This window comes from Gracilinanus agilis, chromosome 2 (assembly GCF_016433145.1).
Source record: "Gracilinanus agilis isolate LMUSP501 chromosome 2, AgileGrace, whole genome shotgun sequence".
In the NCBI taxonomy this organism is placed as follows: Eukaryota; Metazoa; Chordata; class Mammalia; order Didelphimorphia; family Didelphidae; genus Gracilinanus; species Gracilinanus agilis.
Window position 1 is genome coordinate 169,079,715 of NC_058131.1, and position 209,035 is coordinate 169,288,749.

A 209,035-nucleotide genomic window follows, 5' to 3' on the forward strand; every position below is an offset into this window, starting at 1 on the left:
AGAGAATTATACATAACATTTCTCTACATAGGAATACAGATAATTAGATCTCACTGAGGCCCTTAAAAAGGCAAATTTAAAAATTATAAGTTTTCTTTCTTTCCCCTCTGTATCTTATTTATCTTTTCATGTTTCTCTCAATTTTTGTGGTTGGATATCAAACTTTCCATTTAGCCCTGGTCTTTTCTGTGCAAATACCTGGAATTCCTCAATTTTGTTGAATGCCCATACTTTCCTCTGGAAATATATAGTCAATTTTGATGGGTAGTTGATCCGTGGTTGCAGGCCCAGCTCTCTTGCCTTTCTGAATATCATATTCCAAGCCTTGTGATCTTTTAGCGTGGAGACTGCCAGATCCTGTGTGATCCTGATTGGTGCTCCTTGATATTTGAATTGTTTCTTTCTGGCTTCTTGTAAAATTTTTTCTTTTGCTTGGAAGCTCTTGAATTTGGCAATTATATTTCTGGGTGTTTTTTTATCTGGGTCGAATGTCGCAGGTGTTCTATGAATCCTTTCAATGTCTATATTGCCCTCTTGTTGTAGGACTACAGGGCAATTTTGCTGAATTATTTCTGTTAGTATGGAGTCCAGGTTTCTATTAATTTCTGTTTTTTCTGGAAGACCAATTATTCTCAAATTGTCTCTTCTAGACCGGTTTTCTTGGTCTGTCACTCTCTCATTGAGATATTTCATGTTTCCTTCTATTTTTTCAGTCTTTTGACTTTGTTTAATTTGTTCTTGTTGTCTTGAGAGATCATTAGCTTCTAATTGCTCAATTCTAGCCTTTAGGGACTGGTTTTCAGCTATGATCTTTTGGTTTTCTTTTTCAATCTGGTTCAATTTGCTTATCAGTTCATTTGATTTCTGAGCCTCACTTTCCAATTGCAAGATTCTACCTTTTAAACTGTTATTTTCTTGCCACATCTCTTCCATCTTCCTCAGAATCTCAGTTTTGAACTCTTCCATAGCTTGTGAGGAATTTTCCTTATTTGAGGAGGGTCCGGATGCTTGTTTGTTCTCCTCCTCTGTTTGCTCGGTTGTCTGGATTTTCTCTGTGTAAAAGTTGTCGAGTGTTAAAGACTTCTTTTTCTTGTTGTTAATCTTTCTCTTCTGAACTTCCTGATTCTGGGTAGCCATCGTTAGCCCAGCAGCTTCTCAGGTTTATTCTCGTGCTCAGGGTCTCTCCGCAGTCTTTTGGCTCCTGAGGTCTGAGTTCTGGTTTTTTCCAAGGTCAAGCCCCCTGGTGGACCCCCTTGCTTGATCCTCTGCAAGAGGTTTCTTTACAAGTCTCAGGGAGCTGCTTCCACAGTCTATACCCATCTGCACTGGTTCCCCACTCCGGGTTTCAGAGCTTTATCTTGTGGCTGTGTCTGCCTCCACCCACGCCTCTGCCCGTGCCTGCGCTCTGAGCCCGTGCTCTGCGTCTGCTCTCAGCAACCTGCTCCCTCGCTCAGATTTTGTGTGCATTTGTTAGCTTTTTGCGGTCCTAAATCTTGCTGCTCCCAGGAACAGGCTCCGGAGCTGCCAATGACTAGATGGGTGCCCCATACTTGCTCTATTTCTTTTTAGTTGTCTTTGGCGCTATAGGTGTTGTGTGTGGAGGGGGTGGAGGTGGGGTGGTTGCTCAGCCCGCGATTTAGTGAGAGCTGTTTCACCCCTTTATAGCATGGAAATGCCTCAATTCCACGTACCTTCCACGCTGTGCCCTGTTGTGGGGTTCCTCCGTTCGTCTGGACTTGTTTTTATGTCCCCCTTGAGGAGTTTTGTGTGTTTCGGTCAGGAGAGGTTAAGAGCTGCTTCTTACTCTGCCACCATCTTAACCCAGAACTCTCTTCTTGACTCTTTTTTAAAATTTAATCCATACATGCTTTTAGACTTGGTATAAATTTCTTTTGTTTAGCTATGGTTCTTCATTACAAGGGAAGATTCTATTTTTTGTTAAGTGTTCAGTCATTCAGTTATGTCTGATTCTTCATGACTGCATGGACTTGTCCATGGGGTTTTTTTAGCAAAGAGATTGGAGTTATTTGCCATTTTTCCAGTATGCTCCCATTTTAACAATTGGGGAATTAAAGTAAATTGGAATTAAGTAACTTCTCCATGGTTATGTAGCTATTAAGTGTCTGAGGCTGGATTTGAATTCAGGTCTTCCTGATTCCAAGCCTGGCTCTCTATCCACCCTGCCACTTAGCTGCCCACTTGGATTCTATTATGGAGACTGAAAAATGACAGTATTATACTAAATTTATTCATTCTTAAAATTAATTTAACCAAGCATTTGTTAAATGGCTCATGTAAGTAAGCTCAATTTTCGCTGTAATAATGAAGTCTCATATATCTCCAAATCTTTCCATTTCCACTCACATGGCATCTATAATTTAGTCTAATGATTCATTTATTGCTATTTGCCTCCTAACTAGCTTCTCTGTCTTCAGTTTCTTATTTTTATCTATCCTGCATATATCCTTGCTGTAGCTGGTGACATATTTCCTTTTCCTAAAACTATTGGGGGGCATAAAGTGAATAGAGCACCAAACCTAGAGTTACTAGCTCTGTGACACTGGGCAAGACTCTTAACCCTGTTTATCTCAATTTCTTCAACTGCAAAATGAGCTAGAGAAGGAATTGGCAAACTTCTAGTCTCTTTGCCAAGAAAACCCCAAATAGGATCACCAAGAGTTGGGCACAACTGAAACAACTGAAAAACAATAACAACAAAAGTGCCTTCAATTCCTCTGTTTAAAAATCTTCAAGAAAATTCTGCTCTCCATAGGATAAAATACAAATTACTCCTGGCATTCAAAGTCCTTAGAATTTGGACCCAAACTACATAGTCAATCCTATCTTGAGTTACTCCATTACAAAACCTCTTCTCTCTCCAACCAAGATAGTCTCTTTTCTGCCTCAAAATAAATATATCATGCTCATTTTACCTCCAAACCTTCACTAATTCTATTCTACTCCTTGGAAAATATGCTCCCCACTTCCTCTGAGAATATCTATCTTTCTACAGAATCCTTCTGGGTTCATCTCCTTCTTGAAACTTCTGTAATCACAGAATGATTGACTCAGGGTGGGAAAGGACCTTACAAATGGTCTATTTCTATTCACAGCTGAACAAGAATACTTTCTTACAATGTGTCCAGTAAGTGGCCATCCAGTCTTCTGTTGAAGACATTCAGTGAAGGGGAAATCCATCATTACCCAAGGCAGTACATTCTACTAATGAGCAATTGTGATTGTCAGATGGCAAACTAAGACAGGAAATAAAGAAACATGAAGTGAGTCAAAGAGCAATAGGTGGAAAGTTTTATGTTGTCAACATCTTCCCTCTCTTCAACTTGAACCTATTCCTATTTCTCCTTTCTGGTGCCAAAAAGAACAAATCTAATCTCTTTCTATTTGTAGATTACATTTTTATCTTCTGCAAATCACTCAACTGATCCTGCATTCCCAGGCCTTTCATTATTCTTCATGACATCTTTCACATCCACTCCTATGGACTTCAGGTCCTAATCACCTCTCACTGGTAGTTTTGTAATTGACTTCCTCATTGATCTCTCAGCCTCTCCAGGCTTTCATCTTTCCAATCCATCCATGCAACTTTCAAAGTGATAATCCTAACACATAAGTTTCCCTATGTCACCCCCTGGTCAAAAGGTTTCAGTAGTTCCATACTGTGTCTAGGAAAAGAATATAAACTTCTCCAAAATAAAATTTTATCATAATCTGGCCCCTACAGGTTTTGTTAGACTAAAATTATAGTACTTTTTAATGTCCTGCCTCCTCCTCATACTCTACTTCCTAGTCAAACACCTCACTTGCTATTCCACATGCATGGCATTCATCTCTCACTTCTATGACATTGTCTATGCTTGAAATAATTATTTATCTTTTTAACCCTTCCCTTCTGTCTTAGAATTAATACTGACTATTGGTTCCAAGGCAGAAGAATGGTAAGGCCTAGGCAATGAGAAACAGCTTGCCCAGGGTTACAAAGTTAGGAATGTCTGAGGCCAGATTTGAACCTTGGTTCTCCAACTCCAGACCTGACTCTCAATCCACTGAGCTACCCAGCTGCCCCCTGGAAAAATTATTCTTGCTTCTGCATCTTAGAAGACCTAACCTCCTTTGAGATTCAGTTCACATACCAGTTCCTACAGCATACTTTTCCTGATCCTCTGTAGTTTTTAATGCCTCTTCCCTGCTCCCCCTTTTGTAATTACTTTGAATTACTATACCTATCTATACAGATGTAAGCTCTTAAAGGGTCCAGGCTATTTTTGTTTTGTTTTAGTATACTAACACACTGCCTGCACATAGTAAACATAGTGCTTTTTTAAATTGAATTGAGCTGAATGAGTTTCCATGATCTAGATATAACTATATATCATATAATTATATAAGGATATAATTCTCCATCTGTGTCTGTCTCCCTATCTCTCTGCCTCTTTATTTCTCTCTCTGTCTCTCTCTCTGTCTCTTTGTCTCTTTCTGTCTCTGTCTGCCTATCTCTCTATCTCTGTGTCTGTGTCTGTCTGTCTGTCTGTCTGTCTCTCTCTCTCTCCTCCCATATGTGTGCATATGTCTTTCAGCACCTTTCCTGAAAAGAGGTCCTGGTACAGAATGCACTATCTCTTATGAAAGAGGCTTAGAGGAGATGATGTATAAAGGCAGTGCTTTGACAGACTCCGGATCATATGCTCTTATTCTGTCCCTGGTTCTGATTGACTACCATGTGATGGACAAGATGCTTTTTGATTATTTGTGATGGAATTCAGAAAGGACTATCATCTTCAGTGACTCTTCTGCCTCAATCTCTAATTTGGCTTCCATGACTTCACCCAGGGCATCCCATAAGAGTTCATGTAGAAAAGTAGATGACCTTAATGTCTCCTTTTCCTCTCAAGCCATACTCAACCACTACTGCCTCCAAATGGTCCTCAGTTATTTTTCTTTTGTTTGTTCTTTTTCCTTTTTAGGTGAAAGGAGTGGAATTTCTCACCTTGATCAAGAGATTGAACCGTAATAATTAGGAACTGGAATCCAAGCTGGGTTCCACAGTCAATGCAGTGTCCTTGACCCCAGAGAGAATCAATAATCAACTTTTAGGAGTGGCATTAAAAGCTTCAGCCCAGGGGAAGTACTTACCTGACAGCTGTTGGTCCTGGCTGATGGGGTCTGACACAAGAGGCAATATGAGACCAGAGTAAGGCAATTCAGCAAGGTTTTATTAGGAGGAGCAAAGGCAAAGGGGAGACCCAATTGCAAAGAGATTTAGCAAAGGGTCCCAATTGGGCAGGGAGAGACAGAAGTTGTTATGGGTTTTGAAGAAAGATGCAGTGTAAGGGACTAGGTAATCTTGGATTAATTTCATTGGTTGTTTCATGGGGCAGGTTCCTATGACTGTATAGTTCTTAGCATGGTACAGACAGTATAGATACCAATTCATCTAGAATCTGTCAGGTCCAGGCATGAGAAGTTACCGTGCTCTATGAGGTGGAACAGCTGCTTTATTCCATGGTTCCAGCAGGTCCAAGGGGAAAGGGAGAAAGGGAACACAGGTCTGTCAGCAGTCATCCTGTATCAAATTAAGAACTTGGGTGAGACAAGATGAATGCTACTTACAAACAGTTTGAACCTAATCCTTTAATGACCTACACCTCTAAGACTAGGGAGATTATGCCCTGGTGGATGAAAGAAAGAAATGTCTATATATTATCCCTACTATATCTTTGAAGCAAATATCCCTTTGTAAAAAAATTGACATTATGTAGTTAAATTAAACTGGAGGAATTTAGTCACTGACCCCTCAAAATAGGGAGGAGAGAGACACAGATGTAGGCGACTATGGTGCTCTCAAATCCTAAGGGAAAATGTATCAGACCCAGGAGAAAGAGCCAAAGCACATACAATTCAATTAGGAAGGGGGAGGGAGTAGAGTGATCTACACAACTGTAACATAGAAACATAGTCCTCATGTTAGCAATAGTATAGCCGTGGGGATAAGAAATAGAAGCTGGCCTCCTCCCCTACTCTCTGTCCCCCTTATCTTCCCATCTCCCTCCCTGTCTCCCTCCCTTTCTCCTCCTCTCCTTTTCTTTCTCCTCTCTCCCTTCTCCATCCCTTTTCCCTCTCCATCCTCTCTCTCTTCTTCCCTCTCTCCCTCTCTCCTTCTTTCTCCCCTACCCCTTCCCCTCTCTTTCTTTTTTTTCCTTCTTTCTCTCCTTCCTCCTTCTTCTCCCTCTCTCAAACTTAGCTGTAGGGAGAAAACAACACTGATAAGCTTTCTTTGTTTTGCTCTTGAAAAGAACAGAAAATTACCCTAGTGTTGATTCAATGAGTCACTGAAAAATGAAGAGGCACAAAGATTACTTTTATGCTGATAAATTTAAGTAAACAGCTCTCTACATTTTCACTTTCAGTAGTTACTAATGAAGATTCTTGCCAAGGCCTTTCAGGGTCACAGACTCACCTCTCCAAACTGATCCAAGACAAGAAAGTCTTTCTCTATATGATGTCCAAAATATCTCGAGTTGTTACTACTAAAGCTTAAGATTCTTAAATCTTTTAAAGCATTAAAGCTTAAGTATGCTCTAAGACTTTTGGGATACCCAATACCTACTTAAATGAATAGGAAAGCCAGCCCTACCCATAGAGGTGACTAATAATAGTTTTAAATTTAGAGCTCAATTCATTTGGGGCTTATGTCTTTAAATCTTGCAACACATGGGATCAGAGAAGTTTTAGAGCTGGAGAGGACTTTAGAGAGATCATTTGTCCAACGCCATCAATCGACAGATAAGAAAATTAAATTAGTTATTTGGATTGGCTTGCTCAGGATCATACAGGTAGTAAATATATGACTAGATTACACTGTAATTATGATAGGGAAATTTCATATTGAGGATTTCTGTTTTGTTTGTTTTTTTCTGTTTCTCAGAGCAGTGGGTAGAGCACTGGGTCTGAACTCAAGAAGATCTGAGTTCCAATCACTCATCTGATACTTATTAGATGTAAGACTCTGCCTCAGTTTCCTCAACTATTAAGTGGCAGTAATAGCACCTAACTCACAGGGTTGTTGCAAGGATCAAATGAAATAAAGCACTTAGCATTGTCTCTGGGACTTAGGAGGCACTTAATACATTTTTCCCTTTTTGCCTTTTCTCATTTACTCACCAGAAATAAGTTTGATTGCTGGATCCACAAAGATATCACTAATAGATATCATTAATAAATATCAGAAATGAAAATCTGATGCTTTGGAAGTGATTTAGTCTCTTGGAAGTCTACTCTCATCTAATCTAAGTATGATAAAGAGTGGAGGATTCATTATCTAATGATAATGATTATCTCAACACCTAGCTTTTATAGTGCTATAGAGTACAAAGACCATATATGTAAAACTATAAAGTATTTTAGAGCACATCTAGTCCTTCTTGCTCATTTTACAGATATCAAAACAAACACTGAGAGATTAAAAAACTTTTCCACAGTTGGAGGAATAATTGGCAAAGCTGGGATCCCTTGCCTGACTTATTCTACTCCACTCTGATTTTTCCCTTGCTCTATGCCCCTCCAGAATTATATATCAAATCCAATTCCATTACAGTATGTCACTTTCCAACTTGTCAGTATAACACATCATCAAATTCCTCATGTTATTTCATATAAACACATTTTGTATATACACCTCATGTAACTCAAATGGGCTATAAGCTTCTCAAAGCCAGAGATCATGGATATCTATATTTATATCTATTTGTCCATGTGGATTAATACATGTGGATTAACATATAGTCAAGTATTAATATAATGTATAAAATATCTAGTAAGAGGATTACTATATGTAGTAATATATCAAAATAATGTTATATGTATATGATATATACATTCTGAAGGCACATAGAGCAAGAGGGAAATAATTATTATACATAACATGTACATATTGCATATATATTTATAATGTGGGTATATGTGTGTGTACTTTGATTTTTCCCTTGTTCCTTTGCAGATATATGGAGATGAGATTTGGAGTGTCATATGTAAGAAATAGCAACGTAAGTCTTATTTATTAGTTCAATTTTTATTTTTCTCAAGTTTTTTTTAATTGCACATCCACTTCATTGATCTGTTCTCTATTTTGTTGATGTAAGCATTTAGAGACATAAATTTTCCCCTAAATACTGTTTTGGTTGTATCCCATACATCTTAGTATGCTATCTTGATGTTGTAGTTCTCATTAATGAAATTATTGTTACTATGATTTGTTCATGGACCCACTCATTCTTTAGAATTATATTGTTTGGTTTCCAATGATTTTTTCATCTCTCTTTCCCCAGCCCTTTATTGAATATAATTTTATTGCATTATGATATGAAAAGGGAGCACTTATCTGCTTTTCTGAATTTATTCATGAGGTTTTTATATCCTAATGTTTGGTCAGTTATGGAGATGCCATATTTTTGATGAGGAAAAAGTATCTTTCTATTCCTATTCTATTACTTTCTACTCCTGTTTTCTGTAGAAATCTATCATATGTAACTTTTCTAAAACTTTATTCAGGTGTTTAATTTCTCCCTCTTTTGTTTGTTTTGGTAATTTATCTTGTTCTAGAGTGAAAAGTTGAGCTCCCCCACTAATATAGTTTTACTGTCTAATTCCTCCTTAAACTCATTTAATTTCTTCTTTAAAAATTTAAATGCTGCTATTTGATGCATATGTTTAGTATTGGTGTTACTTCATTGTTAGGGTACCTTTTAGCTAAAGTTTCCTTCCTTATCTCTTTTAGTTTATCTATTTTAACTTTTGCTTTGTCTGAGATCATGTTTGCTATTCCTATGTTTTGTTTTTTTACTTTAGTTGAAGGATAATAAATTCTGCCCAAGTCCCTTATTATTCTGTGAACATAATGTAGGATCCTGGTTTTTAATATACTCTGCTATCCACTTCTGTTTTATGGATTAGTTCATCCCATTCACATTTATGATTACATGTATTTCCCCCTATCCCATTTTTCTCTTTTCTCTGTCTCTCCCAGGACATATTTAAAAATGCTTCAAGGATGCAAGGACATATGTGTTGGAAGCCATTGAGAGAAACAGAGTCCCTAATAGATATTTTTATCTGAACCCCTCTTGACAGCTCTTCTTTATTGAAAACATTAAATTAGTTTTAAGGACAGCCTCAAGTATTATAAAATGCCTTTGAGTAAACCAGAAGTTAAGAGGTTAACAGTTTCTCTTTAAGACAGAAATTCAGAAAATTAAGCTAAATCTGTTTCCAGACAGCCAAGGTCAAGAACTGGACAAAAGTTAGACAAGACTTCATCCATACAGGTTCAGTCCTCCTAATTAAGTATAAGTCAGCCTTGGGACTTTTTTCTCATCCAGCATTATCTTCATGAGAAAATTCTTTGTAAAACTATAACTTTATTGTGCTTTGTAAAACCATATACTAATGATGACATAATTCTGTAACTTCGGCTTGACTGAGCAACTGCAAAGCTTCTTGGTGTTTTTTGTGTAAAATGAGTCTTGAAATCTGTATAAATAAACTCCATTCTCCCTGTCAGGAGCAGAGCAGGAACCCTGAGCTGGCAGACAGATCATCTCTCCTCTCTTCCTTCTTTCTCATCTAAACCATCCTTATCAGATTCCTGGAGCTATTGGATAGCTTTCAACACATATGTATGTATGTACATATGTATCTATCCATATTAATTCATCTGTCTGTCTCTCTGATTGTCTGCTTGTCTATCAGTATCTATCTCTCTTCCTATCTATCTACTATACTTATAATTTTCAAAGTACTTTCCTCATAGTGGTTCTAAGAGATTTTTGAGTATTTTACAGATCAGAAAACTGAGGCTAAGAGAAGGAAAACAACCAATTTAGCTAGCCAAGAAGGTAACCTCTCTTTAAAAAGATGCAAAATATAACAATGAAATAAAAAAAGTGAAAAAAGTCAGTGATCATAGTTTTTCAGCAGATATTAGGTTTCTCTGTGGGTAGATAGGCACTATACACAATGCAAAATCAAACAGAACTGCATTGTGCTGAGTTCTACTGAACAGAAAGTTTTCAGTATAAATTCCTTCCTTTTTCTTTAAGTAGCTCTAGTTAATGGGCAGTATCACAACTTAATTTCATGTTCATGATCAAATATTTAAATATGTTTTTGTATGAGTGAAATGATCAGCAAGCAGACCTAGAGAAGAGAATGTAGAAAGTAGAGTAATGGAATAATTCTTTGATAAGGCTGGAAAGTCAGGTGTGGACCAGGTTGTGAAGGGCTTTACTTGTCAAATAGAGGAGTTAATATTTTATCCCAAAATCAACAGGGAGATATTGGAGTTTATTAAGTAGGTTTGTTTAACTAGTCAGACCTATACCTTGGGAAAATGGCATAGGGTACTTTTGTGGAAGACAGAATGAAGTGAGCAAAGACTCTAGACAGGGAGACCAATTAGGGGGCCATTGCAAAGGTCCAAGTGGCCAATTATGAGATCCTGAAGAAGGGGATAGATATGAGCAATAGAAATGGAAATAAAAATAGAAGAAATTGCCACTGGTTGAGAATCTTCAAGACTAGAGATAGGATGGTTTCCAAAGAAAAAATGAAATTCAAAAGGGGGTATGGTTTAGATAGTAAGATAATACAATGATGCCTACAGTACAAAATACAACCCATTCAAGTGCTTGTCTTATGAGACTCAGTCTGTCTGCCCAACCCAAAATGGAGATAGGGAAAAGAGTCACTCAGTACATTCTGAGACACACCTACCATACCCATGAGGTTATATTATACCTATGAGGGAAAGGCATGGTAATGCTATAGGGCAGCTAATGATGCAGGTACTTGATTGTAAATTATTAATACCAAGGCTGAGACTTCTGTAAAAAGAACATTTCGGGAATTTCCACAGAGCTGACACTGGATGAAATTGTTGGATGTTTGGGAGATAATAGGTAAAGAAGTAGTTGTATTAGAGACAAGTATTCTAGGGTTGGATATGACCCATCTTCCTATTCTCCAGTCAGTTGATTATACTCCTTAAGATCATGTGTTGATCCCTAACTTTAGAGATCTCTGATTCAGACCAGAGGTTCTTAACTTAAAAAATTGTTGAATTTGTTTGTTTTTTTAATATTTTAATAACTCTAATATTATTGTCTGCTTGTCTATCAGTATCTTCCTATCTATATCTATTATATTTATAATCTACAAAGTCCTGTCCTCCCAGTGGTTCTAAGAGATTTTTGAGTATTCTACAGATCAGGAAACTGTGGCTAAGAGAAGGAAAAAAAAACAATTGGTTTCCTTTGTGATCCTGTAACTTTATTTTATGCATTTAAAAACAATATTCCAAATATCATATACAGTAACAGCAATAATGCATGTTGATCAGTTGTAAGTGACTTAACAATTAGCAGCAGTGCAAAGATTCAAAATAACTCTAAAGGACTTGATGAAAAATTCTATCCACTGCCAAAGAAAGAATTAACAGAGTCTGAATTCAGATTAAAGCATGGCATTTTCACTCTATTTCCTTCGCGAGTTTATTTCTTATAAGTGACATGTAGCTTCTTTCACAAAATGATGAACACGGAAATTTATGTATTAAATATATATGTATATATGTATATATATATGTATCTTATATCATATTACCTGTATCTCGGGGGGGCAGAGAAAAAAATGATGGAGGGAGAGAACATGGATTGGAAAATGTCAGAAAATAATTATTAAAAATTATATCTACATATCATTGGGGAAATTATATTAAGAAATACATTTTTAAATAAAAGTATTATTTTGAAAAGAACTTTATAGTTTTCCCCAGATTGCCAAAGAAATGCATCTACATCACAGAAACACACACACACACACACAATATAAAAGAACTTCTAATCTAATACAACATCTTCATTATATGGATAGGGAGCCAAGAATCAGGAAGGGTTTTGCCCACAGTACCAAAGGTAGTAGTAACCAGCAGAGTAAGAAATCAACTCAGTTCCTCTGAACTCAGATTTACTGTTCTTTCTCCCAATGCAGGCCATATCTTCACGTGTGGCATAGTAGAAAGAGCACTGGTCTTGGATTTGGAAAACTCGTGGGGTTGAATTGAGTCCTGGCTCTGACAAGTACTAGCTGTGCAAATTTCTTTGAGTCTTCTTATTTATAAAATTATAATGATACTCACAGGAAGGAACCACCTCTAAAGTTTCTTGTATTGGCTTACAAAATAGGGCAGTGTCTGTTTATTTTTATGATTCTTTCCTGTGGAATAAACAGAAGGAGCCAGTCTTTCTCTCTCATATTAGCATGGGAATAAATTCAATTCAACAAACATTTATTAAGCCTCTACTGGGCACCAGGAATTATCCTGAGGATACCAAAAAATGTTGCTCCTAAAGAGAAAAAAACAGTCTAGGAGGCTGCAGGAGGTAAACATGCTCTGTGAAATGCATGCAAGTAATTATTATTTTTTCTTAGTTGAAACAACATCCTTCACTTCAAGCAATTTCTTAACTCAAAGGAAGAATTAAAAGTCACAAGACTAGGGCCAGGGCTATGGGGATGCTGGAGCTAACTTAAATAGGCTTTCAAGAAGCAATCGTTAAATTTTCAGGGTATTGACATCTCGGATAATGGCTAATGTTACAAATCAAGGATTGATTTATTATTTGATCATTGAATAGACTTAAGAAAGTGATGGAGAAACTGTTAATAGTGCAGATTAAGTTTAAAAGTGTGTCGTGGCTATACGTGAGGGTGTTTAGAGGTTTTTAACAGCACATACCTATAGGTGGTAGCCCCAAACAAAAACTGAACTTTATGCCACACATCCTTCCAGTATATAATATAATTGGATCTCAGACTGTGCCTTCCTGGTGGTTCCAGTAATCTAATTCAGTCAAGGACAACTTTCAGACTAGAATGGATCATCTGTCTGAAAGAAATCCCTACATACCCTGTGAGGAAAACACATAGCAATTCTGGAAAACAGCTAGAAGTTCTGGCAAAGCTTCCTCTGATTCTCTCTGACTGGTTCCCTTGGCATGATAAACACTCTGAAATCTGAGCCTGGCTGGGCAATGGACTCAGCACTCAAGATTGTGTGCTCTCATTTGATAAAATATTTGGGCCTTTGAATGGGGATGATATCATTATATAGCACATCCGTTCCTTCCCCACAACTCTTTTTATCCAAAAATTCAAGACAAGCTTAGCAGAACTGGATCTTTGAACTCTGTTCCCCTCAAATTTCTATCACCCCATCTCTCAAGTCACTCAGAGAGCAACATTCCAAAAACTCACCTACTTGCTTTCTCAAGAAATGAGCCTGCAATGCAGCTTGAAAAAGTCAGCAGTTCTCCAAAAGCCTTTGTTGAAAGGGTACATAAATGCCTACATGCCAGCATCACCCACTTTTCTGACCACTTTCTTCCTCCTGACTTGCTTGGCTCTAGGCACAGACACTATACCCCAGCTCAGAGAGCTCCAATAGAGTCAACATAATTCATATCCTCCCTCATCCCCCTCTGATATGGGTTCACAATTTCTTGAAAATTTTGCCTAAAAGAAGAATCCATTCTTCCTCGGGTCTACTGTCAAAATTTAATTCAATTCAATTCAACGAACATTTTAAGATGGCACTTTTATGCAGGATGTTAGTCTAGGCTGTTGATTCAAGGACAAAACTTTCGGAGTTCCTACTCTCGAGAAATTCTAGCAGTGAAATACATTTTACATTGATGTACAACATATATGTACATATATACATTACATTTACATACGATTACAAATTACATTCTAGTAGTGAATTCAAAGTGTCCTTGAAGCCAGTGGCTTTGGAACTCTTCAGAAAGGACTTGGAAATGGAGCAGAGGTATTTGGGGGAGCAGCTTTCCATCAGTGAGCAAAACCCTTTTCATCTCTCTCTGAGCTCAAAGAGATTTCAGACTTTATCTGGAGTTCATTTTCTTTGATCCTGGACATTGTTCAGTTGTTTCAGTTGTGTTGAACTCTTTATGACCCCATTTCCTTCTCCAGCCCATTTGACAGATGAAGAAATTGAGGCAAACAGGGTTAAGTGACTTGCTCAAGAACATACAGCTAGTAGCTTCTTGCCCCCAGATCCAATACACCCTATCCACTTTGCCACCTAGCTGCCTTAAACCTGGCTTTAGGATATAAAAACAATTCAAAAGAATGAGAGATAAATGGATGGATGTGTGACTAGCAAAAGTTGAAGCCAGAGGTGTCTCTCAAATAGTCTATTTGCAATTTAAGCAACTGGATGGTTCAGTGGATAAAGTCTTGAATCTGGAGTCCTGAAGACCTGAGTTTGAATTCTGCCTCAGGCACAACAGCTGCTGGGTGACTCTGAACCAGCCACTTATTCTCTGTCTGTCTCAGTCTTCTCTTCTGGTAAAATAGGGATTAAAGTAGCACCTGCTTCCCAGGGTTATTTTGAAGAAAAAATGAGATAGGGCCAGCTAAGGTGCCAGGCTTGTTGGCAGGAGGTCTTGGGTTCAAATCTGACCTCTAGCTGTATGACCTCTGGCAAGTCAATTAATCCCAGTTTCCTAGCCCTTACTGCTCTTCTGCCTTGGAACTTAGTAACAATTCTGAGACAGAAGGAAAGGTTTGTGTGTGGCTTTTTTTAAAGATAAAATAAATGTAAAGGATCGGCTATTATTATTTCTACTCCTATTTTCTAATGAAAAATGTAGGCACTGAGTAGCTAGGCAGAGACACCCCAAAGCAGTCACTGAAGTATGTAAGATGCAGGAATGGAACTGTGTAAGGCTACCTTGTATTATTAGTTCATTCGTTGCTTTACTGGGAGAGCTTCTCACCTGTCACCATCTCTACTCCCATGCTTTAACGAAAAACTGGATATTGAAGAATCCACCTCCTCCTGTCCAAACTCCCTTCCTCATCCTCATCTCCAGCAGCAGATTGTGACTGTATTTAAAACTGTTTTACTTTATGTATTTTTGTAACGTGCATCTACATAGTAAAAATCTGGATGGCCATTTGAATCAGTGCTGAATTTGCTTACTTAAATATGGGCCAGTGAAATTGGAAATGAAGGAGGAAAAAAATCTTGGGTGGGAAGTAGAGGTAAGATACTGAGGTTTATGCCTATATATGATACAAATCTATGTTGACAGTGAGATTTCTGGTTGGGCATTCAAGGAACAAAACATTAAGAGAAATAGCATTATTTGAGGGAGAAGACAAGCAAATCTGCTGATGCATCTGAGCCTGGTAACCATAACGGTGGATAAACCACAAGAAGACCGTCTTTTCTTTTCTTACCTCTGAAAGTTCGTGCTTAAAAATGAGATATCCTTCTTCTGAGGGGGGCCAGCCATTAACAAAGGAAATGAAAACAAATGCACCAACATAGCTCCTCCTCTGGGCTTTCTTCCCAACAAGCCATTTGCACTCCTAGGTAGGGTCAATAGAGGGGGGCTAATACTCTTGGGGTTTTACAGTAAATAATGGGCACCCAGTCCTAAAACTCTGATCACAGCCTCCATCGTAATGCACTTGCCACAGTCAACTACTAGCTACAGGTAAGTGTTAGCAAAAGCATTTTGAAAACAGTAGCTGCAAAGCATTTTTCTCATAAACCTACAAGTAAACATGGCAACTAAGGGTAGAGTTTTGTCTCATTGAGACACATAAAAGGAAAATATGTGGCCCAGGTAATTCACAAACCCAGAACTGCTGGCCAAACTCCACCTCTCCGAACTATAAATACAAAACCTTTCTCATAATCGCATCTTACCCAACTTCTGAGTATCATCAACTTTGATTTTAGCCACTCCTTAAATTCCACCCTGATGAATTGGTCCATTGAATCAGTGCCCATCTCCACTGGGGACATGATGACTGTGCAGCTGAGAGTCCAGAGATTAGTGTCTCCTCCACTTAAGCAATATGTACATATTAGAAGCTTCACTTAGTCTGAATCCCTTTAGGAGAGTTATGGGACTTCACCAACCATGTAGGGGGAACACAAGCTTGTTCAGGAAGAAGAAAGAAAATCAGTCTGGAAAGTGTGAGAAAAAAGAAACATCAAGACTCTTTTCTTTTGAAACAGTCCCCAAATATGTGAAAAATAAAACTTAGTGCACCTAAGTGAATTTAACTGTGCAACTCTTGAATTTGTCTCTTCTGTGTTTTGAGAAAATAGACTCTCTAAAATGATTGGGGTCAGTAAAAGCCAAGCCTCTTCCCCATCTCCACCAAAGCCCCAGGAGCAAACAACTGGACTCCTTTGAGAGCAAGCTCATAGACCAGTGGTTCCCAAACTTTTTTGGCCTACCACCCCCTTTCCAGAAAAAATATTACTTATTGCCCCCCGGAAATTATGAAACTATTTATTGAACTCAGAATAGAATGTAATACAAAAAAAGTGTGGCCATCACCGCCTCCATGGATCGCTGCAGCACCCACCAGGGGGAGGTGGCACCCACTTTGAGAATCACTGTCATAGACTGTATTGTTCAGATCAAAATTCAGGTTAGGGATTTGCAGTGTTCAAGTCATGAGGGCAGTAATCAGACTTTGCCCTGGTTCAGACCATTTTAGGATCACTGAAAGCTTGCAGGTCCCCAGTCACAACCTGCAGATCCTGCAATAACACAATACTCAGTACTCCCAAAGAAAGTAACAATAAGAAGCTGGATTACACAAGATGAGACCAAACACTCCCTTCAAACGTGCACAGAGTCTAGACCTTACCTAAAATACAAAGACAGGAGAATGATAAATAAAAAGGGATCTCACAATAAAAAGCTGTTACAAGGACTGTGATGTTCAAGAAACAAACCCAAAAGAAGAGAATAACTTCAAAAATATTCATGAGGAAATCCTCAAAAAAAAATAAATTGGGCACAGGTTCAAATAGAATTTCTAGAAAATAGTAACCAGGAATTTGAGTAAAATATGTATGAGGGTGAGTATTGACGGTGTGGGAAGGGTTTATCAGGCCACCCAACCGGATAGTATTCAATGGGCCAGATCAGCTAATCACTCACCCCCCACCCTCAGGGAAGACCTATGAGGGAATAAACTCAAAGAGGTTCCCAAACTGGCAAAGCTATAGTGAGGGTGTCGAAGGAAAGTGTTGGGGTTCAGTTGTGACCCTAGTGGGTTGGATCCCACCCTCAGAGCCAGCACTAGAGACAAGCCTCCCCACTCCTAAGTTCTAATAACTTTGCCTTTCAAGATGGTGTTTGGTATCTGTCTTCCCCTCAGCCACAAGATCAGTCTTCCTCCCCTCCAAGTAGCAGCCCCAAACTACCACTAATAAACTAATAAAGATTTATTATAAGGATGAGGGTATTCAGGATAAGGGGTGTTTGAGGATTTAGAGGAAGGAGGGAACTGGGATAACTTTCTATCAACTACGAACCCCACAACAAGAGAGCAGTTCTAGTTTCTTCTGTAGCTTGGACTCAAAACTGACTCTCCCTCCCTTCACAATATCCTCTCCTTAACACTAGTCAACAAACAGGGGAATAACTGCAAGGAAGGGGTATGAGAGGGATCAAGGAAGGGTCCCCCAAGTCCACTCTCCCTCTGGAGTCCGGCCACTAAGGCCAATTATGGAGCATAACTCTCTCCGTTACTTTGCTGGCAATGAAGTCAATAAAAAGGTTCGGCTGTTGAAATCTGCAGATGGCCCCTGAATTTTAGGTTCAGAAGAGCCAAATTCCTCTCCAGAACCTCCCAGCTACCCACAACCATCCACTCTAAGCCCACCCAAGAGCTTGAAAGTCCTCTCAGGAGTTTTTGGCAGTTGGCTGCTGGCAGTTAAGAATCTTCAGACTCTTCACCAAACTCCCGCCTTCACTGGCCCCTCCCAAACGGAACCACGTGAGGCCAGCTTCAATTCTACTTGCCTTCTCTCCTTTGCAAAATTCAGTCCACACTGTTAGAAATGAGAGCATCAGAGGAAGAAATAGAAAACAAATGAGAATCTCAGAACAAAGAATTGGAAAGAAAATCAGCATATGTCACAAGAAAACTTTGCAAAAGCAACAAATTCCCTGTAAACCAGAATGGACCATGTAGAAGGCAACTCCATGAGACAATAAGAAATATATATCTTTTAAGCTAAAAGACTAGGAAAAAGAAGAAAATGTAAGGTTTCTTCTAATCAAAATAATTGGCCTGGAAAATGGAATGAAAAGAAATAATTTAAGAGCATTGGACTACCTGGAAGTTATGACCATAAAAAAAAGAGCCTAAAAATTATATTGCAAGAAATTGCTTGGATCTCTTAGCTGTTGTTCAGACATTTCAGTCATGTCTAACTCTTTATGAATCTGTTTGAGGGTTTCTTGACAAAAATTATGGTTTGCCATTTCCCTCTCCAGTTCATTTTACACAAGAGGAAACTAAGACAAACAGAATTAAGTGACTTGCCCAGGATCACTTAGCTAGTAAGTATCTGAAGCCAGATTTGGACAGAGAAAGATAAGTCCTTTAAGACTTCAGACCCAACATTCTATTCACCGTGCCACCAAGCTGTTCCTGATAATAGTCATATTTCTATAGAAAATTAAGTTCTATAAAAGTGCTTTCTTCACTCTTCCACAGTAATATAGGTAGTACCATATTTTTATTTTCATTTTACAAATGAAATTGAAATTCAAAGAAGTTAAAATTCTTTCCCTGTCAAATAAGTGTTAGAGCTACCACCTGCTTACAGTAGCTGGCTCTTAGAGCTGGAGATGGAGTGAGAAAGATGGTTTCAAATCCTACCTCGAATATCTACTGGTTGTGTGTGACCCTGGGGAAGTAAGTTATTTAGGCTCCACCTGACTCAGTTTCTTCCTCTACAAAATGGAGATGAAAATAGCACTTATTTCCTTGCATTGTTTGGAGGATAAAATAAGAAAATATATGTAGAGCTTTTTACAAACTTTAAAGTAATATAAATAATAAAATATACACAATAGAATATAAATAATAAATCATATTATCATTTTAATTGCTTAAATTATGCTCTGCTATCTTCTACCAACAGCCACAAGACATGGCACCTACCCTCCTTGGCTTCACCTCACTGATATTTCCCAATGGATGACATTGAACTCTCACAAATTCTGGAAACTTTGCCTCTAGCTACCAGCTACTCTTTCCAGTTCCATATCAGCTGTTTGGAATTACTAGTTTTGCCTCTCACAACCTGAGTTTTCATCAGTATCATGCAAAAATCACATAATAGCAAAAATATTTAGGACACATTAACCATGTATATAGCAGGAGTTCATCAAGGAGACTTTTCTGCCCCTTCTCCATATACAATGGCAGGAAACAATTCATAATTTCCAATGATATTATCAGACCCCTCTAGTGCTAATATTCAGAGAAGGGCATAGTCAATCTAGTTCAGTAGTTACATGGTACAGTGATTCCCAAAGTGGGCACCACTGTCCCCTGGTGGGCGCTGCAGCGATCCAGAGGGGCAGTGATGGCCACAGGTGCATTTGGGGGTGGTGAATAACTGTAAGGGGGCAGTGATAGTATGTGACGGGGAGCTAAGTAATATTTTTTCTGGAAAGTGGGCAGTAGGCCAAAAAAGTTTTGGAACCACTGGGCTAGTAGTTAAAGATTAGGGAACAGAACCATTTGGTTCATATAAAGTTCAATGGAAGCTTCTACAGGCTAGCTCAGCTCTACTGAAGTCTTCATTTCTGGGGTTGTTGTGCTCTTCCAAGACTCCAACGTTCTGGTATACCATGGCTTATGTGCTCTCCTTCTGCCTCTCTACTCTGCCTTTAGCTTGTATCTGCTGAATTCAGTGGCTTCAACCATGCTTTAAAAACATTTCTCCTTCCAAAGACTTCCATGACCTCATCAGAGTCCTTATCTAGTGATTCCAGTAATCACTGACCAAACATATAGTAGTCTTTTAGGAAATATCTCTCAATGAATAATGCCCTGACAGCCCTTAAGAAATAAATCTTGGGAGGCAGCTAAATGGCTCAGTATATAGTCAAGCCTGAAGACTGGAGGTCCTGGGTTCAAATATGACCTCAGACACTTCTTAGCTATATGACCTTACACAAGTCACTTAATCCCAAGTGCCTAGCCCTTATCGCTCTTCTGTCTTGGAATGGATTCTTAGTATTAATTCTGAAACTGAAAGTAAGAGGTTGTTTTTTTTTTAAAAAAGAATCATCTTGAGGCTTTTCTCCCGAGTCATACATACATGTGTCTTTTAAGTTCTCTGGATATAAACTTCATGCCTTAGGCTCATAGTGACAATTAGTGACACAGGCTGATGTTTGAGACAATAGAGTGAGGTAAGATCACTCTTCAATCCAATTCTACTACTAATTTATTCCAGGTCACTTACTGCTTATCAGTATCATTTTCCACCTATAAGGTGAGGAAAAGTCTGGTCCTGCCTTCTTTAATAAAGTCTTCCACAAGATAACGCAGATGTCTGTTTCCCTTAGCCAAGGTAAATCCTTCTACTTGTACTCAATCTCATCTCCTATCTTCTCTGGAAGCTTGCTCCTTCTGTCATTACTGTCCATGAGAATTAGGGACTTAGTGAAATGATTACTCAAAATGGAAGTGGTAATAGTGTATAGAGCACTGGACTTAAGAGTAAAAAAGACCTAAATTCAAATGTTGCTTCCGAAATTTTCTAGCTATTTGACCCTGGGCAAGTCACCTATGTCTCAATTTTCCTTATTTGTAAAATGAAAGATTAGACTCAATGACCTACCTCTATGATGCCCTTCCAGGTCTAAATCTATGATTTAATGACTGGAATATACATACATATACCTATATATCCAAACAGTAAGGTAAAAATCTAGTAGAATGTAAGAAAAAAAAAGGTTTAAAAGAAATAAAAAATCCAAGAGATAAAAGCTGGATATAATCATAGCTGCCAAAGAGAAAAAAGTATAGCTCAATAAGACAGAAGGAAAAAGTAAGGATTTTTTTAAAGCCATAGGACAATGAGTAAATATTATTCTTTAAATAAAAATTAATCCAAATACCACAAAAAGATATTTTAAAAATTCCCCTGACATTATTTAATTACAGTAATAAATTTCATAGTAATTCAAAAATTAGAAAAAGCTTCTAAAAGAGAAAATTAAATGAGGGCAGAAATTAGATCACAAAGAGACTTTAAACCAAAAATAAATAAAAGAAAAAAAAAAAGAAAAAAATCTCTCTAAATAAGTTAAAGACCTTACAAAGAGAATGATAGATTTAGATAGAATAAAAAGGAAACATGGTGGGGTAAAAGTAAGATAACATTGAAAAGTTAGATAGATTCTCTAAAAGTTTTTGAAACTATTCTTAATGACAGAATATACAGAGATAACTTAGGTCAACCAGAAAGAACATGGCACTGTGCTAAGTACCAAGGGCACAAATACAATGAAATAACATCAGTTTCAAGAAGCTTACATATTATCGAGAGAAAAAAACATATATATATATATATATACATATATACCTATATCTAATTATATATAGAATATAAAGATATTTGTATTTTATGAATTTTATATTTGCATATATTCCTATTTTGTGTGTACATTTAAATAGCTTTAAAATCTCTAACAGCCCCATAATGGAAAAAAATGTGTAAGAGAACAAACTCTAGAAATCCTAGGCTTTTCTTTTCCCTTTCAGAAGGACCACATCCTTAAGCTTCAGTAATTTAATGCATAGGGTGGATGATGCCAACCAAATATTTCTGGTATACAATAGGCTGAGTGATACAGTGAACCATAGCAGCACCAGGAACATTGGGCATTAGCATAGATGATAATTCATCTGATATAATTACAGATCCTTCTCCTGATATGAGATTGTGAACATGAGCAGGAATAGTCCCATCCTGGCCAGGCACAGTCAACAATTCATCACCAAAGTAGGGTCATCTGGAATAAAGTCCCCAAGAGGTTAGAAGCCTCTTATATACAATTTATCCTGAGATCTAAGTTGATAAGGGGATCTTGACAAGGTTCTAGATGTATTTCTGATCACTGAGTATTTCCTGGCTCGCCAACTAAAACCTTATTTCTGAAGAACCTATAGTTGTAGTAGTTGAGGGTGATATCAGATCTTCTCATTTGGAAATCTCTGTTGAAGTACCAGCCCCTTATTCACTGGGACTAGTTAAGGATTGCCCCTTACCTTCAGCCTCATACTCTGGATTGCTGCATAGACTCTTTTCTTCCATGAAAATTTTCACCATAGTTATGTAGGAACTGTTTTACCTCTATGATATCTTCAAAAAGTAGAGCACCTCCTAATGATTGTACCCCATGATTGTACTCCATATCTTCTAGGGGAAGGAGTTGTCCGGACAATACTTGAGTAAACAACTGCTAATTGAGGAGTTACTGAGATTTTTCCCAGGATGGATGGAGCCCACTGTGGGGGTAAAGACTTTGAGGAGCAAATTACTCCATTCAGGGTGTGTGACAAGCAAAATTCAAGCAGATTTAAGTCTAAAACTTCCTTCTCACTATGCCCAAAGGGTGCTAAAAGAATGCCTGCCCTTTGATCCAGCTATATCACTGCTGGGTTTATACTCCAAAGAGATAATAAGGAAAAAAGACTTGTACAAAAATATTTACAGCCACGCTCTTTGTAGTGGCAAAAAAATTGGAAAATGAGGGGATGCCCTTCTATTGGGGAATGGCTGAACAAATTGTGGTATCTGTTGGTGATGGAATACTATTGTGCTATAAGGAATAATGAACTGGAGGAATTCCATGTGAACTGAAATGACCTCCAGGAATTGATGCAGAGTGAAAGGAGCAGAACCAGGAGAATATTATACACAGAGACGGATACACTGTAGCACAATTGAATGTAACGAACCTCTCTACTAGCTACAATGCAATGATCTAAGACAACTCTGAGGGACTTATGAGAAAGAACACTATCCACATCCAGAGAAAAAACTGTTGGAGTAGAAACACAGAGGAAAAACAACTGCTTGATCACTGGGTTGATAGGGATATGATTAGGGATATTGACTCAAAATGATCACGCTAATGCAAATATCAATAATGTGGAAATAGGTCTTGATCAATGACACATGTAAAACTCAGTGGAACTGCGTGTTGGCTACAGGAGGAGGTAGGGGGAGGGGAGGGAAAGAACATGAATCTTGTAACCATGTAAAAATATTATTTATTAATTGATAAATTAAATTAATTCTGACCAAAATGAATAAATAAATGAATGAATGAATAAAAGTTCCTCCTCATCAACCTTCCTAGAGGCTCAAACCAAGAAAATGCTGGCCTGGAGAAACCTTCCCTTTTCTGGGATAACTTAGATTTATTATGGACATGACTTCTGGGAGGTATGGCACCTAACCATGATAATCAGGAGCAGGCAACAGCGAAGCTTCTGTCTCATAAACCTATTCCAATGTTTAGCAATGCCAACTGCCTTAGGGTGGTATGGAAGGTGGATAATCCAGTAGATGTGGTGTCAGTGGACCCAATCACAGACCTCCTTCAGGATAAAATGAGTCCCCTGATCGGAGGAAATGGTGCAAGGGAGACCATAAAAAAGGATGATATATTCTGTGACAGTTTTGACAGTTGCTGGTTCCATGGCAGACTTTATTAGCACCCAAATGCTACAAATTAAAGAGGCATCATCTGCAATAAGGACAAATCTCTTGTTCTAAGATGGTGAAAAAGAGATAACATAATCAATTTGCCAGTTAGAATTAGGTCTGGGACATGTTCATCTTTCAGCGGTTGATATCATGACCTCCAGGTCTGACTGGTAACCTCTGCATCAACCTATTTATTTTGTACAGTCAATGGCCTGTTATGTCTCTAGTGGGCACTGATGTGCCTCCACAAACAACTATGTCGTGGGAGACATCAGCAAAATTCTCCCCAAAGAAGAATGTCCTTGTCTTATTCTTCCAAAGCTCCTGACCACTCTGCTAGATTTGTGCCCACTACCCAAAAATCAATATATTAAAATAAAGATTGGGTATCTGCCCCATCCCTCAAGCCCCTCTCCCATAACAGCTATGTAGTCTATAGTTTATTCATTCTGTGCATTTATCCGTCATGTCTCCATCATACGGTAGGCAGCATTCTTCATCGATCCTCTGGAATTATAGTTGGTGATTGTGCTGATCGGAGTTCTTAAACCATTCAGAACTGTTCATCTTTTATAATATTCATACTATTATACACATTTTTCTCCTACAACCTTTACTTTTTAATATATTTGATTTTGTTCCTTTCACTTTTTTTTTAAACCCTTGTACTTTCGGTGTATTGTCTCATAGGTGGAAGAGTGGTAAGGGTGGGCAATGGGGGTCAAGTGACCTGCCCAGGGTCACACAGCTGGGAAGTGGCTGAGGCCGGGTTTGAACCTAGGACCTCCTGTCTCTAGGCCTGACTCTCACTCCACTGAGCTACCCAGCTGCCCATCCTTTCACTTCTATAGTAATGAGTGAACTATATATTTAAGCCATTTGTATGATCAACTCCATTGTACTCTGCAAGTAGGACTTAACTGATAGGCAATTAAGGGAAGAGGACAGAGTTTTCCTAATGGGAGTGGATTCCCAGATTGAGTCCTACTAAATGAATCCACACAGACTTCACCTCTAAACTTCTTTGCTGTTCAGTTATTTTCAGTCATGTTACAGTCTTCATGACCTTATTTGGGGTTTTCCTGGCAAAGATACTGGAGTGATTTATCATTTCCTTCTCCAGCTCATTTTACAGATGAGAAAACCAAGGGAAAAAGAGTTAAATGACTTGCCCAGGGTTACACAGCTAGTAAATGTCTAAGGCCAGATTTGAACTCTGGAAGAGGAATCTTCTTAACTCTAGACCCAGTACTCTATCCACTGTGCCACCTTGCTGCCCCACTGCTACACCTAGACTAATGATTCTGAAACTTCTTAAACTTTTAGTTTAAGCAAAACTTTGACAGAATCTTTATGGCAAAATCTTCTAAAATTATTTTAATGCCTATTAACAAACAGCTTAAGGCTCATTTAGAAAAATTCTGAGTATTGTAACTGTAGGGTTCCTTTTAGCATAAGTCTGAAACACACTGCAGTGAAGGAGTGGAGAGGGATGTCAGCCTCTTACTCTGAAAACCAGGAATATTTTTTGTTTCCTACGAGCTCCCCCTAGTGTTTGATAGAGCACATAGCTGTTGAAAAGAGAATGGTATTGCCTGCCCTTAGTCAGTCCTTATAGTTGAAAAAGTGAGGGGGGGGGAAGGGAATAAGTAGATATATGGAACCCACTCTCTAAGTCCTCTATAAATATCATCTCATTTGATCCTCACACAACACTATGAGGTAAGTGCTTTTATTATCTCCATTTGATAGTTGAGGAAATTGAGGTATAGGGGTTAAATTACCTAAGTCAGCTAGGGAGTATCAAAAGCTGGATTTAAACCCAGGTCTTCTTGATTCCAAGTCCAGGGATCTATTCCCTGCACTACCAAATGCCTCTAAAAAGAATCAGGGTGGTAGCAAAAAGTGTCCTGTAGTTGTTAAATTTGCATTATAATTAAATGAATTTCATCAGGCATTTATCTGGCATTGTAAATGTATAGGACACCTTGCTAGCTGATGGGATTATAAAGACAAAATCTAAACAAGTCTCTTCTCTTGTCTTATCTCCTCCTAAAGTTTAGTGTCCTTTACTTTTGCATCTTCAACACTGAGCCTGTAGTCTTCCACACAGTAAGTATTTAATGTTTATTGTTGATCTTTAGAACTGAATACTCTTCTTCCATTTTCCTTTAAGAAGCAGCATGGTCTAATGGAGGTAATATTTTTTTTTTCTAGCTCAAAAAAAATTTTTGGCAATTTAATTGGGATGGCATTAAATATGCAGTTAAACTTAGGCAGAGTTGTCATATTTGTTATATTGATGCTGTCTATTCATGAACAACTACTGTCTCCAATTGTTTAAATCTGAACTTATTTATATAAAAGTATTTTATAATTATGTTCATGTAATTCCTGGATTTGTTTTGATAGGTATGTTCCCAGGTATTTTATTCTCTCTAGGATAATTTTAAAGGGGTATCTCTTAAATAACTCTTGAATGATTGGTGACACGTAGAAATTCTGATGATTTATGTGGACTTATTTTATATCCTACTACTTAACTAAAATTATTAAGTATTTTAAACTCACTTTTCAGTTGAACCCCTAGGATTTTCTAAGACTATCATATCATTTGAAAAAGGAGATAGTTTTACTAAACCTCATTGCCCATTCTGATTCCTTTAGTTTCCTTTACTCCTCATTGATATTTCTAGCATTTCCAATAGAATATTGAATAATATTGATAATGAGCATCCTTGTTTTACTCCTGATTTTAGTGAGATGGCTTCTATCTTATTCCTATTACAAATAATGCTTGCTGATGGTTTTAGGTAGATGTTACTTACTGTTTTAAGGGAAAGTTGATTTATACCTATGCTTTCAAGAATTTTTGTTGTATTTATACCTATGCTTTCAAGAATTTTTGTTGTATTTTTGTAAAAGCTTTTTTCTTTATCTTCTAAATATATGCTTTTGTTATTTGTTATAACTGTACAATTAGAATCTGCTCACCAAGTCTCTAAATTCCACCATCACACTTTCATTCTCATGTTACATCTTTATGTTTTGGAAATGAAGTTTATGTGTGACTCCATCTCTCTCTCTTCTCCCCTGATTGCACTGGAAGAGCGGTCTTTATGCCAGGCAGGAGAATCTATACATGTAGTCTTACTTTGTTAGATAATTAGGTTTGAAGTTCTATTTACTTGAGTGTTATTTTCTATCTACTTCAAGTGATTATTAATAAACTTTATAAAACATACTTGGAGTTATTGGATATTAATTTAAATTTTACATTGTGGCGCCCAGAAGACTGGAGTTTAGAACCCCTGATCTTAAGTTGGTAGAACAATTTTTTTTATTAGATTAGTTTTAAAAGCCTCTGCTGCCCTCCCTGCTCCTCCTCTCCTGCCCATCATTGCTGTTCCTGCTGCTAATGCTGCCACTGCCACTGCCTCCCACATTTGTCCAGACACTGGCTGGAGGTCCTTTTCGAGCCACTTTGTGCACAACTGGTAAAATATAAATTACCCTCACATTTCTAACAGCCGAGAGCTTGCTGCTGTCTTGGAAGCCTAAGTGTTTCTCTTAGACAACAATTAGCTTCCTCACAGCTTTTACCTAAGGAGACACTTCCACCCTCGACTCCCTGCCCATGTGGCAGTGGAAGCAAGCAACTCCCTGGCGTTTTTATCCCTGGGGGGAGGAGAAGGAAGGTTAATCTTCCAAACTTCTTCACTTTACTCTCAGCCAGTACATACTAGGTAGCACCACCTACAGACAGGAAGTAGATTTGCGATGAATTTAATAAGTAGAATTGCAAGCATGGCCTACTCTAAGAAAGAGCAGTGCATTACCACTTTAGTATGTCTTTTCTTCCTACCGTTCCTGGGTGCACTTGTCCTTGTTGTTAGTTTGAGTAAACTCAATAATCAGAGGAGAGATTTATTTCCCTACACCCACTTGCCATTTTGGCCTGATCAGTCTCTACAATACATCCAATATGGGTTCTCCACACCATACCCAGTGTAGGTATGGGGAACCCCAGAAGTGCGACAAAAAGAATCTAGATGGATGATGATACTGGGGAGAGGAAGGAACCTTAAAGAGTCTGGAGGTGAATTTTAGACTCCATTTGCCTTATTGATGTTAACTGTTTCACTTTGTTCCCCTCCAAATAGTGAAAAAGTCTCTGTAGCACAGCTATCAGAATTAGAGAAAAGGACTCTTGAATTCAGTGACATATTTGCTGATTGTTTTAAGATTTAATTTTGTTTTTTAAGTTTACATATTAATCTAATCTAATATCTTCTGTTACACTATGTCATTTTCAGCTACTGTGTTTGGGCCATTAGTTATATGTGCTGTTACATTGCCTTTATTTGTACCCTCTCCTATGACTGGACTGGAGAACATGCCATTGTAAAAGCCCATAGTCAATGTGGACAAACCCTTTTCTGTATCTTCTGTTACACTATGTCATTTTCAGCTACTGTGTTTGGGCCATTAGTTATATGTGCTGTTACATTGCCTTTATTTGTACCCTCTCCTATGACTGGACTGGAGAACATGCCATTGTAAAAGCCCATAGTCAATGTGGACAAACCCTTTTCTGTATCTTCTGTTACACTATGTCATTTTCAGCTACTGTGTTTGGGCCATTAGTTATATGTGCTGTTACATTGCCTTTATTTGTACCCTCTCCTTATGACTGGACTAGAGAACATGCCATTGTAAAAGCCCATAGTCAACTTGGACAAACCCTTTTCTGTGGAAAAACCATAGGTCCTTATGGATGCTGGGTTTTTCACCAGATCCATCAAGGTCACATGTTACCTTAATAGCCTTTTGTTCCTTTTTGTCTTTGTTAATTGTCAAATAGATGATGATGGATGGACTCCATCAAACCAGTTAAACCTATATACAACCTTTGGAGAATTTAATGAGCTAAAAATTTCAATTTGGTTTTAACAGGTCTTCAGAAGTGATTTTCAGATATCTAGTAGCACCACTACCTCTGACTGATCATTTACCTACCTTTGAGTAGTTTGTAACAAGAGGTAAAGGTCCATTTAGCAACTGAAGTGAAGTGCTGTTGCACTATTGTATTCCCCACCTCCATATTTATAAAAATGTAATGTATGAGACATCAGAAGTGATTTTCACTGTTGTATTCCTCATCTTCCCATTGCAATGGATGGGGCATATAAAGACATACCTTTTAAGGCTGTTACAGTCTCATTCCAGAGGAGGGAGGTTTCCCAAGGGGTTTGGTTACCCCATAATGAATTATAATCACATCCTGAAGGTGGGAATGTTTCCCTAAGGGTTGTGGAAACTTCTGGATGGCTCCTGAGAGGGAGCATTTCCCATGGAGCCTAGTGGCTTCAGGAAGGTTTTATATATTTGTAACTGTTCAACTTAGTTTACCTTTCTACCAGAATGATCTAGATTCTTGGTGACATCTTAAACCCAAAAGGTTTTTTTTCAGTAGTGCAGAGGTTTTTCTGGACTCTCTTGCCAAATTTTGGAATGATGGCAGTAATAGACTTTGTTAAAAATATCTCAGTCAAGGTTTAAAAATTTGCTAAATCTGGAGTACATGTAACAAGTGTCCATGAGCTTCAGTAGCCATAGAGACCCATGTGAATCCTAACAATAGCAGGTTTGTTTGCTATTATCATTAAATGGGCTCGCTCGTGATTCTGAGAATTTTGTTACTGCTTTGAATGTACATTAGCTGCGATGCAACTATTTTATAAAGTTGCTACTTGGTGAAAATTATGCATACTCACACTGTGGATCATGGCCAAGTTAAAAAGGAAATGGACCACATTTTAGGGTAAAAAACCTTTGTATTGGGGCTCTATTTGTCTGACACAGTGTCTCACAGATTGCAAACTATGTATTTTTGATTTTTTAAAAAATTTTATCATTGTTTTTCCTTGTATGTGCAATAGAGTATTTGAGTTTTCTTTTTTCTCTTATTTTTTTACCTGAATCACATGTTGCCACTATTAAGAGTTTTTGTTTTTATTTTGCACTAGGATAAGCTTAAAATGCCCATTAGCCTTAATGTCAATGCATACCCAAAAGCTTTAGACTATGGAAACCTGACATTGATTGTTTAATATTATACGACTTTGATTAATGATTGTGTCTGATTCCAGGAGAAGGAATCACTAAAGAGCCACTGCACAGTGCCTAGGAGCACAAGGTCAAGGAGACCAACCAATTCTGGTGGGATTGATGAGATTCTGCACCAAGACAGGGGCCTTGAACTTATTTTGGGTTTCAAGGAAGTGGCTGTTTGCTAAGTTAGACACAGAATTCCCTCATGTCAGATCCAGATTTTTACCAAGTCTGGCTCATTTTGGCTCCCCTATCTCTGAGACCAAAGGTAAAATCAGACCAGAAAATGATATTTCCCTTTCTGCTTCAAAAATCTAGTCCCTTTTCTGTCTTACATAGCATAGCAATTTTCTATAGTTCTGGCTGCTGACTGGGTAAGTGCATAATTGCTACTATAGGCTTGTGGGACATAAATCACTTTAATATGGTCCTGATTCAACGACCTGTTATAAGCTTGTTTTTCCTTAGAATTTTAACACAGGGGCAGCTGGGTAGCTCAGTGGATTGAGAGTCAGGCCTAGAGATGGGAGGTCCTACATTCAAATGCAGACACTTCCCAGCCGTGTGACCCTGGTCAAGTAATTTGACCCCCATTGCCCACCCTTACCACTCTTCCACCAAGGAGCCAATACACAGAAGTTAATGGTTTAAAAAAAAGAATTTTAACACATGAAACTTTGATATTTTATATTTCATCCAGAAGTTACTTTTTCTTTTATCTTTTTATGTTTTTTATTTTTCTTTTGACAATTGATTCATGTACCTTATAACTCATCCATATATCCCTGGGTAATCTGTGTGTTGGTCAACATCCTCCTCAATGGGGATTGTATTATTGTCATAAAATTCTAGATTTATAAAAATGTTTCTTGTTTGAAAGTAATTTTAGGATAAGAAACTTGCTATCTCCCCAAATCAAATCAAGAAAGTGAACTGTTTGGAGAAGGTGCCATAGAGATGCCTGTAGAGACCACACACTGCACCAAAAGATCCAGAATGAACTTTGGGATGTAGTGAAATTGAACTGTGGGGGGTTGAATGCATTTATTTTTTATTTTGAATGTACACTCTTATGCTGAAGGGGACTGCCCCCTAGCTGACTTTTTGTCAATGTGCCTAGCAATTGTTGGTTTTGTTTTTTCTTTTGTTTCCCTCTTATCCCCAAATTATTGTAATTTTCCCTTAGAAAGTGCAATATTGTATGTACCTCTAGTTAAAGATCTTTAGAGATATAAGTTGGTTATGTGTACTGATTCAATGGGGAAATTAGGCATGTAAATCTGAGAGATTTCTATATGCTTGTTTTCCAGTGGAATTATAGGGGGGATTGTATAATTAGAATCTGCTGCCCAGGACTCTAAATCCCAGCATCCCACTTTCGTTCTCACATTATGGCCTTACATTTTGGAAATAAAGTCTGTGTGTGATCCTGCCCCTTTTTCTTCTCTCCTGATTGTGCTGGGAAAGTGGACTTTTTGCCAGGCAGGATCACACACAGACTTTATTTCCAAAATTTCTTTTAGGGTTTTTTTTCTACTTCAAATGATTACTAATAAACTTTATAAAATATAATACTTGAAGTTATTGATATTAAATTAAATTTTATAACATAACCAGTTATGTTAATAGTTTTGAAAATGAATTCATCTGCATCATTGTGTTGTAGAGGTGTTTAAGGGGAAACAGGATGATCATTTGTCTGAGATAGGGTAGATGGATGGAATTCATAATTCAGTTAAGCATTAGATTCTATCATGGTACAGGTAGCTCCTTGAAACTAATGGACAGAAGAGCAGGTGTATGCACTTTCATATCAGCATATTCAGTTATTTCAAAATGTATTATTCAAGGATTGTAGGATAATGTATTTCCATATCATATAGAGTGGACAAACAACACGTTTGAAATTGAGCATTCAAATTCAAATCCTGCTTCAGTCTCTTCCCACCTATATGACCCTGAGCAATAAACTTCACTTTATCTGTGCCTCGATTTCTTCTTCTATAAAGGGACTTTATTTTATGATCTTATATAGAGTTTAAAGGGACCCACAGGTTGACGGTGGCAAAATTAGGTTCTGAACCAATATCCTTTGACTCCAAACCCAGCACTTATTATGACTGAGAATCTTTACAAGAACAGCAATAACCATAGAAAAATGAATCAAAAGGATGCATCTTGTTAAAACATAATAATGCTCTTCCCCAACTTTCTGAGTCTTCTCCAACTCACCATAGGCACATGAAAATAGGTTTCACAGGCACATTTTATTTCACATAAATAGTCCTTGCAAGAGAAAACTTTTGTATTAGCCAAGATATCACATACATTCCTGGGTATTTCTATTACATCCAAACAGCAAAGGACCATCTTGCCCAGTTCAGGCAGTAAGCTATTCCCATGTCTTCTAGGCCTAAACCTGTAGAAGAAACAACAGGCATAGAAGAATGACATCAAAATCACTAAAAATAAGTTGTCAGATATCAGAACAAAAAAATTTAATTTGCATTTTCTCATATCAATAACAGTCACACAATTAAAAACAAACATTGTGTCATGTACTTTAGCTGTAACCTGAAATACTGGGTATTCATGTAATGAAGGAAGTGATATAAGTTGATACTATCAACATGAAAATCTTTATTGTGAAGAACTAAATCACTGATATTAACAATTCACATTCATATACCTGTCAGTATTTTTCAACCATTTTCCTAAAAGCAATTTTATGAAAAAAAAGGAATTTTAGAGTTTTTTAGTGATTTGTTAAAAGTTCAACAATGGTAATGCAAAAGCCACAATTCAGACACCCATCTCCCCTGAAATTTACCTTCTTTAAAATGGAATAACTTTTTTTTACAAAATTCATCATTTCAGCGTTTTAGTTTATGTGAAAGGAAAATGTGTTTAAATTTCAAAGCTTTTCAAGCTGCATCTCTATAAGTACATTGCTATCAAAATCACTTTTACTGTTATATTTTACATAAAACAAAATGTTCAAAGTTCTAGTCTTATCCATCTAGAACACAGCAATTTTTTTCAAGAAGAATTTTGTATCAATACTGAAAAAGACACACAAATCTGACCCATTTCTAAAAACTACTGGAGAAGAGACTTTATTTACTTTCTTGTTGTGTTGATTTAAAAAAAAACATATTAACATCTTTTTATTTTACTTATACTGTACTTCTATTTCCCAACATATCTTTCTCCCACCCCCAGAGAATCATCCTGACATAACAAAGGAAAACAGATAAGGGGAAAAAAGCTAACTAACAAGTCAGTCAAATCCAACACAATATTTAAAGTCCCAGAATCTGTTCTCCCTCTCCCTCTTGCTCTCCTTTCTCCCCTTCCTCTTCTCCAATCTCTCCCTCTCTCTGTTGGTAGGTCCTAACCTGAATCGTTTGGAGGGAGTTTTCTATACTAGTAAAGTCACAGATCTAGTCCCTTCCTTTTCTCTTAATATTTTTGGCATTTAAACAATTTCTTTTTGCATTCTGTCATTACATCCTCTCCAGCCCCTTCCCCTTTACTGGTAGGTAGACCTCTGAGGCTGGACTACAATACTTAGCTATGGGGATATAGGCTTTATAAGCTTGAGTCATTGGCACATTTACTTTTTAGAGGAATAAGACTCAACTTAGTTGGGTCTCAATCTCCTTTACTTGAGGGAGGGAAGAGAGTAAGCATTTCTAAAGTGGCTACAATGTGCCAGACACTATGTTAAGCAAACTGCTTAGATATTGTATATATATCATCTATCTCATTTGATCCTCACAACAATGCTGCAACATAGGTGTTATTATTATCCCCAATTTACTTTGGATGAAACTGAGGCAGAGATTAGGTGATATAACCAGAGTCACACAGCTAGTAACCATATAGGGAAGGATTTGAATTTGGATCTTCCTGACTCCAGACCCAGTATTCTAACTATTACACCATCAGCAGCCATCAGTCTCAATTCAGTCATCCATGCTGAGACTCTACCTGATTCATCCTACCTTTCTCCTTTTCTGCACATGGCTTAGAAGAATCAGTATCAGATCATTTAGTGGTATGAAGGGAGGTGAGAGATGCTTACGCTAAATCACTAACACCCTGGAGGTTCTCTATGCCAGAGTAGTCTCCGGTCAGGGAGCAGCACATTTCCAGTTTAACCAATATCTCCTCTACCCTTTTTATTTCTTGATCAGCATTGGAATCTACTTCTCCTTGCACAATAAAAGTTGGGGATAGGGCAATATTTGTGCAGAATATTTCAAGATTGGGGCATCCCTATTCTAGAGTCAAGAATTAAACAAGCCTGCAAGTTGACTTGTGCTCTTGTTCTGAGTACATGTAGGCTGATGGGGGGAAAGGAGAGGAATGAGTGATCTAAGGAATAACATTCTTTGGTGTTAATTCATAAAGATGCTTTTATCTTGTTATGTGAATTTGGCTGTAATTACTCCATATGTGGCACCCAGTTTTACTGGGGAATGGGAATAGGAAAAAGGAAGGATCAAAGATTGAAGAGGTTTGATGAAAATGTTTAATCTACCACCTTGTTCATCATATGAACCAGAAGTCTGTTTAGACTTTTAACTTTTTATTCCTTGGAGCCATAAACACGAAGTTGCAGCTAAGAGACTAGTATAAGAATTAGCTTGTAGAGGTGAGTGTATTTTTAATTTTAAAAAAAAAACAAATAGCTCTTCTATGTGTTTTTTGTTATGGTACAAAACACATCTGGAACTCACCTTCATGTCTTAAGTTTGGGAGTAGTCATTGGTTTCTTCTATGTGACTGTCTTCTGAAAATGATCTTCATATGAAAAAGAATTTAAAATAAATGGAAAAAAGAACACTTTTCTTACCAACATCTCACTAAGGAAACATTTCCCTGCCTCTCTGAGAATAATGAGTTACCTCTGGACACCTCTAGGCTCCTGGTGCTTAGATAAATTCACCTATTTCGATCTCCCTTAACTGGCCTCTGAAAAACTATTTATTTACTTCAAGGTTCCTCAAAAGATGAGGATAGGTGCTATCATTTAAGGGTAAATCAAAATTGGATTGGTAATTTATGCCTTGATTTATCCATCTTTTAGAGCCTTTGTAGGACCCATATCTTTTTTTTTTGTCCTATCTTAATTCTAGGGCACAAAAATTATCCCAGCAATATCACATTATCTATTTAAATTTACTATTATGTTATGGGGGTTCTTATCATTATACCTTCCACAGAATTTAAGTAAGGTTTTAATTTAGAAAATTCACTTCAACAAAAATTTAGGGCATAGAACAGGATAGGAGAGGCAACAGGAGAGAACATTTTTCCAGCCATGATTATAAGTAGGTTGCTGTAAATCATGTCTAAGTGTCTGTAGATGTAAGTAATATGTGGGTCCATTAGATCTCCAATGGTATTTTGGAGTGATGATGCTTGACCTGGTGCCATGAAAGCTGACCTTCTTCCTTTGGGATATTTGTACTTTACCTTTAAGAAATCTTTTTGCTAGAAAAGGACTTTATGTATGCTCCTCCTTCCTGAAATTAAAACTCCTATCACAATCTACTCATTTACAGAGGCAAGTCCCTTTTAATTCCTAATTCTATGTTTTTCATATAGTTGGTAATGTCAATCTTACACAAAAAGAAGATAATGAGGGCAAGGAAATAAGCATTTATTAAGTGCCTACTGTATGCCAGGCAATGTGCAAATTATTCTATAATCATTATCTTATTTGATCCTTACAACAAATCTAGGAGATAAAGGCTAGACATCTCTTTTCTGATCTTCTCTATTTCTGTCAAGACACCACATTTCTTCCAGGCTCCCAAATCAGTATTCTCAGTGTTAGCCTCAACTTCCAAGTTTCCTACATCCCACATATCCGAACAGTTACCAGATCTTACCATTTTTCTCTCCATATCTCTTGAAAGCAGACCCCTTCTCTTTACTCAGTAACCATCTAAGTTTAGCTTCTCAACATCTCTCACTTAGATTTTTCATAATGCCCTACTTCCAGGAGTGGGGTTGGTCTATATAAGGACCAATCCTGTGCCTAGGAGGGAACTTTGAATTGAAGGAGATTCAGAGTAGCTGGGGGGTGGAGGGGTAGTTAGTTAATTTCAGCCTGGGAAACTCAGGTTGTTTTCTCTTTAATAACGTTTTAAAAAAGGATCAAAGGGGTAGAGTTTTTCTTTTAGCAATCCTCATATGTGAGACAAGCCGAACGATTCCAGGCCAACGTTTCCAACGCTGGTTGTATTTTCACTTTGACTTTGTTGTATTGGTTGTACTTTCTCCTTTGACTTAGTAGTCATGGTAGGAGAGTCAGAATATTCCTTGGTCTATTGCTACCCCTAGGTTCTTTATCACCATCACATAATTACCAGTATCACTCAGTAACTGCTTCTCTTCTGAGATTCATTCAAAACAAATGTGTCACTCCATCAAAATTCTGATAGATATCTATTGACCCCAGGACACCTCCTTTCCTCAGCGAGTTCAGTACGTGGTTCATAGTCTCTTTCTACTCTACACTAATTCTTGTTCTAGGAGACTTCAACATACGCATGATTCTATCCCAAACACATCAGCTTCCCAATTCCTCAAATCTACTCAATTCCCATGATCTATTCTTCCACTCCAACTATAATGCACATAGAAATTAAAAAGTTCTTGATTTTGCAATCACTCAAAAGTGTTTCATTCCATGTTCTGAAAATCCTTATATGACTATAATCTTCTATCATTCCACCTTTCCCTCTGTCTTATGACTCCTCACTCTGTTCTTCATCTTCATTGTGACCTCTAAACTCTCCACCTCTGTTTTATTTTCCCCAAGGCCAGTATCTTTCCATTGGCTATCTCCCTTCCCTATAAATCCCTCTGGTGAGCCAGTTCAGTTCTAGAGAGTATGATCTACCACACAAGTCCCTTTCCCTCCTATCCTGTCACCAAACATGTATGACTAAGTCAAAACTTAGATTATTCCCAACATCCACTGACTTTGTTCCCATTTAATATATATTACTGAAAAGAGCTAGAGAAAAGTCATTAAAATCATTAATTGGGTCCATTATTGATTTCTATTACATAATCTTAACGAGGCCCTTATACAGCAAATCAACCCTTTTACATCTCCCTAAATAATTCATTAATTAGCCAAAAATAATAGCTATTCTAAACTTTTTATATTCCTCCTCAGACCACACATGGCATTTACTCTCTCAGTCTCACAACTGAGGACTTTGCCTTTTACCAGCAAATTGAGGTCATTTGGCAAAAGCTCTTCCATCTCCTTTTCTTCTCATCTCCTGTCACTTAGATTTAGTGCCCTAATATTTCTTCTATCTCTATCTTGCTTGAGGAGCATTTCCCAAATGAACTATTCTACACTCACCCTTGATCTCATCCCATCCTGTCTTCTCCAACAAATCTCTACCTTTATCAACCCCTCTCTTACTAATATTCAGTCTTTCTCTAACTATTGGGCAACCTACTGTGGATGAGCTGTTCTGTAGCTAGTTAAGCTCAGCATCAGAAGGTAACCATAATTTGTCACCCAGACCACACTCAAAGGCTTTCTAGCATAGGAAAGCCTGTAAGAAATTATGTTTTACTGGCACAGCTTTTGAGAATCCAGGCAAGCTTCTAAATTCTGAATGGTAAATACTTTTGTTCTACATAATTTTTAGCAGGAAAAATCAAAAGAAGATTAGGATAAAAATAATAAAATGCTTTATAATTTCTTGTTATCCGATTCTTCATCCAAAATGATAGACTTCAACCTCACCAGAAATGTTAATATAACCTTTGAAAATAAAAGCAAAGCTTAATTATCTATTAATAACAATGGCTGGTACAAGGAATTTATATATTAAATGTTAGTAACATCTAATAAATTTTCTAATAAAAAAATTTACTCATCACTTGATGCTTCTTGAACTCTACATTTCCATTTTTGTCCGTGCCATAAAAATTTTGCTGTTACAATTCCTCCTGCTGCAAGAATAAGTACTATGAAGAAGCAAGCTATTACGTTCCACTTTTTAGAACTGGTACTACCAGAAGGTATTACAAATATATCTAGGAAAGAAAATATATTTTTTAAAACTTGGAATCAACCATAATGAAAAACATTTGTTTATGAAACTAGAAAGTCTTAAACTATGTTGTGATTGTCTTGATGCATCATTAATTTCATTTATATAAATAAATTTGACATAAAGTCTGCTATATATTTTATATATAATGTATACATATATACAAGTATGATTATCTATTAATCTTTCCTAAATTTCCACTCTGATCCATCATCATGGAGTTAAGGTAATTTCACTTATTAAGGGTTATGCCAAGATACCATTAACAAGTTCTGGAAATATTCCTAAGCTAGATAGTCTACCTATATGAACAAAGAGAAAGATGTCAGATCTATGACCAGAAATGCTTTCTTTGTCAGGGAAGAGAATAGCAAACTCACTATATTACCCATTCTGTAAAATGGTGCTGAGGATTAGGTTAACTCTTTTAGATTTTCATGTAACATCATTATTAACATTGAGTTTGTACTCCACAAAACCCTCCAGATGGTCAGTCACAAAACTTCACAGTTCTCTTATACCAGTGGTTCCCAAACTTTTTTGGCCTACCGCCCCCTTTCCAGAAAAAATATTACTTAGCGCCCCCTGTCATATACTATCACCACCCCATTACAGTTATTCACCACCCCCAAATGCACCTGTGGCCATCACCACACCGCCCCCCCACCCGATCGCTGCAGCACTCACCAGGGGGCGGTGGCACCCACTTTGGGAATCACTGTCTTATACTATATTTGTGGATTTGGAGTATTTTTCATATAACTAAAATAGTTTTAATTTCTTCATTTAAGAAGTGCCCTTTTGTATCTTTGATCTCTTTAGTATGTAGACCTGGTAGTGGTATTGCTACGTCAAAAGATGTACAGTTTTATGACCTTTCAGCTAGGGTTCAAAATGGTTCTCAATAATATTTCTATCAGTTTACCACTCCACCAACAATGTATCAGTGTCTCAATTTCCATCCATCTCCTGCAACATTTGTCATTTTCTTTTTTTGTTATATTGGTCAATCTAATAGGTGTGAAGGAATACCTCATAGTTGTTTTAATTTGCATTTCTCTAGTCGTGATTTGGAGTATTTTTCATATGACTAAAATAGTTTTAATTTCTTCATCTGACTATTGCCCTTTAGTATCTTTAGACCATTTATCAATTGGAGAATCATTTGTATTCTTAAATATGTACTTTAAAATGTAAGTCACTTTAAATGGATGGGGTTTTTGGTAGATTTCAAGTTCAACTTAAGTCAACAATATGATATAGTATCCAAGAGAGTCAATGTAAACTCAAGCCACATTAAGAAAGGCATGGTGACCAAGATAAGAAAAGTGATAATCATATTATACTATGTCCTGGTAAGACCATATCTGGAATATTGTGTTCAGTTCTGGGAACTAAATTTTAAGAAACAAGTTACTAAAGGAAAAGGAATACAGAAAAAGAAAACCATGATAATGAAGGGCTTCTGTTTATGTTATATGAAGAATGGGGCTGGGTTAACTAGTGAAAGAAAAGAAGCCCATAAGAAGTGTTATTAAGCATTTTAAGGGATGTCATGAACACAGAGAATGATACTTGTTCTTCTTAGCCTCAAGGGAGATATTAAAAGCAAAGGAGGATCTTAAGAAGAATTTTTAAATCATGTCCAAGATTACAAGAAAAATTGGGGAAAGGAATAAAGAGAATCATGGGGGGGAAAGTCAGTAGCTTGGTAAAGAAAGCAAAAAAATTGGAAAAAAGAAATACAAAAATCCCACTGAAATAAACAACTCCATAAAAAGTAAAATTGGCCAAATGGAAATGGAAATGGAAAAAAAAACAACACAACATTTCAATTAAGAACAGTAGAATAAGTGGAAACTAATGACTTCAATAGAAATAAAAAACAATAAAATTTAATTAAATTAAAAGAATGAAATTATAGCCAAATTCTAGAGCTCTTAGGCACAGAAGAAAATACTGCAAGAAGCCAGAAAAAAAACATTCAGATGTCATGGAGCCACAGTCAGGATTACACAGAAACTAGCACCTTCTATATTGAAGGCTTGGAACATATTATTCTGGAATGAAAGAAAGTAGAATTACCACAAAGAATCGTCTACACAGTGAAACTGAGTATAATCTTCCATTGGAGAAATGGACATGTAATGAAATACAAGACTTTCAAGTTTTTCTGTTGAAAAGATCATACATGAACAGAAAATTTGATGGTCAAATATAAGACAAAAGAAAAGCATGAAAAGAAAAGCAGGAAAGAGTAATCTTAAGGGATTCAGTAAGATTCAACTGTTTATAAGTCTACATGGAAAACACTTCTAACTTTTAAGAATTATATCACTATAAAGGCAGTTACACAGACAAGGGGCATGGAAATACATTGAATATAATATTTTCAAAATTAAGAGGAAAGAAAGAGGAATGTATTGAGAGAAAAGAGAAGGAAAGGTAGAAGAGAGGTAATTATTTCATAAAAAGAAGTTCAAAATTTGTTACAATGGAGGGGAAAATGGGAAATGCCAGGCAATGCTTAAATCTTACTGTCATCAGAATTGCCTCAAAAATGGAATGACATCTATACTCATTTGGGTATATAAATCTATATTACCTTATAAGGAAATAAGAGAAGAGGTTAAGAAAGAAAAACAAAATAAGAAATCATGATCTTGGACAAAGCGGAAGAAAAATAGATCTAGTTAAAAGAAGTAAGGAAGAAAACTATATCTTGATAAAAGGTGCCATAGGCAATAAAGTAATATCCATACTGAATATATATGCACCAAATAGTAGAGCACTCCAAGTTTTTAAAAGACAAGTTAAATGAGTTACAGGAATAAATTGACAGTAAAACTATACTAGTGAGAGATCCCAACTTTCAGTTCTCATAACTCAATAAATTTAAAAGAAAAACAAAAAAGAAGTTAAATATGTAAAAAGAATTTAAGAAAATTTAGATATTATACTTCTTTGGAGAAAATTCAATGAGATTAGAAAGGAATATATCTTTTTTTGCAGTGGTACAATCACAAAAATTGACCATATATTAGGGCATAAAAACCTCACGACCAAATGAAAAAATGCAGAAATATTAAATGTATCCTTTTAAATTAAAAGTCATTGGAAACTAAACAATCTAATTCTAAAGAATGAGTGAGTAAAAGAACAAATAATAGAAATAATTAATAATTTCATTGAAGAAAATAAGGAGAAAACATACCAAAATGTAGGGGATGGAACCAAAGCAATACTTTGGGAAATTTTATATTTCCTAAATTTTTATATTCCCTAAATCCTTACATAAATAAAATAGAGACAGAGGAGTTTGGTAAATAGTTTACTAAAAAAATCTAGAATAAAGAACAAATTATAATTAGGGAAATATGGCAGAGTAGAGGATGAGACTACCTTGGACTCCAAACTTCTCCACAAACAATCAAAAATAACATCATAGAATCAATACTAAACATGGCAGAGATCTTTGAAAAGTGTCTGAAAAAAAGCAGAGCAGACAAGTAAAATGTAATAGGAAGGTTCATGACCTCCCTGGTCACCATTTTACTTGATTGAAGCATGAAGCATAAACGCCCCGACAAAAACACAAATAACTTGGAAACAAACAGCAAGTCCTAGGGTTAGGTTAATCAGCCTTATCTTGTCTACTTATCATTTTTTAAAGAAAAAGATAGATGAATTAAAGATTATAGACAAGGGATGGAAAATCTTTTTGAGACCAAGTGCCCAAATTATACCCTCATGCTATGTATGAGCTGCCCCATTACCCCAGACAGGGGAGTGAAGAAGCACTCCCATTGTGCTGCTGGGCAGAGTGAAAAATGTCCTCAGGCATGGTGGAGAGGGGGAAGGGAGCAGCCCCCTCCAGCACATTTGCCATAGGTTCACCAACATGGCTATAGACCAATCTCTCTAATGAATATTAATTCTAAAACTTTAATTAAAATATGAGCAGAGGGATGATAGAAAAATGTCACAAGGATTTCGCTCTATGATCAGGAAGGATGCGCACCGGAAATGCAAAGCTAGTTCAACATTAGGAAAACTATCAACATAATTGACAGAATCAATAACAACACCAACAGAAAATCCTATAATTATCTCAATAGATGCAGAAAAAAGCTTTTGACAAAATATAATTCCCATTCTTATTAAAAACACTAGGTAGCATAGGAATAAATGGAACATTCCTTAGAATGATAAGTAAGCTTTATATAACACTAACCATGAGTATTATCTGTAATGCAGACAAGCTAGAATCCTTCCTAGAAAGATCAGAAGTGAAACGAATATCCATTATCATCTCTATTACTTAATATTGTAATTAAAATGCTAGCTATAATAATATTAGAAGAAAAGGAAAGTTAAAGAATTAGAATAGGCAATGAAGAAATAAAACTATTAGTTTATAAATCATATGATGATATACTTAGAGGATCAACTAAAAAATTAGTTGAAATAATTAAAAATGTTAGCAAACTTGGAGGATATAAATTAAACCCACATAAATCATCAGCATTTCTACATATTATCAACAATTCTTAGCAGTTAATAATAGAAAAAGAAATTCCACTTAAATTAATGGCAGATAATATAAAGTCCTAGGGCGTCTATTTGCCAAAACAAATCCAGGAACTCTAGGAACTCAATAACACCACTTTTCACACAGATAAAGTCAGATCTTACCAAATGGGAAAACATTAATTGCTCTTAGGTATGTCAAGCAAAAATCTAATAAAAATTGCAACTTTACTTAAATTAATCTACTTATTCAGTGCCATAACAGTCTAACTGCCCCAAATTATTTTATAGAGGTAGAAAAAATAATAAAATTTATCTAGAAGAAGAAATATCATTAATATCAAAGGGATCTATGGGAGAAAATTAAAGAATGAATCCTATCAGTACCAGATTTCAAACTGTATTATAAAGCAGTAATCATCATAACAACCTGATAGTAATTAAGAATTAATGGTAGATCAGTGAAAAAGATTAGGTGCATAATACCTAGTAACAAATGACCATAAGTATTTAGTGTTTGAGAAATCAAAAGATCCAAGCTTTAAGGATAAGAATTCACTATTTGACAAAAAATGTTGGGAAAATTTAAAAATTACATGGCAGAGACAGAGGATATAATAATATCACACACTGTTCAAGATAAGGTCAGCATGAGTACTTGATTTAGACATAAATAGTGATACCATAAGCAAATTAGGGAAGCAGAGAATAATTTGCCTTTAGATGTATGGATTAGGTCAGATTTTGTGGCTAAGCAAAGAGAAACTAGGTATACACCAATATATTACACCATATAACAAGATAAGGTGAAAATAAGTACATGATTTACTAATAAAAGGTGATATCTTAAGGAGGTTAGAGCAGCATGGAATAGTTTATCTGTCAGATCTCTGGATAAAGGAAGAATTTATGACCAAACAAGAAATAGATAGCATCACATAAAACTGTGCATACCCTTTGATCTAGTAATATCATTACTGTGTTTGTATCCCAGAAAACACCAAGAAAATGAAAGAAGACCTTTTGGTACAAAAGTTTATAGCACCTCTTTTTGTGATGGCAAAATGGCTAATTTTGTTTTTTATTAAATTTAAATGAGTTTAAAAGGAAAACATAAAACTAGACAGGGGAGAATTACAATAAGTGTCTCTGTCAGAAGCCTCATCTCTCAAATAGATGAGAACCTAATCAATATCTTGTGGAGAGAAAGGTGTCTAATGTTTATGTGTTCTCTTCTGGGAAATACTCCTGGTGCCCTTTTTGAAGATGAACCCCAAATACTCGACTCTGGTCTTTACCCACTGAAGTTTGGATTTTGACACCTCATGTCCCCTTTTGCCTAGCTCTTTGAGCAAGTGCATGCTGTCCCTTTGACAGATGTCAGCTGATGGTGACATTAACAGGATGTCATCAACATAATGCACCATCTTGCTATCTTGGAAAGTGATCGACTCAAGGTCTCTCTGCAAGACTTGGCAGAAGACTGAGGCTGAATCTGAGAGTCCCTGAGGGAGCCTCGTACACAAGACTGATTTGCCTTGCCATGTAAAGGTGAACAGGTGTTGGTTATCTCTGTGCAGAGGAACAGAAAAATATGCTGAACAGAGATTGATGACTATGAACCAAGCAGCTGTGTTTGGTATGGCTGTTAAGATCTGAGATGGACTAGGAACCACAGCATAGGTATTCTTCACGTGGTTATTAACAGCTCTTAGATCTTGTACCAATCGCCATTAAGTCTTCCCATAAGAAGTTAATTTGGCTTTCTTCACAGGCATGATAGGGCTGTTCTATTGTGAGAAGCCATATCTTAAAATTCCTTGTTGTAATAAACTCTCTATGATGGGTTTCACTCCCTCAATAGCATCCTTGCTCAACTTAAACTGAAGAATTCATGGTGGTAATCCTTCCTTAACTTCTATTCTCACTGGCACAGCAGACGAGATTCTGCCCACATCATTTGAATTTTGAGCCCATACATAGTCTGGTATGTCATCAGAAACCTGATAAATACTGTCACTTTGATGGTATGTTGGTTCCTCACTGCATGTGTCTAAAAATAGGTTGGGAGGATGTTTCAGAGATCTCTTAGGTAAATGCAGATAGATTTGCCCATTGGGTTGGCATTGGATAGTAGCAGCTAATTTACATAAAAGATCCCTCCTGACTAGATTCGAAAGACACAATGGCATTAACAAAAAAAAGTGTGCTTGACAGTGAGAGGGCCAAGTTTTACCATTTTGGCCTTGAGCTTTAGGACTCATTGTGCTATCAATGAAGCACCTCTCACTCTCAAACTGCCCTGATATTTGCATCCTTCCAGAGCCTGATGAAGAACAGAAATTGTAGCCCCAGTGTCCAGGAATGCATCATAAATGACCCCCCCAATTTCCAGGCTAACCAGGGGTTCCCTATGGCTACTGGACTTAGCTGGGACTAAGGGTAATAGAGAATCCTCAGTAGATTGCATGTATTCACTTTGGATACAGTCTTGCATATGGTCTTGCACAAGCACTTCCTCAAGTCTTGCGTTATCACTGTCAGCTAAAACAGAAATTTCTGCAGCACGATCAGAAATTCTGCGTCTGGGAGTCATTGTGGAATGTTGGACTAGGAAGCAGCTGGCCTCTCTCCCTCACAGCAGTGTGAGAAACCTTGGAATTCTGAGAAGCAAACTGACTTAAGTCTGGAGCAGTGGAAATATCACTACTCCTAACAACTTCTCTGTTGTTTTGAACTTCACAGTCTTCAAGTGTAGAAATTTTCCCATCAGTTGTGTCAGGGAACATTTGATAGGTGTTTTGTATTCCCTTCAACGCTTCTGGTTCATCTCCCAACTCAAATACTGTTTGGCGGTCACTATACAGCCCTGCTGGTAGAATGACTGATGGTTGATCTTGACTAGCCTCAGCCACTGAACAAGACTCAGTGATGTTACTACTGAATTCATTAGTTACATCAGATAACAGATTAAGAATCTCTCTCTCCCCAGCCTCTGGGTGAAATTCTATAGCTAAGGGATTAATAAAACTAACCAATGAACTCTCTGTATTACTGATCTCACTCAGTAACACAGTGCCCTGCTCTTCAAAAGTCAAGCCTCTCTCAACATTCTGTTTGGCTGGCTCTCTAGTCACATCTTGGTTTTTATGTCTTGAACAAATGAATGGTGTAGAACATTGAGACATAACTCCTTTAGGGTTACAAATGATATTTCTTCATGAATACATTGTAAATCCCTATTACTTTCTTCTTTAAGCTATGCTGTTGTTTTACACTTGGAATAAAGACAGGGGTTGGAGATTTCAATGACTCCAAGCAAGATTGCAATGCTCCTGGAGATAAGCCAATACATAGTCTTGCATAGCCCTTTCACTTCACATCCAATCCTATTGAGGTGGAATGTGTAAGCTGAACCCTTTTATAGTCATCCTCATCTGTCCCATAAATCTCTTTGCATATTTGCAATATAGCTACCCATACTTGGTCTTCTGCCACAGAAATATTGTTTTCTGTGCATCTTGCTACAGACATATACACTCCCTTTCCCAGTCTTTTAGAAACATCCATTAGTCCTAGATTCAATACACACACATCATTTTCGGTAAAGTCAGTCATTTTTTTTCTTTTCTTTTTTTTAATAATTTTTATTTTTTAGAAAAGTTAACATGGTTACATGATTCATACCCTTACTTTCCCCTTCACCCCCAACCTCTGCCCCCCCACCCCCCATAGCCGCTGCACATTTCCACTGGTTTTAATGTGTGTCATTGATCAAGACCCATTTCCAAATTGTTGATAGTTGAATTGGTGTGGTAGTTTCCAGACTACATCCCCAATCATGTCTGCCTCAACCCATGTGTTCAAGTAGTTGCTTTTCTTCTGTGTTTCCACTCCTGCAGTTCTTCCTCTGAATGTGGGTAGTGTTCTTTACCATAAGTTCCTCAGAACTGTTCTGGGTAATTGCACTGCTGCTAGTATAGAAGTCCATTACATTCAATTTTAACAGTGTATTGGTCTCTGTGTACAATGTTCTTCTGGCTCTGCATCTTTCGCTCTGCATCACTTCCTGGAGGTCTTTCCAGTTCACATGGAATTCCTCCAGTTTATTATTCCTTTGAGTGCAATAGTATTCCATCACCAGCATATACCACAATTTGTTAAGCCATTCCCCAATTGAAGGGAATACCCTCATTTTCCAGTTTTTTGCCACCACAAACAAGTCAGTCATTTTTGAAGCCTCAGTTCATAAGCTTTTTGGAATTGCATGTTCTGCCAAATACCTCTCCATCTGATTCAATGATGGGGATTGGCTAAACTTTTTACAGGCTTGTGAACAACTCTTTCAGACTTGTTGGACCATCTGGAATTGTAGTAAGTTTTTTTGGTGTTCCTGTCCCTTTGGCTTGAGGTGTTATTGTCTTTGCCAAAGTCAATTTGTTGCCTAAATCTACACTGCCATACCACGTTGCCAACTCTTCAGCATAGGTAGCATCTCCGCGAAGAGTTTTTAGGATTGTAATTGCCAGAAGGTTGCCTGGACTGACTAAGCCCCCTGCTGGCCTGGAGGGCCAAGTTCTTTATCACCTCAATTTCTTTGTCCTTTCTAGCCTGTTTGAGGTGTTTCCTAAGATCTGCTATAATAGAATCCTTCTCAGAGTCACTTTGCGTAGCTTCTCTAACATCTCTTTGCTTTGAATCATGAATATAGGATGCATGTTGATGAATCTCTGCTAGAGACAATGTCTCCCATTGGGGTCAGCTCTGCATAAAATATGATTGAATAGGCAGTGAAGCACCTTTCATGAAGTTTGAGCTTCTCAAACTTCAATCACGAATTGGGACACTTAGCATATAGCCGCATTGCTTCAAGCAAGTCTGTTCTACTTGGATCGCATGTTGGCATGGGATGTTAACTCTAGGTCATGGTGAACAGTAGGCGAGGCAGTCAAATTTGGGTTCTTCCTTGTCTCATTTAAAAACTTTTCCTTTTCTGAGGGTGAATAAAATTCCCCCAGAAGAAATTCAATATCATCAAAACTTGGGTTGAATAAAGAAAACACCCTTTTCATTTCTTTGATGGACTTAGAAGGGGAAGTGTAGAACTTAGGAAAATGCCTACAGAGAAGCTCTAGGTCATTGCGTGTAAATGCCTTATACAATTTGACAAGCACAATGCCCTCCCCCTGGCTGTAAAATAGTCCTATTGAATATTGGGAGGACAGAGACTGTGGTTTCAGTCCCTGTGGCTTTATCATGAGTAATCCTATCACTTACTCTCACCTTGTCACTAGCCTTTGTCACTGTCCCAAAATGTTTGAATTCTATTATCTCCAATAGGAGAATCATATAGTCATCTAGATCCTTCACTTCCCTTATTTGTTTGACAATTTGGACCAGCAGTTTCATTTGCTCAAGAACTTCCTGGGATATAGAGTCATTTGTATTCATTGTAGCACCATATGTGTTCAAATGAAAAAGCAGCCAGAGATGGGAACACATTTTCCTAATAGCCTTAAAACTTTGAAACACAGCAAAAATAATTGCAATGGCAGTAGGGATGAAGCAAATAAACTCAGCCAAAGTCACAGCACACCATCTGTAATAGTCATATAGTTATAATATATGTAGAATAAATTGGGGGATCTTTTTAAACAAAAAATCAACCACTCCCTGCATCACCGTCCAGAGAAGCAGGGAGAAGCTACTAATGATGAAGACCATCCTAACTACAGCCATTATAAAAATATTGATTCCTGTATGCTATTTGCCTAGACTGTGCTCACCAATTGTAATGAATGGGTCAGGGGCCTTATGCTGCTAATAAGGCTAGAAAGAGGATGGTGGCAGCTGTACCTGGGGAGGGCTTGAAAATTCTTATAAATGTATCAAGGATCCAACCCAGATAACAGAGCATCAAATGAAACTCTCACTGCTAGACACCAGGCTCCTTTAAGTTATCAGATTACCAGCCCCTTTCCTACTGAGGAAGCAGCTTTCTATTGGTGAATGGTGGGCTGACAGGAAGTGGATGTTGAACTTCCTGCCCTTCAGCAATGGAGTTTGTTCCAGCTGAAACTGCTCAGAACCCTTCCTGTTGCCTGTCCCTGCTTGGCCTTTGATGGTAGACAAATAACCACAGAGTTCTCAAGGTTAAGGCTAAGGGGTTTATTGATAACTGAGTAGTGGGAACAAGGCAGTAGAAAGAGAGTTAGGAAGTACTGATAACTAAGGGTGAAAGGTTGATCTGACTCAGGTTGCTAATAGGTCTTGTCTGGATGGTCTTCTGCTGACCCAGGGCAGGTCAGAGGGATGTTGTCTCTGAATAATAATAAAGTTGATCTTTGACTAAAGGTTTGCCAGTGGTGTTAATAGTATTGATGAGTTGTTTTTCCGGGTCAAGATGGCGGCAGAGTAAAAAGCAGCTGCTTGACCTCTCCTAACTCACACATATAGGACTCCTCAAGAAGACATAAAAACAAATACAGACGAACTAAGGGATCCCACAACAGGGCGCAGCATTGAAGGTATGTGGAATCAGGGCATTTCCATGCTATAAAGAGGTGAAACAGATTTCACTAAAATGCTAGCTGAGCAACCACACACACACACACACCACCACCTACAGTGCCAAATCCAGCACAAAAGAGTCAGAGCAAATTTGGGGCACCCATTAAGTCCTTGACAGCCACCTGGGGTCACCACAGCCAGCTCCTGAGAACAGCAAGACTTAAGACCCCAAGAGGCTAAAGAGCACGTTGACTTTGAACACAGACCCTGAGCGCAGGCTCGAAAACGGATCCTGAGAGCAGGCATGGGCATGGATCCTGAGCACAGGTGGATCTTGGGTGAGGACCCAGTGCAGAGGGGTGTACAACTGTGGAAGCAGTGCCCTGAGACTGCTAAATGAGCTTCAGGCATAGGAACAAGCAAGGGAACCACCAGGAGGCTTGACCCTGAGAAGAACTAGACCTGAGACATCAGGAGCCTAAAGAGAGCAGACATACCCTGGGTGTGAGGATAAAGCTGAGAGGGTGCTGGGATAAAAATGGCAAGACAGTCTCAGGAACACCAGAAGAGAAAGATCAGAAAGAAGAAATCTTTAACACTCAACAACTTTTACACAGAAAAAATCCAGACAAAAGAGCAAACAGAAGAGAACAAACAAATAATCATATCAAAACCTTCCCAAAACAATGAAAACTGGTCACAAGCTCTTGAAGAGTTCAAACCTGAGATGATGAAAAAGATGGAAGAGATTTGGCAAGAAAATAACAGTTTAAAAGGCAGATTTTCACAATTTGAAAAGGAAAACTAGTCTCTAAAAGCTAAAATTGGGCAATTCAAAAAAGATGCCCCCAAATCAAAAGAATTGATAAGCAAATTGGAGACCAACAACAAACAGCTGGAAAACAGGATAGAGATAGACCAAATCAAAAAGGAAAAATCAAAACGTTGTAGCAGAAAACTAGTATCTAAAGACAAGAATTGGGCAATTAGAAGCTAATGATCACTCAAGATAGCAAGAACAAATAAAACAAAGTCAAAAGACTGATAAAATAGAAGGAAATATGAAAAATCTCAATGAGAAATTGACAGATCAAGAAAACAGGTCTAGAAGAGACGATTTGAGAATCATTGGTCTCCCTGAAAAGCAGAAATTAATAGAAATTTGGACTCCATACTAAAAGAAATTATTCAGCAAAACTGCCCTGAAGTTCTACAATAAGAGGGAAATATAGACATTGAAAGGATCCATAGATCACCCTCTACACTAGACCCTGAAAAGACAACCCCCAGGAATATAATAGCCAAATTCAAGAGCTTCCAAGTAAAAGAAACAAGTTTACAAGAATCCAGAAAGAGACAATTCAGATATCAAGAACCACCAATCAGGATCACACAGGATCTGGCAGCCTCCACACTAAAAGACTGCAATATGATATTCAGAAAGGCAAGAGAACTGGGTCTACAACCAAGGATCACCTACCCATCAAACCTGACTATATACTTCCAGGGGAGAGTTTAGGCATTCAACAAGATAGAAGATTTCCAAGTATTTGCACAGAAAAGACCAGGACTAAATGGAAAGTTTGATATCCAACCACAAAAATCAAGAGAAACATGAAAAGGTAAATAAGAAACAGAGGGGAAAGAAAGAAAACTCTTATTTTTTAAATTTGCCCCTTTAAGGGCTTCAATAAGATCTAATTATTTGTGTTCCTATGTGGAGAAGTGTTATGCGTAATTCTCTGTAGTAAACTCTATTCACTATTATAGTATTCACTATTATAGTAATTAGAAGAATTATTCATAGGGAGTGGTTAGAATACTATATGGTCTAAGATGATATGGGGTCTGGGAAAGAGAGGGGTGAATAGTAGAGAACACCATGAGAAACTTGAATGAATAAGAAAAATATGATATTCTATTACACACAAAGAGGGCATGGGAAGGAGAAGGGATGAATACTATTATAAGGAGAGGAAGAGAGCATTAAGAGGTAATATTCAAACCTTAATCTCAGTAATTAACCCTGAGACGGAAGAGTAGCTATATCCATTAGTATATAAGACTCTATCTAACCCTACTGATAAAGTCAGAAGGCATAAACCAAGATGATCAGGGGAGTGGGGCGGTCAAAAAAGGGAGGGGAGGAGAAGGGAGAGGGAATTCAATAGGCCTTAAAAATAAAAATAGGGGAATAATAAGGGAGGGGGTAGAAAGGGAAGTAAATCAAGGGAGGGGACAAGGATTACTGACTTAAAGCAAACCACTGGTTTAAAATGAAATAGTGTAGGAAGAAGGAGTAGAACTAGGAGAGGATACTAAAATGTCAGCAAATGCACAACTGATAATTATAACTCTGAATTTGAACGGGATGAACTCACCCATAAAATGGAAGCAAATAGCAGAGTGGATTAGAAACCAAAATCCTACCATATGTTGTCGAACAAGAAAGACATATGAGGGGGGCAGCTGGGTAGCTCAGTGGAGTGAGAGTCAGGCCTAGAGACAGGAGGTCCTAGGTTCAAACCCAGCCTCAGCCACTTCCCAGCTGTGTGACCCTGAGCAAGTCACTTGACCCCCATTGCCCACCTTTACCAATCTTCTACCTATGAGACAATACACCAAAGTACAAGGGTTTAAAAAAAAAAGACATACGAGGCAGGTGGACATACACAAGTTTAAGGTAAAGGGCTTGAGCAAAATCTTTTGGGCTTCAAATGAGAAAAAGAAGGCAGGAGTGGTGATCATGATTTCAGACAAGGCCAAAGTAAAAATAGATATGATTAAAAAAGACAGGGAAGGTCATTACATCCTGATAAAAGGCAGTATAGACAATGAGGAAATAACACTTCTCAATATGTATGCACCAAGTGGCATAGCACCCAAATTCATAAAGGAGAAACTGGCAGAGGTAAAGAAGAAAATAGATAGTGAAACCATACTAGTGGGAGATCTAAATAATCCTCTTTCAGAGCTAGATAAATCAAACAAAAAATAAATAAGAAAGCGGTAAGAGAGGTGAATGAAGTCAAAGAAATTTAGATTTAATAGATATGTGGAGAAAAATAAATAGGGACAAAAAAGGAATATACCTTCTTTTCAGCTGCACATGATACATTCACAAAGACTGACCATGTAATAGGGCATAGAAACATTGCAAACAAATGCAAAAGAGCACAAATAATAAATGTAACCTTCTCAGATCATAATGCAATAAAAATAATAATTAGTAAGGACACCTCAACAGGCAAATTAAAATCTAATTGGAAATTAAATAATATGATTCTCCAAAACCAGTTAAAAAAGAAATCATAGAAACAATCAACAATTTCATTGAAGAAAATGACAATGATGAGATATCCTACCAAACTCTGTGGGATGCAGCTAAGGCAGTTCTCGGGGGGAAATTTATATCCTTGAGTGCATATATTAACAAATTAGGGAGGGCAGAGACTAATGAATTGGGCATGCAACTTTAAAAGCTAGAACGTGAGCAAATTAAAAATCCCCAGATGAAAACTAAATTAGAAATACTAAAAATCATGGGAGAAATTAATAAAATCAAAAGTAAAAGAACTATTGAATTAATAAATAAGACTAGAAGCTGGTATTTTGAAAAAACACATAAAATAGACACAGTACTGGTAAATCTAATAAAAAAAAGGAGAGAAGAAAACCAAATTGGCAGTATCAAAGATGAAAAGGGAGACCTCACTTCTAATGAAGGGGAAATTAAGGCAATCATTAAAAACTCTTTTGCCCAATTATGTGGCAATAAATATAGCAATCTAGGTGATATGGATGAATATTTAAAAATATATAAATTGCCTAGATTAATAGCAGAAGAAACATAATACCTAAATAATCCCATATCAGAAAAAGAAATTGAATGAGCCATCAAAGAACTCCCTAAGAAAAAATTGCCAGGGTCTGATGGATTCACAAGTGAATTCTATCAAACATTCGAAGAGCAACTAATCCCAATACTATACAAATTATTTGATATAATAAGCAAAGAAGGAGTCCTACAAAATTCCTTTTATGACACAAATATGGTACTGATTCCAGGTAGATCAAAAACAGAGAAACAAAACTACAGACCAATCTCCCTAATGAACATAGATGCAAAAATCTTAAATAGAATACTAGCAAAGAGACTCCAGCAAGTGATCAAGAGGGTTATCCATCATGATCAGGTGGGATTTATACCAGGAATACAAGGATGGTTCAACATTAGGAGAACCATCCAAATAATTGGCCATATCAACAATCTAACAAACAAAAATCACATGATTATCTCAATAGATGCTGGAAAAGCCTTTGACAAAATACAGCACCCATTCCTATTAAAAACACTGGAAAGTATAGGAATAGAAGGTTCTTTCCTAAAAATAATAAACAGGATATATCTTAAACCATCAACAAGCATCATATGAAATGGGGATAAATTAGAAGCCTTTCCAATAAGATCAGGAGTGAAACAAGGATGCCCATTATCACCTCTATTATTTAACATTGTACTAGAAACACTAGCAGTAGCAATTAGAGAAGAAAAAGAAATTGAAGGTATTAAAATCGGTAATAAGGAGACTAAGCTATCACTCTTTGCAGATGAAATGATGGCCTACTTAAAAAATGCTAGAGAATCAACTAAGAAGCTTGTAGAAAGAATCAACAACTTTAGAAAAGTTGCAGGATACAAAATTCATATAAATCATCAGCATTTCTATACATCTCCAACACACTAGAGCAGCAAGAAGTAGAAAGAGAAACACCAATTATAATCACTCTAGACAATATAAAATACTTAGGAATCTATCTTCCAAAGCAAATAAAGGAATTATTCAAAAACAACTACAAAACACTTTCCAAACAATTAAAACTAGATCTAAACAATTGGAAAAACATTGATTGCTCATGGGTAGGATGAGCTAACATAATAAAAATGACCATTCTACCCAAATTAATTTACCTATTTAGTGCCATACCTATCAAACTACCAAAAAACTTTTTTTACTGAATTAGGAAAAACTATAACAAAGTTCATATGGAGTAACAAAAGATCAAGAATATCAAGAGAAATAATGAAAAAATTGTGAAGGAAAATGGCCTAGTAGTATCAGATATTAAACTACATTATTAAGCAGCGGCCATCAAAATGGTATGGTACTGGCTAAGAGACAGAAGGGAGGATCAATGGAATAGACTTGGGGTAAGCGATGTCAGCAAGACAGTGTATGATAAACCCAAAGAGCCCAACTTTTCCACTATTTGACAAAAACTGCTGGGAAATTTGGAAAATAATATGGGAGAGATTAGGCTTAGATCAACATCTCACACCCTACACCAAGATAAATTCAGAATGGGTGAATGATTTGAATATAAAGAGGGAAACTATAAACAAGTTAAGTGAATACAGAATAGTATACTTGTTAGATCTCTGGGAAAGGAAATATTTTAAAACCAAGCAAGAGTTAGAGAAAATTACAAAATGTAAAATAAATGAAGAATAAGAAGCTTTCATACAAACAAAAACAATGTAGCCAAAATCAGAAGGGAAACAACAAATTGGGAAAAAAATCTTTATAACAAAAAACTCTGATAGGGGTCTAATTACTCAAATATACAAGGAGTTAAATCAATTGTATAAAAAATCAAGGGAGCACCTGGGTAGCTCAGTGGAATGAGAGTCAAGCCTAGAGACAGGAGGTCCTAGGTTCAAACCCGGCCTCAGCCACTTCCCAGCTGTGTGACCCTGGGCAAGTCACTTGACCCCCATTGCCCACCCTTACCACTCTTCCACCTATGAGACAATACACCAAAGTACAAGGGTTTAAAAAAAAATCAAGCCATTCCCCAAGTGATAAATGGGCAAGGGACCTGAATAGGTAATTTTCAGGTAAAGAAATCAAAAGTATCAATAAGCACATGAGAAAGTGTTCTAAATCTCTAATAATTAGAGAAATGCAAATCAAAACAACTCTGAGGTATCACCTCACCTAGCAGATTGGCTAAAATGACAGAAGGGGAGAGTCATGAATGTTGGAGGGGAAGTGACCAAATTGGGACATTAATGCATTGCTGGTGGAGTTGTGAACTGATCCAACAATCCTAGATGGCAATTTGGAACAATGCTCAAAGGGCTGTAAAACAATACCTGCCCTTTGATCCAGCCATACCATTGTTGGGTTTGTACCCCAAAGAGATCATAGATAAACAAACTTGTATGAAAATATTTATAACCATGCTTTTTGTAGTGGCAAAAAAACGGAAAATGAGGGTATGCCCTTCAATTGGGGAATGGCTTAACAACTTGTGGTATATGCTGGTGATGGAATATTATTGTGCTCAAAGGAATACTAAATTGGAGGAAATACATGTGAACTGGAAAGACCTCCAGGAAGTGATGCAGAGCAAAAGGAGCAGAGCCAGAAGAATATTGTTCACAGAGACCAATACACTGTGGTAAAATAGAATGTAATGGACTTCTATACTGGCAGTAATGCAGTGACCCAGGACAATTCTGAGGGATTTATGGAAAAGAACACTACCCACATTCAGAGGAAGAACTATGGGAGTAGAAACACAGAAGAAAAGCAACTGCTTGAACACATGGGTTGAGGCGGACATGATTGGGGATGTAGTCTGGAAACTACCACACCAATTCAACTATCAACAATTTGGAAATGTGTCTTGATCAATGACACATGTTAAAACCAATGGAAATGTGCAGCGGCTATGGGGGGTGGGGGGGGCAGAGGTCGGGGAGTGATGGGGAAAGTAAGAGCATGAATCATGTAACCATGTTAACTTTTCTAAAAAATAAAAATTATTTAAAAAATAGTATTGATAATTTGTTCTGCATGGTTGTTTAAACCCTATTCTAGGCTTATGCTATCCATGTTCTTACTCCCACAACCTGGGCCCCAGTGGGTAAGGGATAAGTGAGTGATCAGGGGAGAAGTCAGGGAAGAACAGAACCCAGCCCTGGGTCTCCAGGGCTTATATGCCCTTGGTTCAACTGGCCCTTTGGCTCATGTCACCATCAACATTCTAACCAGGGCAACTGACAGGTTGCCCCAGGCCAACATGGCAAAGACTCTCAAATGGCCTCATCTCTCAAATAGATGAGAATCTAATCAATATCTTGTGGAGAGAAAGGTGTATAATGTTTACTAAGTCCTCTCATTTATTATAAGTGGTAAAATCCCTTAAAGGGAATAGGACTTTATTTGAATTGTCTGTGATTACTACTGCTTGGCTTATTGTTTGAGTTGTAGTGGAGTGGGTGGGGAAAGAGAGAGGAGTAGTAGGGGCAGGGAGAAGAGTCGTAGGGGCAGGGGGAGAGACTTATTTGAAGTGATGCAAAGTGAAGTAAGCATAACCAGATGAACATTATATAGAGAATGCAATATTGGATGAGATATTGGTCATGGCTCTAGGGTTCCCCATACTGAGAGTGGTTGCCTTGAGAATACTGAGAGATTCAATGAAAAAACTTTCTTTGAAGATGAGTCAATTGTAGTCATAAATAAGTTTGAAATCATTTACACCTAGTATAATATCATGTGGCTTGCTGTGGAAAATTTGCTCCACACCATGCTAACAGAAAGAGAAGGAAAATTTTGTTAATCAGGTCCAAGGAGAGGGAGCATTTTATTGGCCAAATGAAGATCCTAAATGGGACCTAAATTTAGAAGAACATTATTTTCAACTCTGTCAGGCTAGGAATGCATTACTAAAAGCAATGAGGGCTTGCTCTGACAGTCCCAGTACATGGACTAAATTCGAAGTTCTAAAGCAGAAAGATAATGAAAATCCTTCTCAGTTTATGGATAGGCTTATTGAGATTGTAGGCAGATATGTAGACCTAAGTCTTTCAAGGGAGATGTATGTTAGACAAATCAGGAGACAATTTGAAAAAAACAGTTGCAAGGTGGTTAAGAACTATTTTATGACTAAGTGTCTGAACTGGGCTAATATGGACCTCAAGGAATTAAAAAGTGTAGCATTTCACATTTTTGATGGACATGAAAAGAAAAATGTAGAGAACACTGACTTAGAGGAAAGATTAATAAAGAGAATAGATGCATTAACTGAAAAGGCTGAAAAAAACAACTGCAAAACAAGGAGAGGCCATAGCCCCTTTACAGGAATCCACAAAGCAACCACCAACATATTATTTTTGAGGAAAGATGGGTTATGTAATTATGAATTGTAGGAAGAAGAATCAGGAAAATAGAAATAGAAGCTTGAGGAATAATGACGATAATAGGAACTCAAATAGGAATAGTAATTTGAATGAGGCAAATCATAACTCATACCAAAACATTCTATATGTGGTTTGTCCTCACTGTGCTCAGTGCAACAACCCTCCTCAGTATGGGGGACTCCATAGGCATGACCAAAGGAACCTAGATGAATGATTGTACTCAGAAGAAAGGGACCTCAAAGAGTCTGGAGGTGAATTTTAAGCCTTTTCAGACTCAAATGCCTTATTGATGTTAACTATTTCAGTTTGTTCCCCTATCTATAGTGAAGAAGTTTCTGTTAACACAATTTTAAATACAAGATGTATGTAATTTCCTGTTAACCACTCTAATAGTTATCAAAATCGGAGAAAAGGACTCTTGGATTCATTGTTCACATGTAAAACAGGTACCTTCTTTTGACACTGATTGACTGTATCCTGTCACATGCAATTGTCTTTATTTGTACCCTCCTATGACTGGACTGGAGATAATACCATTATAAAAGACCATAGACAAGTTGAACACTGTTTTGGCTGATACACTGAATTCCTGAATTTTTATTTTTATTATTTTTTATTTGCAATATGATATTTGAATTTTTTTCTTATTTTTCTACTCGAAGTACACGGAATAATTATTAATGTTTTTTTTTATTTTAAAGGATAAGTTTATAATATCTATTAGCCCTAATAGCAATGCATACCCAAAAGCTTTAGACTATGGAAATCTGCCATTTGTTATTAAATATTATGGGACTTTTACTAATAATTGTGTCTTATTTCAGAAGAAGGGATCACAAAAGAGCCACTGCATAGTACCAAGAAGCACAAGATCAAGGAGACTAATAATCCCTATGGTATTGATAAGAATCTGCACCAAGACAGAGGACTTGTTTTAAGGGTTGAGGAAGTGGCTGTTTGACAATTTCAGATGTAAGACTTCCCCGTGCCAGATTTCCTACAAGTACTTAGTTTGACTTTCATTTTGACTCCCCTATCCCTGAGATTGAAGGCAAAATCAGGCCAGGGGATCATACTTCCCTTTTATCTCAGAATCTAGTCCCTCCTCTTTTATATTATAGCAATTTTCTGTAGTCCTGGCTGCCAATAGGTAGTGCAATATTGCCGCATTTTTCCTACAGGCTCAACTAAAGTGATGTCCTACAAGCCTGCAGGACAAATGCAGCAAGATTGTACAGAAAATCTGCACCAAGACAGAGGACTTGTTTTGAGGTTTGAGGAAGCAGCTATTTGACAACTTTTGATGCAGGACTTCCCCATGCCAGATTTCCTAAAGTACCTTAGTTTGGCTTTCATTTTGGCTCCCTATTACAGGTTTATTCTTGTTTACTCATAATTTTATGCACATAAGATTTTGATATATATTTTTCCCAGAATTTATTTTTTTCTCTTCTAGTTGGTGGGGTTTTTTTATGGCTTTGGTTTTCTTTTGACAATTGATTCATATACCTCATAACTCAGTCATGTATCCTGGGGTGAACACTCTCCTCAGGGGAGAATTGTATAATTATCCTAAAATCCAAGGTTTACAATCTTTTAAAGAAATTTTAGGAAAAGAACCTTCCCAATACCCTGAATCAAGAAAGCAGATCTTTTGGAGAAGGTGCCATAAGAAAGCCTGCAGACACCACACACTGAATCAAAAGATCCAGAGTGAACTTTGGATATAATGAACTGAACTGAAGGAGGTTGAACTTATTTATTCTGAATGTAAACTCTTATGCCAAAGAGGAATGCCCCCTAATTGGCTTTTTGTCAATGCATCTATCAATCATTATTTCTGTTTTCTTTTTCTTTTATTTCCCTCTTACCCCCCAAATTATTATAATTCCCTCTAAGTAAAGTGCAATATTCTATACACCTCTAGTAAGAGAATCTTTAGAGGTATAAGTTAGTTATTTGAAATGATTCGTTGGGGAGACTAGACATGTTAATCTCCCAAAACACTCAATTTAGTCAACATGCTCATCTCCAAATAGAATCAAAGGGGGAATTGTAGGAAGGGAATTTCCCTCCCCATTATGTTGCTTTGTTTGATGTCATCGATCAGTGACCTGGAGGTCAAAGACTACTGAGATGTGCAAATATAGATAGGCCCTCAGAGAAAGGAAGTTGAAACCAATGAGATAGGAAACTGATTCCACAGGCACTGCCCCCCTGGGCAGTGACAGGCAAATTAAGGAACTATGATGGGTTATGATGTGGGAGAGGTAGTGGGTGGAGAAAATTGCTTATAAGTTGAGACCAAGGCTCTGCTCTCTCACACATGCCCTCTTCTGGCTAGAGCTTGGAACCTAAAGGAACCCATGCTGACGGTAAGCATCAATCCATCAGAGTGGCAAATAGGGTTGTAAGCTAAACTACTCTCTACCTCTTTCCTACATTTCCTTCCCTTTACTATCACTACTATGAGATAATTCAATTATTAAAGCCACTGGTAGCCTCATGATTTAATTTTAATTATTATGATTGAAACTCCAGATTTTAAAATTTTTGATTTCTGTCTACTCAGCTATCAGAAATGGCCCAAGTCCTTGATAAGATATTTGAATCTTAAGGCAATATCTACTTCCTGTTATGTAACATTAACCCTTTTATTTATAGTTTTTTACTATAAAAGTCCCAGAGTCAGAAATTCTATTATTAGAATTATTCCTTTTAAGTTAACATATTGTCTCTAGAGGCACCCTGTTAAAATGCACATTACTTAGGAGAGTTAAAATATAAGTGGCTAAGAACACAACAGTATGGATTTTCTGTCACTCCTCATGGCATAAGACAGAATATCAGAGTGGGAGAAGAAAGGCTAGTTGTGCTATTCAAAGAGCTCTGACCTAAATGAGGTCTTAGAGTAGAAGGACCTATGAAGATGGTGTTAGCAATAAAAGTCCTGAGGGAGATGTTTTTCTTGTACTTTTCCCTTTCATCCATGTTTTCTTTAACATCATCTTTAATGTGGAAGTGTTTTACATGACTGCACATGTATAATCTATATCAGCTTGATTGTCTTCTCAAGGAGGGATGAGGGAAGGAAGAGAATTTGGAGCCAAAATAATTGTTAAATGAATATTCAGGGAAGCTAGGCAGTTCAGTGGATAGAGAGCCAGGCCTGGAGATAGAAGGTCCTGGGTTCAAATTTTGCCTCAGATACTTCCTAGCTTTGTGACCTTGAGCAAGTCACTTAACCCCATTGCCTAACCCTTACCAATCTTCTACCTTGGTATGTATTCTTAGGAAGAAGGTAAGGCTTTTTTTAATGATAAAAATTTTTAAATGAATGTGAAAAAATTTATATATATAATTGAGAAAAAGCACAATAAGCAATAGAAAAAAAGATCACAGCAATTAATATGGAGTAACCCACAAAAAAAATCTCTTGAGGTACATATCAATGCCAAACTCAAGTAATAGTCTAGCAATCAGAAAACCTGCATTTTGAATATAATTTATCCACAACACTATTTTTTAAACTATCAGAAAATACAAAATTTAAATCAAATTAGTAGAAAGCTTTCTCTGTCCTTATAGCTTAAAATCCCAAACAGAATGAAATAAAAAGAGATAATCTTCAAAAAAAAAGGAACACATAATATTTTTGAAAATATAAAAAGCAGAGAAAATACAAACTGAAGCAATTCTGAAATTTCACTTTATGCCCATTAAATTGGTAATAACAAAATTAAGTATTAGAATGTCTTTAATAAGTTGTGAATTTTTCCAAACATTTTAGAAAGTAATATTGAATTATTTACTAATGGTTACAAATGAATAAGTAGTATTTTTTTATGTTCTTTGAAGACAAAGAAATGGAAATCTTAGTGGGTTCTTTTGAATACTCACCAGATTTTGAATGGATTCCACTGTCAATACTTGCTCCTATTCCAGCAATGGGAGTGCTGCAGTCTGGAGGGCGCCACCCATCATCACAGTGACAGTTTCTTCGATTATTGCAAATCTGGAACCAAGTGAAAAAGTGATGGCAATACTTCTTACCTCATAATGGAACTTTTCAGATAAAGATTTAAGATATTATATTAATAGAATGTCTATTATCCACTTTTTTATAAAGGAATTTTGTAAAGAGAACATTTAGAATTATGAAACATCCTCATTAACCACACTACTATAATAACAAAAAGTGGTTAATCCAATTTCATGTTTACACTCCCACTTACCCCATGGAAGTTGCATTTCCTACCAGTACAGTCATATCCCAGGGTAGAAACTGGAACACATTTGTGATTGTAACAAATCTAAAAATTGAAATAAATAAGCGATAGTTCAAAATGATTCTTTGAAAGAAGCATTTATAATTTACACATATTTAAATGCTTAAGAAAATGAAATAAAACATGAAAGGACAAGAAAGTAGCATAAGAACTTCAAAACAAACAAGCTGAGAAGATATCTAAGTTTCTGTTATAGTGGAAATACCTCTTATGAGGCTTCATCTCTTGGTTGATGATTATGCTGCTGAGACCTCCTGAATTGTTTAAAAGTAGAGATTAAATGAAATTTCTTCTTCTGTTAATCTGGGTTCTTTATATTTTTGAAAATATTCATACATTTCACTTAGATTATCAAAATTTTTTAAACCCTTACCTTCTGTCTTGGAGTCAATACTGTATATTGGATCCAAGGCAAAAGAGTGGTAAGGATAGGCAATGGGGGTGTCAACTGACTTGCCCAGGGTCACAGGGCTGGGAAGTTTCTGAGGCCAGCTTTGAACCTAGGACCTCCCATCTCTAGGCCTGACTCTCATTCCACTGAGCTACCCAGCTGCCCCCGATTATCAAATTTTGGGGTATATAATTTGCTAAAATAACTCGCAATAATTGCTTTAGTTTCATCTCCATTGGTAGTTAATTCACCCTTTTTATTTTTATGCTGGAAATTTGATTTTCTTCTTTCCTTTTTAAAATTAAATTAATCAATGCCTTATTTATCTTATTGGGGTTTTTCCATAAAACTAATTTTTATTAGTTCAATGGCTTTCTTAAATTCAGTTTTATTAGTCTCACCTTTCATTTTCAAGATTTCCAATGCAGTATTTAACTGAAGATTTTTTACTTGTTCTTTTTCTAACTTTTTTAGTTGCGTGCCCAATTCATTGACTGACTTTTTTTCTAACTTGCTGATGTAAGCATTTAGAGATATAAAATTTCCCCCAAGTATTGCTTTGACTATATCCCATATATTTCGGTATGTTCTCTTATTGTTGTTATTCACTTCAGTGGAATTATTGATTGCTTCTATAATTTGTTCTTTGACCCACTTATTCTTTAGAATTAGATTATTTAGTTTCCAATTAACTTTAAGGTATTTCAATATTCCTTCATTAGATATATTTTATTGCAATATGGTCTGGAAATGATTTACTTAATATTTCAGCTTTTCTTCATTTGTTGGTAAGGTTGTAATGCCCTGATACATGTTCAGTTTTGTATAGCTGCCAGGTACTGCTGAGAAAAAGGTATATTCTTTCTATTTCAGTTTTCTTTAAAGGTCTATCATATCTTTTTTTCAAAAATTCACCTCTTTTAACTTCTTGTTTATTTTTCTGTTAGATTTGTCTAGTTTTTAGGGGGGAAAGTTGAAGTCCCCCACTAGAATAATTTTACCAGTTTCTTCTGTATGTCACTCAACTTCTTTAAAATGTTGTGCTATACCATTTGCTGCAGATAGGTTTAGTATTAATATTACATCATGAGAACCATCTTCCAATGGAAATCTCCAGTTGGGCCTATAGCTTTTAATGTTTTAACAATACTCATGGGTTGTAAAGGAAGTAAGATTACAATAACTATAATAATAATTACAGTAATTTATTTTACATATGACATTATGGTTTGCAAAGTACTTTACAAATATATCTGTTGATTACAAAATGATTAGCCTTCACAACAGTCTTGGCAGTTAGGTGCCATTATTATCATCCTCATTTTACAGAGTAGGGAGGAAAGGCAGGCAGCGGTGAAAAAATTACCCAGGATCATGTATCTATTAAGGGATTTAGGCCACTTATGAATTCACATCTTCCTGACTCCAGGTCCAGTACTCTCTCCACTGCTTTCTTGTTCTTTTACAGTTCTCTTCTAGTTCACTTGCAGATATACCTTCCTTGAACCCTACCATGTTCGTCATTTCTTATACCACAAGTATTCATTATGATCATATACCCCAACTTGTTCCGCCATTCCCCAATTGATTGACATCCCCTCTGTTTCCAATTCTTTGCCCCAACAAAAAGAACTACTATAAATATTTTTGTACCAAGAAGTCCTTTTCTCCTCTCTTTGATCTCTGGGATAGATACCTAGTTAGTGGTATTGCTGGGTCAAAGGGTTAGTTCAAGTTTATACCCCCTTTGGGCATGGTTCCAAACTGCTCTCCATAACAGTTATATCTGTTCACAGTTCCACCAACAGTATATTGGTGTCCACATTCCCTCCAACAATTATCATTTTCCTTTTTTGTTATATTAGCCAATCTTTGTACTACTCTCCTTTGGGCTGTATGAACTACATTCCTGAATTGCCTCTGTGTTTCTTTGTTTCCTCGGATGATTCAGTCATCCATATGATACCCCTTTCCTCTAGGTTTTCGTTAAGGTCTTGTTCAAGGCCCTCTTCTCTTCTACCATCATATTTATTTTCATACTCACCATTTAAGTTCCCATAGGTTTAACTATTAGCTCTACACAAGCGATCTCCAGATACATATATCTAGCTCTAACCTCTCCCCTGAATTTCAATCCTACATTTCTAGTTGCTTGGAAAACTGAATATTCTAAAGAAATCTTAAACCCTACTAAAATCAAATTCTTTCTCACTAATCCTCTTGTCCCAAACTTCTCTATTTCTGATAAAGGAGCCACTATCCTTCCTCTGGCCAAGATTTTTAACTTTGGTATCATCCTAGACTCTTCACAGTCCCTAGCTCCAAATATACAGTCAGTTGAACAACATCCACTCCCTTTCTTCCACTCATATGCATTATAAAAGGAAATTCTTGGTTTTGTTTGTCTATTCTGAGTTTACACTTGTGAAAAGGGAATCCTTTATTCTCTTTGCCTAGTGTAAAGCTTTGGTTAACAATAACTTAAGTACCCCTACTTAGTACCTCACTAGATTGTGAGGACAGGATTAACTCTCCTTTGTCTACCTTCTGACTGAATCAACAAGCTTGAACTAGGTGGAGGAGCTGGAAAACCACTTAGTGAACTCACACTCTACTTGTTTTCACACATCTAATCTTCATATTGGTACCTTTACAAAATCTCTCATATATATTTCCTTCTCTCTACATAGCTATACTCCTTATTAGCTCTTGCATTGATTATTGAAACTTTTTTTTTATTGTCTGTCCCAACTCCAATCCATCCTCCACTTAGTTGGCACTGCAATTTTTTAAAGCTTAAGTTTGACTATATCCCCCCTGCTTGGGGAGCTCCAGTGTTTCCATATTACTTACAGTATCAAATATAAATAATTATCATTTAAAGTTCTTTATAATCTTGACTCTTTCTTGCCTTTTCAGTCATCTTATATTTTAATCCTCTCTACACATTCTCCAATATAGGAGCAATGGCTTTCTTGTAGTTCCTCAGGCATGTTATTCCATCCCCTGTCTCTGTACCCTTGAATATTTTGCCCTATCACCTCTAATTATTTCCCTAACTTACACAAGATTTAGCTCACATCACATTCCTCAAGAGGTCTTTCTGTCACCAACTTTACCTTATATGTATTTAGTTATTTTTCATGTTGTCATCTTGATTAAAATAAACTTTTGGATTAAAGCAAGCTCTTTGAGGGCAGAAGTTTTTTAATGCTTTTTTGTATCCTCTGCATTTAGGATAGGGTCTGGCATACACTCAACAATGAATACTTGTTCCCTGATTGAATATATGATGTCTCTCCAATTGGAAAAAGAGTTCTTTGAAAAGGTTATCTGTTTTGATTTTCTATCTGTATCCCCAATGCCTAAAATAGTGGCAAATAGTAAGTACTTAATAAATGTCATTATGTTCCATTCTCTTCCATTATTTGACATACTTCTAGAGATAATATTAATAGCAATAAGAAAAGTGAAAGAAAGGTGCAAGTATAGACAAATAAGAGACTAACTTATTTATGTTGACTGGTGGCATGATAGTTTATCTTGAAAAATTCCCAAAAGTCAACAAATAAAGTAATTTAGCCAATTAATAGCTTCATTAAATTAATAATATAAAGCAAATTCTCAAAATAACTGCATTTTCACATAAAATAATAAAATCTAGAATGAAAATAGAAAATTGGCCTATTCAAAGTAACTACAAAATGCAAAAAACATAAGTTAGGCAACATATCAAGGTATATGCTATCACATATCAATACAACTTTAAAATAGTCCTGATAGGGCTAAAGAATTATCTAATTACTTGTGGGATGTTCATTATTTATGAATGGGCCATTCTGACATAATAAAATATCAATGCTACCTAAAATAACTTAAAGATTTACTATTATGTAAATCAAACTATTAAGAAGGCACTTAACAGTGCTAGTTAATATAAAAATATAATAATAGAAGAACAATAGATCTAGGTTCCCAAGGGACATAATGAAGAAAAATGAAGAATGAAGTTAGAAGAGTACTTTTATACTTTGTTATATTATAAAGAAATAATCATCAAGAGTATTTGTTACTGGATTTAACATAATCAAAGTATAGAAGTGGAAGAGAAGAGATGAAGAAAAATTAAAAATAATTATACTTCATAATTAAGTATTTAATAAACATATATATTTATGTTTATATTAGAAATATATTAGAAATATAAATTGCTAATGGATGAATGTCATGTTTGATAACTATGGCTACACTGAAAGTATTGTGGCAGAGATTAGTTTTAAATCAAAATCTTGCACTATGTGACAAAAGAAACCCAACATGGATGAATTTCTAAATATGAGAGCCATACTATTAAAAGTTGTTTGGGCTTCTTTTGATGAGAATTACATTAGATGTCTTTTGCAGCTATCACTAAAATGATAACTTTTAAGGACAACAGATGAATAGAAACAATTACAAAAGATAAAATACAATTTTAGTTATACAAAATGGAGGGTTTTGTACAATCAAAATCAATGCAATTAAGAAAATGAGGAATACAATCTTTACAGGAGTTGATGTATCAAATATCTCTTTTAGTAGTCTGATATTAAGATATAAAAGGAAATAAAACATCTGTAAGACCAAGAGGTATTTCCCATTGTACATGTATTCAAAAGTTATGAACAAACAGTTCTTAAAATGAGATTTTTAAGCTATTAACAACCTCATACTAGGTGAAAATCACAAAATATAAAAAATATATAAATCAAAACATCTCCTGAGTTTTACTTCATACCCAGAAGATTAGAAAAGTCAGTGTTGAAGGGATTGTGATATACTAATATATTGCTAGTAGAAATATTAATTAGTTCAAACATTGTAGGAAGTAGTTTGAAATTGTGCTATTTATATACTTTGATTTAGTGATCCAAATGCTGTGCATATATCCCAAGGAGGTAAAAGATTGAGGTGAATGGGGAAAGGTTTCTTATATGCTAATATATTTTTTTATATTATCTTACCTTTCCAATTACATGAAAAATAATTTTTAGCATTTGTTTTCTAAAATTTCTAACATTTTCTTCCTCCTTTCATCTCCTCTCTTTTCCCTGACACATTGAAAGCAATTTTATGTATGTTATACATGTGTGATGCAAAATATATTTCTGTATTAGTCATGTTTAGAAGAAGATAAATATCCCCCCAAAAAATCTCACAAAGAAAATAAAGCAAAACATAGTATGCTTCAATCTGCATTCAGATTCAAGAAAAAAATTTTGTTTCTGGAAGTGGATAGAATTTTCTATTGAGTCCTTTGGAGATGACTTGGAACATTATATGGCAGAGAATAGCTATTATTCACCATTTTTCATCATATAATATTGTTGTTACTTTGTACAATGTTCTTTGCTTACTTCACTGTGCGTTAGTTCAGGCAAATCTTTCTAAAATTATTCCATTCAGCATTTTCCCTTTATTTTCCATTTTTGCTTCTTACTCCTTGCTGTAGCCTCCTGTTGGCTGTGTTCCCCTCTTATCCCAGTGTCCCAGATGTTCTCTGCCTGCCTTTCAAGTTGTTCTCTTCTTGAAAGTTGCTTCACTCTGTCTCCTTCTTCTTTCACCCCTGTGTTTGTTTTGTAGTGTTATTGTAAGATTGTTTGGAGAGGATTCACATGGTGGTTTTGAGTTTCCCTGCTTCTATTCCACCACCGTGGCTCTGGAACCCTCAATTCTTAATTCTAATAGTCTTTTCTCTTCATATTTGACAATTATGACTACGAATTCCTTCTGGATACTTTCTTTTTCATGGGTTTCTGGATCATAGGCTTCATGGTTCTCTGATCATATACAACTTATATTATCTGACTTACTATCTCTACAGATCAGCCTATAGTCTCCTTTGCTGAATCATCGTTTGTATCATACTGCCTGACTGCAGATTTACCACAATAATCTATTCTAGGGTATCTCTGTCTGTTTGTCTGTCTGTCTCTCTCTCTCTGTCTCTCCCTCTCACACTCTCACTTCCTCTTGTACCTGTGAACACTATTTTCTTTTTTGTTTTATTTATTTTATATTTTTCTTTTCCATAGTACATGCAGAGACAACTTTAATAATCATTTTCTGATATTTGCAATACATGTTCTCTCTCCCCCTTCCACCCTTCCCAAAGGCAGTACTTGTAATATGACAGAGATTTTACATGAGCTATCATGCAATACACATTTCCTTATTTGTCATATTATGAAAGAAGACATCACCTAGAATAGAGAAAAATTCATGAAGGAAATAAAGTGAAGAATGGTATCCATCAATCTATATTCAGACTCCTAAGTTCCTTCTATGGTAGTGGGTAGTCTTTTTTGTCATGAATCCCTTGGAATTGTCTTGGATCTTTGCCTTGCTGATAATAGTTAAGTTATTCACAACTTGTCATTGTACATTATTGCTGTTACTACATACACTGTTTTCCTGGTTCTGCTCACTTCATTTTGTAACACTTTATATATCTTAACAAGCTGGGGCCTCTTCTCTATATATACTCTATCACCTGATCATTTCCATGCAGAAGACTCTGAAATAAAATAAAAAATTTCACCCCATTTTCCTCCTTGAACTACAGTCTCAAATTCCCAACTAGCTATCAGGCATTTCAAACAGGATGTCTGAAAGGAACCTCAGAGTCAACTCCTAAGCACAGTGCTTTGCAGGTAGAAAGTACTTGATAAGTGATTTTTCATTCATATATTCATTTGTGTCCAAAACAAAATTATCTTCTCCACTATATCAACAAGTATTCATTATTCTTTTACTATTTGTCAAGCTGTGCTAAGTGATGAGGAAACAAAGACAAAAGGCTCCTGCTCTCAAGTATCTCACAGTCTAATGAGGACAACAACAAGCAAACAACATTTTCAAACAAGCAACAAATAAATAGGAGAAAATCAACAGAAGAGAGCACTCACATTAAGAGAATTGAGAAAGAATTCTTGTAGAAGATGTCATTTTAGCTGGGACATGAAGGAAATAGGAAGTCTGGAAATAGAGATAAGGAGGGAAAGCAGTCCAAGAATGGTAGAATTTAAATGAAATTAGAATTCCCAGGGTCAGGAGATGGATTGTCTTGTACAAAGTACAGCTAAAAGTTCAGTTTCACTGAGTAAGGCACAAGAAGTTTGGAAAGATAGGAAGGCATCAGGTTTTATAAAATACTTTAAAAACTAAATTGAAATGGATTCTTTAGGTTATGAGCCCAAACCCATCCCTCTTCTGACATTCCGAGCTCTAAATTCTTAATTTATATAATGCAGTAATTCATCCAAATTTTAACTCCAAATTTGGCAAATTATTCTGAGGCTTTGACTCAAAACTACTATATTTTGCTTTGAGATTTGTTTGTGTAAATGGAAAAAAGACTAGAAACATCAGATTTACAATGTTTCTTAAAATATGCTACTACTATTTTGTGGTTATTTTTCCTTCAATAACATTTCATTTACCCAATTATTTAAAAATAACTTTTGGCATTTGTTTTCTAACCTTTTGAGTTCCATATTCTCTCCTATCCTTACCCACTCCCTGAAATAGTAAGCAATTTGATATTGGTTATACATGTGCTATAATACAACAAATTTCCATATTTGTCATGTTGTGAAAGATGATATATATATATATTTTTAAAAACCATGAAGAAAATGAATGAATATTTATTTTCAATGCAATGATATACATTCAGACTCCATCAGTTCTTTCTCTGGAAGTGAATAGTATTTTTTATTGTGTGTCCTTTGGAATTATCTTGTATTATTGTGTAGTTGAGGATAGCTAAGTTATTCACAGTTGTTCATTGTACTTGCTGTTTCTATGTACAATGTTCTGATTCTGCTCACTTCACTTTGCATCAATTCATGTAAGTCTTTCCAGGTTTTTTTCTGAAATCCTCCTGGACATCATTTCTCACAGCATAATAGTATTCCATTACAATCATGTATCAATTTATTTATCCTTTCCCAAATGGATAGGTATCCCCTCAATTTCCAATTCTTTCATACTATGAAAATCACTGCTATAAATATTTGTGTGCAAAGAGGTCTCTTGCCCTGTTTTTTTATACCTTTGGGATACAGACCTATTAGGGGTATTGCTGAATCAAAAGATATCCAAGAAAGCTATTACCATTTTGTAAGGCAGATTTTGTTATTAAAATCTGAGGAGGACTATTAAAGAACTATAATAATTAAACAAAACACTATACTGAATAGAATAGATTGGGACCTTGCTTAGCCAAAAAAGTTCCACATCCATAGTTGCTAAGTAAATTAGGAAAATTAAAGGACAATGATCTTGGTGGTCAAATAGTTTGCCTTCTGATGTCTTTGACCCTGACCTTTGACCCTTAAACTAAAATAGAAAATTTTAATTTGTTAGAAATTATCATTATTATAATAATGATTATAATAATATGAATAGCTGATTAATTAGTCATCTACTGACATAGGGATATTGTCAGTAGGTAGTTCATTAAGTGCTCATGAGAAACACAATGAATTGTTAATGAATTTGAGTGGTACATTTGAATGAATGAATTGGCCCTTGGTAGTTATATAAAAAGGATAATTATGATGAGAATGACAGGACTTTTCTAAATACCTTTTTGTTTCTATGTCTTATAAGAGAAATAGACCTCTTAGATAGCAGAAAGATATATTGAATGGAATGACAATTCAGAACAGAAGCTTTACCTAGTATTAAAATATAATTAAAAGAAATTAGGATTAAAATAATTATGTAAATCTAAGGAAACTTTCAATTATCTGGATGACTGTCAAGCAAATGGTAAGAAATTAAGAAAACTCCGGGCCATAATTCTGAGCTGAAAACTGACTTTATTTATAGGTAAATAGAATCAGTGGTCCCATCACCATTTCCAGTCTGTGATGAAAGATATCTTGTGGATGTTCACTGTTGTTTTTTGACATGATTAACAAAACCCACATACTCAAAGAATGTTAACTAATATTTGATAAATTCTAGTATAAGGTCCAAGCAATTTATTTATCTTATAATACCCTCAGATAATAAATAACTCATAAGAAGAGATATAAACAGAGTCATCTCTCTGAGTCATAAAATCTGAGGACCCTTTTTTGACATAAATTTCTGGAAAAGGAAATACTATTCCCACTTTTACAGCTGACTATGACTGCTTCTGTCATCTTTATTCAGAATCATGTGAAGTATGAATTAGACTTTCTTTGTCTAGCATTAGCAACTTTTAAATTGATCAACCAAAACAGAAAGCACCCCTACTTAACGCTTTGTTGTCAAGTAAGAGAATTCACAAGTCACTTACTTGGAGAGCTCCACTCTTTTAACCCAATCAATCAGAAACTTGTGAATCCTATGATAAGAGATGACACCTTTGGAGGAGGAGAGGTGGGAGAGGTGTGAATCCCACAGACACTGCTCACCCCAGGCAGTGCTAGGCAATTTGGAAGCTGTGATTGGCTTCTGTGAAGAGGGGAAGGGACAAGAAAGGGCTATAAAAGTCCTCAACTTCTTTGGCTGAGGGTCATTGTCTTTGATATTGTCTTCAACTGGTGACCTGCTTCTTGGAGGTAACTTGGGACTCGGACTGCCTCATGGGTGAGTGAGTAGCTGGCCTTCCTTTCCTGGTGTCTGGAGAGAGATTAGTTTCAGAGAGACCTTCCTTTCTTGGAGGAGGCTACATGAGTGGAACTCTGGTCCTCAGGTCGAAGATAAACAAGCCTTGGTGGGCTGAGCCAAGCACCAGAGCAATATTTAACTTCTTCTCTACCCTCTTTTTCTATTTCTCTACTTTCGCTCTTTCCACCCTTTTGTAAATAAAAGCTATTAAAAGTCATTTTGACTTGAGCTATGATATTTTAAATCGGTGACCACCATATTATTTTAGAATTCTCACATATTTAATCAAACCCATAAATTTAATTCCTTACAATCAGGAGACAGTAAAAATATGTACTTATCATAAGAATGCTTACAAGAGCCCTTAAGCTAACTTTCTCCTTATCTATCACAGCTAATTACCTAGCTTATAAGATGAATTACAAATAAGATGAATTAGTTTTATACTAAATGATATAAAAAGAAATTAACTGAAATAAATGCAATTTAAGCTCATTAAGACCTAAGTCAAAAGATGGCAAGGGATACTGATAACCAAGGATAAGTTTACATGTGCAAGTATTGAGAACCCACCCCCAGAAAATCATTTATGAGTTAAATCAAAGATCACTTTATGGGATAAATACATCTCTGTTAGGAGAATAACTAGAGAGATAGTTCATTTCTCTAAAGGTACCTCATGCCAGATTAACTACTATGTCTTCTACTTATGCACATCAAAAATGTTATAGAAATTACATTATTTTTAAGAACATGAAAAAATTTACAGACTTTAGGTTTAAAGTTTAGAATAACAGATAAAAAATTTCCAATTGTCTCGGTCAGACTCACTTTTTAAGACATAAAAATAAATTGTTCTTACCGCTTTATATCCACAAATGACTCCATCAGTTACCCACATAGGGTCCTTTTTAACATCACGCACTTGGTGGTCTAATGTGATACACGTATGATTGCGTACATTAACATAAATAACAACTGCGGTTGTATTAAAGAATGGTGTTGAATTTCTATATTCACATAGTAATTTTCCACAGCGCAGGTCCCTTTAAATGTATCAGAAGAAGAAAATTATTATTATCAATGTAGCAGTTGATTATAATATTCTAGCTTTATGACAACTAAAATATTCTTTAAAGTTCTGACCTAAAAAATAAATTATATAAAAAGAATGAACCAATTTTATTGCTAATAGTAACCAGTGGAAAGGCACTCCAATGGAAAAGGATAAATTATATTAACTAAAAGTAAAAGAAATTGACTGAACTACAAAAGTCACTAAAGTCTCTGTAGGTCTTCTCTAACTCCTTTAATATCTTCATTTTCCTTTTATCTTTCTATCTGACTTATCACCTCTCTACCTCTTCTTATATCCCTTAACCACATCCATTATTCCAAAGTTTTATTCTGTCCTCCAAATTCCAGTCTAACAACCTCCATACCTTCTCTACAGAGATAGAGAGCAAATAAATTAATCTATTACTTAAGAAAGTCTTGAAGTATATGTGTGTATATATATATATATGTATAGATATATCATTAAATTTTTCTCTCTTCCCTCAAGTCACAGAGGAAAAGATAATATTAAATCTGCTTGGTGTATCTTTGTTTTATTCCTCTCTTACCCCCTTTAACTTGTTCGGTAATCATTTCTCTTTTCTCATTCATCTTTACAGAATCAGATTTCAGTTATTCACCATTTTAAATGTTTAGGATATCAAATGAGAGATGTTCACCATCTTCTCAACCTATCCATCTCCAATGACTTTCTTCTGACTATAAACATGTTCGTGTTTCTCCAGTCCAAGAAAAAATAATTACACTGACACTTCAATCCTATCTAGCTGTGCACCCAATGTTTCCTCTCCTTTGCCACCCAATCTCTCTCCAACTCTTCAGTGACCTTGTAATTATTGAATAAATTTACTTTTTTCAGTCTTCACCTTTCTTGACCTCTGTGTAATAAGTACTTTTGTTTTCTCCTTTCTCCTAGATATTCTTTCCTCCCTTATCTTCAGAGACACCATTCTTTCTTGGTTTCTCTTCTTTCTTTTTAACTGCTCCTTCTTTGCCTACTTCAAAAATTCCTCATTCTTTCTTACTGACCCATTAAAGTAAGTGTTCACAAAGGGTCTGTCCTTGATATTTTCCTCCTCTTTAATATCCATTAAATAATGAGTTCCTTGAGGTCAGACAACTTGTGTGTGTGTGTGTGTATATATGGTATATTTTCATATATTTTCATATATTTGTGTATATATGTACAAAATATAGATAGATACACATATAGAAGTATAAATTTAGATATAATACACAGATATTTTATATACACATTAATAGGGAAGATAAATAAATATGCACAAACAAGTTATATTAACAGGATAGATAGTAAATAATTAACAGAGGGAATGCACTAGAATTAAAAGAGGTTGGTTTAAGCCTTCCTGTAGAAGATGAAATTTTAGTTGAGATTTAGAGGAAGCCAAGGAAACCATCATGTACAGATGAGTAGGGAAAACATTCCAGGAATGGAAGACAACCAGAGAAAAGTCTAGGAACTGAGAGATAGAATGTCTTTGTGGAACAGACAGAAGGCTAATGTCACTGGACAGAAAAGAACATGATGAGGAGCCAGATATAAGAAAGGAGAGAGCTGGGATATGAAAGGATTCAAAAACCAAGAGGAACATTTTGTATTTGAACCTAGAGTCAATAGGGAGATCCAGGCTTTAGGAAAATTGTGTTAGTGTCCAAACGAAGAATGGATTAGAATGGAAATAAACGTAAGACAAGCAGACCCATGAGTATGTTAAGACAACAGTTCAGGAATGAGGTAATGAGGACCAGCGCCAGAGTGGTGGCAGTATCCGAAAAAAAGAATGGGACAATTGACTAGAACAGTGATGTTCCCCTCTACAGTAATAGGGAAGGTACAGAGGTGGGGCAAGAATTTGGGGGAAAGATAATGAGTTCTGTTTTGGACATATTGAGTTTAAGATTTCTATTAGACATCTAGTTCAAGATGTCTGAAAGGTAGATGGAAATGTGAGATTGGAGGTCAGCAGAGATAGGCAGATTTAAGAATCATCAGCATAGAAATGGAAATTAAATGCATGAAAGCTGATGAGATCAGCAAGTAAAGTAGAAGGGAGGGAGAAGAGAGTTCAGTAAAGAGCCCTATAGGATCTTCATGGTAAAAAGCACAATATGGATGAACATCTAGCAAAAGAGCTAGATGGATCTAGCAGAAAGGATCACATGGGAGGAGAATCAGGAGAGAATGATATCCTGAAATCCTAGATAGAGTAACAAGGACAGAGGGCATAAACAGTGTCAATGGCTACAGGGAGGTTAAGCTGAATGAAGATTAAGAAAATACCATTGGATTTAGTAACTAAGAGATCATTGGTAACTTTGCAAAGAGCAATTTTGGTGGAATGATAAGGTCAGAAGTCAGATTATAAAGGGTAAAGAGAGGAGGAAAGTGGGGGCATCCATTATAGACACCATTTTCAAGGAATTTAGCCACAAAGGGCAGAAGAGATATAAGACAATATATGGCAGGGATAAGGATTTTGTGAGAGTCATTTTGTTTTCATGATGAAGGAGCTATGGGCATGTTTGTAGCAGTAGAGGATGAGCCAAAAGATAGGGAGAGATTAAAAATCAGTGAAAGAGTAGAAATGACAGAGAAGGCAATCTGTTGGAGAGGGCAAGATGAAATGGATTGATTGAATAGGTAAGGGGGATAGTAAGGAGATAGCCTTGCAAAAAATAGAGCCACAGCAAATAAGTAAGGAACAACAAAGAGATGGAGAGAAGCAAAGTATCAGAAAATTGAGGTCAAGGTTAGTCAATATAATTTCATAGCATTTAGTTTCAGTTATTTTCTTATTCCCATTTGTATTGTAATAGTAATTGTGCAGATCATTTTCCTGGTTCTCTTTACTTCATTTTATATCAACTGATACAAGTTTTCCACATTTCTTTGAATTCATCATATTCTTTTCTACAGCACAGTAATATTGCATAATATTTATGTACCACAATTTGTTTAACTATTTAACTATGGACACATACTTTGTTTCTGCTATAAATAATTGGGTATATTTGTAGTGCTTTTTTCACATTGACTTCCTTGGGAAATATATCTAGAACTAGAATTGTTGAGTTAAAGGGTATGAACATTTTAGTCACTTTCATTGAAGTTTCAAATTGCTTTCCAAAATTCACAGCTTCACTAATAATGCATTAGTGTGTTTTCCCCTTTTTTCTGAATATTTCATTTATTAAATAAAGGAATGAAATCTAATAATAAAGGATAGACCAATGCACCAAAGACTTTGAGCATAAAGCTGACAGTCAATTTTTTTCATGTAGAAACCATTTTTAACAATTGCCTTCTGACATTTTAGGATTCAGTTTTCTTCCCTCTCCCCCTCCCCCTGAGACCCTAAATAGTCTAATATAGGTTATACCACTGCTTTCATTGCATGTATATTTCCATATTTCTCAAGCTATGACAGAAGTCATATGACACATATGCAATAAAAAAACTCATGAGGGAAATAAAGTAGAAGATGGCATGTTTTGATCTACAATCAAGATTCCAGCAGTTCCTTCTTTGGCTATGGATAGCATTTTTCTTCTTGAGATCCCTCTGGATATCTTGGAGACTTGCTTTGTTGATAATAGTTTAGTCCTTCACAGTTGATAATCATATAATATTTTTGTTACAGTATACATTGTTCTCACTTCACTTTTCATCAATTCATTTAATTTTTTCAGTTTTTTCTGAACTCATCCGTTTTATCATTCCCAACTGATAGGAAACCACTCAGTTTCCAGTTCTTTGCCACTACAAAAAAGAGCTGCTAAAAATATTTTGGTATAGGTAAGTCCTTTTCCCTTACCTCTGATCTCTTTGGGATATAGACCTTTGATCTCTCTGGGTGTGGTCCATATTGCACTCTAGAATGGTTCTATCAGTTCATAGCTCCACTAGCAGTGCATCCACCACCAAATTTTCCCAAATCCTCTCCAATATCTATCATTTTCCTTTTTGGTTATGTTAGCCAATCTAACATGTATGAAAAGTGATACCTCAGAGTTTTTTTAATGTGTTTTTTCCTTGAATCAGTTGTGATTTAAAGAATTTTTTTCGTATGACTATGGATAGTTTTAATTTCCTCCTCTGGGAACTGCCTATTAATATCCTGTGATCATTTATTAATTGGGGAATGCTTTGTATTCTTATAAATTTGCCTCAATTATATGTTTGAGAAATGCTATCTTTGCCAGAAATTCTTATTTTTTCCAAATTTGTTGTTTTCCTTCTAATCTTGGTTGTACTTGTTTTGTTTGAACAACATTTTTTTATTTAATCAAAATGATCTATTTATTTATTTATTTTTTGCAATGTTCTCTATGTCTTATTGGGTCATAAAGTCTTCCCTTTTCCATAAGTCTAACAAATAATTTTTTCTCTATGTTTACTTCACTTGTTTAGGGTGTCATCCTTTATTTATTGATCAAGTATTCATTTTGATTTTGGCCTGGTGTATGGTGTGAGATGTTGGTCTATACCTACTTTCTTCTACCATGATCCTTCCCCTAACCCAGGAGTTACATTCTGGAGGCCCCCCAACAACAGGTGAAAATCTATGAAGTAGTGGTGTTATATTTATTTTATTATTTATATATATTTTAAAGCTTTATAAATCCTTCCCACTTTCCTATAAACCCTTTCCACACTCATTAACCTTTCCCACACTCTTATAAACTCTTCATATGCTCTTAAACACTTTCTAAACTAAATAGGGAGGGACAATTGTATATTGTTTTCCAGTTTTCCCAGAAGTTTTTGTCAAATAGTAAGTTCTTTCCTCAAAAGCTTGGATCTTTGGGTTTATTGAACACTAAGTCGCTATGAATATTAACTACTTTGCATTGACTACCTAACAGATTCCTTTGATCCACTTCTCTACTTATTAGCCAGTACAAAATTATTTTGATGATTACCACTTTATATTATAGTTTGAGATCCAGGCCTCCTTCCTTGAAAGTTTTTTTTTTCATTAATCCCCTTGATATTCTTGACCTTTTGTCTTCCAGATGAATTTTGTTAATGTTCTTGTTTTTCCACAATCCTCCCAACATTGGTTAATCTGATGTGAAGCTAGAAAGCAATTTAGAATTGTATAGTAAGGGACTAAAATTTCCATACACTTTAACCCAGACATTCCACTATTAGGTTTATAAGTCAAGGAGGTCAATAACAAGCAAGTGCCCTTATATGGTAAACTTTTTATTATTTTACTTCTTGTGATAGCAAAGAATTGAAAACAGAGTAGATGTCCATCATTTGGGGAGTAGCTAAACATATTGAGGTACTTGACTATAATAAAATGCTACTGTGCTATAAGAAATGATAGGGAAACTAATTTTGAATTTATTGTGTAATATAGAAAAAAGACTCAACATTAGCTTAATTTTGTCTAGCCAGCTTTCTAGTTTGCCTGAAATTTATCAGATAGGAAGGTCTTTCCTATATAATTTGTGCTTTCTGACTTATGAAGCATAGACTTGTTTGTGATTCTCTCTTGTCTAATTTATTCAATTGACTCATCTATTTTCTAGCCAGTATCAAATGGTTTTTGATAACTTCAGCTTTATAATGAAGTTCAATGTCTAGAATTTCTCCTTTGTCTTCTCTTATTTCCCTTGATAATTAAGATTTTGTTCTCAATGAATTATTTTATCAAGTATCATTTTAATAGTTTGTTCATACTTAAAACTCTATATTAGTTTTGGTTGTATTATAATTTTTATTATCATTATGGCCCAACTATGACCACTGAGCAATATTTCAGTTATTTTTTAATTAACATTTTGTAACATAATCTATAAAAATATTTTGTAGGCTTGGAATATTGACTCACAGATATTTTATGCATTTTGTAGCAATCTGAAATGGAGTTTCTCTTCCTGTTATTGATTCTTGAGCTATTAATCTATAGAAATGTATTTTTTCAGAATTTATTTTGCTGAAGCTATTCACTGGCTCAATAAGCATCTTTGCTGATTTCTTAGAATTTTAAATGCAAACAATCCTATGATTTATTGCTATCACTAACACTTCCAAACTATGTCAAATAAAAGTGAGGAAAGTAAACATTCTTACTTTATACCTGTTTATTGGAATGTCATTTTTCAATGCTCATTGGTTACTTGTCAATGATTCTTTTCAGCATAATATAGCTTCCTTATTTAATCTATTTTACATTACTGTTACAGTTGGTTTTTTATCTGATAGCATCATACAAGTCATACTCTTCCTAAATCACTTAATGCATAGCAAATTTCATTCCACTCATTTTTATTCTGTGTATATCTATTTTCTAATCCAATCTGTCCCTCTTTTTTGTTTATTAGATTGTTTAATCCATTTATATTTAAAGTTATAAAAACTAGGCTAATATTTTCCTCCTTTTTGTTTCTAATATTGTTGGGACTTTTTTCCAAATTAGGATCCCTCCTCCTTCCCCACCTGCTCTCCTTCTTTTGAAAACATATTACTTGGTCTCTTCAGTTATGTTAACCTAATCTCTTTAAAGCAACTATTCCCACTGGCTATCTTCCTCCTACCCTATCTAGTCCTATTTCTTTCTCTTTCCCCTATTTTTGAAGCTTTGATTAATTTATTAATCCATTTTTCTTTTTTCTTTTTATCTAGTTATTTAATTCTACCCATCCCTCCTCTCAAATAAGTAAAATACCCTCATTCTCTCTTCTTCAATTATTTTGTTAATTTTCATTTTCTATGACTTTTTCTAAAAATAATTTCTTTTTCTCCATCTCTTCATTGTCTTCCCTCTTTATTATAGATTTTTAATATTCAGTTTATGGCTCTTACATTAATTTAGTCTTTCTCTAGTAGTCTCCATATTCTTCATGAAATTTGGTTCCTTCTTTTAAACAGTTTTTATTAATACTTTGTATGTGTTCACACACAGACACACACACATACACACATACACACACAAAGAGTCCCCATTTCCTATTATACCTCCTTCTTAGAAATATCAGTTCATATAAATGATAGAGAGGACATTGTCCCATGGTAGCAATTTTTCTTTATCTGACTGCGTAATGAAATAGTAATATTTTCGCTTTCATTTGACATGAAATCTCTGGGTCAATCTCTTCTAATTCTTTTGGTTGTCATCTTCCACTGGGAGTTTTAATTTCCCTTGTTCCAGAGGCAGAATGAAGAGTATCTCGAAGTACTATGTCTCAACATATTACACACACTGTAAGGTCCCCATATGTCTATCTATCTAGACTATCCTTCTTCTCAAATGGGAGCACTCATTAGCAGTATCCTCTTTCATTACTGAAACAAGATTTCCTCCTTTCCCCCTCAGTTTCAAAATTTCCCTTTGCATCTTTTGCCCGTTCTCTTGTGGCTCTCTTCTTTCTGAAAGACTAAAGTTCTTTTTCTTGTGTTGTTAACTTTTGACTTGCTTTAGGTATATTGTATATTCCAATCTGTCTTCCTCTCTACTTTTATGTGATCTTTCATTCTATGATTTGATCCCATAAAAACAATAAATAACCTGTGGGGTGCTATGAATTTTAGGCCTGTTTCTCCACCATCACTTTATTTCATTTATTTCACCCTTGTTTCCTTGCATAGTTTTAGAAAGAAAAATTTAACTGTGTATCTTGTGTTATTTTATTCTCCTTGTCCTTGGTTGTTATATTTGTGTGCTTCCTTCTATTTCTATTGTCTGTACTATGTGAAAAGTACAGGTCTACTTTCAGTTGTTCAGGTCTTGTTTTCTTTCTCTGAATGCTTCTAAAACCTCTTTTTTTTAATGAACACCTCTATTTTTTTTCAATAATACTTGGGCCCACGTTTATAGGGCACATCACTTTGGGCTGCATTTTCAGCTACTTTGTTCTTTGGAATACATCGTTCCATTACCGCTCCTATATTTCTGGTGGGTGCAGAAAAATCTTCCACTGTTCAAATTTCCTTTCCTTTATATTTGAATATATATGGTTGCTTTAAAAATTGGAGTTTGTTGTTAAAATTGTGACACTGTTTTCACCTATCGTATTTTTTTCTGGAGGCAATCCATGGTTTCTTTCTGTTGGCATCATTTTCTGTGTTCAGAAGTTCTGGGAACTTTTCTTTTATTATTTCTTACCTTAGAATGATCGAGGTTTTATCAACTTGAAGTGTTCTCCTGGGAGACCTATAGAGAGAATTCTTAAATTGTGTCTTCGTGATATGTTTTTGAGATCAGTGTGCATTATTTCTATAGATTTAAAATAATTTTGCCTTTTGCTTCTCTTTTTCCAATCTTTTACTACTATGTATTTACATTCCTAATAAATTATTCTCTCTTTTGTTTCTTTGGAAAGGTTTGCCATCTTAGGTTCAAGTCTTTCTATTCTGTTAATTTTGTGTGTAGTCCATAAACTCTGCTTTCACAGTTAACTTTTTTTCTCTCTTAAACTATTTGGTACACACTACTTTGAGGTTGCATGATGCTTTGGAAATACATAGGGTCCCCTCTTTGGTGCTGATTCATTTTGCCTTGCAACACTGATTAATAGATTCCAAACAAGCTTAATTAATCTCAAAGTCATATTCTCTTCTCATATTAATATCTTCCTTGTTAGTCTATCTGCTTATGCTCAAGGTCTTTAGCAAAATGATTTTCCTCCTGAGATCTTTGGTAATTTCAGTCTTTTCCTTATATTCTCCACTCACTTTCTGACTCCTTTCCTTTTGTGGTTTTCTTGAGGGCTGGACTTCAAAGCTTGCTCAGCTTACTACCTTGCAGGTCAATTCACATTTTGTCATCATTGATCTCTACTCCTGGGGCACAAAAATGGCCCCTGGTGGATGCTGAGATGTTTCCCTCAGGCTTACTGGAGTTCCTTCCTTTCCTCCTCATAAATTCTGCCCTACTTTCCTTTGTTCCTTAATTTTATAGCCGAGTACTGTTACAGCGAGATTTCTGGAGTGTTAAAATGCATTAATTCCAGCCTGAGAAAATTTCTACCTTTTGGTTTTCCTGACATGTGGGGTTTAGGAGGAGGCAGGGGGTGGGGGAAGAATTTATTTTTGTGGCAAGTACCAGGGTCATACAGCTCTGCAAGAATGTGGAAAATTTGGGGAAAGAGGTACAACATAATTTAGGGACTAAGAATTAGTCTTCTCTACTTTTAGTTATTTGGGCTTTACCTTTTAACTGATAAGTTCTTGCTCTCTAAGTATTAGTGTTGCTTTTTTCTATATTCCCACTTTATCACTCTATCCCCTTTCATGAACAGTAAAATTCTAGCACTATACTTCAAAACTACTTCAGCTACTTTTCATATTTCAACTGTTTTGGTCTGCCTTATTTATCCTAAGGGAATAAGGCTGACCCTGTATGGGTTTCAGTTCCCTTTCCTTCAGAACCAGTGTAGCCATTCATTGCTTTTGCCTTGACCCAATTTCTTCTTTAAAGAAACATTTTCCACTTTTTTCAGGATTGGGAGGCATATTCTGCACAATCTCTAAAGCAATGTTAGTCACCTATCTAGCACCCATTCCAAATAGAAGTCATCATACTTCTCCCCACTAAATGGCTCAGAAGAATCAATGACTTCCAGGGTAGGATAGGGAGTAGGCAGGGGTAGGATGTACCAGCAGTACCTCAAGGAAGAGGGGAATATGAGCAATGGACCTAGACTTAGACAAAAGCAAGTGAATACATTTTTTGTGTCTCTGCTGAAAGCTTGGAAGCTTGTGGGGGAGAAGTGCTGAATGAATACTTTAAGTAATCCTTAAGGTAAATCCTTAAGTAAAATGGCATTCTCCATTCATAAGATTTTTATCTTGTTATGATTCTCCGTTTTTTGTCTAATGGAGTCAGATGTAAATGGCCTGTATCTGAATGTCCCTGGATTTTATCCTACATATTATTAAAATAATGGTATTATAGAGACATGTTTAAGTGGAGTTTGGATCTCTAAAGTTCTCTAATTAACCATCTAAATGATTTACAACTGTCTGATTGCACTCTTCAGAGAATGGTTTTCTACATTTAAAGACTGCAGATAGCCTGAAGCTAGTTTTAGTTGCTCTATGGAAAAGTAAAAAAAAAATAATTCCTAGCAAATTTGAAGTGACACATACAAAGAAAACAATGAAAGTCAATTGAGGAATAGAAAATAAGCATTTAATAATATAATAAAAAAAGAAGAATCAGAAATAAATGAACTCAATTGCCCAGGAGTTCAATAAACACAGAACAGTATGCCACATCTGACTATGTTTAAATTTAAATCTTATAGGCCACAATAAATTCAAAATATGACTTGGATGTTAAAGAATATTTCACAAAAAATTGGGAGATAAGTGGGATATATACATTTTATATGCATTAGGAGGAGGTGGATTCTTAATCAAACAAAAAATAACAATCATTTTTTATCATAATCATCACAGATCATTTTGATTCTATGAAATTGAAAGGATTTTGCATAGACAAAATAAATGCAAGTAGGACAAGAAGGGAAGTGATTGGACCTCTCTATCACAATCTAATTATGTCAAATAGCAAACCATTAAATAAGAATAGAAGGAAATTTACTTATATTTCTAGCCAAAATGCTAACATTGTTGGTGGCTAGTTAATTGTCATACTTTCAATGTTTATATCCATACTTGAAGGTGAGTGTCACAGACCAGTTCCATTGAATATGCTGGTTAACATGGTTACATGAAAATTCATAGAAGAGTCCAAATTGTCCATATGTGTTCCATATTTTTACTGATATTTTTTAAAGTAGATTGAAAAACAAAAAAAAAACCTTAGTAAGCTCCTTCAAACAGTCCAGAACTACATCAAAACATAGCAAACATTGGAAAAGGCTGGCAAAGGAAAGCTAGGATGAGATCTGGTGAACAGGTTAGAAGTCTGAAGCAACATCCAGACCTGGGAAGCCCAGGGGGTATAGAAGGATGAGAGTAGAAGTGCAGGCAAGCCTAGAAACAATGCCCTGATTAAGCACCACCAATTGCAGAGTTCTTAGCAAGGACAATGAACCTACTAGTGTCCTTAGATACACATACTGGGTAAAGTTGAAGTGAGCAGTAAGAGGACAAAAAAAATTACTTTAGAACCAAAAAACAGAGCCTTACTAATTCATTTAAGAATGCAGAAAGAGTTGGAGTTTTGTTGGTTCTGGAAAAAAAAAACATGTCATGGGCTGAGGATAGAAATGCAAATAAAGAGAAGAAAACACAGAATACTCTGAAAAAACATAAGTAGATAGAGGGTCCAAGAGGTCAGTTCTAAAGATGAGAGTGGCTCCTCATCAAAGGGGAGAAAATGAATTTACCAGAAGATTAAAACAAAATAAAGTAAGCAGTAATGAAAAAAAAAAAGCTATGGAAGAAAGAATTGAAAGGAGAATAAAGAACTTAAATAGAAAGTAGAAAATCTTACCCAAATATGAACTCTATGAAAATTCTAAGAAGATATAAAATGTATACTATTAAGAACAACTATCCTGAAGAAAAAGTCAAGAAGAAATCATTTAAAAATCATCAAAAACCTTGGGGAAAAATTATGTAAAAAATTTATAAATGAAGACTGCCAAGTACCAAAAGACAAAATGAAAACAGAATCTATTGATCACTAGTCATCTTGCCAAGATCTAGCCAATGATAGCTGTCCTTTGGATTTCCAACAAAGGTGACAGGGGGCTGAGGGAATGTCTATTCTCTTCCCTTTTCCAGCAGGAGTTATGGCAGATACTTGTACATAACAGCAAGTACACATATTTGCCTAGGGAAGTCTGAGAAAGCTGCTGATGGGGAAAGGGAGAATATTTCTCTTCGCTTCAGTGAAAGTCCAAGAGAGAGTTGGTGTTTGTTGTGTCCCAACAGAGAAGTTACTTTAAAAGAGATCAAAACTTTTTCCTTCTCACTCCTTATAGCCCATAGAGTAGGTTTCTTTTGTTGACACAGATCTTTCCCTTCCCATAATGATGATTCTGTGATCAGTGATGTCCTTTAGTAAGAAGTCAGAACATGTGCCCACTAAAAATGGCCTAAATACATGCCCAAACCCATGGTAAGCACTCCAACCCAATTACCCACACAATATGTATGCTATTTGTTAATATTTATCTGTGCAAAGTATTTGTGAAAAGTATTAAAGGACAATGAAGGTGCTGAAATCTATTATTAGATTTATTAGACATATTAAATTAAGATCCTAAATCTAGAAAAAAACTCTAGTTACGTATTACAAACAAATAGATATCTCCAACCAAACACAAAGTTTGTAATGACCCAACAAAATATGATGAGAACACTATGGGGAACAAAAGATAGAACTTTAAAAGAGAGATACATGCCATCAGGAACAACAGAGAATCAACAAGAAAACCTACCTCAGAAGAAAATTTCCTGGCAAATATTTAAGGCTATTTGAACTTAGTGTGAAACAACCCAAAGAAATGAATCCTTGTGAGAAGTCCATCACACACTCAAAAGAAGGCTCTGAGGGCCCTGAATTTTATTGCTTCTAAGTGCTTTCATCAGTCATCTATGCCTCCCCACCTTGAACCCTGGGCACACTAACTGTGGATTATACATAAAGGTATGAATGAATGAATGGGTATGTGTGCACCTCCGTGTGTGTGTGTGTGTCTGTGTGTGTGTGTGTGTGTGTGTGTGTGTGTGTGTGTGAGAGAGAGAGAGAGAGAGAGAGAGAGAGAGAGAGAGAGAGAGAGAGAGCAGACAAACAAACAAACAGAGGAGTCTAAAGCTGAAATAGGTGAGTTTATGTATCAAAGTAATTGGAACCTTTCAATTAATCCTGGAAAATCAAATCTCTGTGTTCAGTGGTAATTTTTCAAAATCTTTTCCACTGATATTACAATATCTTATAGCATCATATACTTAATACTGCTAAAAACTTTGGGAAATGTGGGGAAAACTTAGAAGTGTTTGGCAGAAGAACAGAGTGCTTAGGATGGCATTTTCCCATGAGGAGATTCTGGGGAGCTGCTTCCAGAAGACTTCTAATAACATGAGTTGGAAAGGCCTGGACAGACTGTGGAGCACATGTGAAAATTCTGTAACTATTTCTGATTTTCTAGTTTCATGGTTAGGAGGAGTCTTTCTCCAATGATTGTGCAGCCAGAACCAGGGACATTTTCAAAAAGGCTGAGTCAGCCTCAGTCTTAAAGTTTCCCTACTTCTTTCTGGCTGTGTTCTAGTGACTTAGATATTATGAAATAATATTGTGAGGAAAGAGATCTTTTGGAGCCTTATCTGCTGAGGTCACTTGGCCCTGTGAAAAGGGTTTGGTCCTTGACCCTTACATTTGTTCTTCTACATTTTATAGTCAGAGATTGGAGCCCCTGACCATGTGAGTTTCAAAAGGACGTAGGTTACTTCAGGGAAACAATATTCCCACATCTGGATTTTCATCTAGTTCACTAAGCAGTAATTTTTGGAAGCTACCTTCAAACTCAGGCCACCAGTGAAGGCTAAGGTGAGGATTTGTTGAATAGTTATGTTGCATTTGGACATGAACTTGGTGAGACTAATGTTATGTGGGAACTGAGCTAAAATTGTGTTTCTGAAATATTGGGGGGGAAATATTTGTATTTTGTTCTTGCTGTATCTTAGAAGTAAATAATTCCTTGGTAAAAGTTAACTAATATTAAGTGGTTAAATGAAAATAAGGTGCTTGTCACTGGTAAATAAAAATGAAGGAATCACAGCCAGTGGAGATTTGATAATTGAGAGTGATAACAATAGAGAAAAAATACCCCATTAATTCCCTCAGTGTGTCCTAAAATCCTAAAGTGCTCCTGTAATCTGACTAACTTTGGAAGTGTGAGCAGAGTGTAACTTGATACAAATAGAAAACACAGTCTCTGCCCATCAGGATTTTGTGATCTGGCTTAAAGGGAATTTAGGTTCTGTGTGGTGCTACTTTGAAATTTCATAAGGCATGACTATAACATTACTGAAAGAGTTCCTTCAAACATACTTCCATGGGCACATGTGGTATCCACGGTCATCATAACCACAGTTCCCTGTCCGATCTGCCTTACTGTTAAGTTCTTCAAAACACTCATAAGGAGCAAAAGTTGAACCTAAAAAGAAATGACATATAAGTTATTTATGTTATAACTCAAAAAATAGAAAGAAGAATGTTTTTCAAATAGAATTTTTTCAAAATGCATTTTTTACAAATGTTAAGATTTTAATTTATCAGTTTCTCAAAGTTTCTTAAGCCTTCAGCGCAACACAGATAATTATGATACTTACCTGGACCAAATACATCTTTACACTGTTCATCTGGATTTAGGCATTTTCCTTTAATGCAGTAACTCGTTTGGGAACGGCATTCACGTCCATTTTGAACATATAAGTCAGTCTGACAGAAGCCAGAGGATCCATTACAATACTCAGGGAGATCACACTCTAAATCAATAGGATTCCTACATTTTGTACCTTTTGCACGAAACTTAGAAGTTTCAAGAGAGGGGAAAAGTGGGAAAGAAAATAGAATAAAATGGAAAATGAATTTTAAAGTATTACAAAATCATGAATAGCAGGCATTTATCTACTGAAATAGCACAGATCTTACTTGACAGTTTTCACAGCACTCTCCATGGGCACACGCTTTTCCAGCAATCAGCTTACAATTCCATGCACGACAACAGACAGTACAGGCCTAAAATTAAAGTTTAGATCAAGTTTAGATCTAATTTTAATTAAAATATATTTTAATGTTGATGAAAACTGGCTTTTAGAGCCTGTACAAAGATAATCTTACTATCACATATACAAAGATAATGTATAAGCATTTGTTTTCTCTAAAATGTATTGATTTGTATTATCAATATGGCATACAACTTGAGAATACTTGAAATGAAAGTTTTGTGCTTATTTAGGACAAAATTCCCCTAAAAATTTTTAATGGAAAAGCACACTTTTTGGCCCTTGATCATCATTCAAAATTCTACAGTCTTTTTCAAAACTACTTAAAGTGACTTCTCCAAAAGGGTAGAAAGGATAGAGAGAGTCAGTTAACAAAAATATACACAAGTTCATAATAATGATGCCTCACTTTTACTTTAAATGAAATATTCTCTATATTTCACTATAGTCTTTATGTGGATCCACATTTTTAATTCAAGATATAAAATAATTGACATTGTGTGTGTGGGTCCAGCCCTCGCAGGATCCAGGGGGCCTGTGGAGGAGAATCATTTTGATTGACATTCCACAATTATCCTATATTCTTTGATTCTAATAAAAGATGCAAAGCTTTGCTGAGAATGTTTATTTTCTTGTCACGGGGGTAACTGTACTCATCCATGAGGTACAAGACATGTGGTTAAGCTAAGAATGATCGTTCATTACACTCACCAATTAAGCTAAGAAAACTAATCAATCAATAGTTATTTGTTACATTAACCAATTGCACAATCAGACTTCAAAAGATACAATTACCAGAACCTGATCCAAATATTATATAACAACCATTCATTTTTCAATATTTTTCAAAGGTAGGTTTGACATGTTTTCTAGGCTATGATGTTAACAAAACAGTTTGGTGGAGTGGAATGTACCAGTTTTCCACGGAGGGCAACTCTCCATTTTTCATCCATTGTCCTCCTAAGTCAACATACCGAATCAGGGAGCCTTGTCCCTGGCCTTCCATTATGTAAGCTTCCTGTATATGGGAGAGGGGGATCTAAGTACAATTTTGTTGGGGGTTTATACCTAAGAGGGTCCCTCTACAAACCCTTATCCAAATAGGTACATAGGGGTCTTTAGTAGATTGGGATACCTGCAAGCATTTAATTCTCATTTATGCCATTTGCATAAGCAAGAAGAGTCTTTAACATTAAATCACTATCTGTTAATTTGTTAAGAAGTGACTTTTAGGGGAATTTCTGTATCATTACATGTAAGGTTGGGATTTTCCTGGCAATCTATAAAGACCCCAGTAATAGCCTCTAGCTGCTCTTCTGTATTTCCCTGGGACTGAGTAGGGATATTGATCATAACAATTCCAATAAAAGGGAGTATTGGTAAGAGAAGAGTCACACAGGAGGGGGCCTGAGTGGGTATTTCCATCCTTCCTAAGGGCCGCTTTGCAATCCTTAGATTCCACCTGTGACCATGTCAGACAGTGTGGATTTGATGGCTCCCGACAATTATGGAAAGATGGTAGAGTGTGAATCATTCTTACCCTCCTAAAATCCCCAACAAACAACCAAAAATAACTCTATAAAACTAGCATTAAAAGTGGCAAAAACAGATTGGAGTCTGGAGTGAAGCTGAACAGCCAAGGACAAGTAGGGAAGAAGATTTTTTACTTTCCTGGCCTCAGTCCCACAGCCACAGACCTTGGAAGCAGAAATAGAGCAAGCAGAGGAAATCCACAAGGCAGCAGTGGAGGACAAGATTATGGACCTCAACTTGTTTGCTGAGCAAGGGGAACTTGAATCCCAGAGGATATTCCCAGGAATCTGAATCTGCAAAAGGAGGGCCCTGGGAGCTGTTATGTTTGTTGCAGTGTAGGTTCCAGAAACACCTGATGGATCTTGGCTTAGGATTAAATGAGTAGACATCTTGGAGTTGGTAGATGTCAGGCCCTAAGGGTGGGATCTCAAGCTGCATTACTAATAAATGGGGGCCTTGAAAGGCTAAGAAAAAGGATTGGATGCCTGCTCAGTCCAGGGCTACAGTGGTAGAAGAAAGAAGTGAGGAAGGAGCATGCACCAATGAGTGTGTTTGCTGAGGAAGTGGGAGTCCATCAGCTGTAATCACTCCCAGGAGAGTGGAACCCATGGTTGTTGCCACAGAGGGACTCATACTGGCTACTTGCAATTTCAGTGGCAGAGCTGCCAATAAACTGTAGTTAGAGCACCTGTGATCTGTCACAAACTATGGCTTGAGCAGGGACCCAGGAATACATCTGGCTCTAGACTATAAAAATTTCAATAATTTAATAGGATCCATGAAAAAACAAACACACATTAAAAAATCCTGAAACCTGGGATAACATACAACAACAGGACTCCAGAAAAAAGACAATAATAATTAAGCCTATTGGCCTGGCTACTAAAACTTTTAAAATAAAATAAATAAAATGAAGAAACAAAGGATAAAGTGCCCATTGTTGATAGCTATTATGGGAACAGAGAAGATTTTGGCTCAAACTCAGAGGGCAGTGAAATAAAAACATCAACTTCAAAAAATGAAAAGAAATGCTATGTATGGCTATAAGCTCAAAAATAACTTTTGGAAAAGCTTTAAAAAGACTTCAAAAACCAAAATAGAGAGTTAGAGGGAAAATTAGGAGAACAAATAAGAGCAATGCAAGAAAATAAAGAAAATGAAGGAAGAAAGATCAGCAATGCAATGATCCAGGACAATTTTGAGAGACTTATGAGAAAGGATGCTATTCACATCCAGACAAATAGCTATGGGAGTAGAATACAGATGGAAGATTCCAGGTTGAAGGAATATAATGGAATGACACAAAATAATAGAGGAATAGACCAGGAGGAGGGAAAGTGGAATGCCTATCTCATATGGAGGAAGAATGAGTAGAGGGCCATAAAAAGGGGAGGAGGAGATGGAAGGCTGGCAGTACTAGAACCCAACTCTCATCAGATCTGGGATAAAGAAAGAAAAACATGTACGATTAGAAAGGAAAAAAAATTTCTTAATGTAGAAAAAAATAAGTGGGAAGAGGGATGAAATAAAGGAGGGACTGAAAGTCCCCTTGGAGGACTGAGGGAATAAGAGAAGGAAGGTAGGTTAAGAAAAAGGAGGACAAAGGGATAATAAAAGGAAGGGAAGGTAGGGACCCTTCGAGGGAAGTACATATCAGGAGGTTGGGGGGTAAGGTGAGAGAATAATAGAATCAAGAAGTAGGAGATCACAGTTGGGTGATAAGGAATTTGGGGAAAGGAGGATTGAATAAGAATTAAAAGGTAAGGGGGAAGGGATAAGGGAGTGACCTTTGGAAAAGTGGGCCAATTTGGAACTAGGAGGGCAAGAGCAGAGGACAAGGGAGGATTTTTGAAAGGGTTATGAATTGGAGTTTTGGTCATAGAAAAGTGAATATCTAAAGAGGGATATGGTCAAAAGAAAGGAAGAGGGGGAAAACAGTGAGCAGGAAATAGAGTAGATGGAAATTCACTACTAGTAATTATGACATTGAGTGTAATGGAATGAGTTTATACATGTGAAGAAAATGGATAGCAGAAAGGATCAAAAACTAGGACCTGACAACGTGTTGTTTATAAGAAACACACTGAAAATGAGAGACAAACATAGAATGAATGTGAGAGGCTGATATTATGCCTCAGTAGATCCAGAGAAGGCAGGAGTACCAGTCATAATCTCTCTGACAAGGTTGGAGCTAAAATGGATATAATTGGAAGGATGAACAGGGGAACTATATTATTTTAGAGGCAAGGGGGTTATTATGGATGATGAAACATCAGTATTGGACCTGAATACATCAAGTGTTAAAGCACCCTGGTTGTTCAAGAAAAACTAAATAAGATACAGGTGGAAATAGAGAACAAAGTAGATTTAAAAAAATCAATGGACTTTAATTATCCCCTCTCAGAACTAGATAAATCTAATGAAAAAAATGAATAATAAAGAAGTTAAGGAATTGGATAGAACCTTAGATAAGACAAATAAGATAGATATCTGGAGAGCCCCCACAAACTTGCATGATGCTAGCAATAGATCTAAGCCTGAGCATATGCATAATCTAGACATAATTTCTGATGGGACAACAGTGGCTTAAAGAGCATAATTATTCTGTATAAGTCTTATCTTAACATTCATACTATAGAAGTAATCCTGCATCCCTGAGGGGTTGTGGCACTGGAACAAAAGTTTCACTGAGTATGAACAAGCTGGAAAGACTTGTTTTGGAACAAGTATGGTCCTAGCAAATGTTTGTGTCTGCTGCCTAAGAATTGATCTAGCAAAATATTGTCCTAGTAATACATGTTAACTGAAAATCACCTGGGCTTAAGTGATCAAATTAAATGCTTAAAGGAACATGGAGAAACAGGCTAATATTATATTGCTAAAGCAGCTGTGAATTTTTTTAAACAAGATATTAATGTCTATTAATACCTATAAAGCTGTTAATGTTCATTGAAGTCATTGAGGTCATTGAGGTCCTATTACTCAGGTTAGGCCCTAAGGGCATTATTGAGAGGATAAAAAGATGTACATGTATGAAAATATTCAGAGAAGCTTTCTTTGTTATGACAAAATAACTGGAAATACAAATGTAATTAATGGGAGGAATGACTCAATAGATCATGATATTTGAATATAATGGAATGTATTATGTTATTGAAATGACAAATATTAGAAATAAAAAGAAAATAAGGAAATACATGAAAAGATGAAGAGAGAATAAGAATACATGTCATGATTACTTTTCGGGGGGGATTTTATTTAATTATTAATTTAGAATATTTTTCCATGGTTACAAGATTCATGTTCTTTCCCTCCCTTCCCCCACCCTCACCTCCAGTAGCCAACAAGCAATTCCACTGGGTTTTACATGTGTCATTGATCAAGACCTATTTCCATATTATTGATATTTGCAATGATTACATTTTTAAAAGTAACAACCACAAAATCAAGTGTAAAAAGTACCCGAGTAAAACAAACCCCAAAAGAACTCAAAAGTAGAAGATGTTTATATTAGCATGCATACATAATCGATATATTTTATTTTTATTGTATTTTATTTATTGTACTTAATTTCTTTAGAATATTATTCTATGTTTACATGATTCATATTCTTTCCCTTCATTCTCCCCTCCCCCCTCCCTGAGCCAAAAAGCAATTCCACAGGGCTATACACGTACCATTGTTCAAAACTTATTTTCATATTATTAATATCTGCAATAGAGTGATCATTTAATCAAACCACGTGATCGATCCTATATTTTTCTTCTGTGTTTCTGCTCCCACAGTTCTTTCTCTGAATGTGGATAGTGTTCTTTCTCATAAGTCCCTCTAGATTGTCCTGGGTCATTGCATTGCTGCTAGTGGAAAAGTCTATGATACATGTATAACCCACTGGAATTGCTTGTTAGCTCCAGAAGCAGAGAGGGAAGGGGGGAAGGGGATCATGAATCATGTTTGTTTGCTTCCTCTTGCCTCAGATAAAATATAAACTCTTCTGTTTAGCTTTTGAAGTTCTTCATCACTTGCCCCCAGTCTATCTTTCTAGTAGCATTATGTATTACTCCTCCTCCCATACAATGTGATCCAGTACCAAGTACCAACTGATCTTAGGTGCTCTGTTCATCATTCACAATATTTTGATCTCTGTGCCTTTGTTCTGGCCAAAATCCCTCCATATCTCTGCTTCATATAGTCTCTCTCTTCCTTTCAGGAACTATCTTCTACATGAAGCCTTTCCTGATTCCCCCAACTGCTAGTGCCTTCTCTCTGAAAATTCTCTTGTAGCGAACATCTTTGTATAGAGTTGATATACTTTAAACTTGTTATATATATATATTTGTATAAGTTCTCGCTCTTTATATATGTTCCAAGCTCCTTGTGAGCAGGCCCTGTTTCATTCTTTGTATTTGAATCCCCAGTGCCTGACATATAGTAAGCATCTAATGACTACTAGAGTTCATTGATTGATTATAATATATTTTTCTATAGACCAAATTTATTTTGGAATATAAGATCTGTAAGATTCTATCAGCCTTGAGTCTCTACCTCATCATTACCCATTGCCTCTCTGATTGAGTAATGGTATCATTAACTCAAAACTTTCATTGAAGGAGAAAGCACAGCTCATACATCCCCTCACTTCTCATCACTGCATTTGAGCTACTTTGGGATTTTTCTGACTGATTCCTCCATTATAAAGAACATATATACCTCCACATCAGTCACCTCCACATCCTCTTTTCAGCTTTTTGTATTTTGTCTTCTCCCATCATAGAAACTCTTTGAAAGCATGAACTATGTTTATTTTATCACATTTGTATCCCCAACCCTTTGGACAGTGACTGACACATAGACATTTAACAAACATTACTGACTGCCTGACTGACTGGGAACACTATAGAAAGACTAAAGAAAAGCAATATGAAATTGGTTTTTAACATTCCTAATATTCATCACTTACCTTTAGAAAGCCACAGTCACATTCTTCATCAGCTTCGAGGACACCATTACCACAAACTGCACTTCTATAAGATGGATCTAACTGTGGTCGATTCTGAAGACATTCAGGATTTTTTCTTAATACAAAATCCTTAAAGGCTGCTACACTACAGGAACTAAATGCCTTCACACCAGTGGACTTCCTAAAAATAAATTAGATCATTATGTTTTTTTTCTTTTAGTCCCAGCCATGCATACTACTTAAAATATAACCTTACAGAATGTAGAGTTCATGCTCAATTTTGTTATCTCAAGTTTATCAAGAAGTATGGGAGAGGGAAGCCTCTAACTGTGCAATGGATTGAAGTTATATAATGAAAATACCCTGAAATTGTTTAATTTTTTATTTTCTTATTTGAAAATTAAGGTGATGGACTAGATAATCTCTATAGCCCTTCCTATAAATCCTAAACTCTGATGTTATCTTTAAAAAGGCTTTTAGTGCTTATCTAGTTATTTATAAAAAATACTTTATTAAAATTCCTAATTATAAAGTAAAAAGTATTGGTTCATAATTCTAAAGGGTTTTATTTTAAAAGTTACCCAGGCTAGAGTTATTAATACCAAAATTCACTTATAAGTGTAGAAGAAAGGAATAATTTTTCCTTAATAGAAATTCTTTCCAATACATTTATTTTATTAAATATTTCCCAATTATTTGAAAAAATTCATTAAAAAAATTTTAGTTCCAAATTCTCTCCTTCTCTTCTGTCCCTCCCCCTTCCTTGAGAGGGCAAAATATTATATATATATATGTATATATATATATATATATATATCCTTACAAAATATATTTCCATAACATGTTACAAAAGAAAATGCAGGCATAGAGCATTTTTCATTTTACTATTGATTACTTGGATTTCTTCCTCTGTGAAAACTTCCTATTCTTATATTTTGATCATTATCAGTTGGGGAATAGCTCGTATTCTTATAAATTTGAATGAGACCATTATCAAGTATTTTTTAAAAAGATTTCCCCACACTTACCATCTTCTCTTCTAATTTTAGTTATATTCATTATGTTTATACAAAATCTTTTTTTAATTTTATGTAACCAAAGCTGCCTTTGAGAAGGCAGACCAACATTAATCAGAGTAGAAAGAAATTAACACAATAATGATTACAGAAAGCACACTATGAGGATAAAACAACTGTAGCTGCTATTGGTTACATAAGCAAGCATGAACATCTTGCTAAATTCAGTATCACTCACAAAGAGAGCTAAAATTTGTTAAACATAATAAAATTGTGAGGTTACTTGATCATCAAATTATGGAGCTAAAATGAATAAAGGGACGAAATGAACATATTTCTAAGTGATGAATTGACTATTACATTGCTTAATAAACCTAATAAAATTGGAAAATAAGTGATATTGGTAATTCAACAAACAGAAAATGCCAAAAACATGTGCACAGTGGATGTGGAGGAATATAAATGCAAGGATATGTGTAATTAGAATGTTGTACCCTAAAGACTCCATATCCCAGAATTCTTTTTCTTGTCCCAAAATTCCTTTCTCTTTCATCCCCATGTTGCATCCTCACATTTTGTAAATAAGTGGTGTATAACTCTGTCCTCTTTCTCTCTTCTCTTGCATCTGTGGCTGAGTTATCTCCCTCTTTACTCTAGCTTTTAATATTCCTTTTACTTCAAGTGATTATTAATAAATCTTATTAAATGTAATAGTTGGAGATATTATATATTAATTTTTAAGTTTATATTTATAGCAACCACAAAGGGATAGAATTCCCAAAAAAATGTTTTAAGCCTTTGAGAAAAGAATAGGGAGTAGATAAATTTTGCAAGTCGTATTTTCTCTCCTGCCCCTTCTGGGGCTTGCTCCTGCCATTTTTCACTGGTCACCCTACCTGCCTGCCCACTGCTTTCATTTTTATGACTTAATCTGGGGGTCCTTGAGATTTCTACTGTCTGTGAGCTATGATGGTAGTACTGGGGAGGGGAAGGAACCTTAAAGTTCTGGAAGTTTATTGATGTTAACTTTTTGAGTTTTGTTTCCCCTCCATAATAGTAAAGAAGTCTATTGGAATTTAAGAAAAGGACTTTTGAAATCAGTGACTGTATCCTACCATGCTAATTGTATTTGCTGATTATTTTAAGATTTATTTTTTAAGTTCATATATTAATCTAATCAATACTATTCTGTTACACTGAATCATTTTAAGCTCCTGTGTTTTGGCTATAACTATAAGTTCTGCTACATGATCTTTATTTGTACCTTTCCCCTATGACCATACTGAAGAACATATCATTGTCAAAGCCCATAAACATCTTGCACAAACCCTTTTCCTAGAAAAACCATAGGTCCTTAGGGATGTCGAATTTGTCACCTGATCCATCGGTGTCACAGGTTGCTTATATAGCCTTTTGTTCCATTTTGCCTTAGTTAATTGTCACATAGATGATAGAGGGACTCCATCAAACTGGTTACAATTGTATACAACCTTTGGAGAATTTAATGAGCTAAATATCGCAGTTGATTTTAGGGGGTCTTCAAACATGATTTTTAGATATTTAGTAGCATTAATACCTCTGATTGATCATTTGCCTGCCTTTAAGTTCTTTGTAATAAGAGGTAAGGGTCCATTTATAGTTGAAGAAAAGTGCAATGGCACTGTTGTATTTCTTCACTTCCACATTTGTTAAAAATGTAATGGATGAGACATCTGAAGTGATTTTCACTATTTAGTCCTTGGCTCCCTGTGAAATGAGTGGGACTTATTGGAGACAGGTCTTTTACATTGTTACAGTCTCATACCACAGGGAGGGAGGTTTCTCAAGAGGCTTAGTTACCTTGAAATAGGTTATAATCTCATCTGGGAGGTGGGAAGGTTTTCATAGGGGGCATGGTACTTCTGGATGGCTCTAGAAAGGGAGCATTACTCAGGTAGCCTAGTAGATTCTGTATGATTTTTTTAGTTTTAACTCTTCAGCTTACTCTCCCCTTCCACCAGAATGAACTAGATTCTTGGTGATGTTTTAGACCCCAAAAGGTTTTCATCAATATTACTGAAGTTTGCATTTTTCTAGGATCCTCTGCTAAATTTTGGAATGATGGTAGTAATAGATTTTGTTAAAATATCTTTTCCAAGGTTGAAAGATTGACTAGATCTGTAGAACTTGTGATGAGTATCCATGAGTTCATAAGGTTTTTTAAATGTCATACAGCAAGTGGCTATATAGAGGCTCATGTGAATCCTATTTGATAGTGGGTTTATTTACTATTGTCATTAGATGGGCTATTGTGAATTCCAGGAATTTTGGTATTTCTTTGGATGTGCATTAACTGCTATACTACTGTTTTATAAAGCTGTTACTTTGTGAAAATCATTTGCACTCATACTGTGAATTATGGCCAAGTTAAAAAGGAAATGAATCTCATTTTTGGGTGAGAAACCTTTATATTTTATCTCTCCTTCGCTGACACAGTGTGTCACTGATTGTAAGCTATATATTTTTTATTTTTAAAACATTTTTATTTTTTTCCTTGTATGTTCAATATAGTATTTGAGGGTTTTTTTATCACTTTTTTTTGTATTTGAAGCACATGTAACCAGTATTAAGGTTTTGTGATTTTGCACTAGGGTAAGTTTAAAATGTCCATTAGCCCTAATATAAATGCATACCTAAAAGCCTAGACTATGGAAACTTGCCATTCATTGTTTAAAAATTATGGGACTTTGCTTAATGATTGTGTCTGATTCTAGGAGAAGGAAATACAGAAAGAGTCACTGCAAAGTGCCAAAGAAGCACAAAGAGAACCTGCATAGTGCCAATCAAGCACACGGTCAGATAGACCAAAACCAATCCCAATGGTATTGATGACATTCTGAGCCAGAACTTGAACTTGCTTGAGGTTAAAGGTTGAGGCTCTTTGACATATGTTAGATGCAGGACTTCCCTGAGCCACACTTCTATCAAGTACCTCACTTTGGCTGCCATTCTGGCTCCCGTATCTCTGAGAGAAAAGGTAAAATGAGACCAGGTAATGCTATTTCCCATTTGCTGCTAAAATCTAGTCCCTTTTCTGTCTTTCATGGTATGGCAAAATTTCTGTAGTGCTGGCTGCTGATTGGGGTAAGTACATAATTGGGCCTTGATTCAAGGACCTGTTGTAGGTTTATTTTTCATTTACTTAGAACTTTTACACATACAACTTTGATATTCTATATTTCATCCAGAAGTTATTTTTTCTCTTTTATTTGGGTTTTTTATGTTTTTGATTTCTTTTGCCAATTGATTCATATACCTCATAAATTAGCTATGTATCCTTGGGTGATCCCTGTGCTTGTCAATATCTTCCTCAGAGGAGAATGTATTATTATTCTATAATGCAAAGTTTAAATTCTTTTGAGACTAATTTAGGATAAAAAACTTGTTACTTCAGGGGGCAGCTGGGTAGCTCAGTGGAGTGAGAGTCAGGCCTAGAGACAGGAGGTCCTAGGTTCAAACCCGGCCTCAGCCACTTCCCAGCTGTGTAACCCTGGGCAAGTCCCTTGACCCCCATTGCCCACCCTTACCAATCTTCCACCTATGAGACAATACACCGAAGTACAAGGGTTTAAAAAAAAACTTGTTACCTCCCCAAATCCAGAAATTGAACTGTTTAGAGAAGGTGCCAAGAAGATGCCTGCAGAAACCACATACTGCACCAAAAGATCCAATTAACTTTGGGATATGATGAATTGACCTTTGAGGGGTTGAATATATTTGTTTTGAATGTTATTATAAAGAAATAGGGAAAATGTTGATAATGAGGAGGGATAAAGGAAGGGGATAGTTGAGTTAAGGGAAGAATGGGTAATATATAGGAAGGTAAGGGAATGAATGGGAGTATACAGGAGGGGCTGCTCAAATAGGCTAGTCACTGAGGCTAGAGACAGAGGGTACTGGGAGGAAATAGGCTGGATCCTTTAGGCAGGGAAAGGGTTTTTCTTGTTAATTTCTAAAGTCTTTTGAGGGAGGAGTCAAGAAGGCTCCTCCCTGCCAGTGAAACTGAATGTCTGCAGGAAGTCTTGGCTGGGTACTTCCTGCCCAAGATGGATCCCTAGGTTTTCCTCAAGAAATAAAGGAATGTTATTTTCTTCCCTCTTTAACCTTTGCCTTAGTATTCAGTACAATTATTCACCAAAGGCTTTTGGGTAAATAACAAAGGGGATTTATTGATGCCAGGGATAGACTGAGGGAAAGAGGGTTTTAAGGGTTTTGTAACTGCTGCTATGGAGAAAACTGGTGCTGGGGGTAGAGTAACAGGAGAGAGGGTCAGACTGAGAGAGTCTGGCTCTCCAAGTCAGGAAGGTTTCACTGCCCTAAAGTAAAAGTATTTATCAGATCACTAAATAAGGGGGTGGCTTGATTTAGGATGTCCTTCTTGCCTAGAGAAGCTAAACCCACAATGTCCAACCACCAAACCACCCTTCCTCCCTGGGCCCAATGGGGAAATCCAAGGAGAATAACAGGATGTAAAATACAGAGGTCAGGGAGAGGTCCAGAGAAATCAGGCTAGGTCCAAATCCCCCAAAGACAAAGGCACTGGACAAGACAAAAGACAAAAGACAAAAAGACAAAAGCCCCCAAAGCCAACAGGCAATAGCCCCTCAGCTGGAACTTCAGGACTATTTATAGTATCAGGCTCCAACTGTTTTTCTATGAACATTCTAAAACTTCTAACTGCCAGAGCTGCTACAGTTGATTTGCAAAAGCAAAAAGCTTCTGCTGCAACCATGCATTACAATGTATACTCTTATGCCAAAGGGAATTGCCCCAAATTGGTTTTTGTCAATTGTAGCAATCATTGGTTTTGTTATTTTTCTCTTTTGTTTCCCTTTTATCCCCAAATTATTGTAATTTCCCTTTAAAAACTATAATATTTTATGTACCTTTAGTTAAAGTTATGTTAGTTATGTTTCCATGATCCATTGGGGAGACTGGTCTCCCAAAGGATCACAAGGGGGAATGTGTAATTAGAATGCTGTACCCTATAGACTTCCATCTCTCAGAATTCTTTTTCTTGTCCCAAAATTCCTCTTTTTCCATCCTCACATTGTGTCCTCATGTTTTGTAAATAAGTAGTGTGTAGCTCCACCCTCTTTCTCTCTTCTCTCATGACAATGGCTGGGTTAGTTCCCTCTTTACTCTAGTTTTTTACATTCCTTTCACTTCAAGTGATTATTAATAAATTGTATTAAATATAATACTTAGAGATATTGTATATTAATTTTTAAGCTTACAGATGAATGATAGCAAATTAAACTTTATTGTGTTCAGATTGGAGGGGAAAAGATTCTCTGAATATGACTAAATATTTTAAGTAATAAGAGATTCATTGAAATATGTCATCAATTTAGAAAATGAGATTGCTATATATTTATCTCATGCCAGAATACCTCTCACTCAGTAATAAATGAGAAATTTAAATTTTGTAAACATGCATTATAATTAACAGTTTATATTGATTATGTTTGGGAGAGATATTTTCTCAATTTTTTTAACTTTTTTACTCAGAAATCAGCTGTTCTCTCCATTAAAGATAGAGCAAAAAGAACTGGACTTAGTGTAATAAAGAAATAATTAGACAGATAGATTACTAGAGAATGCTCTAACGACCTTCCTGTTGAAAAACACTGAAAAATAATGGGCAAATCAAGAACAAAAATTCACAACATAAAGAGATAAACAAAAACTGCATTATGGTGAAAGTAACCAAAAATAGCAAACCAGCATAGATATTAAACTAATATATTTCAAATGCCTAATAACATAAAGAAAAAATTAACTGACTTATAAGAATATATGGATAGTACTGTGATGATGTTGGGGGATTTCAATGTCCCTCTCTCAATTTTGGACAAATCTAACAAAAATATAAACAAAATAAAAATATAAAATCAATCAAATTGCTAGAGAATATTATTCATTATAAAAATAGTTATACAAAAAAATTTAACTCAGAAGAAGTTAGTTTGGTCTAGAAATAAGTCAGCTGAAAAACAATTAGGAGAGTAGGTTTAGAGGAATGCTAATACCAGAGAGAGAATAGTCACAAGCAAAACAAACTTCTTAAGCCTAATGATTAAATGCAGTGAGGGGAGAAGAGTAAGAAAAAAGAAAAGAAAAGAACTAGAATCTTTAAAAAGGGCTTTAGATTGACTCTTATACAACTGAGGAATTTTTAAATAAATTTTGGTCAATAAATGCAAGGGTATATTTTTTGTGCCTTTAAATGTGATGAAGATAATTTCAGATATTCCTAGGCATAGGAACTGATTCAGAGTGAGGAAAATTAAAAGAATAACTAACACAAGAATAGAAATATTAAAAGGAAAAATAACTTTGAAAGACTTAAAAACTCTGACCAATGTAATGACCAACCATGTTTCCAATGGGCCTGCTTGTGCTGAAGTATATAAGAGGAAGATGATTGACACAATGTGCAGAGATTTTACATTTCTGGAAATGTTTACTGTAGGAATGTGTTTGCTTGACTATAGTTTCAAAAGATTTTTCTCCTCTCTTCTTGTTCTCTTGCTTTCTAACTGGGTAAAGGGACAATAGGAAAGTACAGTTTAGCCATAGTAATGTAACCAAAAATGAGGGCCATCATTTTTTTTCAATGCACAAAAATTCCAAAGGAAGCATAATCAGAACAATTTTGAAAGTAACATAACATTTATTATGTATTTTAAGTAGCATAAAATTAAAATTCACAGTTCAATATGGAATGTTTTTATCCCCAGCTCTGTACATGGAAATGTTCTTTTTTAGTTTAAGTTCTAAATAAAAGAAAATGTCAGACAAAGTGGCTAAACAAATCATCGTGCATTGATGTAATGAGACACAACTGTGTTTTAAGAAATTATAATTATAGAGCATTCAAGAAAGCATGAGAAGATCTTGATGAACTGATAAAAAAGAGAACCACAAAACTATATTAAAAAATGATTACCATAAGGCAAATAGAAATGACAATAGAAAAAATGAAACTAAATATTGAATAATTATAATGACTAAGCTTGGCTCTGAAGAGATGAGAAAATGCACTTTTTTTGGTGGTTGTGGGAGCTATATATCTATCTATAAAATGTTTAGATATTATATTCATATATACTATATATATATGTATGTATATAAAATACATAATGGATTACATTGAGGATAAGGAAGTACAAGAAGATTAGAAAGGCAGAAAGGTAGGGAGAGCTTTAAATACCAAACAGAAAAGTTTATACTTGATACTAGAAGTAATAGAAAGTCCCTGTAGCTCACTTATCAGAGGGATATATAGTCAGAACAACACTTTAAGAAAGTTAATTTGGCAGCTGAGTGGAAGATAGATTAGAGTGAGGAGACACTTGATGTAAAGAGATCAATTAGAAGACTATTCCCACAATCTATTCAATTATTTCAGGCAAGAATGTTAACTAGGGTTGGGGTTTTGTGAGTGGAATGATGAGGACATTAATACTAAAGATGTTGTTTTTTTTTTAAGTTGAAACAAAATTTAACAATGGACTAGATATGTGGGTTGAATGAGAATTGGGGGTCAAAGTTGACACAGTTATAAAGTGACCTGGCCAGGTTATCAGAGCTACCTGGTCAGTCCACTGTTGGTGTCTAAGAAATAACTACAATATGAAACAATATATACGTTATATATCAATACAATCAATACAATATGAAACTGATAAAGAACTTTTGATTTAACCTCTCTTTCTCTATAAAATCTTCTGAAAAATGCCTTCTTTTCCTCTAATTTGTAGCTGCCTAGATCTACTTGAATCTTTAAATTGCATATTCAGGGGTGATCTGTATAAAAAAGACCCCATGCCCCATAAGTCTCTTGGAAGTCTTCTGGATTTATTCAGGGATATCAGAAAGTTAATCTTTGTATATTATAAGTCATATTATTCTTCTATGTTTGAACATTAATTTTTTCTCTTAAACTAGCAAATGTAATAAAGCTGATAACTACCTATCTTACTAAGATAAATATGTTCTTGTTCAAATGTAGCAAAGTGATGATGATTGGACACTCTTGGAAAGGGAGAGGAGTCAAAATTATGGCAATTTGAATATTTATAGCTGCGCTCTTTGTGGTGGCAAAAAACTGGAAAACCAGGGTATGCCCTTCAATTGGGGAGTGGCTGAACAAATTTTGGTATCTGTTGGTGATGGCATACTATTGTGCTCAAAGGAATAATGAACTGGAGGAATTCCATGTGAACTGGAATGACTTCCAGGAATTGATGCAGAATGAAAGGAGCAGAATCAGGAGAACATTGTACACAGAGACAGATACACTGGTAAAATCAAATGTAATGGACTTCTCTACTAGCAACAATGCAATGACCCAGGACAACTAAGAGGGACCTATGAGAAAGAACGCTATCCACATTCAAAGGAAGAACTATAGGAGTAGAAACACAGAAGAAAAACAACTGCCTGATCACATAGGTGAATGGGGATATAATTAGGGATTTTGACTCAAAATGAGCACCCTAATGCAAATATCAATAATATGGAAATAGGTCTTGATCAATGACACATGTAAAACACAGTGGAATTGTGCGTCAGCCATTGGGGGGGAGGGTTGGGAAAAGTGGAGGGATAGAACATGAATCCTGTATCCATGGGAAAATGTTCTAAATTAATTAATTAATTAGAAAATAGTATTTAAAAAATTATGGCAATTTTCCAGGAAGTATTCCTTGCTGAGGACTTGGAATAAAAAAGACAAGTTACTGATACAAAGCATGAGGAATAATTTTGCCAAGTTTCTCTAGGTGAATAAAGTAGCAATGACTAAGTAGCAACTGGCTAGGCTGGTACAGAGATGGATAAGACCATTATAGTTTTCATGATTCCTGATTTGAAGAAAAGGTTCTCCAGTAAGGAGGGGCAAAGAGATTAGCTGAAGAAAGCAACTTATACCAAGAGGGAAGAGTAGTTCATACCACAAAAAGTGAGAGAAGGAAAGGAATTCATATGATTGACATTTTGTCTGTCTGCTTACTAACTCAACACTGTCTGGGGCACTTCACTTTGTATCAGTCAATATAAGTTTTTCTGAAATCCTTCACCTCCTAATTTCTTATAGCACCATAGTGTATTCCATTATGATCATTAAGCACAACTTTTCAGCCATTCCTCAATTGATTGATATTACCTTAATTTCCAATTCTTTGCTACTGCAGAAAGAATTGTTATAAATATTCTTGTACAAATAGGTCCTTTTCTCTTTTTTTAATCTCTTTGGAATATAGACCTAGTACTGGTATTGCTGGACTGAAGGGTATGCACAGTTTTAGAGCCCTTTGGACACAATTCCAAATTGCTCCCCAGAATTGTTGGTTCAGATCACAACTCCACCAACACTGTCCAAATTTTCCCACAATCCCTCCAACATTTAACATTTTCCATTTCTGTCATATTGACCAATCTGATAAGTAAAGGGATAGTATCTCAGAGTTGTTTTAATATATGCATTTCTCTAATCAAGAGTGATTTAAAGCATTTTTCATTTTACTAGAAATAGATTTCTTTCAATGAAAACTTCCTATTCATAGCCTTTGACTACTTATCAGTTAAAAAAGACATTTTTATAAATATGACTTGGTTTTCTATGTATTTGAGATGTGGTACTTTTTAAAAAGATTGTTTACTGTAAATTTTTCCCCCAGCTTTCTGTTTTCCATCAAATCTTGGTTGCATTGGTTTTAATATGAAAATTTAGTTTAATATCATTTAAAGTATCCATTTACATCCCATTATGCTCTCAATTGCTTGTTTATTTATAAATTCTTCCCTTATCCATAGATCTGACAGGTAAACTATTTGATGTTGCCCTATTTTATGATATCACCATTTATGTCTTTATCATGTACCCATGTTGACATTATCTTGGGGTAGAGTGTTAGTTATTGATTGATCTATACCCAGTCTCTGCCATACCCTTTTCTATTTTTCATAACAGTTTTTGTCAAATAACAAGTTCTGGTCCTGAAAACTTGGATCTTTTGATTTATCAAATACTACATTGTTAAAGTCATTTATTACTTTGTATTGTACCTAATCTATTCTATTGATCCAGTAATCTATTTTAGCCACTCCCAAATTATTTTGATGATTACTGGTTTGTAATCTAGCTTGCAATCTAGTACTGCTAGGCCATCTTCCTTCACATTTATTTTACTCTTCCAGAAGCCTTTCATTATTATTTTTTCTGACTCTTGATGCATTTTGATTCATGATGAGTTGATTGATTTATTTTTATTATACTGGCTCAGCCTACTCATGAACAATCAATATTTTTTCCAGTTGTTTAGATCTGAGTTGTCAAGTTTTAAATGCTAAACAGAACAGTTTACATTTGATTTTAGAGATATCAGTAAAGGAGTTTTGAGAAGCAATTAGAGGAAGATCTTGTCATGCTTTTGCATTAAGAAATTCACTTTGGCAGCTTTGTGGAAGATAGAAGGAATCAGAAGAAACTTGTTTGAGGAAGACTGATTAGGGGGTTATTTCAAGTCTTGAATTAGAGTGGAGGTTGTGTTAGTAGAGAGAAGGAAAAATACATGAAAGATATTGTATAAGTAAAAATTACAAAAACCATTATTGAGATTTTTATACATGATTCTTTTTTTTAGCACCAATAACTTTTTTCAGGCACTGATAAAACCTCTGCAGCTGTACACAGTGTGCCTTCTCAATTTGAGCAGGTTAGCATATGGTTTTCTCACAAATAATCTAAAATTACTCCCAGTACTGGGAACTTATACATTGGTCAGTCAAGATAAAGTCAGTTTCATTTTTTAGTAATGTTGTTCAGGGCTTGACACATGCAGTGCCTTCCCCATTCTCTCTTCATCATTCTACAATTCTTATTGAAGCAGTCAGTACAAAAATATTCATTAAGCATCTAATATGTTCTAGGCACTGTGCTAAATACTGTAGATACAAAGACAGGCAAAAAATGATTGCTGACCTAAAGAAGCTCATACTCTAATGAGGAAGACTACAAGCAAATAAATGTGTACAAACTACATATAAAATGTAAATAGGAAGTAAATGAGAGAAAAGGCATGAGAAGAAAGGTTGGGAGAGTCTTTGTGGAGGTCAGTATCACTGGACTGAAGAGAAAAGTATAAGAAGACAGGAGGGAGCTAGGTTATGAAGAGTATATTTTATTTGATCCTAGAGGTAGTAGGGAGTTCCAGGAGTTTATTGAGTGAGGGGTTGGTGTGGAAAAAAGGGGCATGTGTAACATGATCACACCTGTGCTTCACGATGGACTGAAATAGGGAGAGATATAGGCAGGCATATCCACCTGCAGGCTTTTGTAATGGTCCAGATAATGGATGATGATGGCCTGAACCAGAGTGGTAGGAGTCAAATGCAGAAAAGATCCATACAAACAAAAGATGTTTTGCATTTTTTGCATCTATTTTGCATCTATGTCAGAGGCTGCCATGCATAGTGGATAAGTACTGGCCTTGGAGTCAGGAGTCAGAAAGGGCTGAGTTCCAAACTCACTGTTACCCCTACCTCACCAGGTGGACCTGGGCAAGGATCTTCCCTGCTCTGAGCCTTCCTTTCCATATCTGTAAAATGGGGAAATTAAAACAGATGACCTCTAATATTGCTTCCAAAATCTGTGATCTAATAATTAAAAGCCATTATGGTCAAGTAGTTAAACTTCTACTGACAGTCAGTCAATAAACACTGATAATGTACTTGCTGTGTGCCAAGCCCTGGCCTCAAGGAGCCCAACACTAAGCAGGTTTGCTCCTGCCCAACACATACAACACTACCAGAGCTGGTACCACAGAAACCCAGGGACAACTCTATCCTAGCATAAGGCATCCAAGAAGAACTTTTGTGGGGATAAAGTTAGTTATTGTCTTTATTTTTCTTTTATTCTTTATTTTGTCTTTAAAATAAACCAAATCTTGTTATTCTTCATGCTCAAGTCTTTGATGAAAGGGATGATTCACTGAGTTACAGAAAGAAAAGGGATATATTCAGAAATAAATATGCTATAAAAACAAAAGGGATTGATAAAAATGAGATAATTTTAAGGATGAAAATAACAGAAAAATGAAACCAAATCAATAGCTTGGGAACTATCCAACTGCTATACTTAGTGCCAGTCACCTTTGTGATCAATCTTCTTGCAATGTAAGGAGGCACCAAGGTATTAAGAATAGTCTGGCTGCCTCCTTAAATTCTGAAATTGCCCAGTACCAATATGCTTACTGTCACAGTTCAGAAGGCTCATCTTAGAATCCTTTTCACTTTGGTTAAGGACTTAACTATCTTAACTATTTATCCCTACTTCAATGCTCAGCTCCTTCATTCTCCAAACACAGAATCCATTTCAGTAATTACATCTATAATTATTTTATGAAAGCTTGATGCTGGCATTTAAGTAAATATTCATAATAATCAGTCTTATATAAGGATCAAATTCCTTTATTTTGCCTGGTTCAAGGAGCACAAAATGTGTATCCATCCACTATGCAAATAAATACAGTAGTGAAGGACAGAACGGTATTATAAATGGACAGGTAAATCTGCCTATTCCTTTTAATTAAAGACATATTTAATGACCAGACCAAAAGTTCATCCCTGAATATAAGGCTATGCCAGAAGGTACAAAAAGAAAATATACAGATTGTATGCAACATCTGCTTCCACTAGACATGGTTTGATTTAGATGGGGAAAAGGTTGGTCAACACTATAAATGAATAGTATCAGTTCCTTCCACAATTAAAATATTAGTTGATACTATACACACAAACATATATATGTGCATGTATATATGTCTATATGTAAAACAAAGACATAATGTGATAGATATTTGGTAAAAAAATCTTACACTGCTTGTGGGGTCATTATGCAGACAGCGCTTGGACACTGACATCTTTCATCATCATAAGTTATTCCCATGCTATGAGCCAATAATTGAGCAATAACAACTGAAAGTGCCTCGAGAGTAAATATTCTTGGATACTAAAAGAATGAAAAAGAAAAACAACACTATTAAATGTCAAATAATTCATTCAGCTGGGAAAATGAAAGAATTAAAATGAACAATGAACTAGCAAATCTAGATGGAATACAAGGTTTAATTCATTTCAACAAACATTTATTAAGCCCCTACCATGTTAAAGGGCTTAGTTTAAACCTTGGGCATACTTACCAGAATGACAGAGACCCTTCCTTCAAGGAACTTGTAATTTATTAGAGTAAGTTTAGGATGTACATAACTAACTCTAAGAAAAATTAGAATAAGTATATAATAGATATAAAGAAGATTGACATGAGATATCTGAGAAGGTAATGACCATATCAAGTGGCAGGAAATCAAAGAAAGCTTCATTAAAGAGGTATTATCTGAGTCAGACTTTAAAGAAGAGAATTCAAGAACTAGGAATATGAAGAAGCATGTTACAAATACCTGCAAATACATAGTAATAGCAAATGGTAAGATGATACTGGAGAAAAGATAATAGAATTTGATTTCAGTACATAACACAGGAAAATATATATGTCTAATCAGACTAGAAAAACAAACAGGCATCAGATTTTAGAAGGCTGTGTCAGGCTAGGAAATTTGTATTTTATTAAGTAATCAAGAGAGTCACCAGAGGCTTTTGAGCAGAGGAACAATGTAACTTAGAACTGTATCTTAGGAAAAATGGTGTGATGGCTGCATCAGTGATGGGAGAGCCCAGAGACAGAGACCAGTTGTTCCATAACTTTTATGATATTTCAGGCAATGGATTGTTCTATGTTCATGGGATTATTTTTAAATACATCTTTATTGTTACCTTTTTATCTTTTATCACCTAGATTTCTATCTGTATCTTTCCTTTCCAGATAGTCATCCTTTACAGCAAAATATATTTTTTTACTTAGAATACTTTTCCATGGTTATCTGATTCATTATCCTCCCCCTCGAGTTCTTCCCTATCCCCTACTGAAGCTGACAAGCAGTTCCACTGGGTTATACATGTATCATTGTTCAGAACCCATTTCCATGTTATTCATATTTGCAATAGAGTGATCTTTTTACATCAAAACCCTAATCATATCCTTATTGAACTAAGTGACCGATCATGCTTTTCTTCTGCATTCCTATTCCTACAGTTCTTTCTCTGGATGTGAATATTTTCAAAAGAGAAAAAAGAGGGGAAAAAACAGTAAAACTAACTAATACATTGAAAAATTGTGACAATATAAAATTTCTTCCATTTGGCAAAGGAGACTCCCAAAATGTGAGTGGCATTTACAGTTTTAATAGACACTTGGCAATGATGGCAATAACATTAATAATAATATGGGCTGGATCCACTACTTAGCCTCGTTTCTTTAGGTAGAAATTCATAAATCAGTAGTACCTCTAACCATGAGGTTCATCAAAGCAGTCAAAATAAGCCAAAAGATTAATGAGGAAAAAAAGTCACACAGAACAGAAGCAATAAAGGTCTGACTTAGGATATTGGTAGTGGGAGGAAGAGATAGAAAGATCTCATAGAAAACACAGTGAAAATGTAATGAGATTTGGTAATTAAATGGATGAGAGAATAAAGTAAAAAAGAGAAGTCCAAATTTGTAAGCTATGAAAGAATGACCAAATTATTTCCTTACAGAACTCAGCTCTGTTCCAGGTAAAACTTTATATATTTTAAAGGAATAGAAAACAGAAAAGCAGAATTTCACATTTTACCATCTATTAATGCAATCTATTTACTGATCTAATAGTACCTCTCAAATAGTGAGAAAAGCAGCTGTTGCTCTTCCACTGTCAGAGCAAGTTAATCTATAGGATAATTTCACCCTTGGGGAAGTAGCATCATGAAAATAGAGAACAAGATAGTTTTGGTAATCAGAAGTATAGCTAAGCTCTCCCCAACAATTCTTCCACAAAGATAAAGCCCTTATCAGTAAATTCAAGAAAAATATCACATTGAGTCAAAAACACACAGTTGAGTGCTGAAATGTTTTCACTAAAAAGAAAGAAGAGGAAAATGGAAGAGAAAGGAAAAAGTAGGGGAAGAGGGATATTAAGGAAGATACTAATCATGGAAAACAATCTTTAACTATGGAGAATAGATCTCAAAGAGAGTTTTAATATAAAAGAAAGGATTGAACTCTAGATTATGGAACAAGAAAAGCGTCAGGGAAACAGAAGCATATTTGCACTAAACCCAGAGCACTAGTGCTGAACAGACTCCTCTCTCTGCTCTCTTCACCATTATAAAGATGGGATGGAAAACAAAGAAAAGGAAAAATATTAGAATAAGATGGAAGGAATAACATCATTAACAACCATGACTGTGAATAGTAATAGGATGAGTTCCACCATAAAACAAGAAGATAGGATAATGTATCAGAAAGCAGAATCCAAAAAATATGTTGTTGTTTTTTGTTCTTAATATTTTCCCATGGTTATACGATTCATTTTCTCTCCCTCTCCTCTTTGCTCCCCCTCCAGGAACTAATAAGCAATTCCACTGGGTTATACATGTGTTATCACTTGATACCTATTTTCATATTATTCATTTTTGTAATGGAGTAATCTTTTAAAACCAAAACCCCAAATCATATACCCATATAAACAAGTGATAAATCACATGTTTTTCTTCTGCGTTTCTACTCCCATAATTCTTTCTCATGATATGGATAGCATTACTTCTCATAAATCCCTCAGGATTGTCCTGGATTGCTACTAGAAGCAAAGTGGTTTACATTTGATCATTCCACAATGTTTCAATTTCTGTGTACAGTGTTCTCTTGGTTCTGCTCATTTCACTCTGTATCAGTTCATGGAGATCTTTCTAGTTCATATAGAAATCAAGCAGTTCATCATTCCTTATAGCAAAATAGTATTCCATCATCATCACACACTACAATTTGTTCAGCCATTCCCCAATCAAAGGACAACCCCTCATTTTCTAATTTTTAGCTACCCCAAAGAGTTTAGCTATGAATATTTTTCTACAAACATTTTTCCTTAACATCTCTTTGGGGTACTAACCTAGTAGTGGTATTGCTGGATCAAAGGGCATGAATTCTTTTAAAGCCCTTTGGGCATAATTCCAAATAGCCTTCCAGAATGGTTAGATCAATTAACAATTCCACCAGCAATGCATAAGTGTTCCAATTTTGCCACATCCCCTCCAACATTTATTGTTTCCGTTTACTGTCATGTTGGGCAATCTGCTACGTGTAAAGTGGTACCTCAAAGTTGTTTTGATTTGCATTTATCTAATCAGGAGAAATTTAAAACACTTTTTCATGTGATTATTAATAGTTTTGATTTCATGCTGTGAAAACAGTCTATTCATGTCCCTTGACCATTTGTCGATTGGGAAATGGCTTGATTTTTTAAAATTTGACTTAGTTCTTTATATATTTGGGAAATTAAAACTCTGTCAGAGTTTTGTTATAAAAATGTTCTTCCAGTCTGTTGCTTTCCTACTAATTGTGGTTGCATTGGTTTTGCTTGTACAAAACATTTCTAATTTAATATAATCAAAATTATTCATTTTACAACTTACAATGTTCTCTTGTTTGGTCTTAAATTCTTTCCTTTCCCATAAATCTGACAGGTATACTATTCTATGTTCACTTAATTTACTTATAATTTCCCTCTTCATATTTAAGTCATTTACCCATTTTGAATTTAACTTGATATGAGGTGTGAGATGTTGATCTAAGTCTAATTTTTCCCATACTGTTTTCCAGTTTTCCCAGCAGTTTTTGTCAAATAGTGTGTTCTTGTCCCCAAAGCTAGAATCTTTAGTTTTGTCAAGCACTAACTTGCTAATGTCATTTACCCCAAGTCTATTCCATTGATCCACCCTTCTATCTCTTAGCCATTACCATATTATTTTGATGATCATTGCTTTATTGTACAGTTTTAAGATCTGGTACTGCTAGGCCTCCATTCTTCACTTTTTTTATTAGCTCCCTTGATATTCTTAATCTTTTGTACTTCCAGATGAACTTTGTTATAATTTTTAATTCCATAAAAAAATTTGTTGGTAGTTTGATAGGTATGGCACTGAATAAGTAAGTTAATTTAGGTAAGTTTATCATTTATATTATATTAACTCATACTACCCATAAGCAATTAATGTTTTTCCAACTGTTTAGATCTAGTTTTACCTGTGTGAAAAATGTTTTGTAGTTGTGTTTGTCTTGGTAAATAGATTCCCAAATATTGTCTAGGGTAATTTTCAATGGAATTTCTCTTTCTAACCCTTGCTGCTGAGTTTTATTGGAAATATATAGAAATGCAGATGACTTATGTGAGTTTATTGTGTACCCTGCAACTTTGTTAAAATTGTTAATTATTTCCACTAGTTTTTTGGTTTATATTCTTGGATTCTCATCATATCATCTGCAAAGAATGATATTTTAGTTTCCTCACTGCCTACTTTGATCCCTTCAATTTTTTTCTTCTCTAATTGCTACTGCTAGCATTTCTAGTATGATATTAAATAGTAGTGGTGACAATGGGCATGCCTGCTTCATTCTTGATGTTATTGGGAATACTTCTATTGCAGATGATACTTTCTGATAGTTTTTAATAAATACTGCTTATTATTTTGAGAAAAGGTGCTTTTATTCCTATACTTTCTAATGTTTTAAATAGGAATGGGTGTTATATTTTGTCAAAGGCTATTTTTGCATCTATTGAGATTATCATGTGATTTCTATTAGTTTGTTTGTTAATATGGTCAACTATGTGGAAGGTATTCCCTAATATTATTACTAGTATAAATCCCACCTGGTCATGGTGAATAATCCCTGTGATAACTTGCTGGAGTCTTTTTGCTACTATTTTATTTAAGATTTTTGCATTTTTGTTCATTAAGGAGATTGGTCTATAATTTTCCTTCTCTGTTTTTGGTCTTTCTGGCTTGGGAATCAGTACCAGATTTGTGTCATAAAAATAATTTGGTAAGATTAGTTCTTTCCTTATTTTGTTAAATAGTTTATAGAGTATTTTGATTAGTTATTCTTTAAATACTTGATAGAATTCACTTGTGAATCCATCTAGCCCTGGAGATTTTTTCTTAGGGAGTTCCTTGATGGCTTGTTCAATTTATTTTTTCTGAGGTGGCATTATTAAGTATTCTATTTCCTCTTTTGTTAATCTGTGCAATTTATATTTTTGTAAGACTGACCTTTTCATTCGTGATACTGTGAATTTGATTCTCTTCATTTTTAAATTAGATTAACCAATACTTTATCTATTTTATTTGTTTTTTCAAAATGCTAGCTCCTGGTCTTATTAATTAGTTCTATAGTTCTGTTACTTTCAATTTTATTAATTTCTCCTTTGATTTTTTAGGATTTCTAATTTGGTCTTCATCTGAATATTTTTAATTTGTTATTTTTCTAGGACTTTTAGTTGCATGCCCACTTCATTGCTCTCCTCTTTCCTTTTTTGTTGAGACAGGCACTCAGAGATATACATTTTTTCCTGATTACTGCTTTGACTGTAGCCCACAAATTTTAATATGTTGTCTCCTCATTGTCATTCTCTTCAGTGAAATCAGTAATTGTTTCTATGATTTATTATTAACCCACCAGTTATGGAGAATAAGACCCTCTCCATGAATCCTTACTAATTATAATTTTTCTCATTATGATCTGAAAAAGTTTCGTTTATTATTTCTGCTTTTCTACATTTATTTACAATATTTTTGTGCCCTAGTACATGGTCAATCTTTGTATATGTAGCATGTGAGGCTGAAAACAAGGTATATTCCTTTTTATCCCTATTCACTTTTCTCCAAATATCTATTAACTCTAAATTTTCTAAACTTTCATTCACTTCTCTTACTTCTTTCTAATTTATTTTTGGTTTGATTTATCTAGATCTGATGGGGAAGGTTGAGGTCCCCCACTAGTGAAGTTTTACTACCTATTTCTTCCTTAAGCTCTAATAATTTCTTCTTTAACAATCTTGATGCTATATCATTGTGTGTATATATGCTGAGTACTGATATTTCTTCATTGTCTATATTGCCTTTTATCAGGATGGAATTACCTTATTTCTTTTAATCAGATCTTTTTTTGCTTTAGCTTTGTCAGAAATCATGATTGTTACTCCTGTCATCTTTTTCTCAGTGGATGTCCAATAAATTGTGCTCCAGCCTCTTACTTTTGCCCTGTTTGTGTCTACCTGCGGGTTTCTTGTAAACACTGGATTTGGGTTTTTAATCTACTCTGCTATCTGCTTCTGTTTTATGGGTGAGTTCATCCCATTTACATTCACAGTCAAGATTATCATCTATGTATTCCCCATCATTTTGATTTCCTCTTTTAATCCTGACCTTTTTCCTTACACTCTTCCCCCCCCCACACCAGTGTTTTGCTTTTAATAAGTCCCCCTTTTCCCTTCCCTTATTTTACTCCCCTTCCCAGCATTCTTTCTTTTTATTCCCCACCTACTTCTCTATAGGTTAAGATAGGATTCTCTACCCCAATAAATCTGGCTGCTCTTCCCTCTCTAACTTGATTCCAATGAAAATAAAGTTTAAGTATTACTAGTCACCACTATCATCTTCCCTTTCTTGTTATAGTATTCTCTCCCCTCACCATCACCACAAACCTCTTTATGTGGTATAATTTATCCCATTTTGCCTCTTCCTTTGCATTTCTCTTAGTATAATCCTCTTTTTTCATCATTTTTTACATATCACCCTAACCAGCTTAATGCCACACCCTCTGCCTATGTGTGTGTGTGTATATATATATATATACATATATATATATATATATATATTTCTTCTATCTACTATGATAATAAAAACAATTTTTAAAGTTACAGATATCATTTTCCATATAGGAGTATGATCAATTTGACCTTATTGAAGCCCTTAAATTTTTTCTCTTTCTTATTTACCTTTTTTATAGTTCTCTGGAATTTTGTATTTGGATATCAAATTTTCTGTTTAATTCTGGTTTTTTCTTCAGTAATGCTTGGAAATCTTCTATTTTATTAAANTTTTTACATATCATCTTAAACAGTTTAATACCACAACCTCTGCCTATATATATATATATATATATTTCTTCTATCTACTATGATAATAAAAACAATTTTTAAAGTTACAGATATCATTTTCCATATAGGAGTATGATCAATTTGACCTTATTGAAGCCCTTAAATTTTTTCTCTTTCTTATTTACCTTTTTTATAGTTCTCTGGAATTTTGTATTTGGATATCAAATTTTCTGTTTAATTCTGGTTTTTTCTTCAGTAATGCTTGGAAATCTTCTATTTTATTAAATGCCTATACTTTCCTCTGAAAGTATATAGTCAGTTTTGATGGGTAGGTGATTCTTGGTTGTAGACTAAGTTCTCCTTCCTTCCGGAAAATCATATTCCAAGCATTGGGGTCCTTCAGTGTGAAGGTTGCCAGATCCTAATATAATCCTGACTGGGGCTCCATGATTTCTGGATTCGTTCTTTCTGGCCACTTGCAGTATTTTCTCCTTGGTCTAGAATATCTTGAACTTGGCTATAACATTCCTGGGAGTTGTCATTTGGGGATTTATTTTACAATGTCTACTACCATCTCTTTCTGTGACCTCTGCTACATTTTCTTTGGACTTTTCTGGGGTTGGTCTTGCCCTATATATTACAAACTCTATATGCTTCATTCTCTAGTGGGCAAGCCCAACTTGTTTGTATTTCTCTTTCTGTCTGGAATAAAACACTTCTTAATAGTTCTGAAAACTTTATGTTTAAATGAAAAGCAGTGAAAAATGCTTTTCCAAGATATGCATTGCATATTATTTTTAAGTACAGTAATAAATATTTTCATAAATTTTCATATATATTAGTAATATTAAATAAGTAATGTCGTACCATTGCAATACCAGCAGCAGAGTTTCTTTCACACATCTTCCCTTGAAATGTTGCTCCCACATATTTAAAAACATCCCTGTAACTTAAGCACAAAAATACAGTTTTATTTAAAATCATGTCTTTAGAACAAGTAGACAAAAATCATTTTCAGCCATTTTCTACAACTATTTGAATTCTTCTATGTTTAATTCTCCTCTTAGTATCTTCAAAGTACCTCTTCACCAACATCTGACACAGAGTGGACCTAATATTTCTGCCTCTTTTAAAATGTACAATAAAAATTCACATAAAAAGAGAAGAAGATATATATGAGAAGGAGAAAACATTTACCATAAATTTAAAAAGAGGAACCAATTTAAAGTGACTAAAGATTTATCATTTTATGGTTGGCCATGGCTCAAGAAGTCACCACTAAGTGTCTAGACTACTGGTGTGATAAAACTTCATGCTGAGGCTGATCCTTGGAAAGTAGGCTTAGTGTCTTGCCAGGACCATACCTGAAGCATTTCCAGAACAGCAGTGCTTTCCAGACCTTGTGCCCCATTGGCAGGGCTGTCAAGAGCCCAAGATCACATCCACAACACGATGAAGAATTGAAATAAATTTTGGGGAGGTCAGAGTAAACGAGAATCACAGTTTCTAAAGATTTAAAAATAAGTGTCACTCAGAAGACAAGGAAGAAGCTGGTACATGGTAAATGTGAGTTAAAATGCCACATACAATAAATAAAGAATTAAGAAGATCCCAAATGAAGGATGTTTAAAGTGCAATGCATTATCAAAAGAAATTCAGATTGACTGTGATCCTTATGAAATTAAAATAAATTGAGAAATGCCCCTGGCATATTATGTGGACCCTCTGTGCTGAACCTGAGAATAGACAGAAGTTGAATAGGCAGGAATGGATAAATTATAATCTGCATGGTTGGAGGGAATAAGCCAATGAGATTTATAAACAATTTGAGAAAGTTTGTGACCTGAAAACAATGAAACCCAAATGAGAAATTACTTGCTGACATTCAGCAATGGAAGCTTGATGGAAATTACTTTCAAGAGACACACACATATACATAATATAGCCCTTCCCATTCATTGAAGTTGGCCCAATAACCAAAATGCCCCAGCATGAATATTTAGCAAAGTAAGAAACTAGTTTCTCCTCAATGTCTCTATAATTGCTAAGCCTTGTGGTCCTTTATAAATTCTCAGTCTTCTTAATCTGGTGACATTTCACACATTGGCCATTCACTCCTCTCTCCCGGTGGGTGTTTGTAACACTGCTCTGTATTCAGTCTTCTCCTACCTATTTGATATAGTGCCTTCTCAGTTCCTTTGTCTGATTATCATAAACATACTACTGCTATGAATGGGTATAGCTTGAGGCTCTCTTTCTCTCTTTCCTGGTGCCTTAATCATCTCCCATGAGGTTTGGTTATTGCCTCTACACAGAAAACTCTAAACTCTACATATCTAGTCCTAATCTCTCAACTGAGCTCTGTTATTGGCAGTTGGGAAACTGGGGCCACACAAGGGAATACACACTGTGGGGCACACACAGGCCCCACTAGGTAAAGGATGTAATAAATAATCTAAATGAAACTCATAGGGGATTTGGGAAATAGGTAGAGAATGAGAGAGGAACAGTTCAGCTGGGGGATCAGACAATTTAACTGAAATCCAAACTAGCCAAGGAAACAATAAGCTCTGTGGGTTTGATGGTTTGGAGGAGAGAACACAAGGAAGTATACAAAAGGTCAGTTTAATATTTAAACAGGATAGGTAATAAAGGGAAAGGGGCAAGCTAACACTTTAAGAATACTGGTAAAGACAAGGGCTTGAGGGTGGAAATTACTACTCTACTTCTAAGACCTATATCAGACAGTCTGGGCAAGGGAAAAGGGTATCTCACTAGATGCTTTGGGCTGCTTCACAGATGTATCAGCTTGACTCAGAAACACAGGTAACTCAGTAAGATAATCCACTGGATAAAGTCAGGGAGATGAATATATCTGTATGTCCACCATACAAGATATTACTTCAGTTCTCAACCCGAGCTTCTTGACTTGCTAGATGGTCTTGTAGATAGAGATAACCTGCTTTCACAGGCTCTTCGGTCAGACAGTTACCTCTTCAAAGCCAACTGCCATTACATAGAGTCACTGAGAAAAGTCACTCCTCTGACCAGAGTATTAGAATTCTCAGGTCTTGGCTGTCAGTTCTGTCTGCTTTTGCTACTTAACCTACAATTCTACATTTCCCTATAACAGCTCCAGGCCCACAGTACCAGTATGTACTAGACATCTCTTCTTGAAAGTCACATAGGAATCTCAAGCTCAATATGTCCTAAATAGATTTCACTATATTTCTCCTTAATCTCATGCCTCTTCCTAAGGGCTTTTTTTTTCTGTCAGGAGTACCACAATCCTTTCAGTCACAACCTCAGAATCATCTTTAACAATTCTCCCTCCCTCACTCTGTCATATCCAATCCAATGACAGATCTTATTTACATTTCTCTGGTCTTCCTTCTTTTCACTAATATGGACATTACCATAATCTACACAACTATCAACTCATATTGGAACTACCAATATCTAAAGTATTGTTATAGACTCCCAATTGGTTTTCCTGCCTTTAGTCTCTCCAACTCCCAAATCCCCCTCCATCTAGCTGCCAAAATGATATTAAACATCAGTCTTACTTCCTTTATTCTGGAATTTATAGATCTGGGTCTAAGACTGCACTTACAATGTGGCTCTAACTTATTTTTATACTCCAATCTCACATCACTTTATGCATTCTACTCTTCAGGCAAACTAGCATATTTCCTGTTCCCCATATGTATCACCCTTTATCTCTCATCTCTGAATTTCCATTTATTCTTTTTTTCCTTGCTTAGAATACTCTTCCTCTTTAGCTCTGACTCACTTGCCCTCAATATTCAAGCATCATCTCCTATATCTTTCCTGACACTGTCCCTCCAATTGTTAAGTGTTCTTTCTCCCTAAAATTACTTTACTTCTAAATTGTATATACTTTCTATTTCTTTATCTTTCAAAAACGTGTCTTTCATAGTAGAATGTAAACTTCTTGGAAGGCAGGAGCTATTTTCAATTTTTGTCTTTTTGACCTCAGTGTCTATCACAGTGCATTGAACATAGCATAAACTTAATGCTTGTTTAATTGAATTTTCACATTTTTGAGTCACAGGAACAAGTAGAAAAATTCAAGTTACTGTGGAAGTAAGCATGATATTTTGCAAATAATAGGAGCAAGATTCAGGGCTAGGGCATTCTGGAATTTGTTAGACTGGAAAACTGAATTGAGAATGAATTTCAGTACTCGAAAATCATTTGCTTTCTTCCTTTAATCCACCCACATTCACAACTTCTTTTGTTGTTCTTTTACTGGTTGAATACATTTTTTTATCTATTTAATGTCTCTTTGCTATTTCTACTCACCATGATCTATATCCCCTCTCCATCTACATATCCACTATGTCTCATTACCTTCTTTCTCTTTATGTTCCAACTTCTTCCCCTGAAAAATATGTTCTCTCTTTTATATTCTTGTTTTCATATGCTCAAGACATAAAATTTTCTAATTAGCCCCAACAACTATTAAAGCAACAAGTAGGTGGTTCAGTGGAGAGAAGTGTGGACTGGAAGTCAAGAAGACCCGAGTTTGAATCCTGCCTCATCTACTTATTAGTTGTAAGATCCTGAACATATTATTTAATCTGTTTATCTCAGTTTCTTCATCAGTAAAATAGAGATAACAACAAAGCCTGTTTCCCAGAGTTGTTGTATCTAATGAGATAATATATGTGAAGTGTTTTGTAAACCTTAAAGTATTATATAAATGCTAGCTACTACTGACTACATTCCATATACTTGTTTATAACTCCTTATTTATGAAATAGGATTATAAGTTTCAATTGCTCACATAAATAGAAAAAATGGGCACACAGAATGTTCATTAGGAATATTTTACCAACATTAAAATCTGACTTTAGGAAGTTTGATTTGTTAATGTGTCCACCCTAACTTACATTGTTATAAAACTTTATGACATTAAGATAAATTTTGTTTCAATTTTGAAAATGCATTTCATTTATTTGCAAAGATAAAAATATCACTTTTACTTTTAATATATTATGCCAGTGATGGGTCAACTTTTTAAAGAGGGAGCCAAAGGAAAGGAAATTCTCATCTGTCAGTCTGTTTCTAAGGCAACTCTTTTGAAGTTTCATTGTATTGTATCCTACTCATTGTATTCCTCAGATTAGGAATAATGTCCTGCCACCAGATAGAACATTTCAGGGGGCCACATCTGGCCTGTGGGCAGCAGTTTGCCCATCACTGTATTATGCTATTATTAAAGCAGCTATTAACACATGACATAAGAGGCACTTCCTTTTTTAAAAAAAAGGCTGTATCTCTGGAAAGAATGTATTAACTACCTACTTCACAGAGCTATTCTAATAACAAATAAAGGGAATAATAGCTAACCATTTAAAGAAATGTAATGCAAATTTTTGGAATTCATATTAGCAACAGAATCAGAAAAGGAATAAAATGAAGGAAAATATGAAGTAAGAACATTTAAAATAAGCAATTTCCCTGTAGATATTCTAAAATTTTACTTCTTTTTCAAATTCTGATTTATACATACTAAAAAAATTACAAATGCACTTCAAAACTTTTAGCAATAAAGAAATGAAGATAGAAATTCAGCCCTGTGGCTGAGGAGTCTTTTAATCTTATGAAGAATTACTCAGCATTCTATGCTGACTACTGAAAGTTGCAATATTGATCTCATTTGGTTGCTCTTTGCATCTCATTTAACAGAGGGAGACCAGGGACCATTTTCCACCAACATGTTCATGCTGGCAGGATATGAGATTCTTGTTCACCTCGACAGCTACTTTGAAGAAGGTTAAATAGGTGAGCAGGGGTATACAACCCTAAAATATGCTTCTTACTTCTTAAAATTAACACTGATTTTTTTCTATTTTGTTCTACTGAAATTACTCAAAATGAAAAAGAGAATTTACAAAAAAGCATTCTTGTTGCTAAGCCCCTAACAGAGGGCAATGCTGTCAAGTGTTTTAAGCTAAAAAAGCTTTGCCAGTGTTGGGGGAGCCTACATGGAACAGAACATACTTTAAGAACTATATTGATTAATATAAGAGAAGGTCTTCATCAGACACCTGTCTATTAGGTAATGATATACCTATATACATGAATGTATATATGCATGTAGACAAGTATGCATACATAGGAACATACATAATTTATGCATACATACAAATAGATTGATTGCCTTCCATATCTTAGCCAAAACCAATTACTAAGACATGAAGGATATCAATATTGGTGGAAAGGACTGTCCAATGAAGTCACAGATCATTAAACTGAACATTTAATGAGTAATCTATTTAGGCCCTCCTCTCATATATAGTAGCTTATATTCCTGGGAAAATCACTGAAAAGATTGAAATGGATACATGACCTAAACGTACAACGAGATATCCTAAGAAAATTAGAAGAATGGGGGACATACTACCTATCAAATTTAAGGATAGTAGAAGAATTTATGAGTAAACAAGAGATGTAGAGCACTGTGAGTTATAAAATGGATAATTTTGAGTTTCTGTACAAATAAAACTAATGTAGCCAAGATTAGAAGGAAAGCAGGAAATGGGGGGGGTATAGATAATTTCTCAGATAGAGATGTCATATCTAAAATTTATAGAGAACCTTGTCAAATTTATAAGGATAAAAGCCATCCCCCAATTGATAAATGGGCAAAAGAAATGAATAGACAATTTGGGGATGAAGAAATCAAAGTCATATGTAGATATATGAAAATGTTCTAAATCATTACTGATTAAAGAAATTAACACCAAAACAATTCTGAGATATCTCACAACTATCAAATTAACTAAAACGCAAAAGGGCAAAATGATAAATGTTGGAGGAAAGGTGAAAAATGAGGTCACTGAATAATTGTTGGTGGAACTACAATATGATTCAACTATTTTGGAGAGCAATCTGGAATTATACCCAGAGAGTTATAAAACTCTGTATGTCCTTAGACCCAGCAATGATATCTATCATTTGGGGAATGGCTAGACAAATTGTGGTATGTGATTGTGATGGGATACTACTACACTGTAAGAAACAATGACATTAATTTTTTTAAACATGTAAATATCTACATGAAATAATAAAGACTGAAATGAATAGAACCAAGAGAATATTATATGCAGCTATAGAATTAATATCTGAAAAATAACTTGTTAATTTCCTCCTCCAGAGAATGAACTGTAAAACAGAAACATGAAAAAGACAATATATAGATCCCACCTTCTGTAGTCCAACAAGGAAAAGGAGGGGCTGAGATCCCTGGGAACAAATTCTATTAAATAAAGTATTTTTTTTTAATAGCCAGAAATTTCTTAGATCTGTTTTGCTTTTTGTAGAATTGGAAACTTATTGTCTTTAGACAGAGGACAAAAAGAAGTCACTAAAGATCACAATGATTTAAAACTTAATCTTATTTAAGATAAGAAATATCATGAAAAGAGATTTAATTGCTGATCAGTGTCCTAATCGCTAACTTTTGTAAAAATTACCACAAACATTATACTATCCATCATATATTTGTATATTATGAAACTTTCTCTAGCACATAATTTAAACCCAACAATCTATCACATAAAATATTTCATATGAAAGTGCCAATGCACTATAAAGAATAATCTTCTACATAACTTCTCTCTGCTTTTTTTTTCATTTTTCTACTTAGAATATTTTTCCATGGTTACATGATTCATGATCCCCCTCCTCCTGCTCTTTCTTCCCCCTCCCAAAGCTGACAAGTAGTTCCATTGGGTTATACATGTATCATTGTTCAAAACCTATTTCCATGTTATTCATATTTGCAGTAGAGTGATCCTTTAACATCAAAACCCTAATCATATCCCTATCAAACTATATGTCTTTCTAATGCATTTTTTTCCACAGTTCTTTCTCTAGATATAGATAGAATTCTTTTTCATAAGTTCCTCGGAATTGTCCTAGATCATTGCATTGCTTCTAGTAGAGAAGTCCATTATGTTCGATTTGGCCACAGTATATCAGTCTCTGTGTATAATGTTCTGGTTCTACTCCTTTCGCTCTGCATGAATTCCTGGAGGTCATCCCAGTTCACATGGAGTTCTTCCAGTTCTTTATTCCTTTCAGCACAATAACATTCCATCACCAACATATACCACAATTTATTGAGCCATTCTCCAATCAATAAACACCCTCTCGTTTTCCAATTTTTTGCTACCACAAAGAGCAAGGCTATGAATATTTTGGTATAAATCTTTTTTTTTATTATTTGGGGTACAAACCCAACAGTGGTATGGCTGGATCAAAGGCTAGGCATTCATTTAAAGGCCTTTGTGCATAGTTCCAAATTGCTCTCCAGAATGGTTGAATGAATTCATAACTCCACCAGGAGTGTATTAGTGCTCCAATTTTGCCACATCCCCTCCAACATTTATCACTTTTCTTTGTTACCATATTGGCCAGTCTGCTAGGTGTAAGGTGGTAGCTCAGAGTTATTTTAATTTGTATTTCTCTAATTAGGAGGGATATGGAACACTTTCTCATATATTTATTGATAGTTTTGATTTCATAATACGAAAACTGTCTATTCATGTCCCTTGACCATTTGTCAATTAAGGAATGGCTTGAATTTTTTGTAATTTTGACATAATTCCTTATATATTTGGGAAATTAAACCTTTGTCAGAGAGTTCTGTTATAAAAATGTTTTCCCAGTTTGTTGCTTTCCTTCCAATTTTGGTTGCACTGGTTTTGTTTGTACAAAACCTTTTTAATTTGATATACTCAAAGTCATTCATTTTACATTTTGCAATGTTCTCTAACTCTTGTTTGGTCTTAAATTCCTTCCTTTCCCATACACCTAACATATACTATTCTATGTCCCCCTAATTTATTTATGATTTTACTCTTTATATTTAAGTTATTTATTCATTTTGAATTTATCTTGGTATAAGGGTGTGAGATGTTGATCTAAACCTAATTTTTCTCATACTGTTTTCCAATTTTCCCAGCAGTTTTTGTCAAATAGTGAGTTCTTGTCCCAAAAGTCTTTCTGCTTTTACTGTCACAAATCAGAATGTGAAGAAACAGGTTTGTCAAGGTCCTGGAATTTAGAAGAGTTTCTTCAGGTAGATTTTTATAAGAATCTTTGCAAAGACTTGGTGAGAGTTTTAGGATGGCCATTCCGTGGCTTTACAAGAAATTAAGTATCTCAAAAAAAAAAGGTATCTCAATTTGAGATGTAACTCCAGACTGATTTTCCTCCTCACAAAGACAAGTATTGGAAGTGATTACAGGACTTTGAGGGGATCATACAGTGTTGTTGGCCTGAAGCAATCTCATCACACAGAATCTGCTTGGCTCATGCCCCTCTCCTGCCTCAGAATAGTTCAACTATATATAATAAAAATCAATCAGTTCATGTTTACATAACACACTTCCTTGATCTTTCTCTCCCAACATCTTCTCTGCCTTCTTTCTTCCCCCCACTTGGTCCAGAAATACGAAATCAAAGATCTGAATATCCCCACCTTGAGGCATTGGCCTAGTTCTGTCCTAGGGGCAAAGTGAGCATGGGACAAAGCCCAGAGAAAAGCTGGATCAGAAAAACAGCAGAAAGTTGGCTAATGTTGGCTCATTTGCATGTTGCTATTTTAAGGCAAAATTTTTGTAATTAAAGAATTATATGAATTCTTGAGATTTAAAGTGTTATGGGTTAAGGTCTACCTTATTATTTTTTCAGAAATTAATTATTAAATAATCTGTCCTAAATGCACCACTTTTTTTGTTTCTTCCATAGAAATGCTATATTTTTCTTATAGGAGAATGGGGGTTTCTACTCCCACCCTGACTAATATAAATACCAAAAAACTCAGATCAATCAAAGTTATAAATAGGGTGCAAATAAGTTTTTCCTTTAATCAATTTGAAAAGAGTGAAATCCTTTGATCAGTGGATAAAAACAGATGATATCACTCAGTAAAGATCTTGTGATTAGCTGGGAAAAAAAGGAACATCTTTGGGTCTATGCATGTCACAGCCAGCTATTTCAGTCGTCCATCAAATAAGTTATTTATCAGGTTCCTATACTAATACCAAGCACTGAGAAGAAAAAAATAAACAGAAGGGAGGCAACAGAGAGTCATTTTAGCATCCAATAACCCAGTAGCCAAATAGTTAAGCTTCAGGTTCCTTAGGCCTCCAGACTGCTTTAAGGAGCCAACTCTTGCCCTAGTATGAGTCCAAGACCAGCACATCCCTTCAACTGCTGTGCTGACCATGACATCATAGAGATTGGAGGCAGGCTATCCATCTAGAAGTTTGTAGACACATCAAGAACAAGCAGCTGCAAGGAGAGATCCTTGGGGCTTCTACTTTAACCAAGGGTTCTGAATTATCCTTTCCCATAATGTATTATACATATGTCCTCATCACCACAATACTCTTTTCCCCTGAATTCTATGCCTAATTCTGGGAGCCTGCATCCCTGAGCTGGGAAAAGAGTTTTTAGTTTTGATTTTGCCAATTACACACACACACACACACACACACACACACACACACACACACACGTATGTATGTGTGTATAAAACATATTGGTAAACAGCACTTCCTAAAATCTAATTAAGATGGAGGAAGCACACCAAGATGGGAGCTCATGAACGATGACACTGGAAACACACTAGCCCCTATGAATGAACCCAGAGGAAAAATTTAGTCAGAAAACCTCTGGAAAACACTTCTAGCAGTGCAAGCGGGAACTGTGGAAAGTTGGTCAGGGATGTCACACTTACACGAGTAAATATGCCACATCATGCCTTCTTAGAACAAGATAAGATTCTTTCCAAATTAAAAATCTCTTCAGTATTTCATCAGGTTCTCCAACAGTGTCAATTTTATTGTCATCTACCCAGAATTCCAAGGAGGACAGTACAACGGTCAAGTTAAGTGAGCTAAACATCTAAAAATGGAACAGAAATGGAATATATATTCAAATACCCACTAATCTAAGTTAATTTAGGAAATAAGCTCTAGTTCAACTGACTGATTACATCCCTGAGGCATTTATGCAATACATAAATGAACATTAAATACAGAACTTTATAAAGTACCATGGTTTTATATTTTGGGTCTTTTTACTTTTAAAAATTGAGACCCGAAAGAGCTTTTGTCTATATGTGTTATATCTATATGTCAATATCCACCATCTTGGGAATTGGGACTAATTAATTTCTAAACTATTAATTTATTTAAAAATAACAAATCCACTATGTTAGCATAAGTAATCAATCAAGTAACAAACATTTGTTAATGCCTCCTGTGTTCTAGGCATTCATTGGGATAATTGCTGGGGATACAAAATGGAGGCAAAAGATACTCTCTTGCCCTCCAGAAACTTACAATCTAAAGGGAGAAGATAACATGTAGAGAAATATATACTCAGCAGGTTATATTGTATACAGCATAAATAGGAAATATTTTACAGGGGAAAGGCATTGGAATTAAGAGGGGTCGAAGAAGGCTTTCGGTAGAAGGTGAGATTTTAGTTGATACTTAAAGGAAACCAGAGAGGTCAGTAGTCAGAGCTGATAGGGATAGCATTTACAAGGTTTAGGAAACAGCCAGAAAAAAATGCTAGAACAGGAGAGATACACTGTCTTGTTTGTGTACTACCCAGAAAGCCAGAGTCACTGGATCAAAGAGTACCTAACAAGGAGCAATATTGTAAGAAGACTAAAAAGAGCGGGATGGGGGAGGCTAGATTATAAAGGCCTTTGAATGCCAAATAAAACACTTTGTATTTTATTTTGGTGACAATCGAAAGTTATTGGGAGTTTACTGAGTAGAGGGTTGAAATGACTGCACCTTAGCTTTTGGAAAATCACTTTGGTAAACAGAGAATGGGTTGAAGTGAGGAGAAACTTGAAGCAGGCTATTTTAATAGTTCAGGCATGAGGTGATGAGTGTCTACACCAGGGTGGTAGTAGTGTCAGAGGAAAGAAGGAAGCATATCGAGAGATGCTGCAAAGGGTGAAATTGTTACACTTTGGCAAAAGTTCAGATATGGAGACTGATAATGAGGAATCCAAGATGATTGCTGGGCTGGGAGTCTAAGAGACTGGGAGGATGGTATTGTACTTCACAGTAATGGGAAAGAGTAGCATTATTTTTCAAAATTTTGCAAATCTCTTTAATGCCTTTCTTAATAAGAGATAGCTATATTCTCATATGTGCTTCTGCATTCAATCTGTTTTATTGTTGTTTTGGTTGAAGTTTATGGAAAAAACTGGCCTCACAGAGATATGTAGTTAAAGAAGGGAAGAATATTTTAATAGGCAAAAAGTCTTAGTATTATTATAAAAATAGTTTTACAACATTATAGTCCCATGAAAGAGTTTCGGGAATCCCAAAGATTTGTGGACTTTGCTTTGAGAACTACTCATCTAAAGTAACATAAACAAATTTTCTGTTTAATAATTGCGTACACTCTATTTGGAGTCATAAGACCTAGGTTTTAACCCTGCCTTGACACTTTCTGAGCTGGTTAATGATGAGGAAGGTACTGAATCTCTCAGAGATCAGTTTCTCCATCTATAAAATGAAGATAATACAATAGTTAGCCCTCATGGTTGTTGTAAAGAAGGCACTTTGAAATCTTAAAGTTTTATGTGAACATGAATTATCAATATTCTATTATTATTCATCACTATATTCTTTTTAAAGCACCAGGATGTGTTTTAGTATGATGTTTCAGACATAAGAACTGAAGCACCCTTTATCAATGGAGGCTTGAACCTTCTCTGCAACTTATATTAGCTGCCTGGAGCAACTCCACATCAAGGAAACATGAAAAGACAAAAACTTACTGTGCTGATGAGTCCAACAACCATGACAATTTTCTGAGTAACAATGTTTGCATCAGATCCCAAAAACTCATACTGAAAAATATGATGATTTATAAGTCTGAGTAAAACAATGTTATCCTGTCTTTAGATAAAACATTTACCCTGATGAACTAGGCTAATTATCAAGTAAACACTATCGGTTGGTAAATCTTAATTTTGCACAATGAAAACATTACTCAAGGAACTATATCTTAGAGAATATCAAATCTTTGTAGCTAAGGAGAACTTAGTCAAACTTCTTAACCACTCTATCTAGGAAGTAAAACTGCAAGAGAATTAAACCTTTCCTTCTCTGCCACTCAATGGAAAGGCTAAGTGACTAGTCCTAAGAATAAAAATGTTAAAGTTTTCTGGAATTCTTCCTTACTTTCTGTCACTAAAATCCCCAAGTAATTCTAAAATAAAATTAATTTTAAATGTTCCTCACTAAACTAATAATATAAAGCAAAAAAATTAGTTTCCAAAATTTTATAATATATTACCAAAAAATTATCAACATTATGAAATTTGAACAAAAAATTAGGGAAAATACGGTACTGTATCTTGATTTTCTAAATTATTGAATATATTAGAATGATATGCATTTATTATACAGTACCTAGCCCACAGTCATTACTCAAATATTTGCTGTAGATATAAATATGAATCAATATCAGTATCAAATAACAGACAAGGGGCTCCAAACAGTCCCTTCAACTTCATTTTATTATTTTTAAATAGAAAAGAAATGAGGTAATGCAAAGGTTAGAAGATAAAGACAAAGAAATGAGAACAATGGACTTACCAGATTTTTTTCCACTACTACATGCATTTCTAGATATCCAGAAAAAGATGAAAAAAAATCTAATTGGTACTAAAATTTTAAAAAGAAACACAAAGGAACATGTTAACATTTAATATTTTTGTATGTTTTATCTAATTTTTAAAATTTTTAGGATATTGTTAATGAACCAAAAGAAGAACATTTGGAAACTAAAAGATATTTAGATATTTGATAATCACAACCCCACCACATGAATGTTAATACAAATCCCAGTTATTACATGACTACAATTCTACAAGTATTTCCTGTTTTGAATTAATTTTTCTCATTGAATAAAATTCTATTTTCTCTTTATCATATCCTAACCTCCGTTAAAGAAAAACAAAACCTTTGTAAAAATATAAATAGTTAAGCAAACCAAATCCTCTCATTGCCCATTTCCTAAAAATCTATCTCCATTTGTTACCCAAATCCATTAACTCTCTTTCAAGAGGTAGGGAACATTGTTTCTTCATGGATCCTCTACAATTGTGGTTGGTCATTGCATCAGTCAGAGCTATATTGATTGAACAGCAAGCTTTACAATCTTGCTGTTCAATCAATAAATATTTATTAAGTGCCTACTATGTGCCAGGCACTATGCTAAGCACTGGGGATACAAAAAGTCACAAAAGTACAACCTACTCTTAGGAAGACTACAAGCTAATGGGGAGGATAACATGCATACAAATATACAAGCGATCTAAACAATAAATAAATATGAAATAATTAAGAAGGCACTAAAATCAAAAAGGTTTGGGGGCAGCTGGGTAGCTCAGTGGAGTGAGAGCCAGGCCTAGAGACAGGAGGTCCTAGGTTCAAATCTGGCCTCAGACACTTCCCAGCTGTGTGACCCTGGGCAAGTCACTTGACCCCCATTGCCCACCCTTACCAATCTTCCACCTATGAGACAATACACCGAAGTACAAGGGTAAAAAAAAAAAAAAAGGTTTGGGAAAGGCTTCCTGGAAAGGATGAGATTTCAATTGTGATTCAAAGAAAACCAGGGAGAAAAGTGGATGGAGTTGAGGAAAAGTATTCTTGTATGGGGGAGAGCCAGAGAAAATGTCTAGAACTCAGAGATGAAATGTCTTGTTTGTGGAACAACCACTAGGTCAGCGTCATTTTCTCAAGGTGTAAGTTTTAAGAAAACTGGAAAGGTAGGAGGGGGTTAGATTATGAAGAGCTTTGAATACCAAACAGACCATTTGATTTGATTTGATCCTGGAGATAACAAGAATCCACTGAAATTTACTGAGAAGATGGGGTGATATGATTATAACTACACTTTAGAAAAATCCCTTTGATGGTTGAATGGAGGGTGGATTGGAATGGTGAGAGCCTTGAGGGAGGTAGAGCCACCAGCAGATTATCACAATAGTTGAGGTGTGAGGTAATGAGGACCTACAAAAAAAAATGGTAGCAGTGGCAGGGTAGAAAAAGGAACATATTAAAGAGATGTTGCCAAGGTGAACTAGATAGGCCTTGGCAGTAGATTGGATATGGGAGGTAAGAGATAGTGAGAAGTCCATGATGATTCCTAGGTTGCAAGTTTAAGGAACTGGGAAGATAATGTTGCCTTCTACAATAGTGGTGGGGATAGGGGAGTAGGTGTGACATTTAGAGGAAAACATAATGTGTTCTCTTTTGGACATATTTAATTTAAGATGTCTTCTAGACATCCAGTTTGTGCTGTCTGAAAGGCAGTTGGAGATGCAGGATTAGAGGTCAGCATAGAGTTTAGAGAAGGATAGGTAGATTTGAGTATCATCAGCAGAGAGATGATAATGAAATCTATGGGAGCTAATGAAATCAAGTGAAGTAGTATAGAGGGAGAAGAGAATCCAGGACAGAACCCTATAGGACATGATCTGGATAAGGTTCCAACATAGGAGTCTGAGAAGAAGTCTTATAGGTAGGAGAACTAGAAGAGAATGTTGTCCCAAAAAAACTAGAGAAGAAAATATCAAGAATACTTGAATGAAATTAAGAGAAGCTTTGCTCTAATAAGGAAACAACTTTTTGACTTGTTACAAGCAAGAATTCCTCGAAAGGACTGATTCAGGAACTAATGTTTGGCACAAAACAATGAAATGACTCACACTAATGAGTGAGAATGAGTGTAATATGGTTTAGCATTAAGACACTTTATGTTGCTTAGGAAAATGATTTAGCACAATTTTTTTACATATTTTTTTCTGTCTTAATTCTTTTGATTGCCAATCATGCCAGTACAGGAGGACCTCATTTTACATGAATTCAACATATATGCACAGTTTTGTGCCTTTTAGGCATAGTTCTGGATCATTCTCCAGAATGACTGGGCCAGTTCATAACTCCACTAATATTTCATTAATATACATATTTTCCCTCATCTCCTGCAATATTTATTAGGTCTAATACATGTGAGGTCCTTCCTCTGAGTTGTTTTAATTTGCCTTTCTCTAATCAGTAGTGATTTAGAGCATTTGCAAAGTTTTAAAATACCTCTGGACTATAGATAAAGGGGGATAGGAGAAAAGGTAATTCATTTTTTAACTAAGAAAGTTTTAGCTTGGATTGCCTCAGGTTGAAACACTCCAGGGTGGTTCTAGGATTTATAGTTCACTTAGAAGGGTATAAGGAATATATAAGGATATAGTTAAGTTTGTTTCCTTTGAAGCAACCCAGAGAGGTAATTAAGACCTCCCCATGGATTATTATTTTAATCCTATAAGGCATATAACCATTCAAACTCTCCTGTCTGTCATTAGAGGTTATCCACAATTTAGTACTTAAATTGGCCACGGATAAAAATTTATAATAAATTTCTCTTACCTTTAGGATAATAATTTAAACTTTTATAGAGAATAAAAGGTCAGAGAAACTTAGGGTTTAGAGCTAAAAGGGATATGAAAAAATCAACCTAGAATAGTAGAAAAAGGACTATAGTCAAGAAACAAACTAATTCTAAATTCAAATAATGACATTTGCTTAGTTTGTATTGACCACAAGCAAATCTCTCATATACCACTGTATATAAAATGGTGATCATAATATCTCTAATTTTTACCACACAAAGTTATCATGAAGGGGAAAAGCTTTATAAACCTTAAAGTATTTTGGAAATATGAGTTTCTATCATCTAATCCATCATTTTTTTATATATAAATTAGCTGAAATCTTGAAAGATTCAAGTGACTTCTCCAATGTTACATAAGGTGGTAAGTAGCAGAACCAACATTTGAATCCACGTCTTCTAACAATCAATTGTATGCCACACTAACTGGTATAATAAATATTTACTGAAATATCCTGGATTTTAGAGAATTCAAGGCCACTTGAGAGTTGGAATAAAGACTATTTGTTTGACTCCATCTAAATTCACATATAACCTGAAATCAGCAAAACAAAACAAAACAAAATTCATCTATGTAAATGGAAATAGCAACAAATACCACAATAAAACCACCAAACAAAACTGAGTACTATGTATTTATAATCATCAAACTTGCCCCTGAAAAAGAAATGAAAAAATTCAGAAATTGGGGCCCTATATGTATAGAATATTAAAAATACTGGCAGACTCCATTGATTTATTTGGTCATTTTACTGATTTTTTCCTTCTTTCTTATTAATCCTTTGTTTTAAGAGATGATTCACTGGATAGGAGAGGCAGGAAGGATGAATTCAGAAGTGAAAGTAATGTGAAAACAAAATATATCCATTTTTTTCAGAGAGGCATAAGAAAAAAGGATAAGTTTAAACAAATTATATATTCTTATTTTTTAAAAAGAAAGAGGATAGTTTAGACTTTTTTGTACAAGGTATTATATATTTATTCATTCCAATGCCTAACTTTATAAATAAACGATTAACTTATCCAAAGAAATAGTAAATAACAAGTAGAGCAGAATTAAGAATTGAGCATTCCAGAATTTCTATTGAAGGAGCTGACTATCATTGATTCTCTAAAAGATGTATGAATATGCAACAGATTTCTTTGTAATATCATTGAATAAGCAAGATTAGTTATGTCATGAGATCAAGGATCTGATACCACTGTATTAAGGTCATCTTGTAAATACCTTTTGAATACTATGGATGTTCAGAAAAATTCTGAGCATGTGAAAGAAGAGAAGGAAATATGATGCTAACTTTTGTGATTTGAGGACACGACTACATCTCTCCTGGCCTCAGTTTATCAATAAACTGAGGTTTGCCTATCTCTTATGTTCCCTTCCAGATTTAAATTATCTGATTCTGTCTTTTTTATTCTCTTTATCTCCCATCTAAAAATCCCTTATCAAAATAAGGTCCTTCAATCTTCATGTGAAGAGGAGCTACTTGATATTTTCCAGGAAGCTATATCGAGAGGAAAGTGAGGGGAAAGGATGTGGACAATAAAAAAAAACCACTAGGGAGGTTTGACAGCAGGGAAGTGGCAGAGATCTACTGGATAACACTTTGAAATATCTTGGCAAAACTACTGGTTCTTTACCTAGGAGTATGATATGCAATCAATAGGTAATAAATAATATTGGTTATATTATACAGGTAACACATAATTGCACTAAGTTGTCATCACTCACTTCAAACTGTGGTAATTCATAAGCTGATCTTCTTGAAATTACATTTGTGTCTTTTTCAGTATATAGAAAAACGACATTTGGGTTATTGTTCTTTACTCGATAAATCACATGCTCAAAGCTTAATGAAGATGCTAGAGGTTCAATTCCATATGTGAAATTTTCAAACTGTAACCAACCTCTATAAATTCAAACATGATATTTGAAAATAATTAAAATTAAATCTTCAGCACAAGGAAAATACTAAAGAATTCTAACAATAACATACAAAGCACACTAGGATACCTCAGAGTGAGAAAAATGGGGGTTACGGTGGTGATGCATTTCCCAAACAGAAGTGGTTGAGAATCACATCATTCAAAACTTATTGCCCAATTGTTTGGGAGAAATTGTGATGATCTTTTACTGACAACAAGCTTTTTGATATTTTCAATATCAATATTTTTAGAATTTTGTTATATGGCAGAATGAAAACTAATGCCTCCAAAAAAGTTGAATATGAAGAAAAGCATGGAGAAGTATATAGTGGATGTGAGAAGGCTATAATACATAATTGATTAAGAATTCTGAAAAAAATAGGAGCAGAAGACATCATCAAGGAATTGTCTATAACACAAAGTAAAGATGAGCTGGTCATCTGGAAAGAGCAAGGAATGGTCAAAGAACTGCAAGAAAGTTCCACTCACAATGTCAGGGAAAAATAAGGAAAACATGTAGCATGTGGAGTATAATCCACTTAAGGAACATTTCAGAGGACATGAACAGGAGTTAAATGGGATATTTGAATGTTTGGGATATGCACTGTTGAAGGAAACTTCTGAATCAATGAGTACAAAGATCCACTAAGTATAAGGAAAATCTTGATCTCTGTGAGTGACAAATCAATCTGAAGTCGTTTTGTAAACTAGGGCAAAAACAGTCACCTCAATGTGGGTGAGGGGAAAAAAAACATGTTTTTATGTTGTTTAGTGTCTTATTATATTAACAATGCCCACTTGTTAATATTTCCAGGACTATTCAATTCCCCTTCTACATGTTAAGATAACTATTCCCCAACATGTACTCTCCCAATCTGCATTTTTGAGTATGCTAAAAGAACAGAGAATTTCCCCTAATTAAACATTCTATAATCGATAAAAGGATATACCCATGACCTGATTCCAGAACAGGTGCTGAGTGTCACAAGTGAGTTTGGGAAATCTGCCACATGCCCTTGGTAGAAGCATACATTCTGAAAATTAAACACAAATAGAATAATTTATTGTACATAAAAGGTGATCAAAGATGATGCCCCCATATTAAAATCACCTCATGATTTTTCAAGTAATATTCAAAATATACTAATCAGTTATCAATTATTAATATGCTTTCCTAGGCTTCATTATTAGGGTTCCCTATATTCATTAGAAGAAAAGAATATGAATGGAATATTACATCAGTCTCTCATATAAACATATAATATGCATAATTATCACTTAAGTTTCTTATATTTCCAAAATCAGGAAAGCATTTGATTGGCATAGATTTAATTTGGCAGCATTTTCTCCATGGACTAATGAATATATGTAGACTCTAATTTCTAATTTTCTCTGCTATTCTATGTATCTTCAGACTTTTGATGAGAACATCTTATCATATCTTTATTTTAGAAAGGAGACACAAGCCAAGTAGAAAAATATCTCTGTGTTTCTACACAGCCCTACCTTTAAAGTAATTACATTTGTGCTTTTGCCATATCCTCAAGAAAAGCAGCTAATCTATAACATTTTGAGTAAAATTTTAGTACAAATTTGTCAAATACTTTTATTGACAATTATTCCTAAGGCTAATACTTCATTCTTCACTTCAGAACGTGTTAGGTCTTCACTCCATAAAAGACACTGTGACAGGGACTGTGGATTTCAAAGAGTTTATATTGTACTGGGACATACAAATGAAGATAGAATAAAATATGAGGAGAAGGAGGACTAAAAATGAAGGCAATCAGAAAAGACTCCCTATATGATGTAACGTATGATATAAACCTTGAAGAAAACCAGGTATTCAAGAGGCAGAGAGGTATGAAAGGAGGCCATTCTAATCATACAGCAAGAAGGTCAATTTACCCAAAGTACGAGGGCATGGAGAAGATTAGTGAATGAGACTGGAAAGACTTTAAAGGCAGAGAAGACTGTATTTAATCCTAAGGGTACTCTAGGGAGCTACTAGAATTTATTAATGTTGAGCAGCAGAGTGAGATGGTTAGACAGGGGCTTTAGGAAAATCCCTTTTACGGTTGTGTGGAGAAAAGATTAGAGAAGGGTGACTTGAGACACAGAGATCAATAGACAGCTGTTATAACAGTCCAGATGAGAGGCAATAAGGATCTGGATATAAAGCTCTCAAGATCTATTTATCATCTCTGATAATCTTATAGGGATAGCTTAGTTGATAAGGAAATAACGGACACTGAACATCTTTTAGCTCATGCTTCCAGCTCTGTCTCTAGGAGCATGGAGTTTATTTTATATATATACATATATATATATATATATATATATATATTTCAAGACTCATTTCTCTCTAAAGAACCCTCCCCCCGAAACTTCGCAGATGCGCATAATTTATAAATTATGTCATATCAAAACACAAAAGGTCTCATTGGCTTCAGACCAAGGCCAAGGCTGAATTTTGACTGGGTTCTTATCAGAAAGCCAAGTCAGGGAATATTTTTCTCAGGGTTGAATTGCCCCTGCTAAGGTTTTGGCATTGGCTATACCAGGCAGCTGCATTCCTGGCCAAAGGGGGAGAGTGTTAAACTTTTAAATGCTAGCCCACTAGGAACCTAAAGCTCTTCAATAAGGCCACAATACTTTTCAAAAAGAAATCACAAGGATCACAAAAGTGGTCAAAAGAGGAGTTTCAGATTTTTATCTATTCTCTTATTGGCTTCTCCCATAAAGCTGCATCTCTCAAAGTGATTGAATGCTTGCTGAATTGCATTGATATGTGTACTCTCTCCACTGAGACAAATTATAGATCTTATATGCCTTTTTATTTAAACCCTTACTTTCTGTCTTTGTATTTATGCCAAGACAGAAGAGTGGTAAGGACTAGGCAATGGGGGTTAAGTGACTTGTCCAGGATCACACAGCTAAGAAGTGTCTGAGGCCAGATTTTAACCCAGAACTGCCCATCTGCAGGCCTGGCTCTCAATCCTCTAAGCCACCTAACTGCCCTCCAAAATCAGAAGTCTCTTTTTAAAAAAAAAAAAAAAACTTACTTTCTGTCTTAGAATCAATATCAAGTATCACTTCCAAGGAATAAAAGCTGTAAGAGCTAGGTAACTGGGGTTAAGTGACTTGCCCAAGATCAAGAAGTGTCTAAGTCAGTGATGGCAAAACTACTGCCCGCTGGCCAGATGCGGCCCCCTGAAATGTTCTGTCCACTGGGCCACACGACATTATTCCTAATCTGACGAATAAAATGAGTAGGATACAATACAATTAAATTTAGAGATGCCTTAGAAACCAACTGACAGATGAGCATTTCCTTTCCTTTGGCCCCCTGTTTAAAAAGTTTGCCCATCATTGGCAGGCCATATTCAAACCCAGGATTTCCTATATCCACATCTGGCTCTCTATCCACTGAGCCACCTAGCTGTCCCTTACATTCCTTTAAAAATGGTCTTCTTGAGTTACTGAGAACAAAAATATTTTGTTTTGATTTTAATTTTCATAGCTAATGTACCTGATGATGACCCTCTGAACCTGGTCTTTGGGTGACCCAATTAAATTAAAGCCTTTATAATTTGTTAAAGACTTATCTTTCCTCCCTCTCATTGAATTTCTACCCACTCTTCAAAGCCTAAGTCAAATGCCACCTTTTCCATAATGACTTCTTCGGTTGGATATCACATGGTACCTTCTTTTATCATAAGATAACTGAATAAAAACTGAAATGAACCCGAGTTGATTGAATCCAGCTCCACCATTTTGTCCATGAGGACATGGAGGTCCAGAGTCAAACAAATACTAAGTGTCCAAGGCAGTATTCAAATGTAGGCTTTTCTGACTCCAAGACCAGGACTCTGTACTATGCCACAATGCCTCTCAAATACACCTTTTAAACCTCTCTAATAAAATTATCATGTTACATTCTAGGAAGGGAAAGTAACTTAGCTAAATGTTTTATCTTCTCTAGGATTGAGACCTTGGGGTTCTATACACAGTAAATGTACTTAATTTGTAGACTTTAATAATGTTCCCCTAATTGCCCCAGATCTCTCATGAATTCCTTTAGAGTGTCCCTCAAATTCCAGGTTTCTGGCTATACATTTGTTCTCTCACAGATATTCATCATTTGACCTAAATCAAGGTGCTTCTTTCAAGCTCTAATCAGCACCCTTCTCTGACGATCTCCAAGACATAAACAGCTATCCATGACACCGAATGCCTTTAGAACTTATTAAAGTCTACACATTAAGTCTAAAAGAACATGAACTGCAAAATAAATAAAAATAAAATTATCCTTCAAAGTGTTTTGTTCAAGATTAGAGATACATGAAAAGAGACTCTAAATCATCTGATAAAATCGTAAGAGAATTACAAATTTAATGACAGTGTCAAAGCCATACCTTAAAAAAAGGATCAAGGGAGGTCAAAATCCCCTCTTCATTATAAATATAAATTCTAAAATCATGAGGTAAAAAAATTCTGTAAAATAAAGAAATTAAATATTTTGTTAAATATATCTATTTGTAGAAAGAATTTAAGAAAGTTACATGTTTATGTATATTTATCAGAAAGTGGGATTTGAATTTAGTTTTCACTTTTGGAAAACTATAATAGATCTGGTAACCAAAAAATAGGAAATACCACCAAATCAAATAACATATCTCTTTATTAGTAGTTATAAGAATAATCTGAAAAATGAGCTGGAGAAGGAAATGACAAACCATTTCAGTAGCTTTACTAAGAAAATTCCAAAAGGGGTCACAAAGAGACAGAAAGGACTAAAATAACTGAACACAAGAATAATGAGCTAAGGCTTCTCAGAGAGAGGATGCATTTTGATCCAGATAGACAGTGACAGTTGAAATTTCCACAACCACCTAAACTGCTACCAGAATTCATGGTATATGAATGCTATATGGCATATGATGCTATTATCTACATAGTAGCAAGGGAATATAGAATCATTATTTTAAACATAAGATACATTTAAATGCTCCAAAGAAGAAAGTTTGAGGATTGTATAGAAGGGAGAGAATTGAGTTTCATCTTTGAAGCTGCAACAGATGACCAAAAAGTTGTTTTAGAAAAAAAAAATAATCCTATACTTTAAATACATTTATTCCATTTATGTATGATGGGAAATTCATTGTGATGGCAAGATTCACACTAAATAGGAAGGCATGGCTGAATTGAGTGTTTGTATCACTGGAGGTGGTACCCACTCCAGTGAGATCACAGTTCCATTCAGGTATATAATTAATGTCCCCCAAAACAAATAAAGACATGATGAAGGAAAAAGTCATATTGTATAATATCATTAAAAGATGATGGTGTTAGGAAACCATTAAAATTAATATTTTAAAATAGATGAAAGGCAAAAATTGAAAGTTAAAATAATAAACACTTGCATTTGAATAGCACTTTATCTTTTTCAGACTTAATTACAATAATTATATTTGATACCTTTAACATTCCTGTGAAGTAGATTGGACACTTATTATTCCCATCTTAGAGACAAGGAAGTTAAGGCAGTGAAAGCGACTTGTTCTTAAAACAACTTAGATGCCCTCACAGCTATTTCAGTGTTTTCCCCACTATAGTCATATTTTATCTTTGCAGTAAGTCAGAATTGGAAGGGACTTCGGAGGTCATCTAGTCCCACCAACACATGAACAACCTTTTCCAACTCCACCCTACAAGTGGTGACCTAAATTTTGCTGGAATATTTCCAGTGACAACTAAGAAAAATGCTATAAATAAGCAATAAGTAAGTCTTTATTAAGTACTGACTACCTGCCAGGCTAAGTGTTACTCTGCTAAGCACTGTAGATACAAGCACAAGCAGATACAAAAGGAAACCTGAAAAGCAGTAGGTTAATGGAGGTATCTGTGCAGGGATATGTTGGCCAAGTCTGGAGAATAAGGGCTGACTGATCTGGGAACCTTTCCCAAAAGAGAGATTCCGAAAAGAACTCGCCAAATGGAGAAAAGGACCACAAACAGAGTCAGTAGCCAACTAAGGCAGCCCATTCCACTTTTTTAGTTTCAAGAAGTAGAGACTAGGTGACTACTTGTTAGAGATGTTGTAAAAGGATTCCTATATTAGACAGTAATTATACTGGATGACATTTTAATAAATCCCTTCCAATTCCAGTATTCTATTATGTTTTAGTGGGTTTCAAAATTCCAATTTCTTTATCAATAAAAAATGAGGAAGTTGTCTTAGAGTGACAGGACTGGAGAATATGCTACACTCAGTTGACAAAAGTGAGACTGTTTAAGCCAGGAAAAGAGAAGATTTAGTAGAGACATGATAGATGCCTTCCTAAATTTGAAAGGTGGTCAAGTGGGAAAGGGGAAGTTTGTTCTTATTAACTCTAAAGGAAAAAGACAGGGATGAGGGATAGAAGTTTCAGAAAGCTAGACTTAGTCTTGATGTAAAAAAATGCTCCTAAAAATTAGAGCTATCCAAAAAAGTAAAATGAACTGATTCAAGTGCTAGGCTCCACTCACTGACAGAAACTAGAAAAGCATTGTTACAGATGCTTAAGAAAGAATTATTGATCATATCTTGATTTAACTCTATGGTCTCTGAGATTCTTTCAAGTGCTTAAATTCAGTGACTTGAAGATTCTGTAATAGGTATTCAGAGGAAAACTGAGTAGCAGCATTTTATAACATTAAATAATGACCTAGAAATATAGAGTTAAATGAATTAGAAAGAGACTATTAAAAGGAGTAAGGATAAAATTATTACAACTAATGCAGTTCATTCATCAATATTTAACATATTCACAAAATGTTACTTAAACTTATAAACTCATATAGACAGTAGTCCTATGTTTAAACTTCTGTTATCATAAAACAACAGAGACAATGCTGCAGTTGTGTTACCCAGAACCCACACCAGATTCATTGAAAATTAAAATGGAAAAAAAATGAGGCAAAAAATACTAAAGTCAAAAGTCTATAAAAATAGAAGAAAATTCCAGATATCTCACATGTAAAACAATTGAACAGGAAATGAGATCAAAGAGAGATAATTTAAGAATTATTAGATCCCAACACAGTCTAGTCACATTCATGCTCTCTATGTAGACTTTTTTGAAACCCTTACCTTCTGTCTTAGAATCAATACTGTTTATTGGTTCCAAGGTAGAAGGTCTAATGGGGACTAAGTGACTTGTCCAGGGTCATATAGTTAGGAAGTATGTCAGGTTAGATTTCAACCCAGGAATTTCCATCTCTCAATCCACTGAGCCCCCCAGATGCCCCCTAGGTAGACTCTGAAAAAAATTAAATTGCACTTGTTGTTTTTATATAATTTATTAGAAACCAAATGATTACATATAATCCTTTAGATTACTAATTATGGTTTTAGAAATAGATTGTCCCAGGTAGGAATTAATGATATATAAACATAGAGGTAGAAAAGGAGTTAGTTTAAGAGCTTCAGCTATCAACTTTGGAATATTAAGTGCACAGCTTGATTGAATCCTGATTCCTGATGAAGATAGAAACAATCATTGAGTTAGCATAGAAACTGAGAATTTATTACAAGACCAAGATGGCATTTGCTTTTGTGAAAAATTTCATTATAGTTTTCTCAGAGTTATATGACATTCGTGGTTTATCTTTAAATCTCTTTTTAGCATAAGCATAGTGAGTTATCTCTGATTATATCAGTCCATTATTTATAGTATCAATTAGAGATGACTGAAAAATGTATCCTGGTCAAATTCATTCCCATTATTTATTTTTATATATTATTATATTAATTACTTTATTATTAACAATAATATATTATTATAATTAGAACATTTAAATGAGGCTCTAATTTTTATAAATCATTCTGATAACTAAATAAGAAGTCTTAATTAGTGCTAAATCACCAGAAGGACAAGGACAAATGGGAGTTCCTTGTCATATAATTTTATTGGAACTTATTAACTCAGCAAACATTTCTTAAATTTTAGTAACATATTCTAAACATTTGATTTTGTTAATCACTTATGTTAATTAACTGTCAAAAGCCTGTAAAACAAATTGTGAAAATCAATACAAGTCTTTGTTGTAGACTGCGTATGATGAGACCTCCAACTCTATTAACCCACAAATAAAGTTGAACCTAACTCACGATCATAACCCAGATATATTTCATTTCTTCTGATGCCTTTTAAACTGCCCTTATAATGATAATGTTCTTAGAAGGTACATGTATCATATAACCATGGAAAAATTTTCCTAATTAATCAATAAAATTAAATTTTAAAAAAGGTGTATGTATCATCCTCCTATATATGGATATAAACAATATAACTCTTTAATATTTACCTTTTTGTGTTTATTTTGAGTCTTGTATTTGAGTGTCAAATTTTTCATCAAGCTCTGGCGTTTTTGTGAGGAATATTTAAAAGTCCTAGATTTTATTTCGTTTCTATCCCCCCTTCCCAACACTTATGCTGTTTTGCTGGGTAGGTTATTCTTATTTGTAATATTAACTCCTTTACTCCTAGAATGTCATATTATAATCCTTCTGCTCATTTAAATTGATAAATGTTAAATCTTATGTGAGTCTGACTGGGGCTCAATGGTATTTGAATAGTTTCTTTTTGGCTACTTTCAGTATTTTGTCTTTGACCTGGAAACTCTGGAATTTTAGCATAGTTTTCCTAGAAGTTTTCATTTGAGGATCTCTTTTAGGAAGTGATAGGGAGATTTTTTTCATTTCTATTTTTTTTTGTTCTAATACACCACAGCAGATTTCTTTTATAATTTCTTCAAATATGATATTTAGGCTCTTTTTCTGATCCTAGCTTTCAGAAATTCCATCCTTCTCCCCAGAGAAGATTCAATTCTGCCCTCTCTTGCAAGGGAGAGAAGATAGTAAGAAATGAGCTCCTGCTTGCCAACTCCATTTTTCATAGCAACATCCAGTGCCATACATAGGATATCATTCTCTGAAAAATTAAACTTGAGAGTCACCCAAAGGGCAATGAAGAGGCTCTGATAGCCCTGAGTTGAAAGCAACAGAATACAAGCCAAGAACTTTGCAAGAGAAGTAACATATAAAGTCTCATTGGAAAATAATCTATAACCAAAAAAAAAAAGAAAGAAAGTGGTCCACACATTTGATCTACAGTAAAGAATAACCAATAAAGAGTCTGAATGATTTCATGGTATCTTAAGCATGTCTGAAGAATTAGGAAGAGTCTACTAGAACATTTGTAACCCTCTTGCTGGAGATTTATGAAAGGGCATAGATAAAGTTTTTCAGAGTTAGAATGAATATACTTAATTACATTTTGTGGAAAAAATATCAACAATGAGATTACAGATACATTGAAAATTTTTTAAACTATGTGCTGTTGGTCTTCCATGAGTTTAATGGTTGAAATTTATACAGTTTTATGATTCATAAAAAAATTTTCAAAATCCATTTTCTCTTTTGAAGAAGGTGATGACATGCAGAGTATAACTTTTTTTACAGTGAAAAAATACATTATACTACAATTACATCAATAAATATTTTTGTTAAAAGCTTTATTGTTCTAAATATTATGCCATAAATAAGTTAACCTCATTTCAGAAGACCATCAGAAGAAAAAAATATGCCTAGTAATATGTTGTTACTTTTCCCCAAATACTTAGCACTTTGCTATGAATACAGGGTTCAATATCTGTTAAAGACGGTGATATTCTAAATCCTAAAATTCTATATTTTCAAAAATGCAAAATAAAGTGACAAAATGACAAAAAGGAAATGTTATCAATCCAAAAAACTTTTTTTTCAAAATCATAAAACTATTTTATGTGCAAAATGAGTTTTAGTTTATGAAAGTGCCCAAAAGGAATATGAACTAAAATATGACGTGAAATTAAAATTAATCACCTACTTTTGATGTAGGAGCAGAATATGTGGCTTCTCTTCTATTGTAATGCTATAAGATACCTGCCATAAAAAATGTAAAAATAGATGAAAAAAGATTTTAATTGTAATTTTTTCAATTAGTAACAAATAACTGTTAACAAAAGTACAACCTAGAATGATTGTTTTTATGTGTTAACAATAATAAACAAATCCATCAAATCTTCTCTATATTATTTAGTATTAAATTTTGCTATCAGATGATTTTTCAGCTCATATAGCACAGAGACAAATACCATAGAATACATACATGGGCAAAAATTTTATATCTACTGTTTTACTGTGGCTTAAAAAAAGAATATTCAAAGAAGTTGAGAATTATTTTAATAACATAATTTTAAATATCTACATAGTATCTATCTCTAAATTATGAACATTTTCAACCAAAGTTTATGGAAACTGTGAGTAGAGAAATTTTCATCTTTAATATTCTGTAAACTCTGATTTATTAATAATAATTGGAAAAGAAGGCAATTCATTTAATTGAATATTTTGGTTAACTAAATTAACCTAAAATTATCAATTTTTCAAAGGATTAGAATACAGTAAAATATAATTAAAACTTAATTTAACATAGTTTGATTTTTGATGATTCATAAAGCTAGAAAGATAAAACTGAATACTAGGGTATAATCTATAATTTGTTTTTTAAAATATATTTCATTGAATTTTTTGTTTTATATCACTTGCATTTCTCATTAATATCCCTCCTCTTTCTCACCCAACCTTCAGAGAGTCATCCTTTATAATAAAGAATAAAAAAGAAAGAGGGGAAAAGTTCTGAAAAATTAAACATAAAAAAGTCTGATGTTTTAGGTAGTGCTTGACAGGCATAAAATCCTACTTCATCAACAAAGCACAAAGAAAAGTTTTTTCATCTCTTCTTTGATCAACGTAATTCTGTAAAGTACTTCTCTACTTTGTCAACAAAGTCCAGCAAAAAGATAGAAAGAAAAATTCCATTTAAAATAACTGTAGAAAAAATAAAATAAAATAACTGTAGACAATATAAAATATCTGAAAGTCTACCTGCCAGATAAACTAAGGAACTATATGAACACAAATACAAAATACTTTTCACACAAATAAAGTCAAATCTAAACAAATGAAGAAATATCATGTGCTTATGGGTAGGCTGAGCCAATATTATAAAAAATGACAGTTCTACCTAAATTAATGTACTTGTCCAGTGTCACACCAATCAAAACCACCAAAAATATTACATAGAACTAAAAAAATACTAAAATTCATCCAGAAGAACAGATCAAAAATACCAAAGGAATCAAATTTTTAAAATGTAAAAGTGTCCTAGCAGTACCAGATTTCAAATTATATTACAAAGCAATTATCATCAAAACAATCTGGTACTGGCTAAGAAATAGAATGTTGGACCAGAGGAATAGATATTAGGAACACAATATACAAACAAAACTAATGCATAGCTAAAATGAGAAAAGCAAGAAACTTGGAAAAATTCTTCATAGCAATTTTTTCAATAATGGTCTCATTTCTTAAATACATAAGGAACTGAGGCAAATTTATATCACAAGCCATTTACCCAAGTGATCAATCATCAAGGGATATGAAGAGGTACTTTTCAGTGGAAGAAATCAAAACTAGCAATAGTCATATGAAAATTGCTCTAAATCAATAATAATTAGAGAAACATGTTGAAACAACCCTTTACATCCATCAGACTGGCTGAAATGGCAGGAAATAAAAATGATAAATACTGAATGGATATGGTAAAATAGGTACAGTAATGTACTCTTGGTGTAGCTGTGAAGAAGTCCAACCATTTTAGAAAGCAATTTGGAATATACTTTCAAAGCTATTAAACTATAAATACTTTTTTACCCAGCAATAATGCTACTAAATTTATAGCCAAATGAGATCAAAGTAAAAAGATAAAAATCTATATAAAATATGTATAACAATTCTTATTGTGATGGTAAAGAATTGAAAAGAGGGCATACCTATATACTGGTGAATGGCTGAAGAACTTGTGGTATATAAATGTGATGGAATACTATTGTACTATAAGAAAGTATGAAGGTAACAGTTTCAAAAGAACCTTGTGATCCTTATATGAACTGAAGCAAAGTGAAGAGAATAGAACCAGAACAATTTACTCGGTAACAGCAATATTATAAAGATAATCAACTTAGTAACTCTGAAAGACTTAGTAACTCATCAACACAATGACACACAACAATTACAAAGGACTTATGATGAAAGATACTATCCACTTCCAGTTAGAGAACTGATGGAGTCTGAGTAAAGATTAAAACATTTTTTTCTTTTCCTTGAATAGGCATAGTTTATCCTGGAATATAGCTAATGGCAAAAATGTATTTTGCATGACTTCAAATTTGCAATGGATTCTGTTATTTCTTGTCTTCTCAGTGGCTGGGCAGGAAGAGTAGAGAGTGGAAGGAAAGAGAGAATGAAGAACTGAAAATAACATAAAATTGAAAAAAAAAAAGAGAGAATAAAGGTACTCTATGAAGGAGAGGTAAGGAAGAAGAAAATTCCAGTACAAGAAGCTCAAGAGATAGCTAGCACAAAGACAGTGAGATGAAAGATAAAGTGTTGTTTTTTGGAAGAGAGAGGGCCAGTTTAGCTGAATTCCTGAGTTCAGGAAAGGGTATAATGTTCGTTGAAGCTGGAATGATGGGGTCAAGATGCAAAAGCCTATAAAGGTTAACCAGAGGAATTTATATTTTAGCCTAGATGCCACTAGAGTTGATTCAATAATTTAATCGCATGACTAGATGTGTACTTGAGGAAAATTACTTTGACAGCAGTATGTAGGATGAGAATAAGGAGGAGGCTTTTACATTAAACAATGAGAAAAGGGATGAAGACCCAAACTAAACAGGCATGTGAAAGGGGTGACATATGAGAGATATTGAAGAAATGGCAAGATAAAGCAACTGATTTAATATGTGGGGTGGAAGAGTCTACAGATTCAAGGATACCACTGAGATTACGAACCCAAGACATCATAAAGATGATGTTGACTATAATAGCAATAGAGTAATTTGCAATAGGTGGTTAAAATAACAAGTTCTACTTTGAGTGTAAGTCAGCAAAGCATTAAAAGACTAAACAGAAGAATTTATGTTTTTTTCTAGAGCTAATAAGTAACTGTTATGAGTTTGTTGAGGTAGGAAAGTGACATTTGTATACCTATGTTTTAGGATGATCAGCTTAGCAGCTGTATGGAGAGTGTATTGGAGTGGGGAGAAACTTGAGGCAAGGGACTGTAAGTTCTTTTAATATTCCAGGAGAGACATAATGAAAGCCTGAACTAGGATTGTGGCTAAGTAAAGAGAAGGGGATATATATGAAAGATATAGAAAAAGAAATTACAATATTTCATGACTGACTGGAGTTAAGAGTAAACAAAAGTGACAAAAAATACTGAGGTACTAAATACTTAGTACTAAATTTGAAGTTTCTCATGGGTAAGTTTTGTAAGAAAAAATGAGTTCTATTTTGGATAGCTGATTATGTCAACAAATAGCAGTTTTAATTTTCAGTAAGAAATTATAAACTTCTCTTCTTCTCACCCTTACTCAACAAACTCCTACACCTGTGGCATTAGTTACTTCCTCAAAGATTTCAACTACTTCCTTCTAATAGCCTCAAATTGGTTAGGTCCAAGTCTTTAGTTATTTTTCATTCCCTCTCTCCTTGACATTTTTCTACCTATGCACATCCTGAAATACATTAAGATTCTCCTTTGACTTGTTAGATTCCTTCTTTTTCCCTCTAGGCTTTTTTAAATTTTTCTAAAGTCTTTCTTTAGATTCTTAAAGGAATACTTCATTGTCCCTTAAAACTTGAAATGTAAAGAGGCATTTCTGAAGCTCTTTTACTTTTTCTTCTAAGAGGAAAACTAATACACATGTTGAGCCAAAACAAATTCACTTGACCACAGTTGTTATACAAACACTGAATGTTTAAATGCAAGTCAGTGCAAAATCACTCTGCTCCTCATTACTGTTATTTTTCCTATTATTATTTCCTCATTATCTACCTTGTCTCCTTCATTAGAACTTAAGCACTTGGAGGGCAGAGACTTCCTTTTTATTTGCATTTATATTTCTGGAGCATAGCACAATTTCTGGCATATATTAAACACTAACCTCAAATTTTGAATGTTTTAACCCAAATGTAGAACTTTACATTCATTGCTTTTAAATTTCATCTTATTCATTTAGGCCCATTATTCTGGTTTATGATGATCTTTTTAAGCTGCTAACTTAGTCTTCTAACAAGCTAACTATTCTGCCCCACCCACTAAGATACATTTGAATCATTAATAAACTTGATAAATGAACTTTCTATGGTTTCATTGATGACATTTATTTCTTTTAAATGTTGAACAGCTTAGGTTAAAGAGACCTCTCTCCAAGTTAGTACTGACCCATTAATTCTTTGTATTCAATCATTTGGCCAATTCTGAAATAAAATAACTAATATGTAATAGAGTATATAGTATCCAGCCTTTATCTCTCCATCTTATCTACTAATTAGTTTCAGAGATCTTGTCAAATGTGTCCGAAATCTAAGTAAAATGGATCTAAAGTATTCCCTCCATCTTCTAGTGCATTTATTTGCACTGTACCAAGAAAACCAAAGATGATTAGTCTGATATGTTCTGTGCTCAAAGAAACCATTTCCAGATTTCAGAGATGACTAATTCCTTAAGTAATTACAAATCATTTCCTTATTTAAGTATCTCAAAATTGTTAAAAATAATAGACAACCTTACTGATTTCTAGTATTGTATAGCAAAATTCATCCTTTTAAAAACCCAGAATATTTGTTATCATCCAATCCTCAAGCACCTATTCCACATTCTAATAGCCTTTAACAATCACCAATAGTACTATGTAATCTCATATAATAATCATATAATATATAAATTATGTAAATTATGTAAAATCATATAATAATGATGAGTTAACAGTTCATAGACTAATGGATGCTAATTTTGGAATCAAAATTTGGTTTGTCTTGATTCTTTCCCTGAATTTATTTTAATTTTCTTACTGCATTGTGTCCTACAGACTAGTAGGATGGAAATTATATTAATTGGACCCTAATACAAGGGCCTGTTATAAATTTATTTTGTTTATTCAAAATTTCATATACATAGCTTTTGATATTTTGATTCTGATTTTAATATTTTCTTTTTCCAAAGTTTCAATTTTCTTCTATTTGATTTTTTATATACTTTTGTTTTTTCTTTTGAACTTACTCCTACAACCCCATAACTCAACCATGTATCTTGAGCTGATCTGGGTATTTTTTTTAAATATCCACATCAGGGGGTATTGTATTTTTATAATATCCAAGATTTAATTGTATTTTTATTATATCCAAGATTTAATTTTTTGATTTTGTTCGAGAAAAATTCTCAGGAAAAGAAACTTGCTGATTCCTTAATCCAGAGAATGAACTGTTTGCAGAGACATGCCTGAAGAATCTACATTTAATCAAGAGATCCAGAATGAACTTTGGTTACAACTGAATGGACTGATGGATTTTGAACAGCTACTTTAAATGTATATGTTATACCAATAGGGGACTGCCCCCAATTAGTTTCTTGTCAATGTGCTTAGCAAACATTGGTTTTTCTTTCCCTCTTTTCCATTCCCCTCTTACCTCTAACTATTGTAGTTAGAAGACCTTTGTGGGTATAAGATGATTATGTAAAATGATCACTTAAGAGTGACTAGGCACCCAGTATGATCATCAGGGGGTAATGTGTAAATGAAATTAACTCCAGCCCATTCATAGTCAAAAATCTACTTACCCTAGGCATCTAGATTATATCATCCCCACCTCCCTCAAAAGGGGAGGGGAGATAGTTGATCACACGTGACAATAAGTATCAAATCAAGAACAAGGGACTGCCCTTTGGGCAGTCCAAATCAGTGTAGAAGCTGCCATTGGTCCACTTGAATTAAGAGGTGGACCCACAGGAAATGACAAGAGACACTATCTCTTTAAATATGTGAGTTACAAGCTGGTGTAATTAGGTTCTGGCTTTGGACTTGGTGCTGAAGGTGCTCGGCTGAGACCTCAGAATGCTTCTACTCTGAATTGTCATCTGGGTAAGTTAGGCTGACTTCCTTGGCCTTCCTTGGCGTTTCCAGACTCTGCCTTAAGTAGGCTTATAGCCTCTCTGATTTCTAAGGTCTTGTGGCTTGTAACCTAGTTTACTTAGTCTTTTAACCCTCTCTCTCTGTCCAGGCCTCTCCAGGCCTGGACTCTCTCTATTTACCTACTTTTTACCTTCCTAATTGTAAATAAACTACCTTAAACTGGATCCTGACTTGGGTCTATTTTAATTATGGAATCAATCTGAATTGATGATTCCTGGTGGCCACACTTTAAATATATATTTATAAAATACCTAAAATCTCCCTCTTACATAATTTATATTTATATATATATATATATGATTATAGATAATAATAGTACTATGTAGTCTCAGAGGCCACATTTGCCAGTTCTTTTATTGCTCTAAGGATTTATGGTATTGAGATTTTGTAACATGAACTAATTAAGAGCAGCCAGATACCACAGTAACCATCTTGTTTCTATGTTTTCTAATACAAAGAACATTCCCTTTGGAAGTAGAAATACTCATCATTGTTCACTCTGGGGGACAGAGGCTCAGATAAAAATTTAGATTTAGGTCATAGATCTAGATCACACATTTAGAACTAGAAGGGACCTCTAAAGTCATTCCAATTTCTTAATCTTTTTTATAAGGAACAGATGATCAAGGAGTTTAAGTGTTTTGCTTCTGTTCACACACAGTAAGAGTCAAGCTAGAAATATGAAATGAAGTCCTTTGATTCTTCTTACTTTAAATCCAGCACTCTTTCCATGGTACTGCAAATAAATGCTTCTTTTCCCATTTAGAGCTGGTAAATACCTACTTTCAGTTGTTGTTTTTTTTATTTCTGTAATTAAGAGTTACCCTCTCTCATCTCTTATTCTCTAATCCCCATTCTCCTCAGTCTTACTTTTCCCAAGTTCCTAACCTGCTTGGTCCTTTCACAGTTTCTGGATTTTTTTGACTTTGTCCACTCCTGATTCTTCTTCTACTTATGTGACTGCTCCTTCTCAAGTTTCTTTTGCTGGTTCTTCAGTCATGCCATGGCAACTAACAGTGGATATTCTCTGCGACATGCCCTGGGCCCTCTTCTCTTCTCTCTATACTCAGTCACTCAGTGATTGAATCAGCTCCCAGTGGTTCAATTATCATCTGTATTAAGAGAATTCCTAGATTTATATATCCAAACTTAGTCTCTCTCCTCAGCTCCACTATTAAATCAACAATTGCTCCTTGGAAATCTCAATCATTTGACTCTCTAAAAGGTATCCCACACTCAGCGTTCCCAAAAATTTCCCCAAAACACTCTGTTCTTCTAAAGTTACACATTACTGTTGAGGGCACCATCAACCTTCTAATCCTTCAGTTTCACAACCTCAGTGCCTTCATAAGCTATATCCTACATAACTATAATAACCTAATTGGTCTTATGGGCACAAATCTCTCATTCCCCAATCCATCCTCCAGAAAGTTGCCTTGTACTCAAAAGTCCAAGCATATTGACCTAATTGCAATTCCTCACAAGTGACACTCACATCTCATCTGTTTCTCGTTGCTCTCTGTTCCCCATGCCTCAAGTGCTCTTCCTCCCAATGTTCATCACTTAAAATTCTTGACTTCATTTAAGACTCAGTTCAAGCACTATCTCCCTCAGAGCCTTTGATGCTTCCTTCAGGGGCTCATCTCATTCCCTCTAAAGTTAGGATCCATCTTCTTTACATTTGTTCTGATTTTATATGTTGGCACTCTCACTATAATGTAAGCTCTTTGATGGCAAGGACAAATTTGGCTTTTGCTTTTTTTGCTTCTTTGAATCTGCAACACAACGTAATGTCTAGCACATTGAGAATGTATTAATTGATTTTTAAAGTTTTTTTAAACAGTTCTATAAGGCTTGCTTATCTGGTTCTATTTTATTTTTTATACAATTCCTCTTCATTTAGCCTTTTTAATATAATTTTTAACAATGTTCTTTAGGGTTATTGTATTTAATAATTTATTAAAGCTTTTTTCAAAAATGACTAAAAACAGCATGCCTCATTTGGACTACCTACTATTAACCTAATGGCAGCTTATTCCTAATTATAGGTAAAGTACCCAAGATAAAATAATTAGACTCTTGAATATAAGAATGGCAAATCCAGGCATACAAAAAATGATAAAAATATCATGATTTTACTTGAATTCTAAGTTTCTTGTAACTACTTATAAAGTTGAGTAAACAGTCACAATGTACTCTTGAATGTCAAATTTATTATAAAATAAGGTTTCAAGTACTGAATTATTGTAAAAATTATATTTCATAATGTCTCAAGTTTCTTTAATGAAATATTTCAATAAATAAGCTAACCTAACTTCACTTACTCCATAATTGTTAAGTTTTACAGCTACAAAACAAAAGATATAAGTAGTTCATTATAAAATGTACATTCTATACATTATAAGAAATTACAATAATTCCATTGCTTAATTACATATGTTGGCTCCAAAATTCCAGTTGATGGTGAGATCTTTATTGGTGTCGTCATTGATAGAAATATTTGTTGAGAATCTAAAAGAGGTAAAAAAAAAACTTACTTTTTATATAATACAGAGGCATCAGGGATTAGTGGAAAGACAAGTGTCTTTAAATCTAGGAAGATTTGGTTCAACTTCTACCTTTGACCCTGGGCAAGTCAATTAGAATCACTTGAGGCTTGGATGCCCCTATTTTAGGCACCTTCCTAAGACCAGAATTTGCAGAGATGGTACTGACCAGAACTGGAAGATGAGTTAAATGATTCAGGAGATTCCTGTGTCTATGAAATCACAGGTTCAGTTTCTATCCCTACTTTTATGACAATTTGTTCAACAGATGATAATACTGCATTTTCTTTAATATTTTTTCTAAAAAATTTCATTATTTAGTTCAATTTAATTAGGTTTATTTTCTCGTAGGGTAGAGGACAGAGTAGCCTTGACCTGTTCCTTTGGTTTCTACTACACAAAAGATACTCCCTCTTCCAGTAAAGCTGAGGTGCAACTGAAATTTAGAGACTTGCCCAACACCATCTCATATGTGTGAAAGGTAGAACTTGAACCCAGATCTTGCTGGGTAGATAGACTAGCTCTCTATTCTGCCATCTTAACTCCCTGTTCAGCTCAATTTCCAAACACTCCATCAAAAAGACCCCTAGAAGTTTCTCACTCTCACTTTTTCATTAGGCCTTGCACATCAGGATATTTTCTGGCAAGTCACATCAACACTCTGGTCCTTTTTTCTTCATTTCTAAAATGACAACTTTGGACTCAATGAGATCTCACTTCTTTATGATTCTAAAATTCTATTATCCTAAGCCAGTAATGGTGAACCTATGGCACGGGTGCCAAAGACGGCTCATGGCCCTCTCTGTGGGCATGTGCACCACCTTCCCCTCCTCCTAGAGTTTGTTATTAGAAAGGCAGAAGGACTGGACCAATCTGTTCCCCTTCCTCTCTCCACCATGCCTGGTGATATTTTTTCACATTTCATCACTCCTCTGCCCAGCAGCCCAATTGGCGCGTATAGGGGGTAAGGTGGGAGGCTCACAGGTGGCAGAGAGGAGGGGAGAGAAGCACTCTGGCCATTCCCCTCTCCCTCTCTACACTCACTGAGGACATTCCTAACTTCACCCTCACCTCCATCCAGCAGTCCAATGGGAGAGCTTTCTCCCTCCCCTGTGTGGGTAAGGGAAGGGGAGCATACTTGGCACTCAGTAGGGGAGAGCAGCATGGCATTTGGTCTGGGGGGGCAGGGCCTGACACTCAATCTCTAAAAGATTTGCCATCATTGTCCTAGGCTTTTCCACTTTTTAAGATTTTTTTTAAAAAAACATCTCTATGTAACATAAAAAACTCTTTTTCCCCCTTCTATAATATATTTCAAGTAATTTTTTTTCTAATTTGTTAATGTATTCTATTATGATTTCTATTGTATTAAGGATTTCCTTGTTAGATGCAAAATATGCACCAATTTTTATGTGAGAAAGAATGGCATATGCTTTTTTAAGTTTGTAGTTTTAGGTTTCCTTTCATTCTTTAGTCATTTTCCACAATTATCACAAGCCTTCATTGGAATAGACTTAGTTTATGAAATTCATTAAACTTTTCCCAAAAGGCAACAAATAGCTGTCTCTGTCCCTTTTATGTTGCCTTAACACTGTTTTCTGGGCTTTCTACACTGTGAAGTTCTAAAGAAATATTGGCTGCTTTCTTTCTTGGGAGCCAGGGGGGCTGGGGAGCTGCCTTTTTGAATAAACTTTTGTTACTAGTGGAAGTTAGACCAGGAAGTTGCAATCCTATCCATTTCTGGATAGAAGTCTTTTGAATGGGGTTATGGATATTTTGTAACCAAAAATGCTCCTAAGGACACCTAGAACAACAGAAAAAGCAAAAGAAGGAAGGAAGGAAGGAAGGAAGGAAGGAAGGAAGGAAGGAAGGAAGGAAGGAAGGAAGGAAGGAAGGAAGGAAGGAAGGAAGGAAGGAGAAAGATCAATAGGTGGAGAAAGAGGAATGATAATGATTCTTCACTCATCCCAACACAGCATAGTAGCAACTAAATGTTCTTTCTATATGTGTCATCTGGGGAATAAGTGACCCCAGTCCCCTATTTGATGTTTTTAAAGCCCCAAAGTGATTGTTGGCTACTAACTCCCAATAACTGCTTTAACTTCATCTTCAGTGTTGATTTATTTGTCTTTTTCATCATTAATGTAAGTAATTTGGCTTTTTTTCCCTTTTTTTTAATCATATTAACCAATAGTCAATATAGGTACAATGTATCATTGAAAAGGTATATCCCCCATTTCTATTCAATTTTCTCCAGATATGTATCATATTTAACTTACCTAAGATTATATTCTTACTTATTTTATGATTAGATTCATCTAGTTCAGAGGGGAAAATTAAAAATTAAAGTCCTCCACTATTATCATTTTGTTATCTATTTCCATTTGTATCTCATCTAGTTTTTCCTTTAAAAATCTGGAAGCTATAGTATTTGATACATATAGGTTTAGTATTGATAATGTTTCATCATCTATGACAGTGGTTCCCAAACTTTTTTGGCCTACCACCCCCTTTCCAGAAAAAAAAATTACTTAGAGCCCCCTGTCACATACGATCACCACCCCCTTACAGTTATTCACCATCCCCAAATGCACCTGTGGCCATCACTGCCTCCCTGGATCGCTGCAGCATGCACCAGGGGGCGGCGGTGTGCACTTTGGAAATCACTGATCTACAATACATTTTAAATATACTTTTAAACACCCACTGTTTTTATCTCTTTTGATTATATCTATTTTAGGTTTCTTTCTCAGAAGTCAAGATAACCACTCCTACTTTCTTTGCATCAACTAAGGCACAGAATATTCTGCTCCAGCCCATTATTTTACTTTATATATGTCTCTCATTTTTATGTGTACTTCTTATAAACAACATATTATTGGGTTTTGAGCCATTCTGCTGTTTTCTTGTTATGGGTGAATTTATCTCATTCACATTCAAAGTCATAATTACTAATTCTGATTTCCCTTCATTGTTTTTCCTATTTATCCTTTTCCTCTTTTTGCTGCTCAAATGCCCAATTTTTCTGTCCACTATCTAATTTGCATCCCTTTTTCATTCTATTATATTCAACTTAACCTCACATCTTCTATCTACATTTGCTCTTTCAACCTGCTCAGGTAATGATATCATTCTTAAAGGTTTTAGGTAATATTATCCTATTTGGGAAGCAAACAATTTTACCTCTTCAGTCTCTTATAACTGATCTTTCATATTTACCTTCTTATGTTTGATAGATGAAACTTTATACTATCTTCTGGGCTTCTAAGAATAGCTGAAACTCCTTTAGTATGTTAAATATGTGGGGGGTGGGGTTTGTTCTTGTATAATTATGCTTAGATTTGCTAGGTATGTTATTCTTGGTTGTCAACTCAGTTTCTTTTCACATTAAAAGGCATAATTACTTGTTCTGATTTCCCTGTTTTTCCTATTTGTCCTTCTCTTCCTCTCTTTTTTCTATATCCCTCCTCAAATGTCTAATTTCTACTGGTCACTATTTCTGTATACTTCACTTCCCTCCTTAGAAACCTTTCCTTGTCCTCTCCCTTTGCTCTTTGAAACATTGTGTTCCATGACCTTTGTTATTTCATATTAAAACTGCTAAATCTTGTGTTATTTTGACTGTAGCTCCATTTTATTTAAATTGTCTTATTGTTTGTAGTATTTTCTCCTTAACTTGGGAGCTATGGAACTTAACAATGACGTACTTGTGCATTTTCCTCTTGGGGTCTCTTTGTGATAGTGATGAGTGATTGTTTTCAATTTCTATTTTACCCACTAGTTCTAGAATTTCTGGGTAGTTTTCCTTGTTGAATTTTTTTGAGTATGATCACAAATTTCTAGGAGTCCAACAATTCTTATATTGTCTCTCCTTGATCTCTTTTCTAGGTCAGTTATTTTTGTAATAAGATATTTTATATTCTATGCTACATTTTATTCTTTTGATTTTTCTTTGTTATTTCTTGTTATCTTAGGAAGACATTATCTTCCCCTTTCTTAATGATTATTTCTTGTGTGAATTTTTGGATCTCTCCTTCCATTTGAATCATCTTTCATAATTTTCTTGATTTCCTTGCATTGCTCTTTTTTCCTAATTTTTCCATCACCTCTCATTTTGGTTTTGAGGTCTCTTTTATTCTTCCAAAAGCTCTTTTTGAGCTTGTGACCATTTATCATTTTCCTTTGCTTTTTACTATTTTAGAAATCAATGTTTTTATTTCACTGTCCTCTGAGTTTGAACCCAGATCTTCTTTGTCCTCATAATAGCAATCAATAGCTAGATTCTTTCTCCTTTGCTTACTAATTTTTTTAAAATTTTAGTGACCAAGCTAATAGATTTATGCTAGAGTCCCACCTTTAAAAAGACAATAAAGAAAAATACCTGTACAAAAATAGTTGAACTAATTCTAGTAAGAGCTAATCCTAGAAGCAATTTTACTATCATGGCATTATGTTTACCAGTGGCCTCCAATTAGACTCTCAAAATGGGTGGGTCAAAGAAAAAATTATAGAAATAATCACCTATTTCACTGAAGAGAATGACAAAGAAGAGACAACTTATCAAAATTTATGAATTTATGGTTTATAGCCAAAACAATACTCAGGGAAAAATTTATATCCCTGAATGCTTATATCAATAAAATAGAGAAAAAGCAGATGAATAAATTAGGCATATAACTAAAAAAAACTAGAAAAAGACCATATTAAAAATCTCCAGTTAAAGATTAAATTGGAAATCCTAAAAATCATAGGAGAAATTAATAAAATTTAAAGTAAAAAGACTATTGAACTAATAAATAAGACTAAGAGCTTGTTCTATGAAAAAACAAATAAAAGAGTATTGGTTAATTTGGAAAAAAAGAAAGAGAATCAAATCACCAGTAACATAATACTATCTTTTCTTCCATGAGGAGAAAGATGATTCATTATCGTTGTAAGCATTATTTCCATTAAAAATTCCTGATAATCACAATTGCTTGTAATCTAATTCTTTAAATACCTTATGTTTAACTACCTTGTATTTATTTTCTATTTATCTTACAATACTTGTATGTACACATGTTATTCCCTCACTCCAGGAATGTAAATTCCTTGTGAGCAGGAAGTGATTGTTTAATTGGTTATCTTCAGCCACTGATATAGCCTGGCTACAGGGTAGGTAATTAATAATATATTTGTTGCCTAACACATTATGATTTCTCCAGTCCCTTCATCATTAAACCCCTTTGAAGTGTCTGAAGGCCTTCCTCCTGAAAATAATAATAACAAAAGCTAGCACTGAAGTTGCAAAGAAATCAATGTTCTTTATATATATTAGTTCATTAAATTATCACAACAACCCTAAGATGTAGGTGCCCAGTATACAGATGGGAGTAAATTGAGCCTGAACTTGATGAAGTTATTTGACCAGGACCACAGTAGGTGTCTGAGGGAGAATTCAAATTCAGGTCTTCCTGATTTAAGTTCTGAATTCATCTTAGCTTTACTTTGTTTGGCTCCAGAACTCGTAGCCAAAGGTAATCTGGGGAAGTTGTTGGGGGTGGCAGGGAAATTTAGGCTCCAAGTTGAGGGGGAAAATGTAGCCACAGGATTTTCCTCTAAGTCTAAAGACTGCCTTGGGAAATACTTTTTCATTATTAGGAGATCACCAAATAAAGCATGGAGGCCGACTGGCCTGGGGGAAAGAGGGAGGTTATGAAATAAGCAAAGTATAACCACTTGTTTCATTGATACAATACTTTTCTTTCCAGTCCCCTACACACACACACACACACACACACACACACACACACACACACACACACACACCCCACACAAAAAAAAAAATAAAAACGTTACCCCACCCTTGGATGAAAGCTGGGCCTGGGCAAGGTCACTAAACATAACTTTGAGCAGCCCAGAAAGCAGCAACGGGAGAAGAAACATGGCGCCACTACCATCAAGCCTGGGAAAGTCACCGTTGTGTGGGGGTGGGGGTGGAGGAGGGGTGAAGAAAGGAGGCCTCTGGGGTCTCGCGATTGCGGGGGATGGGGAGCCCTCCAGACGTAGTGCTGGGCAGCCTCATTCATGAGGAGTGCGGAAGAAGAGAATAGCACGTGAACATAGTGCGGAGGAAGAGTCTGTGGGAGATCTCTGATTGGAGAATGTGGAGGGACTGGTGTGCTGGGATTGTTTCAAGGAGGTTGAGCAGATCTTTAAATTCTTAGTGTGATTATTTAAATTTAGAAATCAAGCAAAGGCTACAAATAAGACCTACATTTTATTATTTATTGTCTAGATGTAAAGTAATGAAGAAGGTGTTAAAGAGGCAGATTAAGTTTAAAAACATGCCCATACGTTTTTTTCAAGGAGAACTTGTTCTTAATGAAAACCTGTTTAACTAATAACTATTGAACTAATAAATAAAATTAGGAGCTTGTTCTATGAAAAAACAAATAAAAAAGGTAGAGTATTGGTTAATTTGAAAAAAAAAAGAAAGAGAATCAAATTACCAGTAACATATTCTCTTCCAAGAGGAGAAAGATGATTCATCATTAGTGTAAGCATTATTTCCACAAAAAATTTCCTGATCATCCCAATTGCTTGTACCCTAATTCTTTAAATACCTTAGGTTTAACTACCTTGTATTTACTTTCTATTTATCTTATAATACTTGTATGTATACATGTTAATTAATGTTAAATGAAATGTTTACCAATATACCTTTGCAAGAGCATCTCAGCTTCAGAGATCATGTCATAATTCCTATCAAGTAAGCTGTTGATTCAGAGACAATAGAAATCCAATTTCTTATAATTTAAGAGGTATTTCACTGAAGCCAAAAAAAGGGAAGCCTGTGATTTACCCAAAGCACCAGTGTGGCAACGTCACTTTTCAAACTCAATAAACTTCAGTCATTTGTCATTTCATTTATAACCCCATTTTTGTGACCCCATTTAGGATTTTCTTCCTAAAAGATTCCAGGGTGGTTTTCCATTCCTTCTCCAACTCATATTACAATGAGTAAACTGAGGCCAAAAGAGTTAAGTGATTTGACCAGGACCAAACTGTATGTAATTATCTGAGCTCAGATCTCAACTGAAAAAAAAAATGTGTCTTCTTGACTCTAGGTCTGGCTTTCTATCCACTGTACCACCTAAACTCTAGTAACCTTTGGAAAATCCTTTTAAAATATCTCAATTTTTCCTCACAACAACCATTAGAAGTTGATGCTATCATTATCCCCATTTTATAGATGAGGGAAAAGGCAGCTAGGTGGCTCTGAGGATAGAATGCAAGAGACCTGACTTCAAATTTTATCTGAGACATTTATCAGCTGTGTCACCTTGGGCAACTTACTTAACGGTTTTTTGCCTCAGTTTCCTCATCTATAAAATGAGCTGGAGGGGGCAGTTGGATAGCTCAGTAGAGTGAGAGTCAGGCCTAGAGACAGGAGGTCCTAGGTTCAAACCCGGCCTCAGCCACTTCCCAGCTGTGTGACCCTGGGCAAGTCACTTGACCCCCATTGCCCACCCTTACCAATCTTCCACCTATGAGACAATACACCAAAGTACAAGGGTAAAAAAAAAAAATGAGCTGGAGAAGGAAATGGCAAACCATTCCAATATCTTTATCAAGAAAGCCCCTAAGGGAATCAGAAAGTATGGATGGAAATGACTGAATAACAACTTCAAGGTTCAAAAGGGAGGAACTAATAAAGGCCTCCTGCAGAAAGGAGGTGGGACTTAAGCTGAGACTTGAAGGAAATGAGGGATTCTAAGAGGAGGAGATGAGAAGAAAGCATTTTAGGAATGGGGATTATCTAGCACCAAGCGAGGAATAATGCTTAGACCAGTATGGTTGGATTTTAGAGTATGTAAAGTATAAGAAGATTAGAAAAAAGGAACTAGCCTGGTTGTGAAGAGTTTCAAATGCAAAACAAGAGGTCTTTATATTTTATTCAAAAGGTAATAGGGAGTCAGTAAAGTTTATTGCCTGGGATGGCAGAGTGGCACAGTTGGAAGTGGGCTTCAGAAAAATCACTTTAGCAGCTGAATGAATGATAAATTGGAATAAGGAGGAACTTGAGACAGCCAGATCAGTTGGGCTATCACAGTAATCTCAGAGAGAGACGAGGACCTGACATTGAGTGATGTTGCTGAGTGGTGAGAAGAACATATTTTTGAAGGTTTCAAAGCACTTTTCACATCAGAAAACTAAATCAGCCTAGCATTTATTTATGTCCTACTATGTAGCAGGGGCAACTAGGTGGTACAGTTGTTACAGTTCTGGGCCTGAAAGACCTGAATTCAAATCCAGCTTCAGATGCTTACTAGCTATGAAACCCATAGCTGTTCACTTAACACATTTGCCTCACTTTCTTCAACTGTAAAATAAAGATAATGACATCTACCTCCCAGGGTTAACATGAGAATTCAGTGAGATATTTGTAAATGTAAACTCTTATTATTACAAAACACTGTGCTAAATGTTGGGGATAACAAAGAAAGGCTTTTGGCTTTTTGACAACTTCAGCTCTCATGGAATTTAGACTAATGGTGGGAGGCAATATGAAAACAACAAAGACATATATAGAATAATTTGGGAGGAGTTTCGGAGAGGAGGGATTTAGATTCAATAAGGGCTGGTGTCAACGTCTCACAGAAGGTATGATTTTACCTGAGACTTGAAGGAATTTAGGAATACTAGGAGGTAGGGATGGTGGAAAAAGTATTCAGGATCTGGGTATATCTAGTGAAAATACTCAGCTCAGAGACTGAGCATCATATTAAAGGAGGCTACTGTCACTGAATTGTAGAGAGCATGGGAAGGAATAAAGTATAAGGAAACTGGAAAGTAGGAAGGGACCAGGTTATAAGAGATTTCAAAAGGAAATAGAGAATTTTATATTTCATCTTGCTGGGAATAGGAAGTCATTGGTGTTTATTGACTAAAATGTCAAGCCTGCATTTTAGGAAGACCATTTTAACAACTGAGTTGATGGTGAATTACAATGGGAAGACTTGAGGAGGCTAACTGGCAAACTATTACAAATAGTTCATGAAAAAGGTGATGAGAGCCCTGTACCATGGCTATTACAATGTTAGCAGTCATATTGGAGAAATGTTACAAAAGTAGAAATAAGAAGAATTGATGATTAATTGGAAATGGGATTTGAGAGAGAATCAAGGATGATATGTAGGCTTCAAGCTTGGGTGACTTGGAGGATGGTATCTTCAATAATATCCTCACAATAATCCTATGAAGTAGGTGTTTTTATTATACCAATTTTAAGTAACACAGGTTACTTGCCCAGAGTTACACAACTATTAGGTGTCTGAGGCAGAATCTGAACTTAGAATTTTCCCTTACTCCAAACCCTGCTCTTTTATCTATTACACCAAAAAATGACAATATTTGCCAACTAATTGGGCATGTGAATGAGAGTGAGGAATCAAGGACATCATTTGTGAACTTGAGTGACTTAGGAAAATAGTGGTACCCTTGATAATAATTGGAAAGTTTAGAAGAGGGAGAATTCAGGAGGAAAGATCATGAGTTATATGTTGGACATGTTGAGTTTGAGATGGTTATAGAATATCCAATTTAAAATCTTGTAAGCAACTGATAATAGAAGATCAGTGCAATGGAGAAAATCTGCTCAAAGGTGATAATTGAGCCCATGTGAGTTAATGAGTTCATGAAGGAAAATTATATAGAAAAAACAGGGAAGAAGGGTCAGAACAGAAATGGTGGGTATGACATGGATGAATATCAGCAAAAGACACAGAGCAGTCAAAACAAGTAGGAGAAAAACCAAGAAAGAATAGTGTCCTAAAAGCCCAAAAAGGAGAAAGTGTCCAGCAGGAGAATGTGACTAGTCAGTTAATAAACATTTATTAAGCACCTATTGTGTGTCTGGCACTGTGCTAAGCTCTGGTCAATGGTGTTGGGAGTTGCAGAGAAGATAAGAATGGGAATTGTGAAAAGGACATTCAATTTGGTAATGGTCATTGACCTTTGGAAAGAGCAGTATCAGGTTAGTTAAAAATTAGAATTCAGGGGGCAGCTGGGTAGCTCAGTGGAGTGAGAGTCAGGCCTAGAGACAGGAGGTCCTAGGTTCAAACCCGGCCCAGCCACTTCCCAGCTGTGTGACCCTGGGCAAGTCACTTGACCCCCATTGCCCACCCTTACCAATCTTCCACCTATGAGACAATACACCGAAGTTAAAGGGTTTAAAAAAAATTAGAACTCAATTATAATCAAATTAGAATGGGTTTAGAAAACAAAAAAGAATGAATAGAGAGGAAATGGAAACAATAAGTATTGATGGCTTTTTCCAAAGAAATTAGCTGAAAAGAGGAGCAGAGATGGGGGGTGGGAGGAAGCTGATAGGGAAGATAGAATTGATAGTCTTTTTAAGTATGGGAAGGATGTACTTGTGTTTATAGGCAACAAAAGAGCCAGCAAATAATGAGAGTTATGAATAAGTAGTTCATAAAGTATTTTAGTGATTAATTTGGTAAATCATCTCCAAGAAATTCATACTTCAATACCCTTTTCAAGCAATTGTGATCATCACTACACATTTCTGTGGAAACCCTTATTGATCTCAGACAGCCCTTTGACAAAGCAGAACCTTGTGTTGATAAACTTTACCAAAAAGATAATGATGAGTCACTATGCGGGCCATGATAGGTGATGATCACACTGTGTGTGAGCCATTGGGAAGTGGCCTCTCAGATGCTTTCTGCCAGTATCTTCTTTCATTCCTGTTTCATGTGAAGAGGTAGCCCTTCTTGCCAAGGCAAACTTTGTACATGTACAAATGATGACATTCCATCTTTTATTAGCCAGTAGTTTGATAGTTTGATTCCTCTATCATTCTCTCTCTCTCTCTCTCTCTCTCTCTCTCTCTCTCTCTCTCTCTCTCTCTCTCTGTCTCTCTGTCTCTGTCTCTCTCTCTTTTCAGACTTTCTTTGTCTCTTCTGCCTACAAACACACCCATGTCTCCACCACTGTCAAAAAAACCTCACTTGATCCACCTGTCCCCACTACCAATTGTCCCATCTCTCTTCTTGAAGAGGCTATCTACTTCCTTTGTACGTAACTCTTCTGTAGGGTTTCCAAAGTCATCATTCAACTGAAACTGCTCTTTCCAAAGTTACCAAAGATCTCTTTTTTTAGTTATCATTTATTTTTATATAACATAATATGTAACATAACAATACTATAATACATGTTATAAACATGTAAAAATTATATGTTTATCTAAGAGAAACAAATTCTCACATTAATTACATCCTAAAATCTATTTATCTCATTTTCCCTACTCCCAAGCACCTTTTAACCTTTCCTAAGAAGGCAGGTAATATATGTCGTACAGAGATTATCTTACAATACATATTTCACTGTCATATCGTGAAACAAGACATATATTACTTACACTGGAGAAAAATTCATAAAGAAATAAAGTGAAGAATGGTATGTATTGTACTGCATTCAGATTCCTTCTGTTCCTTCTATGGCAGTGGGAAGCCTTTTCCATCTTAAGTCCCTTGGAGCTGTCCTGGATCTTTGCTTTATTGAGAATCAATGATTGCTTAATTGCCTTTTTTTTCATTCTTCATTCTTCTTGACCTCTCTTGTCCTGGACACTTCTCCTTTGTAGATCTTGGCACTGTCTTTTCCTGTTTCTCTCTCAGTCTGATTTCTCCTTCTCAGTCCCTTTTACTGGATTTTCATCCAGATAAGCCTCACTAATCAGATATGTCCTCTAAGGGTCTATCTTGAGTCCTCTTCTCTTTCTCTTCTACACTATCTCACTTGATAGCTGCTCCCATTGATTAAATTTTCATCTCTATGAAAATGATTCTCAGATCCATTTAACTAGTCCTAACCTGTCTCCTGACTTCTCATCTTACATCAGCCAAATACCAACTGGTGAACTTGCTAGGTAGCACAATGCAAAATAACTGGATCTAAATCTAGGAAGAGTTCTGTTTTGTACATGTTGAGTTTAAGATGTCTAAGAGAGATCCCATTTGAGATGCCCAATAGAAAGAAAAAGAGAGAGGGAGGGAAGAAATAAGCACTTATTAAGTGCTTACTATATTCCAGGAAGTGTGCCAAGTCCTTTGCAAATAATTCATTTCATCCTCACAGCAACTTTATGAAAGAACATATTTGATTTTACATTATATTAATTCTGTTAAATGTGAAGCCTCTTTGAAAAGCTTATGTGTGCTAAGGTTCAAACCTTACATATATAATTGCTTTTAGTTAAAGAAAAACTCTTTTCTCAATACTCTCATAAAGCATTATTTCAGCATTTCCTACAAGGTTTGTGAAGGAACTAGAATAGCCTGAACAAAACCTGTCTTTGTCCTATTTTTAACAATTAAGATGGTCTTTTCAAATTCCCCAGTCACCAGTCAGTCTGCCCTTCTCAGGAACCCCAAGAGGGTAGCTCATACTCATAAATTTACAAGAGTATTCCTTAGAGATAGAGGTGGTCCTCATGGCATGAGAGAGCCATGCAAATTTTCTTTGAAGTAGACAATAAAGATCTTTATTTCTGTGGTGCTGGTGTTATATTGAATCTCTGGGAGCTTGAAGTTCACCTTTGATTGACAGATAAGTCAGTTGGATAGAATGTTCCCAGGGAGGCATGTGAAAGGCAGGAGGGGGCAGTTGAGAACCCTGAGAGAGGTTCTGGGGTCTTTTACCTGTGCTGAGGCGAGAGATCGGTGGATCCTGGTCTTGGAGTAAAAGGGTACAAACATCTCTCTGCAAGCTCTTCCTGTCCTGGATATACCATTATCAACCTGTATTTGACCACCACCTCGGTGTCTACTGTCCCTAGATTTTAGGAGTTTCATCATCCCAGGGACCAGGAGGGATCCGGGAAGTGGGCAGGAGACGAAGAAGAGGGTGGATAAAGGGTGGATATATCTCAACTGTTAAGGCTAAGATCTACAGAAGAAGAAGCTGAAGATTTCCCAACAGTTTACCTACTCTGGTTTAGCCCTGGCCAGGCTGAACCAGAGGGAAGCTAACATTGTTTCTTCATTTGCCAGCAGTTGGGAGTTTCATTAGTAACAATTAAAGTAGGGTTTCCCATTATCCCAGTCCTTTACCCTTATCCTTCTTATTAATATATAAAGTTTAAAGTACCTTCCTAAATCAGTTTCAAAGCTTGTTTGGGAAGGGAGACAACGCAGTCAGAATATCGTCGTTATCCTAGCTGAAGAGCCCATATCAATATATCAATTAACCCCAGGTGGGTCCTGAAGGGATAAACCTCTTTGACCTGAAGGATCCTGCCTGGGCAACTGTTATAAAGGAGAAGGGTCATCTTATTCCTCTCTGTACATCATTTCTACTACCTCAAATAGATACAAGTGACCTCCTTTAATATAACACTGGCCAGGGGGCAGCTGGGTAGCTCAGTGGATTGAGAGTCAGGCCTAGAGATGGGAGGTCCTAGGTTCAAAACTGGCCTCAGACACTTCCCAGCTGTGTGACCCTGGGCAAGTCACTTGACCCCCATTGCCTACCCTTACCACTCTTCCACCAAGGAACTAATACACAGAAGGTTAAGGGTTAAAAAAAAAAAACACTGGCCAGTTAAATGATTTCTGTTCTGTTCTATTTTTTTTTAAACCCTTGTACTTCAGTGTATTTTCTCATAGGTGGAAGATTGGTAAGGGTGGGCAATGGGGGTCAAGTGACTTGCCCAGGGTCACACAGCTGGGAAGTGTCTGAGGCCACATTTGATCCTAGGACCTCCTGTCTCTAGGCCTGGCTCTCAATCCACTGAGCTACCCAGCTGCCCCCTCTTCATTCTATTTTTATAAGAATGTATTATATCCTCAGTTTAGGGTCTCAACCAAAGACAGGGCCATTGGATCTCTTTTATTATTGAGTTTCATACCCTCAGTGATAAATACTATCTTGGAGATCTGCCTTATTTTATCTTTTCCGGTAAATTTCTACTGAAACTCTTAGAAGAGAGAAGATATTATCTCACATTTTACAGTTGAGGAAACTGAGGTAAACAGAGGTTAAGTAACTTGCCCAGGGTCACATAGCTAGTAAATTTCTGAGGCCACATTTGAACTCGTGTCCACTGTTCCACCTAGTCAACTCTTCCTTTTTGTTAGCTAGCCCTTTAGCTTGAAATATTCTCCCTCCTCATTTATACCTGGGTTTCTTTAAGACAGTTCAAATCTTTCTCCTCTAATACTCCCTCTAATTTACTCCGTATGGATCTAGTATGTACTGTTGTTTGATTCTCCCAGTAGAGTGCAAGCTTCTTGAGCTTTTCTTTGTATCCCCTGAGCCTGATGGAATCATTGATTTTGCTACTTACTATATGTCTTAAGAGTTGTATATTATTAATGATTATACAATGTTGCTTGGCTCATATAATGAAGCAACTAAGAAGTAAATAATATCTATATTGCAATTGTTATAGACAAAGAATGTGATATAATAGAAATAAGGAACCCAAAGCCCCTGATCAGCCCAAATCTCCTCAGCTCAGTTAACAAAATCACAGAATGTAAGGGTGGAAGGCAAGGATTGATGTTAAGACCTTAAACAAGAATATGAAGTTAACTGGAGAAATCTAGCCCTGAAGAGCCGGCCTAATCTAGCAAGATGTCTTGCTTGCCATTGGGCTAGATTTCACCAATTAACTTATCTTTCTACACTAAGAAGACTGATTGCTCCGAGCCTGGTTCCATTGTAGTATGGAAAGCAGCTTTGGTGTAGTGGAAACAATACTGGATTTGGAGTCAAAGATCTGTGTTCAAAGGCAGGTATTGTGTGACATCGTGCATGTCACTTCATATCTATGTCCTTCAGTTTCCTTATTTGCAAAATAAAGATAATATAGACTTCATAAGGATGTTGTGTGGTTCAAATAAGATAGCCTATAGAAACCATAAAAGACGTGTGCCCTCTCAGGACCTTCTCATTCATTCTATGTTCATGACCTTATACCTGATTTTCCTATATACTGATAGGAGTATGATATCAGACATCCTCAGACCTACAATAAAACATCTATATTTGAACGTTCCTCTCTCTCCAACTCCATACCTAAAATCTAAGCATTCTTTCAGGAGTCTCATAATTATAATCAACCAGTACTTGGGACTCATTATGTAATGTCAACCTTTATTATCCTTTTTTTTCACTCCCTGGCCAATGTGATTATTAGGGTCCTATCCAACTGACATGGAAAAGGAAGAAACACTAGGCAGAATTTATGCTTCCAAAAATTCAGTTTAATATAATGAATAATACCTTCAAAAGAGGCACACCATGGATGGGCAAGGGAAATGAGGAGTGTGAGAAGGGTGGAAGATTTATTCTTTATTCTTTGAGTCTGATTTCTGATGCAGTGAATTGTAATTTCTTTTCTCCAGACCTTTACTTCTGGCAGCTTAGGTACTAGAATCACTGTAAAACAAAGGATAATGCTCAACATTAGTAGCAGCAAGCTTTCCACTGTGATTATTATGAACTGCTAGATAAATAATATAGGCAGAACAAGTCAGCATCCGAGGTGATTTCTTGTTCAGAAGAGTTAATTTTAGAAACATCTATAGTTAAATCAACTTTTCCAAACTTAGACACCTGTGGATTTTAAATTCAGTTCAACATTTTTAGTGACTATCATGCACTAGACCAGTGATAGGGAAACTTCTTAAAGAAGGTGCCAAAAGAAGGAAAATGCTCATCTGTCAATCTGTTTCTAAGGCAACTCTTTCGAAGTGTCACTGTATTGTATCCTACTCATTGTATTCGTCAGATTAGGAATAATGTCCAAAGCCGAATAGAACATTTCAGGAGTCCACATCTTGCCTGCGGGCTGTAGTTTGCCCATCACTGCACTAGACAATGGGACTAAATAAGAAAAATAGATAAGAGTTCTTATTATCAAGGAATTTATATTCTACTGGGGTAAATAAAACCATATACAGAAGAATATATCATAGGGCAAAGGACAAAATGATCCAAGTAAATTTGAGTAGGAAGATAATGTTTTCATCTAGTCAAGGTGGGGAGCTTAGGGAATGATGGGATGGATGGAATGAGTTCCTATGCACTTTATAATATTTTAATAGGGGAAATGTCAGAGATCTACTTACTGGTCACTGCTATATGAATTTAAAGTACTGAATTCTGATCCAGATCTATGTAAAAATGAAAACATTGTTTTAAATTAGCAATTATGGTAAGGTTATATAATATTATACTTTCCTTAGATCAGTTTCCACAAGTATCTCTTCTATTCCAAGTCCTACAGATAAAGTCAACTTCCAAATATTTTTCAAGAAGCATACTTGTAGCAAACCAGGATTGGAGGAGCCAAGTCACTTTCTCCTTGGCTACCTGCCTGGGTCTTCAGTAGTAGTTGCAAAAGGCTCACTAAAAAGTCGAGGCCATTTTTTAAGGGATTGGGTTACATGGTTAACACAAGATTACTAAACTGATTCCAAATATCTAAAAATTGTTCACAGTTTCCTTTATGATTTCACAAAGTTCTTTTCAACTGGTAGATGACTGATTTTACTTCTCATCAATATCATTACCTGTATGATTCACAAAATCAGTGTTAGTGTTGTTTTCCTTTACATCATTGTAATCATTTTGTTTTATTCTCTTATATCTGTTCACTTTACTTTGTATTCATTCATACTAATGTTGAAATGAAGCATGGTTCTTCCCAAGTTTCTCTGAATTCTTCATATTAATTGGTATTACACAATATTTTATTATGTTCATATCCATAATTCATTTAGCCTTTCCCCTTTCAAATATATTTTCCAGCATTCTTCATTATGCCTACCATTTCATAGAAGTCACTAAGTGCTACTAGTGATTTGATTTGTATAATCTTGTCAAGTTCTTTATATAAACATTATGAATATGAAGTGGAAGTGATGAGTAGATTTAAGAGATTTGGATCTGGTGGATAGAGTGCCTGAAAAACTATCGACAGAGATTCACAATACTATATAAGAGGCAGAAATAAAAATTTACAAAGAAAAAGAAGAGCAAGAAAGCAAAATGACTGATGGGGCTTTACAAATAGCTGAGAAGGGCAATGGGGGGAAGAGGATAGAGATATCTGTTCTGCCTTCCAGGCACACAGCAACAATCCCATGCCACATTTGGAGGGCAGCTCTGGAATAATTATTTTGGGGAACAGCTAATAATCTAGTTTTCCTAGGATACAGTGAGTGATAAGGAGCAATGTGAAATAACTGACAAAGTAGGCAGGATCCAGATTGTGGGATGCCTTGAATGTCAAGGTAAGTAGTTTGTATGTTATCCTAAATTAAAAGTTCTTTACTCAAAGTGTATGTGAATAGATTTCAGGGGGTCTATAAACTTGGATTGGAAAAAATATTATATTTTAATTTTCACTAACTTAAAAAAATCAAATAGTTGAGAAGGAAAGAAAAGTGAAAGTTTAAGAGAGAAAAGGATAGCTATAACTAACTGAAAGCAGAATTCCAGAGAACAAAGGGAGAGAGAAGATTTTCTTAAATAACCAATGCAGAGGCAGCTAAGTAGCACAGGAGATAGAACATAAGGCCTTGAGTGAGGAGGACCTGGGTTCAAACATGGGCCTCAGACACTTCTTAGCTGTGACCCACTGCAAGTCATTTAACCCCAGTTACCTATCCCTTACTGCTCTTCTGCCTTAGAATTCTAAGATAGCAGATAAGGGTTTTTTTTTTCAATGATCAATGCAAAGAAATATAAGAAAACAAATTTCTTTAAGGAAATTAGAGATCTCATGGCAATGTTTCATACAAAAATAGCCACGACAAAAGATAAAAATGACAGGGGCAGCTGGGTAGCTCAGTGGATTGAGAGTCAGGCCTAGAGATGGGAGGTCCTAGGTTCAAATCTGGCCTCAGACACTTCCCAGCTGTGTGACCCTGGGCAAGTCACCTGACCCTCATTGCCCACCTTTACCACTCTTCCACCTATGAGCCAATACACAGAAGTTAAGAGTTTTTAAAAAAAAGATGACAGAGACCTAAAAAGGTAGAAGAGATTAAAAAGAGAGAGCAAGAAGACATCAAAGAACTATACAAGAAAGACCTTACCATCACCAATAACCAAGATGACATGTGGTTACTGATCTAGTCAGACATCTTGGAGAACGAAGTTATGGGCATTGTTGACAATAAAGTGAGTGGAGATGATGGAATTCCAGCTGAGTTGTTTAAACCCTAAAAAATGTTGCCATTAAAGTTCTGCCCACAATATACCAGCAAATTTGAAAACTTGACAGTAGCTACTAGGTGGGAAAGGTCAGTTTATGTTCTAATTCTATACAAGGTCAATGCCAAAGAATATTCAAATTACTGAACAATTATTCATAGTTTATGAAATTCAGCCCCTTTCAATTGGTAATGATCTATCCTGGTTCTTATCAATATCTTGATTCACAAAATGAGTGTTATCAGTTTCCTTTGCATTATTATAATCATTTTATGTATTATTCTCTTGTATCTGTTTACCTTACTTTGTATTAGTTCATTTTACACACCAACAAAATTATGCTTAAGATTCTGCAAGCTAGGCTTCAGCAATGTGTGAACTGAGAATTACCAGTAGAACAGTTTGATTTTTGAAGAAGCAGAAGAACTAGAGGTGAAATTGTCAACATTTTTTGGAGTATGGAGAAAGAAAGAGAGTTCCAGAAAAAAAATGGTATATTGACTACACTAAAGCCTTTGACTGTGTGGATCACAACAAATGTGTGAAGTCTTCAAAAAGATGGAAGTATATAATCCTACTTGTCTCCTGAGGAACCTCTATGTGTCAAGAACCAACATGTAGAACTGAACATGGAACAAATGATTGATTTAAAGGCTATATGTTGTCACCATATTTATTTAACTTACATACAAATTACATCATGTGAAATGCCAGGCTGGACAAATCAAAAGTGAGATTTAAGGCTGCTGGGAGAAGTACTCTCAGATATGCTGATAATACCACTCAGATGGCAGAAAGCAAAGAATTAAGAAGCCTCTTAATGAGGGTGAAAGGGGAAAGTGTAAAAGCTGGCTTGAAGCTTAACATAAAAAAACCTCTAAGATCTTGGTAACTAGTCCCATCACTTCTTAGCAAGTAGAAGGAGAAGAAATAAAAGAAAGGTCAGATTTTATATTCTTGGGCTCAATGGTCACTGAAGATAGGGACTGCAGATATGATTAAAAGACACATGCCCCTTTGAAGGAAAATTTTGGCAAATCTGGTCAGCATACCAAAAAAACAGTAACATCACAATGCCAACAAAGGACCATATAATCAAAGCTAGGGTTTTTCCAGTAGCAATGTATGGTTGCAAGAGTTGAACCACAAGGAAAGCAGAGCACTACAGAATCTAAACATTTAAATTGTGATGGTGGAGAAGGCTTTTAAGAGTTCCTTGGATATTAAGAGAACCAAATCAGCCCATACTTAAACAATGATTCAGATTATTCACATTCATCATAATATTTTGCAAGTAGTGAAAAGTAAAATACTGAAGTCAAAGCTTAAATATTTTGGCCACATAATAAGAAAAGACCATTAAACAAGACCCTCATGTTGGGAAAGATGTATATGTCTGTTTTGTGCCATACTTGATGCTAAGATTGATGTAAGAGGATAATCAACGCTATCTCAGTGTTATCATCTTTCAAGGAATATTTTATGATTGTGGCATTTTTATAGAAGTCACTTTAGTTAAGGGAGGAAAGTCTTTAAGGTAGCATTTTGCTCTCTGAAATGAAATGCTTTTTTATAGTCCACAAAAAAAAGACACATTAAGATCTTGTGATCACTATAAATTTCAGTCAATTTGTAACCATCAAAATGGTCTCATAGCTAAATAGAGGACATCATTGATGTTGTTTGTCACTTTATTATTTTAACTTATATACAAATTACATCATCTAAAATGCCAGGCTGGACAAATCAAAAGTTGGAATTAAGGTCACTAGGAGCATTCAATCATGTATAGCTTGAAAGTTGGAAATAAAGTATAGTTTGTTCATAAAAATATTTTGTAGAGATGAGAATAAATATTAGTAGCTGCTGATATTTTTGGTCATCTTTTTTCTTGTAAAGATGAAATTTTTCTCAAAGCTTTGTTATCCTTTTTTTCAGATACACTGAGAATTCTTTGAAACTTCAAAACTGAATTGTGATGCTATCTTGACCTTGTCTAGCTGTTCTTTACATCTTTCTTTAGCACCATTTCCACTTACTTATACAGCACACTGTGGACCATAATGTTAACAGTCTGAATATGGTGGCACTATTATAATGGATGGAAAGAACATTTTATTATGGAAATTCATACAAACCTCCATTTTCCTCAATTTATTGTCCTTTTTCCAGTTTTATATTTTAATGTCTTTAGAATGATTTCACTTAGATTGTTCAAAAAGCATTCTGTAAATATGATTTTCTCTTCTTTGCTATTCAATGTTTTATGAGTTAATACTGCTCATACTCTGCTCCATTGTAAGAAATCCATTCATGGATAAAGCAGTTTCTAGTCTCCACTAGGCTCTTCATTGTGACAACTGATTTTTATTGGGTGAACTTCCCTATAAAATGTTTTTGAGTGTGTGTTTGTATCTGAAATTTTATACTTTTCTCATTTGTCAGTATCAATGATTTAAGTGGATCAACTTGAAGTAGCCTCAACTGCATTCCATATATTTTTATTCCTTCTTCTAATTTATACTAAATCTAAAATTTTTATTCTACCAATTCAATCATGTAACTTTATACTGCATACTAACTCGGAAATGACTCTCACATCAATAATCAGTCATTTTCTGCTCATCAAACTGTAATCTATAGTATTATTTGTGAGGTTGAGTTGCTTTCCTCCCATCACGAGCAATTTTTTCTCAAAAGTTCACTGGAGGCTTCCAGACATTCAAATTCTCAGCTCCAACTAGCTTGATTTCAGTCAATTTTTCTGGTAATACTATCAGAGATTTTTATATACTGTATTTTACACAATCTTTTTTGGTGATAATATCTAAAGTTTCATAGCAGGTCTATGGGTATAACCATGCCTCTTAATTATCCAAGCAGTCTTCCTTTGTAACATTACTTTTGTCTAATATTTTTCAAAAACATCTAAATTGATTAAAGACTTTTTCCATAGTCTAAAGCCTACAAATAAACAATTGATTCATTGGAGATGCTCAGTTTACACCCAGTAAATATTTGAGATGTGTTCCCACCTGGTCCATAAAAATACACAAATTCAATTTACTCAGTAATTAGTGAGTCTTCAGCTTTTTTACATCCTTTCCGAGTTATCCATTTGGTAGCTATTATGGTCACAATGAAAATAATAGGTAGAAAAATGTAGAAACTTAAAATCAGCCAGTTCTTCTTAGAATGCCCTGTACTTCTGGTGATGGCATTTTCTAATAAAAACACAACAAGAAGTTCATAGTAATGATAAATCAGGCTTTCAGTTTTTAACAATGAATAACACATAAACCAGCTACTCTAAAAAGAATTTCTAGGGTTGTGTTTTTTTTCTAAGCAGGAATCATAGACATTTGGTTTAAAAGCAACAGACAATAAATTAGTCAATAAACATTTATTCAGTGCTTATCTGCCAGGCACTTTGCCAAGTTCTGAAAATACAAAGACAGGCAAAAACCACTACAGATAATGAATCAGTATCAATTCTTAATATATGTCTGCTAAGGCATCATCTAAATACTGTGTTAGTTAAAATCACTTGGGGTTCTATTTAGAGGTATTTGGGGCTCATTTGAGCATTAGGGTATGTAGATTATATGACAAACTTCCTGTGGACATTTTAGAGGACTTTGGAAAACTACATTTCCCATGATTCTTTATTGCAGACAGGAAGTGTGATGACGTAAGAGAGGGGATAAGACTCCTGGAGTGAGGAGGGGTGGTTCTTTAGCTACCTGAGCCAGGTATGAAAGGTAGAATGGCTGAGGCGATGTTGGAATAGGTTTCTTACAGGCACATGGTTGATTTATCTCTATCAGCATGGCTTTTATTAAAATACTATTCTCCCTTTTAATCTTGGCCTTCATCATTTTTTAATAATAACAATACTCAAAGGAAAAATTAATCAGATTGCAGCAAAACAGATAAAACATTAATATTAGGGGACCACATTGTGCCTTTTTAAGTCCTAGAGAAATATAGTATGAAATAAAAAAGAAAGAATATAAAGACCAGAATAGCATTTTAGAAGAGTTAGATGTGAAAAATATTAGGCAATTACTGAATAGGATTTGAAAGGAGAAAAAAAAACATATTTCTCAGCTACATGTGACATTTATGCAAAAATTAGCTCAAATTTCTCCTGACTGCTTTAGCTCAATGTTATAAGCTTTGAATGCTGTCTCATCATTGTCATTTCCTCTAATGAAATTTTCTACTGTTTCTATGATTTCATTGATCCACCAAATCCAAAGGGCAAGATGAAATATAGAGAAGAGGAATGAGTAACAAGTATTAATAGAGAGATGTATGAATGGATATGAGGATAGTTAGATGAATGGCTCAATGGGATGGATGGATAAAAAGATAGAGAGATAAATGAAAAAGCATTTATTAAACATTTGATAATGGGGACAACCACTCTATTACAAACCAGGAGGGCAGATATAAGCAACCAAAACAGTCTATCATCAAGAAGCTAGCATTCTAATGAGTGAAGAGAACATATAAAGAGAAACAAGAAAGCAGCGATAGAGGAAGGGTGGAGGAAGAGCAGTAAGTACACTACAGCATGGTTTGTTAATGTTTGGGAGGTGATATACTGGCCTATTTCCTGGAAAAATAAGGTGGTCTCCCTGAAAAAAGCCACCAAAAAGACTCATAGGTATTTTTCCCTAGAGCAATCAACTACATGCTTTTCATCCTTTTCCTTAACTACGTGAGAGTCTTAATGTTCTATATACTTTTCCTACTGCTGATTAAGTTCACTTAATTTTATGCCATACCTCTGTTCATTTGTTTATAGACTATATTATGTATACTAACCTGATTTCCAAGGTAAAAAGTCGCCAATAGTTCTACTTCTCTTCATCAAGCAATTTGGGGGTTTATAATCTGATTCACATATACATACCCTTTTGTTGTCAGTGCATGCCTATGAATAAAAAAAATAAAAATGGAATTTTTCTTACTGATATGCATAAATGATTACCTGCATAACCTTTCTGCATGCATATTTGCTCTTACATATTTAACTAAAACAGTGCTTAGTGTATATGCTTTTAAACTTAAAGATTTATATGTTTAGTTACATTCACCACAGCAAAATTGAAAAAGAATCTAAAGGACTAAAGACCTTCTTCAAAGTCAATTAATGACTGCCAATGTTTCCCTAAACAGTCAGTGGTTATTTGACTAACTGGCTCCTTAAATCCCAACAACAGGTCAATAAAACAACAAGCTTTTATTAAGCATCAGGAATTGTACTAAGCACTGTACAAAAAAAGGTAAAAATAGTCTCTGCCCTCAAGCAGCTTACATACTACAGAGAGAGACAACATGCAAACAACTATATAGTAGGAGTTAAATATAAAGTAAATGAGAAGTAGTCTCAGAGGGAAACCCTTAACATTAAGGAGGAGCGGAAAAGCATCTTTCAAAAAGTGAGATTTCAGCTAAAACTTGAAGAGAAATGAGGAAGCCAGGAGTCAGTGGGAAGAAAGGAGAGGATGGAAGACATGGAAAAGATCCATCGAAAATGCACAGCTTTGGAAAATGGGGCATCTTGAGCAGAGACAGTTGTCATTCGATTGCAGAGTGCATGGAGTGGGAGAGTGTAAAGACAACTAGAAGGGTAGGAGACATGTTATGAAAGGCATCAAATGTCAAATAAAGGGTTTTATTTTTGATCCTGAAGATTATGGGGAGTCACTGGAGTTCATTAAGTAGGGGTTTGATATAACTAAACCTACACTTCAAGAAAGTGTTACAATAGAAGTTAATCTTTGAGATTTTATACTAAATTTAAAAGTATGTATTAGTAAAGAGAAAAACAGGGAGAAATAAAGTTTCCAGCCTTTATAAGTTAAAGTAAGATCAAGTCCCAGATTCCAGCCTTGTGCAGTCCCTACCACTCCACTGTTTGCCAGAGGTGACTTGCTAAGTCACCAGGACAGCTCAGAAAGTGGAAGTCAGAGAGGCCCAGCCCTCAAGCTTCACAAGCAGGTTTTCAAGTTCCCTATAAGCCCTTCCCCCTGGTTCCTTCAAGACTCTTTAATTGGCCCCCAGCTTCAACTCCCCATACATGACTTCTACTGCCAAACTGGCAAACCCAGACACGTGACTCTGTGACACCAATGTCCACCCATTGTGGTGAATCTTCTGGGAGTGTACTGGGTTGGAGGACCCCCCCAAGATATTTAATTTACACAGATCACTATGAGAATTGAGTGGAGGTTGGCTTGGAGTGTGGAGAGACTTGAAGCAGCCAGATCAACCAACAGACTATTATAATAGTCCAAGTATGAGGTAATGAAGACTTTCATTAGGTTTGTGGTAGTGTCAGAAGAAATGAAGGGGCATTTTGAGAGGTGTTTCAAAGATAAAACTAGCAAAGTTGGCAAAAGAATGGATATGGGGAGTGGAAGTGAGTTAAAGATGGCATCTAGGTGGTAAGCTTGGGTGACTTGGAGGATAGTGGTGTTCCTGACACTAAAAAGTGAAGATAGGAAGAAGGGAGAATTTAGAGAGGAAATTAATGAGTTTAGCTTTGAATATGTTGAACTTAAGATGTCTATGAGACATTCTTTCTTGCCCATTCTCTCTGCTGACTTCAAGTCTGGCATCACTGACTGCCATTCAGGCATCTCATGTTGGATGTCTACTTGACATCTTAAACTAAAAATATCTAAAGCCTAAGTAATTATCTTTGGCCTTTTAGCTTCTCCAACTCCTACTTGCCCTATTACTGTAGAAGGCATTTGAGGAGGTGGCAACATCATTCTCCCAAGGCACTAAGGATCCCAACATACTATGTGTCTTCCTGGTTTCCTCACTCTTGCTTATCCTCCAACCCCATATCCAATCAGTAGCCAAGGCTTTTTGATTTCACCTTTGCAACATCTCTCAAATATACCCCCTTCTCTTCTTTGACATTACCTCATTACCTAATGCCTGGAATATTGCAATAGCATGCTGGCATCTCTGACTGCCTCAAGTCTCTGCCTACTACAATCTAATCTCTATTCAGGCACCAAAGTGATCTTCCTAAAGAGCAGGTCCAATCTTCACTGCCCTACTCAATAAAGTCCAGAGGCTTCCTGTTCCTTCCAGGATCAAATACAAAATCTTCAATTTGGCAATCGAAATTGTTCAAACCTAGCCCTATCTTTCCAGTCTTATGTTTTTCTTCCTGCCATCTGTCCAGTGACACTGGCTTTCTGGCTGTTCCACAAATAACAACCTGTATCGCTTGGCTCTGGACATTTTCTCTGGTTGCCTGGAAGGCTCTCTCTCCCTTCAACACCATTTGCTGACTTCCCTCACTTCCTTTAAGTTTCCACAAATATTTATTTTAATTTTTAATTTATTGCCAAAATTTAATTTGTAGCCAAAATAGCAAAAATTTATAGCCAAATCCTCTCTCTCTGGTGTTTCTAATTACTGGAATTCTGAGGCAAACCTGTCTTCCCAATAAATAGGGACTTCTAATGAATCTTTAATTAAACTTTTGGTGAGAAGTTTGAAGGACAGAAAGAGAGTAGAAACTTTTTCTGCCTAAAATTTCACAAACTTTTCAAAGATATAATCTGATCATTGTTACTAATTCTGGCTAGACTGGGAATACAAAGAGAAAGATAAAAAAGGTCCTTTTTGCCCTTAGCAAAAATTTGTAACATTGGAAATTAAATAAATATTGATTTTGTGATGTGAAAGGAAATCTGTTTACCATATATTCTCAAATTATGGTGAAATTGTGGTTCAAAAGTTATTAGTGTTGAAATATCCCAGTGGGGTTATAGCCACCTACAACTTTTTCAACACATTTCTTTATTACTTTCTCCTTTCCCTAGAGCAGTGATTCCCAAAGTGGGCGCTACTGCCTCCTGGTGGGTGCTGCAGTGATCCAGAGGTGTGGTGATGGCCACAAGTGCATCTATCTTTCCTATTAATTGCTATTAAAATTAAAAAAAAATTAATTTCCAGGGGGCTAAGTAATATTTTTTTTTGGAAAAGGGGCGGTAGACCAAAAAAGTTTGGGAACCACTGCCCTAGAGAGTGTTTATTATTTAGAATAACAGAATATGATTTCACCAACTACAGAATAAACCAAACTGAAGCCAATTAAAAATTGTTATCTCCAATAAAGTAAAAATGAGAAAAACACTATTTTGTAGTCTGCAATTTATAAAGTTAACTGGTACTTAAGAACTACTTGTTATTAACTCCTCTCCATCTTGGAAAGAAAGAGGCTTGTTTACATCTGAAAGCAAATAATTTGAGAACAAGCAAAATGTGATTTTTGGAGAATATTTTACTTTACCACTGTATTTCTTTTGTGAATGCTTTGACAGGACTTACTTGTCTAGGTAGACCAGAAGCAAAGCCACTAAATAGAAATGGAATAATCTATGCATTTGTAAGGTCTTCTTATGAAGACAAACTGGAAAAGTTCTGTGGCCTTGGGAGCCAGATTCGTTTCTGTGAGACAGAAAGTCTCTTAGGATAAGGAGTCTTCTTCAAGAGAGAATCAATGAGAATTAATTGTTGAATAAAATACAGAGTGAAGGTCAATCTTTATTTAAAATAATAACAAAAACAAGAAGTAGTAACAATTTTTTGACCTTTGAAGCTACTTTTCTGGGGAGAATGTTTTCCCCAAACTCATGGTTTCCATTTTAATCAGAGAAAAATAAATTATAATTAATTTGTTTTATAATAGGAAAATTGTGCTAATTTGAATGAGAGATTCAGTAGAGGAAACTAGTTTTGATAGGCTTGGGACATGCATGGGGAAAAATTAGATGAAAGATTGAGAAAGTAGTGTAAGAAAGTGAAAAATTATACCTTTAGAGTAATGCTAGCATATCTTCAGAAGATTAACCACTTTTTTTCTGGATGCTTTAAAATTACTAATTTGAGCCATCACTTATTAAAGAATTTTGTCATTGTTGAAAAAACTGTTTAAAGTAATTACTTGGTTATATTTTTTCTTTAAAATTAATAATATAATGATGATAAATACTAATGTTTGAGAAAAGTACAAAGGATCTTGTAAATTCTCATTATCTATGAAGTTCTTTGGTTATTAACCAGATCTTCAGTCCTTTGAAATCTTAAGCTCTGGCAAGGACAAAAACTTTATCAGTTCTTGGAAAGAAGGAGGTATAAGAATATATGTGACTAATGAGACCCTTGTAAATCCTAAAATAGTAAATTGGTTAATTGAGAAACTAAGATTCCCTCCTCCTACACAAACACTCATAGCCAAAGTAGGGGATGATGACAACTTATAAGATCACTTTTAGCATAAAAGTGATTTGTATGATGAATTGTTTGACTAATAATTATGAAAATTATGAAATTGCACCTGGAATAATATGTATTAAAGTTCAATCTTTAAAACAGAATAGCAGTAGTAGCTAGATGGTTCAGTGGATTGAGTCAGGCCCAGAGGTGGGAGGTCCTGGGTTGAAATTTGACCTCAGACACTCCTAAGTGTCACTTAAGCCGCATTGCCTAGCTAGATGTTACACATTTGTGTTTGACCAAATCCCTAACATTACCCAGATCATAATTATATTAGGGAGTCAGGGAAAGGTCTAAGGAGATTAAACATAAAGAAATTTATCAAAATGTAACATTCGTGATTGGTTGCCAGGGTCAGGCTAGATTAAAGAAATTATTTGAAAAATTTGTGCCCTATAATAAAAATGGTAGATATTATTTTGCTTTATTGTGTTTAATGCTTCCCAATACTTGTAACTGCCTGTGGAAATGCCTGCCATAAAACTTACATGAAAGTATCCCAAACAACAAATGCTAGCAGGTCCGAGACTGTGATCTTATATTCATGAAGGTTATGTAGAACCAAAGTGGAGACTATGAAATGAGAATTTCTGGCTCAAATTTCCTGCTCCACTGTGATAACACAATTTTAAAACTGACTCAGCCTCTATCTTGAGCTTCCCTAACTGTTTACTTGAAGTAAGTAGGTGACATCTCAAAAATTATATAAAACATAGATCCAGTTTTGGCCAGTTAGTTCCAAAGGTAGCTATCCCTACGTTCTCCTTCTGTTATGTGTTCCCTGGTCTGTAAGTCCCTCTCTTAACTCTTGCTTTCTGTAAAAAATCATATTGCTCCCATCCTGTTTATGTATTTACATTCCATATAAGAGTGCTGAAACTGATGTTCTGGGCTCGCTGACCCTTGTATATATTTAGTGCAGCCTTCATTCTTCATGTAATAAACTGTAGTCCCTGCCTTTACACCATTGATTGGTGTTTGGCAGCATTTCTTTTCACTCAGAAAATTTTGTTACAACGATCACAAAATATTTGTTGTAGAGAATGAAGTACAATAATTCCACCAAAACAACAACAACTTCATTAAACATTATCTCTTTCCTTTGCTCTTTTATAGAAAAGCAAAAGTTCGACCATGTCCTTCCCCTGCTCAAAAAGCTCCAGTGGCTCTCCATTGCCTCTAGGATAAAATATAAACTTTTTTCCATGACTTTTAAAGTCCTTAGTCTGGTTCCAACTGACCTTTTTTGGCTTATTATAGACTATCTTTCCGTTCCCTGCATATGGCATTCCATACCCCATCTCTGGGCCTTTGTATATGCTGTAGTCCATGTCTAATACATTATGGATAGTATATATAATTATGTGCACATAATTATAGAATTATGTGTTTTATATCTAGTAGACATACATTGTATTATATAATATATAATTGTGTTATATTATATAATTATATATTACATATATATTTATATCTATATCCCCAACATGCACATATATGTACACATGTGTATAATTCTTTTTTTGTTGTTCTAAACTTGATGAACATTTCCATAAGCAAAGAATAGGAAAAAATTGCAGATAAAACTACAAATTGCGGGGGCAGCTGGGTAGCTCAGTGGATTGAGAGCCAGGCCTAGAGACAGGAGGTCCTGGTTCAAATCTGGCCTCAGACACTTCCCAGCTGTGTGACCCTGGGCAAGTCACTTGACCCCCATTGCCTACCCTTACCAATCTTCCACCTATAAATCAATACNTGAGAGCCAGGCCTAGAGACAGGAGGTCCTAGGTTCAAATCCGGCCTCAGACACTTCCCAGCTGTGTGACCCTGGGCAAGTCACTTGACCCCCATTGCCTACCCTTACCACTCTTCCACCTATAAAATACACAGAAGTTAAGGGTTTAAAATAAAAAAATAAAATAAAATAAAAAATAAAAAAACCCTATAAATTGCTATTATATATAGCTTCCATTTCTTTTCAAACTATGCAATAAATTCAATATGTTATAATGTTGTCCTTGTTTGTGTCTCCTTTAAAATTTTCTTCTTTTCTCTTCTCTTCACTTTTTTTAAGTGCTGTAATGAGTTTCTTTTCCTTATTCTGTCTGTTTTTTACATCATTATCCTTTGTGTTGACATGGAATCTAGAAGCCTCAAACTTGTAGCCTAGAAAGATTTAATGAACCCCAGTTTACTTAGCTTAAAGGTGACAGCCTCAGGATTAGACCTGTCACATAAGAGTTCCTCCCAGAGGAAAGGCCAAGCCCCAGGCCCAAGCAGAGTGACTCTTCTTATCTCCAGAAGCCTTTCCCAGTATATCACACCCTCCTTCTGAGCATTGAACTTGGGACCTTCAGCTTTACTAGACTGACTGACTACCTAATGTGCCAAAGAGTCACTTAGCTTGGGCTTGGCCTTTCCTCAGGGAGGAACTCTCATGTGATGGGTCCAAACCTGAGACTGTCACCTTTAAGCTAAGTAAACTGGGGTTTACTCTGATTAGCTTTGCATTTTTTAATATACCCATTGCTAGCTCTGTTCAGAGTTCTTCTTTTAAGAACTGCCTATTCATGGCCTTTGAACATTTATCTAGTAGACAATTACCACATATTCATCTTTACTTATAAAATTACTTATAAAATATACACATATTGTTTCCTTCAACGAAAAAGAAATTCCTTGAGGGTAAGTGTGGGAAGCCAATAAAAGAAACAGAGTCTCAAATAGATAAAAATCTGAGACTCCTCTTTTGACCCCTTTTGTGATCCACACCCTTTCTTGTTGAAAAGTATTGTGGCCTTATTGAAAAGCTTTAAGCTCTTAGTAAACCAGTAGTCAAGAGGTTAACATTCTTCCACTTTGGTCAGAAATGCAGCTGCTTGGCAACCCAAGACCAAAACTTTAGTTTAGCAGGGGCATTTTGTCCTGGAGAAAAGTATTCTCAGACTTGGCTTGTTGATAATCACTTAGCTGAAGGTCCAGCCTGGTTCGTATCTTCACCTTGAAGTTTCTGAGGTTTCCATGTGTTGTCTAAACTCATTGCAATGTCTACAAAGCTATAAAACTCTCTCTGTGCTTTTGGGTGAAAGGGAGTTTGAATTTTCATATATAATAAACTTTGTGACTCAATGGCACTTCAGAGAAGCAGCTATGAGTTAACAGTCAAGATTGTCTCCTGTGTCCCTTACTTCTTATCAACTAAGCTGTCTTTATCATATTATGTGGAGATGATAAATAGATCTCTACAGGTAAGGTTTGTTTCACTTTTACTTTTATATTCCCAGTGCCTATCACATATTAGGTACTTAATATTGAATGAAAAGGTAGACAAATGGTAGGCAATTATTGAAACCTACTCAATTTGGATTCATGGGATTGGGGTTGGAATCCTAACTTTGCCACTGAGCATATATGCACCAAAATACAATCAATGATTTCTGTGGTAGTAATGAGAGAGGACCCTGTATTTTCCAGTTCCCAATTTGAGTGATACTGATTCAGAAAAATCTCAACTGTCTGATTCCTGTGTTGGGGCTCTACCTCAGTCCTTGTACAACAAGCAATATTATGTGTCCAATGATAGATTTACAGATTCCAGATTCTTTTCCTTCCTCAGAAACATAACAAACTATCCTCGAGGCTACTATATGATGATTGTGAACCCAGAATGCTTATGTGTATTCTATATATATTGAGTATCTATGGGAAATGGCTTGTATTGAGAAACCCACTTGTTCCGTAGAAATGGCCTTTGTCTATGCACCAACAAATGCCAAGGCTTGAAAACTAAATGATATAAATGATTTTTACTGACTTACATGCTAAATTTTAAACAGTGTGCTCTGGGTCAGGCCTACTTCCAATCCAGGGGTCAGGCTCAAATTTAGAATACTATGGAATACACTTTGATCAAAAAAAGATAATAAAAACAACTTGAAAATGATAAAATTCATGAAGATAGAAAGTATACTATTTCAGATAAAATGCTACTTCTCTCTGTCACTACAACCACAGTGGCAACAATGTCAGATCAGAATGTCTTTGTTACTCTTTTATAAGGTTTAAATAAGTTTCAATCAAGTTTGATAGAATTGGAAAATAGATAGCATTCAGCCTGGGCAATAGATAACTCTAATAAGAAGTGTGACAGCAGAAAAATGGAATGCTGCTTAAACTTTGGGCTGTGCCTTTTATAATTTAGACAGTAAGGAAACCAAAGTGATGATTGATCCTGAGAATGATCTCTTTACTCCCTCTTAAAGGTAAAAGAGCCCTGTTAATAAAATGTTGCTTCTAACTTGCAGTGGGTTTTCTTTTCACAATATCTCTAAATTCCCTTCAAATTAGAAATCTACAGGTCTATAATCCCAATGTCCCTTAATAAATTGACAAACTCAAGATCCAAGTTTTAATCTCTTCAGCCCACACAAATGCAGTACACATAATAAGCAGAGAACTACAAAAGAATTCCATTCTAAGGAGGATAACAAAGACCAGAGGAGATAGACCTTTGGGACCAGAAACCAAGGCCAAGGCTCAGAAATAAACACGTACTCAAGAGGATGCAAAAGGAAAGAAGGCTTAGCCACTGGTTGTTTCAAATGAGGGAGAGGTCTATAGCAAAGTGGATTGAAATACCAGTTTCATTAAAATTGTATCCCTCACTAGCTCTGCAAGGACTCTGCAGAAGGAAAAAAAGAGGATCATGTTCTTTGTAACTATAGCAAAGGACAGTTTTTTTGGGGTGGGGATCTAGATACTGGAATGGGATGGACCTGCCCATCAAACAAGGGCTATTATTTTCTTTTTTTTTAATATTTTCTTTTCTTAATTACATGTAATAGCACTTTTCAACATACGTTTGCTGAAATTACAAGATTCAAATTGTCTCCTTCCCTCCCCTCCCTGAGAGATGGTTTAAAAGGCTATCATTTTCAAACCCTGTGGCTAATTCTACAGTTTTGCAGAGAAACTGGTGACAAGACAGCTAAAACTCACTGTTATATTTACCTGCTCATTCCCTCCTACCTTGCCAGCCTCCCTGGAGGAGGGAATTGAAGGGGAAATGGGAAGGCCATTGTCATGCCTTGTATTCAAGAGCCATGCTGGTAAATGTTAAATAGCACCCCGCCCCTCCCAAATGTAAGATGTACAGTTACATTTTTTTATTTATTTTTTTTATTTTTAAACCCTTAACTTCTGTGTATTGACTTATAGGTGGAAGAGTGGTAAGGGTAGGCAATGGGGGTCAAGTGACTTGCCCAGGGTCACACAGCTGGGAAGTGTCTGAGGCCAGATTTGAACCTAGGACCTCCTATCTCTAGGCCTGGCTCTCAATCCACTGAGCTACCCAGCTGCCCGGTACAGTTACATTTAATCTGTATTATTAACATCACTATCCTAAGTGTAGAAATTGCCAAAACAATAAACCAAGCTTTAATTTGTAGCATTTGCCAAGTTATGAGGTAAAAATGTTTGTGAAGAAAATTTAACAATTTAAACAATTAAAATTTAAATTGTTAAATTGTTAAAATTTAACAATTAACAACACGCTTCTGTCTATATCCAAGGGCATATGGACTATGGCATAGAACATCCTAGCCCAGTGATGGAGAACCAATGGCATGGGTGCCAAAGATGGCATACAGAGCGCTCTCTGTAGGCACTTGGCCACCTTCCCTCCCTCCTCTCTCCCCAGATGGACTCAGGTGGAGCTTTCCCTTCTCCATTGCACCTGACAACATTTTTTTTTCATATCACCTACCCCTCTGCCCAGCAGACCAATGGGAGTGCTTTCTCCCTCCCCTGTGTGGAATAAGGAGTGGAAATATGCCTGGCACTCAGTGGGAGGCAGGCACGGCCCTTGGTCTGGAGGGTGGGGTGGTAGCAGGGCCTGGCACTCCTTCTCTAAAGGGTTCACCATCACTGTCCTAACCTATGTTAGCAAGTTTTTGTATGTGCTGGCAGATTTTTTGCCCCTTAAAAAGCACTGAATTGCACAAATACTTTTATATCCATAGATTAGATGCTTATACTAAAATTTTGCTCAAAACTAACTTTAGCTGCTAAACATTGTGATGCAACTATAAGTTCCAAAATGATATTTGTAAATATTTAAAATGATGACAATTAAAGAAGTACCTAAACCATAAATTATGTCATAACAAATGATGCTAAAGAATTAAAATGTGGTTACTTACTCCATGACTGTTACATTGCATCTTTGAACAAGTTTTTGCTGCTTCTATGACTCTATTCAAAAATACACACTGAGAATTAAAACAAAACTAAAAAACAAAGAGAAAGAGAGAAAGAGTCCATATCAGGTAGGCCAAGGCATCTTAACTTTCTTTTCAATTTTTGTACAAAACAATTCAATAATTAAAGAATTTGGAATTACGTAGAAATGTACATGGATATGACCACTTAATTATTGTGGGAACAGTATTAAGTATACATCTAAACTGTTATTTTTGATTTTTTATACTGTACCTGTGTCTATTTAATGAAGTCAAAGATTTCTAGCACAAGACATGAAAACCTCCATCACTGAACATTAGATAGGTAATCTTTTTAATGATGACATGAAGAAAGGACTAAACTATTTATTATCAGAGGACCAGAATTCTAGCACTGGCACTGTCATTTTATTAGCTATGTGTCTATGGACATGATAATTTATCTCCCTTACACAACTTCTTATTCCCATGCCCATTCTCATTCTTACCCTCACTGAGGTAGCTGGTGGTACAGTAGATAAAGTAATAGGTCTAAATTCAGAAATGAATTCAAATTTGGTCTCATACATTTACTATGTGCCTCTGGGAAAGTAATTTAACTGTTGTTTGCCTCAGATTCCTCAAACATAAAATGAAGATAATAATAGCACCTACCTCACAGGGTTGATGTGAGCATCAAATTATATAAAATTTGTAAAGTGCTTAGCATAGTACCTGATACATTGTAGACACTATGTAAATGTTTATTCCCTTTTCTTTCTCTTTCCCCATCCCTATTTGTTAAAAAATGGGGATAATAATAGCTATCTAATAATAATACTTTACAGAGACTTGATGAAGATTAAAAGGGAGTGCATGTAAAAGTGCTTTGAAAGTCATAAAGCATTACAAAAATATAAAGTATTCTTTATTTGATATCTTTGAAATAATGGTATCAATGAATAAAATTTCCAAGTGGATTTCACAAAATTTTATTAATCTTCATTAGAATTATGTGATCAAATTTGTTTTTATGTATTCTTATAAAATATACTCCTCAGTATCAAAGATTCCTTCCTCAAACAACTATATTTTCATAATTATTAACACAATTTACAGTTCAATGACAGGAAGCCATAAGTTGGATAGGCTGAACTTTTTGAAAAAGCTAAATACATAAATGTATTAGCTGGGAGTCATGACCTGCATTCTATAAGTCCAGAGTAACTTTGGGTTCTTTTGGTTCTCAACAATGTTAAAGTCAGGAATTTAGTTTAATAATTAAATTTGAATTCATGCATCCTCCTAATATCAGGGTAGAATTATATTTCATTTTCACAAGATCTGGACTGCTGTGATTTAAACTATAATTTATATTTATACATATAAATTCTTATAAATATAGATCATATCAATGTTTTCCTGAAAAAATGATTTTCAAAATGGAAATGCCTCTAGAATTATCCTAGAGACCCTTGAAGTGTAGTGCAATTCTAAGGTTTAAACTGTGGCTCAGAGAAAATTGCTTTTCAAGAGAATTATGTGACAGGCTACAAAAGCAACAAAGTCCCTATGGCCAAATAATATTGGTGGCAGAATTGGTGAGTATTCATTGGAGAATGATCTATTTTAACTTTACACATATTTTGTACTGAAAAAAGTGAACTTTTATGGGAAAAATATGTAATATTTCATAAAGCGATGCTAATCATTTACCTTCTTAACATCACATGGAATTCCATTTGAAATCAACATTGGATCTCGAACATTTTGTTTAAACTTGTGATCTAAACTTATACAGACAGTGTTTAACACATAACTATATATCACAGCAACATTTTCTCGAATATATGGTTTTCGATATGGGTATGTACAAATTAACTTTCCACAGAGGAGATTCCTGCAAATATAACAATGAAATTAATTGTTAAACACAAAATGGGACAACCTTGGTCAACTGATTCCCAATAATAATCATTTAATGAAGTTAAACAGTGTGAGAGGTCTGGTCAACAGAGACAATAAAGTGTTAAATGATACAAAAATATTAAAATCTGACAAAACTAGAGAGTGGCTTTGTTAACCATTTATAATATTTAAATAAGTATTCAACCAAGCTTGACAGAAGAAGAGGATGGATAACATTCAGTCTAGACAGTAGACAATCCTAAGGAGTAAAACTTCTAGAAAAACAAAGAAAGAAGAACCTAAGGGGAAAGAATCTAGTTTTTTGAAAGACCACTCTATCTTTTTGCCTTCTACAGAAGACAAACAAGAAAGGCAGCAAGGGAATTTCTCTCCTCTCACATTGTCCAGGACATTTTGCAATGGACCTACCAACCCAGAAATGGGTACAACATTGAAGAGTAAGCAGGTCTTAGAGAGATAAAATCTTTAAGAGTATGACTTCTGGCTACAGAGAAGGGAATAGCTATAGATTCATGAAAACATTAGTTTTGGCAGTCTAGTCAAGCTGTGGAGTGGAGCAGACCCAGTAAAGCACAGACAAAAAAATCTTCCCAGGAGAAAAACTGCACCCAGGGAGAAGCGTCATGAAAATATCATGAGTAACTGCTGAAAGAGGTAAGGGCCTGCTATGCCAAAAGCTTGAGTTGCCTTGGACAAGTATATCTCTTATGTGCATGTCATTCTACTGTCTTGTGTGTGTGTGCCTTTTCATGTTAAGTGTATTTGTAAGACAATACAGTCCAGGATTTGAGGGAATTCATTTTGCAGCTACTCTTATAATGTCATCTCAATAAATGTCTTTTTTTCTACTGACTAACCATTAAAGATAAATGCACTGATGGAAGTTTGTGACCTGTAGATTTGAAAAGGTGAATTGGCAATGTACCTTGCACTAGAGCTATAATAGTCACTATTTAGAGACCCAATCCAAAACTTGCAAATTTAAATTGTAGAGAAGTCTCAGACAGGATGTTGCATATCTATGATATTTGTTAATTCTATAAACACACTTCCTTTATGCAAGGATATGGTTCTTAATTCAGAGAAGTAGATCTTGCAACAACTTAAAGTTTTTAAATTTTAACTATAACTTCTCCTCTAAGGTTACTTTTCATCTACTCTGAATTTGTCTTACATGTATCTATGTTTATGTATGTTGTCTCTACCATTAGTATCTAAGTTCCTTGCAGGTAGGCACTATTTTTTGTCTTAGAACAGTTCCTGACATAAAGGAAGCACTTAATAAATGCATGTTGATTTAGTAATTGAGTTAAACACGTATATCTTCAAACATGTAAATTAAACTTGGGAGCAAAATATTTTTCAGTTAGTTATTGATATTTTTCTTCTTTAACGTATAAAATTCCTTACACAAAATGTGTAAACACTAATCAAAACTAGTCAAAACACTAATAAGTGTTTGTGGAATGAATAAATGAAGTGTGAAGTGTACATATTTATTTTCAGATATCTTCAAAACTCACCAATGGATGTATGTTTAAAATATCTCATACAAATATCATCACAGGTCAAGGAATTCAGATAGAACTAGAGAGTGGCACTGTTTTTAAAAGGTTAAAGAACTCTTCAACCAGGTTTTATAGAATTAGAAAGCAGATAACATTCAGTCTAGGCAAAAGACAACTCTAAGGAGTATGGCTTCTAGAAGGAGGAAGAAAAATATGTGGGTTTACTTTTTGAAATTCACTAGCTTCCAACAGTACACTCATTTTTAATAGTAGATACAATTAGCTCAAAACAAAGACATTTACTGAGATGACATCTTAAGAATAGTAGCTGTAAAATAGACTACCCCAAATCCTAGGCTGTATTCGCGGGTTACCATATAGAGATTATTCATGATGAAGAAATCATTGAACCTTCTTTTTATCAAATGAAATATTGTCAAAACATACCTCCAATTACAGAATGCAAATTTATTTTCTGCATGTCGGCCACAGTTCCCAAACCTATCTTGCTGACTATTGATTTCTTCATAGCAGGCAAAGGGACCATTTTTGGAAGCTGAGAATTTAGAAATAAAATTGAATAACCAAGGATTTTCTTTCTCACATATGTTTTCCATTGTTTTGTCTATATATGTGGTGAACTCCATGACTGGCATAGTATGGATCTTTCTATTAGTATGAATGGGAAAAAGCAGAGCATGTGAATAATTATGATATACCTATCGTTGGAAAATACAAAACTTCACACCCTGTTGCTACTTGTTGATGATTCCACTATGTCTCAAAGCCTCTTCATTTGATCATGATTCAGTTTTAGTCCTAAAATCGAAAGGTACCTAGATGAAGTACCACCAAATTGAGAATCCCAAAGGTGTAAATAGTAAATCTGAATAATTAAATGCCCTGGAAAATGTAGTAGTTTTAGCCCAATGGGAAAATTTTCCAGGTAAGCAGAGGAAGTTGAAAATGTCGGCCTTGGACTAATTATTACATTACATACTAATTATTTTTGTTTTGAAGGCTATAAATTTTGGCATTTATTGCTTCCTAGTTTCTTACAAATTTCATTTCTCTCTAAATCATTCTAGGATGTTTTATTGGTTTAAAAAAAAAACTTACCTTCTCTCTTAGAAGAGCAGTAAGGGTTAGGCAATGAGAGTTAAATAACTTGCTCAGAGTCATACAGCTAGTAAGTGTCTGAGGCCAGATTTGAACCTAGGATCTCCTGTTTCAAGGCCTGCTTCTCAATCCACTAAGCCCCCCAGAATGTTTTATTGTTGTTCCATAATCTCTAAAGTGTCTATAAAATTTTATATTTTATCAGGCCAATATTTGTTCATTTTCTCATACTGTATGTCAAGACACATTTGTGCTTTAGAATCCTCTCTGCAACATTTTTTCACATTATGAGCAATTATTTTTGTCTCCCTTTTCTCTATCACCATTGGAAAAAATAAAAAGAAATACATGCAATAAAGTAAAACAAATTCTTATATTGGGCATATCAAAAATGTATTTCATTCTACATAATAGTCTATCACTTCTTTATCAGGAGAAGGCATTCTTCATTGAGGGTTTCTGGAATCATGGTTGATCACTACATTGATGAGACAGCTGAAGTCTTTCAAAGTTGTTTTGTTTATATTTTTATTTTTTATGAATTATTCTGTTTCTGCTCACTTCATTCTATATCAATCTATAAAGTCTTCTCAGGTTTCACTGAAACCATACATTTTGTTTCTTACAATGTAATAGTTTTCCAGTTTATTCATATGCCATAATTTGTTCAGTAATTCAAAGTTTAACACGCTGTTTGGAGTCAGAATTCTACATTTTTTTCTAGGAGAACATCAAAACAAGCCTGTTTTCTCACAATCATTGCCCTTTTTTGTCAATTTTATCAATTTGATGGGTGTCAGTCAGTCAATAAATGTCTATTAATCACCTACTATTTGCCAGGTTACTGTGCCAAGTGCTAGGGATATGAAAAAGCAAAAGACAGCTCATACATAATAGGAAATAGTTAACAGAGAGAGCACTTAATTTTTTTCCTTTTCTAAAAAAAGTTTTTATTGTCATGCAAAACATACTTCCATATTGGTCATTATTGTAACTATACATCATAACCAAAACCCCAAAATAAAACCATAAATTCTATTATGTGAAAGATGACTCCAACAGTTCTTTCTCTGAAAGTAGATAGCATTCAGATCATTCATTGTAATGCTGAGAGTATACAAGTTTTCAAAGATGATCATTGTACAATATTGCTGTTACTATGTATAATGTTCTCCCAGGTCTGTTTGTTTCTCTCTGCATCAGTTCACACAGATCTTTCCAGCTTTTTCTGAAATCATCTTTCTTATCATCTCTTATAGAACAATAATATTCCATCACCAACATGTACCAAGATTTGTTCAGCCATTCCCCAAATGATAGACATCCCCTCAGTTTCCAATTCTTTGCCACTACGAAAGAGCTGCAATATTTTTGTACAAATAGGTCCTTTCCCCTTTTTTATTATCTCTTTGGGATACAGACCCAGTAGTTGTAATACTGGATCAAAGGGTAAGCACATTTTTATAGCTCTTTGAGCATAGTTCCAAATAAGAAGGTGCTTAAATTAAAAGGGGTTGGGGAAGGTTTCCTGTAAAAGATATTTTAGCTGGAACTAGAAGGAATCCAGACAGAGATGAGGATGGTGGGCATTCCAGGCATGAGAAATAGTCAAAGAAAATGCCTGAGAGCTGAAAGACAGAGGAGTGTTTTATTCATGGAACAGTAAGGAGGCCAATGTTACTGGATCCCAAAGTACATTATAGGGAGTAAGATATAAGGAGTCTGGGAAAACTGAATAAGAGGTAGGATTTTGAATATGAAACAGGATTTTGCATTTGATTCTGGTCACAATAGGGAGTCATTGGACATTATTGAGGAAGGGAATGATTTGGATGGGCCTGTGCTTTAGGAAAATTACTTAGGCAAATGGATAAAGGAGAAAAAAATGTAGAAAGCATGAAGTAGGCAGACCTAACAGCAATCTATTGCTGTAGTCCAAGCATAAGGTGATAAGCCACCAGAGTAGTGGCAAAGGAGAGAAGGAAAAATAGTCAAGGGATGTCACAAAATTAATCATCTTTGGAAAGAGATCAAATAAAAGGAATGAGAGATAGTGGGGCATCAAGGATTACACATGGGTTGTGATTTTAAGGGACTAAGAAAACAGTAGTGTCCTTCATAGTAATAGGAAAGTTTGGAGGTGGGCGTTCTAAGGGTAAAGGCAATTCATTCAGTTTGGGACAAGTTAAGTTTAAGATGTCTACTTGAATCCAGTTTAAGATGTCTGAAAGGTAGTTGAAGATGTGAGATTAAAAGTCAGCAGAGAGATTGGGACAGGAAAGGTAGATTCAAGAATCATCATAACAGAGATGGTAAGTAAATTCTTACTTACTGAAGCCATGCTGACAAGATCACAAAGGGAAGAAGTATAGACAGAGAAGAGAAGAGGGCTCAGAAAAGAACCCCGCTTCATATCTATGGTTAGAGGGCATGATCTCGATGAGGATCCAGCAAAGGAAACCAAGAAGTAGTGTGACAAGTAATAGGGAAACAAGGAAAGAATATTGTCCCAAAATACCTAGAGAGATGAAATAAAAAAGAATGAAGATTGAGAAAAGGCCATTGGATTTGGCAAGTAAGAGGTCATTAGTAACTTTGAAGAGAGCAATTCTCATGCAATGATGAGGTCAGAGACAGTTAAAGTAGCAAATGAACAAGGTATAATACAATAAAAAGGATCAAACCCTACTAAGGTTAGTTATATGCTAACAAAATTGAACACAAATGAAACAAAGAAATTACTTCCAAAATATAAACTACCCAAATTAACACAAAAAAAAGAGATCTTAAATATCTTAAATGATCCAATATGAGAAAAAGAAATAGAACTGACTGTAAAGGAATGGCCAAGTAAAAAACTCCTAGTTCTGAGGGGTTCAAAGGATAATTCTGTCATACTTTTAAAGAACAATTGGTATCATTAAAAGAATAATTGGTACTAAACAAATTGAGAACAAAACACCTAATCAGATTCCTTTTAAAAGAATGAAAAAATGAGAACTATTGTCCAATAACAGTAATGAATACTGATACAGAGATTTTAAATAATATTCTGTCAAACAGACTCAAGGAATTCTTCCAAGAAATCATTCATTGTGAGCATGTTGGATTTATACTAAGGATGAAGAGATAGTAAAGCATTAGCAAATCAATCAATTAAATTAATAACATTAACAATCAAAATATGCCAAACTACACAATTATCCCAGTAGATGTTAAAAAAAATAACCTTTGACAAAACATGACACTCATTTAAGCTAAAAACTCTAAAAAATATTGGTATAGATGAACCTTTTAATATAAGAAGTATCTATCTAAAACAAAAGCAAATATCACATGCAAAAGGTATACATTAGAAGGTTCTCACCCCACCTGATCTCCCAAAACACATGAGTAAAAGCAAAGGTGACTACTTTCTCTGCTATCATTTGTTATAGGTCTGAAAATGATAACAATAGCAATAAGAGAAGAGAAAATAAAGGTTAGTTTACTAAGAGTGCAGATGTCTTCCCTATTTTCTCCTCTTTCAAACACTCATCTCAAATGAAGATGTAGATCTTCTCTTTGCCAAGGCAAACCTCTCTACATAAACCTTTACATTCCACCTTAACTTTCATCTGTTATTCCTACTCTTTTACTAATCTTTAATTTTGCCCCATCTCAGTGAAAGTGAACCTTTTAGAGATGGAGTGCTGGGCCCCACCACCCCAGACCGAGTGCCATGTCCACCCCCAGAGACTACGTGACTTGCCCTCTCTCCCCTTCATCCCACACAAGGGAGGAAGAAAGTGCTCCCATTGGGCTGCTGGGCAGAGGGGTAAGTGAAGTGAGGAATGTCCTCAGTGAAGTGTAGAGAGGGAGAAGGTTTGAGTGCTCTGCTCCCCTCCAGCTCTGCCTCCTGTGAGCTACCTACCTTACCCCCTGTGCAGAGGGGAGGGAGATGTGGGAAAATGTCATCAGGTATGTTGGAGAGAGGGAGGGGAGCAGCCTGGTCCAAGTCCCTCTGCCTTTCTAGTAATTGGGTAATTAACTCTTGGTGGAGGTGGGGGAAGGAGTGGGGTTGGCCAAATTGCATCAGCCAGGGAAATCGCTTCATCATTTTCCACCTAGCCAATCTCCTAGATTTCATCATTTCAAGAAAATCATCCTTCTGTAAGAAGAAATAACCTCTGACCCTCACACCTTCTTAGTATCCCCTATGCCTAGTATCAACCCTCCCTCTGTTTGACATGTAGATATCCTGGTGTTCCTCTCAGACACTCTACTTGAGGAAAACAACCAGGAAATAATCTGTATAATTTCCTACCTGGCTGAACACTGGAATTTCATAATACTCAGAAACTCATCATTCTGTAAGATGAAATCAACTCTGTAACTCACACCTCCTCAGATTATTTCCTGCTTCCCTAGATTGCCTTCTCTTTCTGATGCCTTCCCCATTTTTAACTTCTTTGTATTGACAGCTGTACCTACACTAGGGGAGTATAATACTGTGAACCCAATTACAGAAAATAAGGGTCAAAAGGAGAATCCTATGTCCTCTCAGGAGGGACTCACTTATACCAGAGGACTGTCACAAAACACAAGGTCTACCCTGGGATAATCAAGTTTTCTTAAGATTTTATGAACTAAAAAAGAATTAGTGCCAGGATAAGACATTCAAGTATAATAATACTTGATATCCTAGCAAATAATGATACTATCATCTTAGAAAAGTCTGCATCTACATCTCTAATATAAGGTCCATTGGATAAAAAGTCACACAATTCACCTTAAATTCTTCCCTAAAGAATATGTTCCTTCAAGCAGCATTTTGTTACACCATATAGATCCTTCAAATATAGAATGAAGAAACTGGGTGACCAACTTAATCACCTAAAACTACTAATGCTATCATCTCTATCATAGGTCGTAGGGTTATCTACTGAAATTATAGTTTGAGGCATTTGATAGGTAAGAGATTAGAACTTAAAATGTGGGTTAGAATGGGCAAATATTTTCGTTATACTATATTATCATATGTTCTACTTAGATTGTATTCATTGACCATGACTTGCCCTGGTCACATACCTATGATACATCAAAGGTAGGAAATCAATTCAGGTCTTCCTAACTTCAAGGCTAACTGTTTTTACTTTGGAGGGCTGATTCTCTAATACTTATGATAATTTTTTTTAATTTACTATAATTTTAGAGGCTAAATCAAGTTCCTTTTTTAAGATACTAGTGTTGAGTACAGTAATCAAAGTATACACAGATAGCCTACCTCTTCCAAACAGACGCTGACATTGTTTATTAGGGTCCTGGCATGATCCTCCAAAACACATACTCGAAAATTCAGAACATGGACTTCCATCCACTGCCTTTAAATCAATTGGGCAGGATTCAGAGCTGCCATTACATATCTCAGGAAAATCACATTCTAAATCATATGAAGGTCTACACATACCCCCATCATTAAACTGGTAGATAATATAAGAAGAATAAGAAAAAATAGGAAAATTACTGTATTAATGTAGATAGACTTACCAAGTTTTTCATTTCAAAACTTTGTGATTTCTTTTTGTAATTTGATATGATAGTAAATTTCCCACTACGTGAATAAACTAAAATCTATAAACATTCCCATAGAAATTTATTATTTCAAACCACATCTTGAAAACAACTTGAGTCTTTTCAGAATTAAGTTTGGGGATGAAAGGACAAGGAAGTATAAAGTACCAGAAGAGGAATGTGTAGGAAGCTAAAATAAGACAAGAGTTATGACTTGACTATTAGGATTTTATAGTACATTGATTCCTCTTGGAAAAAAGTCCTTTCTCCTGAAATAATCAGCTTCTATAATTTTTATTACTGTATACTGTACTTTATCTCTAAAATTCTGTGTTTTTAATAAATAAAATAATTTTATGTTGAAAAATAAATCATTTTAAGCTGAAATTAAAAAGTGAAGTAATGAAGCTGAAAGGACATGGATTCTTTTTAACTATTCTTTTCTCATCTTCTTTCTTGGTTTATTTTTCTTCTCTTACTTCCTAAAAATAAAAACCTATTTTTAGGACACTTTTTCTTTCTTTATACCTTCTTTTACTGATCTCATCCACCTCCCACAGTTTTAACTATCAACTTCTCTGCAAAGGACTCCCAGATCTACACATTTAATCTGGGCCTTTTTTTTCTTTTTAGAAATCCATTCATCTTTCCAAATATCTGCCAGATTTCTCTACTTATCCAAATTGTATCTATAGCTCTATGTATTTAAATTTAACTGATCATTTCACCCCAAAAAAACTTATTCTTCATCTTTAATAGCTCAGCTAGAGATACCACCTTCTAGTCACTTGTGCTCATAATTTCAGAAACATCTTTCTTTTTCCTTTCTCTCCTTCAATGTAAACATCTAATCAGGCATAAAATCTTGTCATTTTAATTGCCAAAATGTCCCTTGCATCATTCGACACACCCCCACTTAGTATTCCCATTGCTACAACTATAGTTTAAGCCCTCATTACTACTCATCTGAATTACTGAAATAGCACCCTAAAAAGTTTTCTTATTTCCTATCATTTATGCTCTCCAGATTGTCATATATACCCCTACCTAGGCAGAGATATGGTTCTGTTACTCCAGAAATGAGAAATTCCTTAATGGCTTCTAACTGCTAACCTAGTAAATAAAAATGCAAATGTATCAGACAAGCAATCAAATTTCATTGAGTTAAGCGCCAAATTACTCATATCTTTCTCAATCTACTGCCTCTCAAAATGTAATCACCATGTAATCATCATCATTACATACATAATTAATGCTTTCCCACCTCTATGCCTTTCTTCAAATTTGTTCTGATATAATACCATCCCTCTATATCTTCATCCAATGATATCTTAATCATCCTTCAAAGCTTAGTTGAAATAGAAATAATTCCCTCACTCTTTTTTTTGAGGATCCAAAGCTGTCATGTGGACACCTTCTGCAATACCAATAGTCCACATTCCATTTAGAACTTTGGAGTAAATTAATTCTCCACATCTTTAGCACTTTGTTAAACTGTGGACCCAGTAGAGATGAGATAACTTCAATTAATTTTAGAATCAGGCACCATAGTTATGTGACTTTGTCTAGTATGGAACAACAAAGCTGAAGTATTAGAAGTTTATCAAGTGAACATTTCAGACCTGGCGTTTGGTAAGCTCTCAGCAGTAATAGGACAAGGGAGTAAGAGATTCAAGACTAGAGGCTAGTGAACTGGTTGATTAATGGGTTATGGTTTGAAAGAAAGGAAAGGGAAGTCAGATCAAGGGTGATGTATAGCATGGAAATGAGCTGAGTTGTAGAAGGAAGAGAAGATATGGGGAGGATGAAGAATGGGTTAGCAAGAGTAGAAAATGGGAAAATTTAAAACAATAGCAAGTTATTATCAGATAAAGCAATTCCAGTTTCTTTAATCTTAAAAATTACTTGTGGATAATGAAAATAGCAAGAATATTGAAAATAATAAAGAATATTATACCCCTGTATAATTAATTGGTGGAGTGGATGAATGGAGAAGACTGAAGAACAAGATGTTTTAGCGTGCATCAACATGTACACTGAATATCCTTGGTATAAAGGCCAGAGTTAAAGTTAAAACTCCTTGAAAAAGGAGGGAAATGACTTAAAGGCCCTGTCAGAATCTAGATTCAGTAACACATTTGGATCCAGTTTACCTCAAAGGTAAAGAACGTTAGTAGCAATTCACCAATAATACGGCATTTTGAACTAGATATATCAAAGGAAGACCTGAGTGATGTGGCAGATGGAGTGCCTGGAAAGCAAGGAGGATTCTGTTTCCCCTTCAGTACCAGTATGTCAAGAATGATGAGATGAAATCTGTACTCAACTGATTTGAGGGGAGCCAACTCTTAATGAATGCTGGAAAATGACAGGAATGAGAGGAAGGAAGACATGAAGAATGGAAGGCATGAGAGGAAGAGGTACAAAAAAGAAAGTTTGTTAGTTATGGAATATGAATGGCAGAAGACATGATAGGAGGGGAGGGTAGAACCAGTGTGGGACATTTTATAGATTCTATGTATATCTTGGCAGGTAAAGTCCCAAGTATATTATACTGTCTATAGTTATTTTAAAAAGAATTTCTCTTTCTATGTCTTCCTATTGAGTTTTGTTAGTAATATACAGAGAAAGGCTTGGGTGGGTTTATTTTGTATCCTGCAACTTTGCTTAAGTTGTTCATCATTTCTTAGTTGACTCTAGACACTATTATAGAGTCTGCAACGACTAAGAGTTTTGTTTTTCATTGTCTATATTCATTCCTTCTTTTTCTTTTTCTTAGTGCTATAAGGAGTATTTCTAGTACAATACTGAATAAAAAAATGATCATCAATATCCTCACTTCATCCCTGATTTTACTGGAAAGACTTCCAATTTATCCCCATTATAATTAATTCTTATTCTTGATTTTAAATAGATATCACTTATAATTTTATGGAAAAACTCCATTTATCCCTATGTTTTCTAGTGTTTTTAATAGGAATAGGCATTGTGCTTTCTCAAAAATTGATTTTTTCTGTATCTACTGAAATAATAAAATAACTTGTGTTTTTTTTTTCCTGTTATGGTCAATTATGCTTATAGTTTTCTTGATTTTCAACCAACCCTGCATTCCTGGTACAAATACCACTTGGTCTATAGTGTATAATCTTTAGCACATACTATTGTAATCTCCTTGCTAGTATTAAAAAAATTGCATCAATATTCATTAGGGAAATTGATCTACGATTTTCTTTCTCTATTTTTTCTCTCCCTGGTTTAGGTTTCAAAATTATATTTGTGTTGTAGGAGAAATGCCTTTACCTATTATACTTTCAAACAGTTTTTATGGTATTTGAATTATTCTCTAAATATTTGGCAAAATCGACGTGTAATTCTGGACCTGGGTTGTTTTCCTTTTAAATTATTAAATTTTTTTCTAAGGGTTATTTAAGAATTCTATTTCTTCTTCTTTTAATGTGATTTATACTTCTGTAAATATTCATCTACTTCATTAAGATTGTCCATTTTATTAGCATAGAATTGGGCAAAATAGCCACTAATAATTGCTTAAATTTTATCTTGATCAGTTCTGCATTTACCCTTTTCATTCTGGATACTAATTTGGTTGTTATCTTTCTTTTTTAATAATCAAATTAGCCAGAGTCTTACCTGTGTCATTTTTCCCCATAAAACCCCTCCCAACCTTCTTATTTATTGGCTTAATTTTTTTCTTTCAATTTTCTTAATCTCTACTTTGTTATTCAGGTTTTCTATTTTGGGATTGGGGAGTTAAATTTGTTGTTTTTCTAGATTTTTTTGTTTCATACCCAATTCATTGATCTACTCTTTCTTTTACTGATGTAAATATTTCAAGATATAAATTTTCCTAAGTATTGATTTGCCCACATTGTACAAATTTTGGTAGAATATCTTATTATTATTATATTTAATGAAATTATTGTTTGTATGATTTCCCTTTGATCCACTCATGTCATTGGATTTGGTTATTTAGCTTCCAAATTAATTTTTAATATATGCTTTAATAGCCCTTTATCAAATGTAAATTTTATTACATTATGGTAAGAAAAGGGTGCATTTAAAAATTCTGCCTTTCTGCATTTGTTTGTAAGGGTTTTGTGCTATATAATACATGGTCAATTTTTGTGAAGGTGCCAAATACCACTGAGAAAAGATATGCCCCTTTCTATTCCCATTTAATATTCTCAATAGGTCTATCATATCTAACTTTTCTAATATTCATTTTTCAGCTTCTTAACTTCTTATTATTTTATGATTAGACTTATGTAAGCCTGAGAAGTATAAATTGAGGTCACTCACTACTATAGCTTTATTGTCTACTTCTTCCAGTAACTCATTCAACTTTTCCTTCAAGATTTTAGATGCTAATTCATCTGAAAAAACAAAAGGTCAAGAATATAAAGGAAATAATGGCAAAAAAATATGAAGGAAGGTGGCCAAGCAGTACCAGATCTCAAAATGTACTATAAAGAAGTAATCATCAAAATAGTTTGGTATTGTCTAAGAAACAGAATGGTGGGTCAATGGAATATATTACATACATAATATGGCGGGATAAATGACCTTAGCAATGTAGTGTTTGATAAATACAAATATCCCAGCTTTTGGGATATGAACTCATTATTTGAAAAATAAAACTGCTAGAAAAACTGGAAAACAGTGTAGCAAAAACTAGGTAGAAGACCAGTATCTCAAACTCTATACTAAGATAAGATCAAAATGGGTATATGAGTTAGATATAAAGAGTGATTCCATAAGCTAAGGAAATGTAGAATAGTTTATCTATCAGATCCATAGAAAAGGAAAGAACTTATGACAGGAGACAGAAAGCATTATAAAATGTAAAATAAATAACTTTTATTATATTAAATTAAAAGGCTTTTGTACAAACAAAACTAATAGAACCTACAGTAGAAAAGAAACAGCAAACTGGGAGAAAATTTTACAACAAATTCTCTGATAAAGTCTCATTTCTCAAATTTATAGAAAATTAAGTCAAATTTGTAATAATATAAGTCATTTCCCCAATTGTTAAATAGTCAATGGATATGAATAAGCAATTTTCAGAAAAAAATCAAAGCTATCAATAATCATATGAAAAAATGTTCTAAATCACTATTGATTAGAGAAATGCAAATAAATTCAAACAACTCTGGGGTTCTATCTCACCCCTATTAGATTGGCCAATATGATAGAAAAGGAAAATGACAAATGTTGGCAAGGGTATGCCAAATTGGGACATTAATGTATTTTTGGTGAAGTTGTGAACTGATCCAACCATTTTGGAGGGCATTCTGGAACTATGCCCAGAGGACTACAAAACTGAGCATTATCCTTTGATCCTGAAATATCATTACTGGAACTGTATAATAAAGAAATCATTTTTTTAAAAAGGGAAAGGACCTAATTGTATAAAAAATACTTATAGCAGCTCTTTTTGGAGGTTGAAAAGGATTAGATTCTAAATCCAGAGGATATCCATCAATTAAGGAATGGCTAAACAAATTGTGGCATATTTTGTTGATGGAATAAAATTGTGCTATAAGAAACAATGAGAAGCAGGATTTCAGAAAAAGCTAGAAAGATCTAAGCAGAACTGAGAGAACTTTGTACACAGTAACAGCACTATTGTACAATAATAAACTGTGGAAAACTTGGCTACTCTCAGCAATACAATGATCAAGGACAATTCTGAAGGACTTAGGACAAAGAATGCTATTCACCTCCAGAGAAAGAATAATTGGAGTTGGAACATGGATTAAAGCATACTATTTTTCACATTAGTTTATTTGTGGCTTTATTTGAGGGTTTTAGTTTTATATGAGTTTTCTCTAACAACAATGACCAAAATGGAAGTATGTTTTGCAAGATAATACACAAATAACTCAAATCAAATTGTTTACCATCTCCAAGAGAGGTAGGGAGAAAAGAGGGATATAATTTGGATATCATGATTTTGGAAAACATGTTGAAAATTGTAATTGGGAAAATAAAATATCTTTGAATAAAAAAAGTTTAAGAATTCAGAAGCTATGATATTTGGAACATATAGGTTCAGTTTTTATATTAATTTATTGCTTATGATATTTTAATTAATTCTATTTTTGCATTTTATTTATCTGAAATAATGACTGCTACCCTTGCCTTTTTTACTTTTGCTGAAGCATAACATATTCCAGCACAGCCTCTATTTTTAAGTCTATGTGTGTCTTTTCATTTCAAATTTTATTTTAGTAAACAACATGTCATTGGATTCTAGATTCTCATCTATTTTGCTATCCTTTTCCATTTTATGGCTGAACTCATCTTATTCACATTCATAGTTATGATTATCATATATTTTCCTCCAACCAATTTTCTTGTTATCCTTCTCTTTTTTTACCCTGTCCTTCTTTAAAATTCTACTGTCTTCCTTAATCTGCCTTCTTTTTTATCACCTTTATCCTTTCTTCTAAGCTCCTTCCCTGTCCACTTCTCTTGGGCCAGATAGTTTTCTCATTCTAATTGAATGTGTATGTATGAGTGTGTGTGTGTGTGTGTGTGTGTGTGTGTGTGTGTGTGTGTGTGTTGTTCACTCTTCATTATGGAGGAAGCCCAATTACATCATAGGGTGATATCTTGACTTGTGGATGAATTAGATTTAAGTGAGACAAAGCTGCACAAATTTCTTAGTCTTATTCTCTCTTCCAGAGTCATCAAAATTCAGTGGCAAGCCAAAAGTCAGGATGACTGGCAAGAGCCTAGGATGTATTAGGTGTCCTTGGCATCTTCAATATATGCCCAAATTCTAAGTACTACACAGTGCCTGCTTTAGCCACCTTCATGGACATAGAAACAAATTATTCTCATTTGTCCATTCCACCAGGGGAAGTCTTCATATGCTTGCGGTAGACATCTTCTTATCTCATCAATGGGCTTGGGGCCTCTTGGTTATACTCAGTTTGGCTTAACCCGTCTACCAAAAAAGGTTTTACTAGGATGTGGCTGCTGTACTTGCTACAGCTTCTTGGAGTCACAAGTAAGAGTTGGAATAAAGGTAGAAACCAAAGGAGGATGAGCAGGCTTAAAAAGGGTTTGGCAAGGCTTCACACCAGCGATGCTAGTCCTCCCTGAACACCTCTATATTTTCCCCTCCTTGGTAGAAATTCTTCCTTTCATGCTTTACTTATGTAAGATACTTTTCCCCATTCTTCTTTACCTCCCTTTCCTCTTCAGTCAATGCATCTCTCATTCTCAGTCTTCCATTCTTCTTTTGAGATCCTCTCAACATAATAGACTCATACACTTGTCCTCTGTCTAAATGTCCTCCCTCTAAGTACCTATTCATGATAAAGTTTTTTGGGGGGGTTACATGTAACATCTTTCCACATAGGGATATAAACAGATTAATCTTATTTAGACCTTTAACTTATTTATATTTACCTTTTTTGTGTTTCTCTTGAGTCTTGTATTAAAATGTCAAATTTTCTATTCAGCTCTGATCTTTTCATAAGGAATGTTTGAAAGCCTTCTTTTTCATTAAATGACCATTTATAAAAATTATTTTTAAATAGCACTGGCAGTGACTCAGTAATAACATCTGCCAGGGCTTTTAGTAGTCAGGAATATTGTTTAGCTGAGCCAGATATACATGAAACACCTCATTAGAAGAGTAAAGGCTTATCTCTAGAATTATCCCCTATTTACATTGCAAATATCTTGCATGTACATAGATGATTGCATATTATTTCTCTCATTACAATGTAAGCTCCATGAGGGAAGGAACTATTTTAGTATTTTCCTCATGTTCTTTTAGGCATTGTTTTCTTCTCATTAGAATGTGAACTCCTTAATCATAGGGACAGATTATTTTTTATTTTCTTGTTTTTTTCTAGCAGTTAGTAGAGTACCTGACTTATAATAAACACTTGTTGATTTTTTTTAAAAAAGCAAGTCTTTTGTTTATCTGGAATATCTGTGTTTCTCTAGTTTTCTCCTCCAGTCACCTCTCCAGTGCCTGTATTTGACTCCCTGAGTCCTATGCCGGCAAGGCCCTCTCTCTTGACCAGTGCACCCACTGGCCCTGAGATTTCCCGGCCGCTGGAGATTCCTGGAATAAAATTATTATGCTTTGAATGACCTCAAAAGAAAGGAGGGAGTGGTAAGATGGAGGCGTAGACAGAGCGAATCTTAAAACTTCCGCACCCTTACACACCTAGATAGAAAACAATGTGCTTTGAGAATAAAGAGGACCAAATCTAATAACAGGACAGAGCAGGGGAACCCTACTGCAGCACAATTAAGGGATGAGCCAAGAAAAAGGCTTCAATACTTGAACTATCGTGACTGAGGGCATAGAAGGGGAATCCCAGGATCCCAGGACGCCTCCCCCACGTACTGTGAGGAGTCTCCAGCGGCAGGGAAATCTCAGGGCTGGTGGGTGCACTGGTCAGGAGAGAGGGCCTTGCTGGCATAGGACTCAGGGAGTCACACATAGGCACTGGAGAGGTGACTGGAGGAGAAAACCAGAGAAACACAGCAAAAATGCCCAGAAGATAGTGACTCAGAGAGAGCCAAACCCCAAAGTGCACTCAGCTTGGCTTCCTCATACCGAGATAGAGAACTCAGGACTTCCAGAGGAAAGAAAAGCAGATCAAACACAGCAGATAGCTCAGGGGGACCCCACTGCTGGAGAGCTAGGTTCAGAGAAAACGCTCCTTCTTGTCACTCCACCTTTTTTGGGGGTGTTTGTTTGTTTGTTTTTCCCTCCCCTCAAGGTTTTGAGGTTTTAGCCTCAGGGCAGATTAATCCAATCAATACAGGATTAATCCGAACAAGTGGACAGATGGAGAAGTCTTCCAAGGGCAGAGAAAGTAACTACAAACCTTTGCCCCTGGAGGGAAGATCTTTCATTAAAGATCATTAAACACATCTGCTCAAACTAGCAGAACAAGGAAGAGAAAAAACATGAGTAAGCAACAGAAAAAGAGAAAAGAAATGACAATTGACAGATTCTTTCAAGAAAGTGAAAAGGGAGCAAATGAAACAGAAATAGAAAAAGAGGAAGTAGTTCCAGCGAACTGGAAACAAGCTTTGGAAGATCTCAAAATTCAATTAACTCAAGAATTTAAAACTCAATTCAAGAACTTCAGGGACTCAAAAAACAATCAAGAGAGGCTGAAGACAATTTGAAAAAGGAAATACATGAGCTAAAACAAGAAAATAAAGTATTAAAAGACAGAATTGGCCAGCTTGAAAATGAAGCAAAGAAGGCAAAAGATGATCTATGAGGAAAATCGGATCAGAAAGAGAAGGATGACCAAAAAGCCAGGGATGAAATTCAGTCTTTAAAAAACAGAACTCAACAACTAGAAGAAAAAGACTTGGGGCAGCTGGGTAGCTCAGTGGAGTGAGAGTCAGGCCTAGAGACAGGAGGTCCTAGGTTCAAACCCGGCCTCAGCCGCTTCCCAGCTGTGTGAACCTGGGCAAGTCACTTGACCCCCATTGCCCACCCTTACCACTCTTCTACCTATGAGACAATACACCAAAATTAAGGGTTTAATAAAAAAAAGAAAAAGAAAATGACTTCACAAGGCAGCAAGAATATATTAAACAAAATAAAAAACATGAAAAATTTGAAGAGAATATGAAACACCTCATTGATTCAACCAAAGATCTGGAGAACAGAGCTAGAAGAGATAACTTAAGAATTATTGGTTTACTAGAACATCATGATAAAGAAAAAGTTTACATAGCATTTTACAAGAAATTATCAGAGAAAATTGCCCAGAAATTCTTGAATAAGAAGGAAAAGTGGAAATTGACAGGATCCACAAATCACCTCCTACATTTAATCCACAACTGACAACTTCCAGGAATATTATAGCCAAATTCAAAAACTCCCAGACCAATGATCAGATCATAATGTAATAAAAAATAGTTATTAGTAAGAATACATGGAGAGGCAAACCAAAAACTAATTGGAAATTAAATAATATGATTCTCCAAAATAATTTAGTGAAAGAACAAATCACAGAAACAATTAATAATTTCATCGAAGACAATGACAATGACGAGACATCTTACCCAAACTTATGGGTTGCAGCCAAAGCAGTTCTAAGGGGAAAATTGATATCACTGAGTGCATATATTGACAAATTAGGGAGGGCAGAGGTTAATGAATTGGGCATGCAAGTTAAAAAACTAGAAAATGAACAAATTAAAAATCCTCAGATGAAAACTAAATTAGAAATACTAAAAATCAAAGGAGAAATTAATAAAGTAGAAAGTAAAAGAACTATTGAATTAATAAATAAGAGTAGAAGCTGGTATTTTGAAAAAACAGATAAAATAAACAAAATTTACTGGTTAATCTAATTAAAAAAAGGAAAGAAATGGGGGCAGCTGGGTAGCTCAGTGGATTGAGAACCAGACCTAGAGACGGGAGGTCCTAGGTTCAAATCTGACCTCAGATACTTCCCAGCTGTGTGACCCTGGGCAAGTCACTTGTCCCCCATTGCCTACCCTTACCACTCTTCTGCCTTGGAGCCAATACACAGTATTGAATCTTAAGATGGAAGGTAAGGGTTTAATAAAATTTAAAAAAAAGGAAAGAAGAAAACCAAATTAATAGTATCAAAGATGAAAAAGGAGACCTTGCCTCAAATGAAGAGGAAGTTAAGGCAATCATTAAAAGCTATTTTGCCCAATTATATAGCAATAAATTTAGTAATTTAGGTGATATGGATGAATATTTGCAAAAATATAAATTGCCTACATTAACAGCAGAAGAAATAGAATACTTAAATAATCCAATATCAGAAAAAGAAATTGAAAATACCATTAAAGAACTCCCTAAGAAAAAATCACCAGGGCCTGATGGATTCACAAGTGAATTCTATCAAACATTTAAAGAACAATTAATCCCAATACTATACACATTATTAGATATAATCAGCAAAGAAGGAGTCTTACCAAACTCCTTTTATGACACAAATATGGTACTGATTCCAAAGCCAGACAGATCAAAAACAGAGAAAGAAAATTACAGATCAATCTCCTTAATGAATATAGATGCAAAAATCTTAAATAGAATAAATACTAGCAAAAAGACTCCAGCAAGTAATTAAGAAGATCATCCACCATGATCAGGTGGGATTTATACCAGGAATGCAAGGATGGTTCAACATTAGGAAAACCATCCACATAATTGACCATATCAACAAGCAAACCAACAAAAACCACATGATTATCTCAATAGATGCTGAAAAAGCCTTTGACAAAATACAACACCCATTCCTACTGAAAACACTAGAAAGTATAGGAATAGAAGGTTCTTTCCTAAAAATAATAAACAGTAAATATCTTAAACCATCAACAAGCATCATATGCAATGGGGATAAATTAGAAGCTTTTCCAATAAAATCAGGTGTGAAACAAGGATGCCCATTATCACCTCTTTTATTTAACATTGTACTAGAAACACTAGAAGTAGCAATTAGAGAAGAAAAAGAAATTGAAGGTATTAAAATAGGCAAGGAGGAGACTACGCTATCACTCTTATCTACTTAAAAAATCCTAGAGAATCAACTAAAAAACTAGTAGAAATAATCAACAACTTTAGCAAAGATACAGGATACAAAATAAATGCACATAAATCATCAGCATTTCTATATATTTCCAACACATTAGAGCAGCAAGAGTTAGAAAGAGAAACACCATTTAAAATTACCCTAGACAATATAAAATAATTGGGAATCTATCTACCAAAACAAATGCAGGAATTATACGAACATAACTACAAAACACTTTCCAAAAAAGTAAAACTAGATCTAAACAATTGGAAAAACATTGATTGCTCATGGGTAGGAAGAACTAACATAATAAAAATGACTATTCTACCCAAATTAATTTATGTATTTGGTGCCATACCTATCAAACTACCAAAAACCTTTTTTACTACATTAGAAAAAACTATAACAAAGTTTATTTGGAAGAACAAAAGATCAAGAATATCAAGGGAAATAATGAAAAAAAAAGTGAAGGAAGGTGGCTTAGCAGTACCAGATATTAAGTTATACTATAAAGCAGCGGTCATCAAAACAATATGGTACTGGCTAAGAGATAGAAGGGAGGATCAGTGGAATAGACTTGGGGTAAGTGACGTGAGCAAGACAGTGTATGATAAACCCAAAGAGTACAACTTTTGGGACAAAAATCCACTATTTGACAAAAACTGCTGGGAAAATTGGAAAAAAATATGGGAGAGATTAGGTTTAGATCAACATCTCACACCATACACCAAGATAAATTCAGAATGGTTGAAAGACTTAAATATAAAGAAGGAAAATGTAAGTAAATTAAGTGAACACAGAATAGTATACATGTCAGATCTCTGGGAAAGAAAAGATTTTAGGTTTTCCGGGTTAAGATGGCGGCAGAGTAAGAAGCAGCTCTTAACCTCTCCTGACCGAAACACACAAAACTCCTCAAGGGGACATAAAAACAAGTCCAGACGAACGGAGGAACCCCACAACAGGGCACAGCGTGGAAGGTACGTGGAATCGAGACATTTCCAGGCTATAAAGGGCTCTCACTCAATCACGGGCTGAGCAACCGCCCCACCCCCAACCCCTCCACACTCACCTATAGCTCCGAACCCAGCTAAAAAGAAATAGAGCAAGTTTGGGGCACCCATCGAGTCATCGGCAGTTCCGGGACCTGTTCCTGAGAGCAGCAAGACTTAGGACCCCATTAAGTCAAAAACGCACGCGAAATCTGAGCGCGCGTGGGAGCAGGACGCTGGGCGCAGAGTGCCGACTGAGCAGAGGCGTGGGTGGAGGCAGACACAACCAGGAACTAAAGCCTAAGTGGGGAACCAGTGCAGACGGGTATACGACTGTGGAAGTAGCTCCCTGAGACTTGTAAAAGAACCTCCTGCAGAGGATCAAGCATGGGAATCCACCAGGGGGCTTGACCTTGGGAAAAAACTAGAACTCAGACCTCAGGAGCCAATAAATCTCTGACAGACACTGAGCGCGAGGATAAACCTGAGAAGCTGCTGGGCTAATGATGGCTAATCAGTCACAGGAAGTTCAGAAGAGAAAGAATAATAACAAAAAAAAGAAGTCTTTAACACTCGACAGCTTTTACACAGAGAAAATCCAGACAACCGAGCAAACAGAGGAGGAGAACAAACAACCATCCAGACCCTCCCCAAATAAGGAAAACTCCTCACAA

The 209,035-nt window shown here is 35.3% G+C and overlaps 2 protein-coding genes across 2 annotated transcripts in view; both read right to left on the reverse strand.

Moving 5' to 3' along the window:
- Positions 1 to 34,524: 34,524 nt before the first annotated feature.
- On the reverse strand, positions 34,525 to 157,848 carry LOC123234855 (disintegrin and metalloproteinase domain-containing protein 2-like). Its single transcript, XM_044660850.1, has 20 exons — positions 157,767 to 157,848; positions 151,812 to 151,888; positions 143,164 to 143,219; positions 137,668 to 137,746; positions 134,207 to 134,283; positions 133,056 to 133,233; positions 128,467 to 128,535; positions 127,644 to 127,715; positions 125,571 to 125,737; positions 115,658 to 115,739; positions 107,639 to 107,772; positions 93,700 to 93,880; positions 87,133 to 87,219; positions 86,811 to 87,009; positions 86,530 to 86,635; positions 72,312 to 72,495; positions 61,357 to 61,434; positions 61,022 to 61,136; positions 37,690 to 37,852; positions 34,525 to 34,579 (listed from the first exon to the last, which is right to left on the reverse strand). Exons 1-20 carry the CDS (start codon positions 157,846 to 157,848, stop codon positions 34,525 to 34,527), a joined length of 2,241 nt encoding a protein of 746 aa, XP_044516785.1.
- Positions 157,849 to 168,061: 10,213 nt separating this feature from the next.
- LOC123233422 (disintegrin and metalloproteinase domain-containing protein 32-like) overlaps positions 168,062 to 209,035 on the reverse strand; it is a 131,263-nt gene continuing 90,289 nt past the window's right edge. Inside the window, exons 14-20 of the mRNA XM_044659536.1 lie at positions 195,513 to 195,708; positions 189,575 to 189,683; positions 187,407 to 187,590; positions 185,673 to 185,759; positions 174,991 to 175,099; positions 173,225 to 173,381; positions 168,062 to 168,110 (exon numbers count right to left, since the gene is read on the reverse strand). Of these exons, the coding sequence (XP_044515471.1) occupies positions 168,062 to 168,110; positions 173,225 to 173,381; positions 174,991 to 175,099; positions 185,673 to 185,759; positions 187,407 to 187,590; positions 189,575 to 189,683; positions 195,513 to 195,708 (891 nt within the window). The remainder of the gene's footprint in view (positions 168,111 to 173,224; positions 173,382 to 174,990; positions 175,100 to 185,672; positions 185,760 to 187,406; positions 187,591 to 189,574; positions 189,684 to 195,512; positions 195,709 to 209,035) is intronic.

Coding starts and splice junctions, on each gene's coding strand:
- LOC123234855 (XM_044660850.1), bottom strand. CDS start 157,848: ATGTTTCTTCTCCCGTTGCTGCTTTCTGGGCTGCTCAAAGTTATGTTT. Junction 128,536..133,055: donor ATGAATTACCACAGTTTGAA/GTGAGTGATGAC, acceptor TTAAAATTTTAG/TACCAATTAGATTTTTTTTC. Junction 93,881..107,638: donor ATAATGACCCCACAAGCAGT/GTAAGATTTTTT, acceptor ATTTATTTTTAG/GAAGTCCACTGGTGTGAAGG.